General features: G+C 37.4%; 6 protein-coding genes and 1 long non-coding RNA gene across 11 annotated transcripts; 6 read left to right on the top strand and 1 right to left on the bottom strand.

Moving 5' to 3' along the window:
- Positions 1 to 15,393: 15,393 nt before the first annotated feature.
- On the top strand, positions 15,394 to 39,069 carry LOC132127069 (serine/threonine-protein phosphatase 2A 55 kDa regulatory subunit B alpha isoform). 3 transcript variants are annotated; one of them, XM_059538691.1, is made up of 11 exons: positions 15,394 to 15,538; positions 16,764 to 16,895; positions 19,581 to 19,658; positions 24,618 to 24,715; positions 24,806 to 24,971; positions 26,229 to 26,341; positions 27,230 to 27,407; positions 27,542 to 27,706; positions 27,817 to 27,986; positions 29,802 to 29,893; positions 37,699 to 39,069. In XM_059538691.1, the coding sequence occupies exons 2-11, from the start codon at positions 16,889 to 16,891 to the stop codon at positions 37,976 to 37,978; spliced, it is 1,347 nt and encodes a 448-aa protein (XP_059394674.1). In that variant the 5' UTR covers positions 15,394 to 15,538; positions 16,764 to 16,888; the 3' UTR covers positions 37,979 to 39,069. The 3 variants fall into 3 exon arrangements, with proteins under 3 accessions (XP_059394674.1, XP_059394673.1, XP_059394672.1); XM_059538690.1 differs by having other exon boundaries at positions 15,399 to 15,640; XM_059538689.1 differs by lacking the exons at positions 15,394 to 15,538; positions 16,764 to 16,895 and having other exon boundaries at positions 19,538 to 19,658.
- A 1,419-nt stretch (positions 39,070 to 40,488) lies between these two features.
- Positions 40,489 to 49,616, top strand: LOC132127172 (BCL2/adenovirus E1B 19 kDa protein-interacting protein 3-like). The gene is made up of 6 exons (XM_059538855.1): positions 40,489 to 40,644; positions 45,874 to 46,093; positions 46,746 to 46,818; positions 46,912 to 47,009; positions 47,515 to 47,664; positions 48,510 to 49,616. Exons 1-6 carry the CDS (start codon positions 40,566 to 40,568, stop codon positions 48,556 to 48,558), a joined length of 669 nt encoding a protein of 222 aa, XP_059394838.1. The 5' UTR covers positions 40,489 to 40,565; the 3' UTR covers positions 48,559 to 49,616.
- Positions 49,617 to 53,714: 4,098 nt separating this feature from the next.
- LOC132127884 (dihydropyrimidinase-related protein 2) lies at positions 53,715 to 77,471 on the top strand. 2 transcript variants are annotated; one of them, XM_059540142.1, is made up of 15 exons: positions 53,715 to 54,180; positions 54,619 to 54,885; positions 63,071 to 63,159; positions 63,352 to 63,536; positions 68,855 to 69,019; positions 69,173 to 69,234; positions 70,519 to 70,599; positions 70,951 to 71,019; positions 71,110 to 71,230; positions 71,578 to 71,734; positions 72,930 to 73,071; positions 73,288 to 73,458; positions 75,596 to 75,775; positions 76,387 to 76,552; positions 76,746 to 77,471. In XM_059540142.1, exons 2-15 carry the CDS (start codon positions 54,634 to 54,636, stop codon positions 76,835 to 76,837), a joined length of 1,932 nt encoding a protein of 643 aa, XP_059396125.1. In that variant the 5' UTR covers positions 53,715 to 54,180; positions 54,619 to 54,633; the 3' UTR covers positions 76,838 to 77,471. The 2 variants fall into 2 exon arrangements, with proteins under 2 accessions (XP_059396125.1, XP_059396126.1); XM_059540143.1 differs by lacking the exons at positions 53,715 to 54,180; positions 54,619 to 54,885 and adding an exon at positions 56,919 to 57,170.
- A 4,521-nt stretch (positions 77,472 to 81,992) lies between these two features.
- Positions 81,993 to 85,130, bottom strand: LOC132127233 (alpha-1A adrenergic receptor-like). Its single transcript, XM_059539008.1, has 2 exons — positions 84,212 to 85,130; positions 81,993 to 82,644 (listed from the first exon to the last, which is right to left on the bottom strand). The coding sequence occupies exons 1-2, from the start codon at positions 85,128 to 85,130 to the stop codon at positions 82,247 to 82,249; spliced, it is 1,317 nt and encodes a 438-aa protein (XP_059394991.1). The 3' UTR covers positions 81,993 to 82,246.
- A 7,870-nt stretch (positions 85,131 to 93,000) lies between these two features.
- On the top strand, positions 93,001 to 94,585 carry LOC132127524 (transmembrane protein 230-like). The gene is made up of 4 exons (XM_059539431.1): positions 93,001 to 93,179; positions 93,491 to 93,691; positions 93,772 to 93,894; positions 93,967 to 94,585. Exons 2-4 carry the CDS (start codon positions 93,593 to 93,595, stop codon positions 94,105 to 94,107), a joined length of 363 nt encoding a protein of 120 aa, XP_059395414.1. The 5' UTR covers positions 93,001 to 93,179; positions 93,491 to 93,592; the 3' UTR covers positions 94,108 to 94,585.
- A 1,171-nt stretch (positions 94,586 to 95,756) lies between these two features.
- Positions 95,757 to 142,147, top strand: LOC132127067 (protein turtle homolog A-like). 2 transcript variants are annotated; one of them, XM_059538685.1, is made up of 22 exons: positions 95,757 to 96,052; positions 100,642 to 100,726; positions 100,864 to 101,058; positions 112,056 to 112,205; positions 119,838 to 119,989; positions 120,555 to 120,672; positions 122,087 to 122,228; positions 122,317 to 122,462; positions 123,006 to 123,148; positions 123,405 to 123,545; positions 124,162 to 124,278; positions 124,946 to 125,096; positions 125,355 to 125,466; positions 125,854 to 126,041; positions 126,493 to 126,710; positions 126,845 to 126,929; positions 127,081 to 127,248; positions 127,412 to 127,448; positions 127,554 to 129,776; positions 139,424 to 139,581; positions 140,198 to 140,364; positions 140,512 to 142,147. In XM_059538685.1, exons 2-21 carry the CDS (start codon positions 100,669 to 100,671, stop codon positions 140,353 to 140,355), a joined length of 4,860 nt encoding a protein of 1,619 aa, XP_059394668.1. In that variant the 5' UTR covers positions 95,757 to 96,052; positions 100,642 to 100,668; the 3' UTR covers positions 140,356 to 140,364; positions 140,512 to 142,147. The 2 variants fall into 2 exon arrangements, with proteins under 2 accessions (XP_059394668.1, XP_059394669.1); XM_059538686.1 differs by having other exon boundaries at positions 127,557 to 129,776.
- Positions 142,148 to 158,807: 16,660 nt separating this feature from the next.
- Positions 158,808 to 160,218, top strand: LOC132127515 (uncharacterized). The gene is made up of 3 exons (XR_009427536.1): positions 158,808 to 158,994; positions 159,160 to 159,338; positions 159,992 to 160,218. It is a non-coding gene; the product is annotated as an uncharacterized LOC132127515 (long non-coding RNA).
- Positions 160,219 to 250,597: the final 90,379 nt, after the last annotated feature.

Raw genomic sequence — 250,597 nt, forward strand, 5'->3', positions numbered from 1 at the left:
TTACAAATCTCATAAACTTACAAATTTATTCACAATAGAATATAGATAACATATCAAATGTTGAAAGTGAGACATTTTGGATTTCATGAGAGCTACACATTCCAAAAAAGTTGGGACAAGTAGCAATAAGAGGCTGGAAAAGTTAAATGTACATATAAGAAACAGCTGGAGGAATGATTTGCAACTTATTAGGTCAATTGGGAACATAAAAGAGCCTCTCAGAGTGCCAGTGTCTCTCAGAAGTCAAGATGGGCAGAGGATCACCAATTCCCCCAATGCTGCGGCGAAAAATAGTGGAGCAATATCAGAAAGGAGTTTCTCAGAGAAAAATTGCAAAGAGTTTGAAGTTATCATCATCTACAGTTCATAATATCATCCAAAGATTTAGAGAATCTGGAACAATCTCTGTGCGTAAGGGTCAAGGCCGGAAAACCATACTGGATTACCGTGATCTTCAGGCCCTTAGATGGCACTGCGTCACATACAGGAATGCTACTGTAATGGAAATCACAACATGGGTTCGGGAATGCTTCCAGAAAACATTGTCAGAGAACACAATCCGCCGTGCCATTCGCCAGTACAGGCTAAAACTCTATAGGTCAAAAAAGAAGCCATATCTAAACATGATCCAGAAGTGCAGGTGTTTTCTCTTGGCCAAGGCTCATTTAAAATGGACTGTGGCAAAGTGGAAAACTGTTCTGTGGTCAGACGAATCAAAATTTGAAGTTCTGTTTGGAAAACTGGTACGCCATGTCATCAGGACTAAAGAGGACAAGGACAACCCAAGTTATTATCAGCGCTCAGCTCAGAAGCCTGCATCTCTGATGGTATGGGGTTGCATGAGTGCGTGTGGCATGGGCAGCTTACACATCTGGAAAGGCACCATCAATGCTGAAAGGTATATCCAAGTTTTAGAACAACATATGCTCCCATCCAGACGTCGTCTGTTTCAGGAAAGACCTTGCATTTTCCAACATGACAATGCCAAACCACATACTGCATCAATAACAACATCATGGCTGCGTAGAAGAAGGATCCGGGTACTGAAATGGCCAGCCTGCAGTCCAGATCTTTCACCCATAGAAAACATTTGGCGCATCATAAAGAAGAAGATGCAACAAAGAAGACCTAAGACAGTTGAGTAACTAGAAGCCTGTATTAGACAAGAATGGGACAACATTCCTATTCCTAAACTTGAGCAACTTGTCTCCTCAGTCCCCAGATGTTTGCAGACTGTTATAATAAGAAGAGGCTTGTCCCAACTTTTTTCAGATGCGTTGATGCCATGAAATTTAAAATCAACTTATTTTTCCCTTAACATGATACATTTTCTCAGTTTAAACATTTGATATGTCATCTATGTTGTATTCTGAATAAAATATTGAAATTTGAAACTTCCACATCATTGCATTCTGTTTTTATTCACAATTTGTACAGTGTCTCAACTTTTTTGGAATCGGGTTTGTATTTTTTTAATAATAAAATTTTTATATGACGTTTTTTTCATAAATATATGGTTAAAAAATTCAAATGAATCATTAATAATTGATTATAATATCTGAATAATTAATAATATTTTTAGGCTTATATATTCTTTATCTGACAGAATGTTTTTAATTTTACAAGGGGGAAAAATGTAATAAAATTTGACTCTTTAACAGTCCTGCAGATAGAAAATTAAGGTCATGCTAATTCCCAGATAAATAATTAAGCTTAATTAAAACTTCCTCTTACATATGACTGGGGGATATCTAATTAAACGTGAAGCATTCCACTGTTATCCAGATGTTTGAGTGTGGCAGACATTTTTCCACTTATCCGAATCCTTGAACATGGCCCAGAGGGAAGGAAAATCGACATCAAATGGTGCACAAGTGTTCAGTCTCCGTTCTTCAAATGCAGTGATGTCCTAATATAGCAGCACTATGACCGCCTCCGTCAGAGAAGACTATGAGCTCACCTGCAGAAAGCAGATAAAGAGAAACAGTCCACTTGTGACATCAGAAAAAAAGTCACACCATTAGCCCTCAAAATCCAAACCAATTTTTCCAGGAACTTTGATCTGGGATTAAACACACACACACACACTTTTGGAGGAGATGGAGGTGGAGCGGATCCATCAAGAGCTCCACAATCAGCCGGAGCAAGAGTTAGAGGGCCCGAAGAGTCCATTAGGTTTGCTTACAAGCGTGCAGCAGCCTGAGATATCGGCTGATTTAAAACCGTAATACATAATGTAATAAGGACATTTCAGTGGTTTGTTATGAGGTGCAGAAAGCTTGTGGAGAGAGGATTCCAGCAATACTCCAGCTCTCTGTTTTAACGTCTCCACATCTCTGGGGTGCCACTTGTAATGTTTGATGAATGGCTCTCTTCAAAGGATACAATTCCGTTTGCTGCCTCAAATGCTTTTTTCTCACTTTTTGACGAAACCCCTGAGTGGAGTTCACATGAGGGGATGCCTTTGTCTTGTCAATGGTCATTTGCAAAAGCACTGTGTTCAAAGTCTGCTACGCTTAAGCATCTTTCTGTCAGAAGTGCCTCACACACTACTAGTGTATAAAGTGAATGAACATGGTTTTTATTTTAAGGGGCTCTTCTGTGTGCTCAAAAACCTAACAATGCTTTCATTAATTAATTGGAATCAATACAAATTTTTTTATATGTTTTTATTTATTTATTTATTTATTTTAATTGTATTCTTTATGATCACAGGGACTGCATTTATCTGATGAAAAATATAGTAGAAATTCTAAAATGTTATTACATTACATTACTGACTAATAATAAACTAAAGATGTGTTTATGTAAAATGAAGAGTTGGCTGTAATAAAAAGCAGTGGGTAAAACATGTAAAATGTAAAATAAATAAACAAATACATTTGTATATACCCTTCTTTTCTTTAATCATAAAACAAAAAAATACAAAACAGTAAGAATTAATGGTAATCTTTTACCCCTGCATGTACTGGACCAAAGGTGACCCCTGACCTCTGATCCAACCCTGTCTATTAGATAATGATTTTAAATCATATCCTTCTCAACACTAGTAGTTCTCAACATGGTTTATCTTGAGCAGCTCAAGTTGTTTTTGGTTGCCATCAACAAAATCCATGTTCAGAAGCGACTAGTGTTCCCTGAGGAGGCCGGGCAAATTTTGTGATGTTAGTCCCATCCCAATGAATCACATCTGTGCTCTTCTCAAACAACCTCATTAAAAGTTGCAGAGCAAATTACCTACCGGTTGTTTTTTTTTTTTGGGGGGCTAACTTAGGTGTCCACTGAGAAATCTAATACTGTTCACATGAGAATGTCTGTGATTGCAGTACATGGGCGTTTTGTTGTTTTTATGGATTTAGCCCTTTTTGCCAAATCTCTGCAAAATAACACCTGGTGGTTTAAAGGTAGGCTCTGTGATTTTGTAGAGGCTAACATTAGCTCACTAGCATTAAAAGTATAAGATCCCTACCTCCCAGCATATCACTCTCCAAAGCCAAACCTATAAAACACATGACTGTGCACATGCAGACCAAAGGCTAACCAGAACATTACAGAAAAAAGCTCATAATATTACAGTAATAATGCCTGCCTTTCTCTCTCTGTCTGTAATAGTGTAATGAATGCACTAATGACGTACAGTATCATGTCTGCGCCAACAGGGTGTGTGGATGTATGCAAATACATACACTGACAGGTAGGTAGAACAGCCTATCAGAATGTTCGGACCGAATAATCTGATTGGTCAAACATTTTATAGTCCTACGCCTTCAATAGACAATATAAATACATTTACTCCACTAAACTTTGTTTCTGAACCAAATCACCCCCTGCCTTTAAAAAGAACATAAAATCAATAAGGACAATCCAATGCTAGAAACTTCTCCGAATGTGTATGTTTTTAATTATATACACAACGCTATAATTACAAAGATCCCGATCCCAAAAAGTACATGAAATTTCAGACCTCTTTCTAACTCAAGCATGGTTTATAAAACTAGTACATCCCACTAAAGCCTTTTAAAATAGCCTGAGCTTTGATTCAGCAATGCTGTTAAAACCTACAGCTCTTTTTACCCTGATGAATCCTTTTGAAATTGCTCTGAAAACTGACATAATGGGTTTCTGTCAGCCAAATTCTTCTCCATCTCTCTCTCTCTCGCTGTCTTATTACCTTGAGTGAACCCACAGTTCTCCATTGGTTTTATTTAATGTGTTTTCTTCCCTTTTTAACTCAATTAAAAGGCTTGGCATTCATTTCACGCCATACAAACGCTGTTTACCCTCACAGGAGCAGAACATCTGCTCAGGCTCTCCAAGTAGCTTGTGGAGAAATCATCAAAATCCTCCTTAGGATAATATAGACTTCCTGAGCTTGCTCTTCACAAATCAATTGAGAGTCTTAATACGTATGACAGTTGTGCGCTGTTGGGATGGTGTGGACTGGGATTCTAAAGTTCAGTCGAAGCGTTTGTGGCATGCATCCAACAATGCCTCCAACGTTAAGAAGAAGAATTCATTTTCTTTGAAAAAGACTATTGATTATTGCCGAAAGACGCGTTGAAGCGTTTGGTAAGCTGTCATGGAATATTTAAGTCAAAATTAGCCTCGAATCACTGGCTGTGTCCGTCGAGGACTTTAATTTGAGAGTATTTCACACTCTAAACAAAACTTAAATGTATTTAGGTTATTAATGAACATTCATCAGCAGGGTGCTTTAGTAAAATATGTAATTTTACAGCCTCATTAAGCACGTTACTGCAATACCATACTTCAAGTGAGAAAAGTTTCTGTGCATTTACTAAATGGGCCTCGGTGACAGGAGGAAATGAGGTCAATGAGGTGTGTGAACAGTGGCTTGGAAAGGTCACTCTATTAGGAAGCCCTCAGAGGACGTCTTCAGTTGATACAGATCCCAGGAAACCTGTGCAGGGTACATGCAAACACTTGGCATCAATAGGAGCATTGTTCAGATGATGTCACAGTTACAGACTGTCACAGAAAACACACATTTCCCCGCCGTTATTTATAATTCACAGCTCTTCAGTTGGGCAAAGGATGTCTTTACACAAGTCAGAATAACAAACAGTCAATTTTTACAATTCTGTTTTTATGAGCAAAGAAGCTGGTGAAGAAAACACTGGAAAAGATGTATAATACAATAAAACTGTTTTGGGGCCCTGCTAAAAAAATAGGTACTTTGGAAACATGGAAGTAAACATGATTTTTGTACCAAAAAAAAAAAAAAAAAGACATTTCAGACATTACAAAAAATATTTATGAATCTGAAAACTACACAAATAGCAAACAAAAACCAAAGTAAATGCAATAGTCAATAAGACTCATTTCACTCATTTTATGACTTTGTTTTTATTAACACTGACTTTTTACCATGACTTAATAATTTTTACTACTTTTAATTTCCTTTTAATTATATTTTATAATAAAAGCTTAACAAAGATTGAAATTATCACAAACAAGTGTCAGGGTTTTGCACTGACACCGTTTGTCTTGTGTTTTTCTTTCTTGTGTCATGTCTTGTTTCAGCACATGGCCTTGTTTTCCTTGTCCATGTGCTTCCTTAGCCCCTCCTCGTTTCCTCTTTACCACATCCTCTTGTTAGCCTAGTTGGTCTAATTGTGCTAACCTGTTCCTCATGTATTTTCCTCCCTATTTATAGTGCACCTTTCCCTTTTGTGTTTGCTGGTCTGTGGTCATTCTTACCCCCTCTGTCGCTGTCTGAATATGTGTCCGTGCCTCCCTCCCTCCCTCCCTCCCTGTCTGGTTGGTCTTGTGCCCTTGTTTTGTCTAGTCCTTGTAATTCCATGTTCTTGTCTTGCTCCTTGTTTTAATAATTTGTTTGTTCTTGCCTTTTGCTTTTATTTGCAATATTTCAGCTTTTTTTCTAGCCTTGAGTCTTGGTTTTGTTTGATTATTCTGAGTTGGTTAAATTTATAATTTCTTTCTTTGTTACTTAACCTAATATTGGTTTGTTTTTCCTTGTCTTGAGTTTTGTGTTTTTTGTGGAGCTTTGTCCTGTCTTGTCTTGTGTTCGAGTTCCTGACCGGTCCCCATGTGTCGTGCCCTGGTTCTACCAGACTGGCATCTGGTCTGTTGCCAGAGTCAGTGGTCAACAAGTTTCTGAGCTCTGCTCTATGGTGCCTTGTGTGGCCTTCTCTATCAGTCTGGTCTTGCCTCCCCCTCTGTTGCCCAAGTATTCAGCCAGTTGTTTCCTGAAGCCTTCCCAGTGGCCTTCGCTGTTCCTGTTTATTGTGTTCCTGTTATGGTATCTATTGTGCACTTCACTACCTCTTATATCAGTCTGTCTTGTCAATAAAACCTTGTTATCTCTCACTTCAATTGGGTTCTCCTTCCTAGATCCCTGACAACAAGTTCATTGTTTATTATATTTTTATACAAATCATGTCGGTTTTCTACAGTAGCCATCGTTTTAGCCCCATTAAAGTTTTACAGTATTTGTGTACTAGAGCAAGTTTTTATATTATCGAGATATGGTCAGTTTTAATATTTCGAAAACTTTTTTCAGTAAAGGTATTAGTAATTTTGTTTTGACAATGTGTTTGTCATTTTCAACAATTGTGTAGCTTTTATTCATTTTTTTTATTTCAGTTTTAGTTATTTTTAAAACATGAAAATTAAACATATTTCAATTAGTCAATATATGAATTTATTATTTTTATACATTTTGTAAAAATGTTTTTTGTTTTAATTCTAACAACCCTAACTACAACAGAAGAAAATCAGGGTAAACTTTGTAACCTGACATTTTTCTTCCATTTCAAACCTATGGGGAAAAAAAATGCTAGAAAAAAAATAACAGTTTCTACCACAGAATCCTATTCAACATAATACATGCATCGACGCTGGTTTTATTTATTCATTTATTAATGATTCAGTTCTTAATTTTACTGTAAACAGGTGAAACATGTTTGTGAAATGTTACAAGTCTTCACTTGTCCTTCATATCTGATATCTGTAAGTCAGCCAGCCCTGTGAAAACATATGTGAGTGTTTCTCTGATAGCCTCTAACTGCGTCTACACGCACTATTGACAAAAGCTGTTTACGGCAATCTGGATCATAGCGAAAAGATTCCACATCGCCCTGCCAGAGTTATTTGTGGTCTGGACAGCATGAGCATGTCCCTGATGCTTCTGTTGCTTTTAATGAGATGATAATCCACTTCCTGCCAAAGCACTGAATCTGTGATTCAAACAACAGTAAGGTGAGAGTTTCTTATGGAAGCTTATTCTCATTCCCAGATTAATGTGTCGTCATTCCATGTTTTAAAGAGGTTTAAAATCAAGATCTTGAAATATGATTGGTTTTGGCCAGAATATGGTGTACATGTTGTGTTATTTATTTATTTTCAGCTTTTTGAAAGCATGTGTGTGTGTGTGTGTGTGTGTGTGTGTGTGTTCAAAATGCTGTTTTCTTCAACTTTATTTTCCTCAAATAATCCTGTTTTTTTTTTTCATTATTATTGTGTCAAAGATAAAGAATGTAGCAAAAAAAGAAGAATAACTGTTTTTAGACTCTTATTTTGTTACACAAGCCTTTTATAAAAAAAAACACAAAAAAAACATGCTGTTCTCTTGAACTTTCTATTCCTCAAAAAATCCTGAAAAAGTTAATGTATCAGATGGATCAAAAATGTATCAATATTTGTTTTTTGTTTTGTTTTTTACACAGTTAATAATGACAAATATTTCTAATTATACATGGTGCTTTTTGTATATTTTGGAGCCTTTATGGTAAAGAGCAGCATTAGTACATACTTCAAAATATCTACTTTTATGTTCCATAGAAAAAAGGAAAAAAAATGAGTTTGAGGTTGAGTAAATTATGACAGAATTTTCATTTTCTGTTTTTAATTATCCATTTTATATAAAGACATGCAAAGTAATTGCCCTTCTTGATACTGATAATTATAAAAACAGAAACCTCAGTTGCCTCTGCAATAACAGCAAAGAAACAAATAGTCAGCGAAAGATGGAGTTCTGGAGCTCAAGTTCAAAGGCGTGTGAACGTCGCTGCTCCTCTGATGATATTCATGAATTCCAGAGCCAGTGATCAGGCCTGTGCTACCCATGACCCTCAGAAACAAAGGCCATCCAAGCCCTCACTGTGATCAGTCTGCTATCATTCTCCACACTTGAATGGGCTCTGGAAATACATTCTCTCTGTCCCATAGGACCTGACCTTTTCATATCTGAGCCTTTGAGTTTTTCTATTAGCTCTGAGGAGATTACACAGACTCAGGTCTTTCACTTCGACTGCCATTCATAACAGTTTCTTCAGACTTGACCGGATCTGATCCTGTGGATCTGTATACATATTAAACAGGATCGAATGTATTCATATGTATTTGTGAAATCAAATTGTAGCTTGCTGGATGATCTGTGCAAGTTTTAAGCCATCTTAAATTGTTCACCAAAACCAAAAAACGTATTTTTTTTGTTCAGAAATAAAGTAACACGAATTTTGAAATGTCAGAATTTACATTTAGGGTAAACTTTCTCTTTAAATTTTAAATGACAGGCAGATCAAATTCTTCTGACTGACAAAAAAAATAATGGTCAGATTCTTTGATGTGGTTGTTTACAAAGTCTATGGCTGTCAGAGAGGCAGGTGTGAAATGTGTCAGGTAGTAGGGAATCGTGCTATTCCATAAATTAATAATAATACAAAATAACTTAGAAACCCTTGAAGGCTATTTGTGCCTCCAAATTTTGTGAAGATACAATGTTGCATACAACCTGTACTAAAATATGCTGACTCCGACCTTCTTTCGTCCCTTTCTAGGACGAAAGCATCATATGCTAGCGCTGTAGCTCAAACAGCCTGAGGCAAACAGCACCACAAAACATGGGTTTGATGCCTGGGGAATGTTTGAGTGGATTAAATCTATACCTTCAATGCAAGTGAAGTGGCATTGGATAAAAACCGTCTGCCAAAGGCATTAAAGTAAATGCATCTCAGTTCCTTTTGTCAGTGAGTATGTGCAGGAGAATCATCTATCAGTTTTCAAGAATGTGATACACAGTTTCTTGCAGTTTATTCCACCAGTACTTTATATTCAATTATATAATCTATTGCATTTATTTCTCTGTCTGTCTATTTCTAAATCGATCAATCGATCAATCAGTCACACATACAGTCAGTCAGTCAGTCTTTATGTCTGTCTGCCAACTAACTAACTAACTAACTAACTAACTAACTAACTAACTAACTAACCCTTTCTTTGTCCATCTGTCCAACTAACAATTAACTAGCTAACTTCTAGCTATCTTTCTAACTAACTAACTATAACTAACTAACTAACTAACTAACTAACTAACTAACTAACTGTCAGTCAGTCAGTCAGTCAGTCAGTCAATCAATCAACCACCAATCAATCAATCAATCAATCAATCAATCAATCAATCAATCAATCAGTCTTTAACTGTCTCTGTCTGCCTGTCTATTTATCTGTCCATCTTTCCAACTTATTAACTGTCTATCAATCAATTAGTTTGTCTCTCCATCCAAATAACTAACTCTATGTAGACTTTTTTTTTTTTTTTTACTTTTTAAACCCAACATTCAGACTTTGCTTTTCTAGTTAAAAATATGCATTTCACTTTACTTTAGTTCTACGTCCTCTCATTTGAGTTTGAATTTTTGCTTAGCTCTCTGATTGTTACAAATTTTGTTTAAATCCAATGAAATGAATTGGAATTTAAAAGACATTTCCAATATCAGCTCTGACTGAAACACAACTTACCTTTTGTAACTACATTTGCTTCTTCAGATGGCCAATGAGAAGTTAAAATGATTTTAGTGCAACATATTTGGGAGAAAAGGTTTTCCCAGTACCATTCCTCCTAAATAACACTTAATTCAGTTACGTCTGAATGTAAATAACAGCTATGCATCATTGTCAGCTGATGCATGTTATTATTCAAGTGTCTGTGCGGGTTGATATGAGGGGTTTTGCCTGTGTCAAACCTAAGGTAAACCAAGGTAACTACTGTATGAATACAGAATGTGGTATTCCGAGATTATTAACCATACTAGAATATTGAAAGTGGGTGAAATATAACAGTGAATGAGCTTAAAATCTGAGGGGGGAGGCTTGCGCTAATAGGCCTTCTGAAAACTCCACTCAGCCCCTCGAGACAGCAAAGTACAGCCCTTGTAATGAGCTGCGGGAAACTGATGTTAAAGAAGGAAAATCCTGTGAAGGTAAAACGATCAAGGGCTGCTCTCCTGCCGAGCCCTGAGGCCAAACCGACACAGAGGAGCCGAAATGAAAAGGGAGGTGAAGAGGTGGAGGCGATGAATCACATCTTAAAATATGAAGTGACACACATCGGAGTGGTACATGGCAGCAGCCGCGTTATCTATACCTGACATCTCTTTGTTCAGTGCTCTCTGTTGACATAAATGCTTTGAGTTATTTAGATTGGATACTTCAAAAAGGAACATCTATTTTTCCCAAACATCCTCATAAATCTACAACGTATCATGTGGAAATGCTTACATATATTATATACTAGAATCGTACTGAATAAACCATGCAGGTGCTCGCTAATTAGAATGTCAAAAAACACATGGCGCTTTTTTACCAATATAGCGCCATTATGATGACTGTATGTTTACATATCGCATAATAGCCATACCAGATGTCAAGTTGTAGCTCTCTAATTAAACACCTGCTGGTGACAAACCATATAATACTATCAGATTTGTCATATCCGTTTTGATCATTTAATCGGGAAACTCACCTCGGTGATCTTCATTGTTACATGTAAAAGCCAATTTATCTGTTTTCACACAGGCTGCGAGCTCGGAGGAAGTGCTGGTCTTCTCGTAAACAAAATTAATGATGTGTCTGAGTCCAGACTTACTACTGTGGATGGTTTTTGTGGAAGTGGACCACACTACAATCGAGGTGGCTGTTCTGTTTAACCCTAAACAGAAGCATAAAGAGGTCAGTACTCCAGGGAGGTGATTATCTTTTTGTCTGCTTAATGGTCCTCATAGACAGGCCTTAATGAGAAATAATGAAGGGCCATAAGACCCCACATCTCCATATCCTCGGAGGAACCTTACAAGGATAGCGTTTCACCGGATACACCCGTTTCCACTGGCTGTTGTGTAATTTTTCATTGTTTATTAATCATAATTTTCTTAAGAATCTTTAATTCTGAAATTTAAAGGGACAGTCCATCCAAAAATGAACATACGGAACATATGGTCATTCTGTCGTGGAAATAAAGTCGTGTAAGTCTGAAATGAACATTTTATAGTCATACACCTTCCACAGATGATATAAATACATTTAAACCAGTGAGTGGTGGGATATTTTGCTAAAAACAGACGTATTGTGTGAGAACTTTATTACATCCAGTCTCTCTGTATCATCTCAGTGAGCTTTTATGACTTTTTATGCATATGCATCAAGATGATTTAAACGATTTCAGACGTGTCGGTGGAGAACACTTACAAACGCTGCTTCTCAAATATATCTAGATTAATGTGGACGCAGCTTCAAACTTTCTCGAGATAAACCAGTTAAACCATTACTCAATTATAGGATTGTTTACTTAATTAAAACCAGACTTGAGTTCATTGTGATCTAAATGGCATCTAGCGTGCTAATTAAGCTAATGAAAGAAGGACATTCTTATCACCAAATGAGTTCCACAAACACACAGCCAACAGCAACACATTGTGTAGATGAGCATCTTTCTGTGCATGACACTTGTAGATGTGGACAGTGATGAGCATCTCTCATTGAAACCAGGGTTATTATCCAAGTCTAAAATGAAGACTGGTTTTAAAACATGATCATGGAACTGATATACAAAACAAAATGTTGTAATACAAAAGCATCACAGTTTTCAGTTAGATATTCTATAGTAAAAAAAAAAGATTAATACATGATTCATATATTTGATTAATGCCTTATTAGATAAAGCCATCTCATCGTGTGATCTCAGCATGTCTGCCCCCATAAGAGGACCCACTCTGCGCAACACAAATCTGCTTTTATGAGTTTTCATAATGCAAGTAACATGTTTTACAAAGTGCTTTTAATTTCTGTAGGGGAAAACCTTTTAACGAGGAATTAATTACTGAGTGGACCTTTAAACTGTGTCTTCTCTGATGCCTCTTTTGATTCTTCATAAATAAAAGACCGCCTCAGTGCCACTTTTTTTTTTGCTAATTACTTTTTTGTTTCTAGAGAAAATTTTTAATGTTTTTGTCTCTTACATTCACCAAGGCTGCATTTAGTTGATCAAAAATGATAGCAACATTGTGCAATATTATTATTACAATATGAAATAACTGTTTTCTATTATACATTTTAACATTGTAATTTATTCCAGTGATACAGCATCATTTTCAGCATCATTACTCCAGTCTTCAGTGTCACATGATCCTTCAGAAATCATTCTAATATGCTGATTTGCTGCTCAAGAAATATTAATTATCATATGAATAATGCAGTTGTTGCTTAATATTTTGGTGGAAACTGTGACGCATTTTTTTTCAGGATTCTTTGATGAATGAAAAGCAAAATAATGTATTGGGATGATGTTTTTTTTTTTTTTTTTTTTTAGATTAGATTAGGTCAATTGTATCGCATCCTTAATAAATTATTGTTTTTTTTTAAGATCTGACAGACTAGCTAGATAGATAGATAGATAGATAGATAGATAGATAGATAGATAGATAGATAGATAGATAGATAGATAGATAGATAGATAGATAGATAGATAGATAGATAGATAGATAGATAGATAGACAGACAGATTGATAGATAACAAATAATTGTGATTAATTTCATCCAAAATAAAAGAATTTGTTTACATAATAAATGTGTGTACTGCGTGTGTATATATATATATATATATATATATATATATATATATATATATATATATATATATATAAATAATTAAACACACATACAGTGTATATTCATTTTTTTACATGTAATTTACAAACATATCTTTTTTCAGAAATATGCATGTGTATATTTATATATAAATAATAAATATACACAGTACACACACATATATTATGTAAACATTTTTTTGATGCGATTAATCATTTGACAGTCCTAATAGATAGATATTGATTGATTGATTGTGCTTCACATGCATCACACAACTAGCTATGTAACTGAGTTATATAGTCATGAGTTGTGTTGTCATAGCAATCATTTCACGGCTTGCTTTCTGTTGAAAATGCAAAACCCCGAAAACCTCGATTGGCACTGAAGGCTAAAGGCTATCAGTAGTGAAAGTGCTAATTTAAAAAGCTCACGGGTGCTCATCTCATCTCTCTGAAACCCGCCACATGAAATGTTTCAGGGTGTTTACAAAAAGCCTGGCTCTGGCACACTGCAGCAAGGGCAATCAGAGCAGATATTCCTCAGTGGAGGGAGCTTCTCTCTGGAATGGATGAATGCAGTGGTCAAGTTCAGAGCTCTGGCAGCCCGAGTGTCCTGGAGGTCTGGCACTCGTGTGTGAGCGTGCCTCTTCACACTGTAATTAAACCGCCCTCCTTCAAAAGTCTGTCAACAACAGAGACCAATTCAACAGCATCTACATGCCAAATGCAATGCCATCTATAGTCTGGTGGTAGCACCCAGGCTGTTTTTCTCATATCTTTAAACTTCAGTGCTAAGCCTATTGGAAATATCAGTAGTGAAGTGTATTAGATTTCAGCCGCCATCACACTGAGAAGGCGAAATAATGATGCCCTTCTTCCTGGTTGCATCTAATGCTTTTCTACTCTCATAAAGCCGGTATTGGCTGCGGTTATCCAATTAGAGTGATCCAAAATCAGTTTTGAGGAAATAATGCAATAGTTTATGGTTTGCGAGAGAAATCTGCTCACTGTTCAGCAAGGGTGGATCAATACTGTAGTATTTCCATGGTGGAAGACTGCCACCTGCTGCTAGTTTTTCCATTCCAGCCGTGCTGTACACATTTGTTAGGAGTTTTTGAGCAGCACTGCCAGTAAGTCTGTTGGATGGGCTATGCAACCATCTGTTACCGTATGTTACCGTATCATTGTTATGTTTACCAGAACATCCTTCAGAATGTGCCGTCCCCTAATCACTGTTTTGGCACACGGCGGGAATCTGTAATCTTTTATTCTTTGTAATCTTGTGTCCATATGTAAGTTGATATGTGATTTGAAAGATGTTCTGAATGGAAAGAGCTCAATTAGTCATACGTGTCACATATGCCTGCAATCTATTGCTTATGAACTAAGTTTTGTATAAAATGTATTATTACATTATTTTTCACGACATTTTATGACTTGCACAACCCATTTTAACCTGAGGTACAGGTCAAAGGTCAAAAAGTCATTTCGCACACCATGACTGACTCTCCTTCACCTTGTTTACAGACGTTTTTTTTTGTAACACTTTATTTTAAAGTCTCCTTATTATGCGTTACATGTACTTACTATTATAATAAATTATGCATAATTACATGCAATCCTGAACCAAAACTTAATCCTAACCTTAATTACATGTACATATAGTTATCTATATATCTATACATAATATAATATATACATATCTATACATATCTATACATACACACAGTTTAAAATCATTAAAAATATATTTCTCTGTGAAGGTATTTTTATTTTATTTTTTGGACCAATTGCCTTGTCTCTCTATGTCTCTCAGAAGTGAAGAAATGCTTTATTACTGTACAACTGGCTTTTAGCCTACAGCGTCATGCATACTTACATAATAAAAAGAAATGTATTGTTATGTTGAGCTTGTCAGTTGCCTGTACTTATTCTGGGTGTGATAATAATAATAATAATAATGTTTTGTTAGTGGGTGTAATTGAGCTTGTTTAAACTTGTTAATTGTATGAGATCCAGATTATATATTTTTAATGCAAAAAAAAAAATGTTGTTTTTGACAGTCTTTGGTCCTATAAATATTGGTGTAAAATTGTTAAAATATTTATATTATTCTATATTTATATTATGTATGTTAGACACACAGATATGTGTGTATATCTATCTATCCATCTATATATTGATAGATAGATAGATAGATAGATAGATAGATAGATAGATAGATAGATAGATAGATAGATAGATAGATAGATAGATAGATAGATAGATAGATAGATAGATAGACAGATAGACACACACACACACACACACACACACACACACACACACAAATAATATATATATATACACAAATATTCAACCACATTATGATAGTATAGGTAATTTCATAGCCGCCCGCACAGCCATGAAAAATCAAAAAATTTTAGTTACGTCATTACCCCCCAACATCCAGTGCTGAATGGCCCGTACCGATGACGTCACCACAGGGCGGGGTTGCGCCATGTTGAATGTTGAGAGAACAGAGAAGTGTGGGAGGATGGAGCTGTGAAGAGTGTGGGCTGCAGGAAGAAAGCTGTAGGATCTGAAGATTTAGGCGTAAACGAAAGGACTACAGAACAGAGCTTCTTTCTGAGGTCCGTCTTCCTCCATTCCCAGACGAACTGCTTGCAATAAAATAAACCCGGCAAAGTTATCTGGACAGTTCTGTTACCAAAAATTAGCAGCAGCAAGCGAAGGTAAGAGCCGGAAGTGACGTAATAGCGGGCCCGAAAGCGGAATTTTCCTTCAAAATACAGCTAGATTAAGCTAAGCTTTTAATAAAGTGTAATATACACATTGTTATAAGTTTTAATATGCCTACATTTTAAGTATACATATTTTAGAAAATTATCTCAGTCTACTTTATTGTAAATGTGACAAAATAATGTAAAATAAAGACAAATAACAAAACAATGTAACTGTTTTTATGTAATGGAACATAAATATTTTATTTCAAAATGGCGTAGCCCCGTTTTATATAATACATGAGCTATTTATTAATAATCTAAATAAACTGCACTAACTTTATGTTTCAAGATCATATTATCATTTATTAATAATTTACAGATTTAAGGCAGATTGATTAATGTAGAAATGTAATGTTTTCAAAATGTATGATGACTGTATATATGTATATGTATGTAGAATTAAGAGGAACATCTAATGTTGGCACATCATGCATCTTTATGCATCAAACATCATTAGATATAATAAAATTGGCAATTAAAACTAAACTCTAGAGATGCCTGTCAAATGAAGCTCTTTGTCATCTTTTACCTTCACCAATATCAATATTTCAGTAGTGTTTACCACTAATAATTTTATAAGATAAATAATGTATCAGCCCCACTGGCTGCAAAAACATTAGCAATATTAAATAAAGTGAATGAATACACCGGTACAGTAGACAGTACAGATTTCCAGAAACATTGCATTGTGAAGATATACCCTGCGTCCCAATCTATCCACCCTATCTACAGTAAATATTATTGAAATTTACTAATATCACATAGAATTTAGGATGGATAATATGCACTTTGATGAATGCATGTAAACAGACAGAAGTGCCTCCTCGAAAACTATTATGGAAAAAGAAAAACAGGTCACTTTGGTGCTCCAAAGATTTGCAGAATAATTAATGGAATCACTTCCTTGCAGGAGAAACACAGGAGGACTTTTGTCAGTTTGTTTTTTCTGTGTTAACTTGCTTGACTGATTCGTGGAATTCGGGATTATCTATCTGTTAATTTGATAAGCACTCACGTTTAGTAATAAATCTAGTTTTATGTTATTAATTGCATTTCTGTTCCATTTTTTCAGACTGTCACGTCCAAGCGCTTTTATTTTGAAAAACTGCATTTCCGGAGACTCTCTTGGAACTCTTGCTCTGGTCGCTGCCTTCACACTGCTGATCAAGACTAGGGTCCGACATCGCCACTCTCGCCATGGCAGGTAAATTGGCAAGTTTATGAGCTGCTCAATCAAAGACTGTATGAAATCTATTCTATTATAGCAATAGCTATTTGTTAAATTGAGCGCAGCGGTTCAACTGAAGCCATCATCAGCATTACTGAGCCACTGACAGTAGCCTAGCAACTTAGCTGCCTCGTTTCCCTCCAGTTAGCCAGCAAATCGGCTAAACTCATTTTGGTCGGGCTTTATTCACAATGTGACGATCATTTGAGTATATGGGCTTCTCTGTGGTCACGAGTGGCCCCGGGCGCAGGGTGTTTTAGTGATGAGCTAAACCTAAACCCACTCATCGTTTCTTAGCGGGATGCGCGGTTGGGCTAAGTGACGTGATGTCGGTTGTAAAATGAATGGGCACTGGGTAACGTGTACCGCTTCTCTTTTTCTGGGTATGTGCATCACCTGCCCTGATGTATAAATGTGCTTATCTCGGCCTCTTTAAACTACCTCTATTGAAGTAGCGAACTTTAACCGGCATCTGCAGAGTCATGTGAAGTGAAACCGCTGCGCCCTTCCCTCCGGGACTTTAAACCGCTAAAACCACCACCATCCTGCGATGAACATCCTCAATATTATGCTGGTTTATTAGATTTGAGTACATCGGACTTCTTTAAAAAACAGAATCGGACAGATCAGTCGTTTAACTACGGGGTGGGAGGATTCACTTGGCACTGATTGGGAAAAAAAGAAAATATATCAACCCTCCACAGACACAATTATTGTCGATTATAGGGTTAATGACTTGTTTTACATATATATAGTGTACTGTGTTTTTGAATGTGTGTGTGTGTGTGTGTATATATATATATATATATATATATGCGCATCATATATCTATGCATTCAAACTAATTCAAAATAAGTTTTTGTTTGCATAATGTGTGTTCTGTGTATATTTATGTATATATTAACAAATACACATACAGTATATATTTTGAAAATATTTAAATGTTTACATGTCCATATTTATATTCATATAATTTATATTATAATTGAATATATAAACATAACATATATTTCTGAAAAATACGCATGTGTGTGTGTATTTATATATACATAAGTACACAAACATATTACGAAACGAAACCTTTCATTTTGGATGCAATTAATTGTAATTAATCATTTAACAGCACTATATTTATGTTTATTTATGACTACTAAATGTATGTAGATTAAAAAATAGAAGATACTTTCAGAAATGGACTCAAACGTCTCTATCTCTCTCTCTCTCTCTCTCTCTCTATGTAGCCAAGTGAATAATTAGTAAGTTTGAATAATTTCTGAAAATGCTGCCTTTATTGTATTTACTATAAAATAATGATTGGCTGGATTGTTAGATATAATAGGATAATGAAAAGTACCGTTTTATTTTTAAAATCTTTGAGAAATGTCCTGATGACCTATGACATGAATTTTTAAGTGTAAATGAAATTAGGATTGCTGTGGATGTGCCGAAATTAAAATTCTTGGTCGAAGCCGAACAAAATGAAACACTGGTCCAAACACAGAACATGGTTTTAAGTAAATTAGGGGTGCTCCAATCACGATCGGCGATCATTAATGCGCATCTAGTCAGTAAAGCCAGTTCTCTAATCATTGGTCAATTCCATCAGGTGCGTGATTTCACATAGAGCAGCTGTTACTACACAGAGCCGTTATTAACTGAGAAGCTGCGCAAATCCACGTTCATTTTCAGCGTTTATTTGCGCATCTTTTCATCTGTGTGAAATCACGCACCTGATGGAATTTATTGCTGATTAGAGAACCGGCTTTACTGCCGAGATGCGCATAACGATCGACCGATCGTGATCGGAGCACCCCTAAAGTAAATTGTGCGCTCAATATAATAATTTGTTCACTCGTATTGGTTTAAAAAGAACTCTAGTAAAGTAAAAACTTCTCAGAAATGATACTCAAGTATAGTAGTGAAGTACTGTTACTCAAATACTTTTCACCTCTGCTAGCTTTTAAACTCATACTAGGGCTGTTGTTGTTCCTCTTATTGGGTCTCCTGTAGTCACTTGTTTCGTGAACAAACCCAACCAGTTTGGCGTTGCCTCAAACGGCCACTCGGGAGTTGCCTCGGCCTGTTTCTCCTCACTCATTTAAAACTGATGCAAGAGCTGTCATTTAAATATGATATGGATTATTGCGATTGTAGACAGTGTTTTCATTGTTTTCTTTTTTGTGTGATGAAAGGGCAAATTGTAGTCAAATTAGAATGTGCTGCCTTATTTCCTACTGTGAATTCCTGCTGAGCATCTTTCTTGTAGTGCTACTCTTGTATTTTTTTGTTTTGTTTGTTGTCATACGGAATGATGATTTTTAAATCAAATCCAATACTACAGAATGTCAGCAAATTGGACATTCACAAAGAGCTTGATTGACAGGCGATCTGACCAATCAGAACGCGGATGTGATCCACCGTTGAAATAAAATACTTTCTGATGTTTATCCATGTTCATTTCGTGCTTTAATCAAATATGACGGTCAGTTAAAATTTCCTAATGACCATAATTCCACAAAACCAGTGTAAATTTAGCCCATACAATGTTTTTTTTTTTTTGCCAATTGCTTAAAATATACCCAGTGACTTAAGACTGGTTTTGTGCTCCAGTGTCACATATGTGGCCTGCAACAAAGCGTAACTGGCGTTTTGTGGTTTCAGGAGCCGGAGGCGGGGGAAACGATGTGCAGTGGTGCTTTTCACAAGTGAAAGGTGCAATCGATGATGACGTAGCTGAAGGTGAGTTCCTGTCAGAATATAATCTATGGACCAGACTTTATGTGGAGAGTCAAAAGTGTGCAAAAGACATTAGTGTGTCCCCAGTGTCATTATAGACACTATAGAGTGCAACTGATTCAGAAGTAAAAACCATCCTCTCTTCTCCACTGGCAAATAGATTTTTATGATAGCTTATAAACATCTAAAGGCAGACCTGCCTATATTAGCCTCACTGTGAAATATTCTAATGGCTCCGTTTCATAAGTCTGGATCTTGATCTCTGAGTTGGATTGTGATTCTCGCATTGTTAATGGTTAGGCCTATACAGAGATTTTTGTAATTAATTTTGTCTAGCATAACTTTTATTCAGCATAGAGGGCTAGGTGGCATAGCTTAAATCAATCTTTATGATTTATGTGTTGTGTAGATGTGAAAGGGTGTTTGCCACTCAGTGATCCACGATGATCATTTTGGTTATTTTTCTTATACGACAAAGACAATTGTTAACCGTTTATTAACCATTAACCGACAAGATTATTTTAAATTAGAATTTAAATAAATTAGAAAGGATCAGTGTTTGTGACCCATTTAAAAATACTAACTTATGTTTCACATTGGGGTGTAAGATAATATCGATACACGTGAGTATCGCAATATTTTGTTTTGGCGATACTGTATCGATTCTCACCGGAATATCGATATATAAAAAAAACCATACAAGATTCATGGCAGTTTTATTTATTTCCCGACCGCTAGATGGCAGTCTTCATCTCTGTACAAATCATGAGTGACAGGAAATAGCATTAAGAACGCCACTAATGATTAGGGATGCACGATCATGATTTTTCATGGCCGATACCGATTTTTTTACAAGCAAACTGGCCGATTCCGATACCGATTTCCAATTTTTTTATTTATTATCTTTAAGCAACAAACAAGAAAGAAGGAAAGTGTGCATAAACAAGATGTTTATTTGGTATTTAATAGGCCAAACTGGCTTTTGGCTATTGAAAACAATAACAGTAACCATCTGAAATTAACGGCAGTATCTGCACAGTAAATAGCCTACATTCAATACAAACATAGATGGTACAGACATCAGCATTTAGCTTTTGTTTTTGAATTGTGTTGAAACTACAGAGAACTGGCCTTAAATTAAAAGATTAACTGTAACCGTGTGAAATTAAAGGCAATAACTGCATACTGTAGTTCTACAATCCAAACAACAAAATCAACACACATTCAATAAGATGTTTCTTAATCAGCGTTCAGTATTTGTTTTAGTTTTTAATTTGCTTTTAAATAAAAAAGGTCTTTACCAGTTAGACTAAATAAAAGTATGCTATATAAATACATTATTCCAAAATGTTAAAATCAAATAATGTTGGTGCGAATAAAACAAAGATGCAAAAAGTATTTCATTCATCCAAAAAAAAAAAAAAATTAGGGTAATGATCCACATCTATATTTTTTTACTTGAGCCAATGAAAAAAAAAAAATTATTTATTGTCTCAAGTAAAAAAAATATAGATGTGAATCATTACCCTAAAAAAAATTAATTAAATGAAAGAAACACTTTTTTTGAGTGTGCTACACCAGGTGATTTTTAAATCAAATTAAGTCTGATCTATAAAATTTCAAGGGTAAAGTAAAAATAATCATCCTAATGCAGAACTGACATTTACTTCTGGCTTTTCAAACATGTATGCAAGTTCTACTTTACCAAAAAAAAAAAAAACATTTCAGTTTTGTCACAGTTTAGTCCGTTTCGTTTCTCATCCAACACGTGAGAAGTTGATCTGAACATGTCTTCACGGTCTACTCGTGTTCAGGGCGCGGGCCGGGACAGCTTTAGTGCGCGCAGGAAAAGGGCTCTTATTTATGCGCCAGTACACCAACGGCTGATCGCTTCCTGCTATCAGTGCCTCAGACATGAAGCTCTGCATTTCCAGTGCTGAACGGCTGCCCGTGTCACAGATTTCGAAATACTTCTACACAAATGACATAGCGAACCATTACAATGTAGTCTGTGCATGCGAGCGCACTTCTGGAAAAATCGGCCGAAAAAACACCAAAAACCGGCCGATTGCCGATCACGTATTTTAATCAAAAACTGGCCGGTTCCGATTTATGGCCAGTCAACCGGTGCATCCCTACTAATGACTGCGTTAATGTAGTTCGCTGCTAGTAATGGAGGTGAAAGAATTGTCCCAGTTCATGTTTCAGTGTACAAGAGGAAGTGTGTCGTCATTTGGGCTTTTGTGGTAACGTCTACTGCAGGACTGTGGCACTCGCTCTGCCTCGGTTCCACCGCTTGCCGCGACCCGTGCGAAGAGGCTCGCACGGGCCGCATCAGGCGGGAGGGTCACCTCGCGACTGCAGCTTTATTTCATTTTGGGGGTGTTTTGTGCAGTTCGTGCAGCGCTCACGTCGCGGTTTCGGCGTTTCCATGCGGAAAATAAATACACACGGAAATACTTCAGACTTATGCGCCCTCTAGAAGCTTGCGTTCTGCAAGTGAACGTCGTTTGATTGTGCCATCTCAAAGAAGTCACTTTTACGGACTTTTAAATTAAATGTTCCCTCCTGGTGGAATGACCTGTTTAACTCAATCCAAGCAGCTGAGTCCTTAGCTTCAAGAATCGGCTTAAAACCAATCTCTTCCATCTTTATTTGACCCTCTTTAGCACTTTTAGCACTCACTATTCCAATTCTATTCTTAAAAAAAAAAAAAAAAAAACACTAGCTTGCTCTATTCTTTTTCTATTCTATCTGTTTTCTTTTTCTTTATTATATTATTTAAAAGCCCTTGCTACGTGTTCTGCATTTAAGCTAAGTGCATTGTTATAGCACTTATATATCATTGCTCTTTTGTTGATTTTGATTGCTTCCATTGTCCTCATTTGTAAGTCGCTTTGGATAAAAGTATCTGCTAAATGACTAAATGTAAACATAAAACCTGTAAATCCAAGTGGAAAGGTTCAATATCTGTATTAATTTTGTGACACAATTGTACACTGAAACTGTAAACCTTTAAATCAGGGTGGTCTTTTTGTAAAAATAAATTTTATACGTATTATACATTTAACTTAAGGATCCTGCAAGAACTTGAATTTTTCCCCTGTTACTCATACTATACAAAAAGTTGAATGTTACAAGGACTATTTATTGCAAATGCAGATCTCACTGTGTTCTGCTAACAATTTTTATGTATTTATTGCTAAGGTTTGCATATGGTGGTGTGTTTTTAATGATAGCTTTCATTACAATATATTCTATTCCTAAAATAAGAAATATACCAATATATTGCCTTGCTTACAGTATCGTAGTGTATCACAATATACCGTATATTTTAACCATGCAGCAAACCTTTTTTAAATATTTTGATTAAATTACTGAAAATAAATAAATGACTTTTTCAAACCGTTTAACTGATTGTATTAATCGGTCAAAATTCTTAATGGTTATTTAACGGTTAACTGGTTAAAATTAACATCCCTAGGTACAACATTGGTTATAGGCCAGTATTATATTTTTTTTCAGTTGATATTGCAAATGCACGATATTCGCCTCAATCAAATCTGATTGGCAGAAAATTCACTTGACATGTTCTTGCGCAAGCCAATCAGTGAAGAGCTTCTTGACACGTCCATTTAATCAGACAATAGAAGAGAGCATTAATTTAGCCATTTGTTATAAGTCTGGAGCATAGAAAACAATTCAAATCAGTTGTAGTGGTAGTTGTATTTTATTAGCATAGCTACAGAGATGCTGCTATCAATAATTAAAATAATAGTAATATCAGTGGATATATATATATATATATATATATATATATATATATATATATATATATATATATATATATATATATATATATATACAGTAGTAAAATGTAACACACACATAAATACAGGATCCTAATGTTATTCATCCTCCTTTGGATGGGGCTGTGAACCCAGACACGTCAGTGTTTGGCTTTCCATTGTATTTGGTAATTTTTGACAACAGGTACAAAACAGCGATTGTAGTTGTCTCCACCATGGTTGATCACATGGTTTTTATTCGCATAAAAACATCCCGTGAGTAATCTAGAGTGAGTGACACAATGCGCATATTCACTTCGCGTCTGGTGTGAACACACCATAAGACATACAATAAACAGTTAACAAAAAGTACCATTCATTAACCAGAATAAAAATATTTATGGTTCTGTTTGACCAAAAATACAGAAATATGTTAGACACAAATGCTTGCAGTCCCTCTTCCTGACAACATACACTTAAAACGTTCATTATTTAGTTTATCCGTGTTTTTGTTTAAATAAAATCCTAACTGAAATGTCTAGACTTTCATTTTGGGTGAAATTTACACAATACATTTTGTCATTTTCTTGCGTTTTTGTATTGCGACACGATATATTTTTACACCCAATCATATTACACAGTAAATATCTTAAATACTTAAAATATGACCCAGCCCAACTGCCTGTCATTTTTAGCTGTAAAAGATCTTCGCCTCAAGTCTCCGCTTTGTATTTTACAGGCCTCTTATCAAAGTCTCCTGGCCTGATTCAGTGACTTCGTTTCAGTTTTGTCCCCCAGGGAGGTCAGACTTAAACAAAGGGCCATTGCATTCTTCTTTTCTCCTGCTTTCTTCTGCTTTACTGGTTTATAAAGGGTTAAACTGCTGTGAGTCAGTCTACAGCCCGTTGTCTCAGAAGCATATCTTTTGGCAGGAATCTGGATTACAAATCTGCATGCCACAGTGCCTTCTTATTTAAAGATTCATCTCGTTGAGTCAGTCAAGTGACTTTTGAGGCTTAACATGGTTGAAGGAATCGCACATTAAATTATGACAGCGGAGGGTGTTTTTGGCAAGATCCCAGTGGCTGTTGAGATGAATCAGTTCTATGTATCTTTTGGGGGGACGAGGGTGGATGAAATCTGACAGATGTTTCTGTTTCTGCCTGTCCTACAGCCGACATCATCTCTACTGTGGAGTTCAACCACTCAGGGGAGCTGCTAGCCACAGGGGATAAAGGCGGCCGAGTTGTCATCTTCCAGCAAGAGACTGAGGTGAAGGATCTGGCCGTTTCGTAGTAACATTATATCCGCTTTCATTCCCGCTTATGTCTTTCTCACAAAAATGTGCTTTTCTTTTTGCAGAACAAGAGTCAGTCACAGTTCCGTAGTGAATACAACGTTTACAGCACATTTCAGAGCCACGAGCCTGAGTTCGACTACCTGAAGAGCTTGGAAATCGAGGAAAAGATTAACAAGATCCGCTGGCTACCGCAAAAGAACGCTGCACAATTTTTGTTGTCCACAAATGGTTAGTAGAGCAGTGGGGCTCTGTGGAGTCAGACCAATCAAATCTCTGTATGTGATGTGAACCTTGAACTCTAGGAGTTCATAACAGAAATGCTGGGGGTTCTATTATGGTTTATTAGATAGAAAATGCCAGATTGTGTCATTTATAGTTTAAAAGGAAAACAAAATAAAATCTTATCATTCTAAAATTCTCCCCAAAAAATGCTATTAATAATCAAACTGAAAAGAAAACAGATTCTAAAAATTCCCAAGAAGTTGTTTGTAATTAGAAAAAAGCCAGATGAAATCTCATTTTTAAATCCTTCAAATATAGATGTATCTAATTAATAATTAAAAAAGTTCAAAACCTAGTTCTAAAATTCTCTCTAAAAATGTAATATGTAACTTAAATATATATTTTTTAAGTGCATGTTAAATTATTTACAAATTTATTGTCTATGAGTATTTGCTGAGAATAGCTACCAGATGCAGATAATTCCAAAGTTTTACATTTCTGTGGTTCACAAAAACATATATTTTTTTATTTTTATTTTTTGCTAACAAATACCCAATTAGCAAAACAAATCTTGTATTTATTTTATATAAAGACTTAATTATTATTTATGGTTTTATATGACCCTTAATATCAAGTAAACCTTTAAGTATCTGTAAACTGTAAAATTGCTGTCATGTATCACAAAATAATGTATCATTTATTGTGATTTATTCTTATCATTTGTTTAATCACTTTGGAATTGAAGTGTTAAACGATAACTTAATCTTTGAGGTTAGTTCTTTTGGTCCTATGGCTTTAAAAGTGCAGCACTGTACAGACTGATTTATACTTACTATACAGTCAATACCAAATCGCTATTTTCAACTGGAGATGCATTTAATAACTTCCATGAGTTGATGTGAGCTCTGCAAATTCTCCAGATTTTTCCCTGACTCACTGATGCGTCTCCATGCTGTCTAAAAATATGACCTCTCCGACGTGTTATGCAACCGGTGTGTATTTAAGATTTGAATAGAATGAGTGCACACTGGAGGACGAATTTTGTGGGACAGAGTTCAGATTAGATGTGGGAAAAAATTTTCCAGATGTTTTCAAAATTTGGTGAACTGTAAACTTGATTTGTTATACCAGTCAAACTGCCTCTTGTTGCTAATGGAAATAGGCTTGGTTTATTTTTTTGTGGCTCTCACGATTATTTTTAGCATGAGTCAGAGGGCAGATCCCACATTAGAAGGTGACGTTATTCTGTACTTTTGATTGCAGATAAAACTATAAAGTTGTGGAAGATCAGTGAACGTGACAAGAGACCAGAGGGATACAATCTTAAAGAGGAGGATGGGCGCTACAGAGATGCTGCTACCATCACAACTCTACGGGTGAGTCACGCACGCACTCAAGAACACAAAACCAAACATAACTATAGAGTGTATAGCAAAAATAGATACAAATCTGGTATAATTCCATAGAAGAAAAATTATTTGCTAAAAACAGCCACAGAAACTGGCACTCAAGAACAGGGCTGGGATAATAAATCGATGCATCGTAAATGGAGAAATGATTCCGCAATGATTCAGAGATCTACAGAGTCAATCGCAATTCTTTCTCGAGTCGATTCTGAGCTTAGTTTTGAACCGCAGATGGGACTGCATTCTTTAGAAACAGTCGTTGAATGTGTGGATAAAAGCTAGATTAGAGCGCCAACTGCTGTTCTAAATCCAAGCTCCGAATCGATTCCAGAGAGAATCACCATGCATTCGGATGATCTCAGTATCAATCCACTAATCAATTTTACATCAATTTATGGTCACAGCCTTACTCAAGAACATTGGTATTGAATATTAGAACCGGTTTTATGCATTTACGCTACCATTGAAACATTTGGGTTTAGTAATTATTATTTTTTTTTTTTATATATAAAACACAGTAAAAGCAATCGTATTGTGATATTACAATTTGAGAACCGTATCAGCAACCATTACTCCAGTTTTCAGTGTCACATGATCCTTCAGAAATGATTCTAATATGCTGATTTGCTGCTTAAGAAATTTGATCAGTGTAGAAAAGTCGTGCTGCTTTACATTTTTTTGGAAACTGATGATATTAAGTTAAATAGAAGATTCAAAAGAGTAGCATTTAAAAAACAGCCAACAATTTACTAACCCCAAATTGTGAAAGGTAGTATGTATTTGCTCTCCAGTTGTGTTCTTGTTCTCAATGACTGTTATATATTCATGAAAGCGATTGTTTTTGGCCTCTTTGTGCAGGTGCCAGTATTCAGGCCTATGGATCTCATGGTGGAGGCCAGTCCGCGGCGGGTCTTTGCCAACGCCCACACCTACCACATCAACTCCATCTCGGTCAACAGCGACAACGAGACCTATCTGTCTGCAGACGACTTGCGCATCAACCTGTGGCACTTAGAGATCACAGACCGCAGCTTCAGTATCCTATAAAGGGAAATATGCATTATTTTGGAGGATATAAAGGAGCATTGTTGTTGATTTGGGTCGTGAATGTCATGTTGAAATGTCTCCTGTCACCTCTTAGTGTTTTATGTGGCTTTAACTCTGCATCAGACATTGTGGACATAAAACCAGCCAACATGGAGGAGCTGACGGAGGTGATCACAGCTGCAGAGTTCCACCCTCACCAATGTAACACGTTTGTCTACAGCAGCAGCAAAGGCACCATCCGCCTGTGTGACATGCGTGCATCAGCACTTTGTGACAAGCACTCTAAATGTGAGTTATATGTGCTGGCTGCATCATATATGCCACTTATTCCAATAGTTTATACTGTGATGTCGTGTTTCGTCGTATAAAGGTGTTTGTTCCTCCTCTGCTTTGTCTAGTGTTCGAAGAACCTGAGGACCCCAGCAACCGCTCTTTCTTTTCTGAAATCATCTCCTCCATCTCAGACGTGAAGTTCAGTCACAACGGCCGCTACATGATGACCCGAGACTACCTGTCTGTCAAAATCTGGGATCTAAACATGGAGAATCGACCCGTTGAGACCTACCAGGTGAGTTAATAAATGGACAGAGCAGCTAGCAATCTTAATTTCATTAGTTTTTTGCTCATTTTTTCCAATTGAAATATTACCTATAAAGCCACAGCAGAGCTGTAGTGCTTTTTCCAAGCAATGCACAATTTTTGAGTGAATGGGTGACCCAATGATTTAATGGGCTATTCATAAACATTTACTTAATTCCTGAATGAATCGCCTGTTTAAACCAGTCAAATGAATAAATGACTGAATCATGAATCATTAAATTAATGATTTAAGACATTTATCACCATCCACTAGCAGTTTTTTAATATATAATTTAATAATAAAAAAATTACAATAATTTCATATTTCCATAATAATAAAAAAAGCATTAAAGTGAAAAGTCACCTGAAAATGTAAATTTAAATTTAGTGATTTTGCAATTGGGTACTATGCCTTGTCCAAAGAGGCGGACTTTGTTTGTAGCAAAAGATGATTATATTTGGTAAAGGGCTAGTTCACCCAGAAATTTTAGTTGTCATTAATTACTCCCCCTCATGTCATTCCATACCTCCCCTAGAGTTAAACATTTGAGTTTAATCATTTTCGAATCCTTTCAGCCAATCTCTGGGACTGGTAGCCTGGTAAATGTATTCTTGTAACTCTGTGATATTTTGGTAGAACTCCTGATGTCTCATGGACTATTTTACTGATGTTCTTAATACATTTTTGTCTGTTGATCGTGGTAATATCCTTTCTGTCTATGGAAGGGTCAGAGACCTCTCAGATTCCATCAAAATCAACTTAATTTGGGGTCTCACAGGCTTGGAATGACATGAGGGTGGGTAATTGTTGACAGAATTGTTTTTGGGGTAAACTATCCCTTTAAATACCAATGAATTAACTGAAGTGACATTTTTGAAAGTAAGGTATTTAAGTAACTGACCAATAACATTGTCATTGCCATTAAATTGAAATTACTGAACCTCAACAGGACTCTGATTTAAAAAATAAATAAAATAAAATGTAAAATGGATATCATTCAAATATATATATATGTATCTATGGATGGACACACACATTGACAGACAGTCTCTCTTATACACGCACACAAACGTCATTAAAGAATCCTGGAAAAAAATTGTATTGGTTTAAAAAAATAAAAATAAAAAAATTAACGGTTTCAACCAAAATATTAAGCAGCCAACTGTTTCCCCATCAAAATTTATAAGAAATTGTTCTTGCGCAGCAGATCATAATTTTAGAATGTAATGTGTATATATGTAATGTGGTAAATATAAATTGACAATACATTGGTATTTTGCTCTACAACACATGCCCATACCAAAATTGTGAATTTTGAAAGTTAAGTCCATTTTTTTATTTTTTATTATGTTTGTAATAAGCATATATGTTTAGTTTGTTTTACAACATCATCAGATTATGTTTCCCACAACCCTTATTTTACTCATGAATTGAAAAACCCCATTATAAAAACTCATAGTAAAATCTATGGAAAATTAGTCTTTGGGTTTTGCTGTCACTCATTCAGCACTCTTAATAGAAAATTCCATTATATGTACGTAAAGGCTACTTTAGTCAACATTAGGGGGCGCTACCTGCACTATTTAAAAGTGTAGGATTAAGGTTGATCCTACAAGTCAGCAGTTTTGCCTCAACCGATTGGGACCCACCCAGATATTTCTGATTAACATTGATGGCTTAGATGAGTTCATCATGGATTATTAGTCATTTTTCTGTACTTCAGCATCAGGTTGATTCATTGCCTCTGATACAGCAGTGAAGTTATAACTGGAGATCATAGTGTTGTGTGTTTGTCTTCCACAGGTCCATGAGTACCTCAGGAGTAAGTTGTGCTCTCTCTATGAGAACGACTGCATCTTTGATAAATTTGAATGCTGCTGGAACGGAAATGACAGGTTAGACTCCTCACACCTACATTTTATCATTTCCATAATAGAAGTGTGTTCTAAATTTAAACTCTTAAAAGTAATTTCAATTCAATTCAAGTTTATTTGATTAGCGCTTTTCATGACGCAAACTGTTGCCTAGCAGCTTTACAGAAAATTAAAGATTCTACATTATATTTAGCAATAACTTATCACTGGTGACTATCTCAAGTTGTCATCCATAAAGCAAAAGTAAGTAGTTTTGTATGTTGTCTAATAGGGATGGGACGGTTTGCTGAAAAAAATCGAACTGTTCGTTTCTCCACACACAGTTCGGCACGCGCAGGGACCGTGGTTCAACTTAAATCTGACAAAGCATCTGTAAAATGGTTTGCTATAAATAACACGTAAAACAAACAGGGTTCAGCTAATATATATTTCTGTTTATGCATGTGCATTCTAGCTTCCCAGACATTACAATAACAGCGATGGGGGGGGGGAAATAAAACAAATAAACCGTGGACAAACCATGCACTCTTGTTCTTAGTGAATGCCGTATGCTGGAATATGAGCACTCATTTATTCCATCATCATACGGGTACTGATAACGCACACACACAGGTTAGACCTGAACAACACATGTTGATATCCGTTTTTAATCTAAACTCATTTAAGCTTTGTCAGTTTAAACATTTACAGTAAGTGCCAAAGGACGCAAGCTCGCGTGCACAGTGAGAAGATTTGTACATGTGCTAATCCGAAGCGCAAACCCGTGCTTCAGAACACGCGCAAATGTTAAGCTCTCTTTCTGAAGTATTGTTTAAATGGACAAATTCACCCAAAAAATGTCAAACTGCCCATCTTGGTAAGTATCCTACAGCGGACTGGCTGAATGTAGGCCTACTCTATCAGTGCACTGTATCTCAGTACATTGTCTTTATATTAAGTGAAAAGGAAAAACAAATAAATCACTCACTGCTCTTGATTGAAAAGATTTAGTAACTTTAACAAAGAATAAGCTTTAATGAGTGCACTTTATTTTACAGTACGTGTACTAACATGTACTTATAGTGTACTTACAGTGTATTTATCTAAGAAAGTTCTGATAATACAAGGTAACTACATGGGGTAGAGTTTGGTTTAGGGGTAGGTTCAGGGTTAGTACCTAGTTATTACATAGTTATTGTAATTACTATAATAAGTACCTAGTATGTACATGAGAAACAGGACTGTAAAATAAAGTGCTACCGCTTTAATTTATACAGTCATATATGCAATGTTATTTTACTTTTGATTACTTTATTCAAATTCTGTACCTAAAAACTGTACCTAGACTCCCCCCCCCCCCTCAAAAAAAAAAACATAGCACATACCAAACTGTACCGAAACCATGACTCTAAAACCGTGAAACAAACTGAACCGTGAAAAAGTTGAACCGTTCCATCCCAATTGTCTAAGGGTTGGCATCATCTGAGGGTCTTCTGGGGGGTTGCCATCATCTCTTCTCAGGTGTTTGGTCATCTTAGTTCTTTTGTAAGGGCTGGATCCAGATTAAAGCTTCTGTAATTCCTAGTTACCATGGGATGTCGATCCTGTGGCAGAAACAGAGAAGGTAATAGGGAAAAATTCTGGACGTTATCAGGAAGACTATTCCAGAGTTTGGGTGCCAAATATGCAAAAGCTCTACCTCCTTTAATAGGCATTGCTATCCTAAGAACTACCTGTGACCTTGGGGAACGGGATGGATTGTAGCGTGATAGATTATTTGAGAATTGGCTTACTAGTCATGTGGAGCGTAGCGTCCTGGAGATGTTGTTGTTGATGTTGACTCTATTGGGGTGCAGGCCATCAGTGTGAAAAAGCCTAGGATGCTCCCAGAAAAGATTCCAATTATTAACAAAGAGCAGTTTCTGTTCTTTAAAGTGGTCCTGACACGATAATCATTGTCACAAGTGATTTGCTGCATACCGTCTTGATCAGGCTCCTGAAGTCCTTCTTCAGAGTCTCTGTCTGCTGTAGCTTGGTGTCATTAACCCCTGCATGAAGCCCAACCGCTACGATGCTCTTGTCGCCCTTCAGGATCGTGGCTATCTGCACAGAAATATCGAGAACATGAGCACCAGGGAAACAGTGAGCGTGCACTTTACCTTTAGCAAGGGTAGCATGGTAGTTCTGGACAATGTTTCTGACGATCACAGGGTCGTGTTCCGTCACCCGGAAGAGTGGGCGAAGTGGTTCCGGATCTCGAAGACAGGAGGTAGCGGAGGGGGAGAGGTCCTCGCGCAGGGCTTGGTGCACGTCTTCCTGTCTACCAAGCCCCATAAAATACCACTAGCTTTTGCTCTCAGACTCATAAAAGTGTCAGCAAAATATAGGTCTAGAGCATGCAACGTCAACTGGCGGCCCGCGGGCCAAATCCAGCCCGCCAGAGATTTCCATCCGGCCCCCAGAATAATACTGAATTCAGGAAAAGCCTTGTAAGAGGAAAAAGTTTAGGGCTGATCCGAATACCATTTTTTGAGCTTCGAAGCTTCGGTAGTAATGAACATCGACTATTCGAAGCTTCGGAGAGAGGGTCTGAACATATTTTTCTCTCTGATAAAGGCAGGAATCTGTGTCTGTATGTCCGTTTGCATTTTTATTATTTCAAGAACCGTTCATCCAGTCGACTTCACAAGGGAGTGCAGTGTCGCATTTGGTGCAATATAGATGGACACGCGAGATGCGGCACATTCAGAATTGATAAACTTTTAGTAAACTACAGTCAGAACAGCGCGAGCGGGAAGCGGCGCACCTCACGCGGGCAGGGCTTATGCTCCAAGAATGGACAATGCACTAGTGATATAAAACGCACACACACAGGTCTGTTAAATTAAGCAATACTTTTAAGGTAGTCTAATATTTTTCTGACTAACAAATTGGCACAGTAAGGGTAGATTTAAATAAAGAAAAACGAAATTTAAATAAAGAAAAAACTAAATTTAAATAAAGAAAAAAGCTAATTTAAATAAAGAAAAACTAAATTAAGTTCAATTAAAAACCAGATTAATTTAGATTGATAATAATGGGTAAAAATTCTAATACATTTTTTCTATTGTTCTATTTTCCACAATGTCAAAGCAACAAAACACAAGCTCAGACATGCACTTCGGTCCATACAAACTCCGCTGTTCTGCGCTCTAGCCAGAGAACACGCCCTTTGCTGGAACACGCGTCGGTTCTATTTCTGTTGTGCTGTGTTGACGCCTCAGATTGTACTCTTTAGCGACAGCGACAGTTTCGTTGCAAATGAGGCACACAGGTATAGCATTTCTAAAAGTAGGCACTATGAATACATACTTATCAGTCCATTCTTCATTAAAACTACGGTTCTCTGAATCAACTTTTCATTTAAGGCTCTTTGAGAGTGCCATTTTTCATTCAAATATATTCAGAAGGCCTCAAATATAGTTGATGACCCCTGGTCTAGAGGGTCTAGAAGCAGTGACGTTGCATTTATCAGCAGAGTAAAAACGGTACTCTGTTGTTATTCCACTTCTAAACTACTAGTTTCCAACAAAATTCTTTTTTCCCCCACCAAATCAGAAGTCAAGATTCACATACAATTTTTTAGATGAACTTTATATTCATCCAAGAATCTTGAGTACATATCACAATTTTAAGTAGCCCAGCTTTTTTCAACATTGATAATAAGAAGAAATGTGTCTTGAGCAACAAATCAGAATATAAAAATGATTTCTGAAAGAACACTGAAGACTGGAGTTATTATGCTGAAAAAATATATTTGCAGAAGCAATTTATTCCTGATCCAAATCTGTAAAGTACAAAATGGCTATTTTAAACTGATAATATTTTTACAATATTGTTTTACTGTCTTCTTAAATGGTCTTTTGTGAGCATAAAACACTTCAAAAAAAGTATAAAAAAAGTTACCAACCCCAAACATTTAAAAGGCCATTCATAATAGCTATTTTAGCTTAATTATACTATAGCTGCAAATAAAGTATGAATAATTAGGAGAGTACAAAAATATTTCCAGTTCTATCAAGTTAGCTTTATTGTTTTGTTTGCATGTTTTGAGAAAATACAGCAGGGTAAAATGTATAGTGTATAGTTATATAACGAATTCAAGATGAAGTATTGTAGGTACGTCTGTAATAAAGGATCATTTTCTATTTAAGACACACTTCTTGAGATTTAAAAGCTGACCATCAGTCAATCAGTAAGGTGGCAGTCAACATTTAGGCCAGCTGCTGTGCCTGCGTGACTCCGTTGGGGCCCAGACTGGCTCTTATCTGGAGGGAACCTCTAATCACTCTCAGACAGACTGAATGCTGGTCAAGGGCAGTGGAAGATTGGGTTAGCATGTCATAAAGACACATTAGTGCTATTGAACGCACTCTTCCTCAACTAGTCAACGACTTAAGTCATGCCTATATTTGGACTACTAGCCAACCATCCTGTTCTATTCCCAGAAATCTGCAGTTTTCCAATTACTAGCCTAGAACTAGCTGAGGCAGCACTAGGGATGTTGAAATTAATCGTTTCTATAATGCATCGCAGTGCAGACGAGTACGATTCGGTAACTGTTTACTAATAGACCATAACCGATTATAATGTTCTGACATCATTTGTCACATGCGTGCTTTTTCATGGTAGCATACAATGGTGAGAGAGGTGAGACGCAAGTGCAAGTAATTAAAAATGCTCCAACTACTTTAAAAGCCGATTAATGGTAATACCACTAACTTGAGAAATCACATCAGCTGTTTTCACCCTGTTTTCACCCTGAGCTGTTAATGCCTGTGAGTGCAAAGGTAGACCCAGCTCAGACAAAAATCATACATACAAGAAGCATGCTTTCTTTAAGCAGGTACAATTAAAGGTTCAGTTCCTATATCTGACTGCTGGTATTTAATGACAAAATTGTAGGCTATACATGTGAAGTACAATTGAAAATAGAGGATGCAGTGAATTGTCGATGCATCGTGATATTGAATCAAACCAAATCGATGATATGATCATCATAATTGAATCGAACCATGAGACCAGTGTAGGTTCACACCCCTAGGTAGCAAAAAGCAAAAGTTTCTATGTGAATTTTACTTCACTTTTTTTTTACAAAAAATAAATAAATATGGATGCTACAATACAATTTTTTCCAAAAACCTATCCGATCTGAACTTGATCATCAAAGAATAGTATGCTCAATATCGGATTTGGATATGTCTTGTCTGACTGATACCTGATCCTGCAGAAAATACCAGTATCGGAGCCGATACCGATACTGAGTATCAGATTGATGCATCTCTTAACATAAAAATACAATAGCAGTCTTTTATTTATATATATATATATATATATATATATATATATATATATATATATATATATATATATATATATACATGTGTGTGTGTATATATATATATACATATGTGTGTGTGTATATATATATATATATATATATACATATGTGTGTGTGTGTGTATATATATATATATACATGTGTGTGTGTGTGTGTATATATATATATATATATATATATATATATATATATATATATATATATATATATATATATATATATATATATATATATATATATATGTGTGTGTGTGTGTGTGTGTGTGTGTGTGTGTGTATATACACAGTTGTGGCCAAAAGTTTTGAGAATTACATAAGTATTAGTTTTCAAAAAGTTTGCTGCTAAACTGCTTTTAGATCTTTGTTTCAGTTGTTTCTGTGATGTACTGAAATATAATTACAAGCACTTCATACGTTTCAAAGGCTTTTATCGACAATTACATGACATTTATGCAAAGAGTCAGTATTTGCAGTGTTTGCCCTTCTTTTTCAGGACCTCTGCAATTCGACTGGGCTCTCAATCAACTTCTGGGCCAAATCCTGACTGATAGCAACCCATTCTTTCATAATCACTTCTTGGAGTTTGTCAGAATTAGTGGGTTTTTGTTTGTCCACCCGCCTCTTGAGGACTGACCACAAGTTCTCAATGGGATTAAGATCTGGGGAGTTTCCAGGCCATGGACCCAAAATGTCAACATTCTGGTCCCCAAGCCACTTAGTTATCACTTTTGCCTTATGGCACGGTGCTCCATCGTGCTGGAAAATGCATTGTTCTTCACCAAACTGTTGTTGGATTGTTGGAAGAAGTTGCTGTTGGAGGGTGTTTTGGTACCATTCTTTATTCATGGCTGTGTTTTTGGGCAGAATTGTGAGTGAGCCCACTCCCTTCGATGAGAAGCAACCCCACACATGAATGGTGTCAGGATGCTTTACTGTTGGCATGACACAGGACTGATGGTAGCGCTCACCTTTTCTTCTCCGGACAAGCCTTTTTCCAGATACCCCAAACAATCGGAAAGGGGCTTCATCTGAGAATATGACTTTACCCCAGTCCTCAGCAGTCCATTCACTATACTTTCTGCAGAAGATCAATCTAACCCTGATGTTTTTTTTTGAATGATAAAACACAGTGGACCAACACCAGCAGCTGACATGGCACCCCAGACCATCACTGACTGTGGGTACTTGACACTGGACTTCAGTTATTTTGGCGTTTCCTTCTCCCCAGTCTTCCTCCAGACTCTGGCACCTTGATTTCCGAATGACATGCAAAATTTGTCCAAAAGTCCAGTGCTGCTTCTCTGTAGCCCAGGTCAGGCGCTTCTGCTGCTTATTCTGGTTCAAAAGTGGCTTGACCTGGGGAATGCGGCACCTGTAGCCCATTTCCTGCACACGCCTGTGGCTCTGGATGTTTCTCCCCCAAGGTCTGGAATCGGTCCTTCTCCACAATCTTCCTCAGGGTCCGGTCACCTCTTCTCGTTGTGCAGCGTTTTTTGCCACACTTTTTCCTTCCCACAGACTTCCCACTGAGGTGCCTTGATACAGCACTCTGGGAACAGCCTGTTCGTTCAGAAATTTCTTTCTGTGTCTTACCCTCTTGCTTGAGGGTGTCAATGATGGCCTTCTGGTCAGCAGTCAGGTCGGCAGTCTTACCCATGATTGCGGTTTTGAGTAATGAACCAGGCTGGGAGTTTTTAAAAGCCTCAGGAATCTTTTGCAGGTGTTTAGAGTTAATTAGTTGATTCAGATGATTAGGTTAATAGCTTGTTTAGAGAACCTTTTCATGATATGCTAATTTTTTGAGATAGGAATTTTGGGTTTTCATGAGCTGTATGCCAAAATCATCAGTATTAAAACAATAAAAGATCTGAAATATTTCAATGGTGTGCAATGAATCTAAAATATATGAAAGTTAAATTTTTATCATTACATTATGGAAAATAATGAACTTTATCACAATATGCTAATTTTTTTAGAAGGACCTGTATATTTGTGTATATGTATATATATGTTTGTGTGGGTGTGATAGATTTAACTTAGTGTTTTTTGTTTTGTTTAAGTATTTCATAAACTTATACTTTTTTACATCAATACACTAGTGTACATAATTTGAAAAAAAGGTAAAAATTAAAGATACTTATTTCAATGTAGAAGCATCAAATGTTAGCTGGGATTCCGATGATGTCAATTATTTACATTTTGTTGCTAAGTTATAAAGTAATTAGTACGTTTTCAATTCTAAAAACTTTTTAAAAAAAGTTATTTTACGGTAAAATTACCTAAATTGTCTCATTATAAATAGGAATATGCATTAAATTGATCAAAAGTGGCATTCATGACAAAATAATAAAATAAATGCTGTTCTTTTGAAATTTTTAATATAGAATTTTAGTCTTTTACCGGTCAAATTCCAATCATGTTTACAGTGAGGTTTATTAACTGTTACTGTAACTCTTCTTTTGTCCTAGTGTGGTAATGACTGGATCCTACAACAACTTCTTCCGAATGTTGGACCGCAGCCAGCGGCGGGACGTCACCCTGGAGGCTTCGCGCGAGAGCTGCAAGCCCCGGCAGGTCCTGAAGCCGCGCAGGGTTTGCGCGGGCGGCAAGCGAAAGAAGGATGAGATCAGCGTGGACAGCCTGGACTTCAACAAGAAGATCCTACACACCGCCTGGCACCCGCAGGAAAATATCATCGCTGTGGCAACCACCAACAACCTCTACATCTTCCAGGAAAAAGTGAACTAAAACTGTCGTCATGGGGAAAGAAAACCTCCGAACCCCTCTCTCTCTCTCTCTCTCTCTCTCTCTCTCTATGTGAAAATGAAAAAAAAGACTAGCAAAAATCATTTCTGTGATAGCCACCATAATCACATAACCAACCTTGGCCTACTCCAGGACAGAATGAACTAGTCGAGCCAACTAGCATCTGCCAATACTGAGTAAACTGGTTCAAACTGGTCTGGAGAAGAGCGCAACCTGGCCTCGGCCTCTGTGGCACCATGACACGCGCCTTGCTCTGGTGATGTTGTGCCAACCTGTCTGTACCCTCCATCCCTTTACCCACAACTCTGAGCCCAGGGACAAAATGGGCGGCAATCTGACAGATTTCAACCATGCGCTTTTTTTTTTCTTTTTTTTTTTTGGCTTTGTTTTTTTTTTCAAGTTGTCTGTATAAAAACTAATTTGAACTCATGTGTATGTGTCCCTGTGTCCTTTAATCCTCCCTATGTATTTTGTGCCATTGTAACCTTTTTTTAACCTTCTCAGAGAAACTGCCAAGTTGTTTAGTTTGTTTTTATTCTGTTTCAAGAATAAGTGTTTCTCTTTCTTTTTTTTAGCTCACTACTTATTACATTTCATTCTGTCCCATTACACTCCATTACAGCTACAAAAGGTTTCAGCTGTTTCCTTTCAGATATCCACACACTCACCATCACAGCGGCCCAAAGAGCTTTTCCTGTTCTTTGTTTTTTTTTTTTTGGCACAGACGGCATTGCCGTGTTTGCTGTAGTAGTTTAACATCTACACTTGTTCAAGCACATAAACTCCAGTTGGACTGCTTGCTCATGTACGAGTCATTCAGCCTTGCAGGGTTTATTTTCCTTTGTGATCCATGTCCAATTTCTGTCTTTACTCTCTCTATCTCAAGAGTTACAAGTTGAGAAAGATTATAGAGATTATGATATCAAAATGGTATTTATAAACGGAACAAACAATTAAGCAAGAGTCATGTCCTCTTCTTTGTATTTACAAAGCATGCCTGGGGCAAAATTGAAATGCTTTTTGAGCGTGACGTCAAACTATTATAGGATATTAAAGGCTTTTGAGAACCATGAGGGATGTTCGGTTGACCATTTGCATATATGATAATTTTAAACATTGCTTCAAGGATTTTGGAGCTTAATATCCACTCTTAGATTTATAAAATCACTACAGATTAACAACATTGATCGGCTCTTTTTAATACCGGATTAAAAAAAAAAAAAAAAACTGCATGGTAAGGGCAGAAAAATGCCCACAAAATGAGACCTCAACATGCCAGGGATGTATGGATGGCTATTTTATCATTTCCATTAGTCATTAGTGCCAATTGAAGGTTTACTAAAAATTACTTTTATTTAAAATGGATTTTGCTTATTATTTTAATAGTCTCAGGGAGCTTTTACACAACAACAACAAAAAAAATGGTTTCAAAGTGCAATTCTTGAAAATGCCAATTATCATCTCTGTGTGAACTATAAAAACCAACATTTGGGAAAAAAACGTGATGTCATGCAATTACGTGTCTCTAGGTGTATGTGCAGGCATGTTTAGTTTCTTTACAAAGCGCTATTGCTTACTACTTGCCTGGCATGGATAAGAGTCTTTTCCATGTGAATGGCGATTTTTTCTTGTCAAACATTTTCATTTTTGTTACGCAACTGTTTTGTAAACGTATGCTTCGACAATCTTTTATTTATTTATTTTTTTCGTTTTTTTAATATAAAATACTATGGTCAGAATGAGGACTTAACTGTTCAGATGGAAATCATAATAACAGTAACCTTATCTGTTTTGTAAATTTATACTGTTTATCAAATTGTGAACAAATCGTCCATGCATAGCTTTCAACCTTCATTCAATCATCAGCCTATTTAGTGCTAGAATCATGAGTATATAAATATATATATATATATATATATAGTGTGTGTGTGTGTGTGTATAAAATATATATTTTATTTTTTTAATAAGCCTTTTCACTTTAATATACGTCAAAATATGCGAGAACAGTTGTTATCTGAACCATAGATGCGCATACAATTAAATGGCTAAAGTTTGCAATTTGTTACCAGTATCGGGGTACATTTGGAGAGGTGACTAGAAGAAAACATTCAAATGCAAAGTTACTAATGAAATTGAAAAAGATTTGAGAAAGTGATCATTATTGGATGACTTGCAGGTAATTAAAAAAGTATCAGCAACAACAATATATATTTGTTTTAAGAAATATATGTTAAATAGGCTTGCCATACGTCATTTTAGTTTTTGACAGACTTCGTTCATAATACGCGTGCGTTTTTTATAAATAAGCAGCCATTACGTAATGTTAGTGTCTTTGTTATCAGATATGAACACATTTGCGTCATGTTAGCGCTCCAGGAAACCTCCTCTCCCATAACAGTTCTGAGGTCAGCCACTGAAAACAGTTATTAACGAACTTAAAAGCACGCCTCCACATAGCGTCCGATCCGTGATCAGGCTCCGTTATGCATGAGCGCGCAGGTCCAAATGTGCGTGTGTGCGTGCGCGTGCGTGCGCAGAGTGTGTTCGTGCGGTGCTTACGGACAGTCTTATGCAAGACGCCCAACACAGAGCCACGATGTCCGACGCTGCTGCTCCAGTAGACAACAACGGGGAGCCTGGGTTAAACGGTATGTACAGCCGGAGCACCTCGCTGTATTGCACTGACATCTATACAATCTGTTAGATAAGCCTTTGACTTGGCTGTATTGATATTTTTTTATACTTTTGATTATTTTACTTCATGTAAAATACTCTTTTTTTAGTTCCAGTCAACATTTCTTTGCCATAAGGAGGGCGGGGTTTTCTGTCATATAACTTCGTCATGTTTATTGACAAGCGTTCTGTCCAATGGCCGTTGAGGTTGTGTGTTGAGGCGGGTCTTAAAAAGTGATTGACTTTGAACGTAAACCAATAGTATGACTATACGTTTTCAGAAGGCTGGCCTAAGCAGATGTCAACAAGGCGAGAACTAGAGCAACTCGATAATGGAGATTGTGGATGCTTGAAACCCCATTATTTTTATTCGTGTAATAAATATGTGACACATACCCGTGTTTGTCCGGTGTGTTTATAAGAAGAGGCTCAAAGAATTTTTTTTTTGTTCATATCTCTTTGACATGCAATGCACGACATGTGGCAGCAAATAAGGTCTTTGTGTAAATTGCGAGGATGCAAACAAACTGATCTAGAAATCGGCCTCTGACTCTTAGATTGAACTTGTAGTTAACTAAAGTTTAATCGGCGTAGTAGACGAAAACCCGAGTGAAATGCATTTAAAAATAACTTCTAAGCGAAAAAGTAACCCTTAACTTTTATAGCCAGACAAATATCAATTCATTATCATACAATATGTGTGGATTTGCTAAAAACATTATTTGTCAGCCTTCTATTTAAAATCCATATCCGTTAATTAGTCATTATATATAAAATTTAAAAAATAAAAATAGAGGAAATTCCTAAATATGCTCTAAAGTTACATGAGACGAATAGATCTTGTTGAAATTCCTGGTATGCTTTCTGAAATGCGAAGAGCAGACAGCTAAATCTCGCTGTCTAAATATTAAGACCACAGATTTTGGGCAGTGTACTTAAACTGCCATTCACTGTAAACAAACAATACTAATGTAAGCTACGTGCGCGTTGTGACCAAAGCTAGTTAAGCGTCACTAGTCCTCACAGCTGTTGACCCTTGTTCAGGACGCCAGTTAATAAATCCTACTATGGAAAAGGCTAGAATCATGAATACTAATTAGTAGTGAGCCAATAATCCTTACTGATTGGCTGAAAGGCAGACATTGAGCGGCGAACGTTAGTAAACTGGCCAATTATCTAATGGAAAAGACTCGCGTCATGAATATAAATTAGGCTACGTGACCAGAATGTGCAGGGAAGTTAAAGCAGTGTCAGTAGAACATAATTAATATTCATGAGCTGAGCTTTCACCATAGTAGTATTCGTTATTCTATTTGTAGCAGCAGCGAAAGTGGTCCGGACTATGTCTACGTGTGGAAAGTGTCGGAGAGAAAGCCAGGAAATAGAATTGGGAGTTTGAGTTTAGGGCGGTGAGTCATGATATTTTGAGATCGTGAAGTAGCAGCTGTCTGCTTCATGTAAAGTAGCTAACTCATGAAGAAGGCTGGTGTAAAATGCATGGAGATCTTGGCTCATGCAGAAAACTTCATTTGCATATCTGATGTTCCTATCTTTCATTTCATATATGAAGAGGTTGCTCAAATTGACGTCCAAAAGGCTTAACAGCTAAATAAATCAAATTAATTATCTTTTCGTTTAATTCTTAAAGGAAAAGATAATGAAGAGTGGTAAAAATTATGCTTTTTAATGATCAAGGATATTAGAAAGCAATAAAATGGTGTATATACTTTTATATAAGCCTGTACATATTATTTATATTGTTATTACGTTTTATTGTTAAGTATTATTTTTACAGGGTTATCTAAACCTAAAAACTGAAACTTAATAAAAAAAAATATATTTTTAATATATATATAACTTACAACAAAATTGTTAAAACTTAAAATAAATTAAAATACAAAATATAAACATAATTTATTTAAAATGTTGCAAAACTATGATCGTATATTATTATGTATATTATTTTAGTTTAGTATTATTAATGTCACACAATGGCTTTTTACACAGCACATAACCCTGGTTTAAGGAGATTTTATTTCCAGAATGAATTCTGTGGCCGTTGTGTTTTTCTCATTCACTAGATTTTGAAACCGTTTCATCATCAGCACGATGGCCCCATTATCTCATAAAATTCTTGGTTTCCCACAGATGAGGCTGACATCCTTGGCCAGATCTCATTGCAGTGATTTGATGACCACAGCTTTCTCATGCACTAGTGCTAACTTGTGAATTTGAGAGATTCTCTAGGGAAAGTGAAATGACAACTTAATGTTGGCCAGGTTCTTTCAGTGTAACAGATGGGCAAATGTGGGCTCAGCTTAACAGTGTTTGTTTGACAATTTGGATGCGCCTGGCTGTGTACTAGACATGATGAGTGCTAGCTGGAGGACATGTGAAAGGACTTTGCCCACAGCCAAAGATCTAATACAACAAATCTCTCAAAACCTGTCAAGACCATGTCCGGTCTGACTAGGTCATATTTCTTCCATAAAATCAAAAGACGGGACGAACAGAGCGAACATGTACATTTTTAGTGGCGATCTGGTTTTAATTCAAAGTTGATAATGTTCTGTATTTGTTCTGAATAAACAAATGTAGTTTGGTAATTAGCAGTTTTAGCATAAATGATGGCTTTTAAATATATAAATTGGCTACAATTACTTGTCTTATATCGTGTGTGTGTGTGTTTTACATTTGTAAAAATAATTTGCATATGCCCCCGGGTGTCTTATTATTTCTCATAATTTTCATTTAAAGAAAAATAAAATGTAAATTGTAAGTTTGTTTGTTTGTTTGTTTTAATGAATTGAATATTTTTATTCAACAAGGAGACTTTATTAGAAGTGACAGTAAATTTATGATGTTACCAAAGATTTATTTATCAAGTAAATGCTTATTTGAAGTTTCTATCCATCAAAGAACCTGAATAATAATAATAATAATAATAATGTTTCAAAAAAAGTTATTGAGTAGAACACCCATTTACAACATTTATAGTATTTAATTTAACAATAATCTGATATGCTGTCACAGGAATAAATTACATAAAAACGTAAGAGGCTTCTTTAAAAAAAAATTAAAAATCTTGATTTTTTTCTGTATTAATATAGTAGTTTAGTGAATATGTAATAAGAAATCATAAAAGTAAAAGATAACAAAATGAAAATTAAATATAAGAAATACTAAAAAAAATATAGCAACATGTCCAGACTTAATTTTTGTCTTTTTTATTTTATTTTATTTTATTTTATTTTATTTGTTTAAGGTTGAATATGGCCTATTTTTGTAAGATTCACCCAATAGTTTATTTGTCTACCAGAGCCACACATTGATCACTTTGCAGCCGTGATGCTTTAGCGTTTCTTAAATGAGCCTCTGTAATACCATCATCTGATCTTTTGATCTCTATATATTCCCTGATTATAACCAAAGTAATGTTCCACCGTTGGCCAGAATGTTCAGCTTGCCTGCTGCCACAGCAACACTGTTTGTGTCAGTGGATCGAGACAAAGGTCAGTCGTCTCTAGCGCAGCCAAATGCACACATTTCCCCCTCAGGACAGGGCAGAGACATGCATACTCATTCATACTTATGAGAAGATGTATCCGAGTAGAGTCAAAGCAGGCCCTTGTCACATTATCTATGTTTGCTCAACCCCAGGAAGTCATGTGGACCTTGTTTATCTTCCTCTGTTTGTTTTTTTTGTTCGAATCACTCAAAGCGCTCTAAATGGTGAGGGGGGTATTCCTCGTGTTGGTCAGCAGCGTCCACTGGGGAACCAGAGCTGTGTGTTGAGCCGGTGGTAAACAGAGGATTGACTGTGCGATTACACAGATGTTTCTGATGAGACGGCAAAGCAGATTTGGGTGCAAGGGGAACACGGGAAGCTTAGTGCTCATCCCTGACTCATGGATAAAAGGGGTCTGTGTGTTTGTGTTCAGGAGTGCGTCCCTGCTCACACTCACGTAGAGCATGCAGCAGTCGGGTCAGGTGTGACTCATATATCAGTGAGCTTGTAATTAGTCTGAGAGGGAGGCATTTACTGCCTGTTCACCACACAGTAAATAGAAGGTGAGCCAGACCACCAACGATTTACAGGGAAATCCCACTGTCTGCCACCGTCTGCCTCGGTTTGTCTCAGGGCCTTACTGAATGAATGGTGGATACATTGGATGCAGTATCATTACCAGGTCACATTTCCCCTCAAAATTAGATATTATATTAAAGAACATTAAAGGGATACTCCACCCCAAGATGAAAATTGTCATTAATCACTTAACCCATGTTATTCCAAACCTGTAAAAGCTTAGTTCGTCTTCGGAACAGAATTTAAGATATTATGGATGAAAACTGAGAGGCTTGTGACTGTCCCATAGACTGTCAAATAAATAACAGTGTCAAGGTCCAGAAAAGTATGAAAAACATTGTCAGAATAGTCCATCAGTAGTTCAACCGTAAAGTTATGGAGCGACGAGAATACTGCTTGTAAGCGAAGAAAAGAAAAATAATGACTTTATTTAATAATTCCTTTGTAAAAAGTCTCATCTGTGTCTCTCCACATCACTCAAACTGCCTATGCTCTTCTGTGTTAGCAGTGTCACAAGGATGCACTGTTTCTTCATGTATTTATGCTTTGATTTGAAAACAGTGCATCCTTGTGACACTCTCTTCGCTTCATAACATGACGGTTGAACCACTTACGGCAGATGGACTATTTTTACAACGTCTTTCATACTTTTCTGGACCATGACAGTACTTTTATGAATTTATTTATTTTTATTTTTTATTTTTTGCATCGCAACAGTTTATTTTATTTTATTTTAAAGTATATTTCCCTGTCATATTTTCTTTGCCAAAATCAACCTGACATTTTGCTTTTGTAATCGATGGCCTTTTTTATTATTTATTTACTTATTTTTACTGTATACTGGATCTTTAGAAATTCAATGCAGGCCAATATTTTTTTTTTTTTTTTTTTTTTTTTTTTTTTATGGAAGTCCAAGGAAGACTTTGGCAGTTCTTTTTTTCCATCTTTTGATTTTGTGGTGAAATGAGAACCAAAATAGTAGGTTCTGTGTGATTTGGTCCATTCATATTTTTGCATAACTAAAAATATTATTATTATTATTAAAAATAATTAAATAAGGAATTGTTATTTTATAATCTTCATTATTATTGTGATTGTTGTGTGATATATCATTTAGGGTCATGGGTAGAGCTGGAGATGAACAAAAATGCCACATCTCTCTCGTCCTCTGCTGCCTCAGTGCTGCCCCCTTTAGTCCAGATAGTAGAGGAGGATGATGGGATGGTGGGGGGGCTGGAACATGTTCCCTCGTCATCTTCCATCCACAATGGAGACATGGAAAAAATCCTGCTAGATGCCCAGCATGAATCCAGCCGCAGTAACTCCTCATGCGACAGGTAGACACCATATTTATGTCATATATATATGCCACAAAATGAAAACTGTCATTATTTACTAACCCCATCAATCAAACTTAACACATGCTAAGTATTTATGAGAAATAAGTGGAATGAAGAAAACATACAACATGAAAGGACACAAGACACAATTGGCATTTTTGGGTGAACTATCCCTTTAAGATGTTGTGTGTGTATATATATATATATATATATCATCTGCAAATGTCACCTGAGACCACAGCTTGAGTTTAATGACCTCATAGATAGAGAGCAGTGCTGTAAACATCCATGCCAAATTACACATGGTCACACTGGCCTTATGCTGATAGGATACGGCCATAATAACCCTCATCTCACTCAGTTTACTGTAGGAATACATTGTTCCTCTTTCATATGTACACAGACTAATGTTCTCTCAAGCACTGTTCACACAGAAATAAAAACTTCCGTTCTAAACCTGTATGAGTATCTTTGTGCTGGGAAACACAAAAGGAGATATTTAGCAGAATTTCCAAGCTGCTCTTTTCCATACAATGAAAGATGTTGGGGCAAAAATGGCAACAAATTATCATAAAATGATATTCTGAAGACATATAAAAGTCATTTTAATGACAATTCTTAGCTTACTTCAAACTGCTGTGTCCCACAGCCCTCCTCGACCTCACAGTCCTCAGGATGAAGGCCAGATCATTTTTGACGTGGACATGAGGAGGGACAGTCAGGTACTGTGGCTCTTCTAATTTATGGAATGTACTCAGGCTTATCTTCATGACCTCTCTGTGCTTGTGTTTGGGTGTGTGTCTGTGTCCACTCAGGGGGAAGTCATGGAGGAGATCAGAGATGATGACATCTTGATGAAGGATTCAGACTGGGTCGCAGACTGGTCAAGTAGACCTGAGAATATTCCGCCTAAGTAAGCACTAGAGTGATTACTGTTTACAACTATTATAGTTTGTATTACCGTATTTTCCGGACTACAAGTCACACTTTTTTTCATAGTTTGGCTGGTCCTGCGACTTAAAATTAAAATTAATTTGACATGAACTAATAGAAAACATTACCGTCTCCAGCCGCGAGAGGGCGTTCTATACTGCTCAGTACTCCTGTAGTCTACACTGAGCAGAATAGAGCGCCCTCTCGCGGCTGTAGACGGTAATGTTTTCTCTTGGTTCTTGGTTTTAAATAAATGCGACTAATAGTCCAGTGCGACTTATATATGTCTTTTTCCTCGTCATGACGTATTTTTGGACTGATGCGACTTACTCAGGTGCGACTTATAGTCCGAAAAATACGGTAATTTTTTATGTCTGTTTTCTTTTCTCTTTTTCAGTTTTTTATTTTATTTTATTTTATCTGGTAAGTTTGGTAAGATGCTGTTGTGATGACAGGTAGATTTATCTTTCTTATCTTTCTGACAGGGAGTTTCATTTCCGGCACCCGCGGCGTTCAGTGACTCTCAGTATGAGGAAGTCTGGAGCCATGAAGAAAGGAGGCATCTTCTCTGCTGAGTTCCTCAAAGTGTTTATCCCCTCGCTGCTTCTGTCCCACATCCTGGTCCTGGGTCTCGGGTAGACACTCCTTAAAACACAACCACACTTCACACATATGTAGTTTATGCTGCCTTTAAGTGCTACATTTTGGGATTACAAAAAGCAAACCGTGACAGTTAAGCAAATAACTTGATGTTTCCTACATCATGCCTTTAAAATGTTTGGAAAACAGCATGTAAAATTTTAGTAACTTGCAAAATTATTAATTATAATTCATTATAGACTTAATTTCTTCTCCCTGATCTTTTTATGTAGATTTTAAATTTGTTAGATGATATTATATATCATAGATCAGTGTTTCCACTGTATTTGAAATCAATAGCACTTGCAATTTAAAAAATCAAAAAAAGATATGTTCTCAAAATTGCTACTTTATATCTCACAATTCTGACTTCACAAATGTGAGTTTATTTCTCACTATTGCACATTACTTTTCGCAATTGCAAGAAAAAAAAAGTCTGATTTGTGAGATCAAAAGCCGCAGTTAACTTTTTTATTCAGTGACGGACCAGGATTTTTATACCCTCATGTCGTTTTAAACTTGTATGAGTTTTTATTTTTATTTTTATTATTTTTATTTTTATTATTATTATTATTATTATGTTGGACACAAAATAAGATATTTTGAAGAACAGTCGGTAAGAATTACAGTGAAAGTCAATGGAGACCAAAATCTGTTTGCTTCTTCAAAATATCTTATTTTGTGTTCAACATAAGAAAGAAACATATACAGGCTTAAAAGTAAATGATGACTAAATTTGTATTTTTGGGTGAACTATTCCTTGAACAACAGTGCAATATTCCACATATGAAGTGTCTGACTTTTTCATCTATCTTTCTTTTGTCTTGTATCTCTAAAACAGGGTCTATATTGGGAAAAGGCTGACAACTCCCCCTGCAAGCTCCATTTGAACACTGATCCGATCAAGTGCCTCAGGCATGGCCCAGGTGGATCAGGGAGAACGTTGCAGTTTGTATGAAGAAGCTCCCTGCTGCCCCTTTCTACCCCTTTTAGTCTTTTCTGCAACATTTCTCCCTCTTTTTTTTTTTTTTTTTTTTAATAAGTAATTCCTTAAAGTAGCCTTTCCATTTTGGGAAGTGAAGTGATAAACTTCTCCTCAGTTCAGGCCCTTTTCTTTCATGTTACCATTGTCTGTATCCATTTTCCAGTTGTGAATGTCCTAACACCCCCTTTGTACTACTATTTAATTTTGGAAGTATTTGGAGCATTGCATGAAACCAAATGCACACATGCTAGCTCCACACTAGCTCGATTCAGCTAGGAGGCAAAAAACATCGCCGTTTTGGTCCAATCACATGACCAAAAAGGTGATAAAGAATCTCCTCTAGTTTTTCCCTCAAAATGGAATCAACCAAAATATATAAATTATTGAAGTTACACGAGCATGCCTAAGCACTAGCTAAGATTTTATTTATTTCTACAAATGCTACCAATTTAGTTCTTTTATTGACTTCAAGAGCGGAACGCCAGGATGATGGACTTGGAAGTGTTTTGGGAAGGATAGAGCTCTCCGTAGACCCCAAACTCGTTTGGTGAGGATGGAAAATGTAATAACTCGGACATTATATGTTTATGACTGAATCACATGCAATTTTATACCAAGTTTTGCATAATATTTTACAGAACCCTGACAGAGACAACACCTGTTGCTCTTTATATATATATAAATATATATATCATCTCATGAACATAGATTAAAAACCAGTCTGATGGGGCTGACGGATCTCTGTAAGAAAAAAAGTTATAGTTTTATCTGTTTCTCTGTGATTGTTGTGTTGTTTTGTTAGTTTCCTTCACATACATATCAGGACCTAGTGATTTCTTACTAGGCATAGCCTACTTTGCAATACTGCACTATTTACCATTAGCATTCAGAGCTGAGAGGATCTGGCTTCAGTGTTTTATCATGCTATCGTAGCTGTGTCAGACTTTCTGGAATTGTGTTGTACACTCTCAAACTTCTCATCTCGTACTGATTTATTGCATTTCCATGCTGTTAGTTTGATGAGAAACATTTTTTTTTCAATTTATAGGAATAGCTCAATGAAAAATTACATTGTCATTATTTGCTAAACTTCATGCTGTTCCGAACTTATATGATTTTCTTTTATCTGTGGGAAGCTTTGAACAACGACCGTGCTGCTCTTTTCCATACAGTGGAAGCTAATAGAGATAAACTGGAAAAGAGCAGCTTGGGCTTCTTTCAAAATATCTCCAAAAGGTTGAATAATGAAGGCAGAATTTGAATTATTGTGTGAGATACTATTCAAACACACTTACACAGTAACAGTCACACACATTTAGTGAACACTAACACTCCAGCACCACAGGTAACTATGCTATCCTGGACATGAACATCCGTCTTTGGGAACAGGGTTTAATTTAGGGTGAATTATCTTTAAGTCCAGCTGTGTTTTTCTCTCTTTTTAAGTGTATTTTGGATGTGTGAACACGTTCCTTTGGTCTATCTGAGGATCTATACTTCTCCTCGAACACAGCTGCCAAAACCAACTGAGAGCTCAACTCTTATGAACTTTGTGCCTCGTTTCCTTCATCATGTTTGATACGGCGTCCTGTTGTCATTTCCTGTCATCATGTGAGTGTTTTGTGCCACAAGCTCGTTCTTTTTGTTGTTTTGCACCATCTTGGTGAACATGAGTTTTAGATGGTTTCTCACATGCTTTGGATTTTTTTAAGTCTTGAACAATCAAGGCAAACTAAAAGAGAAGGTACATGATAGTTAAAGGTTTTAGTTTTTTCTTTCTGACAAAGACAACTCCTTTGTGGAGATACTTTCTTTAGAATTTAATGCGATGATTGCATTAATTGTAAGTTTATTGATTTGACAGACCTTTTTTTTTCTCCCGTGTTGGACAATGATAAATGTTTTCAAATTAAAATTTTAAAGAACAATCTGCATTTTTATTTATTTATTTTTTGTTGTTGTTGTTTTGTCTCCAAACAATCTTTTCACTCTTTGTGGAAATTTCCAATCTGATCAATATTTATCTAATATATCTGCGCAAAATATATTCAGGAACCATGTTTTTAACCCTGTTTATTAACGGAATGACCTTTTTCATTTTCCCTAATAAAAAAAAAAAACTTTCAGGTTCATGTAAATATTCTTATTTTTGTCAATTTTATTTGAATAAAAATACAATTTTATTGGAATTTTTTATTTTATTTTTTAGCATCACTATGACTCGCTCAGCAACTAATCATGTTTGTTTGTTTTTTACTTAAAGCTTACTTCGAATGCATTATAAAAGTAGTTTTAATGCATGAATTATGACTTGTAATACACCTTATAATACATTATAATAATAATTGTAACCACATTACACTTATCAATTCTTTGTTACACTTAGCATTTTAAATTTGCTTATAATTACTTACAACAAGATCGAATGTATTACAATGCACATTATGAATAATTGTATACCATTTAATAACCCTTTATAATGCATTATACCTTTAAAGGTTACCTTTTTTAACGGTATATAAGCATCCAGCAATATACTAGCAACCACTCAGAACACAGCATTAGCCGTTTGATCCTCCGAGCTGGGAATGTCTGGGAATTCGACCTGGGGTCAGATCTTCTCCTGCTCTACAGTGCACACACCGAGTCTGTTGTCGAAACTTCTGTGAGATGATTACTTTGGAGCACCAGAGACAGATAGATTGACATCTGAGGTCCTTTCATCAACCATTTCTCATAATACACACAACTCCCAGTTATTATGATCTCACCGCATTCCTCCCATTAGTGTGGCTTAATTTCTCATTGACTTGTGAGGGCTAACCAGCCCAGGCTCCTCCTAAACATGAATTTGGACCAATCTGGCAACTCTCTGACCCACCTTACATCTGACTCATGTTTCTTGCACAAGTTCATGCCCTCATCTTTTCTGTGAATATGAAATGCTTGTCATATTTGTGCTCTGTCATTGTTTTTGTCAATTTTTCACAGTCTCTTGCTGAAACTCCTTATGGTAAATCACTGAGAGTTAAGGCCAGTTATATGATATCTGTGGCTGAAATGCTTCATCTGTCCTTTAAATGGTTTTACAGCAACCTGCAGAAACGCCATTACTATTGAATCCACTTCATGCATTGATTTTCTGCATAAATTAATTTGTGCTTTATAGGCCTATATCCTCGAGGGGCGCTACGCGCATTATTTTCCCAGAGCTTAGAGGCTAAAACCAATTTTACCGACACTAAAACGCCTAAATTTCCTTTGTGAGTTCACCTGGTTTTAATTTAATTAAAAGTAAACCAGTTTAGATGGCGTTAACAGTCTAAAAGCGATACTCAACTGCCCTCTAGTGGCGCAGAGAGGAAATCAAGGGTGTGTGCCTCATTCTGACTCAACACGACTGGGTGAGGAACGACATTATTTGTATTCCAAAACGTTGTGGTGTCTGTTTATGGATACTGTTGCCTACAACGACACATCTTTTTTCCACAGTTTGCCGCTGTCAGGTCTCTCAGCGCTTTTAAATACATTGCAGAAGCCAAATGATTGATGAGTCAGCAGTTGTTGCAACCTGCAGGGCGTTTTCATACTGAGCACAGCGATGCAAATTAGATCACAATACAGTGGATCGGCATTAATCTTAATGCATGCTGTTTTTCCATGATTAATTGCATCTTATTTTATCCAAGTGTGCCATATTCACACAGCTATACACCAGTTAGAAGTATACGAGGTTAAATGTTCTAAACAATTTGTCACATTTAGAAACTTTGTGTATAAATTTGGCTGGAGTTCCTGTTAGTCCCATATTCTACCGCATAGGCTGTAGTGGGAGGAGCTGTGATTGAATTTCCCGTCTTGTGATTGGCTGAAACAGGTGTTCTGAGGTTCCGTAGTCAATGATGACTGAAGTATGCATGCTTGCTTGTGTGTTGTGCTCCAAAACAATGCCATTATCTAAGCCACATAATGACTTCTGTTAACCAGGGAAGTGGTTTGGAAACGTCTCTAAATTTCTCTCTTTGCAGCGTCAGTTTTATGTATGCAAGTCTGAGAAATAAATGAAACGGGTTGATCTTTTGTTCCTTTTGTGGCACAATCTGTCTTTCTCACTTTCTCCCCCTCGGTCCAGCAGCCTCGGAAACAGCAGCTAAAGCAGGAGCTCATTTGAGGAGCTCGGGTGAGGGTACATGTTGTTGTTATGGAAACTGGGCTTTTGGAGCTGTTACTGTGAGGCTGCTTTGGAGAAGCACACAGAGCGCGAGTCTCCAGTCAGAAATGTTCCACCGCCTAATATTTGTTTATAAACATACCCAGCAAACAATGCCAAATTTAAAAAAATATAATAAAAATAGCAAATAGCAGCTTTTTTTTTTTACTTCAAAACGAACTCTGTATTCAATAATCTCAGAATAACTATACATTACCCAACGAATTACTCTTGTGCTTTGAGTCTTTTTAATTAATCTCTTTAATGGTTCTTCTTTGTAATGTAAAAACGAATGACTTTTTTTTAATGAGCTAATGAATCTTGTGTCCGATCTTTCCAATGATTCAAAACATAGAGCTACAACGTGACCAGTATTCCGATTTCTGAACGACTGACTATTTTGAGACGGTTCTTTTCACCAGCTCAAAAAAAAAAAAAAACACCTTGATTCAGTTAGACCTACTGACTCACTGAATCACATTTATCATTTTGTTCGAACCGAATTGAAGAACTGCTAATAGGCTACATTTTGGCCGTGACTTAAATTTGCCTACTAAAATTAGGCTATTGCCTATATATATATAAATTAAAGACAAAAATGTCTGTTTTAAGTTGTCTGTTTTAAAATATACAATTATTTTTTTTTATTATTTATGTTTTGTGTGTGTGTGTGTGTGTGTGTGTACTTTTTTTCTGAAATTGTCTCATAATGTGGCTAATCACATTTCACAAAAATATTTTTCCTAATAATTACCAAATAATCCAGAATTTTTTTTTTTTTTGGGAGTCGTTAAATTCCCCTTCTGGCCAAATACTGTACATATAGGCTACTGTACGCACATCTGACATGTGTGTATAAAAATAGCTCAGACGGAGATAGGAACGGGTCCTGTGTGAACTTCCACTCATAACCCCGATCATGTAAATAGTGAGTCGTTCCTATCCTCCGGCGTGTGGTGCTGAACGGACAGCGCCCTTAACTTTAACCTGCATGGGCGTGGCGCTTCAACTATCAACGGGGCGATGACTAAAAGAAAAAGAATAAAAATTAAGAGTCATTATCTATTCTACGAGTACGCCGACCATACATTTCTCTTTGTGTTCCACATCCACAGCGTGTTCCTTAAACACACAGAGCGAATGCTAACAAAGGTATCTCACAATAGGCAGTAAGTGACAATTCATCCGGGGAAAAAGCCCTCAGATATGGACACATTACATCTTTAACCCTCAAAACTCCGCATCACTTCCGCTGTTTCTCCTTTCCTCTCTCCAGCAGATCGTCACCTCTTCCTCCGTCGGTCTCACGTCTATACGGTAACATCTCTGGATTTTATCTGAATGTTTGTCATCGCTTTAGTAGATATAATACTATCAAATCCTGATGGGTATCGTTTAATAACAACATCATTTGCACGGTCCACGTTTATCTGCATTCATTCTTCGTGTTATTGTATTATTCAACAGATTGTTCAACATGAGTAGGCATCTTTTCTAAAGGGTTTTGCGACTAGTTATATATTAATAAGCAGGGCTGAATGGTGTGGATAATGAAATGTATTGTTTTGGCGACTCATGCAGTCAAAAATGTTTTGTTTTTATTATGTCACTTCATTTAAATGTTTACATTCCGTTAGTATTCCTTTAAGATTTCTCTAACATCTATAGGAACCTCCTCGCCTCACATGCAATGTTGTGTCTCACCTCCCAATGGGGAAGCTAACATTTAGAGTCCACAGAGCTCTCTAGCTGGAGTATTCACTGAGAGAAATGTCTGCTGCCGGAGATGTGCCTGCGTTCTTCCAGAACATGGGGAGCTCCAGCCCCAACCAGCCACGGCAGAAATTCTGTGGCATGTTCTGCCCAGTGGAGGGTTCAGCGGAGAACAAGACGCTGGACTTTGACTCGCTGTCCTCAGGGAAAAGTCGAGTGATCGAGAGGCAGAAGGATATCTCCAAACCACGAAAGGTGGAGATCAGGAGAAGTACTGGAAAAGAGATTCTGCAGAACCTAAACGACGAGGTAAGAGCTGCAGGGATTGTGCACTGTCATGTGGGTGGAAACATTAACACTAGTGCATAAAGCAATCTTCATTCAGATGCAGCCTCTTTTGCTTATAATAACAATAATATCAACCAGACAAAAAGCTTTATTGTTGTGATCTTGTGATCTAATATATATATATATATATATATATATATATATATATATATATATATATATATATATTATATATTAATAAGCTATTTACTGAGTATGTAGAAATATGTGAGATAATGTACAGTGAGGTGATTATTATCATAAAATATATCCCAGGATGTTACAAAATGTGATCACCGTCTGGGTTTATTTTGTGCTAATAACCAGCTGACTGCAATATTTCTTGTTCAAGTTGAATAAAATGATGAATTATATTAAGCCTTGAATATTTGGTGTTCTCCCAGAATAAAAGGTAAATTATACATAAAATGTCTTTCATGTTATACATAACAAAGTTTAGAACTACCGGTAATTTATTTAGAAATAAAATGCAGCCCTTCTAGCAACAGGTAATTTATTTTTTCAAAATAAAGTGTACAAACATTAAAAATAATGATGATTAAAACATTCAGTAAGGTTTTTTACAGTCCAGTTGTTCCTAAGAGCCCAATAATTCAAGATGCTGTATGTGTGGGCCTTGGTATCTGGATGTGGTAACCATAGCTACAGTGACAGTGATGCTGAGCTGTGATTGAAGTACGCCCCAATGGGGCTTTAAGAGCAATAACTTGGGACCTGTTAAAAAGATCATATGACTCAGAATCACCTCCACTCAGAATTATATTCAGAATTACCCTCCTTTTTCACATAAGAGGAGAAAATTATATAGCCTTTTCACTGAATGTTGTCAGATGATATGAAAGTGCTTTTATACATGGTAACATGATCCCATAGTCAAGAAAACGCTCTGTCACACAGTATACCAAACAGGAAATTTGAAAGTGTGATTTAAAGCCACTCTTATGCTTTTTTTCTCTTCACTGATAGGCCTTAATGACTGCAGAGATCAATAGCATGTTTAGGTCTGCTGCACTGAGCCCAAAGCAGCTAGAAGTACCCGGATATTGAGCTGTAGTGTTTGCATATGAATAAACTAAGATCTGGGGCTAAAGATTAACTTTAAGAAGGCATTATGTGTGGTATTACAAACTGTTCTGAATTCATTGAGCTAAAAGCTGCAAATATAAATTGTTTTGTTACCACTCAAGTGACTTTTTTTAAGTGAGTGAAGTGACATTCAGCCAAGTATGGTGACCCATACTCAGAATTCGTGCTCTGCATTTAACCCATCCAAAGTGCACACACACAGAGCAGTGAACACACACAGTGAACACACACCCGGAGCAGTGGGCAGCCATTTATGCTGCGGTGCCCAGAGCAGTTGGGGGTTCGATGTCTTGCTCAAGGGCACCTAAGTCGTTATTGCCAGCCTGAGATTCAAACCCACAACCCTAGGGTTAGGAGTGAAACTCTCTAACCACTAGGCCACGACTTCCCCTACACTTCCCCAAGTTTAAAAGTCTTTGTCATATTTATTTGATTACTGTGCATACAGCTTATTGAAACACTTATTTTCAAACATAATATTCAAAGGAAAAATTATTTGACAAAAATGCTTGCAACATTAATATCAAGACATTTTCTTAGGGTTACTTATTTGAATAAAATATTTGAATAAAATAAAAATACAAATTTTGATTTAAATTGATATGTGTGTGTGTATGTATGTATAAAATCATTGTTAATCTCAGTAAATCAAAAAAAAAAAATTAATCAATAAGTCCAGAAAAGAAAGTGCCATGTCATTGACACTCTTATTAATCTCCGTAATCGTTTTCATACAAATTATGTCTATTATTCATCGCACAGTTTTGGTTTGCAAACACTGATAGGTGTGTGCCATTAAACCCATTGTCTGAATCATTGGTCAGCCTCTGTGGACTCAGAGGAGGAGCTGCTGGCTATCCAGGGCGGGGTTGTGCGCATGCGCGCTGCTCTCCGCTATGAAAATCTCTCGTTTTGTCACAGACTGTCTGGGTGGACTTGGTGCATCAGTGGAGAGGAGATATTGGGATATTGTTCTTTACATTTCTATCGCTTTAACCTCCTCCGTTCGCCTTCTAATCCTTAAAGGGTTAAACCAAGCCATTTCCCCTCCCAAACAGAGCGTTGCATCCATTATCACAGTGATAACGGTTCATCAAAGGGAATAGAGCATAAAGAAGATGTCTGGCTATCAGGGCAAGAAGAATATTCCCCGCATAACCGTGAGTTATGGAATATCTTCTTTGATTATTTACTAAGTATAAAGCATGTTTAGAAGTAGTTTAAATATTGTGATAATAAATGCAGCTATTTGGTTTGCACGAAGGCTGATCTAAACGCAACGCTCGCTGATCCCTGCTCCGCGTAGCTACGTTGCATTGCGTTGCTCAGGTGCTTGGAGCCGGTATACACTTGTGATGTTTTAGCGAAATTAAGCTGTCAGAGTGTTTAATTTATGTCTTGAAGCAGTACTGCAGCACGGGATTGCGTTCTAGGACTCTTATGAAATTCACGCCCCATCTCCAACCGCGACGCTACAAGACCGGAACGCTCCCTATTTAATTAATGAAGCAGTTTTTCTGCTTGCGTCGCGTCGCTCGCGTCAAGCGTGACAATGTGTAGCGAATAAACCATTACGTTCCAACGTGTGCTTAGTAGATGCATTAAATCAAGCAGTTATGAGAGAGCAACTGTCTGACCAATTGTGGCTGACGCGAACAACGTGTTTGAACGAGCGGTACAGGGTCATGGAAAAACGCATTGCAAACCAGGGGGAAAATGAGCAGATTTCCTTCCTCAAGCCTGTAGGTTTGATTTATAATAGCTTAATGCCCCATACTTCTATATATTTGTGCATTTGCTCAAGCCTTGTATTGAAATGATTGTCACAATAGAACAGACATCATCATGCTTCCCCACCCATCTGATTATAACATATCCACATGACATCACAATGCACCTAATTTGATCTGTTTTAGAGTAAACCATGCTGGAAATAGCTGTTCGGAGACGGTCGTATGGGGCTCCCACTCGGCTCGGCTGGTGGCGGGTGTGCCTTTGTTTCTTTTCAAAGGAAGCTCTTTGGATTGAGGTTTGGGGGAGAGCATTAGGACACCCTTTTAGATTCCCTAAGCGATGTTGAATGAGAAGTAGGTGGGCTGTGGTTTCCATCCAGCATGTTAAGGAAACCGCATCCAGCTCTCAGTAAGATCTAAGAGGTTGGAGATAGGCCAGTCACAGAGTAGCACGTGCAGGATCGCATGCAAAAAAAAGACCAAAATGTGCAGCTGAGAATACATTCAGATGGTGGCAAGGAAAAATAAGCAAGAAAAATGAGCTATCTGAGAGAAATGCTTGTAGAGTTGCCTAAAGCTGTGTGTGTGTGTGTGTGTGCCACACCCCTATAACAGTGGCGTTTTTTTACAGTGGCCTATTTAGTGTTGCGTCTATGGCACATCAATGTCTGGGAAAGTAATGGGAATGGAATTTGACTCACTTCCAAACAGATCTGTTGATTGACATCAAATAGCGCAGAGGTCACTCGGTCGATTTTTACTTGTTGCGTCTGTTCTAACTGTAGTCACAGCTTGGCCCCGTCAGTCATCACCCCTTGTACTGTAGTGGAATTCATGCAGACCTCCCAAGCACAATATGACCCAAAGACCTCATGCATAAATTCTATTCATGCGGATATTTATGAACAATTGATGGACTGTCCATCTTAGATCTGTATTTCCTGTGATTTAAATAGACCCAGGTCATATATAGACCCAGGCTTAGTTGACACACAAGCATATGGCAGCATGGCTGGTCGGCTGGAGGGCGCTGGGGTGGTTGATGGGTGGGTCGGGGTGGACCAGCTGCATTGGTCAGCTGCACAGACAGACGGAGGAGGGTGACACCTTCTTGAGAGAGCCTCGTTTAAGATGAATGTTTTCCACCGGCCTGGTCACGTTCAGCTGTAGTTATGAGGTCAGATATCAGAGAAGAATCTTTATGTTCATACATTCTTTGACTGTATAGTCAAATTCACCTGTTTTCATGTTAATCACTGACAGGCATTATGTCACCACTTATTACATCTGCTTTCTGCATCAGAAAGATGTAAAAGATAAAAAGATTAAATAAAAAAAATCATAAGTAAATAGAGAAATAAAAAATGAGTAAATAAGTGTTGTTGTTGTTGTTTTTGTAAATATTATTATTCAATGTTTGTTTTGATGTTTATTTATTTACTAAACAAAGATGATAGTTTTAATATTTGTAATTTATTTATTTATTTATTCATTCAGTCATTTATTTTCTCTTTTACTCAATTATTTAATTACTACAGAAATATTACAAAGTAATTAAAAAATATATGTATAATTTTCTGTAGTAATTCAATAATAATTTACCTAGAGCAAATGTTTACATAAATATTAATTAAAATGGGAATTAATTAATTTATTTATTTATGTTCACTTTACTCAATTATTTAATTACTACAGAAATAATAATACAAATTAATTTTAAATATCATTTTTTTCCTGTAGTAATGTAATAAATAATTATTTAAGTAAAGCAAATGTTAACACAAACATTTATTACAATTATAATTTTTGTGAAAAAAAAAATCATTATATTTATTCATTAAAATATAAAAATTTGTTTTATTTTGTAAACATATTTGTTAATAAAATGCAAGTATGTGCATGTAATATGTATGTTTTTACAATATGTATTAATTTATTATTATATATTCATTTAGTACTCTTTTATTAATTACTCAAGTAATGTTTAATTTATTTACTAAGGGAAGTTTTTACTATCTTTCTGTGGTACTTAAATCGCTTTAATAAAGGAAATATTTATAAAAATAAAATGTTATTTTTATAATTATTTACAGTATTTATTAATTTATTTACTTAGCAGATGAAAGTTTTATTTATTTATATATTTTTGCATTAGTCAATTAATTATTTACTTATATTAATTCTATAATTATTTGATAATATTATGAAAGATCAAAGTTTTATTTTAAAAATGCATCAACTTTTGTGGTAAATTACATTAGGAAAGTAAATAAAGTAAGTAATTTAATTTACTTAAGTAAATAAATATTATAAATAACATAAAATATTATATTTATTTAATAAATAATTTTAAGTTAAAAAAAAGTAATGTATAGATAAACGTGTAAGAAATGTATATAAAAACAAACAAATTAATTCTTAAATAAACAAAAATGTTTAAGGAATTAAATATTTATAAAAAATAAAATTACATCATCTTACATTTGCATGTTTTTGTAGTTTTCGGTTGTAATACAGTGTAAAATTCTGATTCCAAAAAATACCCTCCTCAGTCTAGTTGTCTGGTTTCCATGGCAACCGCAGCAGCTCCAGTGCAACCCAGTGATCTGTCCCAGAATGCACTGCTGACCTGCTGTTGTGCCTCTCGTTCACGCCCCACCACAAAGCCCAATCTCCTCTCTGACTCGTATCAAGCAGTCTGCCAGGAGTGTGTTTTCTTACAACATACAAGATTTCCATTCATAACGGCTACGTTTTTGCCTCAGAGGGGAAAAAGGCACCAAGCACGCAAACAGTCAAGCCACACTTTCGGCTTTCCTTTAAGAGGATCATAAACGGATCGACCTGGCAGCTAGAATCCGGCTCAGCTAAATCCGTTTCTAAACGACTGAGGGATGGAATTGCGAGCGGTTAAACCCAAAGCCTGGAAGTCGGTCAATATGGATTATTATTAAGCGCAAATTAGCTTCAGATCTCAAATGTGATGTCCTTTATGGTTTGATGTTCATGGACACTAAACTGCCTGTTTAAACTTCCATTATCATTTATGGCGTGCAGTAAAATAAACATGCTGACCTGAAGACTTCCTGTCAGTGCTCTCATGCACTAAGCATCCAGCACTTTGTCTCTGGAAAAGATCCAAAACGAGCTCCAGATCAGGTCATAGAGTCCACATTTCCTCTAATTAAAATTGCAACCTTTCTGACAATGTCATAATCCCTTTGCTCAGCATCGATGGCTCCGATTGGTCGGTTTGTGCTTGCAGACAGAGGAAATGGATGGCTGTGATTGTCTGGGTTATGTAATGCATGTTATAAAGCAGCTGTTGAGTGTGGCCAACCGCCAAAGCCACTCGCCTGGTCCCAGAAGCCCCCCGGCAAAGATCTGGATGTGGGAAGTAGAAGGCATTCTTCCTCTGTAGAAGCTGGTGTTGGTATTTCTATAAATTGAAATGACTTAAGGTATATGAGAGCAAATGAGGCCCTGTTTGGGTTCAGTAGGGTTGTTTTTCTTGTTGTGGGATGTGTAGTAGGAGATGTCAGGTCACTGGAGTATTTGCTTTCATCGCTAAGTGAATCAGGGCAGGGCTTGGGAAGCCACCCAGGGCCTCATGTTGCTGGGTTGCCAACAAGCACGCAAAGAGGCAGAAACGCAGACAGAGCTGCCTTTGTCCCCGTGCGGTGCAGAGGGCCTTGTGACTGGAATTATTCCACCGCTCCCCTTTCAGAAAAATGGCCGTTCTTCTGGGGCCCTGAATGTAAAGAGATTCCTGGGTGGTGGCGGCGGGGTCTGTACCAGGGTGTCTAGCCAACTTTAGCCTTCATACTGCATGATGCTGTTGGGAACGATCGAAAGATACTATTTTCGTCTAATTCACTTATTGCTTGGAACTTGTATAAAGCGTACAAATTCAGGAAACATGTTTCCGAGGACATGTTTTGACATTAAGATAACCCAATGAGTGTTTTGGAACTGTTTCCATTCTTTCTTGTTTTTCATTCACTGAAGCTTGAGACTTTCATGCCTCTGAAGCCTGAATATAGCACAAGTCAATAGCATTTGGGAATACATGTTGTGAAGAAGCATTATATTGGTTGAACCAATTAAACAAACACATTCCCTTCACTGTATGAGCCAGTATTTTGTTCTATATAAAGGTGATAGCTTGTTTGCTAATTATTTAATTACTACAGAAAGATGAGCATTTTATTATAAATATTGACCATTTTTTCCTGTAGCAATAAAGCAAATAAATAAATATAAATCTATACATATATAAACAAATAGAGAACGCTGGTGTTAGAGGGTCCTTTTTAAAATAAGATGAAAAACCGTAGTTAAGAGGGTCAAGTTTTTTAATAAATAAATAGAAAACAAGTAGATAAAATAGAAACATAATAGAGAGTGCTAGTGTTAGAGGGTCTAGTGTAGATGGAAGAGATGTGTTTTTAGTTGTTTGTGTATTAAATGATTTATTATTAATATTTATTTAAATATATTTGTGTATATATGTGTGTATAAATATATTAGCATTAGTTTCTTCCGTTCAGCATGTGAGTCAGTCTTGTTCACAACAAGGATAAAATTATTACACACTTATATGATGCTTTTCAATATATTTGTTAAAGGTGACATGTCATGAAAATCTGACTAAACTTCACAGACACATTCTGGGGACAACCTAGACTTATACTACATCTTGTAAAAAGGGGCATAATAGGTTACCTTTAAATATGCATAACATTAATAAGTGTTCTTGGGTTTTTAGGTCTTGTGTTTTATCAAATTACTTGAGTGCATTATTCAGCAACTCACTCATAACAGAAAAGATTATCTGATTAACCTGTAGAAATGGTAACTGAATGAGTCCGTGAATGAATTAGAATAAATAACTTTGATGAACAGCTTTGAAAGATTTGAGTAACTGAGATGTATCAAAATCCCATTCACTAATGCAGGACACATTATAGTAGAAATAGCAATCAGCTCAGATTGTAAGGGTGAATCATTGTCTTCCAGGTTCAGTTGAGCACATTGTAGTGCAGTGACAGATAAATGTTCCATGGTGAACATCTGTTTTTAATTGTAAAGACCAGAGAATCCACTGATGCCGCTTCTAAAGAATGTGGGTGATGCTATAGTGAAGCTAGAAGCTAAAGCAGTATAGCTAGAAGCTCTTATTTTCATGACTCCTGGGTAAATTTGAAAAATTTACTTGAATCTATATTCACGAAATGTCTATATTTAATGTCTATATTTAAGGTGAACAGACAATTTGCACTTGTACTGCAATAGGATACTAAAGCGACTTTTATCTGGTGTTGCAGAGTGACCGTCTCTTGATTAAAGGGGCGAAGATTGTGAACGATGATCAGTCGTTCTGTGCCGACATCTATATGGAAGATGGCCTGATCAAGTGAGTGTAAAATATATTAGCTGAACTGTTTCTTTAGTAGTCTAAGATTGTAAGGTTAATGTGTGCATAATATGCCCTTATATCAGATGATACATGAAAAGACAATGAAATAGCCCTTGAAATTTGGCCCCTAAAATAAAATTAAGATTGCTCAGATTGTATAACTCTTTATTTTTTATATCTGACTCACAGGCAGATCGGAGAGAATCTGATAGTGCCTGGCGGGGTGAAAACCATCGATGCTCATGGGCGTATGGTGATGCCGGGTGGCATTGACGTGCACACACGCTTCCAGATGCCTGACAGGGGCATGACTGCTGCCGATGACTTCTATCAAGGCACCCGTGCTGCGCTGGCTGGAGGAACCACCATGATCAGTATGCATTCAACTGTGCTTAGTGTGATGAGTTTGCTGAAGAAACTGAGCCAGGGCTAGCTGCTGTTTGCATATCAACCACCCAGAACATCATAGCAGCAACTTAGCAATGCCATACAATCTAGTATCTAGCATATCAACAATCTAAAGTAGCCCCCAAAGTAACACAATGACCATACCCTGTATCAAAATTAAAAATGTCATTTCCATACATACAATACATATTTTACAGTCACCGTTTTGCAGATTGATCACAGCTTAAACGCTTCCTGGAGTGGGCAATCCTTCATAAATCTTATAATGTTGTTAAACGTTAATGAACTACTACTGCTAATAAAATTATTAAAAACGCTATATTTAAAGAATTATTTTCAAGATTTTTTTTTGTTTGTTTTTTTACCTGAATTTATTTATCAGAAAATGTTAATACAAAACACAGTATTTCTAAAAATAAAAAAATAAAAAACACACAAATAATAATAAAAAGATATATTTTTTATTTAAATCAGTTGATTAGAGATGTTTGGATTATTAATAGTTAACGAAAAAATTAAAATTGAATCCAGAAAATTTATGAAAAACTGAATTAATAAAAAAATTTATTTGAAAAAAAAAAATCATTTCATAGGTATGGAAGCAGATTAGTCTCAAATATAATTCACGCAAAAAAACACGATTCACACATGCGTAGACAATTTCACATGCATGAAACCTAATTCACGTACACACAAATAAAAATTCACGTGCGTGAAAAAAATATATATTCACAAAAAGCAATTCACAAGCGCAAAATAAAATGAAATATATTTATAAAATACATTTCACAAATGCAAAAAACTATTTGTAGATATACAACTGTGCACAAAAACCTTTGAATGTTTAAAATGTACGAGTGTCTGAATGTACGAATCGTCATTTACTACGAATCCACTCGGATTTGTGTGTGTGTGTTTTTGAGACTTTCCTGGCAGAGCTCTCTTCCCACGTGGGTCTGTCGTACTCTTTAGCCAATCAGATGCGATCTTACCATTCAACCAATCATATCATAAGCCACTGAGTGCATTCAAGGAGCACGATTCTGCGCACCTTTAGCGCAATATGGATTAATTAGAACGGAAATTAAGCCTTTACATCAGTAATCCAGCATGGCGAATGAAGATTGAAGAATGAAGATGCTGTCTTCAACGCACTGTTCTTCTTTTATGTACTGAAGGCTAATATGCGTGCCAACTCGTTTCATTCATTCCATAATATATATTATAAATATGCTTAACTGGCTGAAATCAGAGAAACTGTCAAGTCGGACATCTTAAAGTTGTTAGTCAGGAGGAGAAGGGCCAAGAGAGATTGAGGATTTGGAGGCAACAGCGACGAAGAGAATAGAGAAAGAAAATGAGCAAATAAAAAATCTTGAGGAAATCTCTCTCTCGCTGCAGGCTGAGCGACTTTTGCGCTGCACTCGAAAAGTTCCAGATGCATCCTCTTTCATTTTATTTTATGTTTGAGCCTATGCTCTTTGCAACTTAATTATGTTGTGGATCGTGTGTAGGTTATTTATTGTCGCACTTGAAAAGTTTCAGATTGATCCTCGTTTTTATTTATTTTATAGGCTATATTTCGGAGCTTATTCTCTTTAATGATGTGGATCGTTTGTAACTTCATTGCAATTTAATTCAATGTACTGTCGTTCTAATTTCCATAACCGTTATGTTATGCAGCGGTTCCCAAACTTTTTTTCCTGTGCTCCCCATTCTATGTCCCAACCGGGTTGGTAAAAAAAACGCAACAAAGCTGTCTTTTATCGCCATATAAAGAGTCATGAACAGAGAACATCAACAAAGTTTCAATATAATGCAACAAAGCACAAGCTTCCACTTTTAAGAGGACGAGTGACAGACACAGGCTAAGTAACAGAATGTGTAACAATGTGTAAAGTAACAATGTGAAAAATGCCAGCGAATGAACACGTAGAAAAAATAATAGTCGCAGTATCAGTAGTGAAGGACAGTGCTGGATTTTCGGTTTGCCCCGCATTTTACTTGAAGTTCAGGCAAATGGGAACACCATATATTACATAGCAATCATCCTTGAAGAAATGTGGCAAAACATCTCTGGAGAGAACCTTATATTATTACATTCGAATGTGCTTTCCATATTTGGATCAACATAGACTACATTTGTGAACACACATTTTCTGCAATGTCGCGTCAAGTCATGCTCCCGTGCGCATCTTACAGACTGCATCTTAACCCTCTGGGCTTCTTCGCCCGAAAACGGGCGAAAACTTGAACGTTTTTAAATGTTTAATTTTTTTGCTTCATCGGATGGGTATGAAACTTGGTGACTTTTGTTGTATTACCTATATGAACACACAAAAAAATCAAGGAGATGATTCTGATATGTTAAAGGGTCGTAAAAAAAAAAGTCACACTTAGCTTCCTCCCGCCCGAAAACGGGAGACATAGGAAATGAATGGGAAATACGAAAAAATAGGAAAACTCAGAGAAACTTTTGGTGGTACAAGCTACAGATCAGCAACTGTGCTGAAAAAAAGTGTACAGCAATGAAGGGGTGACACTCTAGAACATCAAGAGTGCAAATAAGATCCCCCCCCCCCCCCACACACACACACACCCACGCACACAAACACACACACACACACATACACAGATAAACTGGCGACTGCAACAGCAAATTTGTAGAATATTCCACATAAAATCAATAAATGAAAAAAAAAACTTGCTCAAATTCACACACACACACACACACACACAGAGAGAGAGAGAGAGAGAGAGAGAGAGAGAGAGAGAAAGAGAGAGACTGGTAAGACTGCAACAGCAAATTTTGAGAATATGCAAAAATAAATAAATAAAAAATACAAAAAGAGACTCTCGCTCAAATGCAACACACACACACACACACACACACACATTCACTCACACACACACACACACACACACACACACACACACACACACACACACACACACACACACACACACATTGTGTTCCCTTTCGAACCAAATGCTATAGTTTGATTGTAATCATAATGCAAAACCTGATACTTATCTAAACATTTTTGTTAAGAAAATAAAGTAATCATCTTTTAGAATATCTAAATGTATATCTAAATAAAAAAAACAAATAAGATAGAGAAATCATGTCTAAAACAACAAAAGGAATCAAATAGCCTTTCTACATAGGATATATAGGAAGCTATAGACAGCCTACAGGCTGGTACAGGACATTACACAAAAGTGGCTATTTTTAAAGCCACTAGATGAAGTTCTTCTCCTGGAACATTTTTTTTTAGGCTGGCACTCTATTTTGATGTGAAATGCTGCATTTATTGATTTTTTTTTTAAATAAATATAAAATAAAAAATGATATATTAATTCTAATGGAACAAATAGCTCATAAAAATTATATAATTAATGCAAAGTATCATAAAAAAATCTAAAAATTCTAAATAATAATCAGAAAACATTATAGAACAAAAATATATTTGATTGGTTATCCTGGGAAAAAGTAAAGTACAATTTTAAGGCTTCGCCCGTTTTCGGGCGGGAGGAAGCTAAGTGTGACCCATTTACGAAGAAGCCCAGAGGGTTAAGCCATATGTTAAACTTTCCGCGTCCGCGGGGAGTCCGTTATGGACCGCTTGGTAGGCGTGACGTAGTCATCGTCATGGGAGAGCGTGTGCAGAGGCTCTGAGAAGACTAACGCGTACCTCACATTTTTTTTTATGACCGCGCGGACAGGTGCGCGTGGTCAGTAGGCTTCAAAAGCACAATTGCACATGTAGAGGCAGTGTGAAGAAGCCCATTGCTACTCGAACCTGTGCAATCCGCTTGCACTTGGACTTGGACTATAGTGCGGCCCAGTGGAAAAAAAGGTTGAGAACCACTATAACGTATATAGTTACAAATTAAACAACGTTTCTAAATATGTGATGTTGTTTATCTTGATCGAACTACATTGCTTCAACGTAGTGGTTAACAATGACTAGGCTACATGTTTTAAAATGTATTACTGTAAGAATGTACACTGACCTAACAGACATCAATTTATAAAACAAGATTATTTAGAATTATTATTTCACAACTCTCAAAATGTTACTTTTGTCTTTACAGGTCTTTCTTTTTACTATCCTGATTGCAGTTTAATTTATAATTACTGTAACTGTCCTGTTACAACTGTATTTTTTTCTAACTAGTTTTCTAACTAGAAAAACTGTCTTGATTGAATGTGTAAACGATAAAATGTGTAAACTCAGACTTTTATGAAATAAACTAAACTCTTACCCGTGCTTCCTGTTCTTCATTCGCCATGCTGGATTACTGATGTAAAGGCTTAATTTCTGTTCTAATTAATCCATATTGCGCTAAAGGTGCGCAGAATCATGCTCCTTGAATGCACTCAGTGGCTTATGATATGATTGGTTGAATGGTAAGCTCGCATCTGATTGGCTAAAGAGTACGACAGACCCACGTGGGAAGAGAGTTCTGCCAGGAAAGTCTCAAAAACACACACACACAAATCCGAGTGGATTCGTAGTAAATGACGATTCGTACATTCAGACACTCGTACATTTTAAACATTCAAAGGTTTTTGTGCACAGTTGTATATCTACAAATAGTTTTTTGCATTTGTGAAATGTATTTTATAAATATATCATTTTATTTTGCGCTTGTGAATTGCTTTTTGTGAATATATTTTTTTTTCACGCACGTGAATTTTTTTTGTGTGTACGTGAATTAGGTTTCATGCATGTGAAATTGTCTACACATGTGTAAATCGTGTATTTTTGCATGAATTATATTTGAGACTAATCTGCTTCTATACAAAGGGCCTTAAAAACATTTTTTTTTGTAAACTTTTCATAAATTGCTTAATTAAGAAATTAAGGTGGTAAGTTTTTAATAAATAAAACAGATTTCATAGGGCCCTACATAATATAGGATGTCAATGGCTACCAGCAACTGACTGGTTACCAATTTACATTTTCAGGTGAACTATTCCTTTAAGCTATTATTAGAGCAGCTTTTCATGAACTATGTTGCCTTTTCCTATGTGCTCTGAAAGCTGTATTGTTTTGCTGAGTCACCTGTATTGTTAAAGATGCAGCCACCATCGACCGTACCTGACAGCAGTGCAGAGAGGATGGAGACAGTGTGCTTAAAATAGCACAAGACTGTTTTAACTTCTCCATCGCCCTCATTTCAGAGCAGCATTATTAACTGATTTGAGATACTTATTAATCCGTAGGAGCTCTTTAATATCTGCCTAACCGCTGTGTGTGTTTGTGTGTGTGAACAGTTGATCATGTGGTTTCTGAACCTGGGACGAGTCTGATGTCGGCCTTCAATCAGTGGCGCGAATGGGCGGACAGCAAAGCGTGCTGTGACTATTCTCTTCACTTGGACATCACCGAATGGCACAAGGGTGTTCAAGAGGAGATGGAGGCACTCGTCAAAGATCACGGTAAACCACTGTTAACATCTGTATCTGCTGGTCAAGCCCAGCAGAGCTGGAGAATACTGCATCGCTCAGGAATTCTGCTGCTGCGCTGTTTCACTGATGTCTCACGGGCTCCTTCATTGCCCTCTCTAATTTCACCCCCGGCTTTGTGTGCAGGCGTTAACTCTTTCCTCGTCTACCTGGCTTACAAAGATGTGTTCCAGCTCACTGATTCCCAGGTATGGCTTCCTCCATGGGTTCTACCTTCTTACATGCATCTTACGATTAGTCTCTTGAAACCTGTCAAAAACAAACCCAGGTCATATTTAACCTAAATAAAAAAAAAATGATGAAAATGAAATTTTTGGAACAATAATGCAGAATATTTAAATTGTCCTTAAAATACTTTATATATTTATATACAAATAAATATATTTTATAAATATTTAAATTATATATATATATATATATTGGTTGTACTTTATTTTAAGGTGTCCTTGTAACAGTGTAAATATACATTTAAGTACTGAATAATATTAATTAACTACATGTACTTACTTTAGGGTAAGGGTTTGTAAAAGTACAAGAGCTCCCTCTAACCTAGCACCCTTTAGAATTAGGGTTTGGCTTAGGGCTACTTACATTGTGCATAATTTATTGTTATTATAATAGTAAGTACATAATGTGTAACAAGGACACTGTAAAATAAAGTGTTACCTATGTATTTATTTAATTTGCAATGTATTGTGACTTTGCCTGCCTGTGCACTTACAAAATATCATGGTTTTAGACATGCACCATGGTAATTTTAAGTACTTTCTTTCTTTCTTTCTTTCCTTCTTTCTTTCTTTCCTTCTTTCTTTCTTTCTTTCTTTCTTTCTTTCTTTCTTTCATTTATTTATTTTTGTTCATGAGTTTGCAATTTAATGTGGCATTTATTTTCTGAAAAGGAATCCTGACTAGCAACTCCATTCATTCATTTGGCCATTCATTTAGACATTTCATTAGATTTTTTTTATTTATTTTTTTTGGGAAAAACCTGACAACAAAAACTACAGTAGTAGTACCATTTTTATATATTTACCATATTTAAACTGTTTTTTTTTTTTTTAAGTATATATCAGTATTGTACTCCAGTGTATCTAAAAAAAAAAAACATGATTTCTCCCAGAGAATACCTTAATTCGTATCAGTCAAACATGGAATTTGGCAGTCAAAATGTTTTTGAAAATGACAAAAAATTCTGCCATCTGTTAACATCACAGTACCATGGTACCACTTAAAGGTGGCACTGTACCAAGTTTTGGGGGGTTTGGGAGGTTACGTTGTAATTACTAATCACAATTGTGCCAAAAAAAAAAAAAAAGAACAAGAAAAGTTAAGAAATCTTAACAGAGTCCCTTGGCAATTTATAAACAGATGATGCTTGAATAGTCTGCCAGTGATCGTTGCATCTGTTTTAACCATGATTCGCCTTCTGAGTGTCAGCATTTGTGTGACTTCAACTGTGTGTTTATGTGCAGATCTACGAAGTGTTCAGTGTCATCCGGGACCTCGGGGCCATCGCTCAAGTCCATGCTGAGAACGGAGACATCATAGCCGAGGTCAGATCTTCAGCCAGGCTGCACCGTCCAGCACTGAGCTCCATTACTCAGAGTTATTATCAACAATAAACTGTTTGGAGATGTTAAATCAAAACATATGCTCCACAACCAACGCTCAGACTTTATACTGGCAAGCAAAACCAACACAAATATTCCTATGTGAGGGTGATATAATTCATTGCAGATGACTTTTGGCTCATGGTTATGTGTATTTGTCATGATCAAGATAAGCAAACTCTTTGTAATGAAGACATTTGTAATATGTACAGTATGTATTGAGACTATGACATCATTATTGAAGGATTCAGCAATCTCATGCTACTCGTATCCTGCTCGTCTATATTTCAACAGGAGCAGCGCAGGGTTTTGGAGTTGGGGATCACTGGACCAGAGGGACATGTCCTCAGTCGTCCAGAGGAGGTAAATGGCAGGGAATTCTGGGAAAAGTCATCCGTTTTCCCAAGTTTTTCCAAGAAAATGTGTGCTGACTTGGCCTTATTGATCGTTTAGGTGGAGGCGGAGGCAGTGAACCGCTCCGTAACAGTGGCCAATCAGACCAACTGCCCTCTTTACATCACCAAAGTGATGAGCAAGAGTGCGGCTGATGTCATCGCCCAGGCCAGGAAGAAAGGTGGGACCCAACTCCATTTTCAATATGGCGAGACTTCAATGGAACCAAACCTAGTGGAAACATTCAAGGTCAAATTACCACCATGGAAGAACATTCTGAGGCGGTTTGATCTAATTCCATTAAAATGAGGTATTATTATTAAGTCTGGACAAGCAAGGCAGGTTTTATGAACTGGGATGCATTGCAGTCCGGCAAAAAAATATAATAATACAGCATCTATGACTCAGCTGTTCTTGGCTCGACAGCAAGAAATGACATCATAGTGGTCGGACTTCAGAATCAGGGCAAGGGAATTACAGTGAAATTATATATGCCTATTCCTAATTCGGTATCTTTGAACCATTTAGGCACCGTTGTGTATGGAGAGCCAATCACAGCAAGTCTTGGTACGGACGGCTCACACTATTGGAGCAAGAACTGGGCCAAGGCCGCCGCCTACGTCACGTCTCCACCCTTGAGTCCGGATCCCACCACACCGGACTATCTCAACTCACTGCTGTCATGGTAGTATGCTGTTTATTTGTAGCATGCATTACTGATTTGATTTGCTATGGTGGTGGAGCCCTGTAATTAGTGTACCATAAGAAATCAAACTGGTTCATCTGTGGGGTCTGAGAGCAGTTAATAAAAAAAAGAAAAGAAATACAAGAAGTGGCTAATGTGTGTATGATCCATATTACCTCAAATGACTTTAAAGTGAACTGAAGGGTTGGCTTTAACTTTAGGAGTTGACTTGAAGTCTTCAGTATAGTTTATTTTTAAAAATGTGTTTAGTAAAAAAAATAATTCAAGTATTATTACCATAAAAAAAATATTTAAAGTGAAAATATTTAAAGTGACTAAATTGAAGAAAATATTGTTTTGGGTTTTATTAGAAATATAACAATCATTATTATTATTAGAAATGTTATTTATTAAATTATATTTATCAAATAATATATATAACATAAAATTCTAAGTGAAGAATTAATGATTAAATTAATGAAATAGATTGAGGAAATAATTGTTTTGTTTTTTATTACCAACATAACTATTATCATCATTTTTAATTGTTATTATTATTTCATATGATATTTATTATATACATTGTATATATATATATATATATATATATATATATATATATATATATATATAGTATATTACTAATATTAATTGTATTATTGTAATGATTATTATAGTATTTTATTACAAAGCAATTTAACTACAAAATAAAATTATTGAATTCTTTATGTATTTATAGCAGTAATATTAATATAGTATTAAAAATTATTCTTATTATTATTAGTAGTAGTTTTTAGTATCAATTGAAAGGCAAAAATAATAATAATAATGTATTGTACTAATAAATATTATATGATCATAATATTTTTAGTATTTAATTTATTATTACCAATTTATTATGCTAGTACTACTACTAATAACAATATCCAGATATCCAATGGATAAATAATTTAATACATACACATTATTATTATTATTATTATTATTAAATCACTTTAAGAGGCACTTTTAGGGCCAAAACAGTGGGAAGTTAAAAGTGGGATTTTAGAACGTGTTTGCTCTGAGATTATTTCATTTAAAGAGGACACTATTGTGAAAAGGGTTCGCTAAGTGGATAAATATAAATGTTTGTAGAATAGACTCAATCGTTTGTTCCCAACTTGAAACTTAATCCTCACCCACTTTCCTGCTTCAGTGGAGATCTGCAGGTGACAGGAAGCGCTCACTGCACCTTTAACACCGCCCAGAGAGCTGTGGGCAAAGACGACTTCACCCTCATCCCCGAAGGAACCAACGGCACTGAAGAACGGATGTCCATCATCTGGGACAAATGTGTGGTGAGGCAGAAATACTAGTATGCAAATAATAAGGAGAGACATTAAATCAAAGCTGCAACAGTGCAGCATCTACACTTCCTTCAGTCATATAAACAAAATCAGTCAGTGGTCATGTGAGTCTAAATAGTCCCAGCCGAACAGACAAGCACACTCAAGTGAACACAAACACAACCGAGACAAACTGTCATCTCTCCCGGCGGTCCCCCTTGTTCATAGGTAACTGGAAAAATGGACGAAAATCAGTTTGTGGCCGTCACCAGCACCAACGCCGCTAAGATCTTCAACTTGTATCCACGCAAGGGCCGCATCGCCGTGGGTTCAGACGCCGATCTGGTTCTGTGGGACCCTGATGTCACAAAGATCATCTCAGCGAAGAGCCACAATCTGGTGAGTTAGTGTGCGGGATTCATTGGTGTTTATGTGATTTACGTCCCTCGGTGTAGTTACCATTGAGGGAAGTTGTGTTCTTGTGAAGGTGGTTGCAGTCCTGACCAGAGCACTCTGGTTCTTCTGACCGAATGTTGGGTGTGGGTTATGTTACTCATGCGAGTGATGTCATTCTCAGCTCTGCTGGGTAATTGATGGTTCCCTCCTGCTTTGGAGGCGTAACAGTGCACACAACACACAACCATGAGGATCTTTTTTTAATGTCTTCTCTTTGTCCTTGTGAGATTATAACACACTGGCTTTCAAGAGTTGTATTCTTTTGTTTGGTGGATTTTGTTTAACTACCGTACATGTCTAAAGATTAGTTTAGAAGCAAAAGCGTGTTAGATAAATATCGTAAATAATGTATTAATATAATTTAAATATTAAAGGGATGGATCACCCAAAAATTCTGTCATTAATTACTCACTCTCATGTCATTCTAAACCTGTGAGATCTTTCTGACATCTCTCCATATACAGCAATGTAACTACCACAGTCAAGACCGTGAAGCTGGCAAGGACATGGTTAAAATAGTGCATGTGACGTAAGCAGTTCAATCTTAGTTTTAAGAAGTTATAGGGACTATTTTAGCAATGTCCTTACTTCCTTTCTGGACCTTGAACATTTCAGTTGCATTGCTGTCTATGGAATCAGAAAGCTCTCAGATTTCATCAAAAATATCTTTATTTGTGACAAAGATGAACGAAGGTCTTGCGGATTTGGAACGACATGAGGGTGAGTAATTAATGACAGAATTTTTATTTTGGGTGAACTGTCTTTTTAAGAGATTTGTTTGCAAATATCTTAAAGGGATGGTTCACCCAAAATGAAAATTCTGTCATTATATGTAAATAATAAATATATACAAATAATTTTAATACACATTACAGTTATAACTTACATTTATAATTAATAATAGCATTACTAATTAACTCATATATGTAATTTATAATTTAAATTTTTTTTTAAAGCTATTTACATTTTAGATTAATAATCAATTTATTATAAGTAATGTAATGTATAATAATGAATAATATGAAATATACTTGTTTTTTTAGATATGTCTGGACTTATTAAAATATGTATCTGGGCTTTTTTAAATCACATATTTGTCCCCTTCATTTTAAGCGTAAACCTCACTAAATATTGTAAGAATTATGCTTTAGACAAGACAAAAATGGTTTTGCAACAAATAAAACATAATTCTTTATTTATTTAATATATAATCACTGAAGATACACTACTGTTCAAAAGTGTGAGGTCACTAAGAGTTTTTAAAAGAAACTTTTACTTTTATTAAACAAGGATGCATTAAATGGATTTAACTTGCAGTAAATATTTCACATTATTACAGAAGAATGTATCACTGTGTCCACTAAAATATTCAGCAACAGCAAAACAATGCTTTCAACACTGATAATAATAATAATTTTTTTTTGAGCAGCAAATCAGCATATTAGAATGATTTCTGAAGGATCATATGACACTGAAGATTGGTGGAATGATGCTAAAAATTCTATAAAATAAAACATATTGAATTAGAATATAGTTATTTTAAATAACAATAATATTTCCTAATATTACTTTTTACTGTATGTATATATATATATATATATATGTGTGTGTAGGTGTGTTAGCATCTGTGTGTTGATTATCAGACTCTGGTGCTGTTTTTAGGTCTTGTGGGACAAACTGTATTGCTTTTAGCAAAGCGCCAGTAGCATTTAGAAGGGTGGTCACACTTTTGCCAGCACACACACACCCTGTAAACTTTAATATACTTCCTTCCTCGTTCGCGCCCTCTTATTTCCAGCAAGTTTTCTTTGCACTGTATTTCTAAACTGGTATGGGTCCTGACAACTAGTCTCTGACATATTGTTTAAATAGCTGTCTGAAAGTATCAATAATGATTCCCATCATGCAACATCACTTCCATTTCCACTGGAACATCATGCTTCAGTATGTGGAAGGGATTTGGATTGTTTGTGCAATGATTTCTTGCTTCTTAAATGCTACATGTTGGAAATGTTTGTAAATCAGCAGGAGGTTCTTGTTCTGTGTTGTTACTGTGATGTTGTTGCTTCTTGTTTTCCAGGCGGTGGAGTACAACATCTTCGAGGGCACCGAGGTGCGTGGTGCGCCTCTGGTGGTCATTAGCCAGGGAAAGATCGTGCTGGAGGAGGGGAACCTCCACACCACTGAGGGGTCCGGCCGCTACGTGACCCGCAAACCCTTCCCTGACTATGTCTACAAGAGGATAAAGGCTCGCAGCAGGGTGAGTTATAGATTATAGATTTATTTTGTATATTACAATATGATTTGTATAGAATATTATTATTAGTATTTTTCTTTTTTTTCTTTTTTTTAGTAAAGAATATTGTGTGTGTGTGTGTGTTTATATATATATATATATATATATTTATATATATATATATATATATGCTTATTTTAGTTTATAGTTGTCTTTTGTATGTATGTCCCACACACACACATACAATCAATTAGTGTTTTTACAAGTATTATTTTATTGAACATTATGTTTGAATATATATATATATACCTATTACTTTTTTTTATTATTACTGTTATTATGAGTATTGCTACTGTACATATTTTGTTCATTATATGTAATTGTTTTTATTGTTGGTTTTATAGAATACTGATTTAAAAAAATATAAATATGTATTTTTCATAAATAAATAAATAGATGACACATTTATTCTGTAAATATACTTATTTGTAAATGAAAATGTAATGCCTGTTAATATATCAATTAATTTCTATGAAATGTTTACTTCATTAAAGTTTAACTGTAGATTCCTAAATGTTCGAGGTTATCAGATTAGCTGTGTTTTATTGACATTATCATACACTGTTGTTTTGTAGCTTGCTGAACTGAGGGGCGTCCCGCGGGGTCTCTACGACGGGCCGGTCTGTGAGGTTTCAGTGACGCCCAAAGCTGTGACTCCTGCTTCCTCTGCCAAAACCTCTCCTGCCAAGCAGCCTGCTCAACCGGTCCGCAACCTGCACCAGTCCGGCTTCAGCCTCTCCGGTGAGCACTTAGCAAAAATCTAAATAAACCAAAAAATAAATAAAGATGCATAATAAGTCTTTTTTTTTTTTTTTACGCATAATTAAATATAATCTATTATAAACAGTTTTGATCACTTGTCTGGAACAGTGTCATCATGTTTAAATATTTATACACCATAAGATTGATTTCCTTTTGATTTGTCTTATTTCAGGCTCTCAGATTGACGACAACATCCCCCGCCGTAACACTCAGCGCATCGTTGCGCCCCCTGGTGGCAGGGCCAACATCACCAGCCTGGGCTAGACGCCCTCCTCCAGCCGACAGGAAAATAGGGGGTTGGGGGGAGGGATGTCTATAATGGAGGTGTTTGCTGAGGCCACCGTGTCACATCAAGAACCCTCCACAGGGCCTATGATTCTCCACTCCCTAGTCTCCCAACCCCTGTGCTCTTGCCCGATTCCATTGTTTTTCTTTTCCCAACCGTGCACCACTTCCTAAAGGAGACATCTATAGAGAAAATTTACAAAAAACAAAACAAAGTATTTGCCTCGTGTGAAGAGAGAAGGAAAAAATGTAACATCCACATTTGAGCACTTCTGATTGTATGATTTTTATACTGTACTTTCTACCAACCACAAGTCATGTTATCATTTTTGTATTTAACTTTATTTGCTTTTTAAAATCAGAGGGATCAAAAGTGCGTGTATTAGAGAAGCTGTTTATCATTGTTACTTATAACAAGGTAAGGGTTAGAGTACTGGCTTAAAGTCTATTATATTAGGAATGTTGTAATTTTTGGGAATCTTTTATTATGTTTTTTACTCAAACATTCAGTTTACATCAGTATGACCACCTGACCGTATTCCGCCCGTACCCTTTCGATGGCATTCAGTGCGATACTTTCTGTACCAGTCAATAAAAGAAAGCTTTTCCAGTGGTCGCTGATTAAAAACCATGTGTTGTTTCACAACTAGAAATATTTAGTTAACACTGTTAATGTTACTGAAGAAGAAACCGCATTTAAAAACAAATAGCTTAGTAAAGTTGGAGAAAATAAGAGAGGACCGAAGATGGTTTTAGCTGGACTCCTCCTCCTTTTTTTGCGAAAGCTGCTTTAATATGTAAAGTTTAAGAAGAGGATAAAGTCACGTTTGTATTTGGTCATGAAAAAAAAGTGAGCTGTTTAGCTACTGATGAATTTTGAATTTGTGTCACAACTGCCGAAAGAAGTCTGAATTGTGAGCTAAAAAGTTGAAATTTCTTTTTAGCTTCCAAAAGTTAGCTAGAGGAAATGCTATTACTTCACTTTTAAAGAACAACGTGAATGTAACTCCATGAAATTAGCAGCGATTTCCTGATGCACTAAAGCCCAAAGTATACTTAAGTCTTAACGCAAACACTTGCCGAATGTTTACAGCCGAACATATGCCTTTCAAAGTTTATTTAATTTCATAGCGTGCACAAACATAGCCGCACGACACATGTGGAGTAGAATTTAAAACTTGGCATGTTGCCACCTTGTGGACAAAGTAATTAGTGCAAAAAAAGTGCATTAAAAAAAACTCATGTGTGAGCTGAGCTTAAAGAGTCACACATGATAACAAAAATTGGGCTCCATGCATTCTAAGTAAACTTTGGGCTGACAGTCAAACCCCCAGATGGTTGTTTCTGTAAGTTTGGTTGCAGCGCAATACAAATGTGCCATGTAAGTTGTGAGATTTGACGGAGTGACTATGCCGCTACTTTCTATGTCAACTAATGTGGTATCCCTGACCTCACGCTAATGTGTCTTTTGTATCTTTAACTCCAAGCTGTGCCTGAGATGTGCTGATCATGTTGAGTACTTCTACAAGAGCTTGTTCATGTTTTTTGTTCAAAACAACTCAAAGGCTGTTAAAAGTAAAATAGCCGGTTAACCGATACAAAGGTGCCAGATTTTTCTCTTAACTCGTCATAGTGCTTTTGAAAGGCTTTTAAAAGAATGAGTTATCAGAGCGCCATTTCTAATGTCGACATCCATTTTAGTGCAGTAGTAAAATGCAACATACTGTAATAATATCATAAAAATAAATGTTAAAAGTTGAAGGTGATTTTCAGCAACTGCAACTGTGGCAGCTCCATTGTGGTGCTATTTTATTTTATCAAAGAATGAATGAGAGTTTATAATTTTGTATCTGTTTTTCTTTCAAGCTTCTTCCAACCTAAAAAAAAAAGTCTTAAAAAGCTAGTAATCTAGGTTAGCTAATACAGCTAGCACAGTATCAGTTTTCTTCTGTTTTTGACGCATTTCCTTTTGAAACAAGAAGTTTGGACTAGATACACTGAAAGGATCTTCTCTTTTTTTGAAAGAACCAGGCTTTAGGTATGTCAGTCATTTATAATGATTTAGTTAGTAACAGGTATTGGGGAGGGACACTGTCATTCTAGAAAGCATTTGATTGGACAAATTAACAGTGTAGTACCAGATTAGTCATCAATATTTGTAATTATTTTGCTGTTAGGAGAAAGATGTTTGAAGTGTTTTATCTGCTTATGAGTACATTATAGATTAGTTAGATATATCTAAGTAACGATAATCCACATTTTGTGGCTGGTGCTATAGCTTATGTTCAGAACAGACAAAGAAGGGATGGTAGAAAGTAAAAATGTTAATAAAAAGACATTAACTGGTTTTAATGTGCCTTGCTTAAATCTCACTATGGATTAGCAATGGCGGGGCTTTTTTTTTTTTTTGTATAGGCTAGTCTGTTTTTCATTCAGTAAACCCGTCCTCCAGCTGTTTTCTTTTCCCTCATGCACATCGGCAAAATCTTGGCCGGTATCATCATTCTCCATTGCTTGCCTTTTCCTCTGTGACTCAACAGAGAAACACACACACACACACACACACACACAAGCTCTTGATTCATTCCAGCGCTGACAGGGTTTAAACTTAAATGTTTAATGCTGCTTGGTTGTTGTATACTTACTGTGTACTGGAAGACACACAGCTGACTGTTCCAAACTGAGGATATGGAGCTCCTAAATGGACTTTCTGTTGGGGGAAAAACTTGAGCTGGGGATGTCAGTGCTTTTGAATTTCCGCGTTCCCCAGAGAAACTTTGTATTCGCTTGTAAAACGTACGTTTAGTCAGACGTGGTTGGAGGAGAAACTATATTTCAAAAGTTCTCTCACAATTTTTATTTGATTTTATTAATTAATTAATTAATTTTTTTTTTTTTTCGTTCCCCAGAGAAACTTAGTGTTAACTCACAAAACATTCTTCTGAAAACTTTGCAAAACTTTAGTAATGTAACTATAGGCCTATATTTTGAAGGGGTCCTATTACGCTTTTCAACTTTAGTTAAACTTTATGTTGCTGTTTAAGCATTAAAAAAAAACATCTGCAAAGTTACAAAGCTAAAAGTCCACTTCAAAAGGAGATATTTTATTTAACAGAAATCACTTTTAAAAAACTACAACGAACGTCTCATTTGGACTACAATGCATATTTTCCTGGATTTGTTATATCACAAATATCACAAAATTTGTGAGTTAAGCGAAACTACAGCAAGAGAAATGTCTTACCGTCATTTCACCGTGAGTCTTTGTGCTGTCAGAATGTGCCTCTCAAACGGAGGAGGGTGGCGTGAGGTTATAATGATCCATTCGTCTCAATGGCTGCTGCAGGCCCCATAGAGTCTATCACCTCATGACTGTTATGATTGTTTTCTTTCTTCCTGTTTCTTGTTCATTTCTTGCTGACCTCATTGCTTTTCCTCTGTTCCCATGACAACTGTCCCTGCTAGACAACAGGATCTAAGTCTTTTATTTGTCATGGCAACACGTTACACATCGGAAGCATTCCCTTAGCAACCCTTCTGGGCCTGCTGCTATTAAAACAACACTGAATGACTGGATCATTTCAACTGAGATGTGATTACAGTGTAACACAAACCATATAGAGTACCCACTGTTAAAAAAAGACATCGTGATTTCCCGCCTTTCTTGCATGGTGGCACATTCTGAAGTGCATGTTGATGGTTTGAGAGACAATTTTCTTCTTTATTGGTATTTTTGTCTTTTAAAAGAAAAAAAGTAGACTTACTAAGATGGAAAGCAGAATCAAACAGTTAAGGTAATACATTTAATTCCAGATAAATTCCAGTGAAAACCAGTCTTACTCTTTTATTTTTTTTTTACAATTTGTTTACTTTGTATTTGTATAAGATTTGTGCTTCTCAGATTTACATTTAATGATAAGTTTAATTTTCATTTTTAAAAAAGTCAAAAATGTGAAGATGTTTTATCTCATTGAAGTTGGTATGAAGATATGGCATAAATTGAGAACAGAATTGTCCTATGTGAGATTTCCATGTATTTTCCTTGTTGATCATATAAGCATATGCAAGAGTTCAAATGAAACATGCCTTAAGCATTTCCTCTGATCCCAGAGCAGCTGTTGGCACTAACACTACACACATTTTGCTATGTACGCTTGAATGTTCTTCTATGCGTGGTATGTAATCTATGTAAAATGCAGATGGGAACTGAAAGATTGTTCAGTTTGAGACTGCCAGTGATTTATAATCCAAAATCCCTCTCTTTCCCCACTCCAGAAGTGAACTTGTCGTGTGCTGGTGTTTATTCTGTTGGCCGTGCTGTTTGAGGATGTTTGCTTGCTATTGAAAATGTGTCGAAACCCCTTGGATGGTGATGTTACAAACAAGAAAAGCTAATAAAAGTAAGAAAATAATTGTTTTCTTCTTGGTTCTTAAATTGCAGCCATTTGTACAATTCATATAATAAATATTGCATCAAGAATTAGAATGCACCAGAATTAAGTAGAGATCTTACACTGAATCCTTTCATAGTCTGTTAACATTATATCATCAAATTCATCATATAATCACGAGATGTGATATTTGAATCATATACATATATATATAAACAAAACACAAACAAGCTTTTTTGTTTTGTAGCTTTCAAACTAATAGCTCTAAAAGCTCATTTGTACTTTCACATTCAAACCTTAAATAATTTGCCATTATATTCTATCATTTTTTACTAAAAACTAAAGTTATAAAATATATATATATATATAAATAAAATAGCTTAATATTTGGGGGAAAAAAGAGAAGTTCTGTAGTGTGACAAAAAAATAAATAAAAATAAAAACCTAAAAAACAAAACATAACGCAAAAAAAAAAATGCATTGCAAAATATTACATAATTGTTATTTATAAACCATATTTATAAATGAATATTATACATTTATAAATTAAAAAACTATATTTTTTAACATAACATTTTAATAATACTATTGTACAATCTAAGAAAAAAAAATCTGTAGGAAAAACAATACTGCCCCGGCAGAAAATACATTTCATTCAACTTTAAAACACAATACAATGCAATGTGTAATTTAAAATATGCAAAACACATGAAAAATCACGTTAGACTTTTTTTTTTTTTGTCTATTTGTGTTTGCACAAGCCAAATAACTCTGCCCACAGTTATTTCATTACCAAGCAAAATTTTTTACACTCCAGATTGTGAATCTTCAAAGCTAAACTTCACAAAAGTGCAGATGCATGTCATAGACGTTGCCACATGGTGGTGCTCCTGTATACGAGAACTAACTAGATCCCCAGTCATTTTTGTTCCATTCCACAGTGGCTTTGTAAACTCTTTTTAAAAACTGAATAAAAATATATTCTTTTTAAATCATTTCATACAGCCTCACCGTCCATCTTGCATACGGAAACCTGATGAACTTTCATTGTCAGAGATGTTTCAGGTGCATTCAGAGCACTGCTGCTATGTGCAGTATATGAGTTCTTATTAGTGACAAGTGATTCATTAGTAGGCTTCCAGGAGTCAGTAGATGTAGATGGGAAACACTGTGCAGATTTGGGGCCATGCACAGGGTCTCGTGCAAAGGCCGGAGGGCTCCAGGTCCTGTGCGTTCTGCTGAGGCAGTGGCCACGGAGAACGTTCTGGAAGGCCTTCTTGAACTCCTGACTGAAGCACGGGTAGATGATGGGGTTGAGGCAGCTGTTGAAGTAGCCCAGCCAGAAAGTAATTTTGAAGACAGTGTCCGGGGGTCTGTGGGACGGGAAGATGGAGCCTTTGGAGACACAGAAAGAATGAAAAAATTAAATTACTACATGCAGCAAGATATCTCCGTCATTCATAAGGATCACCTCAAGACAGAGGTTCAAATGGTTTTGGATGTTTCATATTTTCAAAGGCTTTGCTTTGATGTGTGCATTTCCTTACAGTATTTTGAAAGCTTTCAATTCAGTGCAAAAATGACTGACTGACTCATAGAATCTTAGCTGTCCAATTACTAAACACACAGGCTGATAAATTAAGCTGTATTTCCATCAAACATTCAATGAAAGCTCAAATGAATTGCCTGCAAACACATGTGGAATCCTTACAAAAGATGGTTTTCTGAACTAGGGCTGCTGTTTAGCCTATAAAAGCCTTGTCTCTAGGTTGAAACAGAGTGCAATACTTTCTCTTTCTTTCATAATTCATTCTTTTGTTGTAAACAAGCTCATTTAAATGCAATTTAAAAGGCCCAGCAAGGATTATGTCAATGCTGTTTACGCACATAGGCATATTGTGGGAGAGCACTGGGTCGTTTGGAAACATGGGTGAGTATAAACAACAGAAAATTAATTTAATGTTTCACTGGAAAACAGTGGGTGCGCTCATAAACCTCATTTAAAATGACAAAAGATTCAGAGAAGTATGTTCTTTGAGTTATTGCAGTTTCAACAAAATCCAGTCATTGTTTACTCACCCTCATGTGGATACAATTCAGATTTTTTTGTTTTCTGGCTGTTTTCTGAGCAATTCAAATGAATGAGGAGGAAACAGCTAAAATGACACTTATGCAGATTTGTATGAGGAACGGACCCAGATTTAAGCTATTCATTTGTGCCTGTTGATACTTATGATAATCTCCCCTCTGCGTTAACTTAAATCTCATCTAGTATTTGACATAATCATTTATCATCTTTATTTTGAAGAAAAACAAAACTAATATTAAAATATATATATATAATATTTTTATATTTGATATTTTTATATATAAATAAATACAATTAAATAAAAATTGTGAAACAAAACAAAAAACAGAAACAAAACAACACAGAACACAAACAAAACAACCAAACAAAACAAAAACTTTTTTTTTTTTTGTAGCTTTCAAACTAGTATCTCTAAAATGTCATTTGTACTTTCACAAACAAACCTTAAATAATTTGCCATTATTTTTAATCACTTTTTACTAAAAACAAAAGTAGTATTTTAAACAAACTGCTTAATATTTGGCTGAAAAAAGCAAAGATGTGTAACGTGACCAAATACAAAGAAAAAAACGAACAAAACAACTAAATACAATAAAAAACAAAACACAAAATATAAAACAAAAAGCAAAACAAAACAAAAAGTCACTGAAAATATTACATAATTGATTCTTTTATAACAAAAACAATGTTAGTTCATCTTTGAAAATATCATATGGTGCGACTCCATAAAATGTAACCATATTAACAAATGAATATTGTACATTTATAAATTAATAAGTAAATGTATAATATAATATTTAAAACATATTAATTTTATTTTATTTTTGGATGGGCTTTGCTGTGTGTTCACAAAATCATTTAGCTTATACTCACTTATGGGCAGCACTAGGAAAAAAGGCAGCCAGCAGAGAACGAAACATCCCACCACAATCCCCAGAGTCTTGGCCGCCTTCTTCTCCTGCGAGAACTTAAGCAGACGCATGAAGGCGAAGTGTGAGTTCTTCAAGCGCGCTGCTGCCTCCTTCCCGGCGGCCTGCTGGGCGTTGCGACAGTGGATCCGCAGGGTCACTCCGTGCTCAGTTAACCCATTCGTCTGCCTGCCTTTACTCATAGAACGAGTCTTCTGCCGGGCCACCACATAAACCCTGCTGTACATTGCCAAAATCACTGCCAACGGCATGTAGAAGGAGCATGCGGCAGAGAAGATGGCATATCCTGGCTCTTCGTTCACTCTACACACCGACTCGTCCTCCGGCATAGGCTCCCTCCATCCGAACAGTGGACCGACGGAGATGGCAGCCGAAAGAGCCCATAGAGCTGCCACTACGACCAGTGCCCTTCGACCGGTAGCCAAAGAAGGGTACCGCAGCGGGTAACTGACAGCCATGCAGCGATCCACAGAGATCATGCAGAGGCTGAGGATGGATGCCGTGCAGCACAGCACGTCAAGAGCAGTCCAGGCATTACATAAAGGACGGCCGAACACCCAACGGCCCAAGGCTTCAGATGCAGCAGAGAATGGGAGGACCACGGAGCTCAGAAGCAGGTCTGCAATGGCCAGATTGGCGATAAAATAATGCGTCACGGAACGGAGGTGGCGATGGCACACCACAGAGAGGATGACCAGGATGTTGCCCATCACACCGAATATTATAAAGAGCACCAGCACCAGGCCCAGAGCCAGCGTCTTGGTGATGTCTATGTCAAACGCAGATATCGCAGTACAGTTGGGACAGATCTCAGGGAAAAAGGTTAAACTTATGTCATCTTCTGCTGGAAGCACGTTGGTCATGATGTGAGAATCTCTATGTGCAAGTTATGGGGTTAAGATCTTGTAATTACCATCCATGACTTTTAATATGTTTGTGGTTTCAACACAAACAAGCTAGTAGTGTCACACTTTAAAACACTTGAAACTCACATTTCATCTTCTCAAGGATCTCTTTTGATATCAGCCATTAGCCATCATAGTTTTTATGATATTGCAACCTTAAAGAGAAAAGAAAAGAAAAGAAAAAGTAAGCACCGTTTCTGGCAGGACCAAAGGCCACTGTGGCAATTGGTGTATGCTAGCATGCTAAAATAACAATGTTATTTATTTTCCCCATACAGTATTTTTTGTTTCCATTTTTTTTTACCCTAGCCATAATCTTAATGATTAAAATTTAAGCATTGCTTTCCAGAAGTACAAATAAAACATTAACAGTTGTTGACTTGAGTCAAGCTAAATAACCTGTGGTTCAGTGAGTGAATGATCCAGTTCAGTGAGAGAGTGAGCTGTCTGGATGATTCAATCCATGATTCATTCAATAACTAAGTTGAATTTAAACTGATTCACAAACAAATTTGAATGAATCAGTCCATGATTCTATTCAGATTGATTCCCTAGTCTTAGGGAAAAGCTATTTTTCTGACAGGATTTAGTTTTTTTTGCACCAACCCTCACCGAAAAAGAATGCTAAGTTTTATTTATTTTATTTAATTTTTTACTTTTTTAATGCAACCCTGTGGATATGTATCTTTAACTACATCTTGACATATCAACAATTAATAAATTAGTCATTCTATATTTAGGGGTACATTTCATGACAGCCAAAAAGTCAGAAAATCTGTATTCTTTTTTGATAAATAAATTAGGTGGTTGAATAATATAATGTGCTAAATCAATTGTTTGGCAAGCTTAAGCACTAATGACTTTTTAAATATGTTAATTAAAATTAACATTTGATTCATTATTTTGTAAACTGTGTTACAGACAAATGTTGTGTCAAATGAAACATGAATGAAGTCCCACGTACTTGATTACATATTTGTTTGAAAGTTTTTGAGTATATTCTCCGGAGTTTTTGAGGTTATCTAACCGATTTGAAAATATGAATTGGGGCTTCATAATGGGTGTACTTTGGGATGCTATCATGAAGGATGATACTTTTCTTTAACATAAATCCACAGTAGGCTGAATTTAGTGTTATTCACCATCCTTACCAAAGTCATCCATCTCGATATCTTCATCTTTTTTTCTGACGGATTAGTTCACATTTAAAAGATTTATAACATAAAAACCACACATAACACAGCTCAAAAAGTAACATAGTTGACAGGTAAGAATGAACTTAGTATCCATAAAGCACTCTAAACACACACACATTATAATAATATATATTATAACGTAAATAAATAAATCTATATTATTACGAAGGTAAATGAAGTTTTCTAATGCATCATGCCAGTTCAAGTTGTAAGGACTCATACAATAACATCATATAGGTTTATGTCAATTATTAGGAATTATGAATGCTTTTTAACCCTTGACATATGTGAATATAATATGCATATAATATTACGGATACATAGTTCATAGAAAGTGTGGCTGTGATAGATTAGTTAAGTTTATCCTTTTTTTTCATGGTTTTAGGCAATTCCTATGGAAATTCTGTGTAACGACAATAGTTTGTGAATATTTATTTTACCAACAACACTCCGTTGGAGCATAAATTGAGACTGAACTGCCAATATTGTCAACCGTGTTAATCCTTGTCAACTGTGTTACCGTTAATGGGTAACACGGTTGACAGGTAAGGTAAGCCTTGTGCAAACTGCTGACCTTGGAATAGTTAGTACATGACCTTCATTAACTTCTGTTTTTGTACTCTTTTTCTTCATATTTATAAATATAGCATGTGACGGAAGTTCACCAGAACATCACAGTTGACGGTCAATTAATCTACTCTATGTGTAGAAAATAATAAAGATCAAATACTGAAGAGGAGAAGTTATGACTTTCCACACTGTCTTCACATTTCCCTCCGAAAAAGGAAAATACATCAGGTGATGTTGGACATGTGTCTTTGGAACAAACCAATGATTTATAGGGAGTTTTTTAGGGAGTAACACAGTTGACACTGGTTTCTCGGACATACACAAAATGGATGATTTAATCCACAAAAAAAAAAAAAAAAATTATATATATATATATATATATATATATATATATATATATATATATATATATATATATATATATATATATATATATTTTTTTTTTTTTTTTATGAATTAGAAATGTCCTCTGATATAAAGGTGATCATTGTTTGAAGTGAAAAGTTATTGAAAAATGTATAAAATTGATAATAGAGTCCATGGACATCATGATGTACCCCTAATTATAGAATTACTCAAATATCTACAGTGATTTAAGTTTGAAGTATTTTAGCATTGCTTTCCAAACAGTAACAGTTATGTGTCTTATTCAATACCTACAGTATGTGATTTTTTTTCAGTTTGTGGTGTATGCATTCAATTCAGACGGAGGCATCGGTTTCATTCCATATCTTTATATGGCAGAAATAGTAAGAGCAGCGTGCTAGGATGCAATACTGAATTCAGCCATTGTGTTCTGTTCAGACTGATTCATTAGAAGGAACCATAGATGAATGATCACAATTGAAAGTTGTATATATTATTTTGAGGCACTTACTAATCAAAGTCTCACAATTCAGATCAAATAGGCCTATATATATTATCATAAAAATGTCTAAATATCTGGCTGTGAACCATTTATGCTTTTAGCTCCAAGCAGTTGAGTCTTAACCCCTCTGCAATAAGTAATAAGATGGAAAAGTGCCTGTTTCTTCATGTTACTGTTTCAGTTTAGCAGTCATGTCCTGCGGATGTTTAGGCGCCTCAGTCCACAAAAGCAATTTAGGACAGATCTTTTTGTCAATATGGTGTAATGAACTAACTGCAGGAGCTCATATACAGGCCAAAATATATGTATTTCACTGAAACGGTACTAAGCACCTGTTCCAAAAACCTTAGGAAAAAGCCATTTAAGATGTGTTGCCAGAAATCATACAGAAAAAAAAGCTTTTAAGCTAATTAAGCAAAGCTTGGGGAAATATATTTAAAGATTTATACACAGCAACACTGACATCTATAATGTCCTGGCAAGAGCAATATTTCAACAAACCATGGCAACATGGAAGTTAATATGCTCTGTGCTTACAAATAAAACCTAGGTGAATACATTCAAACCATAAAATGTCTGATTAAACAAAAGTCATGTTTTGTTTTAATCAGGACTGCTGACTCTCAGTCTGTCTATCATCCATTAGGTGCCCAAAATGAGAGGGGATCTTAAGGATAATGATTTTATTATATCATTATACAGTGTATATGTTTGACAAAATATTTAACTGGACTGACCAAAAGCCTTCCTGTGTTATTTTTGTTAGAATCAAAGGCATTTAAATGGGAAGTTGTCACAAGAGTGTGTCTGTGTGTGACCTTGGACCACAAAAGTAGCACATAGTCATAAGTAGATACCGTCCTACCGTAAATATATTAAAACTTAATTTTTGGTTACTAATTAGCATTGCTAAGGAATTCATTTGGACAACTTCAAAGGCGTTTTTTTCAATGTATAGATTTTTTGCACCCTTAGATTTCAGATTTTCAAATATCTCAGCCAAATATTGTCCCATCATAACGAACCATACATCGATGGAAAGCTTATTTATTCAGCTTTCAGATTGGTATAAATATAAATAAAAAAAAATTTACCCTTATGATTGGTTTTGAGGTCCAGGGTCACAATTCTGATCACATGACCATAGCTGTTTAATTCCAGTTGCTGCCTCCAAAAGATGATGTCTGTTAAAGCGCCATAAAACAGAATAATATGTCGGCTATATGCTGTATTATTAATGGTGTAGTAAAATAAGTCATTATTACAAGACATGCCAGTAATTACTGTACATTTGTGAGCCAAGCTTTGAATGAACAGTTTCATTCACATTCTGAAAATCACAAGTATTTTACATTAAATGCAACACAGTAAAAGTAAAAATAAATAGCCTTTGCATGTTGGTTTACTTCTGATACTAGAAAATGGTTTTGTTTGCAACTTTCTTTTCATCATATTGAGCTACTTTGGAATTTCTCACCATCTTTAACTATGAGACCAGGAATAACTCATTTTCAGATGCAGTTTTGTGAGGGAAATACTCTCACACAGCTAGAATAATATGGGGATTAAAAAAACCAAAACCACTGCAAGAGTTTTTTTGTGTGAATTTGTGTGAATTTGTGTGACTGAACATTTAACTCAAAACCTGACTGAGACATGACTTAGCCTACCCCGTCAACACCAGTAGCCTGCTAGTTCTACCAGCTGTCCACAGATTATACTGTTAGCCCTAAACAGTAATACAGTTTGAGCTAAACAAATGGATACAAATTCAATCACCGGTTCTTCTAGCCTACCATAATCGCATATCTCGTTCGCAATTATTCATTCATTCATTCATTCAATCAATCAAACAAACAATTCGCGGGTGTTTTCTTCACTCTGAATAATTATCCGTCTCAAATTAAATTGCACTTACCGTCATTCGGAGCAACATCTGTAAAAGCGTATGAGTTTTGAGAAAAAAAAAACCATTAACAAGAGTCTGATGAGGAATCTGATGGGACGCAATAGTGTGTGTGCAAACATCCCATAGGCTACTCACTTCCACCTTCTCGCTCGCTCTCTCTCTCTCTCTCTCACACACACATTCACTTAAAGATGATTAAAAAACGAATCTTATTAAGAATAAAATAAAACATGAAGCAGGTTCTTAGAAATACTCATATCATGAAGTACTTAAGCAAAAACAAACAGATAACCTAGTAATTTCCACAAAAAAATTATTTTAAAACTTTAAGTGCGATAATACTTAAAGTTCAATTTTAAAAGATGAGTATACAATGTAATCATTAATTCAAATGTTTTCAAACATTAGTGTATGAACAGACATTAACATTGTAGGCTATTTCTGACACATTCAATACAGACATATTAAATATATTTAAACATTTATAATGGAAATTTGCCTTACATTTTTAAGAAATAATAATAAATTATAGTTTTGACAACATTCTTTTTTTTTTCAAGAATTTGAGACTTCAGGTGAAAAATTTCTTGCTATTATACAAATTAATTTGCCAAAGATGATCAAAGTGAATTTTAATTCAGAATGTTTATTCATGTTTTATTCAAGTCATTGTCTGAATTAACTGCATTTTTTATGTATTATTTGAATACCAATATATCTGGACTAAAATAATAATAATAATAATAATAATAATAAATGTCAGTTATCCATGTGCATTTTAAAACTTAAGTGCTTTTTTTTAGCCTCTTAGGTCTTCTTTGTGTTGGTTTGATATGAAGCTTTCTGAGCACAATTAGTTTCTTCAAGAACAGTCGGTGGAGAATGGTGCACTTCAATAGCACTGATCATTGATGTCCCTGAAGGTCAGCTTTGGTAATGAAAGTGAATAGGACGGCTAAAGAAAATAAATGATTTATGAATGGCTTGTCCACCTGTGGCTGTGAATGTCGCTTTGCATTTCTCTAACTGTCAATTGCTTTCTCTTAAAGATCCATCATCATGATTTGTTTCATAACAATTTCCATAATAATCCATGCCTGTAATCTATAAAAGAACAAAGTCCTCCAGCTCTTCAAAAGCTATGTGCCTCTGTTGTCACTGAATGGGAACACAAATTAGGTGTCATGTAAATGTGATGGTGTTCTTTAGGAATCCACTTCCATTGTATGAAAAAGAGCAGCATTAACATTCTTCCAAACATCTACTTTTGTATTCAACAGAAGACTTTCTGAATGACAAATAATTCATTTTCATTTTAAAAAAAATGTCTCCAAACACAAAGAAATGAAGAACATATGCACCCCCTTTGTTCTCTTTTTGTTTGGCTACATGTCCATCATAGAACGCTTATTCATGCAGGATCATGTGTCTATGAGCTTTAGTGTCCTTAAATTAATACAATGAACACTGTCCATCTATTGTTTGCTTTCTTTCTCATGTTCTTCATATTCCCCCTTGCTGTGCTGGATGCAGAACTTTATGCAGAAGTTTAATGCAAGCATGACTGATTGCTTGCACTGATTTTAAATGCCTTGGCATCCATCTCCTCCCTTAAATATTTAAGCTATTGAAGCACTTGCTACAAGGCTGCAGTCTCAAGACGTGCTGCGAATGTTAAAGGTCCTTTATTGTTTAGTTGTAGGGTTACTCTGGAAGCCAGCCAACATCAGCAGTTGCACAAACCATAAAGAATATAGAAGAAGGAATGAATCTTTGCTTAGATGCTATACAAACAACAGATCAGAGGAATGAGGTTTAGCACCTGAAAGGTGTCTTGGCCTGTAGAAAGCACATCCGTTCCAATGGATCCATTACAGAATATTAGAATGAGCAAAAATACCAGTACATATGTGTTAATATTCGCACTGTATTAATATAATAAAAAATGTGTTCATGTATAATATATAGGCTAATATACACACCCACAGACAGTTTAGTGATTTTTCTTGGGGGAAATATATGTCACAAGCAATTTCTGATTAATGTTTTTGTTGTTGTTGTTTATCTTTCATAATTTTTCCAGGCTTCTTACTTCACCACATACTGAAAAAGCAAATTCCACCCCTGTGAAGATCCATGGCGCTCAGGTTAGTTGCAAAACATGTCCAAAGCATATCAGAAGCTGTTTATTAAAAAAAAAAAAAAAAAAAAAGTTACCAAACGCCATATTTTAAATTTATCAGGAAATTATTGGAAGAGTCTGAAGTGTTTTCCTGCTTTACCAGTTAGTTACAGCTTCCTCTAAATATTTTCACTTTTCCTGTTGTTTCACTTCAGAGAAGAATGAGTTTAGCAAGTTCAGCAAGACTATATATATATGCTTCTGTTTCTATGAGCAGCATGATGCTGTAGCTGCTAGCAGAGGAGCTGAACACGCAGCGCTGCTTGGGCTTTTGACTCTTTTGTGGCAGGAAGGAACAAGGAAAGTTTTAAGGAAAGTGTTTGTGATTCGACTCACCAGCAGATGGCAGTAATGGACTGATAAGTGGGGTATGCAAAAAAAAAAATAAAGAAGAGGAATGCTGGAATGGGAATAAGGAAGTAAACAATGTCCACACCATAGACAGTAAAAGAAATGGACACAGAGACCCCATTGAATTCAACGGAGAAAAGTGAAGTCAATTAGAAGCACGCACTTCCTGGGGGTGGGGCGTACTGGGCAGACTCAAACTGAGCTTGATGACGTAGTTGTCACGTGAGCAACATGTACGTCTTCTAATCGCTGTGCTAAGAGAAATCTGAATTATCCACCGAATCTTGCAGAAAAGGCGAGCGTGAACAGGAGCAAATTTTGGTAAGTATTATGATTAATTATCTCCCTTGACTTCATGCTTCCGCGTCCCCCCGATAGCCTCATAGACAGTAAAAGATTGTCTGCGAGCTTCTCCTCCTGTCCATACGGTAATTTCTCTACTGCGCGACAGAGAGTCGCTGGTTATGACGCAGTCGTTAGCCTATTTTTTTTTTTTTTTTTAAACTGCTTCTACGGGACCATAACGTAAGATACAAGGCAATGGATCCTTTTATACATTTTCGTGTTTCTTTAGAAATAATTAATGGACAAATTGAGTCTTTAAACGCCTCAGATGTAAAGTTATTCGCTGTCAAAGTGACGCCAAAATGAATGGGAGTCAATGGAATGCTAACAGCAGGTGGGGGTCTGCTAGCCAATGGCGGTGCCCAGGGGTGCTTCAAAAAAATATGAAACCTGCCCCCCTGGTCCGCACGAGAATGAGCTGTGTTTTCAAGGGAAAGAAAGCGAAGTTTTCGTAGTGTGGTGCAAGTACTAAGTAACGTTAGCCGTTAAAAATCAACTCAGTCGGCTCGAAACGGCATCAAATTACCCCGCGTCCCTTGTTAGTTTGTCACTTAGTGAAATTATATTTCTTAAAAAGGACGAGCTGGTGAGTATACAAACGCTTCTATAAACTCACCAACTATTAAGCAGAAACAATATATGACTCGGTTTGTATAAATAACCTCTTAGGTGTGTTACCTAAATATAAAATAGCAGCTATTAAAGAATTACTTATCTTGAGACAATAGACTATCACCAGGATGTTATCAACTAAGTTAATACGTGGACTGGTATTTAGACAGTAAACGTGACCGTCTGAAAGTGATAGAAGACAACATGAGTTTTGCTGCACTAGTAGCGATGCATGTACTGTGTTTTAAGTTATTATAGCCTAAAAACTTTCTCTCTGGTTTCCAGAATAAACCAAATCAAAAGCGGATGCACTCTCAGATAATCACGGTGTAACGTTAATTTGCTACTTTTCATCATCTTCATGTGCCAATAAGCTTAAACATCATCATGATGGCAAGTCGAAACAACACAGCCAGTGCTGCTCCAAACGATAAGGCGAAATACTCCAGGCTGGCTGATAGTGATGAAGGCTACATTGATCTACAGGTGAGGAACACTGATGCAAGAAAATAGTTCATTTGTATTATATTGTTTGTAGCATAAATGTATAAACACCTTTTTTATAGTTTAAGAAAACACCACCTAAAGTACCCTACAAGGCTATTGCGCTGGCAACCTTCCTCTTTCTGGTTGGCTCTGTATTGATAGTTGTTGGATCCCTTCTTTTGGCAGGATACATTAATGTCGTGGTGAGTAAACAAAACTGCAGTATTGCAAATATCTGTCAGTATGTTAGCAAGTAATGTATGATCTTGTTCTAGTACCCAGATCGCACGATTCCTGTTCTCATCATCGGCATACTGATCTTTCTTCCCGGAATCTATCACCTGCGGATTGCTTATCATGCTTCCAAGGGTCACCGTGGTTATTCTTACGAGGACATCCCGGACTTTGATGACTGAACGGATCTGGTCATACCGAATGCTGTTTCTTTTATGTGTTTTCTGCAGATGTTGCATGATTTGCCTTTAGACTTTCGTTCTCTTTTTACTGCGAGTTTCTCTAGGAGAGACTATATCAAGCTGTCTTTATTTTTACCAAAAGAAAACAGAAGTGCAATATTAAGCAAAATAGAATATATTTTTTTAGCTGAATACATAAAAGGCCAATGAGAAATATGCTGATATTTTCGTAGCTTTGATAAAACTTGAAAAAGTATTGTTTTAAAAGTTTGAAAATGTATGTATCTGTAATGAAGCCAGTTATGTACTGTATATACTCTATCAGTCAAAAGTTTGGACACCGGTATCCCAGGATGCACCTCTTGAAGTCCTCAGTATCCACATTATTTTTCTAAAATGTGTTTACTAAAGTTTCAGAGTTGACTGCACTTTGTTATACATTTTTCGTTATTTCCCTACAGCGACTAATGAACAGAAATTATGTCATATCACTGGACTGAGCAGTTGTGTCCAAACGTTTGACTGCTAGTTCAGTTGCTATGCAGTATTGTTTTTGTGGAATAAACTGGTTTTATTCATTTTAATGAAAGTGTTTGAAGCAAGTATTAATGTTCGCCTTCTTGCCCTTCTTATTTTTTGAATGAACAAAAAGTTATATTTTGAGATCCACTGAAGGATATGAAAAGTAAACATTTTTTTATATGTATTTGTATTGATTTATTTGTATTTCTTTATTTATTATTGTAGCAGATGAAGGGTTAACAGCATACTGCTGATTGGAACATGTATTTGTGCATAATGCATACTGTTTCACATAGTATCATAAAGTATATACCGTGAAATATGCAGCAGTGTAGTGTTCCAACAGCCAGAGACGCTCCCTGTCCTGAAGAGAAACACAAGAAACTCACTGCCCTCCAGTGGGCAGTAATTGAAAGTGTTGGAGCAACTAGTGACTCATATAAATAAGAGTATAAAAGTCAAGACAAACTTTGAAAACACTTACGGCATAGTTGCCTAATTTATACTAGGGCTATAACAATTACTCATTAGGCTACTAGTATTATTAACCGTGATGATAAATAATATTAGTAATAATCATTTTTGTTAAGAAGATATTAAAGCATAATATACTGTAGTACGTGTTTGTATTTGACAATACAACACTTGCATATTATGGTTTAGCTGGACTGAAATTCATGTCAACACCCATGGCAAACTTTAACTTAAGCTATCATTTTATCCACACACCACATTCTGTGCCAGCTCTTATTGGAGTCGTCATAGATCACTAGTTTACTGGGGTTTTGTAGTCTCACGAGAGTTTTCCGTGTGACCAGATGACAAACAAGTTTAGAATCTTGACCAAAGTACAACATCGGACACACCTCTGCTCTTTATTAGTAGGTCAGAGTTATAGTGAAACACTGTAACAAAAAATGTAGGGCTGATGAATGAAAGTTTTTCTGTATTAAATGTAAGTTGTCGTGCGACTGTTAAAACATTTAACATATTAAGTGTAACCGTTACTAAACCGTTTCTTTCTTTAGACGTGACAGCTGATTATGTGTTAATGTGTGCACTGGTCCATTTGTTTCTCCGTGTGCGCTCTGCGCATGCGCGTCCGTGTTTGCATTAGTTTGGTGAAACAGCAGCGGGAGGAGCGCGTGAACTCAACGCGAGAGGTGCGCTGATGCGCGAGCGCAAACCTACCATAGAGACAAAGTTTATGTGCTTCGTTCTCCTCACTACATTCATAGAAACAAAAGACAACTGAAATATCTTTGGCAAAATGTTTGAAGTTGTCCTTGAGAACTGATTGTGATATGGAATTAACGCTGAGAGAGTATAAATTCTTACTTTGGAATAATTCTCATCGTGGTATTTTTCCGTCTTCAACGCAAAACAGCGCTCCTTACCACAGCTGATAGATGAAGTGATACCGGTGAGTATTAACAACAGTTTACTCAGACTGTTTTCCTAATGAATGTTGTTCAGTTGCTTTGACGCAATGTATTTTGTTTAAAGCGCTATATAAATAAAGGTGACTTGACTTGACTTACAAGTTCCATTCTTCAAGATAGACTATGTTGGAACATTTAGATCCAAAAAGTTTTCCATATTATAACGCACAGGATCATGTTCATTGGCCAAAGTTAAGTAGTATATTGTAAGCAATTATATTTGTATGCTCATTTGTCTCTATTGATAGAAAGATAATGGAATTTTTTGTTGTTGGTGTCTGTTTGTTTGAGTAGTGTGGGATTTATCTAACCGTTGACTGTCAGTGGCCTTTCAGTGAGGACGAATGAAAGGGTTTTAATTGCCCCTGCAAGGGGTCCAAGTGGATTTGTGGGGGCAGGTTGAGCAAAATTTCCAGCATCTACCCAGCAGAGGCTGGCAGGATGTTGTAGATCAGATTCTGAGCTGTTCATCTACAATACAACATAGAGGTGAATTCAGGTTGATTGGGACACTTTTCCCCAATCATTTCCATGGCAAAAACTGTCCCAATCAACCTGAATTCAGTCCTGTATTTGGACATTTAATCTTGTTTATTTTTAGGTAACTCTTATTGTATTGCCATTATTAAAGTTCATTAAGCCTTCATTGATCAAACTTCCTTAAATGAGTGTAAACAGCCCTTATTGAGTGTAAACAATGGTTGTGACAATGGATTTTCCTTTTGGTCAGATGTTAGCCCAGTGTGACTCACGTGTACATCCTGAGTCAGTCATGTGTAAGGTAGTCAAATTCGCAGTACACCACAGTGAATGTAAGGACATCGCTCTTATTTACAGTGATATTAATCGGTCACTTTTTCCAGGCTCACTGAATCCAGATTATCCTGGATTACACCGAGAGTGTGTCTGATCCCAGCTGTCATGAATCAGTGAGCATTCATGCATAGCACCATGCGATGTATGGATTATGATGCATTCATATGCAATGGTGTTAAATTATTATCAGTGGATAATCTGTAATCAGCACAATCGTGGCAATGACACTTTCTCTCCTCACCAAACTTCTGATGACGTTTTTTTTAAAGGTTTGACACTTTTGAATTTGTACGTTCTTATTTCTGTCACTTAGTTTTGTTTGTGTTTGCACCACTGCAGGAGTTTGCATGTTGGTTTAGGACTGACAAATTCATGGTCAACTCCTGGGTTGACTGAATGTTTTTCCTTAAACAAACCGTGATCTCATTCCTTTCATTTTTATTATTATTATTTTTATTTTTTTTGTAAGATTAATACATTTATAATGGACTAAAGCAATCCAGCTATAGCAGCTAAATCTCGATTATCTTTCTAAAATGTGTTTGGATGTTTAAGTGCACATCTGGCTGCATCATCTGTTGAGTTCATTAAAAGTGAAGTGAAGTGACATTCAGCCAAGTATGGTGACCCATACTCAGAATTTGTGCTCTGCATTTAACCCATCCGAAATGCACACACACAGAGCAGTGAACACACACACACACACACTGTGAGCACACACCCGGAGCAGTGGGCAGCCATTTATGCTGCGGCGCCCGGGGAAATGGGTATTGTTTAAGTTTTGTAAAAAAAGGAAAGTGGGTTAACATTTCTGACTTCTACAAATCAATGGTCAGTCCATTTGGCTGATGAAATCCGTGAGCTCCGGTGTAGCTGCGATCACGTCAGCAGGGAATCTGCTTCTGAGCTTCTGAGTTTCAGGTCCAGCTGCTGTAGATGAGCTGTTTGTTTGCTCTAGTGAACAAATGCGTTTGTAAAGTAGGACTCACTTTCACAGTATGACGCGACTTCTGTTTTAAAAGCTTTTGAAGAGTAAATAGTTGCAGGTTGCTAGTGTGGATTCTTCTTGTTTGTTTCATCCTTTACTATGTTTTCTCAGGTTAGTTTATTACTTTGCCACATCTCAGAGGAGCACAATTATGTGAGGTTTTGTTTCATCTTTGCCCTCATTAAAAGTCAACATGAAGAATCTCATTTTACTTTCATGAAGTGAAATAGAATATTCAGTGACTCAATATTATAAATTGGGAATTTACAGATTTAAAGGAGATATCATAACGAGTAGAGTTCTGCAGTAAAGATTTTTGAAAACGTTTCTGAGTTTCATTGTTGTCCTTTTTTACTTGAATGCAGAATAGGTCAGATGTGAATAATTTAAAGATTGGTTATCTTTTGCATTAAGCTCAAGCTTGTAATGAATGGTCTATATTTAGCTTTCACACTCGATTTAGCCCAGTCCCTTCTCATCACAGCCAGATTTATAGACTGAGAGAAATTTGTGACACGAGTTCAGCCTGTCCTTTGTAAACCCCAAGAATGAATGGACTGCCAAATTGAACTCTTTCAGTGCCTCGAATTAGCATATCCCACAATAAGGTCCCAGTTTGGTGTCATTTGAAGACAGAAAATGGTATAATTCAACATTTGCTTCCTGGTTAGAAGAGATTTATAATGATCAAGTGCTGTAACCCTTGCCCTTGAAGGTTAAGAAATAGGATTTTACTGCTGCTACAACAGTAAATCAAAAAGACAGCCTTTGTGTGCTTAGTAATTTATGTAGGACTTTGGTCTAGCTGGGATGGTGTTAAGATGTTGCAAACATTCCCGTTAAGATTAAAACAACATTTTTCAGTCTGTGTGAATGTTTAAAATTACCATTTTGTTTTAGTTATTAGAACCTTATAGCCTAGAAAACGGAATGTTTAATTTTGTCCTTTAGCAAACATTTTGGGAATGTTACTTTTTAGTGTTCTCTTAATGTTTTGAAACAAGTAGTAAATAGCAACTTGAATGCTAGTCAATGAATGCTAGTCCAAAAGTACAATGAATGATGTATAAATAACATTTTGAGAATGATATTTGTCTAGATAACTGTTCTATTAACATTACTGGAGGAAAGTGTGTTCACAACTTTGAGGAAACCTTGCTAGAACATTAGCTGAAGTTGTGGGAAAACACGGCAAACAGTAACAGAGCACTAACCTACCAGCTTTTGTCAGAGAAACAGGTTTATCAGCATCCCATAGAGCTGATGCATTGAATTTGTACAAAAAATCTACTTAATTACTCAAGTTCTCATGATTTTGTACCACATGTTCTTTGATTGGCTGAATAGACATTAACAAAGTAGCCGGGTGTGCGGTGAGAAACGTGTGACCCTCTGGGATTGTCCTGGGACCCATTTCAGGATCCTTCAAGAATACTGTCTCTCGTTGCGCGGGGGGTAATGAGCAGGCATTTGCATTGTGTGCTGGTGTGTAGCGCACAGGCTCACAGTGAGCTAAGTGGAGCGCTAGCTTTACACTTTGCACAAGTCACACGCTTTAGTATTTCCAGTGGCAGTCCCACAGAACTATTGCTTCTTGCTGTGTTAATGATTTACTGGAGACATGCAACAATTCGGCATTCACTAAGGGCATATTTACACTGATCTCACAACTTCCTGTCTACCCACATGATCATTGTTGATGGTATTTACATTTGTAATATCATCATTACACAGGTTAAGTAGATCAGTATCTATATACGAGTAGCTAACATGAAATCAGGGTCCTGAACAGTGTTTGGGAAAGTTACTTTTAAAAGTAATGCATTACGATATAGTAATGCTCAATAAAAAAGTAATTAATTGCATTACTTGCTTACTTTTTATGGAAAGTAATGCATTACAATACTTTTGCATTACTTTTTTGTCATCTGAGCTTGGTTTACTTATTTATTTTTAATAACAACTCGACCAAAAGCTATATTTTTGGCAAGTAATATTAATAAGATTTGGGCTGAAGGAAGTGCGTCTACCTCTTCGCCTCACTCCCAGTTTCTCTCAACATGGGGACAGGAGATCTGTCAGTGAATACATTTGAAAACTAAGTTACTTGTGATTCTTATTTGAAAAAGTAGCTCAGATATTTTCTTGTAAATGTAAAAGTATTGTGTTCCTTTGCTAGTTACTACAAAGTAAAATGTTTACATAACTAGCGTTAATTGTAATGTTTTACATACATTTTCTGTTGTATATATATTAGTGTGCTTTTTAGATATGGGATATATAATTGAGATTGTAAAACAAAGGGTTTTTTAGTGGAATTAAGTCATAATGCAAATGTTCAATTTTGCATAGATATGTAATAAATGAGAGAGGCTTTTGGTAGTTACAGTGTATTTAATCACATTTACGGCTGGAAAACTCAGGAGCATTCTTATGAGTTTAAGACATCACATGCCGGCCTGAAGTTTGACTCATTTCTTATGATTCAAACTCATTTCACCACGAATTAGTTTGATTCAGAGATGTTGTTAAGCTTACTGTGAATATACAATACAATGTGTACATGAGATCCCATAATATAATATAATCCTCCTGTTTGTTCTGAGATTACTGGAACAGGCAAAGCAAAAGAGGGGTGGATGTGTTTGTGACATACTATATATGGTTTAGCTCATATCCACTAGATAGGTCGTGTTTGGCATAATGCTTTCGGTGGTTGAGGTTTGTTTGCCTGTCGTTTGATCTTGTATGTTTAATGTTCTTCAGGTATGTGAATCTGTATGAATACCCATCATGCTACTGAAGAAACTTCCTCTGTTGGAAGTCATTGTTGCAGTTCTGTCCCTATTCAGTGAGTATTATACAGTAATTAATTTACAATTGATATACACAGCAACCTTCTTCTTTTTGTTAGTCACTACTTTAAATATATATGTATAGTTTTTATTATTTTTTACAAGATTTCCACATATTTTCTCCTAATCTTAGATCACACAAGTGCAGCTGAAGTCCAAGTCCATGCCAAAAAAGGGGACACTGCAGTGTTGACATGCAGTCTTCCAGCCCTGGATGAGGGCAGATCTGCTCCTCAGCATGTCATAGAGTGGGTGCGTCAGGGCTATGACATCCCCATCCTCATCCAGTTTGGAGTGCACGATCCCAGAGTGCATCCCAACTATGACGGTGAGTGCCTAAACACAGGGGTCAACAACAGGGATGGAAATTAGCACCCGCCACCAGCCAATTGCGGGTGATTTTGTGTTGTGGCGGGTAAACTCGCTTCACCTACCGGCCACCGTGGCGGGTAAATAACAATATCATACTGTTTCACCCGGCCGGTGGACAAAAAAGTTAATTTCCATCCCTGGTGTGTGTACAACACGCAATAAAGTGTAATATCATCCGAAGCAGCTCCGTGGAGAAAGGCGGTGTAAACCGGGCTCGAAACGGCGGCGTTGTTCCCAGTACAGTGTTTGCAGCTGAAGTTAGTGCCGCTGGCGGAGTGATATAGTTGTTGGCTATTTACAGTTCATTTTATAGCATGCGCTCCTGATATATAAGATTGCGTGAAGAGTTGAATTTGTTATCGTGCACAAGTTTCCGCATACTGTCACGTCTCTGTCAAACCCAGGTAAGTTCATTTTCCTCCAGCATTCTGCAACGTTTTAGATGATATGGACAGTTTGTGTTTATCTTATTGTTTTTAACGGCATAATAAGCAAACTAACAAACAGTATTATCGGTCGCGTGTCTGCTGTCCGGGGGATGCATTTTATTGCCAGTCTGGGAAGTCGTGGCCTAATGGTTAGAGAGTCGGACTCCCAATCGAAAGGTTGTGAGTTTGAGTCCTGGGCCGGCAGGAATTGTGGGTGGGGGGAGTGCATGTACAGTTCTCTCTCCACCTTCAATACCATGACTTAGGTGCCCTTGAGCAAGGCATCGAACCCCCAACTGCTCCCCGGGCGCTGCAGCATAAATGGCTGCCCACTGCTCCGGGTGTGTGCTCACAGTGTGTGTGTGTGTGTGTTCACTGCTCTGTGTGTGTGCACTTCGGATGGGTTAATTGCAGAGCACAAATTCTGAGTATGGGTCACCATACTTGGCTGAATGTCATGTCACTTTCACTTTAAAAGTACTTTTTCAGAAGTTAGCTCTGTGGCTAGTTAAGTCAACCCTCTACATTGTCAGTAAATCACTCTCATATGCGACTAAATCTTCCTTCTGGCTACTAAATGATGTCTAATATTAGCCAATGGCTAATCAATTCTCTGATTTTACTCGCCAGTGTGTTAGTTGGAGGCTAAGTTTAGCACAGATATTTTCACTCGTGAACACTCTCTGACTCTGTCAGACGATCTGTGCTTTTTTTTCCTCAATGGTTTCGCAGCGCACCTGTATAAATGTACCGTAAACTAGTGTTAAGGAGCACAAATCGCCGTCGGTTTCTCTTACACTCACATAGAGAAAGAGAGAGAGAGAGAGGGGCGATTGGTGTGCTACATTTAAATAATATTATTTGTTGTATTTTCCTGTCAAAATAACGGCGTTCCTATGGAAGACTTCAGCTTTTAAGAACAGCTGGGTTTTCCGGTAGTGGGTGAAGTTAATGCGCGAACGGCAATCTCATTGGCTGGCGCTCACCTATTATCGTCCATGTTTTAATTTCAGCAAATCAGTTCGAGCAAACACACAAAACCTAATAAATATTCATGAATCCAGCAGCTCATTAATCCTTAGAAATCCTTAGTATGTTTTATAGTTTTTATTAGTAGGAATCGTATTATTATTATCTTATCAGGAGTTTTGTAAGGTTTTTTTTTTTCCCAATTTTATTTTTATTTTGTTTTTGTTTTTTTACAGAAACACTGAATGACCAAAAAAGCACCACCACCAGTCCAGTTAAAACGACTAATAAGCATTCAAACATGGTTATCAATACTTTTCCCCACGTGTTCCCTCAACCACACAAAAAAAATAAATATAAAATACACTTACACATACAAATACTGGTGAATCCTTTCCTTTGGAATTAAATACAACATTATTAATTAATTAATGTGTACGAAAACAGTGCAGTGTATCATCCGTTTGGGCTACGGAGTTGAGAGAATGAGCTACTTCAGCAAGAGTCGGCTGTTTCAAAACCTAGTAAGCTGCCTAGATACGCAGCATTTTTGAGCATCACTGAATGAGAAAATGTCAGTATTTCATTAAGACTTGAGATTAAATAAACTGCTTAAGTATTGTAGATCTTGTAGTATTAATTTTCACGTGCAGTTACACATTGTCGGTTAAAAACAAGAAAGTGGCTGGTAAAAACATTGAGTGGCTGGTAGATTTTGAAATCCACCAGCCACAGTGGCCGGTGGACAAAAAAGTTCATTTCCATCCCTGGTCAACAATCTTATGCACATGAAGGGTTGTATTTTAACATGGCTACATCAAAAAAAAATCTAATTTAAATTAAAAAGTAAAATTGGATAAAAAATTGTAAATGGATAAAAATAACAGTGTTGGAATTTTTATTGCATCAAAAATAAAATGTAAAGGAACACTTTAGGAAACACATATTCAATATTAACTAAATTTTCCCTTAATATTCTCCTAATTTGCAGATATTAATTATTAATACAGTAGTTGTTAAGTCTAGGTATTGGGCAGATTAAGGGATCTAAAATATGGTCATGCCGAATATGCCATTAGTTTGTGCTTTATAAATACTAATAAACAATATGCTAGTAATATGCATGCAGATAAGCAACTAGCTAGTTGTTGTCACACAGCGCTGTTAGAGAGACGAAGGCACTATGAAATCATAAACAAATTCTTTTAATTGTAATCCACAAATATGAAGAGGGTCTAACACACAGGGTAACAGTCACAATACCGGACAAAAGAAGACAGGACAGACTATACTTTAAATACTGGAACAAATGAAGGTAGTTGACGACCCACACCTGAAACAAATAACACAATCAAACATGAGGGAAAACTAGTTCACTAAACACAAGGGTGAGACAACACGACAAAGTGTCCAAGGCTGTGACAGTAGTGAGAATTGGTCCTTAAAATAAAGTGTTACCAGATGTATTGAAATGAAATGAAAAATAAATAAATTAAATAAATTTGAATAAAAATTGATAATAAATAGCAGGGTTGCAAATTAAGCCTAAATTAAGCTGTTGCTCAGTCAAGGATATCTAATTTTGGATTAGATCGTGATTTGCTGTAATTGCTACATTTATTTTTAACATAAATTAAAGAAAAATACATGATTACTATTTCATTCTTACTCATTTTTTATTCCTAATTATTCATTTTTTAAATTGACCTTCACAAATGCAGAGAATATTGAGGATATTGAAAGAGATCATGTATTTGTTTTCGCATCCTGCTGTAAAAGTGGTCCAAATAATGTTATTTTTGGGGTATTTTTCATGTCACACTTTTCTTTTCTTTTTTTTTAATTGAAAAAATCATGCAGTAACAGGGATACAGCTTTTTGTTAATTTAAATTGTTTAGTAATTGCAGCTCATTTTTATTACAATGAACTGAAAACCATTTCAACAGATTTTATTTACATTTTGGTCTTGGATTTAAATGCCTATACTGTTACCTCGGAGTTGGGACAGGTATAGGGCTTTCTCGAAAAGCTTGCCAAGTGTGGACTGTGTCTATCGTCAAGTATGATACGCATCTGCTAAATGACTAAATGTAAATGGAAGTTACATTGTAAGTATGGACTGCCATGTTTTAAACCACATCCTACTATGGACAATGCAGTATCTCTCACCTCTTTCGTAATTCGTTCTCCTGAGTGCCACTTCGGTCATAGCTTGTCTCAGCTTACAGAAACTCTGCTCTTTTGTGTGCTTGTGGGACTTCTCCCCCCCTCTCTGCTGAAGTCCCTATTGTGTCTTTGGGAGCTGGAATACAAAGAGTGTCTATGGGGAAAAGAGCCGTTCAATAGGTTTAAGATACTCCCTCCCCATATTTTAAAAAATGCAATGGCTCTAATTCAGAAAGAAACAAGGCTATCTTGGTTGCACTGCAAATTTTCTGTGCTTGGATGAGCCTCACCTTCCAGGCAGTGAGCGGACGACAGGTTCAGCCCTGCAGTTAATGCGTGAGCGCAGTGTGTCCTTACGCAATTAAACAAATTCTCAAAGACAGTACTGCGCCTGTTCATCACGATGTTGCCTGGGTGATGGAATGCAAACCTGCTGAGCATCAGCAGTAACTAGTTAAGTTAACTTATAGCATGGTTCATTGCCAAATTAATATTCTCATGTACCAAACAGTGGTCTATGTGGCACTGTGTTAAGAATTACGAATTTTGTTTAGAAGTAAAATTTCATATACAAATTTCTTTACTTATGACCAAGCAACAGTTAATAAGTGAATTTGTTTACTTGCAATACACAAATTTATTTGCAAATTTGCAACAAGCAATGCTTTTTAAATTTGCAGTGCTTTATAGGTTAATTTCTTGTGACACGCAACAGTTTAAGAGTGAACTTGTAATGGTACATACAAAAATTTGTGCAACAAGCAACATTTTAAGGGAATTTGCAACCCTCTTGAGCGACAAGCAACAGTTTATCCGTGAATTTGTTTACTTGTTCAACGCAACAGTTCATACAAAAAATTGTTTACATGTGCAACAAGCTACATTTTTAAGTGAATCTAGATCGCTTTTTAAGCTAATTTATTTACTTGTACATGAAAGAACAGTTTGGTGAATCTGTTTACTTGAGCAACACAACACTTCACGCACAAACTTGTTTGCATCTACATCAGGCATTATTTTTTTAAGTGAATTTTCACAATGCTTTGTAAGCTCATTTATTTACTTGTGCGACAAGCAACAGATCATACACAAATCATAAATGTTTTTTGTGCGAAAAGAAACAATTTCATTTGTTTACCTCTGAAACATGCAACGATTAATATAAACAACAAACAACATTTTTATGTGAATTTGCTATGCTTAATAAGCCAATTTCAGTTCTTGCATGACAAGCAATAGGTAAGTGTATTCACAGTGGTTTATAAACAAGTTTGTTTTCTTGGACAAACAAATTATAATGTAAGCAAAATTGATTAATTTAACAAGCAATAGTTTATGAACAAATTAATTGAGTCTTGCACTAAACAATTGTTTATTAGTGAATTTGTTGCAAGCAATGGATTACCCACCAACATTTTCTTTTTATTTTACTAATTCAACAAATAATGCTTTATGCACAAATTTGTTTACTTGTGTGACAAGCAATGTCTATTTATTTGTGCTAGATTCTGTTCATAAATCTTTGGTTAATAGTGGATTCACATATTTTAGCTTGTGCTAGCATTTTCCAGTAGCATTTTCAGTGGTTTCCGAGACTGAACACCAATAAATATTGATTTTATTCACATTCCTTCCTTGTGAACTGAAAGAAGGAATGAATGGCCTCATGTAAACCAACAACCCAATAAAGGTTAGAGGGCGTCACAACTGTTTTACGTGATGAGAAACAAAGAAGAAAAACAAAAGGTCTGAACCTGGGACTTTTTGTGCAGTGAGGGGGGCAGGTGCAGCATGGGAAGAGGTGAAGGGTGAGCTTGGTGTGAATTTCGTCACCTTAGGCTATATAGTGTCTCATGTGTCCACTCTGGAGCTCATAGTGATATGTCACAGTTGTTATATGCCACAAAGTCAGGCACATTTAGGGTTTGTGATGGTCTATATATATATATATATATATATATATATATATATATATATATATATATATATATATATATATATATATATATATATATCTATATATATCTATATATATCTTAACTAAGTAGAATCTAGTTTGCTATATTGGTAGTAAAGTAGTAGCGATCTATAGATTGCAGTGAAACGCGTGACCATCAGTGGACTTTTTACTGATGCTCTCTGTTCCAAATTACCCCCATCCCCCTCATCTGTCATCATTCAAAAACTCAATTTAATCAAAACTCTTTCTAACTAGCAGCATGCTATCTTGAAAGGCCATTGGTCCGATCAAACCAAGCATCTTCCCAGTAGCCCGTCGCGGTAATTCAAATTTCCAAAGATAACAGTGTCTTGAAACACAATAAAAAGAATACAGCTGATGACTATGGTGTGAAACCCAATCCTCCCTTTCCTGAGCTGAAACTGGAGAGTCTCTACCTGGGAAACTACGCCAAGAGGTGACACAATGTCTCTGGATACAAGGCAGCGGATAGGATTCAGACTCCAGGTTTCATAGCCTTAAGTCAAAGACTTATTGAATATAACGTCCAACTAGCAAACCTTCAAACTTTGAACCTTTTTGAATTTGAACAGGTGGAAGTGATCACTTGAGTGTAACTATATATTCGATTATTTGGATCATTAGCCACTATCAAATTAGTGGCCATTCTTAAATAAAACCTATTCATACAAACCCAAAATTCATTCAGAACATGAAAATCAACAATTTACTCTATACTGTGCCATGAAATATTTAACCTCATTTTACTTATTAATAAACATGTCATGGATTTGAATACATTACAGTGCATAATACAATTATGTTGTTAATATTGCTCTATAAAGAAATGAAAAGCTTAACTTACTATCTTGAAAATAAAGCTTTATTTATTCAGTTATTTCTCTGAATAAATTCAGATTTCAGAATGAGCACTTTGTCGTTTGTTTTATATGTTGAGGTCATGTCCGTCTGATGTTTATCATGTTCATGATGTTCGCTACTGTAATGAACGTAGCTTTTTAATAAGTAGGGGAAAATCCTGACATTTAAAAAAATAACCGTTTACAAGCCTAGGGTGTTTGCATTGTAATAATGTACAGAGATACTTCAGATTTAAAAATGCGGAGACTTATCAGTCAATAAATGGGAAAACAAAGTAACTGGCGTTACTTTTTTGAAAAAGAGACTCAGGTATTTTCTTGTAAATTAAAAAGTAATGCAATACTTTACTAGTTACTTGAAAAAAGTAATCTGATTATGTAACTTCCGTTACTTGTAAGAGATGCAATACTGTGGTAAAAATTTTGCACATCTCTTAACAACTGATAGAACTCTTCCCATAACTATTTCCATATATTCTATCTGTTTTGACAACTTCAGCCTACTGTCTAGCGTAACTCCAAGAAGTCTGATTTCCTCTACCTGTTCAACAGGCACACTCTTAACAGACAAATTTAATTGTGGTTTCATTTCCAGTATCACACACATTATCAATCATATCACACAATTCACTTAAATAACAATTGTTTGCACATGGTGGTCTATAGCAGCAACCAACAAATAATGTTTTGACAAATGGTAACTGTACTTGTTGTAACCACAAAGCCTCTACATCTACAGGCATTAAATCTGGTCTTTTCTTTGCTGGAATATGATTTTTAATATATATGGCAACCTTTCCACCATATCTATTTCTTTCTTTCCTGCAAATATTATAACCATTTATATTTACTACATCATCTGAGATTGTTTGATCAAGATGTGTTTCTGTTACTGCTGAAACGTGAATATTATTTGTAATCAAAACATCAGTTATTTCAGCAAGTTTATTCCTAAAGCTACAAATATTCATATGAGCTCATTTGAATCCTTTCTTAGGTAACTTGATTAATACTGACACACACACACACACACACACACACACACACACACACACACACACACACACACACACACACACACACACATTTTTTATTTTTTAATCCCTGTCACCCCTGATTAATGCCATTTTTTTACTTTTAATTGTGGACATGTGATTAGTTTATCATAACAAAAATAAGCTATCTCTCCCTTCTCTCTAGCAGCTCTCAATTCTGGCAAAAGCTTCTTCCTCCTTAAACGCACATCTTCTGAAAAGATTTCTTTCAAGTATATGTTTGTGCCTTTGAGGTATTTTGCTCTCTCCAGCACTGCTTCTTAGAATTCCCATTTTACATCTTTCCTGTTCTATGTGTTTCTTCAAAGTAATTTTATTTCAACTGTACTTTCTCTTCAGATTCACACAATTTCTTATTTGGGGACTCAGTTTTGCCCTCCACCACTATATTATTCTGTTTGCACTGACCTTTAAAAAAACTGGCTTTAGCATAAGACCAAAAGAGATTCAGCTAATTTATATATTTAATTTGTATTTGATTTACATTCAGTTGAAAATTCTCTACAATTAACTTTGCGTTCATCCACCTCCTTCTGAGTGAACTGGAGACTTTTCTTCAAGTCTTGTATTTCCTTCATGAGCTCATCTACTCTATGATTCATAGTAGTCATAATAATTTGTGTAAAAGTGTTATGAGTGTGTTATATACTATACTGAAGGCATTCTATCTAAAGATTCCTAAGTTTGTTTTTAAACATGATTGAACAGCTGTAAAACACTTGAAATAATTGTCATTCTTTTTGCAAAAACCTGGTAAAACATTGGCTTCATATGATGAAGTAAGTTGATACAAATGACAGCATATGTTACTTCATATGTTAAGGAGTCTAATAACAGTTTCCCCAAAGATTTGATTCGCTGTCGACTAAGCAACAGAATGAGCGTTTGTTTGTCAGCTGCTGTGGGAAATGGTTAGTCAGTCATAAACAAGTGAGTTTGTACTTGCGTGTGAAGACTTTAGATAAATCTTTGCTGCACTAGGAAACAGGTGAAGACACACAGAAGTTGCTTTTTGTGCTTTAATGTATTAGAATAACTATAGATGGTTGTTAAGAGACATTACCCAGTCCTGTTTTTAGTTATTCATAAATGGGCATTAACTTTCATGTTAACTTTCATGTTTTCAACTTAGTAAAATTATATGTCCTTACCACGTTTCTGTGCTTTGATCATGGTAGTACCCTTGCTGTCTATGCAGGGTCAGAGAGCTCTCAGATTTCATCAAAAACATCTTCATAAAGGTCTTACAGGTTTGGAATAACACAAGGGTGAGTAATTAATAACAGAATTCTAATTATTGAGTGAATGAACCCTTTAACTTTTAAAAATCAAGTACATGTTTTACCAGGAAAAGGAGTGGTTTTAATGCAGAGGTTGTGTTTATTGTAACTTATAATAATTACCAGGAACCTTTTTCTGGAGACAAATCTGTGAAGCAGAAGATTTAACACAAGTCTCAGTTTGCTCTCATTTAATCTCACTGATCTTTCGGAGAAACACTAGAGAGATCTCTGTGATTTCCCTCTTACTATAGCAGGTCTGAAATTTCAAATCTAAACAGATTACTTTCTCTTCAGCTTTTTTTCAGGAGTGTCTAGTAACTTGAGAGTTTAAATCCCTCGTAAACCCCGCCCCGAACTTATTTTAATCCCTGTCACCACGGCAACTAAATTCAAATCCAAACCACTGGCAGGAGTGACCATGGCAACATTTTAGTGCTGGCTTGTGCCCTGGGTGTCTGGGCTGGACAGGAACACGTTGTATAGCCCAAATCCCCAGGGATGATGGCGTCCGTGTCCCTATTTCCGTGACCTCCAGCTTTCATGTGAATAAAATAAACAGGGCGGATGGACCGTGATGCTCTCAGTTGTTATCTCAGCCTGAGCTCTGTTTCCACAGTCACTCCTCTTGGGAGCTTGGTTAATGATTACTGTCACCGCCTATTTTCATAAACACATCATAGCTATACTCCATGCATCGACCGCACACGTGTTTGCAGATAATGGATTTTCAGTTTTGAGTCCATTTTATCTTTGATGTGGCTTCTGTGGTGGAGATTTTGACCGCTGGTCTCTTTAAATGACTCGAGAGTCTGAGAAACAAGCGAGTCTTTGAAAAGCTCTTTCACTGAATGAAAGAGAGATAAAGACAGGGAGAGAGAGATGAATAAAGGAGGGAGGAGTGAGTGAGCAAACACCGTCGCTACAGGGGTGCAGTCACCTGGCAACTGAGAGATGAAACGATCTAGACTAAACACTCAATCTATCTGTGCCTTCTCCAATGAAACTAAATAGTATAATGGACTCTGAAACGTACAGCATGTATTTTAAAATTGTAATTATTAAATAAAAAATAATAATTTAAAATGTAAGTTCCTTTCCAACTAAGATAAATTGTATATTGGAAAAGTGTCCAATGCAATGTACAATTTATATTTTAGAATTTTAATTCATTTATTCAATTTAAATTAAAATGTTGTTGCATTTATTTCATTGATTTTAAAATATTAAGTCAGAACCAAATATACTTCATTTGTACAATTTGATTGATTTAAAAAGTTATTCCGCTCAAATATATGGCCTATTGGACACTTAAATGTATTTTAGAATTGTAATTATTTTATAAATCATTATTTTTTTTATTTTATTTTATATATTTGACACTTAAATATACAATTTGTATTTTAGAATTTATATTAATTTAAATTTAAATGAAAAATTCAAGTATATTTTATTATTATTATTTTATTATTTATTTATTATTATTTTATTATTATTATTGCATTATTGATTTAAAAATGGTCTGAAAAAGTCTGACTTAAACATATTTCATTTATACAAACTCCGTGTGTATTTATACAAACTCAATGTATTTTAATTGTTGTAATTATTACTTTTTAGTTAACATTTAAACTGGATTTAAATGGACATTATAAATGAAAAAAATATTAAAACTAAAAGCAAAAGAATTTAAATATACTTCTAAAACAATACAGTAATATTTTAAATATAATTGTATTTTTTAAGTGTGAAGCATGTTACAATTAATTACAATTTTATAATTTATATCTGCAGCATATATACACTTTGCATTTGTTTTGTATAAACTCACAAATTGAGATAAAAATTGTGAACTTAAGTTACATTTGCATATAATAATATACAAATAAAACTAATACAGTAATAATAATACTAATATAGAAAAATACTAATAATACTCAATTAAAAAAATACATTTATCAATGTACACACTTCATATTTACATGTTTATATGAACTTGTTTTCTTGTAGCTTGTTGAATTATGCAAATAAAGTATATATTTGATCATTGAAAAATATGCAGTCTGCAACAGATATGCGTTTTTTGTACAAACTCATGAGTGCTCATGTGGATTTTAAATCAATATTAGAAAATTCATCTGCAATATGCACCTCTTGTGAGTTTTGTACATGTTTATTATTTGTGACCCTTCCCCTCTTCTGATCGTGTCCAGGTCGAGTGTCACTCATCAGGGGAACATCCCTGCAGATGAGGGGGCTTCTCCCGGAGGACGAAGGCTGGTATGAGTGCAGAATCCTCCCGCTAGACAAAACCACAGATGATACTGGCAGCAGCGGGAGATGGACTCTACTCTCTGTTACAGGTGAGACTCACCATCCAACGAGTAGACCTGAATTATTTATATAAAGAAAAGATATCCAATTTTACCTGTAGTCTGAATCAGAACCATAACAGCAATTCTCTTTATGTAAGATCAGTGAGACAATGCCATTATACTCATCCCACAGTCTCCAACTCAAACACGACTCCATTCAAACATGCAGTGAACAATGAATGAATACATGCACCTGTTCAAGAGTATGCTCTGTCTCTGTCGGCCACACCTTTAGGCCATTTTCTGACACTCAGACTCATTGTTGGCCAGATTACAGAAGCCACTTGAGGTCTGTGCTGATATTAGGTTCAGTTTTCAACTCGTTAGTTCTTTGAGCCACAGGACGCCAAGCAGAAAGAGCATCTTGCAAGCCTGGCTGGACTCCACTGTGGCTTTCACTAAAGTAAAGTAAATAAAACAAAATTGATGGTGCTATTTCATAACTTAAGCTTTCAATGCAGTAAGCTACTCATGACAAGGTATATACAGTGCAATTTAAAATAATGGTTTTGTATTTTAATATACTTTAAAATGTAATTTATTCCTGGATGAAAATCTGAATTTTCATCAGCCATAACTCCAGTCTTAAGCGTCACATGATCCCTCAGACATCATTCTATTTTGCTGATTTATTATCAGTGTTGGGAACAGTTGTGCTGCTTAATATTTTTTGGAAACTTTGAGAGAAATACTTTTATTCAGCAAGGATGTGTAACTGTGTATTGATAAAAATTGATAGTAAAGACTTATATTGTTAGAAAAATAATATTTTGAATGGCAGTGTATATTTCTACATACTTATATGCATTTGCATGCATGTTTGCGTGTATACAGTGCCTTGCGAATGTATTCAAACCCCTTAATTTTTTAAACCTTATGTTAAACTGCGAGCAAAATCAGAACTGTCTTTGTAACAACTTTACATTTATAAAATAATAATCATAATAATAATAAATTACGCAAATAAGTACATTGCACAAGTATTCCTAGTAACCTAGTACTTAGCTGAAGAACCTTTACATCCTCAAGTATTTTGGGGTAAGATGTGACAAGCTTTGCATATCGGCATTTGGCAATTATCTGCCATCCTTCTCATCTCCTCACTTCTCAAGCTGTGTCAGACTGGATGGGGGCAGACACACATTTTCAGGTTTCTTCAGGAATATTTGATTGAGTTCAAGCTCAGGCTGTGGCTGGGCCACTCAAGGACATTCACATCAACTCTTGCTGTGTACAGTACTTAGTGTCATTGTCCTGTTGGAAGGTGAACCTTCTGCCCAGTCTGACGTTCTGAATGCTCTGGACTAGGTTTTCATTAAGGCTGTCTCTATATTTTAAGCTTTTCTTCCACTCTGACGAGTCCCTCAGTCTCTGCCGCTGAATAACAGCCACACAGAATGAGGCTTCTACCAGCACACTTTACTTTTGGGATGCTACTCAGGTGATGAGCAGTGCCTGGTTTCCTTCAAACATGATGCTTGGATTGAGGTTCATCAGACCAGATAATCTTGTTTCTCAGTCTTATTTTTTGCAAATTTCAAGTGTGTTTTCAAGTATTGGAGCGTTGCAGTGATGTTTGTCCTTCTGTAGGTTTCTCCTATCTCCACATATGATCATGGAGCTCAACTCGAGTGACCATCTGCTTCTTGGTCACCACTCAGTTGCTCAGTTTGGCCAGCTCTAGGAAGAGTCCTTGTTGTTCCAGTTGTCTTCCACTATGGATAATGGCAGCTACCTTCTTCTGTGAACCTTCAATGCAGCAGAGTTTTTCTGAACTCTTCCCCAGATGTGTTGTTTGAGCTCCTGTCTCTGAGCTCTACAGGCACTTTTTTTTTTTTTTTTTTTTTTTTGACCTCAGGGCTTGGTCTTCCCTCCAATATGCATTTTCAGCTGTTAGACCTATTATTAAGATGTGTTTGCCTTTCCAAATCATACCCATTTAATTGAATTTGCCACAAGTTAGCTTCTCTCAAAGTGCGGTAAAATTTACAAGCAAAATTAATGCTCCTGAGCTAAAGTTCAGCTGCCCCAGATATGGGTATGAATACTTATGCAATGGAATTAATTTTTTTTTAAATAAATTTGCATGTAAGATGTTAAAAACCTGTTATTTGCTTTGTCATTATGGTGTATGGAGTGTAGACTGATGTGGAAAAAAAAGTAATTTAAAGCAGTATAACATAAGGCTGCAACATAACAAAACGTGGAAAAAAATGAAGGGGTTTGAATACTTTCGCAAAGCACTTTATATAGGCCTACATGAAGCTGAAAATTCAACTTTGTTATTTTATGTTCTAATAAATTTTCAAAATAAGACTGTTTTTGTTGTATTTTTGATCATAAAAATACAGGCTTGGTGAGCAAAAAAAACATCTCTAGGTTACGTATGTAACCCTAGTTCCTCGAGGGAACGAGACGCTGCGTCGAAGCGCTTTGGGGAACGCGTTCAGCGTACGCGACTCTGAATATCGTGTGTAATCAGTCCAATGGAAGGGCGTGACGTCACCGACGTGGTGACGTAAGCGACCAGGAAGCTATAAAAGCATGTGCCACGCAGCTGGCGTCAGCTTCGAGTACCAGCAAGCGCCGGCAGGGGTGCCGGGGTATGGCTCCGAGACGCAGCGTCTCGTTCCCTCGAGGAACTAGGGTTACATACGTAACCTAGAGACGTTCCTCTTCAGGAACTCGAGCTGCGTCGAAGCGCTTTGGGGAACGAGTCCTAACGCCGCCAGACTACCAAACCCCTGCCTGGTGTGTATCCGAAGAGCACAGCTCAGGACAGGAGGACAGAAGCGCCTGGAGTGACTGGCATATCTAGGCCATAGAACCTAACAAATGTAGAGGGCGTGGACCACCCCGCAGCGTTGCAGATGTCCAGCATGGATACACCTGCTAAGAAGGCCTTAGAGGCCGCCATACCCCGAGTAGAGTGAGCCTTGGCTCCCGACAGCGGGGGACGACCAGAGGACTCATAGGTGACGTTGATAGCCTCGACTATCCAACGACTAATAGTCTGCTTAGAAGCAGGAGAACCCCTCTTGGGGGGACCGTAGCACACAAGCAATTGGTCAGTTTTTCTCCACAGGGCAGCTCTGTGGACGTATGCGTCCAGTGCTCGAACCGGACACATACAGTTTAGCTTTGCCTTGTCGGGCTCCCGAAAGGGAGGAGGACAGAAGGCCTGCAGCACTACAGGTCGTGGTGTAACAGAGGGAACCTTGGGAACATATCCCGCTCGAGGGTATATGAACGCTTTAGTCATGCCTGGTGCAAACTCAAGATAAGAAGGGGCCATCGAGAGGGCCTGAAGATCTCCTACTCTCCGCAGAGAGGTAATAGCCAACAGAAAAGAGGTTTTAAGTGTGAGATGTCTGTCTGAGATATCTTGAATAGGTTCACACGGGGGTTTGCACATAGCCTCTAACACCACAACCAAGTCCCACGGGGGAATACGGGACCGTACTGGAGGTCTCAGCCTCAGTGCACCGCGGAGGAAACGTGTAACTAGGGGGGTGTCTTCCCAGAGACTGACCGTCGAGAAGGGTGTGGTAGGCCGCAATGGCCGCCACGTAGACCTTCAGAGTACAGTGGGTCAACCCTGCAGAGAGCCTAGCCTGTAGAAACTCCAGAACTGTACCAACTGGGCAGTTTGCTGGGTCTAGCTGGCGGTCTCTGCACCATGAAGTGAAAAGCTTCCACTTCAGGGCGTACAGTTTCCTCGTAGAGGGAGCTCTGGATTGGAGTAGGGTCTCCACAACCTCAGTTGAGAGACCAGCTGCTACCAGTTGTGCCCCCTCAGGGGCAACACCCACAGCTTCCACAACTCCGGGCGAGGGTGAATTATCGTGCCCTGCGCCTGTGAGAGTAGGTCTGTCCTGATCGGTATCTCCCACGGAGAGCCGTCGAGGAGCGAGACTAGATCTGAGAACCATACTCGGCCCGGCCAGAGCGGGGCTACTAATAAGAGACGGACCCCGTCCCGGCGTACTCTCGCCAGAACTCCCGGAAGCAGAGCGATAGGGGGAAAAGCGTACAGACGAAGCCTCGGCCAGGTCTGTACCATAGCGTCCAGTCCCAGAGGAGCTGGATGAACTAGAGAGAACCAGAGGGGACATTGTGACGTCTCCTGAGTCGCAAAAAGGTCTACTTGAGCCCTGCCAAACACTCTCCATATCTGATCTACCACCCGTGGGTGAAGTCTCCATTCCCCGGGCCTCGGCCCCTGCCTCGACAGTATGTCTGCTCCCATATTTAACTTCCCAGGAATATATACTGCTCTTATTGAGAGTAGTTTGTTCTGGGACCACACCAGGATCTGGTGCGCCAGCTTGTACAAAGGGCGCGAACGCAGACCGCCCTGGTGGTTGATGTAAGAGACCACTGATGTGTTGTCGGTGCGCACCAACACATGGTGACCTCTCAGGTCTGGGAGGAAGTGCTTCAGTGCACGATAAACTGCTAGCATTTCTAGACAATTGATATGCCACGTTAGATGGCGATCGCTCCACAGACCACGGGCAGGGTGGCCACTCATGACCGCACCCCAGCCGGTGAGGGACGCGTCCGTCGCTAGTGTCACACGGCGACAAGGAGCTCCCAGCACCGGGCCCTGATTCAAGAACCAAGGTTTCTTCCACATGTCTAAGGCACGGAGGCAGCGCCGCGTGACCTTGATAGTGCGAAGCGGATTGCCCCTCGGGGAAAATCCCTTGGTCTTGAGCCACCACTGTAGGGGTCTCATGTACAGCAGGCCAAGAGGTATCACGTTGGACGCAGCTGCCATCAGACCCAACAATCTCTGAAATTGTTTGACAGTGAGTGACTGGCCTTCTCTGACTCTCTTGACTGAGATGAGGATCGACTCGATACGAGCAGGGGACAATCGTGCCTGCATCGCGGTCGAATCCCATACTACGCCTAGATAGGTGGTTCTCTGAGCCGGAGAAAGTACACTCTTCTTGGCGTTCAGTCTCAAACCCAGCTCCCCCATATGTGCGAGAACGACATCTCGATGTCGAACCGCAATCTGCTCTGACTGAGCTAAAATCAACCAATCGTCGATATAATTGAGAATGCGGATGCCCTGCGTGCGCAGGGGGGCCAGAGCCGCATCTACACACTTTATGAACGTGCGGGGTGAGAGTGCGAGGCCAAAGGGAAGTACTCGATATTGGTAGGCTTCGCCCCCAAAAGCGAACCTCAGAAACTTCCTGTGTTGAGGAAGGATGGAGATATGAAAATATGCGTCTTTGAGATCTATCGTGACAAACCAGTCCTCGGACCTGATCTGAGCTACAACATGCTTGATTGTGAGCATTCTGAACTTCAGTCTCATAACTGAATGATTTAAGACCCTCAAGTCTATAATCGGACGCAGCCCCCCATCCTTCTTTGGAACTATGAAATACCGGCTGTAAAATCCGGACTCCCTGTCCTGAGGAGGGACCACCTCGATGGCCCCCTTCTCTAATAGGGTTTCCACATCCTGTTCCATAACCAGACCCTGCCCGGGGCCCACTATCGTGTGAACGACCCCGTTGAATATAGGCGGCACGGAGCCGAACTGAATGCGGTAGCCTTTTTCTACTATATGCAGGACCCAACGAGATACATTTGGCAGTAGTTTCCACGCTGCTAAATAATCTACTAAGGGAATCAGTCTCTCGAGACTGACCTCTGGTGTAAGAGACCCCCGCAGGGGCGGCGAGCGTCCCAGCCCCACTACGCGCACGGGCGGAGGATACTGAGAACGATGCTCGCCCGGGGCCGCTGCGCCCTGGAGCACTGGCAGGGTTGGCAGAACGACCCCTAGAGGGCACTGAGGTGGGACGGGCACCGTGGACTGCGGTGTGTACCGTTCTACCCCAGCGGAGGCTGCCCTCTGAAACCCCGGGCCATTGGCGTCAGGGTTTCTTGGCCGAGGACTTCTTAGCTTCGATAACCGCCCTTAAATCTAATTTGGGCTTAGAAGACCCTGTCCCGTTCTTTCATATCGGACAGGGTCAACCATAAGTGCCTCTCCGCGGCCACCATAGCTGCCATGGACCGCCCAATCGCTCGGGCGGTCTCCTTGGTGGCGCGGAGGGAGAGATCAGCGGTCCTTCTTAATTCAGAAATATCATGGGACTTGATCTCCTCTCCCTCGTCTAGCTCCTTGAGCAGGTCGGCCTGGTACGCCTGTAACACCGCCATGGTGTGCAGACACGCACCAGCCTGACCTGCAGCCGCATACCCTTTGCCCACCAAAGCCGAAGTTGTTCTTAGTGGCTTTGAGGGCAATGCCGGGGCCTTCAGAGACGATGCCGCGCCAGGGGACAGATAGCTCGCAAGCGTCTGTTCCACCCGGGGCATCGCTCTATAACCGTGCTCTCCCATCCCCACTACACTTCCGTAGTAATCAGACGAGGGGATGTAGAGGCGGGCCGAGAATGGACGTTTCCACGACCTGGCGATCTCATCATGCAGGTCGGGAAAGAATGGAAGGCCCCGGCTGGGAGGTGGCTGACTCGCGCGCAGGAAGCGTTCATCCAGCTTGCTTCTCTGCGGTTCGGTAGACTTTTCGGCGGGCCAATCGATACTTAATTTGGCCACCGCGCGAGTAACCACCTCTAAGAGCTCCTCATACTGTAGCGAGTGGGGTGGCGAATCCCTATCGAGCGACTCCACATCGACCTCCTCGGAGGAAGAGAGGCGGAGCGTCGATCCCTCACCCTGAGTGGAAGGAACCGCTGTGCGTGCTTCCGACTCTAGGGATTGGGTGCCGGATCTGGCAGAAGTGGAAGGAGATAGCGACTGGCCCGTCTCCATTCCCTCTACCAGATCGACTTGCGAACCCCACGAGTGCAGCCGCCGTTCTGCCTCGGCAGAAGCGGGACCAGCACCGCGGGGAACGCTGGCGAAGGCCCCCTCCTCGAAGAGGGCCCTCCGGGAACGAAGCAGCCGCACCGACATTCGCTCACAGTGCGGGCAGTCGGCCCCCTCGAGAGCCGACTCAGCGTGCTTCGAACCCAGGCAAACCACGCACAGGTTGTGTGTATCCCCACCCGTTATATATCTCGGGCAGGGAGGAACACACAGCCTATAACGCAATTTGGAATCGCCATCTGAGTGCTTAACTTTCGCCTTGCTTTTTGGCATGTCTAGGAGCTCTTTTAACTGGACAGACAACAATAAATAAGACTCACAAGACGGACAAATGACATTCACACACAGAGCGCTTGCTGAAAGACGCGAAGCTGACGCCAGCTGCGTGGCACGTGCTTTTATAGCTTCCTGGTCGCTTACGTCACCACGTCGGTGACGTCACGCCCTTCCATTGGACTGATTACACACGATATTCAGAGTCGCGTACGCTGAACGCGTTCCCCAAAGCGCTTCGACGCAGCTCGAGTTCCTGAAGAGGAACCACTTTTTTCAAAATCATTATAAAATCTTACAGACCTAAAACTGTTAAACAGTAGTGTAGATTTATATTTAAAATTTTTAACTAGTGTATGTAATTCAAAATCGAATTACTTTTTGTCAGTAACTCTCCAAGATGAAGAATAACTCACTGATGAACTGCTCTTTATATCAACACATTTGATCATGACTGTTTTCTTTGCTTACTCCTGTGTCTAGCGCCTCCTGTGTTTACGGAGACCTCCCCTCCTGGAGTTGAAGTGTTTGCAGGGAGATCAGTAACCCTGAAGTGTGCAGCTCAGGGAAATCCCCGGCCTACAATAACCTGGTCTAAACATGGACGACCTATAAATCCTCAAAGCAAAGTAAAGGTGGGCTGTTAGTTATTAAAAAAAAAAAAACATGAAATGGTTGACAAATGCTATTATCTTCCCTGTGTAGATATATTTCCTACGTAAAGTTGGGTGGGACATATCAAAGTGCTTGTCCTTTTTTAAACAGACAATAGCATTTAGTTCACCTCACAGCTTGAAAAATACTGATTTAGTACTTGCAAGTGCTCATTTTGGAGAGCATTTGAGTGGACAAAATATGTATACACCCCTCCAAACAATATTAGTCATAAGCACTTTTAATCCATTTTCCTGGAAAAGGAAGACGTTTGTTTTGTCAACTTTGGGGCTGTAATCACTTTGACCTTAAAGCTAACAGACATGTAAGCCTGGTAAAACCTAACTCTGCTACTTCACTTTGCTTTGTAGACAGAGTACAGAAGCGAACTGAAATTGAGCGGAAGTACGAAGTCTGACGTAGTCAGACTAACAGACATGAATTGGCTTCATCAGATTCACCAAAGCAATTGAGGATCAGATCTACAATACATTTATCCTCCACTCTCTTTTCACACACTTCATATCTCTCATTTGGATCCTATAGATCATGGATGGAAGTTTATCTTTCCATGCTGTAAGCAGAGAGACATCAGGCAAGTATCAGTGTCAAGCCTCCAACACTGAAGGAAATGTGACTCACCTCACAAAGCTCAAAGTCATTGGTAAGTCGGCACTGATGTTTTCTCCTCATTTAGGATGAATATCTGTATTGCTCAGGTTAGGTACAATGAAATGATTTGAGAGATATTGAGTAGACCATTATAAACCTTATCAGTCTTGCTCATAAATATTTATTAGATGGTATAATGTCTGCCCATTATTCATAACTAATTTGTAAATAAAGTATGTGAGTGCAAGCCATTTTAGAATTACTGATGCAGATTGCACATGTATTAGATCGAATTGCATTTAACTTTGGCAGACAGTTTCTGGTTTTTGTCTCAAAATATGGTTATTGCACCCTAAAAAAGGGGAAGGGGGACAATTTTCACCCTAGTTGCAATAGTTTTGAAACCCCTGGCTCATGCCATAATATTCTACATGAAAATTAGAAACTTTTCTGATTGAATGGCGCCACCTAGTGGTGGTGTTTTATTACATAACTTTTAAGCACACTTAATTTTCAGGTGTCTGTAGCTCAAAGAGTACAGCAAATTCCAGCAATGACAAACTCATAAGATCAATTCCCAGGAAATGAATGTGTAAAACAATACAAGTTTGGGTTTGCTAAATGCTTTTTTGTATTGAATTTGCATTTGTCTTGTACAGCACTTTAAATTTTAAAAGTAGATTTTTAAAATGTATATGTTAATACAGTATTAATGAAAGTCCACTTAAGTGTACTTACTTGTGAGTACAATTGAATGGCTAGGTTTTTGAACATACTTAAGTTTAAAAAGTGCACTTTTTTATAATGTCAAATTAAAAAGTAAATTGAAAGTACTTTTAAATAATTGTTTTAATCTTTTGTCAGTCTTTATAGCGGTACACTTATTTTGGTGTATTGACAAACATGCTAAAGCTCATTGAAAAGTACTTGATTATAATTTTAACTGTAGTGTGTTTTGATATTCCGTTTAAAGTTAATATATTTTCATTTAATAAATTGCAGCTTTATCATGTGTAATTACAAAGAAATTAAATAAAATAACAAATAGAAATAACATTATAGTAGTATAAAGTATATTACAATGCATTTGAGTTTGCCAGTGCTGGTCAGTAAACTCAACAGTACACTTTAACCACATTTCAAAGACAATAGAGTAATAATGAAAGTCCTCAAAAGTTTAAATAATTGTTTTTAATATAAAGTTAAATGGAATACATTTCAATTTAATTGTAAATAACATGCATTTAAGTTTCTTAAAACACTATATTTACTTTGCACATGTGTATTCTTTTAAAGTATATTAATTCCATTTTATTATTTCATTCTAAAAAGTTAGCAATTTTTATTTTATTTATTATTTTTTTTTACAAGGAAAAACAAGTGAAACACATATTACTCATATTTCTGCATTATGGAACATGTTTTTTTTTTGTGTGTGTGTGTGTTTGTTTGTTTTTTAACAACAGGCCCTCCAGTGATCATAATTCCTCCAACGGAGACTGTGCTCAACATGTCCCAGGATGCCTATTTGAAGTGCCAGGCTGAAGCTGATCCACCCAACATGACCTATGTGTGGCAAAGACAAGGAGAAGATATTTATCACATTGAGTGAGTTCTCTTCTAAAACTGTGAACCTCCATCTTTTTATTTACAGGTAACATGTAGCTTATGCAGTATTCCTGTGTGTTTGATTTAGATCTCTGAAGTCTCGTGTTAAGATCATAGTGGACGGTACACTTCTCATATCGCGTTTGACTCCAGAGGATTCTGGGAACTACACCTGCATGCCCACTAATGGACTTCCTGTCTCCCCGTCTGCCTCAGCCACTCTCACTGTGCAGCGTAAGAGTCAATACTGCAAAATCGAAATAATGAATTTGCCTTTTCCTACACTGGTATAAATTTCACACAGTACTATACTCCAAGATAAACAATAAACAACACTAGTTTCAACCACATATATGTTCAAATTTGTATATACATGATATATAGAATATAGCACATCCAGATATTTATTTATATATATATATATATATATATATATATATATATATATATATATATATATATATATATAATGCTGTTCTTGATTAACTTTCTGTTTATCAAAGAATCCACAACCATTGATATTGATTTGCATATTGAAATGATTTCTAAAGGATCATGTGATTTATGAAGGATCACTAAAGACTGGATTAATGATTCTGAAAATGAATTTTTGCATCACGTGAAAAAACATACAAATTAAATATATTCAAATAGAAAAAAGTTATTTTGCATTGTAATAAAATGCCGCCATATTACCTTTTTATTCTATTTTTCATCATATAAATGAAACTATAATAAGCATAAAAAAAATAAAAGAATCTATATCTTCTTTCACAGACCCAGCACAGGTGATGAAGATGCCCTCCTTGACCTTCCTCCCCACTGGCATGAGGGGCATCATAGCGTGTCCTGTCAGAGCTGAACCACCATTATCACATGTCGACTGGATCAAAGACGACAAACCACTCGATTTAGGCATGGTGGGTAACTTGCTTTTCTCACTATCCATTCAAAAAACTTTTTTAACATTTCATGCATACAGTTTGTACACTGCTACTCCTAAGTGCTTTCCTGAGTGCTTTTCCTCTGCTACTAATGCTTGACATATTGATTTTAATTCGGTTACACCATGTTGTGCTTACACTTATACCCCTCTCTTGATGACGTAACCTCACATCTTTCCAAAGAGCATTATTTCAGAAAACACTCAGAATAACTGTGAATTTCTTTCAACAGTATCCTGGATGGACACTGACTTCAGAAGGCTCTATAATCATAGCGACAGCTAATGATGATGCTGCAGGTGTATACACGTGTACTCCCTACAATAGCTTCGGGACAATGGGGCAGTCTGAGCCCACCACCGTTTTACTACAGGTGGGGCCTTACAAATTACAAATGTTTATAACTATGGAAGACCGATTTTGCCACAGAATTAAAAAAAGGTCATTCAGATTTTTCATCTCACAATTTCGTTTTTCATTTTTTTTCTCACAAATATGAGATACAAACTCACAGATCGGACTCTTTCTTAGAACAGCATGATTAAAACCCACAATTGCAAGAAATAAAGTCTTAAATTTAAATTTGCAAGAAATAAATTGTGAGATACAAACTCGAAATTCTGACTTTTTTTCTCACAGTTGTGAGATAAATTGCAAATTGTAAAGTCCAGTTCTGAAGGCGAAAAAGACTGGCTTTTTTCTTAAAACTGAAAGTTTATATCTCACAGTTCTGACTTTATAACTCACAATTCTGTGTTATAAAGTCAGACTTGTGAGATATAAACTCGTAATTCTGAGGAGAAAAAGTTAGAATTGTAAGACAAAAAGTTACTTTTTTATTTTTATTCAGTGGCAGAAACAGCTTCCATATATAACAGATATTCGTCTTAGAATGTTGTGGGGAAAAAGTGATGGAATGTGAAGCAAATACAATTAGTTATGGTTAATGTGAATTTTCAAGCCATAATATAAGTGTTTTCATCTTTTAGGATCCTCCATCATTGAAAGTGTCACCTCGTAAGGAGTACAGACAGGATGTTGGGGGCATGCTTGTTATTCCATGTCAGATGGATGGTTATCCGGCTCCAAAAGTCAGCTGGAAAAAGGTAAAAGTCATTATACTGTGCCTTTACATTTACATTCTTGGTTCATTTGTCAAAGTGATTCTACCATATTTTGTATCACAAACAACATAACAGTATTTACAATCAGTTTAATAACTAATGGTAATGGTTATAACTAATAGTAATTCTAGTAGAAATACCATATAATATAATATATATTTATTTACTGTATTAGTAAACTGCACTGTGCAGTTGCTTTGACACAATCTTTTTTGTTTAAAGCGCTATATAAATAAAGGTGACTTGACTTGACTTGACTTGACTGTTTTAAATACTCCATAGACGTCCATTGAAAGTGTCTTACTGTACATGTTTTATGTTTGTTTTTTCAAACTAGGGGACAAGTTACAATTATTTTCTGTGGTAAACAGCAAACCACAGATGTTGTTGAGTGAGCTAAACACATATTTAACCCAAAACATTCCTGTACTGTTATGAGGTGTAATGCTCAGCTGCAATAGTTTACAACTGCTTATTGTGTAAAATTGTGCTGATTAACATAAAAAAAAAATAGCATTAGTCCTGTGCACAAATATTTTTCATTTTCTCCAAATATTATAATGCATCCCCTTACAGCAGGAAATCAAGTTTTAATTAAAATTGGTGTTTAATCTCATTATATGCTTCATTATGGCACTGCTCCTCTTAGGTTGGCACAGCCTCTCGCTCACTGTTAACTGTAGCAGCGAATGGCTCCCTCATTCTGCGTCCTCTCAGTAAAGACCACCAGGGGGAATGGGAGTGCAGCTCCACCAACCGAGTGGCCACTGTATCTGTCAGAACAACAGTCCTTGTGCTGGGTAAGACTTGAAGCATCTAGATCATTACTACCACACTTGGGCCTTGTGATGTCTGCTGTTTCAGTAAACATCTTCTGTGTTAATTTTGGGCTTGAAATTTAGCTAAATAAAAGCCCTAAAGGGGCTAAAGGAAATATTGTCTAGTGGCTCCTGAGATAGTTGAGTAGTCTTCATCTAGATTGAATTTGCAACTTGCTGTCACACCTCATGTATCACACGACATATGTCACACATAACTTGTTTCCTTCTGATTCACAGGTACAAGTCCACATGCAGTGTCATCAGTATCTGTGATCCCAGGAATGAACCAGGCCAATGTTTCCTGGGTAGCTGGCTTTGATGGAGGATATGCTCAGAAATTTACTGTCTGGTTGGTGTCTGTCTTGTTAGAGTTTATCTCTGTAAATCTTAAGTATTTTGGAAATTGTAGTCTGTCAGATTATATTTTTTTATAATAAGAGCAGTATTTATCTAATAAATTTACTCTAAATGCAAAACAATGCAAAGCAGAGTCACAAAGCTGCATACACAATACAAATCTCAAGAAGGTGCACAAATAACCACCCTCAAAAAAAAAATTTGCATTTTGTCATGCAGCATTGCTATTAGTTGGTAAAAAAATTTTTTTTGCTAATTTTATGCTACTGAAAAAAGTAGTGTTAGTAGTGTTTTTGCTAGTTTTCACTGGATGGTTTAAGAATGTCTTCATAAATCTTATTATTTATTTTTTTTTATTTGCTAAAATTCTTTTTTTCAGGTATAAGCAGGTGTCAACAGAAAGGAAAGAAGAAAAGCAAGAGTGGTTGTCTTTCCCAGACCTCTCCACTGAGAACAGTCTGTTGGTCACCAATCTTATTCCTGCTACTGAGTACCAGTTCAGTGTTGTGGCCCAAAATAAAATTGGCACTGGGCCCTTCAGTGAGATCACCACCATCACAACTCTTGGTAAACATTAGATATGCACAAAAAACTTTCAATACCTATGAAATTGTTTTATTAACCTAGTTTTCATGGCCATGAACCATAATTTGTTACATTTTGTTGCTATTAAGTGACATATGATATTAGGAGGATGGCATTTTATTAAACAAACTATTGTACATTGAAAGAAGAGAAAGCATGTACATTTAAATTTGATTATCTTATCAGTTTAATCAATTTTAATTCATTTTGTCATTTTCTGTGAATGTACTAGCATATAGATGGCCTCAAAGCTAATAGACATACTCTAAAAGCCACAGAACTCAAATTTTGATTTAATTGGGTCTTTAAAACACTTAGTCTGTGTGCTGGCTACCTCAATGTTAAACCATCTGTATTTATGCTACACACTGTGAATAATTGAATAAAAGCAAGCTGCTCATTTCAGTCTCTCATTTAATATTTGATTTTACAGATTCACATCCTGTTGTGGTTAACCTGGTACCACCTACAAATCTCTCAATCAATAAGAGTTCAGAGGGAATTCTTCTGTGGTGGTCAGTGCCTCAGTCCCATTCTCCTAACATTGACAGTTTTGTCATACAGTCACGCCTTGAAGGAGGGGAATGGATTAATCTGAAAGAGAACATTAGCCCAGTTGAGAGTCAAATCTTACTTCCAGGGTTATGTAAGGTAAATGTTCTCGAAGACATGATCTTAGATTTTCACGAATCAGTCAGTTTGTCATATTTGATAAATGCAGCCCTTTCTTCCTTTGCTTTCATCCTTATTTTGTAATTTTTCTCACTATGTATCACTCTCTGAAGGATTGCAAGTATGAACTGAGGCTTCTCTCTCAACGTGGAGATCAGCTGAGCATGCCCAGTCCATCAATCAGTGTCTCAACCATTGGTTAGTGCTTCACACATCTCATGTTCTAATCACCTCCCTGTAATATTTCCTTAAGAAATTGTTAGAGTGTATTACTCTAAGCTATACTTATACAAAAATCTATAAGTATTTAACATACCCAACCATTAAAGCCGTTCTTTGCGTTCCTCAGGAATGAATATGCACCCAGCCAGTTCCCGCCTCCTAGACTTTCCTGACCAGCTAATGGCTGGTGTTATGGGTGGTGTAGGACTCCTTTGTCTCGCGCTTATCCTGACCCTGGCAATAGTCTGTTTCATTTTTCATAAAAAGAACCGAAGGCGTAGGAAGAATGTCAAGGGTAAAGAAACAACACTTTGAACTGCTTAGAACTGTTTAACAGTCTGCCTTAATGATTCCATCTTTGAAGATGCTCTCAGTCCTCTACCCCATATTGTTATTCTTCATGCATGATCATTCATCTTGACACTCATTCCAATGTAAAATTGGTTCCCTCCTTTCAGATCTCCCTCCCGCAATAAATAATAACCCTTCTGAGAAGTAAGTTCACCACCCCTGTTTCATGAAACCCTTTTTCACTGCCCAAATTTTTCCTTTTTGTTGCAACCATTTTGTAATGTACTAATTTCCTTTCCTTGATCTTAGCAGCCCTGACAACACCCTGAACCAAAGGCTCCTACCAGCTCGTCCTCTCTCCTACACTTCCTCTTCTTCCAATCACTCCTCCCTTGAAAAGTCTAGTCAAAGTGATTGTCATGCCCAGCGGCAACATCTCCTTCCTCAAGCTCACCCTCCATCCCACCATTCCCTCCCTGAGAGCCATCCCCAACGGGCATCACTTGCTCCTGTGTCCTCTGTGGAGTTCATCCACCGAGGTCTTGACGGACGCTTTATCATTGATTCTTGTGAAGACGGCAGTATTGTCAGTTCTCAGATCAGGAGAAACCCGAGTCAAAACTCCCATCAGTCATCAGAAGGAAACAGGAGCTGCAGAATCCAGAAGTCCCAGTCTTTGAGATCCTACAGGAATGAAAGACAAAGGCCACCTTTTGTCCTTTCAGTGGATCTTCCACCTTTCGCATCAGATATCCCTTCTTCTAGCAGAACACGGGCTATGGCTAAGCACCTCTCGTTGAACGGCCATTACATGCCCATTCTGGAGCAAGAGTTCTTGGATGAACCAGAACAGACAAGTCCCTCATCAGATTGTAGTGGCTCTTTTCTCTATCCTCATTCAGAAAGTACTCTGGGTCGGCAGTCCATAAAACAAGGTACCAAACACTCTACAGCCAGTACCCTGGTTTTGCAGATGGAGCATGAGAGGGAACAAGGAAACCTAAGTCGCTGTTTATCTTTAGCTCGTGAGAGAGAGGAGCTTGAAAAGGAACTACGCAAGTACACTGGTGATCGAAATCCATATAGCCATGAACAAACAGATGATGAGTATGGAAGAATCTGGAAATTCCAAGAAACCTCAACTCCTCAAGGTAACTTCCAAGCCATTAGACAAAGCCTTTTATCTGAGAATGCCAGCATGTTGAAGGGAAGAGCTGCCTCTTGCATTCCATGGGAAGAAAGACACAAGATTTCTTCTGCAAGCTTGGTGCCCCTACATACCTCTCATGGAAAGGATACCAAGTATAGGCAGAATCAACAAGGTTACTATTCCATTCAGAGATCTAACTACCAAAGGTCTCGTAGTCTAGACAGAGGGGACCACCAAAAATCACAAACTTGGGACCGAAGACGAAGCAGAACTCCTGTTGAGTCAAATCTTGGTCGTGTAATGGATGTACCCTTAATCTACAAATTGGAAAAGACCAAAAATGTTGTAGGGCAAAAAGGCCAGAGGACCTCAAGCAGAAGTCAACATTATTTTGACCCTTGTATGTATTCATCCTCAGACAATCATCAGAGGCAGACCATAGAAAGAAGCACTAGACAGGTAAATCCAACTAGTGTTTATTCAGAGATGAGTGTAGATGGCCCTGATCTTGAGAGCCAATCTCCATATTCAAGGTCCATGCTGGGCTCAGATCACAGTTATGAGACTCTAGATTATGACCGACCCAGATTATCAGATCTTGTAAAAGATAGATCAGTAGAGTCAGGACATGCAAGTTTAAGGAAGCAGCAGACGTTAAATAAATGGTCGAGCAAAACTGTATCTCAAATCAATGTCTCTGGAACAATGCCTCGGAAGACAAAGAGTCTGGGATTAAACAACTGTAATCGCCACAAGAGCACCCAAAGTTTAGACTCAAAATTATACAAGGACCATTTTTTGACCCCTGATGCCTGGATAGACTCGCTGACACTTGGTCGAGATTCCCCCTCCCCGACATCCCCCTTTGCATGCAGACCCAACTCAGTTGCAGATAAGCCTAAAAGTAGTCCTAGTTTGCAAACAGATTCATCTGTGGCTTTAGAAGGTCAAACAAAAGACCCCCATCATCAGGATTCTAAATCATATAATGGCTCGAGGAATAACTCACAATTCCGCAAAAAGCGGGTGTTGGGACATAGCACTCATGCTGCCTTATCAACAGGGGGTTCTAGCTGGCCTCGGCCTTATTGCCCCTCTCTGCCAGCCTTGCCATCTGGAAGACAGAGCCAAAGCCAAGAGGGGGGTAGAGAGGAGGAAGATGAAGATGGGCAGGAGGTTGATGTGGAAATGAACAGATACAAGAAGAGTTCCAGAGAGGGAAGTTACAGAAGTTATGCAAGCCAAAGCAGTGGCAGAGGCAGCATGGATGCCCCTAACAACAGGCAGTTCTCTCTCAGCCCTCCCCTGACCAGCTCTCCAGAGACCATAGAGGACAGTGACAGAGATGAGTCAGTTCTACAGGAGCCTGAACGGCATGAAAGGTACAACTGACTGTTCTTTGCCTTTCTCCATATATTTATCTTAAGCTGTTTATAATTATTTCAATTGATTCTTATGATTGATCGTCTTACAAAAAGTATTATGGAAACTCTTTGCCATGTGTTTGTGTATACCATGTGTTGTATATACTATGGTAATTAGGGTGGAAAATCATGGATCGATTCTGAGATCTTCCGAATGCATTGCTATTCTCTCTGGAATCCATTCTGAGCTTAGATTTTAACAGCAGATGGCGCTCTAATCTAGTTTTTATCCTCACACTTAAATGGTCATGAAGAAGAGTGCTAAAGAGTGCCCATGCATTTGGTGGAGTCCATGGACAGTAAAAGAAATGGACACAGCGACCCCATTGGATTCAACGGAGACAAGTGAAGTCAATTAGAAGCACGCACTTCCTGGGGGTAGAGCGTACTGCGCAGACTCAAACTGAACTTGATGTCGTAAATGTCTCGTGAGCAACCTGTAAGTCTTCTAATTGCTGTGCCAAGAGAAATCTGAATCACCCACTGAATCTTGCAGACGTTGTTGAATAATTTTGTCCCGTTGCTTTTATGGACTCTCTATGGGCTTCTCCCTTGACTTCATGCCTCCACGTTCCCCCGATAGCCTCGGTCCCCTAACCGATAGACAGTAAAAGATTGTCTGTGTAAGAAAGGCCACGCAGATAACTGAACAATCACTTATGCGCAACTCCAGCGCTGACAGATGCGCTTAAACACCACCAGAGGGCATGCAATAATCAGTGAGCAGCGCTCAGTTATGGGTAGAACTGCGCAAGAAAGAAAGTGAATGCAGTACGTGGGGCTGTGCAGATGCGAGTATTCATGCCATTCATGAACGTAATATAGTTATATTGTGTGCGTTAATGACATAAAGTAAGCTTCTATTCTCACTTCTAATCATTTAGACTATCGTGTTTGGGTGCTATATTGTGATTATGGCCAGTGTCTAGATGACGCACTGCTAGATTCATTTAATATTTCCTTGTTAACTATTACAAACACAGTGTATATTATGTTTGGATAGATATTTAATAAGATATTTCTGCTATACTGTGTATTGTACAGCTAGATACTTTGAGTTTCAAATCTTTGGCTTTTAAGTTTCACCAGTAATAGTTGTTATAATCGGTGACGCACTTTTTATTTAGTCACGTTTCTGTACATGTGACTGTGTTTAATGGCAATCATTATTTCTGTGACGATGCTTGTAATTACACACATTACAGTTTAGTTACTGTTTACTTATTGGATGGATGTATATGGATACTACATTTATATGTTATTTATTTTCGTTATTTCTTTAATTCCAGAACCACACATACACATAGACGGATATATTATAAAGCCAACTGCTAGATTGTTTGCCCATGCCTACTCAACTGTTCATTAAATAACCTAAATTCAGCAATTGGTCTGGTTCCTGTGTCCTGACTGGCACCCGAGAGTGATCACCACACAAAATAAGTCTCAGCGATAGAACTCAATATACAGTCCTTCTAAGTCTCACTAATATTGGTCCTTCGAGCCGGATGTGTGTCATTTCTCTCTATAAGATGGATGATAGAGCCTCAACCAGACCTAAACGCCGGACCCACCCCCCACATCATTATGATGAGTACGAAATGGGTTTTGTGCTGCCACAAAGACAGTTATCTGAACCAAGAATCAGTAGGCATGGGCAAGAAGAGGAGTTGTGTTCACAAGAAAAAGGAGCTGCCAGTATGACCCCTCCCTCTTTCAACCGTCGTCAGTCACTAAGGGATGCTGACTGTACAGAGGAACAGCACATTGCAGCGGGACAGTACAGCCAAAGACCAGTTTCTGAATACCAGTAAGCCCATCAGTACACCGAGAGAGCACATGCTGAAAGAAGCAGATTATCCACTCCAAGTAGTTGGTCTTCAGAAGAGTACAATTCACCTCCAGCCTTCCAGAAAGACTTTATGCAAAGTAGAGATGAGCACCTGAACACCGCATTAGCTGAAATCAGAGAGACCAGATCTGAGTTAAGATTACTAGCAGAAACAGTGCGCAGCTTGAAGCAGATTCCTCAACCAGCTACAGGGAGCTCTCAGTCGAATGCATTGGATCCACGTAAGTCTGATCAATTACCCACACTCCCGTTAGACCATGGGTTTATGCCTCCGCCCAGTGAGGAGCTGATCGCTAATGTACAGTTTAATGAGTACGATGAGGCAGACTGGCCTGATCCCCCTCCATGGCCAGAGACAGGAGACCCACAACCTCAGTCTGCCAGTAGTGAGCCCATTGTCGACTTTCTGGAGAAGATGATGAGTGAGCTTCAAGTTCTAAAACAAGCAGCTGTTAGTAAGAGTAAGCCTCTTGTTGCACAGACACCAAGCCCTCATATCGTGGTCGGCTGACAGCAAAGACAAGAAGGATGTTTCAAGGTCATTTGAGTCAACAACAAGGCTTCCATCCTCAGCCACCTATTCGAGCCAGTCCAGCATATAACTCAGAACAGTACAAGAGTTACCTTCAAGGTGAGCCTGCAGCGATCTCAGAGCCATACCTGCCAATGAGGGCCCACAAGAGAACTGTAATCGATCCTCAACATCAGATTCCTCTACATTCTGAGCCGATATACCGAGGTCCGATGCCGTCGATTCCCTACTTCAGTCACAGAGACCCCAGTGAGTTTGCTAGGATGAAAATAGCTTTAGATAATCTACTACCCCCCGATGGGACAGAGCTTTTTAAATACCAAATCCTGGTGGATCACTTGAAGTTGGAAGAGGCAAGGCTGATAGCAGATTCATATCTGAATTCCCCCAGACCGTACAGTGATACCATGGCAGCTCTTAATCTAAAGTTTGGCCAACCTCATCAGATGGCTCTGAATAAAATAGCCAGTGTTATGGACTCGCCTGATATTCGGCGCGGTGATCAAGCTGCCTTCGAGAAGTTTGCCTTACAGGTCCAAGCACTTGTGGGCATGCTTAAATCCCTTGGTTCCCCAGGAGAGATAGAGCTACAGTGTGGATCTCACGTAGCACGCTTGCTGAGCAAGTTACCGACAGAGATGAGAGCTGAGTTCAGGCGCAGCAAGTTTCATTATCCCGGAACAACCTACACTCTCACTGATCTCTCTGATTGGTTGCAATATGAGTCGTGGTGCCAAGAATATGACGGTTCATCAACAGTGAAGATCACTAAGGAGAAACAATGGCCTAGACAGGAGCCTCGGCAGAAGAGGTGGACCACTACTGTGCTACATGGATCTAGAGAGGCGATGGAGAGAGAAGTTTCACCCGCACAGCTGAATCCATCTACTAGGAACAGAACTGCACCCTACTGTCCATTCTGTAATAATACAGAGCACTTCTTAAGTCAATGTACCGAGGTTGTAAAACTGACCACCGAGCAATTATCAGAATGGATCCGTACCACTCGAAGGTGCTGGCGATGTGCTAGAACTCACCAGGCAGCCCAGTGCAATCTGCGGAAACCTTGTAGAATTTGTCAAGGTAAACACCTACCAGTGCTGCATGAAGTTAATTCCAGAACACCTAAGAGTGTGGTCAAGTCGACTAAAGAGGAGAGCTGTCTAGTGAATACATCTTCTGAAGTGCTGTATGTAGATAAACCAGTAAATGGAAGTCGTGTGCTATTAAAGGTTATTAGAGTACTACTCCACCATGGTAAGCGCACTCTGAACACCTATGCTATCCTGGACGATGGCTCGGAGAGGACTATGCTCTTACAAGCAGCAACACGCCACCTGGGCCTCCAAGGAGAGCCAGAACACCTGGCCTTGCGGACTATACGTCAAGATATTCAAGTTCTTCATGGGTCCAAGGTGTCATTCCGTGTTTCCCCAGCCGATAAGCCTCAGCACAGCTTTCTCATCTCTGATGCCTTCACTGCAGACCACCTTGGTCTGGCACTTCACTCTTACCCCATGAACAAATTACAGAAAAATTACAAGCACCTTGTGGGCCTCCCAATACAGGCATTCGAACAGGCACAGCCCTTGCTGCTAATTGGAGCTGATCACCCTCACTTGATTACTCCTGTTAAGCCAGTAAGGTTAGGTCCCCCAGGGGGACCGGCAGCCCTGAAGACAAGATTAGGGTGGACATTACAGGGTCCCACCCGACTTGTTGAGCAGTCCATTCGGCCACAGCAGTGTTTATTGACCTCAACCAATCCCTCTAATGGCAGAGCTTTTCAGGAACGTAGAGAAACTGTGGCAAGTGGACGTACTTCCTATTAAGAACGAGTAAGAGGTTACCAGGTCACGACAAGATCAAGAGGCCATTAACATGCTTGAATCAAGGACCAATCATGTTAAAGTGGATGGAGTCTTACGTTATGTCCCCCCATTGCTTAGGCACAAATATATGCCTCCTTTCCAAGCCACAAAGGAAATGGTAATGCCCAGCCTGCGGAACACCGAACGGTGCCTCGCTAAAGACCCAGAACGAGCTAAGACATACAACGCTGAAATTCAGAAACTGACTCAGACCGGAGTAGTTAGGAAGCTGAACTACCATAAGATAACACAATCAGTTGAATCATGGTATATTCCACACCACATGGTGACCCACAACAATAAGAATCGCATAGTGTTCAACTGCTCTTACCAGTACCGAGGTCAGAACCTAAATCAGTGGCTGTTACCTGGACCCACTTTAGGACCCTCACTCCTAGGAGTACTGTTACGGTTTCGAGAGCATAGTGTAGCCATAAGTGGTGATGTGAAAGCCATGTTTCACCAGGTCCGCCTGCTCCCTGAAGAGCGGCCCCTTCTGAGATTTGTCTGGAGAGACATGGAAAGAGACCAAATTCCATCTGTGTTTGAGTGGCAGGTTTTACCTTTTGGTACGACGTGTAGTCGGTGCTGTGCCACTTACGCCATGCAGCACCATGTAATCAGTCACAGCCAGCCAGGGGATGATGTGAGGTTTTCCATTGAGAAATGCTTCTACGTGGATAATTGTCTGCAAAGCCTCTCCTCACCTGACCTGGCCAGAACCCTGGTAGATAAGCTAAGGGAGACTCTAGCCTCAGGTGGATTTGAACTCAGGCAGTGGGCCAGCAATAAGCTGGATGTCATCAGTCACCTACCCGAAGAAGCTCGGTCAGACAATCTGGAACTCTGGCTCGCTCATGACCGAATAGACAATCCGGAATCGGCTCTTGGCCTCAGCTGGCACTGCTCAACAGATGTGCTGGAATACAAACATCGCCCTGTAAATTATGATGCTCCTACCATGCGGAATATCTACAAGGTATTAGCCAGCCAATACGACCCTCTTGGCTATATTCTGCCATACACCACCCATGCCAAAATATTAGTGAGACAACTATGGGACAAACACAGAGACTGGGACGACCCCCAGCTGCCGCAGGATTTGAAACGACTGCTCTCAATTCCCAGACTGGAGCTCTGTGCTGCCCTCACAGGGGCCCAACTCAGTCGATTGTTAGAACGAGAGCTTACCCTGCCAATCAGCCGAACTACCCTCTGGACCGACTCAACCACGGTCTTGTCCTGGTTACACTCTGAGTCATGTCGATTTAAGGTTTTCGTTGGCACTCGAGTGGCAGAAATTCAGGAGCTCACTGATCGACTTTCATGGCGATATGTGGACTCAGTGAAAAACCCTGCTGATGACCTCACCAGAGGTAAGAAGCTAGAAGAACTAGCTGAGCCTAACCGATGGAGCCATGGGCCACCCTTTCTTCTTCAAAGCCCAGACAAATGGCCGACCTCACCAACAACAGTAATTGACGAGTGTCACACAGAACTTTGCAAGTCTATCTTCTGTGGAGTCACTACGACCATACCTGACAAGGAGCCTTACTTACCAGATGTGCATCAGTACACAACATGGAGGGAACTTTTAGAGGCGACCGTACAGAAGCTTCAAGGGGCGGCAAGTAACAGTAGAGCTCTTAGCGCTGATGACTACAGTACAGCTGAGATTCTTATCCTAAGAAGTGCACAACAGGATAGTTTCAGAGAGGAGTTCAGCCTACTGCACAATGGGAAACCAGTTCAACAAAATAGCCGTCTACTTATGCTGTCTCCAGAGCTGGACAAGACAGATGAACTCATTAGAGTTGGTGGCAGATTGAGACGATCTGAAGACTTAGACCCAGCTGCTGTGCATCCCATTATTTTGGATCAGCACCATCCCACCACTAAGCTTTTGATCCAAGACTACGATTCTCGACTCGGCCACCCCGGCCCTGAGAGAGTGTTTGCAGAGATTCGCCGCAAGTTTTGGATCTTACGAGGTCGAGAAGCAATTCGACGATATCAGCATACCTGCACAGATTGTAGACGATGGAAATCAAGCCCTCAAATTCCAAAGATGGCAGACTTACCTATAGCACGCCTACGCCTTTATAAGCCAGCATTTTACTCGACGGGGATGGACTGTTTCGGGCCCTTTGTAGTCAAGTTGGGCAGGCGCATAGAAAAGAGGTGGGGAATCTTATTTAAATGCCTTACGACCAGATGTGTACATTTAGAGATCCTCACCAGTATGAATGCCGACTCCTTCTTAATGGCTTTGAGGAGGTTCATCGCCAGAAGAGGGACACCAGCTGAGTTGTTCTCCGACCAGGGAACAAATTTCCGAGGAGGAGAAAGAGAGATACGAGAGGCTCTTACGGAACTGTCCCCAGAACTCCAACTCCAGCTTGCCAAACATAAAATACATTTTCACTTCAACCCACCTGGTGCACCCCACTTCGGTGGAACGTGGGAAAGGGAAATTCGCTCTGTGAAAACAGCACTTTACAGAGTAGTAGGAAGTCAAGCTGTCACGGAGGAAGTACTCCATACTGTTCTCCTGGAAGTAGAAGGCATGTTGAATGCTAAACCATTGGGATATGTATTCTCCAACCCTAAGGACCTTGACCCGATGACTCCAAATTTTCTTCTGATGGGGCGGCGGGACGGATCTCTGCCCCAAGTAGTGTACCCCAAATCCGAACTCCTGAGCAGACGCCGATGGAGACATTCCCAAATTCTGGCTGATCAGTTCTGGTCTAGTTTCATTAAGAACTATCTCCCAAGTCTACAGTCCCGCCAGAAATGGTATTCCACATCTACAGATATGACCCTAGGATCTGTAGTACTGATGATGGACCCTCAATTGCCGAGAGCACACTGGCCAATAGGACGTGTCACCAAACTTTACCCCAGTGCTGATGGACATGTAAGGACAGTGGACGTAAAGATCAATGACAAAACCTACACTAGACTGGTAGCCAGACTGATTGTTCTATCAGAGGTTCAAAATGAAGATAAGAACTGTTCACAGGTGCTGAACTAAGTACTTATTTAGGAACAAATGTGCTCCACACATTTGGGGGCGGCTGTAAGAAAGGCCACGCAGATAACTGAACAATCACTTATGCGCAACTCCAGCGCCGACAGATGCGCTTAAACACCACCAGAGGGCATGCAATAATCAGTGAGCAGCGCTCGGTTATGGGTAGAACTGCGCAAGAAAGAAAGTGAATGCAGTACGTGGGGCTGTGCAGATGCGAGTATTCATGCCATTCATGAACGTAATATAGTTATATTGTGTGCGTTAATGACATAAAGTAAGCTTCTATTCTCACTTCTAATCATTTAGACTATCGTGTTTGGGTGCTATATTGTGATTATGGCCAGTGTCTAGATGACGCACTGCTAGATTCATTTAATATTTCCTTGTTAACTATTACAAACACAGTGTATATTATGTTTGGATAGATATTTAATAAGATATTTCTGCTATACTGTGTATTGTACAGCTAGATACTTTGAGTTTCAAATCTTTGGCTTTTAAGTTTCACCAGTAATAGTTGTTATAATCGGTGACGCACTTTTTATTTAGTCACGTTTCTGTACATGTGACTGTGTTTAATGGCAATCATTATTTCTGTGACGATGCTTGTAATTACACACATTACAGTTTAGTTACTGTTTACTTATTGGATGGATGTATATGGATACTACATTTATATGTTATTTATTTTCGTTATTTCTTTAATTCCAGAACCACACATACACATAGACGGATATATTATAAAGCCAACTGCTAGATTGTTTGCCCATGCCTACTCAACTGTTCATTAAATAACCTAAATTCAGCAATTGGTCTGGTTCCTGTGTCCTGACCGGCACCCGAGAGTGATCACCACACAAAATTAGTCTCAGCGATAGAACTCAATATACAGTCCTTCTAAGTCTCACTAATAGTCTGCGAGCTTCTCCTCCTGTCCATACAGTAATTTCTCTACTGTGCGACAGAGAGTCGCTGGTTATGACGCAATCGTTTGCCCATTTTTTACAAAAACAGCTTCTACGGGGCCACAACGTAAGATACAATGTAATGGGGCCTTTTATACATTTTCGTGTTTCTTTAGAAATAATGAAAGGACAAATGGAGTCTTTAATTGCTTCACATGTAAAATTATTCGCTGTCAAAGTGACGCAAAAATGAATGGGAGTCAATGGAATGCTAACAGCAGGTGGGGGTCCGCTAGCCAATGGCAGTGCCCAGGGATGCTTCAAAAAAATATGAAACCCTGCCCCCCTGGTGGAGTCGTGTATTTCACATCAGCTCAGAATGCTTTTATGACATGAGATTAATGTAAACTGCCCACTGTGAACATCTGTGTAATTCGCGTAAACCTTTTTGAATTTTATGAATGATTATTTTAGATTCAAGTGTGTAAGGATTTGGAAACAAGCAGAGTACAGCTGTTTCTAAAGCATGCAGTCCCATCTGCTGTTCAAAACTAAGCTCAGAATCGACTCATTCATGCTCAATCATTTCTCGATTTAAGATGCATCGATTCATTTTGCCAGCCCCAATGGTAATACCATGTTTGGTAATTGCTCTGATAATACAATAGGTATTTTATTTGATTTTTTTCTGGAATACTATATTGTCTTTTATTTAAGGTAGGGGACTTCAACCCTGTTTCTAGAGATCTACCATCCCACAGATTTCAACTCCAACCCCAGTCAAACACACCTGATTGAGCTAATAAAGGTGTTCAGGGCAGAGTTTGTCTTATTATTGGGAGATATGAGGGTCTGTATTACCTATCATTGGAGAATATCATTGGGCTTTTTGATAAACACAAGCAGGTGTGTTGAAGCAGGGTTGGAAATGAATGGTGCGTTTAAGTCATGTTGAATAGATCGTATTTACGAGTTGAATGCATATGAACGCCACCACAAAGTCATTATTATGAGCCGGAAACTCGTCATTTTCTTTAAGCCTCAAGGATTTTTGTAATGTAAAATAACACTATACAAGTTACATATACAAAATATTATAATATTGTATAATTACCATAGAATATATGAATCTATTTACCTCACCTTCATAAACAAAAAACTGAAAAAAAGATGTACATTCTTTATTTATCATTATTTAGATGTACAGTAAAAAATTGTTGAACTTTATGTAGAAAAGTGACCAAAGTGACTTTAATACATCTTGTAAGTACAAACGTCCCAGGAGGACTTGAACGCAGCAGAAGTCTGCAGGACAGTAGCTCTCCAGGAGCAGGATTGGAGATCCCTGATTTAAGTTATCCACATTAGACTTAACTATATGTCACATTCCTTTATCTTCTGACTTTAGATCTAGAAGAGGCTCTGTGGATGAGAGTTATGAGTGGGATTCAGCTTACGTCGCAATGGATCCTGTGGACCCCAAAGTGTCAGGTCTACAGAGCCAAGAGAAGAAGATCGGCTCTACTAAAGATTATGGAAAGCCAGATTTAGACCTGAAACAAAAAGGTAAGAGAAATGCTTTCTCTGTATATTGTAGCTCAGCAAAAATGTCTTACGGTTGTGAAATTGTATCTTTAGGGATACCAAGAAAACCTGCTCCTTCACTGTTGCATGATGGTTTATTGTTATTGTGATGTCTATTTCAAATTTTCCTGCACCTAAATGCCAAAAAGTATACTGTGGTTGATATTATATTACTGTTATCCTTTGATGCATTTTAGCAGGAGATTATTAAAAAATCAGACCATCATTTTCTCAGTAATTCCAATTTGTATAGCCCTCCTATTGTGTTTGGGTCAATTTGACCCACATTAAAACATTTTTTATTTATTTTATTTTTATTTTTTGTTGGGGATATTACATTGGTAATACCATGGTTTTACAGACACGTACCATGGTGTTATCATGGTGTTTTTATTTTTACATACCTTGGTGTACCATTCAAATACCATGGTTTATGAGTATGGTAATCATGATGCATTAACAATGCAGCACTTTTTGAATGGATTAGGACTGTAAGAGTTAAATTATGAAGACCAGTTCAAAGGGTCTGAACTAAAGTGAATTCAAGGCATTCTGCTCTTTTTGGATTTATTCATCTCCATTGTCTTTTTGACCCAAGGTCTTTACCCTCCGGCTGGTTTGAAGGGATCTGTTCCGCTCTTTGAACTTCCCAGTATTCTTCCTCTTCACTGCGAGCAACAATCACTCCTTTCTCAAGAGATTCGGAAGAGCTTCACGTCATTCCCAGACCCAGAACCCGAGACTGTGCTTTTCTGATTAAGGACAGTAAGTACACCATTCATGCTGATTAGCCTGTACTGTTCATTTTAGCGTTTATACGCTTAAGTAGTCAGAAATTGTGTTGAAACACTTAAGATGATTAGATTTGTTTGACAAAACTGCAGCCAAATGTTAGCATGTTCTCAAACCTAGATTGGACACAGCATGGTTGCCATCAACACGCATCTGAATGGCCAGCATGAGACGGGACACTGGGTGTCTCTATTAATTGGATGTCTGTGGACCACTCAAGCACAATACAACCTAAGAACACACACTGCTCTGGCCAGCTAATGGAAATGACATTATCTGATGGATGAGCCAAAGCACAATGAAGAAAACTGTCATTTAAAGAGTTTACATTATGTGCTGCAGATGCAAATCAAAGAGGGAATAAATAATCAAGGACTTTGCTTTCTGCACCCTGCTGTTGCTGATGAAACCGAATTTGAAATAAAAATGTTCAAGCTGTCTCAATGATCCCCCCCTTTCAAAGTTGATTTTTGCAGAGGCTTTTGATTGTTCTGTAATTCCTATTTTGACAGTAAGTGCGCATTATGATTTGGAAACCTCATCAAAGCTCTTTTATGCTTGGTTACAGGAATATTTTATTGTGCGAAGCAGGAAGTTGAAAAGTATGATTTGTAGCTACCTTCAAGTTGTCAAGCGAATTGGAGTTGCATTTAAATTCCTCTATGAATCTCGTCAAGCATTTTACTGAAAATTGTGATTGAAGTAGTGCTTTGGCTGCAACTGCAGTTTTTCCTGACAATCATTGGTCCTCCCTATACCCACTCGTACCTACCTCATACACGCTACAATCCCAATGACACCATTCATGTAAATTTCACACTGTCATTCACATGCAGAAAGAAAAATGCATACTGATCACTAGTCCTTGACAGACTGACAATCAATAAAAGCCCTTTGAAGATTTAACCCTTTAACCTCCAGTAGAATGTTTTGTAATGAAGTTTTAGATTTTTTCATTTTTGTTAATGGTGTGCAGCCTTCTTGTTTCAGAGTTTGTAATGTTGCCTAGCTCATTTTTTTGTGTGTTTTAATGAGCCTTAGTGTCTGACGATGACGTTTGAGCCATTTAATGAGAAAGAAATCTTATAAAATCAGTTTATTATCTGCATCAATGTCATTTTTTTAGGAAGAATCTAATAAGCGGATACTCTTTTAGAGTGCAACTGGAAGGAAATGATTAAATTCACTGCAGGTTATGGGAGTTAATTACATATCACAGCACACTGTGGTCTGGCCGTCTGCTGAGCCTGACAATAAAGAGTTATGCTAACTAACAGAGCTTAACTGTTTACATTTAAACCCAACATTTGTTTTTCTGTTCAAATACTTTTCTTTTTAATAATTAAAACAAAACAAAAACAAACCATTTATATTTTTAAAAGCAATTCAGATGAAGCTTTGTATGGATGTTTTATTGCTTCAGGTTGCTAAACCTGATTTTCTTGACAGAAATCTTTCTTTTCTGCCAGTGTGAAATGTCTCTGTATCTACTGCCTACTCACTGAATGTAGAATCTTTGCAAATATGTGTATATGTAATTAATTGTTATATTTTTTGCTTTTTAATCAAAGTCTATTCAAACAAGACTGTACAAATGAACTCCATTTTTGTAGGAAATGAGAATTGTTCCAGTTGTTTGCAACCCAGTTATTGCTTTTCAGGAAACAATTTGTACTTAAAATGTTACTTCATCAGATTATTAAATTTATTTCAGGTATGTGGATTTATACATTGATTAAAGACAGCAAAACATGGATTTTTGTTGTTGTGTAGATACTACAAAGCCAAACCAGAGTTGAGTTCCTCTATATCCATTAGAATTTGCTGCACTTTCACAAATAATCTTTTTTTTCTGAACTAAATAATCTTGAAAGCAGTGCAAGCATTCTCTAAATCTTTAAGTTTTATTATATACCTGTTTTCTAATATATAAAAAATAAGTCTGACATTTTCTAAACATGAAGGATTATTGTTTCCTGACCAAAATGTTTCTTCTGAATGCTGTGAGCTGTGGGGACAAAGTCCATTTCTTTCTCTCTCTTTTTTTTTTCTTCTCTCTGTTGAGTAGCAAGATATGGACCTTTTTCCATTTGTGAACTCTTTTAGTGATTGAGTGGACTGTGAAATCCTGACAGGTTACAGGCGGACACATTAGCGTGTGTTCTGAACATAAGGAGCACAGTCTCCATCATTATCTAAAGCTTGCAGCAATTCCACATGCTGCATTAATCACAGCTGAGGTGAAGGCAGAGATGTGTCAAAAATCACACATACTGCATTTCCCTCCAACAATCTGTCAGTTTCCGATTCTTCTAGCCCTATTTTTTTTCTAATTTCAGTGTAATATGGCAGGCCTAATTAGTATGCACGAGTTGCAACAATATAACATTAATTATTAACCATACACATAATGACTAAAGACCGCTCCTTCAAACATGCACCAGGGAATATCACAATTCGCATAGGCTACTTCATCTATTCATACATTCTTCAACCAAAAATGAAACTTGCCCTCTTGTAACCATTTGGACTTTCTTTGACTTTTCAGTGGAACACAAAACTTATACTTAGAATTCTGTGTAATGCTGATGGCTCTTTTCCGTGCAATTACTTTTGCTGACATATTAACCTAAATGCAAAATGTTCAGTAAAGTGGCCATTTGCCATTTTGTTTCTCTGCCCTAAAACGAATTACTGTCCAATTGCCCTGTGACTTATCATTCTGATAATAAGAATATATGACCTTTCTGTTTGCATCAAAAAGAGAATGCAGTCAGAGTATTTAGGAAGTTGACTCTTTTCCTCTTTGGCCACACACACATCTAGGGCAAAATGAGCAACTGCGGTCATCGGGTCATATCCAAAAACAGTCCCGTGTAGCCAGACTTTTGACCTGAAGCATCAAGTTTGGTCCTATTTGCAACTTCTTCCCAGCTGGAGGGTTTTGAGAACTTTAGCTGATGTTCTGGAAAGGTTCTCTCCAAGAACATTCAAAGTTATCTGGGGCATCTTTAAAATGATTTTGATCATTTCTCAAATGTGTGTGATTCTGAGAAAATGAAGTACACACAAATAGAAACAGCAAAAAAAGCTTGAAAAAAGCTTACCACTTAGTATGATGTCTCAACACAGACTGTGAGATTGATTTATATAGCTAAGTGTGACTATGTCAATCATGCTTAAAGCTGTCAGGCCAGTACTAATATAGGCAGTGTGTACAGGCAGATGTTATAGTTCAGCAAAGTAAATTGAGGTCAGACTTTTTGATAGGAAAAATAACTCAGTGTCCACTCCATTTTCTTGCAGAGAAAATGCCAATGTTTGCTGAGACGTAGCTCTGTTCACCATATGGCTCATTGTAATTATTCTTTTCTGAGCAGCCTTGGGTCCTTTCTAAATCACATTGTCAAGTAGGCATATGGTATAGTGCAAGACATAAAATATAGTGTGAGCGTGTGAATGAACACATGCCTTAGTTTATCTGTTTAATTCACTAGTAATACAGAATTGCCTCAGCAAGTGGCTCTTCATGGTGAGTATATTGAATGAATTATGAAGAAATGCATAGGTAAAAACGCTGTGAATATCTAGAGACATGTTTAATTATTTCAAGACTGTGAAGAACTTTGCAGTGCAACTCTATTGCAACTCTCTGGTCAAGAGCCAGACTTGTGGAAGTCTGTGAAAGTGCCTCTATAAATCCAAATATAGTTACTTGTTAATATTCTCCTTCCCAGGTTTTGTAGAGCTGAAGCTGAAAAAGATTGGCTCCCGGTATGAGGCTTCCGGGTCTTGGTGTCCTGTGGTTTGGCTGATTAAATAGGACTGGAGGATGACAGTCCGTCTGTTTCTGTTGATAGCAAACCTCATTCAGTGACTATTTAATTCACGGACATACAGAAACAGATCTACCAGATCCAGTGCCTCTGATAACTTATTGAGATCCTGAATGCCTGCAAAATTGGTACTGAATATAAATAAATTAAGAAAAGCCCTGTGTCTGTGAGTATATTGCTGGAGCAAAGTCAAAAAGTCTTTTTTTTCTTCGGTATATTAAATTGCAAGCAAGTTTGATAACAATCATAATCTTGAGGAGTGAGAACAGGTGCATGCTGAGATAGGCCTAGGAAATTAGAAAATTCGTAACTAAGGTAAATTAAGTTCACAGTCTGTAAGTGTAGTCTGACAAAAAAAAATTATACAGATTTGGAACTGAGAAATTATGAATTTATGAAGTCAGTTTGTGTTTTTTGAACACTCTTCTTCAGTCCTACAGTACCACTTCTGTACAATCCTTCACATTATTATTACGGAAAGTGTATGTCTTAGTCAATAATAACAAAGATAATAAACATTATTATTTCATCTTCATTATATATATATATATATATATATATATACACACACACATCTTGTTATATCAACTCTCTTGAAAGAAAATATGTTTTCCAAGGTTTTCATACATATTATTATTAATCATCTTAAATATAAACAAAAATGGCCTGAAATGGCAGACTGGTGTCTCTGTGTTTATGCTAATGAGCTAGGCTTCATTCCCAAAGGACCTGTAAAATTGTTGCTTAATTGGCGCAATAAAAGAAACTACTTGCTTTATTTCCAGCACATTCTCTCTAATCACCATCCAAAAAAGTTATACTTTTAGGAGAGATGCAGATGATTTTTGACTATGCAACTAAATGAATAGAATGCACAAATTAAGACTAATTAAAACCAAAATAAATACGGGCTGCCAAAAATGTTATGCATTCAGTCCTTTGCAGACAGATTTATTTCATAGCGCTACTTTGAAAGCTTTGTAAAATAATAAACTTCCCAAAAATGTAGCTATATTTATTTTTACTTTTTAGTTTTTCTTGCTATACCTACCAATAATAATAATAATTCCTTAAAGCCTAGATTTCTCATTATGCTATACTAAATGTTTGATTCAATTGTTATCAACTTCCATTAGCACAGGTTTTGTTTTTATCAACTTCCATTAGCACAGGTTTTTTATTTCTTTTTTGGAACTGATTTATTGTAGGCCTTATTGATCTGAGCTAATGCACTTTAGTTTTTGAGTAAATATTGCCAAAAATTATCCAAAAAATAATTCTGACCTGCATTAGCTCAGATATTATGACCAATCAGTTCCAAAATAAAACACAAAACCTATGCTAATTGAATTAAAACATGCTGACTACAATGAATCCAACATTTTGTAATGATGTAGAATAAAGAAATAAAGAAGTCAGTTTATGCTTCAACGTCCCTTATGGAGAGATGAGCAGTAAAAATACTGATCTTTGATCTTCTCTCTTTATGTCTAGGCCCCCATAGTAACATGAGAAGTAAATATACAGAAGATTTGAATACATTACTACTAGAAATATGTCGCTACAGAATCTTGGCCTGTTGCTAAACAATGAGATCTCATTATCGCTGTTGTTTTCTCGGTCTGTTGACATTCCAGTGCTGTCCGTGATTCCTTCCCCGCATAGATCTACTGGCGTACACGAAGGATGGATATTGCGTAACGGCGCAGTCCTTTCTGTCACCTCCATTCCTCTCCCATCATTCCCCACGGAGCCACAGGGGACTGGCACACATGCCAGCCGAAAAAAGTAAGTGACGGTACCATCCTGTGGGTGTACTGTTCTTTCCCATCTCTCTCTATTTTGGTCCCACATTCATATTCAGACAGAGGACCCTGTCATCTTCTGAGTGGGATCTCAATGTAAAGGCCCGTTTTCAGACGTTGCAGTGCTTGCTTAGTCATTGATTTAATGGCGAGTGACCTCGTGCCTCGTTCCCTGGAGTAGCTAATACACATTCATTACAGACGTGCACGTGCATGCTCACTAGTGCATTTACTGTGTTCAGCTATGCATACAACATGTTATTAAATAATTAGAAATGCGTTACAAATGAGAGAGAGTGTTTCATAGATGTCATATCTTCTTATTAAATATAATGTACATGCCCTGAAATGCACTGCACATTTCTTTTCTAAGCTCGCAGTTATTACGATTGAAAATTATATTTATATTCTTATAGAAGAAAACTGCTTTTCATCCCAAACAGCAAAAATACATTTTGTTTATGGCCAACATAAACAAGGGATGCAAAGGAATCATTGATATCATGGTATTGTGATAGAAAAAAAAACGGTTTCGATATCGTGGTCACGTGTAGTTTTTAAAATATATTTAAACTTCTCATTCTAAAATTAAAGATCTTTAAATTTGTGTTTTTAAAGCTGTGTCAGAACTGCTCCGTTTACAGTGAATGAATGCAGTGAAGTCGCTTATTTCACGTGCTGTGTGTTTAGCGCACATTTGGGAACACAACGGCCACCAGTTATGCTTTATTTTCAGATGTTTACAGCATTAGACTAGATTTGTAGTGAGACCAAGCGCCAACCTCCCGGTCTCTCTTGTGAAACTGACACACTGACTAAAACTGCAATTCATCCACTGGCCGCTAGAGGCTGTCTCCAAAAGGGAGTCAGTCCCATAGACTCCCCATGTTAAAATGCCCAACTTTACAGGCCATGTTTTTATACATTCTATGAGTGTGACACATTTTTGTAAGCCTGTTTTCACTGAAGCTGGAGTTTTTCTTTAAAATAAAAGCTACTGCCATTTTTGACAAAATAAAAGCATAAAGTGCAATATTAATTGCTGACAGCTAGCAGTTTAAAGGGGTGGTTGACTTTTTTTTTTTAGGCTTGATTGTGTTATGGGGTTATATATATATATATATATATATATATATATATATATATATATATATATATATATAGTATATACAGTACAGACCAAAACACACACCTTCTCATTCAAAGAGTTTTCTTTATTTTCATGACTATGAAAATTGTAGTCACACTGACACACTGGTCTGTACTATATATATATATATATATATATATATATATATATATATATATATTATATATATATTATATATATATTATTTTCACATAATTTACCTTCATTCTACACCGCTCTTTCTCCTCTCTAGGCTTTGATAATTTCCTGGTTTTATGAAGCCCATTCCTCAGAAATGTCTAGTTCAGATTCGCTGATATACATTTTATATATATTACGTATCATATTTAAAAAAAAATTGAAAATATAAAATTGATGTTTATTTGCATTAACGCTATATATATATATATATATTTAACGCTGTTTAACGCTAACAACAGTAACACACATTTATGACAATAAAAAAGTGACATTTGCTTACGGACATGTGCTGCGTTGTCACATGAACATCCCAGCTGAAGATAATGAGGAAATTATGATGCTCCTTTTGCTTTCCTACCGACTACATAATGGCACGCACATGCCCTGCTCACTCCAAAGTCCCTGCTTCAAGGGGATAAGGATGATCAATTCCATTTGGAATTTTCCTTTGAACTGTTTGGTATCGATACTCGTACCGGCACACCCCTAATATGAAATATACAATTTCATTTATTTTACAGTGCAATTGTTTTACAATAAGGCTATAACTGTAATAGGAATAACAATAATTTATATATATATAGTAGTAGTATTCCTAAAACATGCAGTGAATGTATTTAGACTGACAGTATACTTCAACTTAAAAGAGGCTTAAGTCCCCTTCAAAGTTCAGGTGCAAGTTAATTCACAGATTTTGTTTCTGACTTAAGTTTTCTTAGTTAAGGACATGGGTTGGAGCTCTTACTTTTGAACGCTCAAAGACAAAGTGCATTAGATAAAGTAATTTAACTTTAAAATATACACAATTAGAATTTTTCCCAAGTCTTCATTTGTCTTTTGAAAAAAAAAAATAAATAAAATAAAATCATAATAAATATCATATAGGACTTTATATCTAGATATTATCGTAACGTGAGATTTTTATATCGTTACATCCCTATAAATATGTTTTGGAAAGAGTGAAGCTCAATAAAATATAGGCTATTTTTGAAACTGAAAATGTATTCAACCATTATATAGCCTACCAAAATATATTTCAAAATGTAGGCTTAATATAAAGGTGGATGTATCTACTAGAGATGAAAATTTATAAAGATTTAATATGCATACATTTAGTTTAGAGAGAGAGAGTTTCACAAGAGAATTTATTTATTTGTTTGCTTATTTATTTTTGGAACATTTTAAAGTATGTTCATTTCTGATTTTTATTCAAATGATATGATATATGTTTACATTAGACATCATGTATTTTCTTAGACTGAAATATAAAGGGCAAAATATTTTTTAACGATTGTAAAATATATATACTTAAAATGTATTTTCAATAAATATACAAAAACATATTGTTAGAATTTTTATGTAAATACAGCCTATTTTGAACATTTTTATGAATTTTTGATATTTTTTCATCCATTAACGACTGAATATCCACAATGGCGACGTCCGTGACATCCGCGTTAACTTTAATTAATGCGCAGCAGGTTTCGAATCCATTTTATTGAGTTTTAAGTGCAGCATTTGGACAGCAAACTCTGGTGTAACACTGGATTCAACGCCCTCGGATAATACACAGAAGATCCGAACTTTGCATGAATGTAGCCATAGCTACTCTGAACTGACAGCCATATTTCACTGCTGTGTGAACGCAGCCTATACAATAGGACAATGGACACAATTTTAAAGCCAGTTTATATAACTGAAGGAAAAAATGTAAAGTAAAACAACATGTACATTTAAAAAGTCATTGCTCTGAAAACATACTCCAACCTTTCAGTAAAAGTCTGCCTTCATTATTGTATACAAGTGGCTTGTCTGATAGCCTATGTCCATGTGGTTTTATAGTGTTCACCAAAGACTGAAAACATGATATCTAAATTTTTGTTTGGATAACAGAATTCATAAATATGTTTGCTAGATATGAGGACAACCCCCAGTCTTCCCTGCAATTCAAAGCCACAAGGCAAAACTTGTGTTCTTGTCTGTGAAGCTGTTTGTGCTTGCAATGACATTTACAGTGTTTACTAACAGCTTTAGTAAACACAGCTTTATCATCTCTGTCCACATTAAGAAACCCGTATATTTACAACCAAACATTCAGTAGTTAATCCAAATGCATTTTAGACCATTATTGACTGTGGCTGCCTTTACAGAAAGTCTACAGTAAACAGTAACACCAGCAGCTAATTGGCAGCAGCTAACTTTGACTCTAGGTATTAAGATTTTGGTGAAAATTTGCATTCCACAAAACAATGAATGTTTGTATTATATAAAAAAAAAAAGATATTGATATTGATATATAACTATGTGGACAGTCTAATATATGTCTGTTACTACTTGCATACTTCTACAAAAGGCTCCAAGGATCATAATATTCTCACCAGCATATCTTTTCCCACTCTTTTTGAATGACATTGGCTGACCTCTCCTATGTTTTCTTCCACAATCTCATTTGGTGATATAAATAGTGTGAAATATCATAAACATAGTCTCATGCAGAGAACGTTGCTTTGAATAACAGGAAGGCCCACGCAGAGTAAAACGTTCCCCTCATGTTTTGGCTCCAGTTGCATTGAGCTTGATTCCATAAAGCGATGCTACTTTAATTGTCTCCTCACTGAATAGCTGTCATATTTAGAAGCATTTACATAATCAGAGTCATTTGCATATGGGGCAGTGGAGTTTGCTGTAGGAAAAGAACTACAGCAGATGTGAGTTTATGGCGCTGTTGTCTGCCGAGCTGTTAATTTAACTCTGTATTTGTCAGTGTTGAATGATGGGATACACTCTAACCTCCAAATGCATACCTGTAATTTGGAGGAGTGTAATTCTAGATGGCAGCATCTTGGGAAAATAATTGCTTAAGGCAAAGTGCAGTACATTCTTTAAAGATAGCTGGAAGGAAGCTCTGTAATGTAGGCCTATTCATTAAGCAAAACTCCTCTGCTAAGGGCTAATTTTATCACTGGCATTCTTTTTTTCTTTCGCTTACGCTTATATTCTTATGAGATAAATTGACTTCTTCATAATATCATAAATAAAGTCACTAGTTATGCTAATGGACAGGAAATCCCAGCGCTGCACTTTTACTTTTACTCCATGAAGTGCTTTCTGAAACTGTCCAGATAGTTCTAAATATTCTTTATAAACAAAATCCATTCTGCAAGGATTATTATTAAGCCTACTGTTTAAAATAATACAAAGAAAAAAATAGACTGAATGTAATCGTTAACTATAGGGTACAGCAGCATTAAAGGCTCTCATTTTGTTCACAGAGTACCAAAAAAATAAAATAAATAAATAAAAACACAGCACTTTCCAAGACCCCCCTCAAGTCTCCTAGTCAAGGTCAATAAGTCTATTGAAATGTGCCAAGGTTAGTTCAAGTTGTGCAATGTTAAAAATATTATTGATATTATAAATTAATAGTATGCTAAACAAAATTATAAACGCAACGTTTTTTTTTTTTTGCCTCCATTTTTCATGAGCTGAACTCAAGGATCTAAGACTTTTTCTATGTACACACAGGACGTATTTCTCTCAAATATTGTTCACAAATCTGTCTAAATCTGTGTTAGTGAGCACTTCTCCTTTGCTGAGATAATGCATCCTCCTCACAGGTGTTGCATATCAAGAGGCTGATTAGCATAGACGAAGGGTGAACCAACTCCAGGGTAAGGCTAAAAGCAGCCAAATGTCTAAACATCATAAACCCGTCTTTTTATTCAAAAAACAGACATGGGTGTCATGTAGGTTAATAAAATATGTTTAATGGGACTGAATTTGTATTTAACATGATTAAAATTTAATAAAAACCTTAGAAATCGATATTTAGGCTAAAACGTTTCCTTTCCATGGATATTTAAACAGCGAATACATTTATATCTATAGAAAATAACATTATCACTAACTTTGATCTATCACGAGTTTAAGCACTCTCTCAAAAAAATAAAAATAAAAATAAATAAATATATATAGTTATAATCACTGAAGCTGTATACAATGTGAAATGAATCTCTTACATTGTATGTGCATCTGCGCTTTGTTGTTTTATGATGAGAATATTCACGGAATTCTATTCAGAGAACGCGCACACATTCAAAACTGATTTGGGTTTCAGCGGACTAATCTGAACGCCTTTGATTAGCCATTGCATTCCTAAGCTCAACAGAATTGTGTGTGATTGGTTAAAATGCACAAAACTTTAAAAACGCCTAAAATGAAACACGGTGCAACATGAGCAGATCTTAATTTGATGCCACAATCGACACTGTCTGTTCATTTTCACTTTGTTGGCAAAAGACATAATAGATTTGATTTGTTTGCGCAGGGGCATTTTTGTCCAATTTAGTGCCATTTTTGCCCCAAGTCTCCATTGCCAGGGGAAGGCTAAGCCTTACACAAGCTCTGCCATTGCTGATTAGACAGCATGATTATTGCACAGTGTGCCTTAGGCTGGCCACAATAAAGGACACTCTAAAATGTGCAGTTTTACTGTAATGGGGGGTCCGGAAACCAGTCAGTATCTGACCACCATTTGCCTCACACTGCAACACATCTCCTTCGCATAGACTTGATCAGGTTGTTGATTGTGGCCTGTGGAATGTTGGTCCACTCCTCTTCAATGGCTGGATATTGGCAGGAACTGGAACACGCTGTTGTAAACGCCGATCCAGAACACCCCAAACATGCTCAATGGGTAACATGTCTGGTGAGTATGCTGGCAATGCAAGAACTGGGATGTTTTCAGCTTCCAGGAATTGTGTACAGATCCGTGCATTATCATGCTGGTCTTTGATGAATGACACAACAATGGGCCTCAGGATCTCGTCAAGGTATTTCTGGACATTCAAAATGCCATCAATAAAATGCAATTGTGTTCGTTGTCCATAACACATAACTGCTCATACCATAACCCCACCGCCACCATGGGCCACTTGATCCACAACATTGACATCAGCAAACCACTCACCCACATGACGCCATACACACTGTCTGCCATCTGCCCTGTACGGTGAAAACCTTGATTCATCTGTGAAGAGAACACCTCTCTAAAGGTCCAGACGCTATCGAATGTGAGCATCCAAATTTCCTTTCCCATTATTTTGATATTATTACATTAGGGAATCTAGAATAGAAACAACGACCTGTGAAGCAAATTTTTTTAAATATTTACCAACAGTAGCAATGCCTTTCATTAAAAATGCTTTTCTAGTTTATTTTTTCTAATTCAAAGTTCATTTTTATTCAATTCTTTTTTTTTTATAATTATAATTGAAACGGTGCCATTATAGTGGTTGATAATATTATGTTAAATATAGAGTTAAAGGTAGCAAATATAATGCATATTTTTGTGTGCAAGTATAGGACCATTTCCTTTTTGTTGTGCTAATTTTGTAGTGTTAATTTTGTTTCCCCATTGTTTTGTGGCTTTTTTCCATTGTGCTGTGGCTTTTTCTGTTGTGTTGTGCTAATTTTTTTCTGTTGTGGCGATTTTGTTGTTTTGTGAAGATTTCGCTGTGTTTTGCACTATTGGGCCACCATATGAATAAAAAAAAGTGCAAAATAGAAATTAGGGAAGCCAGTTTGGCTTGTTCCAGACATTGCTTACCCACATGGCTTGCCATTCAGCTGATCAATAGATCACGTGCACAAACAGAAGCAGCTAACAAAGGAAAAGGTGGCAGAAGTCAGATGCCAAGATGCCTGCAGTCATCAGCTCTGCTTTAGTTAACATAACCCCTAAACTTGGTTGGCAAGGTTTGGGGAAGCAGAATGAGGAAGTGCAATGTCTGGTAAGTCAGAAAAATATATTTCAGCTACTTTTGCATAATTCATGTAATGTCTTGGGTGTCAAAATAAATCTGCAAAGCTGACTTGAAATGCAATTACAAAATTCTACCTTTTTTGTAGAGATCAAAGTTCTTCCAAAAAGAAATCTGTCATGTAGTCACCCTTATGTCATGAACTATTCCTTTAATGTGCAAATGGATACAGTAAAGGATTTTTCTGGGTTTAATAAAAGTCAAGGTCAATCATCAGCATTTGTGTCAATGTAAAATAAAAATAAAAATGTTTCTTAAAAAAAAAAAAAAAAAAAAAGCATCAATCTGGGTAACAGTGGAACACTTACAATGGAAGAGAATGTTATGTGCAAAATCATATCCAGTTTTACACAATGCAATAACCCTCAAAATGACTGTAAAATTATGTTTCATAGCTTAAATAAACAAGTTTGAAAACTTAATGTAAGTGCTTTTATAAAACGATAAGCTTGACATTTCTGCTTCTAAATCCTCTAAAATTTGCCCCATTTGCTTATTATTGTAAGTGCCTCATTGTTACCTTGATTTTAGGAACAAGATTTAATTATTTTTGGTAATAATCAAAATAATGCTACAAATGCTGTCAGTTGAGCGTGAGTTACATTGAATCCTTTAAATGAATAGTTTATCCACAAATGATAGTTTGCTGGACATTTTCTCATCCTCAGGCCATCCAAGATTTAGAAGTAGAAACTTTGTTTATCAGAACAGATTTGGACAGATTTAGCTTTACATCACTTGCTCATCAATAAATTATCTTTAGTGAATGGGTGCCAGAATGAGAGTCCAAATAGCTGCTAAAAACATTATAATAATCCATCACTGGGAGAACGTAATGGATTATGGACTTGTATTTTGGCTAGAACCAACAGTTTAAAGTTGCAATGCCTTAATGATGGTATTTCTTCTTACAAACAGATTTTCACTTCACAAAATGTCAATTGATGGACTGGAGTCATGTGGATTACTTGAGAATTACTGTGATGTTTTTATTAGCTCTTTGGACTCTCATTCTGACGGCACCCATTCATTGCAGAGGACCCATTGGTGAACAGAGATGTAAGATGGGTATTCACTGATTACATGTAATCTGAATAATGTATAATCAGATTCCAAAAAGTATTTGTAATTGAATTAAATACAGTTTTAAAACACTTGTAATTAAGGTTACTTTTTAATTGATTGTATTATTTAATATTGCTCGCACAGAAGCAGTAAATTAATCATCATTTATAGATTTTTCTCTAATTCCTCATTTTCATCTTTTGAATGCTCCTTTCTTAAATAACCTACTACTTAGCCTATATACACTCAGAAAGTCTTCCTGTTTTGTAGACATTCACACAAAGACCCATCATTAGTCAGGTGGCTACAAAGCATTTGATCGCTGGATTTACATCAATAATTTCAGGCTTAACAATTGTTTCAACAATGCATCAACTTCTGATGAACAAATTCATTTTTATTTTAATTTTCACTCAGTATGTTATGTAACCATGTATTACTGTGTCTTTGTAATGCTTTTGTCTTTCAAACACATAAAAAAATGCACAAATTTACATTATTTATTTGCACGTGATGCAGTCATTCCCAATCTTTTTGTCATGTTAACCCATTTTTAATTATGTTAACCTCTTTCACCTGGTGTATTCACCATGCAAATAACATAACAATAAAACGTATAAGGAATAAAAAAAGAATGTGTGTATATTTATGCGTTGCATTTAAATCTTTACTTACATATTTAACTTTATTATTTATTTATTTTTTCAGGTGGTCCTGCAAATGACTGGCCTGCCGTCAGTGCTGCGTCTTCAGCAAATTCAATAAAAAATTCCCGCCTTGTGTTATATTGGCCAATCGGTGCCGTTGTCAAGGCAGAATTTCAAGCGCAACCAATCATTTTTAAACAGAGACGTAGCGAATAATTTAAATAAATGGGAATTCTGAGTTTATAACACTTAATTCAAAAGATTTTTACTGCCAATGAGTAAGTTAAACACACCTGTTTAAGTTTTGATGGCAAAACTGGGTGTTATAAGTAATGTGAAGTTATGTTAACTTGATTTCTTTATTAATGACAACATTAGGGTTTACAGTGTTGAAGTACAGTAGTCAACATTTGAAGTAGAACTAAAAAGTTCATCAAAATTGTCCTAAGACAAGAATGCATATTGGTTTTAGGTTTTAGGACAAGTTTGATTAAAAGTTATGATCCACTTCAAATGTTGATTAGTGTATTTAAAATAAAGTATTTAAGATTTAAAAATAAACATTTGAATGTTAAGTATCACAGTTGCATGTTAACTGTTCCTCTGATGTTGGATATTGTTCACATGACATGCAGGTAAACAAATAAAATATTTCATTTTTATTAGTAGCTCATTTATTTTAATTCATGTTATTTTAAAATGATGTATATTCTATTGGACATTTTTATGATTTAATTCATTATATTTTCATTAAACTCACAAACACCCTTGCAGTTCTTTCACGAAGCCCAGTTTGGGAAATCTCAAAGTAATGTAATATTTAATGCACTTCATGTTGTTAAATACAACGAATGGAATATATTTTCTTAGACTTTGTATTTTTACATCAATGTTTAAATCAATGTGATAAATGAGTTATGTCAAAAGAAATGTAGAAGTAATCAAAAACTGGTCTGATTAAATTACCTAAAATGTGTAATGTAATGGATTACGCTATTTGTCATGTAATTTGTAATCTGTAATGGATTACAATTTGTAAGTAATCTACCCAGTTCTATACGGGTATATGGGTATCTTGGATGGCCTGAGGTTAAGTAAAATCATTTACACCTTGGATATCAACATTTTCGTTTTTTGAGAGAACCATTTTTTTAAGAGCATTACAAGCATGTATCACTAAGCCTGCTCCGCTACTGGAGAACGTTCATTTATGTGAGGATTAATATATTTTAAAAGAAATAAGCATCTTGCCCATTTGACCTGCAGCTACACAGCCATATACTCATAAAATAATTTATCAAAGCAGAAACATGGCTGCAGGGCTGGTCAGGAGGAGGATCGGTTGACGTGGTCTGTTACTTACCAGAGAAATAATTGTCTTTTAAATGTCAGAATGATGTCAAAACAGCATTTCTGTTAGCTAGATTCAACTTCATTGGGCTGGAATGCATGTTTTATGCAGGTCTATATTCGCATATGTATGCAAATACATTTTTTCCAATAATAATGTGAGTTATGAAATGAAAAATCGAATTATGGATGTCTACCCAAGCTTGCATATAGATTTGTATGGAGTTGTCAGTCAAACAAATTTCTTCCTATACTGGCCCACATGTTCGTATGATCAATTACCTGCTTGACATGTTTGGCTAGTCTCGTCTAATTAGCCATTTTCATCTTTCTAATTAGAGTTATCAATCTGAACTGAAATGAAAATAGACTGAGAGGAACTACTATAGAGCTCACCCACATAAGATGCATTATCAAAAGCTTTTCTACAGGCACTAAATCACATTGTCAGTTATGAGGTGAAGTGCATCCTGTTTTGAAGAAAAATAATAAAAGATTATTTTTATACTCAGGCTGTGTGTAACTTAAGTGTTAAGGGAAAGTAGCAATACCACAAATTTAATTTGTCAGCAGCGTGACAGTAGTTAGGCTGTTGTTGAAACAGAGAAGCTTTATATGTAGGAATATAATGAGTTAAATGGGTTTGCTTAAAATTAACACTTTCATATAATGCATTGGGGAGTTTGGTTTAATTTAAGAAACCAGATGTCAGTTAAAACAAATAACGTCTGGGAAAAATGTATAAATAAAATATTAAGCAGCACAACCGTTTTCAACATTGATAAAAGGAAATGTTTCTTGAGCAGGAAATCAGCATATTAGGCTGATTTCTGAAGGATAATGTGACTGGAGTAGTAATGCATCACAGGAAATAAATGGTAAAATATATTAAAATACTGAACAATAAATGGTATTATAAATTGATATATAGCCTACAGCTATGAGCATTTGTATATATTGGGATGCTTGGATTTATAGTTCTGTCCTCTTGAGATATAACAATGTGCGTGTTGAAATAAGAAGGGGAGCAGCCAACTGCTTCACATGATCCATAAAAACATGACAATGCACTCACTTCTCATCATTTTTTGAACACCTGAGAAAGCCTGTCGACTTGTCCGACTGAGGGTTTGTGGGGCTCTCAGGCACTAGGAGGGTGATACTGCCCATATCGAAGTTCGGGGAGAGGCATTTTGATATTTTGACTTTAACTAAACTAAATGTTTGTTGATATAATCAACTATGTTTAAATCATAAAGTTTAGAGCATGTTTAACCTGAAGTGCATTAGGGTCTGTCTACCTATCTGTCTGTTTGTCTGACTTTTCAGCCATCTAAAACATCCCAACAACGAAAAAGCAAACTGCTCTAGCAAAAACATATAAGAAAATCGATGGCAATGGATCCTCTGCAGTGAATGGGTGCCGTCAGAATGAGGGTCCAAACAGCTGATAAAAACATCATAATAATCCACAAGTAATCGACACCATTTTAGTCCATCAATTAACATCTTGTGAAGTAAAAAGCTTCATGTTCAAAGTTCAATGTTTGTAATAAAATTTTTTTTTTGAAAAAATAAAAAAAATTGTTTAATTAATTGTATTTCACATTCAGTTAGTTTTAAGGAAGAAAATAATGTGTAGGTTTTGTGATTTTGTAGTGCAGCGCATATGTGTGTGTGTGTGTGTGTGTGTGTGTGTGCACAACCCATTCTCACTCCAAAGGCGTCAAAAACCGAAGCATGGTCAAGCGCCCCTAGCGTCCCTTTTCTGACGCCAAATGTGCCTCTCGGCGTCGAAATATCGACGCACTACGCCCTTCATTGCTTTCAGTGGGAAACTTTTGGCGTCAGAATTTCGACGCGAGGACATGAGATGTTTATCGCTATGAAATCACGTTCAAGAAGTCTCATTCAGCACACATCGCGATACTTGCTGTCAGTTCCACAGTTTGGGTGAGTAGTCGTAAATATGCTCTTTTAATGCCTTTTATAAAATGTATTCTGTCTTCTTTATTAATCAGATTAGCGCCATATGTTTAATCGCTGTATTATATCGGTCATCCGCGGCTGTCTTTGAGTTTCATTGTGTTTAAATGAATGAACACAGCTGCTAACTGGGGTGATTAAACTCTATCTGTCACGTGACGTGCCATAGACCTTCGATCCGTTTTATATTAATTTCAGGTTCAATGATGTTGTATTTGTAGTAAAATCATGGTAATCACGACACTTACAGTAGTAATAAATAAAATGTGAAGTTAAAACACAGAAAACAGGACATTTACCATGTTTTTACCACAGTAACTGTAGTTTTACTATGGTATATTAGTAATCAATACAACAATACAATAATCACCAAACCAGCTATGTTTGTATCACTGTAATGTTAGTGTTTTTATGTGCTTTGATATGACAGATATCACAGTAATCATATGTTCTGTACCATACTTTTAATAACTTTTAATGTAAATCCAAAAAAAATAAAACATTATAAATAAATAATAAAAAAATGTATTTTTCCATCTTGCAGTTCATTCATATCAGTTTATATCTAAATATTTTGCTCACAGATCATTATTAACATTCTGTATATAATTCAATTTTATTTTCTCTCCCTTTTTTATTATTTTTATTTTTATTTTTAGCTGAAAAGACGTAAAGAAAGCAGTCAGTCCAGTCGTGTGTCTGGAGAGGTATTCCTTCAGAAATGGAGAAGACAGAAAGCTGCGGAGGCAGACATTTGCAGCAGTAAGTCTGTGATAGTTTGTCTCTTTTATCAAACATTCTTGCTGTTATAAATTGTACAGCATTTGTTGTTTCTTAAACTGTTGCACTGTCCAAATACCCACACTTGCCATCTTTGCACTTGACCACTTGATTACTTATTTGACATCTTTCCTGTATTTGGCCTAGTGTTCGAGTGAGCATGATGACCACAAGTGTGTGTCGAACTTTTCATGACCTGATGACTGTGTTTCCCAATCCTGATCCTGGAGAACCCCAGCACTGCACGGTTTTGGTGTCTCTCTTATCTGACAAACACACTTTTGAGGTCTTGGAGTCTTCACTGATGAGCTGATGAGTTGAATCAGGTGTGTTTGATCAGGGAGACGTCTCAAATGTGCAGTGTTGGGGTTCTCCAGGACCAGGATTGGGAGCCACTGCCTTATGGGACACTTATGTGTTTACAGAGATTTTTAATATCTAATAATTATCAATATTTCACATACTGTACATTGAACAGCTTTCCGTGACCTCTTGTGAGATCTCGGCAAAAAGTCTGACGATTTACTCCAAAACATGATGTATGATGGGATACACTAAGCGTTGTATAGCGCTCCGGAGCAGTATTGGAGAGGTTTAGTGTGTGTTAAGGATGCTGTGCTTTGACATTATTAAGACCGGGGACAGTCTTGTGCACACACTGTCACGTACACACACTCTCAAGTGGCCAAGACTGTAAGTGTGGGTATCTGGAAAGGGGAAAAGTCTTTAAAATGATCCCTAAACACAGTTGCACATCACTTGTATGATATTGTACAAGCCCCAGGACTGTCTCATCTGACACTATCAAAAGAATTCATATGACTATAGCTCGCTATTAATTACTTGCTTTTAATAATGGATGCATTTAACATTTAGTTATAGAGCATCTTTACAGAGGCTGCTTTTATGGTCTAAACAAAACCCAGTGTAATGTATAAGTTGAATGTAATGTAATATTTCCTCCCTTTCTGTCTTACAGGATTGTTTGCAGATAACACTGTAGTTCTCCATCATGCACAAGGACTCCCCTCGTTAACTCTTTATCCCCCGCACACACAGAAATGGTCCCTGGATCAGTGATTAGACTTTGCAGTGGTTTGATTTTTGCAAAAGATGTAACTTTGTTTTAATTATAAGCTCATAATGAATACATTACAGAACCAGTGATGAAAACAATAGTTAAAAATAGTATTTTTCGCATTGATAAAGCATAAGATAAAGCTCTTTTTCAAGCTTCATACAGTAAACTTTACTTGGTGTCTTAATAATGCTTATATCATTAAAAAAAGCATCAGTTCTCATCAGGAGTTTTAGTAAAGGAGATATTCATACACAGTCATCCCCTAGTTCCAGTCATGAAGTGAATTCTTGATGTTATTGTCAAAGGTAGCAGGTGTTTGTTTTCCTGAACACTTTCTTTGTCTTCCATTGTTCGGACAATCAGTGTTTATTTGATGCTGTGCTGATAGAGTTTTTTAGATGATATTGCACACTTGATTTGCATGTCTTCATGGTGTTATTTTGTGAGTTTGAAACATTTACATTGTGTTGTATAACATTTTGGTCAGCTTTTTCCAGTGTTCTCTGAAAGACATACTGTATTTACTGTTTTGTTTTTTTAATAAAAGCATTTTCATTTGCATACTGAAAATAGTTAACGTTTACAACATAACTGCCTTTTTATTCTTAATTTGGGTACATCTTTAAATGAGTTTGACATATCAATAAATAATGGAAGATCCTTACAAAATATGCATGTTCATTATGCTTTATGTATTTATTTGTTCATTCATTCATTCATTCATTCATTTATTCTTTCTGTTTTTATTCCTAGAGTTCAAATGGTAGAGAATGGTAAATCACAGAAACACAATTTAATGTGAACAATTGTAACTTTAAAACACAATGTAATATACAATGTAAATTTTAGAAGCACATCATTTGATTAGTAAATATATTTTTCTTTGGTCAAAAAAAATTAAAATCTTAAAAATCTGTTTTATATTTAATGAGAGGAATCTATCTGTTGGTTACAACTGCGACTGCTGGGCATGTGCACATCAATATTGCCCAATTTTTGTCAAGCTGAACAACGGAGGAAGGTGTAGACGTTAATAAAACAGAATCTAATAAGTAGCAAATTGAATCTATTGTTAACCGAATCTATCCCTTCAGCCGAAAAACGAAAGACATCTGTCATAAATGGATAAGGAAGTGTGATGCCGCTGCTCAGCTTTGATGTCATTGGCTGTGAATTTTCAGGACAGTCTGTGGTTGGACTATCTTTTAACCCATTTTAAACAGCGCATCATGTTAAAAAAGTATGTTTTGCTGCTTTCATCACATTAGTAATATATAAAGTCAACAATGAAGTGTCGCTATCTTGAGAAAAATGACATCTTTAGCGAGATCATATCCCTAACCCTATGCATAATTAACTACAAAAAACAGCCCCCTAGTGTTGCCTTTCCATAGATAGAACGACGGAGGCTTGTGGGTAATGTAGTTTAAAACTTTTTATTAACGAAACAAAATAAATTATTTATTTTAAGGAAAACTGGATATCTAAATATGTTCATTGTGCAAACCTCTATGATATATTTGAGAGGCAGGCTGAAATGTGGTATTTTACAGTGAGCAATATTTAAAATGCCTTTATGCCAGCTTTCCATTTATTTCTGAAAACTGAGCTCAACATTATTTTATCAGCATAGCATAAGTAATAATCCTGCCCATTTTCTCTTTGATATGTTTATTGGACTCTGATTTACAGCCATTTGAAATGTACAGTTTTGGGCTCTTCAGGGGGGTGCTACTGGGCCCCTGGGGGTAGAAGGGCAGTAAAACCTACATATATGTATTCTCCTCATCATGGACAACAAACTGAGCTGAGTCACATTTATATCTGACAGTTTTCACAGTCCTCTGTTTTCTATTCTTACATTATTACTAGTATACCTTTTGACAGGACATTGTGAGGCCATCTGATGAAACATGGAAAAATTAGAAAGAAATTATTTAATAATGAAAATAATAGATTATTTCTTTGATTTTTGAAGTAAATGGCAATAAATATAATGGATGAACCTGCAACAACTTGCCTTTATCTATTCCCCACTGTAAAGCAGTAATCAAGGACAATGTATACACATTGTGATACTTCACTATTACACAAGGACAAATTCATGCAGTGCTAAGAATATTTATATATATATATATATATATATATATATATATATATATATATATATAAACTAATTAGCAAAAATCAGTGTAAAAATGTCCTCCTCACCCCCGTATCTTCCTCCTCATGTGCTGGATGGACATCAGTAATGTGCATGCTCTTGGTTTGAATACAGTACAAGATCCACGTTGATCATTCCTGCTACATTCTCAGTTATCCCTCAAGTGTTTGTAACAATAAAGCCCATGGCACCATCTTGCAATGCAAAATAATTAATCTCGTAACTTCCTTTATTTCACAAAAAAATTGCATATTTGTTACTAAAATATAAAAAATAACTTTCTGGTGTACTGATGTCCCAGATGTTATTAATCTGATCAAAAATGTTTATGACTTAAGTAAAAAATAATCCTAATAATTAATATGTAGATTTTCCAAGTCTAAAATAAACACATATGACCCTACCTAGTAAAACGATGTATTTACCAAGAATCTTCAGAACACAATATTCACCATTTTCATTTTATTGAAGCATAGACTATAAAGTTGATAAAGTAGCATGAAGACAAATAAGATTCAAGGAAAATAATTATCATCAAAAATACATTAACCTCATATATTAATCAGTTCACACAGATGAGTGATGAAATATCCTTAAAAGTCACACAGTCCCATCCAGGCAACTGTGATACAGATCACGTGATACATATAAGACATGTGATACTGTTCCAGAAAATAATGATTCCTTATCATCACATCTAAACTGGTTTCATCTCCCCATCACGATCTTCTACTCTCGTGTCTGGAAAGTTTGTGGTTGATATCCAGCACTGATGTGGTGTAGCTTGTTCTCAGCCAGAGGATCTCTCAGTCCTAACATCCCAGACCTGGTCAAAGTGAAACAAACAATCCAGATGAAGTTGTTTAATGGACAGAGAGCTCAGCTTATGATCTGTGTGATTGTAGCAGTGTGAGCAACTATGACCCTTGTAGTACTGTACACTTACCAGTCTTCAAGCTGCTTTAAGACCTTTTGAGAAGCTTTTTCTTTGAAGAGAATTTACCACATCCTCTTCTTTCACTCCTTTCAAGGGCATCACTTGGTCAGAACCCCTCATTTGGCTGATGAGATCATCTGTACAAATTAAATTACTGCAATAAAAATTTCATTCTGCAAGAATTAAGAAAAAGTTACAGAGGCAAGGGTCTTGCTCTAGAGATTGCATTAGCATGTGTAGCTCTCAGAGACTCTAGAATTCATCTATTGTTGCAGTAAATGTGTCTTTTTTTCCTCTAGAATCTTTCTCCAAAGGTTCTGACTTCTCTCACAAATGTGTTCTAGTCTGTGCAGTGTAAGGCCTGGCTTCAAACCAATCAACTATCAATTCACAATTTATAACATAACATTTACAAAACAATGAAATCATTTCAATTGGTGTTTATATCAACTAAACCAATTTCATGATACTTGTCTACTTTTAAAACAGGTGGTGTGTTTTTAAAAACATAAGATTAAAAATGTCCAGTCACACTTTGCTTACATGCTGTAATTGTAATAGTATAAAAAAAATGTAATAGCTCTTTTAGTTTTTCGGAAGGTTTGTGAGGGTTGGCTAACCAAAAACTTCTAAAAAAAGAAGAACAGCATTATCTGCAAACAATCCTGTAAGACAGAAAGGGAGTAAATATTATTAATTATGTGCAACTTATACATCACACTGGGTTTTGTTTAGACCATAAAAGCAGCCTCTGTAAAGATGCTCTATAACTAAATGTTAAATGCATCCATTATTAAAAGCAAGTAATTAATAGCGAGCTATAGTCATATGCATTCTTTTGATAGTGTCAGATGAGACAGTCCTGGGGCTTGTACAATATCATACAAGTGATGTGCAACTGTGTTTAGGGATCATTTTAAAGACTTTTCCTCTTTCCAGATACCCACACTTGCAGTCTTGGCCACTTGAGAGTGTGTGTACGTGACAGTGTGTGCACAAGACTGTCCCCGGTCTTAATAATGTCAAAGCACAGCATCCTTAACACACACTAAACCTCTCCAATACTGCTCCGGAGCGCTATACAACGCTTAGTGTATCCCATCATACATCATGTTTTGGAGTAAATCGTCAGACTTTTTGCCGAGATCTCACAAGAGGTCACGGAAAGCTGTTCAATGTACAGTATGTGAAATATTGATAATTATTAGATATTAAAAATCTCTGTAAACACATAAGTGTCCCATAAGGCAGTGGCTCCCAATCCTGGTCCTGGAGAACCCCAACACTGCACATTTGAGACGTCTCCCTGATCAAACACACCTGATTCAACTCATCAGCTCATCAGTGAAGACTCCAAGACCTCAAAAGTGTGTTTGTCAGATAAGAGAGACACCAAAACCGTGCAGTGCTGGGGTTCTCCAGGATCAGGATTGGGAAACACAGTCATCAGGTCATGAAAAGTTCGACACACACTTGTGGTCATCATGCTCACTCGAACACTAGGCCAAATACAGGAAAGACGTCAAATAAGTAATCAAGTGGTCAAGTACAAAGATGGCAAGTGTGGGTATTTGGACAGTGCAACAGTTTAAGAAACAACAAATGCTGTACAATTTATAACAGCAAGAATGTTTGATAAAAGAGACAAACTATCACAGACTTACTGCTGCAAATGTCTGCCTCCGCAGCTTTCTGTCTTCTCCATTTCTGAAGGAATACCTCTCCAGAAACACGACTGGACTGACTGCTTCCTTTACGTCTTTTCAGCTAAAAATAAAAATAATAAAAAAGGGGAGAGAAAATAAAATTGAATTATATACAGAATGTTAATAATGATCTGTGAGCATAATATTTAGATATAAACTGATATGAATGAACTGCAAGATGGAAAAATATTTTTTTTTTTTATTTATTTATAATGTTTTATTTTTTTTGGGATTTACATTAAAAGTTATTAAAAGCATGGTACAGAACATATGATTACTGTGATATCTGTCATATCAAAGCACATAAAAACACTAACATTACAGTGATACAAACATAGCTGGTTTGGTGATTATTGTATTGTTGTATTGATTACTAATATACCATAGTAAAACTACAGTTACTGTGGTAAAAACATGGTAAATGTCCTGTTTACTGTGTTTTAATTTCACATTTTATTTATTACTACTGTAAGTGTCGTGATTACCATGATTTTACTACAAATACAACATCATTGAACCTGAAATTAATATAAAACGGATCGAAGGTCTATGGCACGTCACGTGACCGATAGAGTTTAATCACCCCAGTTAGCAGCTGTGTTCATTTATTTAAACTAGTGCTGTCAACGTTAACGCGTTAACGCATGCGATTAATTTTTGTCTGGTTTAACGTGTCAAAATATTTAACCCAATTAACGCAGCATCCGTATTTTCTGCCATCCGTTGGCTAGCTTTACATTATATGATCACGCTCTTATTCATTTAAATGCTTTTAAACATTTCATGCGCGGCAAGACAAAAGAGAATGCGCTGTCTGTGAATGCCCTTATGTGACACATACACATGTACAAACACACACACACACACACACACACAATGCATAGACAGGGCGCCAGAATCCAGTTCTCTTAAGCGCTTGAACTAACAATAAACATCCCAAAGTGCAAGTTTTGTCGATTATCCTCATAAGAGCAATCTTAAATGATTTATATAAAGTCTAAAATGAACAAAAAGAGTTGTGAGAGAATGAGGCAAGATCCATAGACAGTATATAAATGGTGAGATCCGCGTGTCTGTCTGCTCTTAAAGGGACAGCAGCCAATAAAGCTTCCTGTCAGTAAAGTTAAAGAACAAAGGGAACAGAGAAAATTACTCGCTGCTCTTGACTAAATAACTTTTGTAGCTTTAATAAGGATTAACTATTTAATTTATAGTTTATGCAGTGCAGACTGCATATAACTTTGATAACTTTATTAAATTTCTGTATATTTCCTAACTGTTAAGACAGGAAGGGCAGGAGCAAACATGACGTTTATTATGGGTTTATGTTAGCATTGTTTTAAGTCTACTTAAATTAAAAACTGTTATATTTTTGAAGCCTAATAATAAATGTAAAAAAAAAAAAATCAGTAGCTGTATTAATATCAGTAATACTGGCCTTCATTCATAAAAAGATGCCATTTAAACAAGTATTTAAAATATACTGTCTTTATGTTCTTTCTACATTAATTTGATTAACTGTGAAATTATTACATAAAAAAATATATTAAAAACGTACAAAAACATTTCTTTTTTATTGCGATTAATTGCGATTAATCACAGAAGAAATGTGTGATTAATTTGGTTAAAGTTTTTAATCGATTGACAGCACTAATTTAAACGCAATGAAACTCACAGACAGCCGCGGATGACCGATATAATACAGCGATTAAACATATGGCACTAATCTGATTAATAAAGAAGACAGAATACATTTTATAAAAGGCATTAAAAGAGCGTATTTATGACTACTCACCCAACCTGTGGAACTGACAGCAAGTATCGCGATGTGTGCTGAATGAGACTTCTTGAACGTGATTTCATAGCGATAAAACATCTCATGTCCTCGCGTCGAAATTCTGACGCCAAAAGTTTCCCACTGAAAGCAATGAAGGTCGTAGTGTGTCGATATTTCGACGCAGAGAGGCACATTTGGCGTCAGAAAAGTGACGCTAGGGGCGCTTGACCATGCTTCGGTTTTTGACGCCTTTGGAGTGAGAATGGGTTGGTGTGCAGTAGGCTATATATATATATATATATATATATACAGTACAGACCAAACGTTTGGACACACCTTCTCATTCAAAGAGTTTTCTTTATTTTCATGACTATGAAAATTGTAGATTCACACTGAAGGCATCGAAACTATGAATTAACACATGTGGAATTTTTATATGGAATTATATACATAACCAAAAAGTGTGAAAAAAATGAAAAAAATTCATATTCTAGGTTCTTCAAAGTAGCCACCTTTTGCTTTGATTACTGCTTTGCACACTCTTGGCATTCTCTTGATGAGCTTCAAGAGGTAGTCACCTGAAATGGTCTTCCCACCGTCTTGAAGGAGTTCCCCGAGAGATGCTTAGCACTTGTTGGCCTCTTTGAATGAGAAGGTGTGTCCAAACTTTTGGTCTGTACTGTATATACATAGATAATGCTAAAATATGTTTAGTGTAGTAAGGAACATGTTTCTTGACAATGACGATGACGAGCTCCTCTTCAAATTTCTAGTCTTCAAAGCTGCCAAAACACTAATAAACATATTCCTTTAGGTGTGTGTTATCTCACCTAATGATGTCATGCTGTTACACAATGAGAAGATGCAATGATTAGATTCACACTTTTTAAAAATCATGTAAGTGACATTGTTCTCAGTTTCCTGTTGGGTGTAGCTTGGGAGAACCTCTCAGGGAGTGGGTCACCGTTAGTATATAATTGGTAAAAATGTCACTTCATGGTACGGCATGGTACGTTTCACTTTAGGGGGGTTTTTCACTGGGTACAGTACCTGGTACCTGGTACTTTTTTTAGTACCACTTCAGTTGAGGTTTCAAGTGAACCGTACCGTTACCAAACCATGTCGTGTAAACTCTGTTGATCACGGATTGGCCAGAGAGAAACGTCACTACCTGCATCACTAAACATTCGACACAAACACAACAGAACTGCTAGATTTAAATCAGCACAGCCAGCAATGGAACGTGTGTGGTTTGAAAAAAGGCCTCCTTTAGCAAATCGATGCGTATTTGCAAGAAAAATATTTATATTCAAAATGTAATAATCACTTTAATGTAGCTTGTACCAACAGTAGTACACGGAAATCCTCATTTTGTACTTCTAATTAGTAGAGCTGTAGTCAAGTCCAGCTTTGTTGAGTCCAAGTCAAGTCCAACGAGTCCGAGACAAGTCCGAGACGATAGAATAATGTCTCGAGTCTGAACTTGAGTCCAAGACCGGACTCGAGTACTATAGCCCTACTAATTAGTGTCCATTGTTTTGTTTTGATCTCTCCCCTCTGCTTCCGCATTCGTCACTTCTGAGCAGTGCATGCGGAGATCTGACCTCATACTTTATTCCCCCGTACCTGCTTTGTTTACAACAGTGAAGCTAGCTAGAATTAATTTATTACATTTAAATATGGTTATTTTTCTTACAAAAATGCATCAGTTCGCTACACGAGGACTTTGTTCACCCCCCAGAGACATGTGAGACACTTTTTATTTAGGATAGGCACTTTTTATTTCAATTCTGTTGGACTGAAGCACTGCAACACCCGCTGAGTGCCATTAAACAGCTTGAAAGATCCAAGACAATTTTTTTTATATAACTCTGACTGGATTTGTTTGAAATAATGCATCTAGAATGACATCAGGGCGAGTAATTTATGGGCTAATTTGAAATTTTAAATGAACTAACCCTTTAAGCAGGCAAGCAATCTCAGCTTCAGCGCAGATAGTGAGGAGCCACCTAATCTCTTCTTTATTACAGTTTGCACATATTTTTTTGTTGCACGATAAAGTGCGTCATCACTAAAAAACACCCTTTACGCCATTGGCTCTGGTTTTTGTTCAAACAGAGCTCATTCCAGGACTGAACCCGTCAATATTACTAGGTCTCCAACACGGGATCGATCCCTGAATCAGTCCTGGGAAATGTTTGCATTCACACAGAAGGCACTCCTGCAATATTCTGGGACCAACGTGCAGTGTTTATTTTTTGTGAAAAATAAATTTACCTATTTATTAAGTGCACAGTTTAATCCGGTAATGATTCAAAGTTGATTTCTCACACAAGAAGATTTTTACATTTATTTTTCACTAACTTAAGTGCCTAGATTTGCATTATGAAATCTTTGCAGAAAATTTCCTGGCATTTTAACTCACTTACTGTCAAATTATCCCTGAGACTTTAGCTCAAATTGTTTAAATTTTGTAAATGTCATGCACCTGCAGTTATCATTTTCTGATTACTTGACAGTATATGTCAACATCCTCCACATGGAGGATTCACTCTCCTCAAGTTAAAGAGGCCACACCATCCAGCTGACAAGGATCTATGCAATGAAAATTCATACTATCGTATTTGAGCCTGCATCAATGACAAATAATTATGTCTAAGATAATGAAAAAGAGAAATCAATTAAAAGTGCTGAGTTCAAATGGAGCCAAATTCATAGAAATCTTAGTGTTTATGCTGGTTTTATACAATAAGAAAATTTACTTTCAAAAAAACATTTGAATGTTTTAAGTTTTTAATTAAATGGTTTGAAATCATTTGACAATGGATATAAAATTTTATGTGTAATATAAAAATACTTTAGATGACAAAGTATGTTTCACAAATAAATAAATATTTAATAAAAATATTAAAAGGGAAATAAACACTGTAACCAACAGGGCACTCAGTATTCTGGGAAGTTTGTGTGCATTAAGAATCATATTTTCAGGGTAACACTATTTTTACATACAGCACACAGTGAAAATGACATGAATATGACAGATAATAATAAGTTAAAAGTTCATTCAATACACATGGATCGACCATCACTCAGAGAACATGCGATCATGCTAGATAAAAATGCACACTTCACAAGATCTTACAGCTGGAGTTTGCATCCTCAACTATCTACATGATTGACTTATACTAGCACAGTCTCGGGATCAGTTGTGCAAGCAAAGGGACTTGGCACTCCAGCACTGGCTGTATGGCCGAGTCCCGAGATGGGCGTGGAAGCACGGCACTCACCGGGTCCAAGTTACACCGGTCTGTCGCCAAACCCTCACCCCGTGGTCAGATCTCATGTTCCTCCGGGCAGGGGTGACCCTAGAACAGATCTCCAGGCATGCTGTGGTTTACACGGATTCCACCACCACCGGCTGGGGGGCCACATACAACGGTCATGCATTGTCAGGGGTTTGGATGGGCCCACTGCATTGGCACTAAATTGTCACATAATTGAGTTGTTAGCAGTAAACCTTGTCTTAAACCATCTTAAAGGGCACTTATGAGGTAAGCACGTGCTGGTCCGAACAGACAACACAGCGACCATTGTGTACATCAACGACAAGGTAGTCTGCGCTCACGTCCCATGTCGCAACTCGTCCGCCATCTCCTCCTTTGTAGTCAGAAGGTTCTGAGGTCACATTCCCTTTTTTTGACATTCCCTCCTTGATTGATTCCTCTAAGGAGAGATCTACTGACTCAGAGATGGGGCACCATTTGGCACTCGCGTCCAAATGGTGAAATTCCATGTCTGGTCCCTGGACGGGATGCTGAGTTTCTAGGTGACTTACCCCAGGAGGTAGCGAACACTGTCTAAGAGACACGCTAATGCCATAAAGTGGAACCTGTTTGTCGAGTGGTGTTCTTCTTGCTGAGAAGACACCCAGAGGTGAGGTTGTTCTTTCCTTTCTGCAGCAAGGGCTGGAATCTGTCTCCCTCCACCCTCAAAGTCCTGGTTGCTGGTATTGCTGCGTACCATGAATGGGAAGTCTTTGGGTAAGCATTACCTCATCATCAGGTTCCTTAGAGGAGGTTAAATCCTTCCCGACCCCCCTCTATACCCTCTTGGGACCTGACTCTAGTGCTAAAACTAATACAGCAAGGCCGATTTGAGCCTTTAAATTCAGTTGAGCTAAAGTTTATTTCATTGAAAAGTCCTGCTTGCACTGGCCTCCATCAAGAGGGTAGGGGACCTGCACGCATTTTTGGTCAACGATTCTTGCCTAGAGTTTGGGCCAACTGACTCCCAGGTAATTCTGAGGTGCGGCCCGGCTACATGCCCAAGGTTCCCACTACACCCTTCAAAGATCAAGTGGTGAACCTGCAAGTGCTGCCCCTGCTGACCCAGTCCTGGCTTTGCTTTGTCCCATCAGAGCATTAAGATGCTATGTACAACGAAAGCAAAGCTTATCAGGCACAGGGTGTGCCCTGCCCATTCAGGATGTGAGCTCACTCAACTAGGAGTGTTGCATCCTCCTGGGCGCTGTCTCAGTGCCTCGCGGATATATATTTGTAGAGCTGTGGGCTGGGTGACCCCTAACTTTCTTTATTTCTCTTGGTAATTTACTTAAACAGTGTGATGGAAAAGAAGTCATTCTTTTGGGTGACCTTAATTTGAATTGGTTTGAGAAATCATGTAGAAACAAACTTAAAGAAATAACAAAACCTTTTCAAATGACACAACTATTAAGTAAACCAACTCGTATAACAAGATCCTCTCAAACTTTAATAGATTTAATATTGACAAATAAACCCGAGAGAATAATTAAAATGTATAATTTAATTACAGGCATGTCTGATCATAATTTAACTCTAGTAGCTAGAAAATTGATAAAAACAAGGTGCAAGAATGAAAATCAAACGAATAGTAAAATGTATATCACATTCATTCCAAAAAAAGATTTACAACTGGTGGAAAAAGATTTAATACAAACAAAGTGGGCAGACATCCTGGAGAAAAAATCTTGTGAACAGGGCTGTCATGATCTTATGTTGGCTGTAAATGACATATTAATCAAATATACAAAAAAGAATCAAAGAAAGCGACATGCAAAACGAAATTTGCCATGGTTCAACAAAATTATTGGGGATATGATGAAAAAGCGAGATATGGCCCTAAAAACATTTCTCAAATCAGGACTAACAACGGATCAATTCGCCTTTACAAGTCAAAGAAATAAAGTTACAGCTGAGCTTAGAAAGGCCAAAGCCAGTTTTTTTCTTGAAATCATTAGAAATGCATAAGGTAATAGTAGAATAATATGGAAAACTATTGATAAACTGATTGGAAAAGAAAAGTCAAAATGTGAGAATATTTGTGTCAATATAGAGGGAAAAATTATTGATGACTCTTTTGCAATAGCAACAAATTTTAATGATTATTTTTTAAATAATGTCCAAAAAATGGCTCAGAATTTTCACATTGCTCACCCCCCTCTCACAATCAGTGACAAATCTGTTTTTAATCTTAGCTCAATAACTAAAACTAAAGTTAAAAAAATTATTACTGTGTTAAACAACAGCAAAGCAAAAGATATTTATGGACTTGATACTTCTTTTCTTAAACAATATAAGGACATCTTCTCTGATCCGTTGACAATAATTATCAATCGATCGATTAGTGAGGGTATTTTTCCAGCAGCCTTAAAACCTGCGATTGTCACCCCGATATTTAAGTCTGGGAACAAACAAGACATGAACAATTATCGTCCAATAAGCATCCTCCCAGCTGCGTCAAAAGTGCTCGAGAATACGGAGGCAGAGCAACTTACCACCCACTTTGAATCACAAGCTCTTTTAAATCCAATGCAATTTGGTTTCAGACGGAAATACTCAACAGACTCTGCCTGTTGTTACTTCCTGGAAACTATCAGGGCATATGTGGATCGGGGAAGGGTTGTGGGAGCAGTCTTCCATGATCTGCGTAAAGCTTTTGATACTGTCAATCACCAGATACTTTACAGTAAATTAAATCAATATAGTCTCTCTGAGCACACCCAAAATTGGATAAGATCTTATTTGAGCGACCAACATCAGTGTGTACAAGTGAATAACATCCAATCTGCGTTCAGAGCCACTTCGATGGGAGTGCCGCAAGGGTCTATTTTGGGACCCTTGCTTTTTAGCATCTATATAAATAACCTCCCTACAGTGTGTTCGGATGTTGACATAACCATGTATGCTGATGATACGGTTATCTTCACTTCTGGGGAAAACGAGCTGGAGGTTGCTGACAAATTTATCAAAAGAGATGCAAAAAGTTACAGAATGGTTACATACGTCTTGTCTGACCTTAAACGTGGATAAAACGGTCTCAATGTTTTTTTCAAATAAACGTAAATCACAAGTAACTCAAGAAATTCAAGTAAATGGACAAACAATTAAAAATGTAAATGAAACAAAATATTTAGGTCTAATACTCGATTCGAACCTTGGTTTTAAAAGTCACATAAAAAATCTTAGTAATAAATTGAAATTTAATTTGATGAACTATAAACATATTAGAAATTCATTAACTACGGAAGCCTCAAATATATACCTCAACACTATGATTGTTCCACATCTTCTGTATTGCATGTCTAGTTGGTCTCAGGCGTGTAAAACATCGTTAAAATTACTTGAATCATTATATAAAAGGGCCATAAAAATCCATGATAAAAAGTCTCGCCAGTACCATCACTGTAAAGTACAAAGTATATATAACATTTTGAGTTTTGAAAACCTTATTAAATATAATCAAATTTCTGCTTTATTTAAAATTATCCATAACATTGCTGCTCCCCATTTGAGAAAATTTGTCACATTAAATTCGGAGAGAATTTCTAGAGCCACACGGTCGACAGTCAGAGGAGAGTGCAGCGTTCCAAAATGTAGAACCACATATGGTCAACAATCATTCTTTTATAAAGCAGCGAACCTTTGGAATATTCTTCCAAACGAAATTATCTCATGCACAAACTATAGTACATTTACACGCCTGACCAAACAGTGGTTATTATTAAAGCAAACCTGTACGCACTGAATTGACTGTGATATGAACGATGTGAATTCTGAGTGAGTGAGTGAGTGATAGATTCCTGAAGTGGAGTGTGTTTTTATGATGTGAGTGAAGTAATGATTTTATGTATTATTCTGTATATATTTTATGAACTTTTGTACGTAAGGCCTATAACATCTACCTGTCCAGGGACTGCGGGTGGAAATTGGCATTTTTTGCTATAACCTGGCACATGACATCTCTTCTTTTTAGACTAATTATTTTTTTGTGCATTGTCCCTGATCAAATAAAATAAATAACAAACAATAACATAAATAACACATTCGCTAGATTCTATAGCCTTTGTGTAGAGCCGGGTTCCTCCTGTGCTCTCACCTCAAATGGGTAGTTGCACTGAGAGGCCCCGGTTATAGTCGACTTGCTAAAACTGTCCGTACTGTATATGTGTATTTGCTTCTGAAAACTCCTTCGGGAAGGATGGAGGATACATTTGTTGTACCACTGCTGAGCCGCCGGGTATGCTGCCTGGTATGCATTGCTCTTGCTGCCTTATAATACTCACGCTGTGATCAGCGGCAGCTGGATGCAATAATTGTGCATTGGCTCATTTAGTTTACACTCAAAGTAGATTGCTCTATCAAAGCGATATCCCAATTCGTAGGCCACCGACATAATGTGTCCATTCCATCCTTCAGGGGACGAGGGTTACCATACGTAAATGAGATGATATAACACCTGAAAAAGTCAATATGGAAAATTCTTTCATTTTCAAAGTACATTAGGGCCTGTTTTTTTTTTTTTTTTTTTGGAAGTTCTAATGCCAATTTTTCTGGAATTTCATCCATAATGAGGCTTTTTTTCTTGCATCTCCATAAATGTATGCCAATTCAATTAAAGTGCAAACATACTCAAAGCATGTAATTAAAGTCATTGTCTGCATGAATAGCATTTTAATGCATCTTTGAATTGGCTAAGTGTCACATCATTGAACCACGGCGCATACAGATTGTAATGTAATAGACTGAACTGTACACATACAATAAGAAATAAAAAACTATCATAAAAAAACACATTGGAGTGACAGAACTAAAACCACTCCATGATTAATGTTTCCCTCAGTGTGCTTTTCACTAGAAGAACAAAAGAATTTGACGTTATGAGAAAACGTTTTTTATACTTAGCTAAAGTGGGTATTGGAAAAGATGTGTTTGAGTTGGTGGTTTGAGTGAAGGATTTTATTTGCCATTGTGTTTGAAACATCCTCTTTTGGCTTGTCCCACTGATGTATGAGCTCTCAAGCAGACCTCTTGTGCCAGTGCCCAGGAATCACACAAAGAATGTTTAATATTAGACGAGGAGGGGGTGATACCATATATAGGCTGCTGTTCTCACAGGGACAGACTGTACTCTTAATTCAGCAAAATAGTGCAACAAGTCAGACAGAATAACTATTATACTTAATAATTTAATAAGAGATATTTGTAAAACTGTAGCCAGAAACACACTGCACTAATCATTGTTGTGTCTATTTCTCAAACTATGGTATCCTCCCTGGAATTGAGGAGGTTGAAAACAAACCAGGGCTGTTTCCCAGAAGCATTGTAAGCCTAAGTTGATTGTAGCTCCATTGTCAGCAGTGGAGCTATACAATCAACTTAAGCTTAAGATGCTTTTAGGACTCTTCAGAGATGACCTCCTGTACAAAATGAGAAATTGATGGAGAAGGGCTTTGGTTAGTGTGCTGACCAAGAAGCTGATGGTCACTCAAGTTGAGCTCCATGATCATATGTGGAGGTAGGAGAAACCTACAGAAGGAAAAACATTGCTGCAATGCTCCACCAATCTGAGCTTTATGGAGGTGTGGCCAGACAAAAAAAAAAAACACCTAAAGGACCTTCAGACTGTGAGAAACAAGATTTTCTGGTCTGATGAACCAAGCATCATGTTTGAAGGAAACCAGTCTCTGAAACTGCTCATCACCTGAGTAGCATCCCAAAAGTAATGTGTGCTGGTAGAAGCCTCATGCTGTGTGTCTGTTTGTCAGCAGCATGGACTGAGAGACTCATCAGAGTAGAAGAAAAGCTCAGTGCACAAAAATATAGAGACAACCTTAATGAAAACCCAGTCCAGAGCATTCAGAACCTCAGACTGGGCAGAAATTTCACTTTCCAACAGGACAATGACCCTAATAACATAGCAAGAGTGGCTTATAGACAACTCTGTGAATGTCCGTGAATGGCCCAGCCACAGCCTGAGCTTTAACCCAATCAAATATTTCTGAAGAAACCTGAAAATGTGTGTCTGCCCCCATCCAACCTGACAGAGCATGAGAGGTGAAGAGGCGAGGAGAAGAATGGCAGATAATTGCCAAATGCTTGTTGCATCATACCCCAAAATACTTGAGGATGTAAAGGTTTTTCAGCTAAGTACTGAGTTAAGGGTATGAATACATATGCAGTGAACTTTTTTATTTATTTTATTTTTTATTTTCTTATTACATTTACAAAGTTATGACAATGCTGTTTTTTTTGCTTTGTCATATGGTAGGTAGAGTGTAGATTGATGTTGGAAAAAAGTAATTTAAAGCAGTTTAACACAAGGCAGCAACAAAACATGAATAAATTATATGAATCCTGCAAGTCACTGTAAATGTAAAAGGAGGTTTACATTGACAGTGTTATTCTAGGTAACTGAAAGGGTTAAAATTGTTTGTTACTTTAAATAAACATTATATGAAACAAACAAACAAACATTAACGTTGCCCAGGAAACATTAACTTGTGGTACTAAACCAGAAAATGTATAAAACTATGTAGAAATATAAAAACAAACCAATTTGTAAATGTTTTCATTAAAATTGAAATTAAAATGGAAAACCTAAAAATAAACAATTATAATAGTACATTAACAATAGTAGAACCTTAATGGTATTCAAAAACCACCAGAAAATGTTTTCATCATCAACTTGTTTATGGTTTGGCACTTAACAACTCCCCAACTCCCACATTCACTGTTAATTAGACTAATTACAAAATATATTTGTTAAGAGATGTCTGTGTCACTCAAGGTGACAGAGGCTTCACTTAATAAACAGAAACAAACAAGTGGCATGCACTTCAGTTAAAACTGCTAGAAGCTCCTATTCATTAAAAAGTTCAAATAACTTTTCACAAAATTAGACCAATAAAGTGAATTTCAACATATTTTTTGTATTTACAGGCAAAATTATAAATGACACCAACCTGCAAATGTTGTTTGTAATTTGTTTTCTCTTTTGTTAAGATGTATGCAGAACTAAAACCACATAAAAAGTTTGTTTAAACCTGGTTTTAAGAAAAGTGTGCTGTTTTTATTACGTTTTTAATCAGAAATGTGTAATCCAGATCTGAGCTCAGATCTGTTGTGTCCTGCAGTAATGAGAACCACAGAGACACATGATCGACAGTTCTAACACATCAATGTCTATTTTACATCTGCCTACCTTGTATCACCCTGTGTATAGATGAGACTTTAATGTATGCAGAACTTTTCATACAGATCAATCCAACTCACTTATTGATCCAAAACAAAAGTAATCCTCTAATCCCTATTCAAGAGAATGTTTGTTTAATTGGTCACGGCATGTGGCAAACCATATTGTGAGACACACTTTCTGGATTCAAAGACAGATAACATATTTATTTTCTTCTTTTGTAATGCATTAAATATTTAAAGATTAAATATGCTAACGGAAATGTATTATGTGGTTAGCAACATTGTTGGCGGTAATGCATTACAAGTAACGCAAGTTACGTAATCAGATTACTTTTTTCAAGTAACTAGTAAAGTAACGCATTACTTTTTAATTTACAACAAAATATCTGAGTTACTTTTTCAAAAAAGTAACGCCAGTTACTTTGTATTCCCATTTTTTGACTGACAATCCTCCTGTTCCCATATTGGGAGAAATCGGAAGTATGGAGGCGTTGTGTGCGCTGTGTGAACATGTTACTGTAGTTCTAGACTAAATGTGAATGTGCATTAATTCATCCCACTCACAAAAAAACAAAAAACAAAACAGATTTAGTATTCATCAAAATTAATCAAAACAGTGAAATGCAAACTCAAAATATGACGCAAATCTGCTATAACTAAATATATTAAATAACACAAATGTATCTATTCCCATTTTATTAACAGTGTCTTTGCTGCTGACCTTTAATGATCCAGTTCAACCATACTAATAATTAAAAAATGACTTTAGATAAACTAACAATTGTGCGTCATTGTTTTTTTTTATTGCTGAAGAGTGTTGAACCTTCTTCTCCTGTGTTCTACTGTACAGACGTGAATTTAAAACCCGAATTCCGGAAAAGTTGGGACGTTTTTTAAATTTTAATAAAATGAAAACTAAAGGAATTTCAAATCACATGAGCCAATATTTTATTCACAATAGAACATAGATAACGTAGCAAATGTTTAAACTGAGAAATTTTACACTTTTATCCACTTAATTAGCTCATTTAAAATTTAATGCCTGCTACAGGTCTCAAAAAAGTTGGCACGGGGGCAACAAATGGCTAAAAAAGCAAGCAGTTTTGAAAAGATTCAGCTGGGAGAACATCTAGTGATTAATTAAGTTAATTGATATCAGGTCTGTAACATGATTAGCTATAAAAGCTTTGTCTAAGAGAAGCAGAGTCTCTCAGAAGTAGGGATGGGCAGAGGCTCTCCAATCTGTGAAAGACTGCGTAAAAAAATTGTGGAAAACTTTAAAAACAATGTTCCTCAACGTCAAATTGCAAAGGCTTTGCAAATCTCATCATCTACAGTGCATAACATCATCAAAAGATTCAGAGAAACTGGAGAAATCTCTGTGCGTAAGGGACAAGGCGGGAGACCTTTATTGGATGCCCGTGGTCTTCGGGCTCTCAGATGACACTGCATCACTCATCGGCATGATTGTGTCAATGACATTACTAAATGGGCCCAGGAATACTTTCAGAAACCACTGTCGGTAAACACAATCCGCCGTGCCATCAGCAGATGCCAACTAAAGCTCTATCATGCAAAAAGGAAGCCATATGTGAACATGGTCCAGAAGCGCCGTCGTGTCCTGTGGGCCAAGGCTCATTTAAAATGGACTATTTCAAAGTGGAATAGTGTTTTATGGTCAGACGAGTCCAAATTTGACATTCTTGTTGGAAATCACGGACGCCGTGTCCTCCGGGCTAAAGAGGAGGGAGACCTTCCAGCATGTTATCAGCGTTCAGTTCAAAAGCCAGCATCTCTGATGGTATGGGGGTGCATAAGTGCATATGGTATGGGCAGCTTGCATGTTTTGGAAGACTCTGTGAATGCTGAAAGGTATATAAAGGTTTTAGAGCAACATATGCTTCCCTCCAAACAACGTCTATTTCAGGGAAGGCCTTGTTTATTTCAGCAGGACAATGCAAAACCACATACTGCAGCTATAACAACAGCATGGCTTCGTCGTAGAAGAGTCCGGGTGCTAACCTGGCCTGCCTGCAGTCCAGATCTTTCACCTATAGAGAACATTTGGCGCATCATTAAACGAAAAATACGTCAAAGACGACCATAAACTCTTCAGCAGCTGGAAATCTATATAAGGCAAGAATGGGAATTCCAACAGCAAAACTCCAGCAACTCATAGCCTCAATGCCCAGACGTCTTCAAACTGTTTTGAAAAGAAAAGGAGATGCTACACCATGGTAAACATGCCCCGTCCCAACTATTTTGAGACCTGTAGCAGAAATCAAAATTGAAATGAGCTCATTTTGTGCAAAAAATTGTAAACTTTCTCAGTTTAAACATTTGCTATGTTATCTATGTTCTATTGTGAATAAAATATTGGCACATGTGATTTGAAAGTCTTTTAGTTTTCATTTTATTAAAATTTAAAAAACGTCCCAACTTTTCTGGAATTCGGGTTGTACTTTTCCTTCAGCCTGAGGTTTATTCATTACACTTTTTGGTGTGAAAGGGCTTTTACATTTGCTATAAATAGAACTTCCTATATTAAAAACAATCAAGCCCTGCTCATATTTAAAAAGTAACATGAAAGTAACGCAAACGTAATGTAACACATTACTTTCCATAAAAAGTAACTAAGTAATGTATTTAGTTACTTTTTTAGGGAGTAACGCAATATTGTAAGGCATTACTTTTAAAAGTAACTTTCCCCAACACTGGTTATCAAATAACTGAGGTTGAACGATATTTAACAAAAAGACTCAATAAGAGATAATCCAATAGAATAGCATATAAACACAATAAACATCACCATGCATGATGATCTATGAATGAGAATAGTCACAGTCCATCCAACTGCTCTAAAAGCTACATCAAATTTAGATTTAGCAGTCTGAGCTGTCAAGGGAGCAATTTGATGTGGAAATCAAATTGTTTGTACAGTGCATTTTGCATAATGAGATAATTATGTTATGAATGGTGAAGGAATGTGTGCACAACAATGAAGACAAAATGCTCTGTTTTGTTGGAAATTAATATCATTCACACCTTGTTGTTATATCAACTTGTTCCAAAATAGCTCGCAAAAGAAAATATAATTATATCTTTGAACCCCAGATGCATTTTTCAAAAAGCATTTGTTTGTTCATGCCCTCAAAAGTCCACATTTTATCTGATGTCGCTTATATTTGATTACAGCCTTTTGAGAAGAAGAGGTTTGGCGATGAGTGCATTCCACATCTTTCCCATGTTGCTTAGCAGTGCTAAACAATGTTTACAGAGCACAGCAGTCAGCTTCTGGAAGGAAAACCTATTCATTACCTGCAAAGAGAAACTGATTTTATGTGATAAACTATAAATTGCCAAGAGAGATGTACCATGTGCCCAGAAATTAAGATACAATATACTGCACGTTTCTTTAGGAAATTGCATCAACTTCATAAAATAATAATAATAATAATAATAATTAAATAAATTCCCATTCAATTATCAAATTAATGATTAAACAACATAAATACAGTGTATATTTATATTTGTTTAATTGCATCATTTTATGACTGAAGGCGAGTATCCATGATGCCAATAATATAGATGTCTCTATGAACCCCCCCCCCACCACCACCACAAAATTTAACCATTGACTACAGCCATTCAACATTACAGTAAAATATAAGTGAATTTATAAAAAAAAATGCTGTTAAACTGGAAAGATTAATCTCCTGCAAAACACTAATTTTGACACTGACAGTGCTCTGACAGACAAGACAGAGCAGGTTACTTTTACCATGCAAGTGTCAGCTTATAAATTTTGCCATTTTGTAAGAAATTCACTCAAGAAATACAGATTTGTCGCTCTTTAATGTGACATGACTGATCACTGTAGTGCCTCAGTTTAAGTGGCACATTAACCGATCATCTCTTCATCTTTACTAGTTATACTGTGAAATAAAACTGAATAAACATCAGAAGGCATCTTGTTTCAATCACAGACAGATTTCAATACACTGTTTTACAAGTTTAAGACCACCTATGATAATTTACTCTCCTGTCTGGTTTCTTTGTCTGAAAATGGCAAAAATGAATGTTATGATTGGTCAGATCGCCTGTCAATCAAACTCCCTGCAAATGGTCAGCTAACCCCCCCCCCCCATATAATATACACACACACATAGTATATTATAAAATATTATATGGTATCTTATAATTATCATTTACCTTTATATTTTACTCTTTTATTTTTGATTGTTACATCAATCACATTCTTATATTGGAGCAGTAGTATATTCCCTCATAAAAGGCATTAAGCAACCTCATTTCATAGTTTTTGTTTGTTTTTGCTTCAAATCAAAGTTTGTTGTGACTCATCTCAGTGATGGATGGTCTGCTTTATGACTAGAACTCTTCATTGAAATTTTTTTATGTCTCGGAGGAAGATGAATGAGAAAAATCCTTCCGGAACCAAGGCTTGTTGAAATGTGGGCGGCCACTTTTGTGCTCTGTTGAAGAAAGGATAACAGTTTGCTGCTGCTACTGGTGCGAGCAGCTTTTTGTGTTTTATATTTAGAGAATAATCTAAGAATGGTATTTTACACTATTTGCGATGCACATGTTTCTTGAGTGGATGAGTTAATTTTTACAAGCACAGAGATGAATTATTCCTGTGGTTGGAATTCACTGTCTAAAACTGCATACTGTCTAATACAGCCTCACAGTAAAAAAAAAAAAAGCAGCCAAGCAAATTCCCTGCAGATTTACGACCACCATCACTGGATCAACCTTACACACCTCTCGCCTCCACCGTGAGCTTATGTCTTTGCAATCCCGGGATGGTGCGGACAGCAAATGCATTGAGACTTTAACCTTTCAAGACAGTGTTAGTGGATACATGACAACTTCATTTCTCACTACAGTTGTTTGTAAATGGCTTTGTACAAGCCTTTTTATCCCAAGACTCTTGCCACAGTCACACTAGAGTTGATCACGGTTTTATGTTTAAACCCTATCATTTCGAACTTGAGGAAGATGACTGCTTTGTATAATTGGTTCTGTATTCAGAACAAGAAAAACTGGCTTGATTTATAGCCAATTGGTGAGTGCTCTGAGGGAGGAAAGGCCCTTGGAAAAATATAGCTCAGTAATAAAATATCACCTCTAAGGGGCAATATTCTGTGAGAGAGATTAGTAGGAGTTTTATAAAGAGGTCAGTGCTGACGTGAACTGCACATGCATTAAGCGTTGAATCCATTTATTAGGGGATCTAAATCTCTGGCTTTTCTCCATTCAGAGGAGTTCTTCTAGACATTTGCACGATCTGTATTTGATTCATGCCACATCGCTTCCTTTCATTGACTTGAGTTGGAATCTGCCGTTATGCTGTAATGATGTATAATCTTCTCATAGTCAGTGGTTTTTGAATAAATCACACAAGTCCATACAGATCTAATTGTAGCCCCAGAAAAAAAAAAAAAAAAATATATATATATATATATATTTTTTTTTTTGAAAGTGTCTAAAAAACACATTTAAAGATTTAGCTTCTATGTTCAGACATTTTTTATAGCATGTCACAGTGACAGAATGTCTTTGTGCTGTGCATATGTAGTGTACAGTCACTGATTAAAGTTATGTTGAAAAATAAATGTATTTTCAATTTTCATTTGTAAAATGTTATACTTACAGTTGCTTACTATCAGTAAAATGCTTATTTTTATGATTATGTATTATGATTATTATTATTATTATTATTATTATTATTATTATTATTCATAATACAGTGTATAGTTTACACAGTACAGTTAAAAATGTTGAGGTTGGTAAAAAAATAAAATAAAATTGTTTTTGAAACAAGTCTCACCAACTCACCTAAGTTGCATTTATTTGATTAAAAATTAAATCAGGAATATTGTGAAATATTAAATATTAATTTAAAACTACTGTTTTCTATTTTAATATATTTTAAAATTTCATTTATTCCGGTGATTCAAAGCTGAATTTTCTGCCTCATTACTCCAGTGTCTTCAGTGTCACATGATCCTTCAGAAATCATTCTAATATGCTGTTCAAGAAACATTTATTATTATTAATGTTCTTGGAAACTTTTTTTTTTATTAATAGAAAGAGAGAGTACTTTGATAGAAAAAAAAAATTACATTTATTAGAAATGGAAACATTATATATTTAATGTCACCTTTGATCAGTTTAATGCATCATTGCTGAATAAATGTATTAATTTCTTGTGTGACCTCAAACCTTTGAACAATAGTTTATATTAATATTATATTAATATATATGAAATTAGTCATTTCTCTATATTTAACTTATTATATGAGTATGGAGTAAGGAATACTAATCAGCATGTAATTATTTCCTGTAGCGGTTTACACTCTCTGTTACACATACTGTTATCATACTCTCATTGTAATTGTTAATGTGTAAAATCTGACACTATATAACAAGTGACTGTAGAGTCCAAATATTCATAATGCACATCAAATCCTTTTTTGTGAAGCTTGGTTTATGCTGGCTTCACAAACTAACTGATATCATAAGCCAAGAAATTCTAAATCAAATTTATTCAGTTTATTCTCTGTTTGGATGAAGAGGCTGTAAGATATTTGTTGCATTATCCGTTAATATAATTTCTCATCATATTGTTGACATATTTCTTAGTTTGACAATGATCTGCTTTCAAAACTGTATAAAACAAGTGTGTTCATTTAAGGCTAAATGAAAACAAAAGACATTATTACTTATATTGGGAAGAAAAGCACCATAAAGTTTTTCTTTTTCTTGATTTCATTTTAAATTTCACAAAGAAATTCACATGACGTTAACATGACAAGAAGCAGAAAACTATTTGGACATGGGGAAAGAAAATATGCTTAATTCAATATTAAAAACTTTGAAAAGTCTCTGTATTTCATTTTTTGCATCATTTTGCGACTTTTGCCTACCTATGATTCATATACATAGATACACTGGTAAATCCCTTTAGATTGTTTTTATTTATATTTTGTCTATATCTGCATCGAAGATTTTCTCTGTGTGCTGAAGCAGCTTTTGAGGCATCTACATGAAAGTCTCACTCTCGCCCTCGCTTCCTCTAACTTGCTTTAATCCAGAATAAATGGTTTCTAGGGGAGAAAAGAGCAGATGCTATCAAGCGTAAAGTTCACCACCCTCAGTGCTTGTCTGAATGTGGGAGTTTGTTCCATTACAGGAATAACAAAGCAAAGCGGTTAGATGTTAGGCCCCTAAAGCCTTCAGATAACTCAGAAAAATTCTTGTCAGTTAGTTGGAAAGCGTTCAATAATGCTGTGGTGCTTTAAGGTTACGCTAGGTTATGTCCATCTGCAGTGATGGTGGTGGACCAGATAGACTTTAATTGAAAAAGACAAGGTAAGGCCCAGAATTAAGCAACATCACCCTCACATAGGTTCCTGCTGTGCTTTGTGCTAGATATGCCAATGTCATGGTTCCCAGGGAACACAAATACTTATTAAATGTATATTGTAAATGCACTTTGAATATTATGAGAAAATGATTTTAAAAGTTTCCAGTTTCATAGAAATTAATGTTTTAATTCATACAGAAATACACTAAAATGTAAAATTGTTGGGAACTGCTTTGTTGGATAGAGAACATATGACATTTATTTCAGACTCTTGTACTTGATTTGTCCAGTTCTAAATCATTATACTGCTGTAATAATAGTACTTGGACAAAGACACTCCAAGAACATCAGCTTTTTGTTTCTTTTTTTTCGTTTTTAGTTTGAAGTGTTTTGGAAGACAATTAAAATAGATTTGTTATCCCATAATGTATGTCATTCCCATGGATCGACCACTGGCTGAATGTCTGATGGATATGGTACACAAAATTTGAAACACTTAAGGAGTTTCGAAGTCCTCATCTGATTGGTTGAATTCTACAGAATTTCTTGGAGACGTGTGTCATGTTTTTTATAATTCTGCCTGGAAACAAAGATGCCGTGATGCCAAACCCCTCTCATGGAAGATGAAAGCCATTGTGTTTACAACTGTGATGATTGAAAAAAAAGACTAGTATTCACAAAACATCTTAAGGCTTAAAGTAGCTCATTACTCACCAATTAAGGGGAAAATCTTAAAAATAATGGGCGTGTCAGTTCTAAATTTAGGACTCCTAAATGTTTGCTCTTAGAGTATTTCACAAAGCATTTTAGCACTAAAGCTCCTAAATCTGTGAAACGTTATGAGTAGTGAAGAGGACTCCTAAGTCACTAACAGTGTTGGGGAGTAACTAGTTACATGTAACGGCGTTACGTAATTTAATTACAAAATTAATGTAACTGTAATTAGTTACAGTTACTAAGAAAAAATGAGTAATTAAATTACAGTTACTTATGAAATTTTGAACGATTACAAAGTGGATTACATTTGAATATTTACACACATCCACATACAGATTTAACTGATTTCTTTCCCAAATTGCACTGACTATTCTGAGACATACCGCTCTAATAATTTCCGGGATGCGGAAACACAAGTCTAGTTTGTAGAATCCAATCATAAAAACGAAATGCCTAACGCGGACGAATATGCCACATTTTGGATGACTAAATCAAAAGTAGGTCATTACACTTGAATCAAAACATGACATGGACTAGTGTCTGTGAATATTAAGCCCCAGAAAAGCAATATATGACTTGCAAATTCTGCGTGTCTGTGGAAATCAGGCGCGGACTGGACACCGGGAGAACCGGGACAATTCCCGGTGGCCTGGCAGCCGATTTTGCCCCACTATTTAATATCATTATTGTATAATTGCCTGCCGAATGTACTAAAGCGATCATTTGCGAATCCGCCATTTGATAATTAAATCTCTAATAAATCATGAAGAGTCATGACTCGCGCGCTCTCCGCGCCTCCGCGCCTCCGCCAAACGGTTTGGATCAGCCTCAGAGTAATCAATGCGAGAGAGAGAGAGAGAGAGAGAGAGGGAGAGAGAGAGAGGGAGGGAGAGAGAGAGAGAGAGAGAGAGAGAGAGAGAGAGAGAGAGAGAGAGAGAGAGAGAGAGAGAGAGAGAGAGAATAGAGTGTACTGCTGGAACAGAGAAGCAGAACTACTGTTCAGGGTTTCAGGTCAGTTTCATCTGTAAAGATGCTTTTTTGTCTTTGTTTTTTTATTTATCTAATCAAGCAGCAGCACGTTGCTCACCAGTCATCACTCAAAATACTATATAAAGGACATCATTATTATCTGTTGTAATGTTACAGTAGGTATTTAGCTGAAAAAAATCCGATTTTGTTTTATATGTTTAGGGGGAACTACGGACAGACAACAACACAACCCTTACGAAAATTAACGTTTTAATATATTTCTATAAATCCAGAGAAAATAGTTACTATTGTTTAACTGTAGTAACCAAACATTTAAAATGATTTTACAAATTGAGTTATTTAAAAATAAATACAAATCCATTTGCACAAAACAAAACAAGGTTATTGTATATAGGCTAAAAAAAGCATGGTCAATTTTTGTAAGGGAAAACATGACTCGTGTAGGCCTACAGTATTAGGATTTTTCTATAAAGATATTGTAGTATTGTAGAGTATTGTATTGTAAAGTATAGTTTTGTTCAATCTTGAGAATTAAAGTCATGAGAGAGATGGATAACAGAGCAAAATAAAGAGACTGGAGAGAAAAATGGAAGTGAAGGTGCAGTTCAGGAGAGAACTTTTAATTATTTTGCATGTCCCCAAATTAAAGATTTAAACATTTATTTTATCTCAGGTCCATACCAAAAATAGTTTTGTCCGTGAATTTGTTTGTATGAGTTTGAATTTTCCAGTCTGAATTTTTTTTCCAAGTCCGCCCCTCCTGTAAATTAATGGCAAAGACATGGTTTCATTTTCTACACATAGGCCTACTGAAGCTCGCAGTGTTTTCAACCTCTGCTGTCTCAATATAGGAGTACACGAGCACATAAACATAATTCCTAGAACTGCTCTGTGTCACTTCATGTGCATTTTACTTATTTTGAGAAAACTATCATCATATACAGAGACAGCAGTTTAAAAAAAAACACCAATGTTTCAGGAGTTTATTACACAGAATACGTCACATGCCTATTAGATAACTGTATTTGAGTTGATGTATATGCTTTTATTTATTATTCTTTAATTTTCACAAATTTAGAAAAGTAATCAAAAAGTACTCAAAAGTAATTAGTTACATTACTTTAATAAAGTAATTGAAAAAGTTACACTACTATTACATTTTAAACAGGGTAACTTGTAATCTGTAACCTATTACATTTCCAAAGTAACCTTCCCAACACTGGTCACTAAAACTGAACCACAAACTATCCAAATGTGTTGGCCATTTACTGTTACGTTTTCCTGATTGGTCTAGGGGAGGAATGAAACAGAAAAAAATGTATGGTGCTGAAATGAATATGCAACAGCATGAAGCCACCCCGTCTCCAGACCCAGAGTCGTTTTACAATAACCACATAAGGGGAATTGCCAAAACAACAAACATAATCAGTCTTACTCCTTATTAATCAGAACTACTTAAACTAAAAGAAAAATGAAAAGAAACATAAGCTAACTCCCTTACTAATATAGACAGGAGAAAAGGTCAAATTAAAAATAAATGGCACCCACCTCCCTACTAACCCCACAAATAAAGAAGTAACTGTTTAACTAAAAAACATCAAATAAACCAATGAAAAACAGATGAATTAAATCATACAATGAATAATCATTAAAGATAACACTCACTTCTGCCTTTTGAATCTCAATCATAAAGTGTAATTGTCAGCATTTGACCTCCTGTAGTTTGTCTCCATAACTCTAGAGGTCCCCTGTGTTCCCTCCTGCCTTAATTCTTCCTTGTTTACTCTTGTTAGCATTATCCAGGTCACCTGTGCCTTGTTTCTCCTAAAGTATTTTAGCAGAGTTTTTCCCTTTGTTCCACACTTGGTTTTTGAGTCTTGGCTGTGTGCTACCTGCTTTGTTTTTTCAAGTCCTTCCTAGCTACCTCAAGTAAGGTGTTCTTAGTTATTTGATTGTTTATGTGCTCTAGTTTTGTTTTCTCCCCTCGTGAAGTTTTTATTTTCCCATGTGTCTTTATTTTCAGTTTATCTCTCATGTTATTAATTCCTCTGTATGAGAATAACTTTTTTGAATTTTTGGCTTGCAAAGACTTAAAAAAAAAAATAAACCAATGTTGCCTGGAGTATTGCCTAGAGTGTTTAGTTTGGGTCCAACATTACAGCCTCTGTGGCATAGTGGCAGATCTCTCAACCCTCACACCAGAGACCAAAGTTCTAGTCTGGCTTGTGACAGTAATAGAAACGGACTAAAAAGAGAAAACTATTTCAATGAGTAGCACCCAAAATATGAGATAGAGATACATGGTTAACTACTGGCTTTAACAAAGTATCAGGTCAGGGGTTGAAGATGGGACCTGAAAGCTGCTGCACACAGTCATGTCACCACCAACGCGGCTCTGATGGTGTTTGCAGCTTATATACTCCCAGCATCCAATCACATCAGGGCATTTATTAGCTGAACCAGGTGGAAACCAATTCTCCTACGAAGAGAGACAGGGATGGAGAAAAAACAGTACAGCTTGAACACACACAAACAGAACCTTACGGCTCTGGATGTAACACCCCTGTCACCAAAGACTATAACCACCCAGTGGTTATAAGTCAATGTACCAATTCACTAATCATCAAAACATTTTAACCGTCTAAGGAATGAGTTCTGGACAGGGCATTGGCAATGATGTTGTCAATTCCTTTCTTGTGCCGGATGTCAAGATGGTATTCCTGCAAAATTAAAGACCACTGATTAAATGTTGATTAGTGTTAGACATATGAGTTAAGAACACCAATGGGTTATGGTCTGTATAAACCAAAATGGGGCTATCACTTCCACTCAGATAAACTTCAAAATTGGGGGGGCAAGCTGTCCAGCAGTCAAATTTTTTCAGTCCAGAAAAATCAACAGCTCAGTCATAGACGACAGTACAATAGCATCTCAAAAAATTTGAATATCATAGAAAAGGTCTTTATTTTTTGTAACTTAATTAAAAAAAGCAAACTTTCTTATATTCTATATTTGTTTTAATTCTGATGGTTACGACTCACACCTTAACAAAATAAAAAGTTCAGTATCTCAAAAATTTGAATATTCTATTTTGAGCTTGATTAGTTTAATTAATTTTGAGTATAAATACTGGGTACCTATGGGGCTAGTTTAGAACATGCAACCACAATTATGGGAAAGACTACTGACTTGACAGTTGTCCAGAAGACGATCATCAACACACTCCACAAGGAGGGTAAGACATAGATGGTCATTGCTGAAAGGGCTGCTGTTCACAGAGTGCTGTATCATAGAAAGTTGACTGGAAGGAAAAGGTGTTGTAGGAAAAGGTGCACAAGCAAAAGGGATGACCACAGCTTTAGGAAGATTGTCAGGAAAAGCAGATTCAAGAACTTGGGAGAGCTTCACAAGGAGTGGACTGAAGCTGGAGTCAGCACATCAAGAGTCACCACACTCAGACGTCTTCAGTAAAAGGGATACAGCTGTCACATTCCTAGAACTAAGCCACTCCTAAACCAGAGAACAACGTCTGAAGCATTTCACCTTGGGTAAGGATAAAAAGAACTGGACTGTCCAGTGGTCCACAGTCCTCTTTTCAGATGAAAGTAAATTTAGCATTTCATTTGGAAATCAACATCTGGAGTCTGGAGGAAGACTGGAGAGGCACAGAATCCAAAGTCCAGTGTAAAGTTTCTGAAGTTGTTGATGATTTGGGTGCTGTGATGTCTGCTGGTGTTGCTCCATTGTGTTTTATCAAGTCCAAAGTCAATGCAGCCATCTTCCAGAATTTTTTTGGGAGCACTTCCATCTTCCATCTGCTGACAAGCTTTATGGAGATGCTGATTTCCTCTTCCAGCAGGAGGTTAGCACCTGCCCACAGTGCCAAAACCACTTCCAATTGGTTTGATGACCATGATACTACTGTGCTTGATTGGTCAGCCAACTCACCTGACCTGAACCTCACAGAAAATCTATGGGGTACTGTGAAGAGGAAGATAATTAACATCCAACAAACAATACAGAGCTGAAGGCCGCTATCAAAGCAACCTGGGCTTCAATAAGGCCTCAGCAGTGCCACAGGCTGATAAACTTTATGCCATGCTGCATTGAAGCCCCAACTAATATTGAGTGCATAATTAAACCTACTTTGGATTTAAATTTTTCTTTTTCTTTAAAAGTTTCCTAACAATTACTGTAACTGTGAAAGGTTATGTAAGCTGGCTAACTTACTTTTACAACTTACCTTACAAAAACTAAACATAGCCTATGGTTTTACTATTGAAATTAATTAATTAATTAATTAATACATTTTACTAACATCTCCAAACATCTGCCCAATCTCTGGGTTCAGAAGCCAGCACTGTGGTTTCTTCCCCCTCTGACTGTGAACTCTCTGCTGAAGTTTTTTTCTCGGTGGAGATTAATATTGTTTGTGTGACTAAGCGGCTCACGCGCTGCCAAGGCAATGCATGTACAGTTTTGATGTGAATCTTACCACACCAGACCGTGTTTATTCGTTTATTCGTTTGGCTACATTTAATAATGAGGAATTAAATGAGGCATTTATCTGACTATGAGAAGTTAGATATATCATTTTTGATTCTTGATATGAATCTTACCAAGCCAGACTGTCTATACCCATCTGGTTGTTTAGCTGCATTCAATTCTGAGGAATTAAATTCAGTATTTATCTGACTATGAGAAGTTAGATATATAACTTTCGGTTTTCAATATGAATTGTATCACACCAGGCAGTGTTTACTCGTCTGATTGTTTGATTGCATTAAATTCTGAGGAATATAATGACATTTATCTCACTTTGAGAAGTTAGATATACAGGAGCTTTTGGGATAGTAAGAGCATATGTTTACCTCTCTTGCTCTGAGGAGGTTGACGTGGAGAGCATCAATGATGTCTCACTTGTGCCCCAGTATGAGGAGCTAGTGGAGGTAGTGATTTGTGCGGTAGCCTGGTTAAATATCGATTGGTCCTGCCAACTTCAGCGATGCCGAAGCAACGCTCTGGGCCAGGGACTTCCCAGCCTAAGCTGAATCTGAGGGCCGTACTTCAGGCTAGGAGGTAGAGCCCTGCACGGGACTTTTTTCTTAAACTCGCACCCACCCGCTCCCGCTGAATGTATGACCAGGATCGCCTGCTCCGGCAACCTATGTGTTCCGCTCCCGCCCGTACCCGCAATGTTTGTGTGCACCCGCTGACTTTATCTCAGAGCTTGTGGAAAATGTACACAAATAGGAACTCAGACTAAATATTCGTTCAAGTTAACATCCAGAATAACAGATTTTAAACATGATTGAATTTAAATAATATGAAGTAACCAATGCTAAACCAAAGCACCACACATGACAAAAACAACATATTTCTTGTTATAAAACATTTACCGCTAAAACAAAACCGCAACTAGTGGCAGCTCGGTTTTTAAAATGCAGGCTAGGCCTACTGCATACATGCAATAAATGATTAACTAGGAAATAACTTTACCTTTAGATAAATAAACACAGAGAACTTTGAAAATATGCTAGATATAATTTTAACCAAATAAATACAAAACAAAATAAATAGAACAAAATAGAATGCTTTAAAAAAATCTCGCAGATTTCACATTCACAATAGCTTGCTTAAAAGGCTATTGCAAAAAAGAAAATTGCAGACAACCTACATGAACCACTGAGCCACTGTCGCCCCAAGAAAAAGTACATTGCTGACTGACTGCGGTCCCAGACTTGTGCGTCTTTCTTCCAAGATCCGCCCACACACACCGAATTTCCCATTTTTTTCAGTGACAAATGAGAATTGTTTCCAGATGTCTGACTTGCCTTGCTTTGCTTTTGTCAAGTAAACAGCAGCTTTGATTTTCTTCTCAACTTCTTGTGTTGATTACATTTCTACTACATTTCTACTTCCCTGCGGGTCTCTCGCAAAATTTTCTGACTGCCCACTCCTGCCCGCAGCAAAGGTAAAACTGCCCGCATCCAGGTAGATTTGCATTGGGTCCCGTGGGTCCTGTGGGAACCCAAACCCAATGCAGCCCTCTACTAGGAGGTCCTCGGCCAAGAAGTCCTGATGGGTGTCGGTGATGACTGCAGAGGGCGGCCCTACTGGGGTAGAGTGGTGTTTACACGCATTACATGGTGCCCGTCTCTCCTCAGTGCCCTCGAGAAGTCAATCTGCCAACTCTGCCAGAGCTCCACGGCACAGAGGCTTCTAGTGAGCGCTGCTCTCAGTTTCTTCCGCCCGCGAGCGTAGAGGAGCTGAGAGGGTCGCTACCCCTTTGGGGGTCTCTAAAACAGTTAGATCGGTTGCTGGGAATGGTGCTCTACTTCAGGCAATGGTTTAGCTGCCTCAGGGAGGCCATCGAGGTGGTCCCTCCTCAAGACAGGGAATCCGGGTTTTACAGCCGGTATTTCACAAGTTCCAAAGAAGGATGGGTTGTCACATCCGATTATAGATCTGCATCAGTTAAATTGCTCAATTATGAGACTGAAGTTCAAAAGGCTCACTATCAAGTATGTTGTATCACAAATCAGGTCCGAGGACTGGTTTGTCATGATAGATCTTAAGGACGCATACTTCCATGTCTCCATCCTTCCACAAAACAGGAAGCGTACCAATATTGCATACTTCCATTCGGCCTTGTACTCTCCCCCAGCATGTTTATGGAGTACTAATTGAAGACAAGCAATAGAGTGTTTGGCAATGCCATCGTAGAGAGAGTTGCAATAATCCAACCATGATGTATTGAGTGCATGGACAGAAATCTCTAAGGTTTTCTCAGAAAGAGAGGATTTGACCTTAGAGAGAAGATGTAGCTGGAAGAAACAAGAACTAATCACCGCATTTATTTGTTTTTTCAAATTTGAGGTTGTGGTCCCAGAGAACACCTAAGTTCTTAGTGCAAGATGAAGTTGGAGAAAGGTAATCCAGATCAATGTTACTGCAATTAAAGTTGTCATGGGGGCCAAAGACTATAACCTCGGTTTTGGATTCATTCAGAAATAAAAAGTTTTGAGAAAACCACATTTTTACTTCCTCTAGATTTCAGGGCAGAATCTTTGTTGCGTTTCAGAGGCAAATAAATTTGTGTATCATCTGCATAGCAATTAAACGATACACCATGCTTTCTGAAAATGGAGCCCAAAGGAAGCAAATACAGAGAGAAAAGAATGGGTGCAAGAATAGACCCCTGCGGCACGCCACAGGAGAGCTGGGTTGGCGAGGATCTAAACCAACTTAGGACAGTTCCCTTGATGCCCACATAAAATCCTAGTCGTGATAAAAGAGTATTATGATCAGCTGTATCAAAAGCCGAGGCTAAGTCTAACAGTATTAGGATCACAGAGTCACCAGCGTCAGTCACTAACAGTATATCATTAGAAACACTTAATAAAGAAGACCCAGTGCTGTGCAGAGGCAGTCAGAGCAGGCCAGTCACTCACTGTCAAACAGTTTCAGAGATTGTTGGGTCTGATGGCAGCTGCATCCAACGTGATACCTTTTGGCCTGCTGTACATGAGATCCCTACAGTGGTGGCTAAAGACCAAGGGATTTTCCCTGAAGGTGAATCCAATACAATACATCGGTGGTCTCTTACATCAACCACCAGGGAGGGTCTGGGACTGGACGCTATGGAACAGACTTGGCCGAGGCTTCGTCTGTACGCTTTTTCCCAGATCGCTCTGCTCCTGGGAGTTCTGGCGAGAGTACACCAGATGGGCTTCGGCAAAGAAATGTTTTAAGTAATCCCCTTCTGGCCGGGCCGTATATGGTTCTCAGATCTGATCTCACTCCTTGACAGCTCTCCATGGGAGATTCCGGACAGGACATTTCTACTCTCACAGGCGCAGGGTATGATAATTTAACCCCTGCCCAAATTTGTGGAGACTGTGGGTGTGGCCCCTCAGGGGGCACAACTCATAGTATCCAGTCTCTCAACCGAGGTTGTTGAGACCATCCTCCCATCCAGAGCTTCCTCAATGAGGAAACTATTCAGCCCTGAGGTGGAAACTCTTCACCTCATGGTGCAGAGACCACCAGCTTGACCCTGCTAACTGCCCAGTCGGTACAGTTCTGGAGTTTCTACAAAGCTAGGTTCTCTGCAGGGTTGAGCCACTCCACCTTAAAAGTTTACGTGGCGGTCATTGCGCTGAGGCTGAGGCCTCCAGTACGTTCCCGTGATCCCCCCCCCGGGACTTGGTTGTGGTATTAGAGGCTCTCTAAAGCTCCATTCAAGCCGATTCATGAGATATCAGATCGACTTCTGACTATGAAGACTGCCTTCTTGTTGGCTATTACTTCTCCAAACAGAGTTGGAAACCTTCAGGCCCTCTCAGTGGCCCCTACTCATATCACTTTGCGCACGGCATGGCCAAAGCATTTCTATACCCTCGAGTGGGTTATGTTCCAAAAGTTCCCTCTGTCACACCACAACCGATAGTACTGCAGGCCTTCTGCCCTCCTCCAGTAACGGCTCTTCTTGTGTCCAGTTTGGTTTTTCTTTTACGTTTACATTTCTATCAGCCATGATTCTTCCACTCTGTTAATTAAATTGCTTTTTATATGCATATTCACTAATTGTTTACAAGAAGCATACATGTAGGAGGCTGACAATTAGCTGGACATAACTTGTTTATTTAGTGACACTTAGCCTGCATTTTTAAATATTCATTTGAATGTGGCAATTAACATTTTTTATTTTTAAACCTTTATTTGAATATGGTAGTATAAAATCATGTTCTACACTATTTCTATGTATACATCTCTGACAGAGACTATCAGCCAATCACTGTGTGCATAGTTAGTATGCATGCTGACATCATCCAAAGCAACGAGGTCAGTCCAGCCCTTACTCTTAGCTTAAGATTCCTCTCTATTCCTTAGTAAAAGTTTGTCTCATAAGCTTTGTGAATTGGTTTTAAGAGAAAACTCTTAGTTAAAAACTTTTACTGCTATTTAGGAGAGCTCTTAGTGGTAAGATAAAATGTTTTTATTATTATTATTATTATTATTATTATTATTATTATTAAGATGAGGAGTAGGCTTATCTCACTAAATGGAAGCAAGCTGATTATAGTCAGCCTTCTCTAGTTATTTATTTTATTAATAGCCTCCTTATTTTAGTTAAGTGCTTCAATTGTAAATATGCATTTATTCAATTATTTTATTTAGTGCATTTGTATTTTGTTGTTTTTGTACACATTTTTTTAAATAAAAGCATCAACCAGGTTCCAGAAATAATCACTGAGGGTGCTTCTGAAATTAGTGAGGGTGCTCTTAATGCACATTTTCACTTATTTTCTAATGCTATGGTTATCACTATGTCAGTCATTGCTAATTCGAGAGTAAATCCTGGATAAATATGCAGATGTCATTCCTGAAACTTTGCAATGTGTGTCTGGCCAAAAAAAAAACAAAGTTCTACAATTTAAATGGATCATAGACTATAAAGCTGGCAAAGAGTGCTCATAACCACTGAAAAGCTATCACTCTTTGTTTAGTGACTGTAAATGCATGACATGATATCACGTTTCTACAAGTGAATAGGACATTCCCACAAATTAATATCTTGTGGCCACAACATATTATCATGTTCCCACAAGTTATTATGTCATTGCCACGACAAAATATAATGTCATCTCCCAGGCTCTGTAATACACAGTTTGCAGTGCGTATTTTATTTTCTGTGTCCATTTTGAGCATTCAATCTGCATGTTCCAAGAGTCTATTTTTGCTGTGCTGCACAAGCTAAATTATTATTAGCGAGCACATCATGGTAAAAATGAATAGGACATTTATTAATTACACCATAAATGGATATAATTAAAGTCTACTGTGTTCCCCATCGAGGGAAAGACGATGCGTCGATAACGCTTTGGGAACGCATTCTGCGTGAGTGTGTCTGAAGCATCCATGTCAACTAGTCCAATGGCGAGAGTGAGCGTCAGGAGTGACGTCACGACCAGGAATTGATAAAAACCCCAACCGGAGCAACCGGTGTTAGCTTTCTGTGCCTAAGCAAGCGATCTGTGTCAAACCTGTCTGTCATATTTACTGTTGTCTTGTTCAAAGTTTATATATCATGGCGAAACAACTATTCAAACAGTGTGTTTCTCCCTGCCCGCGTTATTTAACGGGTGGGGATACACACGAGCTTTGTGTAGTTTGTTTGGGAGTGGAGCATGCGTTATCAGCCTTCGAGGAGACTGATTGCCCGCATTGTGAGAAGCTTTCGCTTCGCATGCTCTGCTCCCGCTTGTCACTCTTTGATGAGAAGAGCGGCGAGCCTCGCGCTCCTCAGAACAGTTGGCGGTTCGGCATCGAGATGTCGTCCTCGCTCATATGCAGAAGTTGGGTTTGAGGCTCAATACCAAGAAGACTGTGCTATCTCCATTACAGAGGACCACTTTTCTTGGGGTGGTATGGGATTTGGTCACGATTCGAGCTGCTCTTTCGCCTGCTCATGTAGCCAACATCCTCACAGCCACATCAGAGCTAAAGCTAGGCCAGTCACGCACTGTAAAACAGTTCGAGAGATTGTTGGGTCTCATGGCAGCAGCGTCCAATGTGATCCCCTTTGGCCTGCTGGGCATGAGACCTTAACAGTGGTGGCTCAGGACCAGAGGGTTCTCCCCGAGGGGAAACCCACTTCGTACAATCAAGATCACGCGGCGGTGTCTCCGCGCCTTGGTCATATGGAGAGAACACTGGTTCCTGTCCCAGGGTCCGGTATTGGGAGCTCTTTGTCATCAGGTTGCCATCTCGACAGATGCTTCCCTTACCGGCTGGGGAGCAGTAATGGAAGGCCGCTCAGCTCAGGGTCTGTGGGAGAGCCATCATCACTCTTGGCACATCAACTGCCTGGAGATGATGGCGGTCTTCAAAGCTTTGAGGCACTTCCTGCCAGACCTGAGGGACCATCATGTGCTGGTCCGCACAGACAATACATCGGTGGTCTCTTACATCAACCGTCAGGGGGGTCTGCGCTCGCGCCCACTCTGCAAATTAGCGCACCAGATCCTCCTGTGGTCCCTGGGGAAATTACGCTCTCTGAGGGCAATGTATATACCAGGGACTAATATTGGCGCAGACACCCTGTCGAGGCAGGTGCTGAGGTCAGGGGAATGGAGGCTTCACCCCGAGGTGGTGGAGCTCATATGGGAATCTTATGGCCAAGCAGAAGTGGATCTGTTTGCGTCTCAGTACACGACGCACTGTCCACTATGGTTCTCCCTTACTCATCCAGCCCCCCTGGGGTTGGACGCTATGGTACAGACGTGGCCGAGGCTACGTCTGTACGCCTTTCCCCCTGTTGCTCTGCTCCCAGGAGTTCTGGAGAGAGTCCGCCAGGACGGAGTAAGTCTACTTCTCGTAGCTCCACACTGGCCGAGCCGAATCTGGTTTGCGGACCTGATTCATCTTCTCGACCGTCCTCCCTTGGAGATCCCGATCAGAAAAGACCTTCTATCTCAGGTAGGGGGCACTATATTTCACCCCCGGCCAGAGATTTGGAAGCTTTGGGTGTGGCCTCTGAGGGGGCGCAACTCATAGAGAGTGGTCTCTCAACTGAGGTTGTGGAGACCATTCTTAGCTCCAGAGCTCCAGCTACGAGGAAACTTTATAGACTCAAATGGAATGTTTTTTCTTCTTGGTGTTACCAACATCAGTGTGACCCCGTTCACTGCTCTGTTGGCTCAGTTCTTGAGTTTTTACAGGACCGCTTCACTTCTGGTCTGTGTCCATCCACCTTAAAAGTTTACGTGGCGGCCATTTCGGCTTTCCACACCCCAGTGGGTGGTGCATCTCTGGGTCGTGACCCTCTTATCTCTCGTTTCCTTCGTGGCACCTTGAGGCTCAGACCTGCAACTCGTACTAGAGTGCCGGCCTGGGACCTGGCTATAGTTTTAGAAGGCCTTTCTAGGGCTCCTTTTGAACCCCTAGATTCTGTCTCTGAGAAGTTTCTTTAGTTTAAGACTACCTTTCTCCTTGCTATTTCGTCCCTAAAAAGAGTCGGAGACCTTCAGGCTCTCTTGGTTTCTCCCACCTGCCTTGAATTTGCACCTGGGATGGTCAAAGCATTTCTCTACAATAAGCAGGGATACGTCCCTAAGGTACCGACCATTGTTCCGAGACCTATTGTTCTGCAGGCTTTCTGTCCTCCCCCTTTTGCATCATCGGACCAGGAAAAGTCTAACCTCTTGTGCCCGGTGCGAGCATTGGACACTTATGTTCATCGGACTTCTTCTTTTCGGAAATCCGATCAGCTGTTTGTTTGTTTCGGGTCACCTAAGATAGGTCTTCCTGCCACTAAACAGACACTTAGTAAGTGGATAGTTGGGGCTATCCTTCTTGCCTATGAGTCTTCTGACCTACCGTGCCCTTTGGGGGTCAGAGCTCATTCTACTAGGAGTATGGCGGCCTCTAGAGCCTTATTATCTGGGGCCTCTCTTCAGGATGTTTGCGATGCGGCAGGCTGGTCCTCGCCACTCACATTCGTCAGGTTTTATAGTCTAGACCTGGACGCTACTCCCGGGTCTCAGGTTTTTAATTCTTGAGCCGTTGGTTTTTTCTGGCTGACACTCAGGCACTTGTTATATGGCGGTTTGGGTATTCTCGTTCCCAAAGCGTTATTGACGTGAAGGGAACGAGACGATGCGTCTCCCTGCCATACTTCCTTCGTTCCTGTGATCGACTTGCTTCGGCACTGTCGAAGCTAACACCGGTTGCTCCGGTTGGGGTTTTTATCAATTCCTGGTCGTGCTGACGCTCACTCTCGCCATTGGACTAGTTGACATGGATGCTTCAGACGCACTCACGCAGAATGCGTTCCCAAAGCGTTATCGACGCATCATCTCGTTCCCTTCTCGGGGAACCGAGGTTACAGACGTAATCGAGACGTTTCATACATTACTTTTTAGCTATGGGGAAAAGCAAGGAAAAGTAGGCTATACCCTTGTCTTTTCAATAAACACAGCAAGATGGCACTCATGGAGTTAAAAAAACATAGTTCTTTATGACCAGAGGATTAGCCTACTTGTAATTAGGATATAAATGCAAAGATGGCTGCTTATCTGTCAGTGGTAAGTTTTCATTTTACATATTTGTGATAGCCTATTACTTTTAACATAAGAAAAGTAGACTTTAGGCTGTGTTTACATGTTTTGCCACTTGCTTAAGTATAAATCTATAAGATACAGAAGTGAATGCATTTAATAAAATATTGAGCTTAATTGAGTTTTTAGTAACAATGTTAGGATTTGGTATCAAAATAATGGTGGTAAATAGCCGTGGATCATAGCTCACTACAACGTCTCTGTGAAAGCACAATGAGTGCTGATTCTGAGTTGATTCCAGTGACTCCCCATCTTTACTTTAGAGTAGAGGATAAGTTGTTGCCATGCCATAAAAACTAGTCTTTTAAAAACTGTCTTTTAACAATTTGTAATGATGCGGAGGCGGCGTTAGAATCCATGTGCAGTTTTTTAATAACATCCACAGCAGACAAATCCAAAACAGTAGGCAGATAATCATAAACGTAGAAGGAAGAGGTACGTACACAGATAGGCAGTCCAATCCAAACAACAAGACAGTGGGCAAATCCAAAAGGCAGAAACAGGGAAACCAGGCAAAGGTCATACACAAATAAGGCAAACTATGGCAATGGGAAGAACGCTCGGTAAGGCAGACAGGCTGGCAATACTTTGCAAAGTACTTGTGGCTCCGGCCACGCTTAAATGTCTACCAAACAGGAAGTGACAGGTGAAGCAGAGGGAGCGGAACACAGTCAGTACTCGGGCGAGGGCTCTCTCTGCTGGCGTGGTGTTACAGAATCCCCCCCCCCCCCCCTACGAGCGCCTCCTGGCGCTCTACGAGGACGTCCCCGTGGTCGCGGTGCTGGACGATCGGGTCTGCCTCGATGAAATTCCTCGGTTAACGAAGGATCTAGTATGTCGTGGGCGGCCACCCATGATCTCTTCTCTGGTCCATATCCCTCCCAGTCCAACAAGTATTGAAGCTGACCACCTCTCCGTCTGGAGTCCAACAACTCCTTTACCGCATAAGCCGGGGTTCCATCAATGTCCAGCGGTGGATGTGGCTCCCAGTTTCCGACGTTGGGGTTAGCATCCGGGTGGAACGGTTTTAGGAGGGAAACATGGAAGGAGGGAGAGATACGGTAATTAACGGGCAGCTCAAGTTCATAAGTGAACCGCATTAATCTGTCGTAAGATTCTGAATGGGCCTACGTACCGTGGGCTGAGCTTCTTGCTGGGCAGCCGCAACTTGAGGTCCCATGTGGAGAGCCAGACCCTTTGTCCAGGTTGGTAGGGAGGATGTGGACGACGTCGTCGGCTAGCTTGGATCTCTTTTTTCCTGATGGCTCTTTGCAGACATACATGAGCGCTGTCCCACACCCTCTCGCTACGGCGAATCCAGTCTTCGACTGCAGGTACTAGTGATGGTTCTCCAGACCACGGGAACATGGGGGGTTGGTATCCTAGCACACATTGGAACGGTGTAAGGCCAGTGGATGAATGCCTCAATGAGTTTTGTGCGTATTCCGCCCATGGAAGGAACTCTGACCACCGATGCTGCTCACGTCCACAGTATGACCTGAGATATCTGCCAATCTCCTGATTCAATCTCTCCACTTGCCCATTCGATTCAGGGTGGTAACCTGAAGTTAAACTGACATTAATATCCAATTGTTTACCGAATGCTCTCCATACCTGGGACGTGAACTGGGTTCCTCTGTCTGAGACAATGTCTTCGGGGATACCGTACATCCTGAAGACGTTGTGGAACATCGCTTGAGCGATATCCATCGCTGTGGGAAGACCTTTCAGAGGTATGAGTCTACATGCCTTGGAGAAGCGGTCAATGATTACAAGGATTGTAGTGAAACCGTCAGATGGGGGTAGATCGGTGACGAAGTCAATGGATAGGTGTGACCAAGGTCTCTGCGGTATGGGTAATATTTGTAGCAGACCTGATGGGAGTTCTTTGGGGGTTTTTGACTGTGCACACACAGGGCATGACGACGTAATTTGCTACATCTTTGACCATAGCAGGCCACCAGAAAGAATTCTGTGTGAGGTGTAGTGTGCGAGAGATACCTGGATGCCCGGAGCACAGTGAAGTATGGACCCACTGTAAGACTCGTAGTCGAACCCTGGAAGGAACATAGTGTTTATTAGCGGGACAACCTGGAGGTGTGGGTTCGTTGTATTGTTCCTTTTGAATCTCATCTATTATGTCCCACGTGACTGGTGCTATGATGATGGACGGTGGCAGGATAGATTCAGGTTGGTGATCTGTGATCATGTCTTCTGGAAAGAGCGTCTGCCTTGCTATTTTTACTGCCAGGGCGGTAAGTCACTGTGAATTGGAACCTGGTGAAAAACAAGGACCAGCGAGCCTGGCGAGGATTTAATCTCTTGGCACTTTTGATATATTCAAGGTTCTTATGATCAGTGATTACCAGGAAGGGGTGAGTGGAACCCTCCAACCAGTGCCTCCATTCCTCAATGGCCACCTTCATAGCCAGTAGCTCTTTGTTTCCGACATCATAATTACGCTCAGCATCCATGAGTTTCCTTGAAAAGTAAGCAAAGGGGAAAAGCTTGCCTGGTTGTCCGTGGTGTTGGGAGAGCACTGCACCTATCCCACAGTCGGAGGCATCAACCTCCAGTACAAATGGCAAGTTGGGGTCAGGGTGTTTCAAGATGGGTGCAGAGGAAAAGCTGTGCTTGAGGTCAGAGAATGCTTGCGTAGCTCGATCAGTCCATTTCAACTAGGATGGTTTACCTTTCAATAGTGACGTCAAAGGTGCTGCTGTGATGCTGTAGTTCCTTATGAAACATCGGTAGAAATTTGCAAATCCCAGAAAGCGTTGAAGCTCCTTCACAGTGGTGCGTCGTGGCCATTCAGTGACTGCCTTGATCTTGGATTGGTCCACTTCCACACCTTGATGGCTGACGTTGTAGCCTAGGAAAGAGGTTCGTTGTACACGGAATTCACATTTCTCTGCCTTGACATAGAGTTGATTCTCTAACAGCCTGGTAAGTACTGTTCTGACATGACCCGTGTGTTCCTCTTCAGACTTGGAATAGATCAAGATATCATCAATGTAAGCTACTACAAATTTGTTCAAGAGGTCTTTGAAAATCTCATTCATGAATGACTGGAATACCGCAGGTGCATTGGCCAGCCCATACGGCATAACCTGGTACTCATAGTGCCCCCTAGTGGTCAGAAATGCAGTCTTCCATTCATCACCAGCCTTGATCCTGATGAGGTTATAGGCACTTCTCAAATCTAATTTAGTGTAAATCTTGGCTTCTCTAAGTTTTTCAAGTGCTGCAGGGACTAGTGGCAGTGGATAATGGAACTTGATAGTAACATTGTTCAAACCTCTATAATCGATGCAGGGGCGAAGTCCTCCATCCTTTTTCTCCACGAAGAAGAATCCTGCTGCAGCTGGGGAAGTGGATGGACGGATGAATCCAGAGCTGAAAGCTTCCTCAATATATGCGTCCATGGCTTGACTTTCCGGACGTGACAGTGGATAGATCTTACTCTTGGGTGGCATGGAGTTAGGTAATAGCTCTATGGCACAATCCCAAGGACGATGAGGTGGCAGTTGAGTGGCCTTAGTTTTGCTGAAGACCTCTTAAAGGTCCTGATAATGGGATGGTATGGTGACGGGCTTGCACTCTGGACTTTCGATGCTGGTAGTGAGACAAGGCTTAGAAAGGACGTTATTCAGACATTTGGAGAAACAGAATTGTGACCAATGTTTGATCTCACCACTCTGCCAGGAAATGGCTGGGTCATGAACAGATAACCAGGGATATCCAAGGATGATTTTATGGCATGGAGAGTTAATGACATAGAAAGTGATAGTTTCTTGGTGAAAGAGGCCTATCTGCATCTTCTTGGGTTGTGTTTGTTGAGTTATGCCCCTTCCAATGGGTTTGTTATTCACAGCATTCACCTTGATAGGTGGGTCACATGGTAGTACGGGGATGGTAGGTTGTAACAAGGTCCTGATGAATGAGGTTTAATGCTGAGCCAGAGTCAATCAGCGCTGTGAATTCAAACGAGTCGTTTTCAGTAGTCATCTTGACAATGGTAGTGAGAGATTTAACATTGCGAATGGGAATATGTTCAACACTCACCCGACTGTTGTCAGTGAAGTCTCTCCGAGCCTTGAGTGGACACATTGTGTTGTGATGGGCTGCACTACCGCAGTAGAAACATAGATTCTGGGTGACTAGTCTCGATCTCTCTTCAGATGACAACCTTGTCACTCCTAGTTGCATGGGCTCAGATTTGGCATGATCATTGACATGACTTGATTCGGACATCTGTGTAACTTGGGGGATATGCATGACGTTCGTTGACTTGGGTTGAGGGCGGTGAGTGCGGTTATCGATCTTGATAGCCAACGTGAAATAATCAGAGAAGGAATAGTCCTCACCTTTACAAGCGAGCTCTGCCTGTAGCTCCAGACTTAAACTGCGACGAAACATGGCCTTGAGCGCTATGTCGTTCCACCCACTCTGAGCAGCAATTGTTCTGAACTCTATAGCATGTTCAGCGGCCGATTTGCAGCCTTGAGTGAGTTGCATTAGACGAGTGGATACATCCTTACCCCCTGCCGGGTATTCAAACACATCTCTGAGTTGTTTTATGAAATATGGATAGGATGTTTGAAACAGATGGTCAGTTTCCCAAACTGCTGCGGCCCACTCGATCGCTTTGCCAGTTACAATGACATGAGGAAAGCACACTTCTTCTCATCAGAGTCAAAGTTACTCCCTTGATGCATGAGAAAGTTCTCAACTTGCCGAATGAAACCTTTACATTGTTCAGCAGAACCGTTGAATTTGTCAGGAAGAGCAAAATTTACCTTTATGGGCATAGGTGGTGGTAGCGATCGTAGATACTGAGTGAGATAGTTGTTAGCCACTTGAGCTTTAGCCAGTTGGTCATGGTACTCCTTGAGAACATCGCTCTGATAAGCGAACGCAGCCTGTAGATTCGTTACTTCTGCTGGATTCTTCGGTGGCGAAGTATTATGTAATGACGCAGAGGCGGCGTTAGAATCCATGTGCAGTTTTTAAATAACATCCACAGCAGACAAATCCAAAACAGTAGGCAGACAATCATAAATGTAGAAGGAAGAGGTACGTACACAGATAGGCAGTCCAATCCAAACAACAAGACAGTGGGCAAATCCAAAAGGCAGAAACAGGGAAACCAGGCAAAGATCATACACAAATAAGGCAAACTATGGCAATGGGAAGAACGCTCGGTAAGGCAGACAGGCTGGCAATACTTCGCAAAGTATTCGTGGCTCTGGCCACGCTTAAATGTCTACCAAACAGGAAGTGACCGGTGAAACAGAGGCAGCGGAACACAGTCAGTACTCGGGTGAGGGCTCCCTCTGCTGGCGTGGTGTTACACAATTATAATGGATTTACAATTTTCAAAATTTGTGCTCTAAAGCAGTGGTTCTTAATCCTGTTCCTTGCGTCCCACTGCTCTGAACACACTGGGCCAGCTGACCAATGTGTATTTCTGAGGGAGGGGCTTCATAAAACCAGGAAACCCTGACTATTGTCTGTTTATGGATTCCTCTTTGTCTTTGCCTGGGATATTATTCTTTGCTGATACTGGACCCTGCCTGTCTGACCATGTTTACTAATAAAGCCTGCATTTGGATCTTCAACTCTGTTGTCATGATGCCCCCATCATTACAGAACGTTCATATAAGTAGGGACAGAGCAGTGTAGAATAAAGATACATTATGTGAAAATGTATATATTTATTTATTTTTATTTTTTAATGAAGCATTAATATGTGTTAGATTGCACTCTATAAACACAATCAGACATAATAAAAATACAACTCCTTTAACAATAATTTTATTATAAGTAGTGCTAACATTACATTTAAGTAATATTTCTGTCACAGTTCCTTCAAGTTAAACCAAACTTTTATTTTGAAGAGTGTGAAGACCTTTAGGTTTGTGTTTGTATATGATATGACTATAGTTTTGCTCAAAATAAAATGGTAAAATGCTCATGATGTGGCTCTCAGAACAGTTCTAGAGAGTATATTTATATGTTCATGTATTGAGCCTGAAAACACAGCGAGCTTCAGTATGTATGTGTAGAAAACAAAACCGTGCGTCTGCGCTATTCATTCACAAGAGACATGCAGAACATATTTATATTTCATATTAACATTTTTTTTATCTCTGTTAATATTCACAGACACTTATCCTAATTGCATTTTGATTTAAGTGCACTGACCAAATTTTTTATGTATCCATCCAAAATTTGACAAATTGTGACATTCCGCGTTATACAGTAAATTTAGATTTTTATGACTGTATTGCACAATTCTGTATGCGTTTTCCACATCGTGGAAATCATAGGGCCCTAAACTAGGTATCTTTTATGACATTTGTCAGTTCAATATTTCAAAATATCTAATACCTGAAATTTTTTTGAAAAGGTTTGTATGACACTGCACCCATAATGAAAAGAGACAGTTTTCACAGAGTAATACAATTAAAATGAAATCTCTCAAACTAGAAACACGTGCTGTGAACCAAATTATAGAAATACTCCAGGAACACAGTGACATCAAGTTTTAAAATATCTAGCCTTCTGGAATATCTGATTAAATTTTCATTGTTGGTTTATCTATTTCTTAAATCTCTTAAAGCTCAGAATCAGTTTTTACGTAATATAATGTAATGCAGTTTTAAGTAATGTAATGGTTAAAAAATTTAGTTTTTTTACCATTAGAAGCATTAGTAATGCACATGTAAGTACTTTTTTTGGGGTAAAAAAGTAAGTATTAAATAATAATTTTATATGATAAGATAAATGCAACTCAATATTTAATCCCCATGCATATATTTATCTGGTAAGAAGCCATGTCATAAACTGGATAACATACAGTTAGACTGTCATTATTACAAACTAATCCACTTCAGGCTGATAAAAGACCTGTTTAACTTGGCTTGCTTTGCGAAAAATGGCTGACCGACTGTTCATTATCTCCTAATGTTCTTCTGTACCCTAATTCAACAGTGTAATTGTTCCCTGTGATCTGTAAACTGTGTGCACTGCTTTTTATATACAGTATACAGCATATCTTCTCTGTCTACAGCACTGCTCTTATACAAGTAATAATGGCTCAAGGCCACTCTGTTTACAGCTGTCTTCTCAACGAGGTCATTCTGTTAGCACGATGTTGAAAATCAAGGTGGATTTTTATGAACAGGGTTCCCAATGCCACTTTTATAAAAAAGCAGAGAGCAGAATGTTCTCCACAAGGACAAACTTTCTGTCTAGAGGCTTCCATATTTAAGATGAATTTCAGAGTTAGATGAGTTTCTATATTGGTGGTTCATCAGATTGGAGAAAAAAATAAAATAAAACTACTGATAAAACATGGTGTTCTCCGTGGTCTGTTTAAGTTTTTCAAAATAATATGCTTAAGTTTCTGTACTTTCTACTCATAATGATGAGAATGATGTCAATCTGCCAAACAAAATGTTATAGTCGCCTTTTCATAAGTTTGCAATAAGCACAAAAGTGTATAAAAACTCAATTTAAACGTGTGGTTGATCGCGATTTCACTTTTAACATTAGTTAGTGTGTAATGTTGTTGTATGAACATAAACAGGTCTGAGGTGAGGGACGTGGCATTTAGATGTGTGCTAGGTGGTTTAGCGAATCACAACAAATCTTGTCACGGTTGGTAAACCGTGATCTCAGGGTTTTTCACTATGTGGGTGGAGTCTGTGGGTTACGCGTCAGCACTGATTGTTCTTGTGGGCGTCTCCGCTAATTGTCATCAGCAACAGCTGTCACTCATTACTCATCCCTATATATTGGCCTTTCTAGCGTCTTGTGTTTGTGAGAGCGTTGTTTCATGTACCTCGTCTGATGTTTGTGTAAGGGAAACAAGACTTGTGTAAGACTAAAAGCAAGATTTTATGGTGTCCTGAGTATTTAAACTGGCCTGTTGGCCACACCTCAAATGTTGTCTTGAACAATCAGATATTGTCTTGGCTCGGGGGTATCATAAATCATATGTTTATCTTACCAAGCATGTGGTCCGAATTTTCCCGCTCTTGCAGGGTATAATTTTGGACATGATTCCTAAAACACGAATTTGATACATTTGACAAATATTTGATTGTCTGGAGTAATTCAAGCAAGCAGATTCAATTACATAGATACTAGACATGACTATGTATCCTTAAGCTATCCCATAGTTATTAAAAGACATACACAATAAGTGATTATAACATGATAGTCAAACGTGTGGGTTACACATAAATGAATATGGAGTGAAGCGATGGACTGATTCATTTATAAGTCATTTTGGGTTCATTCTGGTCCATATATATGTACAAAAGACAGTTTATTTGCCATTCTCTTGAAAAAGACTTCTGTGGAGACCAGAGGTTCAAAGCCCCCTTTCCCCCTTAGGAATTTCAGTCTGGTTCTGGTAGGTGGGGGGAAGTCAATGGAAGTGTTTAACTCTCATGGGTTTACATGTGATGTCCAGCGTTGCATTTCCATTACGAACAACAAATTTGACACCAAATTTCTCTCCCTTGAATTGAAATTGTAAATAATTGTTCTAGTGGTGTTAATGTTGAAAGCTGTTGTGTGAACAAGTTGGTTGCTCATCTTGCTTGGGACTTGTGGCACAGAATGTTTAATGACTTCCTGAGGAATTTGGCTCGTGTTTCAAACACAGCCCTGATTGACTCTTTAATTTGTCTGGTTCAAGTCATTTCTGCTACATTTGCTTTCTTGTGTTTTTCTGCGTTGGATGTCCGTGTCTCCCAGGAACCCTGTCCACTCTTCGCACATCACCATCAGCATCATCACTTACCTTCGGCTCGCTTCCCCGCAGTTCCTGTGTCACCCTCTCTTGCTGCCAACTCATCTCCGCCATTCGGATCCTTCACTCACCTGCATCTTCCTGGACTGTGTATTCCCAACAAGTATCCTCCGTGTTTCATCTATACGTACTGTGTCATTCATTTCATTAAATATTCATTACTCACACTTGCTTCCTGCCACTCCTTTCACCCAGTCGTAACAGAACGCTCTCACCCAACATGGAAGCAGCGAGCACCACTTCACTTTCTTACTTCATCCGCCACAGCGTCAACCGCATGGATCTGCAGCAGGAGAGCATTGATAACACCGGACAAGCGCTGGTGACACAATTGTCCGAGCTCACCCAGCAGATCCATCAGCTCACCTCTCCCGCAGCACCAACTGCACCGCCTGCGACATCCGGCGCAAGAGAGTTACTCCGGTGAGCCGGAGTAAACTTCCCTTAACAAATGTTCCATGCACTTTGCATTGCAGCCCCGCACCTTCACAACGGAAGAGTCCAAGGTTGCATTTGCTCTCACTCTACTCTCTGGCAGGTCCACCTTATGGGGGACGGCGGTGTGGGAGAATCGTCATCCATGTTGCACCTCGTTCCACGCCCTCTCAGAGGAGATGAAGAGGGTATTCGATCAGGCCGCGGCCGGCAGGGAGGCCGCTCACCAACTATCGGACCTCCTATCCATGTCACCGCACTCAATGGCCAGGAACTGCCACACGTCACTCATAACACTGAACCTATAACTCTGCTCACCTCTGGAAACCACACCGAAACCATATCCTTTTACCTCATGGACTCCCCTGTCGCTCCCATTGTTTTAGATCACCCCTGGTTGGTCACGAGTGGATTGGGGTTCCAACACAGTCACTTTGTGGAGTGAAAGTTGTCATGAGTCTTGTCTGGTTTCTGCGTGTCCTGTTGTGCCTGTTTCTGTTTTTCAGGAGGAGACCATGGTGTTATCAAACGTGCCCGCAGAGTACTTGGACCTGAAGGAGGTGTTCAGTAAGTCCCGTGCTGCTTCTCTTCCTCCGCATCATCCCTATGACTGTGCTATAGACTTAGTTCCAGGTAAGTCTCCACCTAAGGGCAAGCTTTACTCTCTTTCTATTCTGGAGAGGGAGGCCATGGAGAAATACATTTCTGATTCCTTGGCATCGAGGTTCATCCGCCCTTCCTCTTCTCCAGCGGGGGCGGGATTCTTTTTTGTGGGTAAAAAGGATGGTTCTCTGCGACCTTGTATTGTCTACCGAGAGCTGAACAACATCACGATAAAGAATACCTATCCTTTGCCGTTGATGTCTTCAGCTTTTGAGAGGTTACAGGGAGCATCCATATTCACAAAACTGGATTTACGTAATGCCTATCATTTGGTCCGCATCAGGAAGGGGGATGAGTGGAAAACCGCCTTTAACACCCCTAGAGGGCACTTTGAATATTTGGTGATGCTGTTCGGGCTCTCCAACTCGCCAGGGGTTTTCCAAGGACTTGTTAATGACGTGTTGAGAGACATTGTAGATCAGTTTATATATGTTTACCTGGATGACATACTGATTTTTTTCTTCATCTCTCCAGGAACATGTGCAACACGTCAGACGAGTGCTCCAGAGATTACTTGAGAATGGTCTTTTTGTCTGTTCCCTTCCTAGGGTATATCGTCTCGTCCGAGGGAATACGTATGGATCATGACAAAGTTAAGGCTGTGATAGATTGGCCAAGTCCAGATTCCCGTAAGGCCCTACAGCGGTTTCTGGGGTTCGCCAATTTTTATCGACGTTTCATTCGTAATTTCAGCCAACTAGTCTCACCTCTGACCGCCTTGACCTCCCCCAGTACTCCGTTCAGATGGTCTAATGCAGCCGAAACTGCATTTACCAACCTCAAGAGTTGCTTTGTTTCGGCTCTCATCCTAGTAGCCCTTGATCCCACACGGCAGTTCGTGGTGGAGGTCGACCCATCAGAGGTGGGAGTAGGTGCAGTTCTTTCCCAACGTGCTGCCTCGGACGATAAGATGCATCCCTGCGCATTTTTCTCACATCATTTATCTCCTGCTGAATGCAATTATGACATTGGTAACAGAGAATTGTTGGCTGTCAAATTAGCTTTAGAGGAGTGGCGTCACTGGTTGGAAGGGTCAGGGGTACCTTTCATTGTTTGGACCGATCATAAGAATTTAGCGTACATTAGAACTGCCAAAAGACTGAATTCCAGGCAGACTCGGTGGGCACTTCTTTTCGGCCGCTTTGATTTTGCTCTGTCGTACTTCCCAGGTTCCAAAAATGTTAAACCCGATTCTTTGTCATGTCTCTTTGATCCTTCCGAACACTCGGTGACTCCCGAGTGTATTTTACCTGAGAAAATAGTCATCTCAGCACTTGTATGGGAGGTCGAATCGAAGGTCAAGACGGCCTTAGAAGGGGTAATGCCTCTGCCCGGATGCCCACCGAATCGTTTATTTGTGCCGGAAGAGTTACGGTCCGAGGTTATTCAGTGGGGTCACTGCTCTAATGTTGCTTGTCATCCAGGGATAAGCCAAACCAAGGGTTTAGTTAAGCAACGATTCTGTTGGCCACTTATGGCTCACGACGTCCACGATTTGGTTTTGGCTTGCTCAGTTTGTGCCAGTGGTAAGCATCTAACCGACCTCCAGATGGGCTTCTTCAACCGCTGTCTGTCCCTTCGAGACCCTGGTCACATATCACTCTAGATTTTGTTACCGCCCTCCCGCCCTCTAATGGCATGGCGGTCATTTTAACCGCAGTGGACCGGTTCTCGAGGGCGGCACATTTCATTCCCTTGCCCAAATTACCTACAGCCAAGGAGACAGCGATCACTGTCATTGATCATGTCTTTCGGTTACATGGCCTCCCGGTAGACGTGGTTTCTGACAGGGGATCCCAATTTAGATCCAAATTTTGGAAAGAATTTAGCAAATTGTTAGGAGCGACGGTTAGTCTGTCTTCGGGTTATCATTCCCAGAGTAACGGGCAGTCTGAGCGAGCCAACCAATATTTAGAGAGAACGTTGCGATGTTTAGTCTCCAATAATCCTTCTTCGTGGAGCCAACAACTCTCTATGGTGGAGTACGCTCACGACTTACCAGTTACCAGTGTCAGCCACGGGCCTCTCTCCGTTTCAGTGTAGCTTAGGTTACCAGCCACCGGTTTTTCCTAGTCTGGAGTCTGAAGTCGCGGTCCCCTCCGCTCATGCGTTTGTCCAGGGGTGCCACCGCACCTGGACCAGATGAGGGATGAGGGAGCGCACTAAGGCCAAGGTCGATCGCCACCGGTCGAAGCCTCCCGTATACGTCGTGGGTCAAAAAGTGTGGCTTTCTACTAACAACATTCCGCTCCGCTCCGTTTCTAATAAATTAGCTCCCAAATTTATTGGCCAGTTTCCTGTCACCAAGATCATTAGTCCGGTGACAGTCCGCCTCAAACTACCTCCAGCATACAGGAGGATTCATCCTGCCTTCCATGTGTCCAAAATTAAACCCGTGTTTTAGTCACGTATTAATCCGCCTACCCCGGTTCCCCCACCGCCGCGTCTCGTAGATGGGGAGCCAACTTATTCGGTAAATCGGATTCTGGACTCAAGACGGAGGGGACGAGGATTCCAGTACTTGGTGGACTGGGAAGGTTACGGTCCGGAGGAGAGGAGTTGGGTACCTGCTAGGGACATACTGGATCACTCCCTTACTGATGATTACAATCAGCAGGTAGGCCCTTCTGGGAACTCCAGGAGGCGTTCCTAGAGGGGGGGGGGGGTACTGTCACGGTTGGTAAACCGTGATCTCAGAGTTTTCACTATGTGAGTGAAGTCTGTGTGTTACGCGTCAGCACTGATTGTTCTTGTGGGAGGCTCCGCTAATTGTCAGCAGCAACAGCTGTCACTCATTACTCATCCCTATATATTGGCCTTGGTCTTGTGTTTGTGAGAGCGTTGTTTCATGTACCTCGTCTGATGTTTGCTTTCTTGTGTGTTTCTGCGTTGGATGTCCGTGTTTCCCCGGAACCCGTCCACTCTTCGCACATCACCATCAGTATCATCACTTACCTTCGGCTCGCTTCCCCGCAGTTCCTGTGTCACCCTCTCCTGCTGCCAACTCATCTCCGCCATTCGGATCCTTCACTCACCTGCATCTTCCTGGACTGTGTATTCCCATCAAGTATCCTCCGTGTTTCTTCTATATGTACTGTGTCATTCATTTCATTAAATATTCATTACTCGCACTTGCTTCCTGCCACTCCTTTCACCCAGTCGTAACACATCTGAGCCCATCGACTATTTCTGTGGGGGGGCTTCATAAAAACAGGAAATCATTTGACCGTTCAAAAGAGAAGTGACAGAGCATTGTAGAATTAAGGTAAATTATGTGAAAAATAATGTTTTATTATTATTATTATTATTATATACAAAGGGAATATATACAAAGTAAATAATAAGAATTAAATTTAAAATATATATATTAAAGTTATTGATCAAATAAGCAAATTTGTGACCCTGCTCATGTGAATTATTTTGTCACAAATATAATTTGCAATGAAAAATGTTGGTTAAATTACAAAAGAATAAGCACTTTTGTTGTTGTTTTTTACCTTGAAATGTCACTTTAAATATTCTGAGGGTACACTAACTTCTGATAAGGTGAATGCCTTCTTTTTCTTTCAGCACTCACCTCCAAACGTCTTTTCTGACAACAAATGCACAAATACATCTATTTACTGTATTTATGAAAGTGAATTTCATTCACATAACTGCAGGGTTCTCAAAAGTCACAAAAATACATAAAACTACATGCCTTGCCTTAACAAAAGCTTTTTCACTAATGATCAGGCTGTTGGATCCCACAGACAGTGTTTATATACTCTGAGCAAACAGAAAATATTGTAGAATTATTATGTTTTTATCTTGCAAAGAAGACATGGATGGCATTAGGTTTTGTGACAGAAATTCAACCAGTGAAACTAGAAAAGTTTAATGAGCATCTAAAACAGACTCTATGTTGAGTTGGAAAGTTCCGGTAGTTTGAGATTTTAAACTTAAAATAAAGTTTTGTGGAAAGATTTAGGGGTTTTAGCTTGAAAGTCAAAAATTCTGACAGGCCAGTGCTGGTCTGTGGAGTGATATAAATTAAAAAGGATGATAAAGAATGGCACAGAAATTAATATTTGTATTGTACGGCTCTGGCTTAGGTGTTAGAGCTCCCAGAATAGGATGAAGTGTTTGATTTGGTGAGACTGAGAATTTTTTTTTTCTTTTTTTTTTTTTTTCTGGTTTGCACTTCATGAAGATACATGTATGTGCCTGGGATGGTTGCATGGGGAGGAAAATGACAGATAAGTTACAAAAGACAGAAACTATTGGAATTATTGTAGACTCCTCCTCTCCTCCACATGCAGAAGTAATGCTTTGATTACATGCATAGAGCTGCAGTCATGCCGATTATAACTGCAGGAGATGGTAATTAAATGAAGATTCAATTATTTGCTGCTTTACTATACTCATTATTAACTCTTTATTTAAGGGTAGGGTTTTCCACCTTTACAGATGCAGAGACCCTTATCCAGACTCTCATCCAGGGGCCCGCAGAAAAAAAAGAGAATAATTCATAATTCATTTTGTGAAAATAATTATATTACCCCTGGTAAAATAATTTTTAATTGATTTTCAGTGCATGTTTAAAGTTTATTTTAAGTATAAAGTTTCAAAACCCTTTTTAACTTGACATAGTGTTCTAAATGTAGCACTCATGGGACAAAACGCTAAAAAAAGCTTTGAGTATTAGTTTTTAAATGACAATTTACAGAGTCCTTAAGTATGGTGACTTTAGCAAAAAAAGTAAAATATAAATAAATATATAAATAAAATGTTGCTGTCTTTTTATGATGAAGTTCTGCTAACCACAGATGTCATCTTTGTAACTGTAAAATGCACCTTTTTTAGTGTAGTTTTGCTCAGTGAGTTTTTATTTCTGCAAATGTGACTTTAGGGACTTTATGACTTGATGTTTTGCAGTGGCGTTTTAAAAACAACTCAGAATAGACCTGCTGGAGAAACCCAGGTTGTGCCATTTGGCACAACAGTAGGAGGACAGGAATATAATTTCAGTGACTCTCCAGTGACTGTTTCCCCTGATAGCTCAGGTACTTACTCCCACCTTAACATACTAAAATAATCTACAGTTCTGTTTGTATATTTATAATATAATAATTAATATATTTATTTACATATGCAAGCTATATATTAGAAAAAATATTATTTTCAGGATTTTAGTCTTGATTAAGTTAAATATATTAAATACAGTTTATGTTTTGTACCAATTATTTTCTTGTTTTAAGCAGAATTAATGTTTTGAAATGTATTGAGGTTTATTATGTTAAAAGATAAATTCTCTAGAAATTAGAGAGAGAGGGAGAGAGAGAGAGAGAGAGAGAGAGAGAGAGAGAGAGAGAGAGAGAGAGAGAGAGAGAGAGAGAGAGAGAGAGAGAGAGAGAAAACTTTTGGAACCTTAATTTGTGACAGACCCTTCTTTAAGGATATTTAGATAATTTTATTGGTAAACAAGCCAAAAGTACTAACAGTTTTTGCTATATATTTCCCCTTGTTGAAGATTTGAAACTATTTATTTATTATTATTTTTATTTTTATTTATTTTTTTACTGAATCCAAATCATGTTAGCTTTGCTTAAAATTCTGAATGAAATGCTGCTCAAAATGGTTAATGCATCAAAGTGCATGAACGCATTGAATTATTCAGAAGGAAACGGCACAAACAAGCTGCACGTCTCAGGTTAATGGTAATTGAATTTGATGATGAGGTGTCCCTTTAGACAAATTGTTTTTGACGAGTTGTCTCTTACTCCCAGGCCATAATTAAACATGCTAAAAAGGACAGGAGAACTGAGACTGTGTGAAACAGAGCGTGTCTCTGCAGTACATAGTGATAGCTAATGTGACGCATTGTGAGTCAGAGTTGTGATTCAACTCACACTGGTCCAACCAACTCAAATGATCTAAGACAAAAGCTTTCACAGCCTGAGTCTTTCTTAATCCAAACTCTTTAGATTTTTTTTGGAGGAGGGGAGTACTTTCATGAAATATACTGTGGTGTATTTGTGTTATAATTCTATAATAGCCATTATTTCACTCCTTTATTGGTATTACATTGAAGTTTGTACAATAAAGGCAAGCACCTCTAGAATTTTATCAAATGCAAATTGTCATACCCTATTTTATATAGACTTAGATGTTTTAAAAGCTGTGAAATATACTTCTCATTTTGACGCACAACCCGATTGTCTATGCATTCTGGTTGTGAGATGACTTCATTGTTAATTGATCCCTAGGAGAGCAGATCTGTAATTTAATTTTCTCACAATAAAGTAATTCTAAAGTTTAGCTCTCGGGTATTTGCTTGCAACCATTTAGGCCTTCTATTCTTTTTAATTATCACTGGCAAGTGATTTAATCCCACTGAGGTCCCATCGAGATGATAAAACAATCTTTTCTTTGGTAAAAAAACAAACAAACAGAATCATTCATTAGAGGTGAAGATATCTCCATCGGAAACCTCAGAGCACATCCGTTCACAGCATGTGGCTACTGATGAAAGCATGGAATCCTGTTGCCTCCAAGCGAAGACATATTGGAATTCCATATTTGTAAGTGCTGACGTGATTTAGTGTGTTTCTCTATTGGTAGACTGTGTATCTTTACAATAATATTAAATCGGGGCATTTCCTCCAAGGAGACTAGAGATGCAGCACCGCCTCAAAAAATAAAATGAGAAAAGAATCCACTTTACAAAAACAATTTTTTTTTTTCTTAAGTGACTGCCCAACAGCGTCTGCAGTGTATAATTGAGTATCTCTTTTGATTTTCTCATTTTTCAGTGCCAGCTTTTGTGACTGCATGAAATTACAGCTCAGTGTGTTGATGCTCTTAAAGTACAAGACATGCTGTCTTCATGGCAGAAATATAAAATGATTGCCAGTCCAAGTGCTTTTAAAGTTCAAATTCTCAAGTCCACACACACAAACACAACATCTTGCATCCATAATTAATGGATCTTGTGGTTTCCCAATAATCTATTGATGTATATGTAAAGAGGCCAATAGATAGCAAACAAAGGATGTTGCTGCAAGCAGAGTGTTTGTTTCTTTAACATCTCTGTCCCTGTGAACTGAATATGATCCAGCAACTTTTAATAGCATCTTGTGGTTCTTATTCACACAGAGAGTGAATATTGGCTCTGAACAAGACAATAGATTCCCAAAAACCTAAGTACAAAAATGTGTACAAAGTCAAAATGCTGTTTTTTTAATTGCTTTATTGTCTTCAAGTATATTGGGAACTTTTGCATACTGTACAGTACATGCAAACTGTACACATTGTGTGGTTGACACGTGCACACCACAAATGTTTGTCTTTATCCAGCATCTGCACTGTTTCTGTACCACAAGTTGTGACCGAAAGAAAATGCTATTGTACATTTAATAGCAAATAATTTAAATGCACAGTTTTGCACATTTAATGGATCATAGACATTCATTTTGGATTAATCTCATTTTAGAGTTTACTTTTCATTTTAGAGTTTACTTGCCAAGGTCATGGTTCCCAGAGAACACAAATACTGATTAAATGTATATTGTGAATGCACTTTGTGTCTGCCATACAAATAATGAATGTATAAGTGTGTAGTAACAACCCCTGATCACTCAAGAATGAAAGTCAATCAAATTTCATGCAGTAGTCGCCATTAGCAGGGATTTACATTGACATTTATGAATTTTGGCAGCTGTGTTCACACAGAGCATGTTTTTTCCTTCCACTTTGCTTTTTTTCATTTTTTCTATGTAAACGTTCTCTAGATGGATATACAGTATTTGACCGTTGCACTCATGTCTTTTGCAGCGTCTCGCGCTGACATAGTATTAAAGAATAAAAACTGCTCAAGTTAAAATAAAAACTTTCAGGAAAGCCTCAATACTTAGTGAAAATAAACGTAATTCTGTGGTACACAGGGAAGGAGACCAGTGGCTGTTTTTTTTTTAAGTGGATGGCAATGGAGGAGAATCATTACACTAAACTAATTGCTTTTGTAGGAAAATAGTTTATAATTTTAATGGCCTATTGACTCTTTTCACAAGACTGTGATGACGCATTTAACAGCATCAAATTAAACCTCGAAAGTTTTTCATATATGTATTTTTGTTTTAAATGTATGTACATTTATAGCACTATTATTTTATTATATCACCTTTGGCTGGCGTATTCAATAAGTCACTGGCCCGATCTTCTCCACCACCGTGTAGGGCCTTTGCCAGGTAGCCAGAAACTTAGCCTACCAGTCACGTCCGTGTGATTGGATGAAGGCGCTGTGGGCATCAGTTCACCAGCGGGCTGGTGATGCCCTCTGGCACGCGTTGTTCCTTGACCACCCTCCGTGACCATGTGCGGTGTTCGCTCCCCAATATCTCGGCAATGGGCCGCCTCCACCAGCTCGATCGCCTCTGCTAATTCCAGCGTCGTTCTTGGGTTTCTCCTGCTGACCGCTTGTCGATGAGGGGCAGGGCTCGGAGGAGGCAATTGACCACCACACGTTCTGTCACCTGGGTGGCGGTGGGCTCTCCATCCATGAGCCAATGTGGCAATTCGTGAGAGCTCAGCGGCCTGAGCGCGCGCTGGCACCCCTGGCTGATAGGTCCAGTTGTGGAAGCACTGGGCCGCACACACTGGTGACAGCCCCACCCGAGCCAGGATTTCCATCTTGACGTCATCATCAAAAAGTCCTCATGCCGAGTCGTCACAGTCCCATCCCTCCATCATGGCTGTGTTCTAGAACATTTGGAGATACATTTCGATGTCATCGTGGGCGGTCATTTTGGGCAGCAGCTGGGCAGCCTGAACCCTTGGGCTGGGTAACAGAACGCACTGGCAGGCGGCCGTACGGAGGGCGGCGAGCTCCTGCTCTGCCTCGCCCTGACGAGTGGTGAGGTGCTCCACAATTTGCTGTTGGCAGATGCTGACCTTGGCCAGACGTTGCAAGAGTTCGTCCATTGTGACGGGAGGAGCAGCCACCGATCTAGAAGGGAAAAAAAACAGGGGTAGGTGAGTGAACGGAGATCACTTGCCGGTGTAACTTCCACTAATCTGCCCGCATTCTCCACCAGTCTGTCATGGGTGGAAAGAACACACGACAAGGACAGCTCAAAATAAATACCCCGGAGGGTGGATTTATTTCTAACAGTTTTGCCTAAGGTGAGTAAACCGGTGCTTCATCGTCATGTCTAGTGTCTTTTTATGGTTCCGATTGGTGCTCATTGCGGGGCTGATCGGCTATCTACTTGTCTCTGGAAAAGGAGAGGAGAAGGCACATTAGTCTCACTAAAGTCTCACCCCAGATGCCATGCCTTGAACGGCTTATGTGGCCGTCGACCGATGAGCCACAGCTGGGGCCGATCAGCCCATGACGAGCACGTGCAGGTGTTCCTCGTCCATTTCCAGGGCAACACTGAAAGTTGGTCGGGACGCTCGTCACAATAGCCATTGTATGTATCAGAATTAGGCTACCTATTTGTTCGTGTATGAGCAGCTCTGTTTCCTTTCTGGAGAAGCGTTCTGTCTTTGCCCCTGGAAATTCCACCATGTAAATAACAAATCCGCCATGACACGAGCGCAACGGCCTCTGATTAATAGACTATGTTTGGTTTATTGCATGTTACGCCCCAAAAAATCCATTACTCATTTAGAGAATAGGGACAACCTGTTTAGACCAAGCGGCCGGGCGCGCGCAAAATTTTTCCTATCGTTAAACTAGTGAAAGTGGATTCATACATGCCCCCAGTGCACCTGCGCAATGCGCTTTAGACCTTGTGCATAGATTGTTCAAATAGGGCCCCAAATCTAACAATTCTGAGAAAAAAAAAGTTAGAATTGCAAGATATAAACTTGCATTTGTGAGAATTATGAATTTATACATTAATCTCGCAGTTTTGAATTACAAATTTCACAATTGCGAGTTTATATCTCACAATTCTGAGAAAAAAAAATCAGAATTGTGATATAAAAACATGCAATTACTTTTTACATTTTTTATTCAGTGGTGGAAACAGGCTTCCATAAATTTTGGAATTTACACTGAAAAAAAAAGCTGTTTTCTATTTTATAAGAGAAGCCATAGACAGTTTTGTGACTGGTAAATTGAGTGACTGAGTGTCACACAACTCTGACAGAAATTCAGTGGTGTTAAGGCCATAATGTGATTGGTTAGCAAGGCACACATGATCTAAAATGACTGTTATGCCTTTTCCAATTGTAGAGTTGCAGAGGATGTAATCTTCAGACAATAAGAAAATCTGGTTGTTAGCCTATTATGCTCACAGATTATGAAATTTACAACACGCTCGCCCCAGTGTATGAATAAAAACTCAGGTATACATGGGGCTTAGGGCACAGTGAACACGCCTTTAATGAGAATATGTATTTTCTCCTCAGCTTCTTGAATAGCACACCCTTTCACTTTTATGAGTTTAAAAGGATTGATGTGGCCTGCAAGTATGCTTAGCTAGCAAGATGTATGATAAAAGAACATGTTGAGCACAGCATATTTCAAGAAAGAAGAGCAAGTCGTTTTTGTCATATAATCAGACATGTCAAGAACCATGCAAAAAAAAAGAAATGTATATAAAAAAAATAAATAAAAAAAAACATGGTCATTCAAACAGTTTTATAATCAAAGCGATTGCGGACAACATTATTAATTTAATATTACATGTGCCTGTGCTAATCCTGTACTTTTACAACTGAGTGAGTTGAGCTTTGAAGGATTAAAATGTATGGTGGATAGCTTGCCAAAGAATATACTTCAACCCTGTCATCCTTGTCTGTTTTGATTAATTTCCCTCGTAATTCATTATTTCTCTACCAGGCCCTTGCACTGTAAATTTATGATTTGTGCCTGGCACACAAAACCAGTTTCTATAAAGACTTACACACATTCAAAAAATGACACAATAAACTGTCAAGGTGTGGGCGATTCGGCACATTTTTGCATTTTTTTCAGAATGAAACAACATGGTCAGGAATCATCATGGGGCCATTACATCAGTCATGGACTGCTATGCTGAAACATGTCCTCAAACCGCCGAGTGGGTCTGCAGTTGTTATTTTTACACCTGTGAGAAAAAAGATTTATTTGCATCAGTCTTGAAAAAAAATAAAAATAAATAATAATAAAATAAATAAATATATATATATATATATATATATATATATATATATATATATTACATTTACATTTACATTTACATTTACATTTAATCATTTAGCAGACGCTTTTATCCAAAGCGACTTACAAATGAGAACAATAGAAGCAGTCAGGTCAACAAGAGAACAACAACAGTATACAAGTGCCATGACAAGTCTCAGTTAGTCTAATACAGAACGCATAGTCAGGTTTTTTTTTTTTTTTATTAAAAGACAAGAAAAGGAAACACATATATATATGTGTGTGTGTGTGTGTGTGTGTAACTCAAGGAGAATCTTTTGAAGAATGTGCTGGTCTCTGTTTTATATACAATTACAATTAATGGGACTGAAGCTGTCAAGTTCCAAAAAGGATGCAAAAGAACTTTGAAATATAATTTAAAATAGATATCATACATGCTATATAGACAGTTACTTCCCAAATGTACACATCAAAGAGAGCTAGTGCGGATGTTGAAATAGTCAAATTAAATTAGTCTGTTCATCACACAGCTATTGTATGGTTTATGAAAGCTTGAAATGTCGTGCAATGTAGTTGTATGGCATCTTATGCATTTCTTTATGAAGTACTAGTACTCCACATCCATTTCCATTTAGAAACATTGAATATTCTTTATGAAACTCTGTCAAGGGTCCAAACTTGCTTTGCAAGACATCTGGAACTCAAAAAAGAATAAGCAATTATTCCATTGTTTTTCTGTGTAAATGTGCTAGACAGTTTGACCATTGTGTTTGCATCTTTTTTAGTGTCTCATGCATCAAGGTTTTTTCTTAAAACACACAGCCGTGTACCTTTATTTCTGTCCCCCTCCCCTCCCCTGCCCTGACACTTTTTAACATTTTTAAATAAAATAAAAAAACGTGTTCTGTGTGAAAAGCCCCTTTTTCCTATGCTTTCTTTGCAAATATGTGTCCAAGTTTTAAGACCCATAATCTTCATGAACTTGATGACATGCCTTTGCTATGAGAGTGACGCAATACATTAGCCTGATTGGGTTTTTTGTACATAATAGCTCAGGTCTGGTCATGTGAGGCTGTCCATTGTGACTGAACAGTCTTGGAACAAGACTGCATCTGATGAGCCAACGCTCCTACACTTCTCCATTGGAGAATGTCCAAGCTGCCCATCATTTGAATGCCAGCCCAGTTTCTGAACGGGCCCCGAGTCAAATTAACAGCAAAAACTATCTATACTGCAGATCAATCCATATTACCTAAATTTTGAAAAATGCCCTCAAGGTTATCAACACATTATGTAAACCAAGCATAATATGATGACATAAACTACAGAGTTTTCTGCAAACAGGAAAAAGGCCAAAGCAAATTTAAGACGCTTTCAGAAGAAAAGGCTGGATCAACAGACAACTGAAGAAACTTAATAAAGCCATCCATTACATATTGGCCATTAGTAGTCAAGGACTGGGAGTAATCAAAATCCCATACTCTCTAAGTAGGTACTTCTTTTGAATAAATAATTACTTTGCAACTTTTAAAAAGTATGTTTTATATAATGTGAACGTGTTGTATCAGTGTAATTTGGTTGTATTTGCTGTGTCATTTTCATGTGACCTACGGCTTCAGTTAAATCACTTCTGTTCCATTTACAGCTCCTCTCCTGTGGCCTAACAGGATAGTAAATTGTCCATTGGATGCAAAGATGGATATCCCAGGGGGGTTGGGGACCTGAGGGTTGCCCTCCCTAAAATTATGATCAAAAACAACCATTGCCACGGTTGCTTAACCGCCGCTGAGCCGCCGGGTCACTGGCTTGGCTCCTCAGCGAAAAAATGGTATGCATTGTGACTGCTGCCTTATTATACTCACGCTGTGATCAGCGGCAGCTGGGTGCAATAATTGCATGCCAATGTGCATTGGCTCGTTTAGTTTACACTCGAAGTAGATTGGTCTATCGAAGCGATATCCCATATTCGTCGGTCACCGACGTGGCGTCTCCGTTCCGTCCTTCAGGGAACGAGGGTTACCATACGTAACCGAGACGTTACCATATGGAACTGAGACATTTCCTTACTTTAGCAAAGGAGAACCAATCTCCTCTTGGCTTATTTCAAATCCTTGTTTTGTGCTTCTTATTCATGAATAGCATTTTGTTTTGTTCTCTCTCTGCGCTCGTCACTAACCACACTTACTACTTACCCCATTGAAAGGCTTGGAAGAGCAAGGACAATTTTTTATATAACTCAGATTGGATTATTCTGAAAGAAGAAAGTCACATACACCTAGGATAATTCGAGGGTGAGTAGAAGATGGACAAATTTTTTAATCTTAGTTGAACTAACCCTTTAAACCGAGGTCCTGGCTCTCCATGGTAGTTAAAGATCCCAGGATGTCCATCGAAAAAGATTAGGGGTGTAACACCGGCACCCTGGAGAAATTCACCCATTGGCCTCTGTCCATCATGGCCTCCTCATCATCCTCATATCTGCTGATTGGCTTCATCACTTTATCTCCTCTCCACTAATAAGCTGATGTGTGGTGGGTATTCAGGTGCAATATGGTTGCATCATCCAGGTGGATGCTGCACACTAGTGGAAGATGGTTCGACCTCTTTAAATATGACTTCTTCAAATTCAACTTCTTTGACTTTTTTGACTCTGTAAACATCTTTGACTACTTCTTCAATTTGGACTTCTTCACCTTTTTATCCTCTTCTTCGACTAATTTATTTACTTTTTACAATAAATTACACATTTTATTTTATTTATTATTATTTTTTTTTTTATTATTATTTTTTTTTACAGTGTAGGGTCCCAGGTGTGAGTGGACTGAATTGTTGTTTTTAAAAATAATATTTTTAATTACTCAGTTTAAAATAACTTGTGTTATAGCATTTATTTATTTATTTTGCAAGAAACCTGTGTCAGTCATATTTCTTGATAGCACAGTATCAGTTGTCGTTTGTAAGTAATCAAAACTAATTTCTGAATTTGAATTATAATAATTAATAATAAACACACCCTGTCCTCCTTTTGTCTTTATTTTTGAACGTTCTGCTACATGGCCACAAAGGCTGTCATGAATAAAACATGTAATCACTCTTATATATATATATATATATATATATATATATATAAGGAGCTTCCTCAACAGCAAAACACATTGAATCTTTTAGGAAGCACAAAGCAATCATGATACATGTTGCTGAGATGTAGTTCCATGATGAAAGGCTGAGACAGGGAACTCAAATTCTGTCCACATCCCATCAGAGGAATTAGAAGCAGTCGGTTCTGGCTTTGCCATCATTCCTTCATCATGCAGTGGCCAAAAATACAACCGGAGTGAACCAGAAACATATGAGGGAAGGGGTAGACATAGTCGTGCGGGGAGAAAAGGAGTGGGCTATAAGATACACACACACACACACACGCACACACTTTTAAGCACATGGACATGCACCCATGGATCTCCTCCACATCTTCCCTATCCGCCGCCGCTGCCTGAACAGGCTTAGTAATGGTAAAAAGAGCACTGCCCACAAAATCCACCCTGGTAAAAGACACAGCGTGCGCCTCAATCAGCTCCCTTGTTTAGTAGTCAGGGAACATGTAACGAAATGATGTGTTTAAGGAGAATGAAAAAAAAAATATTAAAAAGAGATCAGTCCTGTCTATTCTTTATTAATTTAATCGGTGACGTTCTACCTTGTTGTCCGTTGATGCTGTATGTAGTCACATCACTGGAATTCGACTGATCACGGTCTCAACATGCAGTGAGTCAGGGAATTTACCAGCGACTGAATTCGTGTACACAATCGACTGATTCACGAGCGCGGGAACTAGGGTGCTGACTGAAACGCACCCATAGGTTACAGTTTGAGTAGGATGGGAATAGATGACTTTGGATGTTTTTTGCATTTTGCAACATTCATGAGCTGCTCTGTCTTTATTCTTAATGGCAATATAATCACATTGTTCAGGAAGCACATACATTGATTCTTGCACAATGAGCTTGATTAGCCGTAGGCTTCAGCTCAGGCTTTGAGTTATGGCACAACTGGGGAATACAGTTAAAAAGCTCCTTGCACTCAATATCTCTCCATTAGGTGTGAGGTTTTCCTTGCTCATTTCCTCCATCAGTCTTTATGACTCTGGCTCACTCCACCTCCCACCTCAACCCACCGAGCCTCATCAGAAGGACTGCATCTGCCTATTTTTAGCATTAACGTGGCAGATTTTCACCTTCCTCCAATGGACGCTCACAGAGCTTGAAAAATGTGATGCTACAATATTGAGTGGGAAAAATAAGAGGGGATTTTCTAGTTTCCTAACTGCAGAGTTTTGAAGGTTGTATTTGGAAACATCTACTGAAGGACAAAGAAAAGTGACAGTACTGCTGAGATTGTTATTTACACTGTGGTCCAAAAGATCACAAGTGCTTCTATTTTGAATATTCTGATATTCTGATTTGTAGTAATAATAATAAGAAGAAGAAGACAAAGAAGAAAAAGAAGAATTATTATTATCATTAATAGCAATGTTAATATTTCATTTATCACTTATTATTTGTTAATTAATAGGATATAAACAACACTATTAATAATGATATATTTTTAAAAACAAACTATCTCAAAATAAGTATTATTTATGATAATCAAGTTATTATTGATAGTAATAAAATACAGTGTATATATAAATGTATTAAAAATAATATTATTTAACATGAATAACAATTTAATCGTTTTATTATTAGTTTAAATAATTTATATTAGAGTTACTATTATAAACAATGAATTATATGTGTGTTTGTGGTAGTGTACTTTATTTTAATAAATTATATGAGAATGCAGCCTTTTGCAGGTTTGTTAACTCTGCTTATAAAAAATGAAGAGTAAATAAAGCACATCAGGTGTGTTTTGCATTTATATATATATATATATATATATATATATATATATATATATATATATATATATATATATATATATATATATATATATATATATATTTTTTTTAATTAATTTATGAAGCCACTTAAAACTTACAGTATATCTATAAAAACGTAATTTATTGATATATTACAATCCTCTCCTTTTTAACAGCTTATTTATTCATTTATTTATTTTTGTAAATTAAAAAGCCTGAAAATGTCACTGCTTAATACCTGTAAGTATTGTGGAATATTGCTGCATCCAGTGATTCTGCCATGTTTCTCATTGACCAGCTTGTACAGAACATGGCTTAAAGAAAATCCCCCATCATTAAAGCTGCAAAGCAATTCAGTCAAAAGTACAAAGGCAGTGCTCTGATATTTAGCATTAAACTTATAAACAATATAAGGGAGACAGTTTGCTCTGGAACGAATAATAGATGAATTAGAGAAAAGACTACCCGCAATATTTACTAACAAACCACATATTTCTAAAGTCTAAACTGGTACATTATTGCCTAAAACTCTTAAAACTGCATTCCATGACACAAAAAGCAGTATTATTTATAATATTATAGTGGATTTGGATGGCCACTATGAAACTCACAGTGAGAAATACTGCAAGCGGAGTGATACAAACAGTGAAATGATATATAATATAATTTTACTATTATTAATTGATGTGGTTCTTGTTATTAAAAGTTACATTTCAAATATGTTTTTTTTAATTGACTTGTCAATTGAATATAAATATAAGGATGTTGGTTGATTCAGTATTAAATACCATGACCTCATCCTTATTCACAACCCCTTACCCCCTGCAAAAACAACAACAACAAAAAATACCAACAACAGAAAAAGGAAACATGATTATTATTAGTCTACAAGGCATAAACGGTGCAATTAGCAAACACTTTATATGTGTCTTTCACACTTTAAACGCAGAAGACATAAAAATCACATCAAAGGCCAATTATAACTGTACTGAAGGGTTATAAGTGCAAACATAAAGCGTGTGATCCTCCATCTGTTTCTCCGCTGCGGTTCAAAATAGAAATAAGCACTTTGCACATCGCAAAAGCTGAGGAGAAAGCATTTGTTGTTGTTGTTGTTGTCTTTTGTTGTTTTGCCAACTTCTTTTCTCACATCATCCATTATTAATATCTTAAAATGTAATTGCTGTATTTATTGTAAAACACAGCTTTAACCTTGTAGCAATCCAGTCGAGTGGAAGTTTCAATGAAAAAACACAATATATTCTCAGTGAGCATTCTCACTGATAAACACTAAGGATTTGCCATGTAACTTAATTAGCATTTGAAAGGAAATTTGAATAAAGTTTTAAAAGCTATTTTACAACAGTAAATAAAGCCTAGCGACAACCTTTATTTTGCTTAGGCTTTGTGTACATATTAAACTAACTGTAACATACATTAAAAGACCAAATGTTGTTGTTTCTGAACCGAAAGTTTTTATAGTTTAACTTTTTCAACTCATATTGAAACTCCCTGAACTTGTTTTTCGGCCATTAAAAAAACAACAACTGTAAAGCAGTCCAATATGTCATTAACATTCAGCAGCTACAGTGAGGAATCTGACAGTAACTTTAGCTGTGAAATTACATAAGCTAAACTGTTTGGTAATATTTGGGATAGCTCCAAATGCGGACAATTATATAATAGTTCACCCCAAGCAAATGTAATCTTTCACAACTGTTAAAAGAGACAGTGTGGTGAGTAACTAACCAAAAGTAGCTAAGTTAGTAACGCTTTTTGCTAGCATGATTCGATCGCCGGTACTTTAAAAATAGTTTAGCTTTTCTGATTCCAAGCCAATTTTGCTTGCGACTCTATTCAGTAGCACTGTTTTTGAGATGAACTTATAACAAGTCTCATAAACAGTTTTACTTTAAATATCAGGAGATGTTCAAATCAGTTATTTATAATTGTCGCATGAGACTTAATTTAGAAAATGTTTCATTTGACTTACATCATCAAATTTCTAATTGATGTCTGTGAGCACATAAAATATTCATAGGCAAAGGCAAATGCTCTTAAACAGGCATTTTGAAGAATACAATGTACATCAAAGTATGTAAAATTATGTGAATTATTTATAAGGGTCTGATGTTGAAGTCAGTCAGATAAAGGATTATTTAGAAAACTCTTCAGATGGATTACAATAATGAATCATTGTTTTTATGGGATAACATGGCATGATTTATGTCATACAGCAGGATATTTCCTAATATTTTAAATTTTTTAATGGCCTGTAGATGAATAGCTAGTCATTATGGTCATTAGCTTGCCATTCCTACTATAAATGATCCTCTTATTTAAATGAATCAGTTCATTAGGGTCTCTTGAGTTTGCGTACCAAATCCCCAATTTTTTTATTTTTTCTGCTGTTTGTCATGTTCTCAACTTGGACACAATATACTGTATAGAAGTTGTGTTTTGCATACATACATTTGTTCACCAATAATAATGATGTCACTTGATGTCATAATGATGCAACTTTAATTGGTTTTATTATTATTATTATTATTATTATTATTATTATTATTATTATTATTATTATTATTATTATTATTATTATTATTATTATTGTTATTAAAAGAATAGTTCACCTGAAAAGGAAAAATTGCCAAAAATGTACTTATCCTCAGGACATCAAGATGCAGTTGAATTTGTTTCTTCGTCGGAACAGCTTTTGAGAAATGTAGCATTATATCACTTGCTCACCAGTGGATCCTCTGCAGTGAATGGGTGCCATCGGAATGAGATTCTAAACAGCTGATAAAAACATCACAATACTCCACAAATGATCCACGCCACTCCAGTCCATCAATTAATGTCTTACAAAATGAAAAAGTGTTGAATGAAGTGTATAAAAAAAAAATCTTGAAAAAGTGTTGTATGAAGTGAATAAAAAACATCTTATGAAAGCACAGTTGTAAGAAACAAACCAATCATCTAATGATCCAACAAATCCAGAGTCATAATCCATAATAATGCTACCTCCAGTGAAAAAATGGCACTCATTCACTGTAGAGGATCCACTGGTGAGCAAGTGATGAAATGTTACATTTCTCCAAATCTGATCTGATGCAGAAACAAATTCTGCTAAGTCTTGGATGGCCTGATGGTGAGTCAATTTTCTGCAAATGTTCATGTTTGGCTGAATTATTCCTTTAAGAGCTTTTAGCGTCATGAGCAAGCAGCTGCTTTTTGAAAGAGGTTGGTTTCCCCCACACTGGACAATAGCAGTTGGAATATGGAATATGATTCGATTTAGCAACAGAGACAGACAAACAAGCCTCTTTCAAAGCTGATGTGTTTCCGTTATGACCCAGAGGTCTGAAATAAATGAGGTCTTATGGGGCAACCAACTCCAGAAATTCATTTCCATTTTGTCGAACACGCTGCTTCCCAAAAGTGTTATCTTTCATTTTGACTCTGTTTTTTTGCGCTATAGTAATAACATGGTAAAAAATAAATAAAAAATAAATCTTCATATAAGAATGAAATGGGTTTAGTTATTTCGTTTTTCCTGCATTCACTTCATCTTGACAATGAGGGAAACAGGGTTCAATCACCCAGCTAAAACAATAATATTTTTTAACCCCTTCCTTCTCTCCAGATTGATGAGTCTATATTTATTTTTTTATGGTTCTGGGCATGAGGAACTTTAAATGTTGCACAGTACTGTATGATGATGCTATGACTCTGGTGCTCTTTAAGCCAAAGCCAGATAATTCTAATGAGTAGTGGGTTGAATCTATAGCCCGTGGCTAAGTACTAAATGTCAAGTAAGTGCAAATCAAAATTAATTGATACAGGAGCTTATCCGTGCACATGGCACTCTCAGTTTTGTCAAGTGTTCAGAAGCCTAAAGGATGACATGATAGGCCATATTTAATAAAAATAAATATTGCTTGTACAATTTCCAGCAAATTATAGTTCCTTCACCCACACGAAAGGGAATGGGAAATAGTTTTTTCATCCAATGTAGTTTTTTTGTGGCCAATTTATAGCGATAAGGCGGTTCATCTTCATATCTTATTTATTTATTGGCCCGTAGAACATCACTTTAATAAAAATGTGATGTTTTGGAGTCTAGATTTCCCTTGAAAATCTCTTACATGAAGCACAATGTTTGCTTTTCAAAGAGCTTGAATCTCAAGTGGTTTCTTACCTTACAGTGCATTCAGACAATAATGGAAAAACCTTGCTTTGAGATATTTTTTCTTTTATAACATATCTTATTTTAAACAACTTGAAATAATGCATCCGAAATAGACACTTAATTTATTATTAACAGAGGAGTTTGTTCATCATTTGCTTCATTTATATAACATTTTATTCCTTTTTTTCCTGGCTATCAGTGGTATTTTCTAATTTATGGAGAGATAAAAACATACCTAAATCTCCTCTTCTTGTTTAATGTCAAATTTAAGTCCAATCCAATCCTTTATCCAATTCATAATTAAATACTGTACAAAATGTATCATTTGCATACCTTTATATGCACATTTTTCCAATATTTTTTTATAAAAATGACATTTTCCTGGACTGTAATCAATCAGCTGTGGTGATTTCTATTATTTCTATCTTATTCACTTTTGGCCTCTTGCTTAAAATCAATAGTTCAAATGGTTAATAAAGTAATGACGGTTGTACCCAACATCTTGTGGACATCTTGAAATGTGCTACTAACTGTAATTAATGTGCAATGCCAGGAGAAACCCTTGAGAAAGCCCTGTTAGCTTCCAGATAACACTAATCACGGAGCACAGCTGTTGTTGCATAACTGATCTGTTTCCTAATAATCATATAATGGATGTAACATGGTTTTGAATCAAAACACGGACATTTCGATTATCTTAATGTAGCAGGCTTGTGCACTACATCTGTCGGTGACTGTCAGCCTTTAAAGTTACTCTAAATAAAGAGTGAATTCATTAATTCCGAATAGAATGTCAGGTTTGACAGTCAATCCAAATAATAACAACCCAAATAAATGTTGCTTATGTCACAAGTGAGCCAGTTTGTAAGAGAGATGTTATTATAGCAAATCTACCTGTTTTAATATAAAGTAGGTGGTTTTGTCAAGTCAATTATTTGGGTATGTATTGCAAAGGTTTAATCCACTTAAGCAGGAAAATGACACCCCTGCTAAACAAATGTCTGTAATCTGCTCGGTTCAGGGGAAAGAGCATGTGGCATCATCGTGTTGGTGAAAATTTCTGTGTCACAAAAATGTAGCATGCTAAGAACAGCACATTGTTTTACGAGGTTGGCTAAGAAAAAAGAACGCAACATTATTTGAATTTCAAATGTGGAAATATTTCTGATATAAAGATGTTTGATCTTAACAGTATCAAGCGTAAGCATTAGGTCTTTCAGGTCACGTTAGTCAAGCTTGCATCAGGTGACTCTCAGCTGATCCCCATTTAGAATACGACACCTATCTAGGCATTCATATATAAGGTCCCTCAGTATTATCAGCAGATTTCACATTGCTCAATATCTAATTAAAAGGGTAAATTCGGCAGGAATGCAAGATGTCTGTTAAAGATCACTTGATCTGGAAAGAATCTGCTGTGTACAAACATCTGACTGACGTCTGTAAAATGTAAGTTTTTACATACATTCTAAACAATAAATATCTTAAAGACATCTAATATACGTCTATTTGACATTTAATAGGAGACTTCCTATTATCCTATTAGATGTATTGCAGATGAGCAAACACTCTCAAAAAATACATCTTGCTGATGTAAATGCAGACGTCAAATAGACGTCTCTGTGATGTACGTGTGCTATCAGGCATAGGAATCGGGAATTTAGCAGTGGCTTTCATTTCCCCAATAGACTCACCTCGGAGTTCATTAACTTGAACATGTGAATACACTGCTTTGATCATAAGCTGCCTGATTCAGCACTACTGCACACATTGCTACGTTATTGACATGGACTCCACGAGTGACTGACTCAAAAACAAGTTCAGATGGGAACTTCATCCCCAAAACGGATATCAAAAAATCAAGCATCCTCGTCACAGCTGCTATGTTTCACTCCCAAGCTAAATTCTTTTTAATGCTCTCAGGTATGGCAACATGCGTGTTGCTAAGGCTATCCTCGTTGCTAGGGCTCATTTAGTTGTATTCAGTTAAATGCTTGTGCTGGTTTATGTTACCTAATGGCAATGTGCGGTACTTATCTGTTGTCAATGGAAACGTGGTTGTCACTGCAATATGCTGTTTTTAAAGGGAGGTCTAATGCCATTTCATGCATTCAGAGTTGTTTACACTGTTAAGAGTTGGATTCTGAGTGCATTTTGTTCATGGTTACAGAGTCATGGCAGCGCTGAGAAGAATGTCTCTTAAGATGTGTGTTTTTGGATGTGAGGACAATATAACCTTATACAGAGATATGTGAACAAGGGATGCAATTTGTTTTTGTGGGGCAGCAACGGAGTTTCACAAGCGCGTTTGCTTGTTCCCGTCATCCTGACGAATGTTTTCTAACAAGGTACATTCTGACACTGGATTTCCACATAGTTTGATACTGAAAGATGATAAACGGTGTTGTAAAACTGTGTTTTGTTGCCAGTTGGCCTGTAAGTGCTCGCGACTCTTAAGCTCCAACCACGGCTCGCCTTAAGGAGCTCGGCTGTTTTCAGAGAGAATCATAAGCTGTTTCTATCTTTTATAAATCTGATAAATCTGAAAACTCTTTGGAGATGTGAATGATGCAATACTACACTATACTGTAGGTACTCAAGATTAAAATTAGATTGTCAAAAACCAGTCTGAAATAACTTTAGAATCCATCTTTATTTTCCTCAACCATCACGGGATAGGACACACAGGATTTTGGGTATCAAGGAAGTGAAGGATACATCTACTCTGCCTTTAAATATCAACCAGATCAGGTATCTTAGGATGCAGGAAGTGAAGCTAACATTGGATTCGATGCATCTTGATGCCTTCCTACCTTGAAATGTGTCCTCCAAAGGCAGCATTTTCCAGTTTCGGATGATGTTCTAAAAGCTGTAGTCCTAATCAAAACATACTTGTTCTTAAGCTGTCTAGTCGTATGGGAATATGCTTGTTCTGAAGCTACCTGGTCATTATTGGGAACATGCTTGTTCTTACATTATAGCTGTATTGTTGGGTACATGCTTGTTCCAGAGCAATCTGCCGTTATTCAGAACATGCTTGTTCTTAAAGCTGTGGGTGAATTCGAAATATATTTTTCTGGTGTTATTGAGAACATTGTTGCTTAAACGTTTAAAGTATTGGCAACATATTCATTAGGTCATCTGTTAAAAGCAACATGATTGTTGCTACAGGTTATGCGGGTTTTGGCAACTTATTTGTTTTGGTCATTGGTCAAGGGCAACATTCTCGTTGCATAAGGGTTTGAGGTTTTTGCAGTTTGTGTTGGGGGATATCAACATATGGTTTTGTTTTGGGGGGTTATCGCTGCTGTCCCTGCCTTTATCCATACTAGGCTGCATGGATGCGCAGGGAGTTCTAAATTTGATGATATTATGTGTAAAAATACTAAACTATTTTATTTTGTTAAAATAAAATAATCTGAATACAAAATGGCAGATAATTTATTTTCAGATTTATTTATTATCCATTTACAAACCCCTTGCAGCTCCTTCACAATCCCCAGTTTTTTGAAACTCTGATGTAGGCCTATAATATTTAATGCACTTTACGATGTTATTGAATGGAATAAATTTGACTTATCTTTACATTTTTATATCAATGTGGTAGGATCATCATATTCAAATCAATGTGATAAACGAGTTGGGTTGAATGTAATCTAAGAGTAATCTACCCAGCAATATTAATAATATTTACTTATTTCCACCATAATGTTAAAATTGATGCAGAAGACAAACATACCAAATACAAAATATGTTTTTATTATATACTGTAGTTGCAACGAAAGCACTCTATATGCTTTTGTTCAAGTATATTGAAGAGCTCAAACCTTTTGATGTTGACTGAGCTGCAGCAATTCCCACCCTGTGTGAAGCCGTTTCCTGAAGCACATGTGGAGCTGATTCTGAGTCAGTATCTGAGTGGGTGGACTTCAGTCTACCTGTGGCCCAGGATGTTGGCCTCACGCTGAGGAGATCTGTAGATGTGAACCGTTTGCCAGTCATCAGTGTACAAGTTAGAGCATCAGTATCCCTTCAAACAGCCCTGCTAATGCGAAGCAAAGTGGGGCTCTCCCACATCGCCTGTTATTGCACAACAGAGGTAAAGCCAGCGGTTTGCCAGACTGCTGGGAAGAGGATTCGGGGTCTCGCTGGCTCAGTGTGACACAGTGATCAGGATGAAAGACAAAGAAACACTTAGTCACATAACCCATTAAATGAAAACCAGCAGAGAGAGAGCTGTGCCTTTGAGATAGAGAGAGAGAGAGTTTGCTAGAGTTGTGGAGTGAGGCTGGAAAGAGATTTATTTATTATCAGACTTCTCTGAACAAGCTAGTGTATTACAAAATTAGTCATTCAAATTGGAAATGGAGTTCTGAAGCAGTAAGTTTAGTTTTAGTCATAGTTTTATTTATATAAAAAAACTTGAGTAATTATTTCAAAATGTATTATTGAATAATTTCAGTTCTGAAACCAGCATAGTGAAATATTTCACCCCCATGTGAAATTCGAGATCATGTGAAGTTCTATTGAAATGAATGAACCTTTAATTGACCATAAAGAGCAATAAACCAAATATTTAAATTAGCGCTGGGCAACAAAACATTTTTTAAAGAATTGTGATTAATCACATGATTATCTGTGATTAATCACATTACGCACAAATTTCAATAATTCATTCAAAAGTTGTGTATTGTGCACTTTTTTCATTTAAAATTACTGCTATATGAACAAAAGTGCAATAGCATTTGGTTTGCAAATGCTTTAAACAAATAAGGTGCTTTTTTACAGCAGTATACTTTAACACTGTAGCAGTTTAAATATTTCTTGTGAATCTCAACATATAACAATCAAATTAAATATAAAACAAGCTTTTTGCCACTGCCAGGGCAATAACAATTTTATAGAAAATATTTTATAGTTTGTTATAGAAAAACAAAATATGCTTAGAGTCCAGTACCTCAATCATAACATTACACTTACGGGAAATACGCGTAATTACACTAATCCCAAACCAATAGCCTAATTATCAACATCCCACCCCTCCTGTAACCCATGGTTTGTCAGTTTGTGCCAGTGAGCAACAGACTTTCATAATGATAAAAAACTGTGTTAATGTACGATAAAATAATTGCCGGCGCTAATCAATTAATTAATTTACATGATAATAATGTGTTAACTTGCTCAGCCCTAATTTAAATATTTTATATATTAATTTATTGGGTTAAAATTTTTCTATCTAAAGCTGGCACTTTAGTCATGTCTCTTGTAAAACATTTCAGTCATTTTCTCGTAAGGTACACTTTGAAATCAATTTCACATATACCTGATTTATTTATGTATGTGTGTAGTAAATGGTATGACTACATTGTCTCATGTACACACTGTTTCAACAAACAGCTGCTTGCTAGGAACGTCTTACATTCTCTGATGGAGGTAACAGAGACGTTATGTCATGACTCAACGTATGGGGTCATACTTGGGAGCCCAAATCCTCTCTGATAAAGAGAAAATGGCAATAAAATTTGGCTAGTGGATTTTGCATACCTTAGCCACTCCCCATATGGGTACAAATAGGCGAGAAGCCGAGAATGCTCTTATGCTGAGAAGCCGAGAAACACGTATCAGACAAATGCTACACAAATGTCGTAACCATGCGGACCAACACGTCCATCCAGACGTGGTCCATCCAGGGGCTTGATGGCCTGGGGGAAAAGGAAACTGCTCTTTGGAGCCAAAACTGCTCTTTGTTTTTTGGGCCAGCAGCAGAACAGAACAAAAAGATTCTCCCCTCGGCCCCCCTATAGGGGAAGGAGTGGCACTCTCTTCACCATCTCGTTCCTCGCATCTCTAGGCTGTCTGTATCTACCTCTCATCTATCGTCTTCCTGGAGTACTTAGGGTCCTACTGATACACAGGGGCCTGCTGTTCTCGACACGCTGGCCTTAACATGGTCTCAGCATGGGGCAGAGCAGCTGCAGGAGGGCACCCTCGGCGACGGCCAGGCTGAAGCATGTCCCGTGGTGTAACGGTGGCTGGTGGAGGATCACGTCAGGGCCGGATGTGCTGCATAGTCTCAGCCTGTCTTTTTACTGGCAAGAATTGCTGGATGCAGTCCTCGACAGTGTCTCTGAATTTCCCAGCCTGAGAGATGGGAGCGTCAAGAAAGCGCACTTTGTTGATGTAATTAATCTCACCACAGGTGCACTGCATCTGCACTCTCCACCTGGGGAACCACTATCGAGGGTAGTGAGGATAGAGCAGGCAGGCCGCAAGGGCTTGAGAATGGGAGGTGTGCACGCCTTCAGCCGATGCTCATGACAGCCCAGGAAACCATGGCCTTCAACTCGACGATCACCAATCCCCCCAAACTGCGATTGACTTCTGATCCTCTATTGATGGGCTGAATGAAACGCTGGGCGTACCATGAGACGGCACAGCAAAATCACCATCGAGCTGCACAGACCAGTTGCAGAGGGAGGGGCATTATATATATTAAATATCTCCCACATTATATATTACATCTGTTGTCTACCTATTTTATTGTAAAAAGAGTATAGGGTCGCTAGCCACCCAATGTATGTAACAAAGTAAGTATAATAGAGTGAGTGTATTTTTCCTTGCAACAATAATTAAATATCCGATGACTCAAATAATGCAACTGACCTTCATTCCTCAAAGTGGCACTGTCTGACACGCAATGATGACGTGATGTTTCAATCATAAATACCTCAGACATAAAACAAAAGAATATCATCAGTAAAAACATAATTGTTTACTGCAGAGTGCTGAAAAAGTATTACTGTTATTTGATAGTAATTGTGGTGAATAAGCTGCCAGTGTTCAATTGATTTTGAAGACATTGAGAACAATAGTTTTGAGAATATGGATGAAATCGCAAATATGAGCCATTTGTTGAGGGAAAATAGCAATGGCAAAAAAGGCGATGCTGGTTCAAACTGAACCCTTTCAAGTTACAAAAGGTAACAAAATATGCTTTATTTTATTCATTTGTAATTGTTATTAAAATATCAGGAGAATTGTACAGTAGAGATCCATGTTGCAAGGCCACTAAAGGACTGAATATGTAAAAGAGAGATTTAATCAAAAGGTGCTTCAGATGCTTATTTTTTTCCAGCTGCCCTAAACCGCATGCACTCGTTTGTGGGATAATTTTTTGACCAATTTTGCTGATAAGATTAACACTGCTGAATATATTTACTGTCAGAGATCTGCCAAGCTAAAAACATCCATCAACTGCTTTTAGTCTAATTTATCCTAGAGGCTCTTAAACACCTGAAATCCTCACCTGGCTTAAATAGGCAACATAACCCAATGGCATTCATACATTAAATGTTTATTTCAGTCGTTGGTGTATCCTAAATGCGTATAAAAGAAGCACACATATTAACACTGAGAAATACTGACATGAATCCTGGAAAGATCATTTCTCATTAAATTATGATATGGTTAAGGAAGGCAGAAGCCTAGCTGACTTCATCCTGGATCCAGCCCACATGTGTTTAAAATAACTGTCAGTGAATAAAGAGTAAAGAATAATGTTGTTATTTTCAAGCCATTCGAATGTTATGGTCATAATGACTTATCAGCTGTATGTCATTCAAAAGTGTTAGTATGAAAAGACACAAGCAATATTAATTCAAAGAAAACTAGGGAATCTTTTTGCTTAGTGTTTTTAATTGGTCATGAACAGATGCCAACTATGTAGTGCAATGAACTGTGAGAAATAATTAAATCAGCAACCACTCAAATAAGCTTCTGAAAGCTCAGCTGTGACGGTCACTCATCTTCAACTATGGATCATAAAAAAAAAAAAAAAACCGGAACACTTTATAACAAATACTTGGTTACACTTTCTCTTTTTTTTCACCTTCAGAACACCCCCCCCCCCCCAACACTGAACGCACAATTGATTGAGAACTTTGGGTTGTATTGTATGTGCAGAATTGCATATTGTAAAATGCAGTTTCAAAATAACAATGGCCCATTGTGTGGGTGAAACCATGGTTGTCTCAAATTCTACAATCATAGCCAAAAGTTTTGGCAGTGACATACATTTTGTGTTTTGCAATGTTTGTTGCTGTAGTATTTGTATATCATTTTTCCATGTTTCTATTGTTTACTGAAAAACAATGATAAGCCTATTATACGTTTTAAAGGATTTTATTGGCAAAAAAAATATGAATCAATATTTACAGTGTTGACCCTTTTTCTTTATAACGTCTGCAGTTTATGCTGGCATGCTGGATATTTGTTTCTGGGCCAAATCCTGACTGATGGTGATCCGTTCTTGCCTTATTAGTTCTCAGAGTTGATCACAATTTATGGGCTTCTGCTTGTCCACTAGTCTTTTGAGCACTGACCACAGGTTCTCTATTGGATTGAGATCAGGGGAGTTGCCTGTGCACATATCCAAAATTGTTATAATGATCTTCCAGCTCTTTCTCACTCTTGCTTTGTGACATAGTGCTCCATCATGCTGGAAAATGCATGGATCACCACCAAATTGCTCATGGATCATTGGAAAAAAGTCACTCTTGCAGGACGACTTCATACCATTCTTTATTCCTAGCAGTTTTTTGGGCAGAATTATGAGAGAGCCCAATCCCTTGGTTGAAAAGCAACCCCGCACATGGATGGTCTCAGGATGATTCACTGTAGGCATGTCACAGAACTCATGTTAGCATTTACGTTTTCTTCTCCAAAATATATATTTTCCAGATGTCGCAAACAGTCGAAAGGTAGCTTTATCAGAGAAAATAACTTTGCACCAGTCTTCTGCTGTCCAATCCTTGTACTTCCTGCAGAATTTCAGTCTGTCCTTGACATTTTTCTTGGAGAGAAGTGGCTTTTTTGCTGCCCTTCTTGACACCAGGCCGTTGTCCAAACATCTTGGGCTCACTGTGTGTGCAGATGCTCTCACACCAACCTGCTGCCATCCCTGAGCAATCTCTGCACTGCTGGAGACATGATTCCAGCTGTCTCCTCATGAGAAGATGGTTCTTGCATTTGCTGGACACCTTGGGACGTCCTGAAGACTTCTTTACTGCAGTCAAAACACTTTCTTTGAAGTTCTTGATGATCTGGTAAATGGTTCTTTCAGGTGCAGTATTCTTAGCAGTGATTTCCTTGCATTTGAGGCCATTTTGATGCAAGCGATGATGGCTGCATGTGTTTCTTTGGAGGTAACAACTGCTAACAAAAACACAATGATTGGAAGCACTTCTTCCCTCCTTTTATAACAACCATCTATTTTATATGATAGTGATTTTACCTGACTAATACTCATTCACACTTTCACATGTGCTGGTCATTTTCTGTCAGGATCAAAAACAGTGTAATTTATTATTATTTTGTGTGTGTGTGTGTGTGTGTGTGTGTGTGTGTGTGTGTGTGTGTGTGTGTGTGTATGCTGTATTCTCAATGACTGACAAATAAATTTACAATAAATTGCATATTTTATTCATTTCTAAAATTAACCCAATTCAATTTGGATTGTATCAGTATATAGTTTATTAAATTACATTAAACATAAAACCAATACATTTACACAAATAAAATTATACAGCATTATGTAACTTTTGTTGAAGAACAGCAACAAACAGATCATTTTCGCTAGATAAGACCCTTATTCCTCGTCAGGGATCATGTGGAGCCCTTTGAAGCAGCATTGAAAATGCAATTTCGACCTTCAAAAACCTTCTCCTTTGTTTTTTTTTCAACTGAAGAAAGAAAGACATGAGCAACTTGGATGTTATGGGGGTGAGTAAATTATCAGGACATTTTTATTCTGGAAGATGACCTAATCTTTTAAATTGGTTGGTTTGGATTCTAAAGCCAGTATATGATCCAGGCTCCAGGATCTCTGGCGGACTGGAAACAGAGATATTCTCAGGCACGGAAAGGTCGTGGGTGGCCGTCTTCGTTACTTACAATTTGTCTCCTCCTATCAGCAGGGCAATCAAGAGGGCCGGTGGAGTCGGCTGTCAAGATGCTCCATACTAATTGATTTCTCAGCTTTTGACAATGCCTGGCAGCCAGATAATGGATGACAGGGAAAATAATGTCTGCATCTTGATTCCTTGCCTTGCTGACACTTGGATAAACACTGTTTATAGATAACATGCAGGGGGTTATCAGAGGGTGTCCTGACAGTGTTCAGCAAACCAGAATGCGAGACTATTCTCCTGCCGGCTCTGTTCTGTGCTTAACATTACCCGTAGCAGCGCTCTTTAACTTTAATGACTATGGAACAGACACTGTTTGCCATCAGAGACACCCCTAGAAGCTTCTTTCTCAGAGATTCCGACCTCTTCATTTGAGAGCCACTTTGCAGAGACCCGGGACAAACCTTTTGATATTTCAGTGTTGCTAGTGTTAATATACAGATCTGCTCACATTCACAGGCAGCAAGTCCAAAAATAATGTCTAATAAATGGCATAACTGCTGTTATGTGATGGTTTTTGTCCCCGGTGCACTCACAGGTGAATGGAGGTCCATTTAGAGTCTCTGGAAATACATTATAAGCATGCAGTGAACATTCAGCACATGCTACTAATGTTTGTTGGACTTGGATCATTTATAATTTATAAGTATTGCTGAAAAAAAAAACCTTTATGTGTTTGCTTCATTTGTTACTGTATCCCATTGGGTAAAAAGTCACATTCTATTGTTTACGATAATTAATTGCTCACATTAAAACCCACAGCAACTAAAAGGGCAATGAATCATGAATTTCTCTTTGTAGAAAAAAAAAGATTGTCTATTTTACAATTTGTGCAACAACAGTGAATGTACTGTGCAAGGAACATTTTTTAAACACGATATTATTTATTATTTTTACATTTTCTTTTTTGTATTTTTCATTGCTCTTTTTGAAGTCACTTTGGATTAAAGCATCTGCAAAAATAATAATAAATGTTTTGTTTGTGCTCATTAATTCACTAAGGAGATTTCATCAGTGTTTTATGGCCAAATTGCTTCATTCTTTTAATTGTTTTGTGCTTTTTGTTTTCATATCGCATTGGATTAGAACTGTCCTGCAGAATGTAAAATGAGTTCATCTTGACATTCTTCTTTTGTAATGTCTAAGTGTAATAAATAAATAATAAATAGTACATTATTTTGTTGGCTGCGCCTCATAAAACTCGGGTAAAGGATATTTTCAACTTTTCCTTCATCCAAAGTCCAACTGAGGGAGGGACGGACTGACAGAAAGATAGAGGGGTGATTGTTGTTTAGGAGACCCTTGTTTGTCCACAACTGTTAAACTGCTTGCTGTTCTTCAGAAGAAAAAAAACCTTCAGGTCCCACCTCTTTTTTTGTTTTCCAGTATATTTTGCTTATTTGAACCCTTTCCAATAATGACTGTATGATTTTGAGATCCATCTTTTCATACTGAGGACAACTGAGGGACTCATACGCAACTATTAAAAATGATTCAAATGGTCATTGATGCCCCAGAAGGAAAAGCGCTACATTAAAAGCCTGGAGGCGGAGGTGAAAACTTTTTGAATTGAAAGTTTAAGGTAAATGTAACTTATTTCATTGTCTGGGAAACTTGTAAATATCTTCTGTAGCTTCTGAAGGGAAGCACTAAATATTGTGCTATTTAGGCAAAAAATTTTTTTTTAAATGTTAACATCTTCATTCTGTTCAAAAGTTTTCACCCCCGGTTCTTAAAACAGCGTTTTTTTCTTCTGCAGTGTCAGTGACCGCTTGAACCTTTTGTAATAGTTGCATATGAGTCCCTCAGTTGTTCTTACTGTGAAAAGATGGATCTCAAAATCATGCAGTCAAGGTTCAAATACGCAAAACCTTTTTCTGAAGAACAGTGGGAAGTTTAACAGTTTAGGATAAACAAGGGTTTTATCAAAAAAAAAAATTAATAATATTAAAACAACAACTTTGGGTTATCCAGGTAACAAGAACTGCAAGAAAGGTACTTGTTATTGTGAATCACAGCCGTGCTGATAAACTGCCATATCTCACAGCTACGATTGTGACATTGCTCATATATCTATATATATATATATGCACAGCAGTTTTTTTTTTTTTTTGGTGCTTAAATCTAATGGGCTTATAACGTTATTATAAAAGATTGTTTTATAATTTAGTATAATTTAAAAAGTAATAAATAAAACTACTGTTAGAATTGTTAGCATGGACCATATTCTGACTGACTGATTCTAATTGTTTTAATAATGATTAACAAAAAATAGAATCATTTATATATGCAAAATGAAAGTCCAAATCACACATTGCAGCTGTTGTTCATCAATAAGTGCTTACATTGCTAGAATTGCCACTGAAGAGCGCAAAATGTCTCAATTCGCAACGCGAACTTACAACCCACCTTTATTAGAAAGACCCCCAGATATTAATCATTTCACTGTGTAGTGGGGATGTCTTATGAGAAGAAGATCGCTAAAACACGGAGCACACAGTTTTGACACGATGATGAAACCGCCAGAAGGCAGTGGCTGTGAATGTTTTAGTTTACACCCACAGGATTCACTACACATTTCAGATCATTACCATAATAGGCAAAAGGATTGCACAAGTGCTTAACGATAGATGGTTTTTAAATTGCTATTTTATGAAAAAAGCACTTCAAGCACTTCAGAAATATGATTTTCAAGGTCTGAAGGACAACACATGGACAAGTAATGTGGTGTGGAGTGGCTGCTAGGATGTTTCCATATAGTGTTGCTTATTTGCTCACTAAAAAAGAGCCCATCTTCAAGTCTCTAAGATATTCTTACAGTAACTGGGTTACCATTTTGAATGTAAATGTTTACGTCACTCATTATGGCGAAACCATAAGTTAAACAGCTCAACATAAATGTCACAATCCCCACTGCATTGGGAAGAGCATCATACTGAATATTAGATCACTGAGATTGTTGGATCAATGAAGTTTTGTATGTAGAACATAACTTCATAGGCTGACCTCTGAGTCAAGCCTTGAATATTTATCCCAGCCCTTTGAGATCCGTATGGCTGGGATTTCATCTTTCTGTGTTCGATACATTTATTTATTTCTACAGTTGTTCTCGCTAGAATCAGCCAGTGAACAAATCAGTTTAAGAGCTCTAGACTCAGGAAATACATATTCAGAAGTGCTTTCATGAACATCAGGATGGCAAATTCAATCACAAGATCATATGTTTATTAACACTTATAGGGAGTTCTGGGACACAAAGTGCAAAGTAGATACTGTTCAGTGTTGAAAAATAATGCGAAAATCCCATTAATCTTGCACGACTGTATTTTTTTAAAGTCTCACGTTGGTCTATAAGAATAAGCATGTGCAAACTATATAGCCTTTGCTATTATTCTGGAGCACATGGCCATTATTCATCTAGCTTGAAATGAAAATTACATACTATTTACCAAAAGGTCTTCATTATTTGCCATTATAGTGTATTAACTATAGACCGTGTTCCCAATACACTGAATGCCTTTTTAAAGTAACAAAAAAAAAAAAAAGGGAAAAAAACTGAACATTTATAATGTGTGCATGTTGTGGGTCAGGGTTAGGCTTGTATATGTTTTAACGGGGTTTTTTCAAAATATTTTAAATATGCTTTTTTTTTTAAAACAGAATTTAAAACAGAACAATAATTTACAGAAATTCATATGTACAGTTTAATTTTGCTTTCTAAAGATTGTAATATTTATTTCTGAATATTACAACACATTTATGTTGTACAAATGCCTTTTAGCTGCAAACTAGAGTTTGTAATGTTCTCTGTAAAACAATTTTGGAACTATATTTATTGTGAAAACTGTTATACAAATACATTTGAATCAAACTGAAAAGAAAAAGAAAAAATGCTTTAAGTGCTTTATATAAAGCTTTACAGATTTAAACAGTGGGTTGGGGAAAACACAAGTACAAATAAAATATTTTCCAGATATTAATTTAATAATGTGCTATAAAGCCAATTATTTATATTTTGGAAACTGCACAGTTTATTTATGATAGTAACATGTTAGTCATTAATATACAAATGCTTGTCAATAATATTATGGTTTATAAATATATTTTAATCTAAATTACAATTTTTGTGTTTATATAATGATATTTTTATACTTTGGTTAAAAAGCCAGTTGTATAGTTTGGAAACTTCTTTGTCATATATACAAAGAAGAAGATGGTTATATATATATATATATATATATATATAAACATGAAATAATTTATAATATTAATATTAATATATATTAATACACTTAACATATGCTAACATGCCATCTTAATATATTAAAATATATCATAATAAATTTATGTTTATATTAATACACTCCTATTTGAAACATAAATTCTTTGCTTTGAAGACTAAACAAAATAACAAAATAACATACCTTAAAAAAAATATATATATATACACTGTACTCCTCACATTGTCTACTGTAAGTGTGATTTAACACATTATATCTTGTTTGAAAACCCCAACAGAATAATGCTTTAGAGTAGACCACCTATACAGTCATGGACAATAAATTTACATAAATTTTGTGTTTTGCAAAATTTGCTGCTTAAGCTGTTGTGGTGTTCACTCAAATTGTTTCTAGATCATTGTGTAGTAGAGTGATCAGATGCATTTTAAATAAATGCTACAAGCTTAATTGGCCAAAAAATTAACTTTTCACAGACACACACACACACACACACACACACACACACACACACACACACACACACACACACACACAGACACACACACTCATGTTTGTTTTTGTGAAAAACAACCCTACACCTAACCATAACCCTCACAGGAAACTTTGTGCATTTTTACTTTCTCAAAAAAACTCAATCTGTATGATTTATAAGCGTTTTGAAAAATGGGGACATGGGTTATGTCCTCATAAAATGCAGCCTTGGCATAAGAGAGCAAAGGACATTTCTTTCAGAAAAAAAAAAAAAAAAAAAAACCTTACTGCGCCCAAACTTTATAGACATATAGGTTAATATGCATCTAAAACCACACTACTGACTCATTAACTAGCTACTTATTATTAGTAGCCTAAAGTACAACGCTACAGTTTGACTAGTTAGTTAACTATAGCTTGAAGATTCCACTGGAATAAACTGAATTGTAAATAGTGGATGTTACTATATACACACTAAAGATGGAGGAATGGGAGGACTGACATTTCAATAAAAGGTTACTAAGACAAAACATTTATTTTTTATTTGAAACAACATACTCTGCCTGATGAAATATGCACTATAAGACCACAAACGTGCATTAAGGACGTTAACGGAGTAATTTCGATGTCATGTTGACAGTCAGATTGGCTGCTTGAATCTCACGGGGACGTAAGTGTTCAGAGCCATGTGGAGAGCGGCTCCTTAGAGTTAATGTCTTTATCACACATGGCGTCTGCTAAGATCCATATCTGTAATTAAGTCATTTTGCCAGATGAAGGGTCGAGCCCCAGTGCCGTTACTCTTTGTGCACCTGCCGTGGATTTAGAGATGGTACACGGCTCTGAAGTCACGTGTGTACAGTAGATCACTGCGGCTGGTCCCTGGGGTATTAATGTAATAGCTGAGAGTGCAGACAGCGTGTGTTTCTCAGTCTTTGTATCTCAGCGTGATGTGCTTTTTAAATTCCTCCTCCAGCTTCATGTCTAGCTTTGCTGTTGCCTTTTAATAAGCTCAAACTCAAGGACAAGCTCTATATAACTTTAAATTGTTGGCACCAAACAAAAATGGTCGGTACATTTATATTAGGTTTAATATAGATATCTTCTTTAAAAATTCTTCTACTTCATCACTATTCCTTTCAGCTTCTTAACTATTGATTTTAAAACACAACGTGGCTGAACCAAACTTAAAATCACTGCTAAGACTGATGTGCTCTATTAAACATTAGGTAGATCCAAATGCCAAATGGGTTCATTCAGCTCAGATCTTGCAGAAGTGACACCAGTCTGAGGGCATAACCCATCCCTTTAGAAAATACAAGAAACTTTTATTTATTTTATCTCAGTGATATGAGCAAAAAGATTTTTGATCTGTATCTGGGAGGAAAGTGGCCTGTAATGTGACTGACTTAACATCTAACCAATATGACTTTGTGTAATGTGAGATAAAATGTATGGTAGGAAATCTATATTGAAGTTATGTGATTCATGACTATTTTACAGCATGTAGGGTAGTAAACCTTCTAAACAATTAATTTCCACAGTTGTTCCATGACTCTTTCATGACTTTATAGTTGCCAGTGATAACAAGCCGAAGAGCTAAAGACCTGATAAATGACTACAGAAATGTTCATGATTTGTCCAAAGCATTTTTTGATTGTTTGAGAATTTATGAATTTTACTTACTGTTCCAATTCTGGAAATAACACTTTTGAAATTCCCTGATACCTTAAGGCTCCAACATAACATATAAAATAATTAGACACATTGTTGGCTACATAAATGTGAACATGCTGAACTGGACCAATGGCATAAGTTCACTTAAGAAATAATAATAATAAAAATCTCCATTAAAAACACTTTATGCATGATATATTCCCCTGTAGTTTATCAGAAAAAAAAAAAAAAAAAATGTTGCATAGGCTTTTTTACATACAATATTAATAAAAAGTCAGAAGCTAAACAAATTCTCTGATGCCCATTAAATGTCTTGATGTTTAATAGTGGCTTTTTAATAATGAATGTTGTTCTAAATTATTTACCTTTTTTGTCTTGGCAGAATGCTTACAGCATGGTGTACTGTGTTTGTGTTTGACAGCTAAGTTTGCTTGTAATTGGCCAGACCAGTTCCAAACTGTTGACAAAAAAAAATGTTTCAACTGTACTCGCTTCAAGAGAACAGAAATCAACCAACTTTAAAATGTCCAAAACAGCAACTATTAGCAATCGCAAGCTCTTTCCTTGTTCAAAATCACAAGTTAATAAAAAAATCATGTGCTTGACATCACCAGAAGACAAATGAGTTTCCATGTTTGTTAGAAGTCAGGTTTTCCTTTGATATAAATAGCTGTGACTTGTGTCCGTTGGAAGGTCACATGCTGGCCTCTCCTGCTTTCAATATTAATGCATTCACCTTTAATCGAACAGACCCATACGAGCAGCTCACTCCAGAGAACTACTACCATCTTCAAGAAGATGGCATTAGTGATTAAGCCTTTGACAGGTGACTATTAGGCTGTGTGTACTAGTGCTGTCTTTTTGCTCTCTTTGGATTTGTTTTCCATCCTTGTATCTCTTCTCCTATTATTTGATTAGCATCCGAGTTATTGTGCTCACAGTGTGGTGTAGTGGGAGTTATCTTTGGTTGATCAATACATACAAGACAGCTACAGAGCAATGCAATTAATGTCTTCCCTGCTTTTTCAGCAAGCTGTTGAGAGCTGTAAATATCCTCCTTTTTACCTTGCCAAGTTTAGTTACCCTTCACCGCACGTGTTAATTTGTGCGTGAGCTTGTAGCATGTGCATGTTTGTAAGATTAGGTGTCTGTGCTTTAAATGTTCTTAGAAAATGCATCGTGCAGAGTATATACTGTTATGCAGTACATATCCTGAATTATATTTTCTTTATCAATTATTTCAAATTTGATTGGTTGGGTGTCATTCCAAGAGTGCTGAAGATTGCATCACTCTGGTCTTTGTTTGCAGTTCCCACATTCTGTGCATTAGCAGTGGCAATTATGACTGTGGAGTGAGTCATTGAATTATCAGACTGATTCATTTATCAGTGCCACAACTGTTTTGTTGCCAAATGTTAACAACACCTGTTGGGTGTTCCTGTAAGGCCCATTAGCAGTGTTGGGGGTGGGTCGTCATGATTTTGCCAATACCTGTTCCTGGATCAATATCTTTTGTCGATCGTGGATCAACATTACTTTCCAAAAATATAGACTATATATAAAAAAGTTACAAGTTATGTAATAAGATTACTTTTTCAAGTAACTTGTAAAGTAACGCATTTCTTTTAATTTTACAAGGAAATATCTGAGTTACTATTTCAAATAAGTAATGCAAGCTACTTTGTTTTACCATTTATAAACTGCACCTATCCTGTTCCCATGTTTAGAGAAATTGGGAGTGAGGTGCAGAGGCAAACGCACTTCCTTCAGCCTGAGGCTTATTCAATTAAATTTTGGTGTAAAAGGGCTTTACAGTTGTCAAAATACAACTTAGGAGTTTTTCTGTTAATAAAAATAAATAAACAAGTTTAAAAATAAAAAAGTAACACAAAGTAATGCATTACTTCCATGAAAAGTAACTGAATAACACAATTCGTTACTTTTTATGGAGTAACGTAATATTGTAATCTACTGTATTATTATTAAAAAGAACTTTTCCAAACACTGCCCATGATTAATGAAAGTATTAGGACTATTGATACAGATATCTAATTTCTGTTTGATTCCAGGTCCAAATCTGTCTTGGTTCAGATTCCGATTCCAATTTATTTGGGCTATGATGTCCATTTTGCTTACATATGAACCATTTTTTTTTTTTGCTAATGCTAATGGTGTAATTATAAAGGGTGGTGTTGATACTTATTCAAGAAATGTTTGAATGGAAACAAGTAGCAATTTGTGTTTATCTGCCTTTGTTTTTGAATGCCAAGCCGGCATTTTAAAATCCGATCAACAATCTTAGAACCAAGTTGCAAATATATGGATGCAAATATCTGTTGCTACTTGTTTCCATTCAAACATTTCTTGTTCGTAGAAAGACTGGGTGAATAATAATTTCATGAGGACTTTAACAGATCCAGCTCCTAAGGGTAATTTGCTTCAAGAATTAGACTGTTTGTCACGCTGTATGTTTTTGATTCATGCTGTATTTTATTTTTATTATGAAAATAACTCATAATTATTATTTGTTCATTCATTTGTTCATAAATCTGTCTGAATAGCATTGTCTGTTTTCATTTCACAAAAAAAAGAACCAGTTATAACAATTTGTTATGGGAATCGAGCTACACTGGTCATGCTATGGTTTTGATTGTGGAAAAAAAAAACAGGCACAAAAGTTATTATTAGGTCTGTATCTTTTCAAAAGTTACAAATTTGCACCGTTTAAGTACCAATATGAAACCTTTGGGGGTAAATTAGGTACAGAGGTGTACCTTTTGAAAGGTACAGCCTCAGTGACAACTTTTGTACTTTTTTTTCTGAGAGAGTTTAATATATGAAAACCTGACTTTCACTTGTGATGAGCTGTTGAGCCTGGAAAACAGCAGATTCCCTCCAGACAGAAGACTATTAAAGGCAATCAATAGAAAGACAACTAAGCCCGAGCCATGTTAAAGTTCTAAATCACTCAAATGCAGCAGGCAGAAATGACCAGTTATGAGACATTTCCTTTATTACTCTTAAAATGTCACATTCTTATTGAAGATATTCCCAAGGGAACTCCTTTCATTTATTTTTTTTATTTTTTCAAAACAAAGAAAATCACACAAGGTTAGAACTTTTTGTGAAGCTCACCATTCTATTTAATGTGTGAACTTCAATCCAGAATACCTGTTATGACGTCTCATAATCATGAAATATTTATGACGCCCTGAGAGATCATGTGAGAGAGATATTGAGAGCCATGTAACTGGCTTACATCAGCATAGCAGAAGCTCTTGGTGTTGTTTCAAGACAAATGGGTGACAATTGGTTTCCTGTGTGGGCTCAGATTTTTTATTTATTTATTTTTTTTGCCACTGATTATCACATTCCTCATTTACTCGCTCTACTTACTTAAAAGACCGTCTGCTTTTTAACTACTATATTTGAGAAGGATTTTTCGTTTTGGGGTAATCTGTTAGTTTAACCATTAATACATTAAATGACTCAAATATTTAAGAAACTCTCATTACAAGTCTTTCTGTTCATTTAAAGTCTTGCTAATGTCAGTGGTTTAGTTAATAAATAAATCAAAAAATTCTAAACAGCATCTAAAACAATGCTGAATTAAGATATGCTGCTAGCAGTGACCTTGTTTTGCTGTCGTCCATCCTTACATTGCCATGGGCTACTGCCTGTTTGTGCATGCCTAACTATTGCACTGCTTAAACTGGATAATCCTCTGCTAAAATATATTCCATTGCTTAAAATTATCTGCATGTCTTCAATGCGGCAAGAGATCAAATGAAGCCATAGCATCCTTAATCCACTCATATCAAGACTGCCAATGTGTAAGTTCCAAGAATTTTTTTTTTCATTGTCAAAATCTTGTATAAGACAGCCAAGATGGAACTGAGTTAAGAGAAAAATGGCTGTTCTAGTGAATTAAGCACAACATATTGTCTTTTTAGATAATTTGCCAGTTTGAAACGCATCAAGAACTGTAGTTGCACCTTGTTAATAGAGCTTGTGACAAAATAATTTACTTATGGAGCGTAAAATTAGATGGATTCACAGGTAAAGACCGGAAGAAAACTCATCAACATGTACGCATTTTATGTTCCCAAAACAGCTTCAAGTCATTTATATTTATCCACAAGGATGGCTAAAAAAACAGCAAAAAAGAAAAACATTCCTACAGTACCATGACATTCCTATTAAAAGTAAATGAAGCTGGTATTTCTTTGTGGCTTTTAACTATTTGCATTGCTTTGAAGCAAAGACATCAGGTTAGGCAGAGCACAAGAATAGCTTGTAACAAACCTGTTTATCAAAACAAAAGATGAATCAGAATAATTGGTTTATACAGATTATATGATTTTTTTTCTTAGTTCAGCTGCTACTCTCTCTGTTTTTTTTTTTTTTTTACATTAAGTGCTCATACTAATCAAGACTTGAATAAATGATTGTGTCAAAGAACATCAAGAAGAAAAAAGAAAGAAAAAAAAGGATCTGAACATAAAAAACAGAAATATTTTTAATATGCCTAAATGAACCTAGCATTGCATTGATCAAAGCGATTTTAAAGTTGAGATTAAAGTAGAAAGCTCTGTGAATCCTTGGGTCCATGCAAGGGGTCCATTGACTTAAATGTCTTTAAAATATCTATCTATCTATCTATCT

The sequence above is a fragment of the Carassius carassius genome, chromosome 45 (assembly GCF_963082965.1).
Source record: "Carassius carassius chromosome 45, fCarCar2.1, whole genome shotgun sequence".
NCBI classification, from domain to species: domain Eukaryota; kingdom Metazoa; phylum Chordata; class Actinopteri; order Cypriniformes; family Cyprinidae; genus Carassius; species Carassius carassius.

Bases quoted from the DNA above. Each gene is read 5' to 3' on its own strand.
- LOC132127069 (XM_059538689.1), top strand. From the start codon at position 19,538: ATGTGGCCTGCAACAAAGCGTAACTGGCGTTTTGTGGTTTCAGGAGCC. The intron at 24,972-26,228 runs GTTAGTAGAGCA...TTTTGATTGCAG, and splicing joins ATTTTTGTTGTCCACAAATG to ATAAAACTATAAAGTTGTGG. The intron at 27,408-27,541 runs GTATCCTATAAA...ACTCTGCATCAG, and splicing joins GATCACAGACCGCAGCTTCA to ACATTGTGGACATAAAACCA.
- LOC132127172 (XM_059538855.1), top strand. From the start codon at position 40,566: ATGCAAGACGCCCAACACAGAGCCACGATGTCCGACGCTGCTGCTCCA. The intron at 40,645-45,873 runs GTATGTACAGCC...TATATCATTTAG, and splicing joins CGGGGAGCCTGGGTTAAACG to GGTCATGGGTAGAGCTGGAG. The intron at 46,094-46,745 runs GTAGACACCATA...TGTGTCCCACAG, and splicing joins AGTAACTCCTCATGCGACAG to CCCTCCTCGACCTCACAGTC.
- LOC132127884 (XM_059540142.1), top strand. From the start codon at position 54,634: ATGTCTGCTGCCGGAGATGTGCCTGCGTTCTTCCAGAACATGGGGAGC. The intron at 71,735-72,929 runs GTAGTATGCTGT...TTCCTGCTTCAG, and splicing joins CTCAACTCACTGCTGTCATG to TGGAGATCTGCAGGTGACAG. The intron at 75,776-76,386 runs GTGAGTTATAGA...GTTGTTTTGTAG, and splicing joins GGATAAAGGCTCGCAGCAGG to CTTGCTGAACTGAGGGGCGT.
- LOC132127233 (XM_059539008.1), bottom strand. From the start codon at position 85,130: ATGACCAACGTGCTTCCAGCAGAAGATGACATAAGTTTAACCTTTTTC. The intron at 82,645-84,211 runs GTGAGTATAAGC...GTGTCTCCAAAG, and splicing joins TTTCCTAGTGCTGCCCATAA to GCTCCATCTTCCCGTCCCAC.
- LOC132127524 (XM_059539431.1), top strand. From the start codon at position 93,593: ATGATGGCAAGTCGAAACAACACAGCCAGTGCTGCTCCAAACGATAAG. The intron at 93,692-93,771 runs GTGAGGAACACT...CCTTTTTTATAG, and splicing joins AAGGCTACATTGATCTACAG to TTTAAGAAAACACCACCTAA. The intron at 93,895-93,966 runs GTGAGTAAACAA...ATCTTGTTCTAG, and splicing joins CAGGATACATTAATGTCGTG to TACCCAGATCGCACGATTCC.
- LOC132127067 (XM_059538685.1), top strand. From the start codon at position 100,669: ATGCTACTGAAGAAACTTCCTCTGTTGGAAGTCATTGTTGCAGTTCTG. The intron at 119,990-120,554 runs GTGGGCTGTTAG...TGGATCCTATAG, and splicing joins ATCCTCAAAGCAAAGTAAAG to ATCATGGATGGAAGTTTATC. The intron at 123,546-124,161 runs GTGGGGCCTTAC...TTCATCTTTTAG, and splicing joins CCACCACCGTTTTACTACAG to GATCCTCCATCATTGAAAGT.